Here is a 275,980-nt window from a genome sequence, read left to right on the forward strand (position 1 = left end):
TTTGAGGGAAATTAATCCAGAAAACATCTCGATCAGCTTCTCACGTCTGCCTCCGGGGTAGGGGTGGGAAGCAGTGCAAATGAAGAGGCCTCCCAGGTCTCCAAACCTGGGTGCAAAGGACGGAGCCCAGCACCCGGGTAAACACACCTGTCTGCTGCCGTCAGGACTAAAGTGACCTTCACAGTCTCCAAACATGAAGTGTCCACACGGTGCTTTTCTAATGAGTCATTTCCTTTAAACCCCGTTAAAAGCCTATGGTGTTCATATCATACCCATTGTACAGATGAAAAAACAGACTCACAGAGCCTAAGTAACTTGCCCAAGGTCACAATAGTGAGTGACGGCGCCAGCACTTAAAACTGGAAGCTCTTCTCACCCCAGAATCGCTTGTCCTTTCCTCTACATTTGCTGTTTCCAAATACAAGAATTTCTCTGAGATCCAAAGGGGGCTGCATAAGAAGGCAAGTTGCAACAAGAGTAACAGACTTGTTTATATTAAAGAGAAAAACGAACATACAACAATGGATTTTGTTTCCCCCAAAGGCTAACCAGAGGTCATGGAGAGAAAAACAGGAATAAGGAGAGAAGGAAAGGAGTCGACTCAAAAGGCAGGAGGAAGGGGACGCCAAACTCAAGTGTCACTTCAAAGCAGAGGTAAGGGGCGCCTGCTGCAGTTGGTGGCCAAACATTCTGGTGAACATTTGCTGCGTGAAGGAATGGAACCAAGAAAAGTTCTGGGACATAAGGAGAGCTCAACCAGTAGTTTGGAATGAATGCAGGAGGAAGACAGGTTTCTCAACTGGTTTGATGGCAAAGGACTGAGGTGAGAGCAGGGGCTCCAGGAACTGAACAGAAATGGAGGTCACCTGAAGGGGTAGCAACAGGGGAGTGGGAGGAGGAGAAGGGGGGAGAAGGTACAGAGAATAAGTAGCATAGACGGTAGGTAGAAAATAGATGGGGGGGCAAGAATAGTATGAGAAGTATAGAATCTAAAGAACTTGAGACACGTGGACATAAACTAAAGGGGGGGAATGGTGGGAACGGGGGTGTAGGGTGGAGGGGAATGAAGGGGGGAAATGGGACAACTGTAATGGCATAATCAATAAAATATACTTTAAAAAATTAATAATCAAATGATATTGGCATGTACTCGTTCACAAGGCAGAAGTAAGACTGTGCTGCTTGAATGGCCTCGGTGCGAAAAAACAATGAAGGGAGAAGGGCAAATGGGAGCTCAAGAATAACTTCATCTGTAAGTGGTGGCCAAAGGAGAAAAGGGGAAAAAAAACTTCCTTAAAATGATTTATTTTCAGTTTTTAAAATACGTGTTTTCTGTCCTGGCTGGTACGGCTCAGTGGACCGAGTGCCTGCCTGCAAACTGAAAGGTTACTGGTTCGATTCGCAGGCAGGGCACACACCTGGGTGGCAGGCCAGGTCCCCAGTTGGGGTGTGTGAAAGGCAACTAATCCATGTACCTCTCACATGTCGCTGTTTCTCTTCCTCTCTTTCTCTCTCCCTTCCCCCTCTCTAAAAATAAATATAATCTTTAATTTTAAAAATCCATATTTTAAAAAAGGAAAGGAACTGAGAGCGTCTCTCCTGAGCTGCACAAAGCCCCACTCTGCCCAGTGACGGAAGCCCTGGAGTTTCTGCCCTGCCCGGCTTGCAGCGGGTCGGGGAGCACACTGTTCAGTCCTGCCATTGATGCCTGAGTCAGAGGAGGGGCTCAGGCAATTGGAGAGGCCAGCCCCCACACCAGGGCGGGATTGCTCAAGGCTCCTGGGTGATGACAGAGCCCTCGGCCAGCAGGCTGGCCTGTGTGGAATGCAGTGTGGGCAGCAGGTGACACTTCCCGAGCCATATTTGGCTCCCCTTCAGCCCAGAGATAATGAAACCAGCCTGCAACTTGCTGCTTTTTCCACCCCTCCTGCTACTTTCTCTGTTTCCACGTGAGAGAGAACGAGTGAGAGACATTTGTCTTTAACAGCAATAAAATGGTCAGGCAACCAACCGGAAGGCAAGTGAAGGAAGAAAAAAAGATAAATGTGAAGTGCCCAGCTGGCCTCGGGAGAAACCTTGTACTGTCCCTGAAGGACCGCTGACAGCCAGTGTGGCAAGCCCTGTCTTTGTTCACATTCTTCACGATTCCAGTCGAGGAGGGGCAGTGGTTCCTCAGACCCAGTGACCCTGAGGCGAGGGCTCAAGGGCAGGTCTGTACCCTGCTGTTCTGCAATCTACTTTTACCCAAACAAACAGCTTATCGAGAACTACAGTCACTGTGGTTTTGTCTACCCACCCGTCTTCTGAATCCACAGGCGACTCATCCCTCACTGCCTGTGGTACCCTTGGGGCTGCCACAGATGGTGGGGACATCGCAGGTGGGGCCCCTCCTTAGGCTGTCCTTCAGAGAGACCCCTTCTTTCAGATTCCCTGTATGTACCTCATCAATCAGGAATGACCCAGCAAGGCCAAGGGCAGTCTTGCAGAGGCCTGGTACATGCATATTAAGAGTCTCAAGGAAGGCGGCTTTTGGCTTGGGTCAAGAACAGCTTTTCTGCCATGGCCTTGGTCTGAGGCTGTGGCCTCATTCATGGCAGCAAGATGACTGCTGAATATCCAGGCGTCCGCTTTGCTTTCCAGGCAAACCCTGTTTGCTTCCCAGCCTCTTCTCCTCTTTTATTGGAGGAGCTATCCTGAAGCTATCCTGAAACCCACCAGTGGGCTTCCACTTAGCAATTCATACCCCAAACTGCGCCACTGACCACTTCCAGTTGCAGTGGAGGATGGCAGATGAGCACATCACCGCCCCTCCCACCCCAGCCTCTCGAGGAGAGGAGGAACCGGGGAAAGAGTTGGCGAAGGCTGTCAGCTCGCCCTGGGAACAGTATCTGCCTTGCTCTCCTAAGGCCCTGGTCACAGTGGTACCTTTTGTTACAGTTTTTCACACACTAATGTCTGACCCCCCCCAGGGAAGGGATTGAGATCGCAATCACCACCCTTCAGGGGCCCAGCACCTACCACTCTGCTAAGGGCCAAATGCCAAGTGCATACTCAGTGAACGTGCAGGCTGCGTCTTGCTCTGGTCCTTGGGGCCGGCTGAGCAGACGCGTGGCTGCGTGGGGTACTTACATGTGTTCCTTACTTTGATCTCTGAGGTGTCCTGCTTGAAATTCGTCCGGATGTAGTGGACGGCTGCCAGGAGTGCGTGTCCCTGTGCCTCATCCAGTCATCGGGCAGGGTTGACCCATTTCTGCTTCGGGTCTCTTGTGATCAAGAAAGGTTCCTTAACAAGAGTGTCCTCTTGGTGCCTTGAAGGCCAGCCATTGTGAGAACAGGGAATTAGTTCTCTCTCCGACTGTCCCTGATGTAGTTAGAGTAAAAGCAGCGGTGACATTGTTGGTGGCCCGGATGTTGGAGAAACCTTGAACTAAGCCCCAGAGGCCCTTGCCTCTTAGTCCTCTAATACTGCATTAACACGGGCTCAACCTGCAGAACTGGATTGAAATCCAGCCCTCGAACGCTTATCCTACCTTCCCCCTTCCCCACACCTAATCTCATTGTGTCCTGAGTGTTGAGAATAATGGCAATGCAGCTGCTCTGCAAAGTGACTATGTGAGCATTTTTTACATTAGAAAGGCTCTTAATAAAGTAAAAGTGCTTTAAGTGCAGAAGTCTCTTCCTTCACATCATCCCTCCTGCCTGGATAATAAATGGCCCGTTCCCTCTCCAGACTTCCGGGGCCTGCTGTGAGTAAGGGGCTGGGACGGCCATGCTGCCTCTCCCGAAGCACACCCACCACTTACTCAGCACCTAGGACATGCTGAAAACACTGCCCACGTGGACTCACTCAATCCTCTTGACCTCCCTAGAGGCTGGCTACTATCACCACCCCCATTTTACAGATGAGGAACTTGAGACCCAGGACCCCACAGCTGGTGGGCAGGGGAGCAGCGCTCAGACCCCTGCAAGCTCCCACAGTGTCTGGACCCCCTTCCATGTTAGTGCCGGGCTGTGGTTTTCAGCCCGGGGCTGAGAGAACTATGGGCACCCCAACCCAGACCCATTCAATCCAAATCTCTGGGTATGGGGGATCGCATCAGGACCTCAGGTGAGTTCGAAAAGGTACCTTACTTCGAGTTAGGCTTCTGGAGTGGCGGGTTCTGGCTCCTCACCTGACCAGCTGTTTGACTTGAAGCCGTGATCCACATGCCCTGCCAAACGAGCAGCGAAGCCAATGATGTCAACACCCTGTGTCAATACTAAGGGCTCTGCACACATGACAACATGGACAGCCCTGGGCTCGGGGCGGCTGCTCTGAGAAGTGCTCCAGGATCTCATGGTCAGTCCCTTCATCCATTAATTTATCCCTTCATTCACTGAACAAGCACTTATTATGTGCAAGGCTGTCAGCTGGAGAAGGAGGAAGATAAAAGTTCCTTCCATCCAGAGGAATTATATTGCACTTTCCTCAAGCCTCAATCATTTAAGATCTAACCAAGGAGAGCAGCTGGCATAAGAAAAACAACATCCAGTTATAACTCAAGTGCCAGATGGCCACCCCAGACCAGGGAACTCTAACAAGGAAATGATCCCCAAGGTCAAGAGGGTGTGTGCAAGAGGAGGGACTTGAGCCAGGCTTCGTAATAACAGCAAGTCTTCCCGTTGGGCTGCACAACCAAATAGGTGCCCATCCCAGGTTGGGTCTGGCCCCAGCGGGGCTGGTAGACTTTCCTGGAGTCCCTGACCCAGCATCCGCCATGAACAGAAAGACACTGATAATGGGGAGGAAGAACCAACCAGAGAGGCCAACCATCCTTGGCAGGTGGATGACAGCCCAACAGCAGGCATCTCCGGCTCCATCAGAACACCTTCCACCAACAAAAAAACTGGTTTTCTCACCTGACAAACCACAACAACACTGCCCTTTTCCCAGATCCCCCGGCGAAGATCAACCATTTCAGCGACCACTCGTTCCACCACCACTGACGGAGTTCTCTCCAAGGACCAGGGGTAATGCCCACCACTTCCCTCACTGCCCCATATCAGTGACTGCCCCCAATGGTGACAGGACAGGCGCCATCGTTACATCCCATTTTTTCCAACTGATCCTCAGAGTTTCAGCAATTTTCCCAGAAACACGTACCTAACCGATAGCACAGCAGGCTCAATCCCAGCCCACAAACGAAGCCAGAACACAACAATGGAATTTGCAAACCAGAGTTTGAGAGCACCAAGGGGTCCATGGATAGAATTCAGGGGTCTGTGAACTTAGAAGGGGAAAGAACTGTACCTTTATTCAGTGACATGCTGGGGTTGAAGACAGGGGCAGTGGGAGTCGATGGCCCGGGCAGGGATATATTTTATCACTAACATTGTTTAAAACCAATGGTGTGTGGTGATAATAAAAGAAAGACCAACTTCAATTTTATTGTTGTTTTTAAATTTGCTACAGCCCAGGTACTTTGCCTGCAGTAACCTCTAACTAAAATTTAGAATTTCCCTCAACCATAAGTATAGGTACCCCCGGTGGAAGTATTAATGGTACCTGTGATTTCTGTCACTGATAGAAATCACAGGTATTTTGTGCCATGTGACAGTTGTTGTGTGGGTCCCCCAGGTGCCTGTGTGCATGTTATACTCATCCTCATGGTGGGTACGAGACCACTGCTAGATCCTGTTATTGAATGGGTGATACAGAAGATTAGCTGTTACTACAGTCACATTTGGCTTTGATTTCCGTTTTTAGTGTCTGGACAGCCACATTTCAATATATCTGGTTTACTTTGTAACCCTGCGCATTATAAAAAGCCATCCCTGTGTTCCATGAGACTCACAAAGAAGATAAAAGGTGCTTGCTACCCACTCTCATAGGTGAAAGTGCTACTTAAAGACTGGAAATGCTATAATCTTTGGGCTATTTTACCTTCCATGTATGTGTCTTCTTTCCTCAAAGAAATTACCAGCTCTTGAGAACCTGGGTTAAATCATATCATTCTTTATTCTTCCCCAGGCCCTGGAAAGTAGTACTCCATTCTACCACTGTTTGTTGATTGACTGGCTGATAGAACTCCTTCAAGCTGCCATGGTCTGGACCAGCTAGCATCACATTCACTGACCAGGAGATGAACAATATGACAGGAGGAGGGAAGGTATTGGGGTTAAATCTTCCATGTAATTGGCAAACCCTGGGGATGGGCTGCTGGTCTTTGCTTCTTAGAAACTAAATATATCTGTAGGGGAAAAAAAGCCATTGGAATTTTCCATCCAGGCTAATAGACTAGGGCAGAGTGCCCAGACATCATGGGAACCAAAGCAGACTCCAAGCTGGGAAAATACTCCTGGACAAGATGGCATCATTTCTGTACACACCAGGAGGCTCACAAAATAATGCCAGACAGCCCGGGGGCCTAGTGTTTGCAAAGAACCACAATCTACACAGAATATCATACAACTCTCAACCCTCTAGCACTAAGGAACTAAAGAGGGTTCTGGGGCCCCAGTTGTAATTGACACCAAGAGACTCTGACTGTTCTAGTCATCTTTGTTTTGTGATAAACACCCAAGACTACATGGCATAAGGCAACTTCCCTTTTTCTCAGAACTCAGTGCATCAGGAATTTAGGCACAGTGGGGATGCTTCTTCTCCTCTTTGTGACATCTGAGGCTTCCAGTTGTTTTCTGCAGGTATAAGTCTGGCACCTGGGGTGGAATGGCTGAAGAGCAGTCCAGAGTGCCACCAGATGGCCTCTCCATGTGGGCTGGGTTTCTTGCAACGGTGGGAGGGGACTTCCCAACGGGGGGTCTCTGGGAAACGAGCATTGTGAGAAGACCAAGTGGAAGCCACATGACCTTTTCTAGCCCTTCTGCCATACTGTTGGTCAAGGAGATCAGAGCCTGCCCAGAATCAACAGGAAGGGACGTAGACCCCACCCCTTGATAGAAACAGTATCCAAGAACCTCAGAGTCATGTTTGACGACCGCCGCACTGATCAAGCCAACATTCGTGCTCCCAGGCTTTGATATCCAGATGCGTGGTCTCTCATCTGCAAACCTTGGGCCAAGCCCCCAGGCTTGTCTCTCAAGAACGAGTTCACCCTGCCCCAACACAGGCACCCCAGAGGAGTCTCAGCCACTGACAGTGCTTTACAAATGAAAAGAACCCTGTCACCACGGTCACCCACATCCCACCTTAATTGCCATTCCTCCTACACATCCCTAAACCTCTGAAAAAACTGCTCCCACAAAGTGAACTCTGCATGCTGCTGCATGTCTCGCTGTTCTCCCATTAAGACATATCATTCACAAACACAACATACCCTCAGCTGTCACTTACATAACAGAACTTAGCAAAACAGTTGGAGCGTCCCAGTGGTGTCTCTGCCTGGAGCGGTATATGCTAATATCTTGGTGCAGGCACCTTGAACTATTTTGCCTCCCAGCAAAGTTCCATCAGCTGGAAAGTCCAAAGGAGGGGAAGAAGTGGAAGAAGGAGTAGAAGAAGCTTTTTTCTTTTCCCCAAGAAAATGGAACCCCTTCCTCATTGGTCAAATGATTAGAGAAATCTACAGAGCTACTTCTGAAAATCAGCAGGATGGGAGGAAGCTGGCTGCTGTCCAAAGAAAGGACTGCTACACATGGAAGGAGGAGACATGCTACCCAGAAGGAGCATTTCAGAGAGAATGGCATGCACAAAAATGGGGAGGCAGGAAGGTGCAATTCCTGTTTCCAGAACATCAAGATGGCTGACCTACCTGGAGTGCAAGGTTTGGGTTTGGGAATTGTAGGGGACAGTGATCATTTCATCTGCCCCAAACAGCACCCCTTCTTTCTTTGAGAAACAACTCCTCTCCCATTTGGCTCTTTATAGTCCTGCGATGGGCATGAGACCTGAGCTGGACTAATCCTAGTAACCTGACCCTTTGACATAGTTATTGGTCCAGAGCTAAGCAAATGACCCAGCCAGGCCAATCAGAGATGCTCAGGAATGTTTCTAACCGGAATTAGGGAGAAGAGCTCACTTTTCTCTCTGCTCTTGACTGGACAGGCAGAAGAGTGGACAGGGTTTAAGAGCCCAAGTTCTTCAGTCAAAATGACTCCCGGTCCCAGGCCCACCTCTTGTGAGCTTGGGCAAGTTCTTCACCAAGGCTCTGTATTCTCGTCTATAAAGTGGGGACAACCACACCTACTTCAAAAGCTTGTGCTGTGGTTAAATGAGAACATATGTCATACGCTTACAGTAGTGCCTGGCACTTATGCTTTACGGGTAAAGTCATCAAAGGAGGCAGGAATGTGCAATTTAGCCTTCCTGTAGCCTGGTTACAGGAGTATGGAACCCCTTTTTAAAATATAAGCTGGTTCAGTTTTGATTCCTGAAAAATGCTTGAGTGATTTTTTTAAAAAAACTAAAGGGAAAATATACTTAGAAATACATCCATCATATGCTTTCCTAATTATACAATCCATTGAAATAATGCTAGTTTTGTAACCACTTCTTTTTTACTGTTCCTTCCCCCTAAAGTTACGTGCTAAGCTTCTGAGAATAGAAGTCAAGCGAGAGGAGGTTCCAAGAAGTCGGGCAGATTAAGTGTTCCATCAGGCTTGTGTGTTCCAAACAGTGAAAGCCCCCAGCCCCCTAAGACTCCTGACCTTCTCTTCTCAAACCAGTGAGAGACCAGGGTGCAGGTCAGAACTTCAGTTCAAGATCCTGAATCACAGGTGGAATCAGAGGCAGAATGGTCAGAAAAAACCAAATGGAAAAGCCAAGCTCACAAGAGAAGAAAGCCCACTCTCCCCACTGTGACATAACATTGACGTGAGAGAATAAAACTCACAAACATAAATCAGAAAAATGATCATTATATGTGGCTGGTTTTGACTCTTCCCCTGGAAAACTAAAGAAAACCAAGTTGACTTAAAAAAAAAAGAACTGTTAAAATTAATAAGAGAATCCAATAAGGTAGATTAAAATTTATATATGAAAATCAATAGTTTGCTACATATGCAACTAATATGAAAATATAATGAAAGAAAGAAATCCTAGTTTAAAAGAAACAACCAAATAAAATCCAAATAAAACAAAAATAGCTAAGGATAAACCTCCTAAGGAATGTGAAGACTTATACGAAAAATCTTTAAGATTCTAATGAAGTCCTCCCATAAGTTTTCAAAGCTGGGAAGATGATAAGTCAGAGTGGGAGAATACACATACGGTGCCAAAGGACAGAGATCTCAGAGAAAACAGATAAAAGAGAAAATGGAAGCAGGGGTGCGAAGGCAGAGCCTGGAATTCTTCTTGGCCGGTGACAATATGGTTGCTGGAGCTCTTCTGGGGAGCCCGTGGTCCTGGAGACGAGCTGATCTGCATGCCCACCACTAACCCTAACTCCCTCCCTGGGCACATGCTGCAATCCAGGCCCCCAAGATTTAGGGGCAGACCTGGGGACTGAACAAGCTAGCAAAGGTGGACACTGGGCAGCAGAAGTATTGCCACCAGCAAAAGTGACATCATATCCCAGCTGAATGAAAATAAGACCTTCTGTTTCAAAATATAGATTTTATTGTCATTCAGGAATGGTGAGGCTAACAGATCAGGAGTCAACTAACATCATTTCAACAAACAGTCCTGGAAGAACTTAATATCCACACGCAAAAATCTTTTTAAAAATGAATCTAGGCACAGAGCTTATACCCCTCACAAAAATTAACTCAAAATGGATCACAAAACTATAAAACTGTTATCCTAGAAGACAGCATAGAAGAGAATCTAGATGACCTTGAGTGTGGTGATAACTTTTCAGCAACACCAAAAGCGTGATCCATGAAAGAAATGACTGATAAGCTGGACTTCATTAAAATTATAAACTTCTATTCTGAGAAACACAATGTCAAGAAAAGGAGAAAACAAGCCACATAGTGGAAAAAACTATGTGCAAAAAAACACGTCTTAAAAAGGACAGTTACTCCAAATATACAAAGCACTCTTAAAACTCAACAATATATGAAAGTAAACAGCCTAATTTTTTTAAAAATGGGCCAAAGACCTTAACAGACACCTCCCCAAAGGAGATATATGCAAATAAGCATATGAAAAGTTGCTCCACATCATGTCACCAGGGAAATGTAAATTAAAACAATGAGATGCTTCTACACACCAATTAGAATGACCAAAAGCCAGAACACTGACAACACCAAAAGTTGGCGAGGATGTGGAGGAACTGGAACTCTTATTCATTGCTCTTGGGAATGCAAAATGACACAGCAACTTTAGAAGATAGTTTGGTGTCTCTTGAAAAACTAAACGTACCTTTACCTTGTGATCCAGCAATCACTATCCTTGGCATTTACCCAAAGGAGCTGAAAACTTATGTCCACACAAACACCTGCATGTGGATTTTTATAGTAGCTTTGCTCACAATTGCCAATCCTTGGAAGTGACCAAGATGCTCATTCAGTAGGTGAATGGAAAATAAACCGGACTGCAGCTAGACAGTGGAATATTATTTTGTACTAAAAAGAATTGATCAATCAAGCCATAAAAAGACAGGAAGGAACCTTAATGCATATTACCAAGTGAAAGGAGCCAATCTGAAAAGGCTACATACTACATTATTTCAACCCTATGACATTCTGGAAAAGGTAAAACTGCTAGGACGACAAAAAGATCATGTTTCCCAAGAGCTGGGGGTGAGCGCATGGACTAAGCACAGAGGATTTTTAGTGAAAACACTCTGTATGATACCATAATAATGGATACCTTTGTCCAAACCCACAGAATGCACAACACCAAAGGTGAACAGTGATGTGAACTATAAACTTGGAATGATCATGAGGTGTCAGTATAGGTTCATCAATTGTAAAATGTTTACCTTTCTGGAGGGCTTGTTGACAATGAGGAGGGCTATGAATGTCGGTGGGGAAAGGGACATGGTAAATCTCTATACCTTCCCCTCCATTTTGCTGTGGACTTTAAACTCCTCTTTTAAAAAGCCTTAATTTTAAAAAAATGATTAATTATTAATTTTAAAAAGATAGCTTGTTATACTAATAGGTCCCAAAAGAAGGGGGCATGGCATGCCACTGAGGGCCATTCAGGGAAATACCAGGGTCAGCCAGGAGGCAGAGGGAGTGAGGGAGAATGGGAGCAAGGGCCTTCACTGTGGTTTCTGCATGGAGCAACAGGTGAGACAAGGTCAGGTTTAACATTAGGTAGTCTGAGTAATTTCACTGGGTCTCCAGGACACAGGGACTGTCCCCAGTAGTCTGGTCCCTGGCCCTGGAGTGGTTAGGGCAGAAGACTAGTGGTCCGGGGTATAAGAATTTGATAAAGGAGGTAGGCGGGGACATGGACTCTGGATTGGTAGTTTTGCAGGTGAGTTATTTACTGTCCGCAGGAATTAGCTAACCCTGGAAGGGGCAGTGTCTCAAAGTCAACAAGTCCCCAAGGTTTCAAAGCACCAAAAGCACAGAATAAGGAGACAGCATAAGTGTACCTTCCACTTCACATCTCCAAGTCTGCAGAGTAGTTTCCCGTTTATGAGCCTGTATCTTCTCCACAACTTCCAGAAGCTCCCCAAGGGTAACCCATGGCCCTGTAGTGGCAGATTTGGGACACGGATTTGGACCTCCCAACCACCAGACCCAGGCAGTTAGTGTTTCCTCTACAACACACAATAGACAACTTCACAGATACACAGCTACTTGTTGACAGAAAAGATGGGGAGAGGGTACAAGGAACCTCCTCCCATCCTCCTCCAGTTGCCTGAAAATCCCTGCCTTAGCAATGAGCTAAGGGTTAAAGGCATTAAAGCTCTCTTTTAAAATGCACATATTATCTAGGAAAGTTGACACAAAAGCCACTCACTGCCTTTCATTAACCCCCCTGCCCAGAGCAGTTCATCAACCACTAACTTTTCTCCTTGCCCCTCGAAGAGTGTTACCTTGGGCTGTGGCTGGACCACACACTGAACTGGATGGCGACAGCATCTGGCAGGACACCTGTGCTCTGGCCTCAGTGTTTTCACCTGTAAAACCAAGGAGGGCTGGATTTGATTCTGAAATACTGAGGTCAAGGCCACATTGTCATCAGAAAGTCAACTCTGCACGTGTCTTGGGAATCCTGGCCCGACCGACAGTGTCCCGCCCCAGATTTTTCTCTGTGTGGCCTTTTCATCTACACCTCTTTGTTCTGTGAGGCAGCTGTTTCGGGCATTTCACTCGTTTAATAGGTAGATCTTTTTGAAGTTCTCATTTAAAATAATTTGATATTCAAGCAGTATGTGTGTGGTTGGAAGTCATAAAATTACTCATTTGAAAGACTTCTCCTTTTCTCTCGGATACTAGTTGAAGTGTGCTGGGGTTCCCTTGAGCTAAGCTCGCTGACTAGAGAGCCTTTTTCATGAAACTGTGCCGCCCTCACTAAATTGAGTTATTCCAACAGCCTTTGATGTGCTGGGGTGTTTTTTTTCTCTTAGTGTATATATGAAACCTGAACAGCAACATAATTTAATTCTTCAAGATTTATTTTTTAATCACCGGGATGGTTGTTCTGGGGGACGGAGAGTTGACCCCATTTTCTCAAGTTGAAATTGATTTAGGTCACACAATTCTTGGAATCACAATGAGATATTTTTCTCCTTATCAGCAGGAATGTCAAGCTTCATTTTCCAGCAGCTGGGAACATCTCTGCTTACCTATGAAACACAGACGATTTGAGGAAACCAAATGTGGGCAGAGAAGGTATTCACAGCCCACTGAATTATCTCAGCAAAATTCTTCCTGACGATCTGAATTGGTGTCAAGGAACAATTGTGTTAGGTGTCTGAATTCCTTTTACAAGGGAAAATGAGACAATTACCAGGGACTAAGAATATAATCAAAATAACCCAACCATTTTACTGTTGAATAAGAAATCTTTCTATAAACACTATGGCATGTTATTCTGGAATAACAAATATGTACCATGAGAGAATTCTATTGAAAAAATGTGTCTTTAGAGAAAGACAGGTAAGGGCTGTCTTTCTCTAAACACTAATGGGCACTTTCGGTATTAAAGTCTGATTATGTCTTTAATGAGCAAGAGACAGATTTATCTATCTATAATAAAGCACCCCGTTACATCAACAAGCTGTTTCTCCACACTGGGCTTGAGTTTGACTACACATTATTTCTATACCGCTTGTCAATTACCCTTGGTAATAAAAATAGTAACTAGGTTCCCCCAACAAGAAAGGATTCTCTGAAACTGATTAAAGGATGAAAGCTGGGGGTAGCTTAACTTAAAGACCAAGGACCTGAGGCAGAGCATGTCTGGTGACCACCCGCATGGCTACAGTGGCCCTCGGCCGCCTGTAGATTCATACATTCATTTCGGTGACTGTCTGGGCACCCAGTGAATTAGACTCCATGGTATCCAGCCATCTTCCCACACTCCTGGGTTAGGCTTTGGTAGGGGTACAGAGAAGAGTAGGATCCCCAGACCTGATCGCTAGGAGTGTGGCAGGATGGTGAGAAGATGGACAATTCTTGGGCAAGAGGAAGAGGGAAACTGAGACAAGAAAATGAAACAAGGCCAAACAATTTGAACAACTTATAGCCAGCTAATGAATTTCAAGACCTTATCTTCCCTAACCAAGGACACTGAAGAGCAAATGGTTTATACCTCTCCTCTTCTGCCGGAGAATACATGGCTTAAATCACCCTGGTGTGGGAAAATAGAAAATAGAGGCCCAATTAATGCCATTTGTCCCAGCCAAACCCAAGGGACAGACGAAGTCAGAGGAACAAATCACAGAAACCTCATGAGAGCCGGACGGACTCCAGATAGAAGCCAAACAGCGGAGAAGACCAAAGGGTAACCCCCAACCACCCCATACGCTCATTCTGTTGCAGCAGCACATTAAAAACACACCTGGAAAGTGGATGAATGTTCTGCTGAAACCCTCCCTGAAGATTGTCACCTGCAGAAGGGAGATGAAAACCCTGGAGACAAAGACTGGGTGTGAGCTCGCCCATGCCCCTCTAGGGGCCTAAACTTCTTACTTCCTCCTAAACTCTAAGGGTCCCCCCAAGACTTGCAGCCAGAGGACCAGTGGGCAGCCACGACTCTCCCCGGCTTACCCCAATCCTGTCTCCAAGGCCCCCTTTATCTCTGACTTCCCAATAAGCCAGCCAAAAGCAGCCTGCTTTGGCTCAATTCTCTCACTGTGACCATCACTTCCCAGGAAGCTGACAGCAACCCCACCTTGGCTCACTTTTTTCCTGTAACGTTTCTAGGGAGCCAAGGCAAGGCACAGCCTAGGTGCTCTCCTGTTGCTTCTTCAACCCTCAGTTCTTTCTTTGTTTCACTGCCCCCAGCTTTAATGAATGTGCTCTCCACGTCACCTGGACTTGTGTTGTGAAATCCTTCCTACATGACGTCAAGAACCCACACACCACTGGTGGGCTCAAGGCAGGCCCACTCCGACCGAGCTCAGGCCCCATGCAGTTACGGGAGAACGTCAGCTTCAGAGACGTCTTAAGGATTCAGACGGCCCAGGGTCTCATGAGAGTTTTCTCTCCCACAATGCAACAGAAACATCCCCAGCAGGAGAGAAAAGACTGAGACATTCTTGTATCAACTCAAAGTACCTCTTGAGCCCCAATCATGTGCCAGGCACTGTGATCAAGGAATCAGGCATAAGATGACACAGGTCACATCCCAGCACACATTAAGCACTTGGTGCTTAATGAATTAAGAATCTGCCTGGCTGGTGTAGCTCAGTGGACTGAGTGCAGGCTGTGAACCAAAGGATCACTGGTTCAATTCCCAGTCAGGGCACATCCCTGGGTTGTGGGCCAGGTCCCCAGTGGGGGGACATGTGAGAGGCAACCACACGTTGATGTTTCTCTCCCCCTCTTTCTCCTTCCCTTCTCCTCACTCTAAAAAAAATAAAATCTTTTTTTTTTAAAGTTTTCATTAAAAAAAAAGAATCATCTGAAGAAGGCAGCAGTGTGAACAGGAAGAATGAACAGAAAGACACTGGGCTTGTAGTAATTGCTCGGAAAACATTTGAGGATCTAATGACTAGCCAGATGGAGAAGTGAAAGAAAAGGGAAAATGAACTGTGACCACAAAGGTTTCAAACCTTGGGCCCTGTACGACAGGAATGCCATGGATGCAAATAGGAGATTTGGAGGAAAGAAGACAAGAAGGATTTAGTTTACAGTAGCAGCAGGACATTCTAGCGGGACAGGTGCCCTACCTCTGCCCATGCAGGACTAGTCCAGCGCTGGCACAGACCGCCCTGGGGTGGGTCCCCAAGGCAGCCCCAAGGGGCGGATTCTGGAAGTCCAAGGCACGGAGCTATAGAAACAGAAATTCTCATGGTGGGAAGTCTGATTAAAGGCCTTTATTTCAACCACCCATATCATCTATTAATTATGACATAAGTTACCCAGATTTCCTTTATATGATCGCCAAATCTGCCTCTCTGTAATGATTCAGTTAGGTGATGTCATTTCCTGAATTTTGTGTTTCCATTTTTTAACCTATTTTTGTCTAAAAACTCATGTCCTTCAGTTCTTGCTGCCTTGACCCATTTTTGCCCGGCCTCCTCCTCCAGTGGTAACTGCTGTAGGTCCCTGCTCCCTCACTTTGCTTTCCTGAGACCTGGACGAGCTGCCCTTTCTCGTTTAGGAGTAAGGAGTCTGGTGTCTGGAAAGGGAAGCCATGGGTCCGGGCTTACCCAAACGATATCGGTTGTTCACCACTGGCCACAATGATCAGTTTTTCACAATTCCACTCTCCAATGTAGCTGCACACACGCGCACACACACACCGTGCCCTGCACTGATGACCAGTCTGCCTGTTTTCCCTGGGAGCCTCCCTCCCCATGGTCAGAGGGAGCAGGACTATGGGGAGTGAGTGGGCACAGGATGGGGCCGTCCCTGGACTGGTCCAGTGGCTCTGTCACCATTCATAAATGGAAGGGCAAGAGGAGCCGGAAGGAAGCCAGAAGAAGCTTCCTGCTGAAGCACCCTCACCTAAATATAAAAATGCCCCAATGTGTCCTCTATCTCGACGTTTTGGGGCTAGAATTCTTTCAGACAGGATTGCCTGGTCTACTGCTTGCTCCGGTCATGGCCCACCTTTATTGCTTTTGTCTTCTTCATTTTCCTCATGTCGCGACTATTTTCTTAATATTTTTGTTTACATCAACTTGCATTTGTTGTAAATGAAGTTACTCTTTCAAAAACTTATGCCACTGTCATAAAGAGAAAATCGGTTTCACTTGCCATGTAAAAACGCGGCAACCATAAAAATAGATGTGAAAAGCAGTATGATTGCATCCTGGCTAACTCTGAAACTGAGCCTGCTCTGCTGCAGGGAGATTAGCAAACTCCAAGAGTGGCCGGGAAAGACCTATCAGCACCACACTGAGACCTTCGGGGACCTAATCAGATGTACTGGGAACGAATTCATCATCAGAGCAATGAACGCTTCCACAGCATTATGCGCCGGGCACAGTTCTCCCGAGAGCCCCAAAAGGCAGGTGTCAGCCTTACTCCTCGGGAAATGTGGAAACTGAGGCAGAGGGATTAAATAACTTGCCCAAGGTCATTCACCCAGTGCATGGTAAAGTCGAGGTGTGACTCAGCGGCATCTCTCTCTCTGATGTTATTATTGTTGTACACACATCACCTAAAATCCCCACTGATCAGCCCTGGCTGGGGTAGCTCAGTGAATTGAGCACAGACCTATGAACCAAAGCATCACCGGTTTGATTCCCAGTCAGGGCATATGCCTGGGTTGCAGGCCAGGTCCCCAGTATGGGGTTTGCTAGAGGCAACCATACATTGATGTCTCACTCCCTCTCTTTCTCCCTCCCTTCCCCATCTCTCTAAAATAAATAAATAAAATCTTTAAAAAAAAAAAAACCCACTGATCAAGACCAGCTGGAATCAGAACAGGGAACACGCCAGCCCAAGTTCACACATTTAGAGTCAGTATTAGAATTCACTACACCATGACCTTGATAAAAAACACATCCTGCTTTCAAGGTCAACCTGCCTTATTCACTTGTTACCTTCAGCAAGGGTTTCTGTTACAACACACTCGGCCGCTCACTTTCCAGGTGAATCTGCCTGTGGCTCTGCTTCTTGCTCAGATAGCATAGTCCTTGAAAGGAACTCAAACATTTAGCACATAATTCTCAGTTTTACCTTCTGCCGGCTTTGACCTTTAACACATGACTCCCCTCAGAAAAGACTCCCACAGAAAAGACATCCCACCCAGGCCCCTACAGTTCTTTCAGGGACAACATGAAGGAGGCAGGAAAAAGGGAGACGCTCAGCCCCCCAAGCTTAAAACCTGATTAAAGGGGCGGCAGCAATGCCGATGATTCTAGAATTAATGACTGACCAGGTGCCTTTGGTAACTGCTAAAGCTGCTGTTGGCAACTTAATAAACTCGTGTTCGGATTAGTTAATAGTTCAGTTCCGAGAGGTTATGATTGTAAATCCCAGGACTGCTGGCTTAGCACTAATTCGAAGCTCGGGACTGTCTGTGAAGTTGCCATTTACAGTCGGTTTCCTCAGATAAAGAAAATGAAAAGAGAGAATGTTTGAATATCAAGTGGATGCTTCCAGTGGCCTAAATTAGTCCCCAGAGAATGGCAGTGCAGTTGGCGGTACACGCACTGAGAGCACACGTCACCCCCTTTGGAGGGGCGCGTTTGTTCTTTAGAACCTAGTGGCTCACGATTACGGGAAAGATACGAACTTGATCCCCGCACCCAACGCACAGCTCCCCGGCCTCATCCCTCATCCCTCATCCCTCACCTCCAGCCCTTTCCGCAGCCCCAGCTGGTCTCTGTCTCTCCTGTCTTGAAACCTGTGCAAATCTCTCCATCAGTGCTCCTAAGGCCACCACGGTCATGTCCCTGTTTTAAGGACAAGCCAGAGCCGGTTTCTGGCATGGCCTTTTTTGTCCAAATGGGGCCCGGAAAAAGAGTCGTTTATAGAAGCCGCAACTCTAGCTTTGCTACCTACTCTATTACTTAAATATAAGTAATATCTAGGGGCTTGCTGACGATACAGCCTGCCTAGACTGTGTTTACAAAACGCGTGCCGAAATAGGCTAAAATAAAAGAGAAGCCCGCAGGAAGGAAGGGTTCGGGGCCACCTGCTGCATCAGTGGTGGCCTGTCCCGGGGAGCCTAGCCAGGACATTGCCAGCTCTTTTTCTGGCAAGCAGTCCACAGGTAAGAGTTTACAGTACTGGGGTCCTGACTTCACTGCCGTGAACCCTCTACCTGCTGCCTTACCCTGTAATAAACCCCTGTTCTCCTAAACAAACCCCTCAACTCCTAGTCAGAGTGGAGTTGTCTTGCTCTCTCCTGAGCTAGAATGATAAAGCATTGTCCCAAGGCTTTGGGAAGGTGAGGGAAAAAGATTCCTGGAGCACGTTCATACACTTGACTTTTGCTCTAAGAGGAGATCAGTATCAGCAAGAGAAAGATGCTCATCTTGTAGCCCTTCCACTCTGGCCTGGCCCTCAAAGCCACTCCTGGACCCGGAGGCCAGTCTTCTGAGAAGCTGATTCCGCCCCATCTTGGCCATGGACAAACAAGGTCAATGGTTTTGTAAAAGTTGTAAAAGGAAAACATTTTTGTATTATCTCTTTTTAAAAAGAAGGCCCCCAAAATAATATAAATTTCAAGCCCCATGAAGTCCAATTCTACTGCCGCCCAGATCTGGGGACACACCCACAGCTTCTGCCTTCCTCTTGCAGAACATGAAGCTAATGGACTGGCACATGGGCCACAGAAACCAGAGCATAGCGGAGGAAAGACTGGGACCCAGGGAGGGACAGGGCTGGGGAGTGGGGGGAGGAGAAAGGAGCCAGGGCATCTGAAGGAGCCAGGGACATCTGAAGAGCTTGCCCTCCCCGTAAGAGGGCCCCCAAGAGGACTGGTGAGCAGCGAGGCAGAGGATACGTTCCCAGGTTCCTTTGGACCTAAGAGTATAATCGAGGCAAGACCGTGTGGTGAAACCAGAATGCCGTGGTTCAGTAACAGGCTCAACCTCTTACTGACTAGGTGATCTGGGGCAAGTGACTTGACTTCTCTGTGTCTCAGCCCCCTCATTGGTCGAATGATACGAGTGGCTACCTCGTTGAACTGGGAGGATTGAAGGGGCGTACACTGCACAATGCTGAGAACAGTGTGTGGCTGAAAACACATGCTGGATGGTGACGGCAGGTCCCTGCTCTTTGAAGTGTTCGATGCATAGCTGGGGAATTCTGTAAGCCAGGCCACAGCCAACGCACATTTTGCCACTCTGATCACTTTGCAAATGGCAACACAGGCTTCATAAAAACATCCAGAGACCAGCTTCCCTTTCTACGCCAGCAGCAGAGACCTGTCCCCCTTCCAGTGTCGACTCTGCCTCCTCAAACATGATCTGCCCCTTCAGCTGGGGGTCCCCCTCTCTGCCACGATCAAGCCTGGCTCCTCTGGGCCTCCTACCTCCACTTTCCACCGTCCCCGCCTCAGGAATGCCTTTCGCCCAACTCCCTTAACCTAAATCTCTGAATTCCTATGACACTCAGGTATTTTCTTCTCCTACATTCTTCCTCTTAATGATTGCCCTCTGACTCAGTAAATAAGAAAGCATCAATATATTCCATGCTAATCATCATCATCTGAGCTTCTGCCAAAGAAGGAGAACAGGCAGGGTGGGAACTGTTACACTTATTCCCCCATTCGTTCACTCATTCGTTCTTACACTTACACTTATTCGTTCTATAGCACTTAACAGCTTATAGGTTATTAAGTTAGTTAGTTATTTCGCTCATTGATTATAGACAGTTTTCCTCCATGAAGTGTATACTCCAAGAATAGGCGTTTTGGCTAGTTTTGTCTGCTGTTGTATCCCTAGCATTTAGAATGGTGCTTGGCACAAAGTTAGTACTCAGGAACTATTTGTCAAAGGAATTAGTCGATGGATTAGCATATTTGTGGAGCACCTGCTGTATTCCAGGCTCTGTGCTAGGCACTGGGAGACATAGAACAATAAAATAGATACTGTTCCTACTGCCCACCGCTCACCAGGTACCCGCCTGGGCTGAGATTCTATAGAGGGCACAGTGATGCAGAACAGTGAGCATCAGTATCGGCTGAAGAACTTGTAAAAACACAAATTCCCAAGTCTGGAGATGACCCCATGAACTTGCATTTCTAACTTGTCGGTTTAAGACCACACTCTGAGTAGCATGCCCAGAGAGGCAGCCCTCACTCAGTGGCCAGTCTGTGCTGGTTCATAACTCACACTCATCTCCCAAGCACTATGGACCCACATGTGTCTGTATCCCTGCCCATGTCAGGGCCCCTGCACACACTCTTCCCTCTGATGCGCTCTTCAGCCCTTCCCTGAAACCCCTCTCTCCCTCCACCCTTCCTTACATAGCTGGCGTGTCCTCATGAAAAAGCACCCTCACCCCAACACACGTATAGACACACATGATATTCTCTATTGCTGCTCCCTATTTGTCTCTTCTGTAGAACTTTCAGAATTTGTATTAGCATCTGCTTGTCTCTCTCACTAGAATAGAAACTCCAGGGCAGTAGGAACAGTATCTATTTTATTGTTCTATGTCTCCCAGTGCCTAGCACAGAGCCTGGAATACAGCAGGTGCTCCACAAATATGCTAATCCATCGACTAATTCCTTTGACAAATAGTTCCTGAGTACTAACTTTGTGCCAAGCACTGTTCTAAATGCTAGGGATACAACAGCAGACAAAACTAGCCAAAACACCTATTCTTGGAGTATACACTTCATGGAGGAAAACTGTCTATAATCAATGAGCGAAATAACTAACTTAATAACCTATAAGCTGTTAAGTGCTATAGAAAGTAGAGAAGACTGAGGGGAGCGGGAACAACCAGAGAGGGAGCTGAGTTGTAAGCTGAGATTTTTAAATCAGGTTGGGCTTCTTGGAGAAGGTGACCTGTGAGCCAACATTGGGGTCTGAGAGTTTGCTATGTGGCTATGTTTGAACACAGCTTTCCAGCCCGTGTCAAATCCCTAAAGCAGCCCTGCCCAGTAGAACTCTCGATGATGATGCAAATGTTCTCTGTGTGCGCCAATACAGTAGTCACTAACCGCATGGGCTGGTGGGAACGGAACCAGCAGCGCGGCCTTAAAGCATGAACGTGTGGACTGCAGATACAGTGGGGGGATGGGGGCAAGGAGCAGCAGGTAAGCTCCAAGAGGGAGGGCAGGGTCAGGCAGGACCTTGCCCGTCAGCACTAGGACTCCAGCTTTATTCCAACCAAGAGGGAAGCCATCGAGGGTTCTGAGAAGAGCAGTGATACAATTATAAATTATGTTTTAAAAGATTCCTCTGGCTGCTTTGCTGAGAATAAATGGCAGGGAGACGAGCGGGGAGGCTGCTGGAAGCAGGGAGGTCAAAGATGGTGGCGGACCAGAGCAGGACAGTGGCACTAAAGAAGGTGCTAAGTGTCAGGATCTAGATATATTTTGAAGACAGAGCCCAAAGGATTTCCTGACAGGTGCTGATTAAAACATATATTAAGCTTCTAATATATGCCAGGCACCAGCTCTGAACTCCATCTAAGCCAGATTTGCCAAAGAAATGTCAGCCAGGCTTTGACCGGACACAGCTTTCCCTAAGACAGATAGCACCACAGGGCATTTCTCACGTCCTGTGTCCCACAGTTTGATCTTTGAACATTGCCTCTTCAGATCAGAGCCAATACAGCCTGCTGGCACCATGAAATGTGTTGTTATTATTCACCCGGCATCACTCAATGGTATGTACATTAAGAAAATCGATGAGTCAAGTCCTACATAAATCCTTCATTCTCCTATTTTATTCCCCTGTCCGTCACCTCCTCATTTATTCTTAATATTCAGGTTTGGCGTTCAAGGCTGGGTCAGGTCCCTGGAGGACTTCCATCTTCCTCCTCTCCCCTCTGCCCAGTTCTCCTCCAGAGACCCCCACAGCCTGAGGACGGCAGATTGAGTCATCCCTCTCCTGTAACCATACGGATAAGATGTAGTCATTACCATTGCCGGCATCATTGTACTTCAGAAGCCATTTAAGACAATTAGCTATTAAATAGCAAAAACAATTAAGCTCATTGAAATACACCATATGCGGTTTACACCCTTGCGCAGACAGAAAATGATCACGTGGCTGGATGGCGGTTCTACGGAAGTGCCGGTGCCCAAATGAATCGGGGAGTTTTGGGGCCAGAGACAGATGTGTGTCTTGGCACCCAATCAGCTTCGGCCATAAAATGTTTCTCAGAACCATTTGGCTTCATTTGGGGAGGTTTCTTGTATACTGAAAAAAGAAGTGCGTTCCTGCCCAAACGCCTCTTTCAGGCTATCAAACAGCAGAAGCACGCTGTTCTGCTGCCTCTGCCTCAACACCACGGCTGGGCTGGCGGCAGCATCCAAAGGTACTCAGAGCGGAGAAGCAGCCTGCTCAGGGGGCCTCTGAAGGTTTTCTGTAAGTTAACCAGATCTGCAGGCTGGAAGGAGTTTCCCTTGGGTTTAGGCTGTGGCTGGCGGTTTTAGATCGTATGTGTAAATTCCAAATAGAGGGCAAAGGACTGACAGGCAGAGGATGGAGGAGAAGCCACAGAGACCATGGGGGACTCTATAAGGGATGTGTGTTTATCTGGAATTTTTTGGCTACATGTGCCAAAACACCCTCCCACCCCAGCTAGAATTTGCTTAAGCCAAAAATGGAATTTTGCTAGGAAGGACAAGCTACGGGGAACAAGGCCGCAGGGGTTCCCAGGGACTCAGCCCAGACAAGGCTGGTCGGATCTGTCTGCCTGTTTCTCTCATCGCTGCCCAGCTCTGTGTTGGCCACATTCTGGCTGCACAGAGGCCTTCTCTTTGTGGAAGGGAGTGTGGACACTACCAGTGCCAATTTAGCATCCCTAATAAATGAAGAGTACTCCTTATACCCACTGTCTGTGCATGCCGGTGGACCGATCTCCACAGGTGCTATGTGGCACAGGATGGCTGGCCAGACCCCAGCCCAGCTCCCCCCACTCCCATCCCCTCTGTGGCCAAATAGAGAAGCGTGGAAGAAAAAGCTGCTGGAGGAGCAAAACCAGTGGTTCCTACATCAGGGTGCTGAAGAAAGCACCAGAATTGAATGGAGAGAGAGTAGAGAGGATATTGCCTAGGGGAAAATATACAGAAATCTGAGCATTCAGAAGGCCCTATTTCTTGTAGTGCCACCTTTCTGCCATTTGCCCGCTGAATATTCAAAACCTGAGATTATCAACAGCCAGGGTTCCTTTTCCCAGCATCCACATTACCCACAGTCCACAGTGGCCAAGTGTAAGATGAGAAGAGCGATAAGGCAGAGCAGAAAGAGCCTGAAGAAGAGCCCAGCTCCTCCCTCCTCTCAAAACTGATCTGCATCACCATCTACTTTTTGATGGACACTTGTTATTTGGTTGGATGTGAGGATGGTCATAGAGTGACCTACTTCTAAATCCACTTCTTATGTTTGGGAAATTCCTTATCTTATGAGCAGTAGTGTCCTGGTGAAGGTTTAACCTACTATGCAGGGAAGGGAGACCTGATTTGCAGTCTTTGCTCATTTCTGTGGTATAAATACTCCCTCTCACAGTGGCTGATTTCTAGCTTTCAACTGGATGCCACTACATGTATTATTGGGGGGAGAGGCACAGTGGCACGTCATTCTAGAATATCTTCACCGTACAGACAGAGCTGGCATAAATAATTTACAGAGCACAGATAATAGTAAAAGTAATAAAATAATAGGAAATGATACATTTTGAGTATGGAACACTGTTGTTTTTAACAGAATATATTTAACTGAGTCTATATAACTCACTTTTAAAATTAAGCCTTCTATTCTGAGATCAATATCACGACAAGGATGTTGACCTTGACCCAGCCAAGACACAGAGCATTGCCATCACAGTAATGACCCTTCATGCCGCTCTTTTGTGACCACCCACGTCCCTCCTTAACTCCTGGAAACTACTAACCTGTTCTCTATTTCTACAATTTGTCACTCTCAAAATGTTATATAAATGGAATCATACAGTGTATGACCTTTGGGAATTGGCTTTTCTCCCTCAGCATCATTTTCTGGAGATTCACCCAGGTTGTTGCGTGCACCAAAAATCCTTCCCTTTTCATCGCTAATATTCCAGTTTGTTTATTCACTCACCCACTGAAGGACAACTGGGTTGTTTCCAGTTTGGGGCCACTGTGAATAAAGCTGCTGTACACACTTGTGTACAAATGTTTGTGTGATCATAAGTCTTCGTTTCTCTGGAAGAAATGCCCAGGAGTGCAACTGCTGGGTCATATCATACTTGCACTTTTAGGTTTTTAAGAAGCTGCTAAACCATCTTCCAGAGTGGCTACCCATCCCATTTTACTTCCCACCAGAAAGGTATGAGTGATCCAGGTTCTCCATTCCCTCCCCAACCTTTGGTGTTGTCTCTATTTCTCATTTAGCCGTTCTGATAAAAGTGTAGTGATATCTCATTCCCATTTTAATTTGCATCTCCCTAACGGCTAATAAGGTTGAACAGCTTTTCATGTGCTCATTGCCTTCTGCCTATCCTCTCCAATGAGATGTTTCTTCCAGCGTTTTGCCTATTTTTGTAACTGGATTGCATTTTTTGCCATTAAGTTTTGGGAATTCTTTATATAGCCTGGATGTTAGTCCTTTGTTAGATATGTGGTTTGCTAATATTTTTGCCTCCTCTGTAACTTATTTTTATCCTTTTGACAGGTCTCTTGCAGAGCAAAATTTTTAAACTTTGATGAAGTCTAATTTATCAATATTTTCTATTACGGGTCATGCTCTCATTTTCAAGTCTAAGAACCCTGCCTAGCCTTAGATCCCAAAGATTTTCTCCTACTTTTTTCTAATTTTTTATGGTTTTAAGTTTTACATTTAAATCTGTGGTCTATTTTGAGTTCATTGGTATATAAGACTTAAGTTGGGCTTCATCTCTTTACCTATGAATGTCCAATTACTCCAGCACCATTTGTTAAAAAGACTATCTTTCCTCCTTTGATTTTTTTTTTTGCATTTGCATTTGTGTCAAAAATCCATCGGGCATATTTGTGTGAGTCTATACCTGAGGTCTCTGTTTTGTTCCATTAACCCACGCAGCTCTCCTCCACTAATATCACAGTCTTTATTACTAGAGCTATAAGTCTTTAAATCAGGTAAATTAATTTACCCCACTTTATTCTTCTTTTTCAAAGTTGTTTTAGCTATTAGCTACTAGGCCTTTTCATATAAATTTTAGAAAGATAGCCTTGCCTATATTTACAAAAAAAAAAAAACTTGCTAAGATTTTAATTAAAGTTGCATTACAGTCATATACTGTTTTAGGAGGAATCAATATAGTTATAATGTTGGGTTTTCCAGCATGTGAATACAGTATGTCTTTCCATTTACATGGACCTTTGATTTCCTTCATCAATTGTATGCAGTTTTCAGCACAGAGACCCTCTACATTTTTGTTCAATTTATATCTAAGTATTTCTCTTTTTTTCAGTAGTTGTAGATGGTATTGCACTTTTAATTTTGGTGTCCACTTTTTTATTACTAGTATATACAAACGCAACTGATTTCTGTGTATTTACCTTGTATCCTGTGGCCTTGTCAAACTCACTTGTTATTTCTAGGAGTTTTGTTTTGTTTCTATAGATTCCTTAGACAATCATGTCATCTGCAAAGGGGACAATTACATTTCTTCCTTTCTGCTCTCATGCCTTTTTTTTTTTCTTGCCCATTGCCCTAGCTAGAACTCCCAGCACTGTGTTGAATAAGACTGGTGACAGAGGACATCCTTATCCTGTTCCCAGTCTTAGTGGGAGCACGTTCAATCTCTCACTGGTAAGTATAATGTTAGCTGTAGATTTTTGGTAGATGCCCTTTATTGCATTGAGGAAATTCCCCTCTATTTCTATTTTTATGAGAGTGTTGATCATGAATGGACATTGATGTAGTCAAATGCTTTTTTTTCTTTTATTCTTTTTTTTAAAGATTTTATTTATTTGTTTTTAGAGAGAGGGGAACAGAAAGAGAAACATCAATCAGTTGCTTCTCACACACCCCCAACTGGGGACCTGGCCCACAACCCAGACGTGAGCCCTGACCAGGGATCGAACCAGTGACCTTTCAGTTTGTAGGACAACACCCAACTCACTTAGCCACACCAGTCACGCTCAATTGCTTTTTTTCTGTATCAGTTAATATGAGGATGTGTTAACATGGTGATTTCATTGACTGATTTTTTAATATTGAAACAAATGTGCATCTCTGGAATGAACCCCTACAGGTCATGATATATACTTTTTTTTAAGGGAAAGGAGGGTTTTTTAAATATATTTTATTTACTTATTTATTTTCAGAGAGAGGGGAAGGGAAAGAGAAAGAGAGGGAGAGAAACATCAATGTGTAGTTGCCTCTCATGTGTCCCCCACTGGGAACTGGCCTGCAACCTAGGCATGTGCCCTGACTGGGAATCGAACCGTGATCCTTTGCTTCACAGGCCCACACTCAATCCACTGAGCTACACCAGCCAGGGCTATATACTTCTTTTTATATATTGCTGAATTACATTTGCTAATAAAAAAGATTCCTAGCATTTCTATTCATGAGGAATACTGGTCTTCAGATTTCCTTTTTCATATTATCTTTTCCTGGTCTTGGTATCAGGGTAATACTGGCTTCATAAGAAGAATTTTTAAATGTTTTATCTTCTTCTGTTTTCTGGAAGAGATTGTATAAAAATAGTATAAATTCTTTTTTAAACATTTATTAGAATTTTCCAGTAAAACTATCTGAGTCTGGAGATTTCTTTGATGAAAATTTTAAAATTAAGAATTCTATTTCCTTAATTGTCATAGGGCTATTCAAAATATCTTTTTTATTGAGTTGGGGTAGTTTGTGTTTTTTGAGAAATGACCCATTTCATCTAAGTCAGCAAGTTTATGCGCACAGACTCGCTCATACTAGTCCCTTATTAGTCTTTTGGTATCTACAGGGTAGGCAGTGATATCCTGCTTTATTCCTAGTGATGGTAATTTGGGTCTTCTCTCTCTTTTTCCTTCATCAGTCTTGCTAGGAGTTTGCCAATCATGTGGACTTTTTCAAAGAACCAGCTCTTTGTTTCATTGATTTGCTGTGCCATTTGTCCATTTTCAGTTACTGACTTCTGCTCTTATCTTTATTATTTCCTTCCTTCCACTTGCTTTGAGTTGAGTTTGCCCAGCTTAATTCTAGATACTTGGGGTAGGAGCTAAGCTTATTGATTTGAGACGTTCCCTCTTTTCTAGTGTATGCATGTCATACTATCAATTTCCCTCTGTGCACTGCTTTAACTGTGTCCCTCAAATTTTGATACTGTATTTTAATTTTACTCAATTTGATGATTTTTTTATTCCCCTTAAGACTACCTTTTTGATTTGTGGATTATATAAAAGTGTGTTATTTAGTTTCTAAATGTTTGGAGGTTTTCCTGATATTGATATTCCAGCCTGATTCCATTCAAGTCAGAAAACAAATTGTATAAATTTAATTTTTAAAAATTTCAATTTATTGCCCAGAATATGGTCTATCTTGGTATATGTTCCATGAGCACTTGGAAAGAATATGTATTCTGACATTAAGTTACTCTTTTATAAATGGCTATTTGATCCTATTGGTTAATGATGATGTTGAGTTCTCCTGTATCCTTGCTGATCTTCTATCAATTGTGCTATCGGTTGTGGAGAGAGGGATGTTGATGCCTCTGGCTGTAATTGTGATTTGTGTGCTTCTCCTTTCAGTTCAATCTTTGCTTGGCTTGTTTCACTGCCCTGTTGTTTGATATATACACATTTAGGATTCCTAAGTCTTCTTGGTGAATTGACTTTTTTAACACCATATAATATTTCTTTCTGTCTCCGATTGCTGGGCAATGGTGAAAGTTTTAACTTTGAACTAGGCCTCCTCTGAGACCATGCAGGAGGGAGGGGGAGGGCTGCCTCATCACTGCTACATGAATGTGGAAGTCCAGGCCTCCTGCTTGGCCTTCTGTGACACCGCTCCAACACGGATGTTGAGGTACCTCGTCACAGTCTCTTAAGGTTAGCAGTCTAACTTAGACTTAGCCACTGAATTGTCTGGCTTTGGCACAAAGGTTGGAGGGGCAGCTTTCTCTCAGAATAGTGCTGGCAGAAGCCATTGCTTCTTCACTGAGCCCCCACCTGCAGGCACAGGCAGGTGCCACATCTGAGTCTCCATCAACCTGGCTAACCCTGTTTAACCTGCCTTGGTGATTCCCTGAGACCCTGTACCACCCAACTCAAGGGCCTACCCAACCCATTTCCAGATAGAGTTCATAACAACGGTTATAAGGATACTAAAGGAACTTAGTGAGAACTTCAACAGTGTAAAAAAAAATGACATAAAACCATAAAAAATAGCCAGAAATAAATAATACGATAACTGAAATGAAGGACACACTGGAAGGAATCAATAGCAGATTAGATGAAGCAGAGGATCAAATTGACAATTTGTAAGAAAAGGTAGCAGAAAACAGCCAAGCAGAGCAGCAAGAAAAAAAGAATTTAAAAAAATTTTAAGATTTTACTTATTTATCTTTAGAGGGGAAGGGAAGGAGGGAGGGAGAGAAATATCAATACATGGTTGCTTCTCATGTGTCCCCTGCTGGGAACTGGCCTGCAACCCAGGCATGTGCCCTGACTGGGAATCAAACTGCAAGACTCTGGTTCACAGGCCCATGCTCAATCCACTGAGCTACACCAGCCAGGGTGAGAAAAAGAATTTTAAAATGAGGATAGTTTAAGGGACATCTGGGACATCAAGTCTAACAATATTCTTATCACTGGAGTACCAGAAGGAGAAGAGAGAGAGCAAAGGATTGAGAACCTATTTGAAAAAATAATAGGCTTTTTCTTCACCTAACCTGGTGAGGAAAAGACATGCAAGCCCAGGAAGCACAGAGAGTCCCATACAAGATGACCCAAAGAAACCCACACCAAGAAACATCATAATCAAAATGGCAAAGGTTAAAGACAAAGAGAGAATCTTAAAAGCAGCAAAAGAAAAGCAATTAGTTACCTACCATGGAGCTCTCATAAGACTGTCAGTTGATTTCTCAACAAAAACTTTGCAGACCAGTAGGGATTGATAAGAAATATTCAAAGTGATGAAAAGCAAGAACCTACAACAAAAATTACTCTACCCACCAAAGCTATCATTTAGAATTGAAGGAGAAAGAGCTTCCCAGACAAGAAAAAGCTGAAGCAGTTCGTTGTAACACCAAACCAGTATTACAAAATGTAGTAAAGAATCTTCTTTAAAAATAAGGGAAAAAGATAAAAATATGACTAATAAAATGTCAATAAATATACATATATCTATCAACAATTACTCCAAATGCAAATGGATTAAATGTTCCAATCAAAAAAGACATAGGACATGCATAAAGAAAACAAGACCCTTATATACGCTGTTTGCACAAGACTCACATCAGATCAAAATACACTAACCGAAAGTAAAGGAATGGAAAAAGATATTTCAGGAAAATGGAAATGGGAAAATAAAAGCTAGGGTAACAATACTTATACTAGACAAAATATACTTTAAAACAAAGGCTATATAACAAGACACAAAGATGGACCCAGCAATTCCAAATCTGGGTATTTATCTGAAGAAACCCAAAACACTAATTTGAAAAGACATATGCATCCATATGTTCACTGCAGTATTATTTACAATAGCCAAGATGTGGAAGCAACTTAAGTGTCCATCAATAGATGAACGGGTAAAGAAGAAATGGTGCATATATACAATGGAATATGTCTCAGCCATTAAAAAAAAGGAATGAAATCTTACAGTCTGTAACAACATGAATGGACCTAGAGGGTGTCATGCTGAGTGAAATAAATCAGACAGAGAAAAATAAATGCTATATTTCACTTATATGTGGAATCTAAAAAACAAAATAAATGTACAAGTAAAATAGAAACAGACTCACAGATATGAGAACTTTTGATGGTTGCCAGATGGAAAGAGGGAGCGGAAAAGGTGAAGGGATTAAGAAGTACCAATTGGTAGTTACAGAATAATCACAGGGATGTAAAGTACAACATAAGGAATATAGTCAATAATACTGTAATAACTATGGTTAGTGTCAAATGGGTACTAGATTTATCAGAGTGATCACTTTATACATAGGTTATATAAATGTCTGATCATTGGGTTGTACACATGAAATAAATGTAATACTGTATGCCAACTGTAATTTTTAAAAATTATTTTTAAAAAAGAAAAAAATCTCAAGGAACTCACCGATGCATTATTCTTCAGGTCCCAGTGTCCCTAGATGGTCTGCCTTCTTTTCTCCTCCTTTCAGAGTCTTATGTTTCTTTCTTATATAATGTCCAGAGTTTTCCGTTGTACTTTATAGGAGGTATAGGGGAAAGTACACCTACTATAAGTTACAGTTTAATAATGGTTGGCTCAAGTCTCTGAAATTTTAACAACGGGCCCTCGTAAGCAGGCTCCAGTACACCACTGCTATGAGGCTCAAAGCGAGTCAAAGCCCAGCTCCCATCACAGAAGCTTAAATGCCACATACTCTCTCCCAGCCTTCGCTGCACCTTGGGCACAGGTGTATAAGTCGCCCAATCAGACACATGCATCTGAGGTTTGGACCAGGTGCTAGCAATGCTGAGAAGCAGGACAGTGGAGAATCTTTCTGGTGGCCACTTCAGGGGCAGTATAGCAGCAATACTCATGCTGGCACCCACCACCAAGGGATCGAACTGTGTCATCTCATGCTCGGTGCTGAGAGCAGCATTCTCTTTAAACGTTTTCTATGCCATGACTTTGACTGTGGTTCTGATCAAATATCACTTCTGAACTGGATTTTCCCTTTGGTTCTGTGAGTGGCTCTTCAACAGCTGTTTCTGTTTAAATTGGCCAGAGCTGCCTTCTGTTGGATGCAAGTAAAAAGTCTGACTCTCAGATCCCTCTGGAAGACAAAAACCTCAGGCTCTACCACGGAACGTCCTTATTTTTGCCCAGGTGAGGAATAACTTACAAAAAACAGAACAGTGGAATTCCAACTAGAAGGGTTTGCTAAGAGGAGCTCCGGAAGCCCAAAACCATCACAACTCAACCTCCTATCTCAGTCACTAAATGCCCTAATCAGCTATTCCAAACCACCCCCACCCCCAACCCTGTGAGCATAGGCTTCATTATAGTCTCTCCCCATGAGATGAGCAGTTTCACATTGAGCAGAATACACTACTAGCCTGACACTGGGAACGAGACAATCCCAACAACATCGAAATCCTATTTTGTCCCCTCAGTTTCCCACCCACCCTCCTCCCCCCTGCACCACTGAAGACCAACTCACTGATTGGAGGAAAAGTTTTTATGTCCTCAAGGGTGGCTTTTGTGTGCAGAAAAGACCATTCATGGCTTTACTTGGGTCTTGAAAATTAGTATTTAATTTATTAAATGTAGAGTTTCAGAAATTCATGATTCTTCCTTAAACTGTTAAAATCAGCTTAGGAGTCTTATTATCCTATGTACAAGCCTAGGAAATATTAACAATCACTTTGAGAGGGCTTTTGATTAATGTTCAGTCTCATTTAAACACTTAGTTAATTAAACCTTTTCAACATTTTAAGCAGCATTTACAAATTTAATATATTCAATTCCTTTGGAAGTACTTCATCTGACTAAGAAATTTTCCCAAGTTGTAAAGTGACTCTTACAGATTTAAAAAAAATAACCACACAGAAAAAAATAGTGAAGCTTAAATTCTCTTAAACTTCCAATCCATATGCAAACTTAGAAAGATTTCAACTTAAAAATCACAAATCTCAATCAATTATTCAAGTCCAAACATAAAAGTATAGTGTTAAGAGTGGTCTATTATTCTAATAGCCAAATTCTCTTTAAAATTGCATGTATATATAATGCATCGTTGTCATGTACTAAATACTTGTCTCCCCTTCTCCACACACACACACACCCAAAAGACTCATATGTTGAAACCCTAACCCCCAATGTGATGGTATTTAAGAGCTGGAGCCTTTGGAAGGTAATTAGGTCATGAGGGTGGAACCCCCATGAATATGATTAGTGCCCTTAAGAAAGAGGCCCCAAGCCCTGGCTGGTGTAGCTCAGTGGATTGAGTGCAGGCCTGCGAACCAGACAATCGCGGTTGGATTCCCAGTCAGGGCACATGCCTGGGTTGCAGGCTGGTCCCCTGCAAGCCAGTTCCCAGCAGGGGACGCACAAAAGGCAACCATACATTGATGTTTCTCCTCCTCTCTCCTTCCCTTCCCCTCTAAAGATAAATAAATAAAAATCTTTAAAAAAAGAAAAAGAAAGAGGCCCCAGAGAGCTCCCTTGTCCCTCTCACCACGAGGACACAGTGAGTAGATAAGCAGCTGTCTATGAAGGAGGATGCAGGTCCTCACCAGACACCAAATCTGCAGCACTTTGACCCTGGACTTTTCAGCTTCGGGAACTTTGAGAAACAAACTTCTGTTGTTTCTGAGGCACCCAGTCCGTGTTATTTTGTCACAGCAGCCTGAACAGGCTAAGACAATAGTATGTGCACAGATTCTTTTAACTTGAAAATGCAGGTGCCCCTCAACTTACCATGGGGTTAAATCCCTATAAACCCATTGTAAGTTGAATACATTGCAAGTCAAAGTGCATTTGATGCTACATAGTAGACTCCCAGTTGTTTGACCTTGTGACTGCCTGCCTGGCAGGGAACTGTGGCTCCCCGCCACCGCCCAGCAGCAGGAGAGGACCACACCGCACACCCACTAGCCCAGGAAAAGACCAAAACCCCAAGTATGGTTTCTACTAAATGCACATCACTTTTGCACCATCGTAAATTCAAGAAACTTGAAGTTGAACTATGGTAAGTTGGGGACTGTCGGTTCATAATAAAATATCTGTAATTGAAAAAAGCTACAGTTAGGACTCCCTTAAACATCCCTATGCTTAATGTTACATTTTCCCTGGAACACTAAAATGTATCCCCAGAAGGGAGATAATTTTCCTTTCTCTAACTGAGGCTGCTAATCAATGAGAAATTTCACTAGGGCTCAACTAGATCCTCGTTTTCGACTCTGTGAACCAGTCAGTCTCTGTCTCTTGTCTCCAACATCCTAATTTAAAAGTGGGGGTGGCCAAGAAGATCAATTACTAGTAATTGATTACTAGTTTTAAAATCAGAGTTCAATCCATAACTCTTACCCAAGCCCCAACCATGATTTTGCATTTACTTGACCCTTAAGCTATATAATTACATATTTTTCCACCTAATTCTAAAGAATCTTGTATTCTTTTTATATGCTTCTTATTTCTTGGGGCTCCACAGTTCTCATGGATTTTAAACTTTTATCTAATTGAATTCTGCTTATCTCTCAGAGCTTTGTCTGATTCTTCAGTCAAGCGTCCCAAAATCGTTCTCCAAGGTCATTGCTCAGCTCCACCCACTCACCCTGCTTCACCCCCTGTGGTCCCTGAGTTCCCAGTTCTCCTGGGAAAGGAAAAGTGGCCTCCCCCAAGGTCCATGCACCCTTCTACCTGGGAGGCTAAGGAAAAAGTTCTAAAGCCTAGTAGTAACTTCCCCCAGAGAGTGTTTGGCACCACCACCTCCTGCCTCCCACCCTTTCAGGGGCAGGTACTGCAGCGGCCAGGTCTGTTGGAAGGACAAGGTCTAGGTAAGACGTACTGGAGCCAAACCCCTAATCTCCCAGAGGATAAGGAGTCATAGCCAAGGTCACCAGCTAGCGCTAGAACCCAGGACTCCCAGGCTGTGTTCTGACCACTCAACCATAAAGCCCTCGATGAGGGTCAAATCGGCAGAGCCAGAAAGACGCAGGTCACAGCCTCAGCCAACCAGTCCGAACATCAGAGCACGCTGAGTACGGCTCTTTGGCTGCTTGGTAAACAGAATAGAAACAGGCCTAGCTCCTGCCCTTTCTAAAATTAATATACATACCACGTATTTGTATTTCCATACTAAGGAGAAGTGATAGTAATAAATAACTTTCAGCTATAGTGGGAATGGGGGGAGCAGGACTTGGTCCCAGAAATCCAAGGCTGGAGGAGAGAATATGAGGAAGAAGGGAGGCCTCAGGCGTCCTGTCTTTGGGGAAAGTTCTCACCAAGAAAGCCCTGTACACGCTGGGCCCTCCGAAAGCCAGGATGAAGAAGCTGCTCTGGTCCTTCCATCATCAGCCCTGGGAAGAACCACTGGTGAAACAGGGATGGACAGCTACAATGGAGCACGAGGCTTCCTGCTGGCTCGAGTCCCAGCGCCCTCTCTCAGGCTCCCCAACTATCCCCATCTCACCTTTTACAGCTCCTGAGACCTCTGGTGGCACTTGGTCTTTCCCACCTGCCACTATGTACCCAGCAGCCCAGTTTGCAGGATCGTCAGTATCACTCACCCCAGCTGGCCCGGAAGGAAACACACAATGCCTATCTGGGTTTCAGGGTATTCTTACTAACAGACGCAGGGAAGTGGGCAGTTGTAATGGAAACTACCAAACGTGATCGTCAAAACATTTCCAGAATTCTGTGAAAGTTCTACTGGTGTCACTCTTGGCTTTTGCTGGATCCTAAATAGGGCAGCATCCTGACCTATTGGCCCTTCCTTCTCTGCCACCTGCTCACCCCTATGCCCTCTGTGCACTGCTATGACCAGGCCCTGGTGGTTTGGGTTAGGGAGACAAAAAAAGGCTCAGGCTGGGCCTCTGCCCATCCTGTGGCCTAGAAGGGAGATGAACACGTACAAGTCAGGGGGCTGTGGTGCCCGAGGTGCGCCTGGGCAAGCTTGCTGAGGGATCCTCAAACCCAAGTCTTCTCTCACGTGCTCCTCAGCGCCCTCTCTCCCCCACTCCAACCCTGTCATGTCAGCAGCTCCCTGCCTCCGTTCAAATCTGCCCACCCTCCCTTGTCCTTCACCTCCCGAGATCCTGGCAGGCTTGTCACTGGAGCTCCCTGCTCCTCCTTCAGGCGCCTAGCTCCAAGTGGGCCTCACCCACCACCCAGAGAACATCCCAAAGGCTGTGTATTTAGTCAGCACTTGATAAAGAAGTTGTTCAACGAAAAGAAATATTTCCTACTAAAGTGAAAATGATCCCATCAGAGGTCTCAAAGGTTAAATCTTCCTTCCGGAACAGAAACCCCACCAGCACCGCATTAGTGTTTGCACTCTGTGCAGGGCTGAGTCACGTGAGCCACCAGCTTCTCTGTCAGTCACACAATTGATCTGGGAACCAGGCACCTGCCCCTGGGTTTCCTACTTGCCATACTGGATTCAATCCCCTGTTCGGTATTTGCCCAGAACCTGCCTTATTACTGTTTTCAGAAGAGCTTCGGTGCCAACTGCAAGGGCAGCGCTTGGTGCAAGTGCCCTTGAGCTCTGTTGCCTTCCTGCTGCTGCTCCGAATTCCCTTTGAGAGCTACATGTCAACAGGCATGATCATTATTGGAGTCACCTGATACAATACAAAAAGTGGTGTCACACAGGCTGCCCAATGGGACACATCATCGCCGGGATCTGTGCCCTAACAGAGGGGCCCAGGGCAATCCAGGCAGATGGTCTGTGAGCTTGACCACCAGAAGCTTTCATGAGGGCATCGGACATCTCAAGCGAGCTAAATCCTCAGTGTAGAACAAGGAAATGCCAGCTGTGCTCTTCGCTCAAAGTAGAAGAAAGAATTAGCACATCTTGGGGCCTAGAATGGGCTTGAACTTGTCCAAGGATAATGAAAGCTTTGGGCAGCTGCCCAAGATGTGGTCTTGGCGCCACTCAGAAAAACCGCCAGGGGAGGGGTGAGATGGCAATGGACCTGCCATCCTCCTCCCTGGGAGGGTGCTGTGCCACCTCACACACGCCCGCTTCTCAAGGTGCTTTCCCGTCTAAAGGAGACTGCCATGGGGCCTCACATCCAAAATCTCCATGGCCTCTAACCCACCGCCTAGTACCCCAGAACTAGATGAGGTTTCTCTCCACTGATTCCCCTCTACACCTGGAAGATGACCAGCCCCCCAGGAGGACAAGGTTGGAAGGTGAGCAAAGAGAGAGTCAAAGTACAGGAGCTACAACGACTCTAGGACAAACTCCTAATGTGCCCAAGTAAAATGACTTCTGATTGCTCAGGCCCCAGGCCAGGCCAGCTGGTCACCTGTCTGGGTTGGCCACAGTTCCATCACCCCTTGTCTTTCTCCCTTAGATGACCAACCTGGCCCCCTCTGACACTGCCCCCCCCCCGCCCGCATACCTCAAGGTCCCCATCCCTGGAGAGCTTTTGGGTGGCTGCAGCTTCCTGAGTGCTCTGAGGACCTCCCCAGGCCCCCACTCTGGGGGAGGAAGCATCCCCCCCAAGCAGGCCCCCCAAGCACACCGGATGTGTTTCCACCAAATCTGGCCTCAGGTACTTAACTATGCTGCAGCTGCTTCCCCTTGGGGTTGGGGGGTCCAGGCAAGTGGAAATGGCGGTGAACTTCAAGGCTCCAGGCTCTCGGGCCTCATCCACGTACTTCATACTGGGGAGATGTTCACTAGACAGAGGTTATGCCTGGTTCTACCCTTCACTGAAAATTTTTTGCCCGTGGTTCTGAGGCCTCAGGGCCTAGTTATAACAGAGGCCACAGTGATGGAGGCTCATTTGCTCTTTCAAAAGCCTCCACCTTCTTATTTTCCTGTTGAGGAACGCCCACAGTTCTCAGCTGTTTGCCAAGCAGAGATGACTGACACGACCCATGTCCAATAAAGAGCCAAGCCTGCCTGGTTCAAGTCTCTTTGTCTCAGAGGTGCAGGAAGAAGTGGTTCCTTCCTGTGGGGGTCTTGGCATCCCCCAGAGCAAACAGGGGAGCCCAGGGCCCACTGAGGCCCACAGGGGAACCAGGCAACCTGAGGGAGGGCTGGAGAAAGGAATGGAGCCCTGCACACAAAGCCCCTCCCTCGGCCATGCCTCTGGGCGTGGCCCCTGCCATCTGTGTTTGGATCCTGCTCTGTACACGTCTGTGTTCTAGGCTTTTGTGTTTACCTTTGCTCTGCTCCTTAGCAGAGTTCCTCTTAAATTCCACCTGGCCTTGGCTAGTCTCAGGGAAAACGGATTTTGCCCTTAAACCTGTAGGCGAGGGGAGCCTATCAGAGGCCAGATGCTCTTAGAAACCAACACAGGGCCAGGGACCAAGGGGAGCCAGCGGGACTAGAAGGAAATGCTGCAACCTGAGTGACAATCCCAGACAGCTGGAGGGGCACAGCATTCCCTTATGAAGACAACAAACGGCCTCACAGCAGTCTGCCCCTTCTCTCCTGACCAGCTTCAGGACTCGAGCTGTTGGCCTGAACACCTGGAAGGAAGCTGGGAAGAGAATAAGGAAGAAGCAGGGCCGGCTCCAGTGGAACCGTCCAATGGGGATGCGGGATCCTGGCCTCGGGCCGGGGAACCCCACGGAACGTCTCGGAACGTCTCTGCCTCCCCTCGCCTCCCAAGGAGAAACTGAAGGTGCTTTACTAGATCGTTGACCACAGCGGGTCCACCAGGTAACAGGGCAATTCCTGTCCGATGGAGCAGTCTGCAGGGCGAGAAAGCGGCCACCAGATGGCAACACAGAGACAAGCGCCTCCACCACGCTGTGGGTTGCCGAGCAACCGTGACGCAAAGGGCTCTGAGTTCGCACTCTTAAGGCCCCCAGGTTATTTCTAGCTGTAACAGACTGTTGCACAAGGAGTGGCCTCAGGAATCCCAGAACTGCCTCTTTTAAACCAGGAGAATCCAAAAACGGTCCAGGGATCCCAAATCCAGCACCACCCTGGCGTCTAAGGGATTGGGCTACCGTCCCTGCTCTTCTGAATCAGGAAGAGATCAACGTCTTACATTCTCTTCTGTAGCCCCACAGCCGCTGGGCAAGCACGGATTTCCCTGGTGGCTAAAGTGAGCAACCACCTCCTTCTCCCCTCCCCCATTCACCCTTCTAAACAAGGGCTGGGTTAAAGGCATGTGACCTTGAGCCAGACCTTGAGCAGCTGGCTCCTCTGCTGCACTTGAGGGGCTCAAGAGGGTGATAAGGCCTAACTCTGACCTTCTGTGGTCTTGGTTCTCCCTTTCCCCCAAGAATTCTGTCCTTGCCTCAACCCTCTTCTCCAGTTTTGATGACCCTGAAAATAGAATTCTTCCAATTCCAGATAGATAAATATGACCTAAGAAACCAGACAAGGAACCAAGAAAGTGAGGCAGACACAAGACAAGGGGTGTGGTTATAATGAGCTCAAAGCCTGTGCCGGTCTGGTCTGAGAGAGGACCTGGATGAGACAGAGCCTTGGGCAGAGTCTGAAGGCCCCTCCAGCCGCAGCGTCATCGTGGTCCCAGGCACGTCTTTGGGTCATGAGGGGCCCGCTGGCCCTGGAGCTGGGCTCTGGCGGGGCCAGGCGTCAGTCACTAAGGTGCCTGGGCCTCTGAGGGGCACCATGTCAGAGGATCACACAGGCATGTGCAGCTCGTTGTACTCATCCTGCCCATCCTCGTCGAAGTTTGGTTCAGCATCTTCTGAGTCCAGCTGCAGGAGGAGCAGAAGGTCAGCAGAGGCAGGGATGCCCGATTAGCCCGGCCGTTCCCCAGCTCCTCCCCTGGCCAGCAGCCCTCACGGCTCCCGACCCTTCCCAGACCTCACTGTCTGAAGGCACTGCGACCCCAGATGGAAGTACTTCCCTTGGGTCAAAACCTCATACTCCCCACAACCTGCAGTGGCAGCTCCTAATAACAAGACTAATGATACCACACGTGAAGTATTTTCTTGGGGCCACTCCTAGCTCTTGCAGTATACAAGCTCTTGCAGTATACCTCTGCAGACCACGTCTGGGTGGGTGATTTGCAAAAAGACGTCCCTTCCTCTAGATGACGAAAATAGGGTTCAGATAGATAGCAGCACCACCCCACCACACTTGTCCCTCAGCTATGCACTTCTGTTCAACGCACAGCCTGCACAGATGTCTGCAGCAGCCTTGTGCTTACTCACACCAAACCCATCACACCCAGTGCTTTACCCGGATTAGTGTCTAAGTCTCACAGCAACCTGTTAGCCCATTACATAGATGCAAGATTTCAGAAGAGCAGGTAACGTGTGGACAGTCAGACATCCAGCAGGTGGCGCAGCAGAGACTGGAACCCCGGTGTCCCTGATTCCAGTCCCTGACCGCCCTGACACTGCCCCTAGCTCAACCCCGTACCGCCTGCAGCTCTCTGTCCTGGAAAAGCCGGGGCAGAAGGCAACGCCTCAGAGGCACCGTGAGCAGCAACAGGAAGGGAAAGGCGAGCGAAGCCGCTGTGGACTTGACCACCCAGAGCAGCGCGATGCATCCCAGCTGGATGCAGGTGAACAGGTGCATCCGCCACGTCTTCACCTGGGAACAGGCAGCAGGTCTCACCACACTCCCACTCACATCTCTGGCGACCTGGCTCCCCACGTCCCAACTCATCTTCATCGTCTCCTGTCCGTGTCTGGCCCCGGGACGCCTCGGACCCTCTCCCCATCACCCATCTCCCCACTTCCACGCTTCCTGGCCACACCTTGGTCACGTAGGGCTCCTCGGGATGGTGTTTTGCTGGCATGAGGATGAGCAACAGACGCCGGGACAGCTGGATACCGGACAGCGACGTGACTCCCATGTACAGGAAAATCCCGAAGAGCACAGCTAATGGGATCTGGCGCAGCACAGCCCCCATGACGATGGACAGGCCTGCAGGAGACGACACAGACCTACCTGACCCCTCGGACAGCCCCGTGTGGACAGACAGGCCTAGTGGGGAGGGGGCATGGACCATCTAACTGATGAGCTGGGCCTCATCACCACTGATGAGAGAAGATGGAGCAGGACAGAGAACCAGAGAAGGATTTGGGAAAAGGGAGCTCATGGAGGGTCAAGAAGCAGGGCTGGCGGGCAGGGCAGGGGCCGAACAAGCCACATGCGGAGATTCAGAAGGGACCTGGGCCAAGCCTGGCATAGAAAGTTGATTTTGGGCCTTGGGGTCCAAGGAGGCAAGTCTGTGGGGCGGAGGCCAGGGCCCTGTAAGGTGGACGCTCTCACCCACGAGGCTGGAGATCAGCACGCCGGTGACCCTCTGCTCCCGCACCTCCTGGATCTGGGGCTTGTCTCCAGGAGCAATGGCGGTGCGCATGACGGTCAGGGCATTGACATGGGTGACGGAGCGGACGGTGGCAGCTGTGAGCCAGGGCAACCCAAAGAGCCCGCAGAGTCCCCCCAGGGAGCCGATCAGAAGCAGGTCCAGGTGGAAGCCGGAGCCTTTGAGCAGCCTCCGCGCCTTCTGGCTGACAATGAGCCTACGGAGAGAGGGCAGCGTGGGGGCGAGTCAGACCCGGCAGCCTGCCTGGCTCGCGCAGCACGGATGGGGTGTGGGGGGAGCCCAGGCAGAGCAGAGCTCTTCCCGGGACCTGCCAGCTGCCTCTTTCAAGTTCCCAAATTAAAGTTCTCACATGTAAGCAAATTTGAGCCAAATTCCTACACTGTGGATATTTGAAACACCCCAACAGCCAGATGCCAGATCTCACTACATTACTGTGGTTTAACCAAAATGAGAGAATGTGAGCATCACTGAGTGAGAGAACGTACCACCCAAGTGTTCTGCAGACTGTCGAGTGCCACCTGCACATGACACACGTCCAAGCACCCCAGGGAGACTGTCCCCCTTGCCGCCAACCCCGCCACTCTCCACGCGTCGCCCAGGGTCCCCTAGCCCTCTCACGCAGTGATCTGGGTCTCCATGAAGATCAGGATGAGGACCAGGAGGGCGGGGACCGCAGCTGCCACCATCATCCAGGGAGGGAAAGGACGGGCACTGCCCAGAGGCGGGATGAACCATGTGCGCTTATGGGGGGAGGTCACCGAGAGCCCCGTGGGCACTGTCAGCTTCTGCATGGCCAGAAGGAAGTCAGGGTTCAAGGACCCCACCCCCCCATGCTCGGAACCCACGCAGCAGCTGCTCCCACCAAGCTGTGTGTCCCCAGCATCAGGACTCCGGGGAACTGGGATGTGAACAGGTTCGGGGAAAATTAGTTTTGCACCCTCCAAAGGTGCTGCTCCTCTAAGGCTTTGGGACAGGGCAGAGACATGGCATAGTCCCCCAGATCCCCAGAACTGCCGGGAAACCTGCGGTGGGGTCACCTGTCATTCTGCCCCCAGACCCATACCTCTCCTCCAGGACTCTTGCCTAAAGGGTCACACACAGCCTCAGACCTCCAGGGTGGCCTCCTCAGCAGGACCACACGCCTGCTTCTGAAACCCCCAGCCCATCCACCCCAGTGTGGCCCCAGCGGGTCAGCGCCACTCCACTAGGAAAGCTGGGTTCCAGCCCTGATCTTGGCTGCTGGGCCAATGGGGACGTGTCTTAAGCCTGCCTCTCAAGGCCCTGGGGCGAGAACCAGCCGCTAGAGGGGCCTGGGGCTTACTCACCTGCGTGTAGGTGTCTGTGATGGAATAATCCACCAGGACCATCACCAGGATGGAGATGGGGATGCCGAAGTCCCCGATGATGCGGCGGGCCTTCGGAGAAGGGAGCAGAGGCGGGCGTGAGGGTCAGGAGACCAACGGGGGCTTATTACCTCCGAGTTCTCTTGGGTCTGAGCCGGTTCAGGAAGTTCCCCGACCTGTCCCTTTCAACCCCACAGGTGCCAGCCAGCCCAGGCGGGCATTCCTCTTCTGATTAGACTTCTCAAGGCTTCTGATGGGGGTGGGGCTAGTGATTTCAGGTCCATGTGTTGACCAGGAGAAGGGGCAGCCCCTCTCTGGAGCAAAGCCTGGCAGTGATGGTGGGAACTAAGCAAGTCCCACACTCCTGCCAACCACATACCTTGCCTCCCAGGAAGCGGCTGTTCCTGAACTTGCGTAGGAAGAAGGCAATGAGGAAGGTCCCGAGCATGAGGATGAGCGAGAGCAGAGCTGTGTTGGGCTGGTTCCTCGGGCCCGGCGGCCCCTCAGTGGGCGGCAGAGCACTCCCATTCAGGTCTGTCCTGGCCTCCAGTGCCCCCTCGGGGGGGTAGAATGGCAGCAGCGGGTGCTCCATGAACACCTGCGCGGGGTACAAGAGTGACTTAGTGCTCCCCTGGGCAGCTGACCCTGATTTCATCACCATCAGTACACCTGCAAGGCAGAAGGCTGGCCCCTCACCGACTCACCAGGCGACAGTGACACAGGACGCCCAGCTCCGACACATACACACCTCTACAAAAGGGGACCAAGGACAACCAGCCCCACAGTGCGGACAGTGACCACTTCCTCATGTACTTACGCAGCTGAATCCTGGAGTTCTGAACAACACCCGTGGGTTTGACTCCTCCCCCTTCAGCTCAGACCTAACCCAGGTTGTCCCTGCCCCCCACCCCCCACACCCAACAGAGCCCCCCTCTTTGGGCCCCCTCCCATGCTCTTCCCCCCAGGGTGCTGCCCGCCTGCATCTACACCTGCCCCGCCCCCAAGACCTCTCTGGACCTCCACCTTGTAGAGCTTGTGGAAGGTCTCGTAGATGAAAATGAGAGAGATGAGGAAGGCGAAGATCTCCTGGGTGAAAGGCGAGATGTAGCGGACCAGGAAGCTGCCCTCAGCGGCCACCAGAGCAACGACGAAGACCACCAGCCAGAGGCCAACCCACACCCGGCCGGTGAGGTACTCCAGGTCCTGGGATTGGCAGAACTGACAGCCAGGAGGGCGGGGTGGTCACCCACAGCAGTCTGCCCTGGACATCAGGGCCCCATGGGACGCGGGGGAGGAGGGAAGGTTAACGCCAAGAGGAAGGAGGGGGAGACAGCCGGGACCTACCGCCTGGGCTGAGAGAGGAGGGAGAGACAGGGGAGGGGCAGGCGATGCCTGGGGAGGAGCAGGACAGGGCTGTCACCTTGAAGAAGGCTTCTTCGAAGACCAGCAGTGGCCCTGAGAAGCCAACCACAAGCAGCGGCTGGGCCCCCAGCAGAGAGAAGAGGACGCCCAGCACAGCCGTGGACACGATCAGCTCGGACACGCCCATCAGCCCTTCGGTCTTCTCCCCTGGGGAGGGCAAGGGTCAGCGGCATGGCCTGGCTTCTGCCTGGCCTCTCTTCCTCATCTGGTCTACCCTAACCCAGGGACCCAAGAAAGGAGCAGTCCCCCAGAGCAATACACAGCACCTCTCTCCCCCGCCCCCCAACTCAGGTGATCATGGGATCCTCCACCTCTTCTCGCTCAATAGCCCCCCAAAGTGACCCCTGGACTCCCCTGCCCCAGCAGCTCCGGGCAGTCACACTGGAGACTCCCCCCTCACACCCATAAGCCCACAAAGCGATCTCTGGGACACCCAGAGCCTGCAGGTGACACGGAGCCCCTGACCTCTCGGCCACACCCCTCACCTAGCAGCCCCCCGAAGGTGATGGCGGGGCTGAGGGCAGCGAAGTAGATGAACAGCACGGCGGCCACGCACTGGGAGTGCAGGGCGTCCCGCAGGTCGCTGGGGTAGTGCGGGTACCGACGCTTCACATCCCGGACAAGCCCCCCGAACACCGAGCCAGTCCGTCGCAGGGGGTCGTCTTCAGGGGTCACCTCGGGGCCCCCCAGTTCCACCGACAGCTCTGGGGAACAAGGGGCTGCTGGAACACAGACCACCTTCTTCCGCTTGGAGGCCCTGAATCCTTCCCAGCTGGGCCCAGGGGGCAGAGGTTTGGGGCCAGGACCGGACACAGGATCCAGGAGCCAGCATGAGGCTGGAGTCATGGCCTCAGAAGCTGTGCCAGGGGGCTTGGGGCGCGGGGGCTCTGGGCCCCAAAGGGTCTAACCTTTCCCAGGGGCCACGTAGCCTCCCTGGGCGCTCATCTCAGCCTTGGTCTGTTCGCGCTCCCGCCGCTTCCTCAGCAGCTCGCGCTGGAAGGCAGCCACAGAGCGCAGCAGGTCGCGGCCCTCCACCTCCGACGGGGGGATCACGATGCTGCCGTCCAGGAACTCGCTGATGGCGCTCAGGAGGTCCTGCCGGTCGTCCGCCTGGTAGGCCGCCTCGTGAAACAGCTGGGAGCGGGAAAGCAGGGGCTGAGCCGACCCAGGGAGCCCCTGAGAGGGGGCTTCAGGGAGGGAGCATTAGGACATTCAGCCACACACATGGGTCAAGTCCAATGTCAAAATTCTGAATCAGGGGCCCTCCTTGTGGGCTGGCAGCTAGAGCCGGAACACTGCCTCTCCGAGTGCCTGCCCCTATTCCCCTGGGAGCATCCAGACTTTTCCACAACACAACCACGGCAGGGCTAAGCCCCTGGAGGCAGCGCAGAGGAATGAAGAGCAGCCATGTCCTGTTGGTTGACAGCACAGGGTCCAGCAGAAGCAACGCCTGCGTGAGTATGGTTGGTAGGGTACTAATGCGGGTGTAATAACTTATGGTTTTAATTGGAACATTTCACCTAAAATGTCATATGCTGTGCTTGAGCGGGACAGTGTTACGTCCAGGGTTACATGCCTAAGATTCTGTAATAAAGCAGGGGCGTTACATGTGCCAGACCCCGTATTCCAAACATCACACTCCTGTCCAAGCCCAGGACGAGCCACAGCAAAGACCCGCACATCAGCCCGCACACCCAAAACCTGGAGGTCTGGGCTGCCTCTCTCCTGCTCCCACCTCCCTCCCCCACGGCCCCAGCCTCCCCCACGCCCCTACTCCAAAGCACTGCCTCCACCCAGGAGGGCCTCCCGCAGCCTTGCATCCATAGGTGCTCTGGGCACAGTGAGAGAGACAGGGAACGAGGGGGGTCCAGGGGGACAGGCCTTGAGTGCCTGGCCCACAGGCTGCAGGACCAACCTTGTCAGACATGAGGGTGGCGATGGAGCGCCCGAGCTCGTGGTAGTCGGTGCTGGTGTGGCTGGGCCCCAGCATCACGAAAAGGAAGCGAACCGGCACGGGGACCTCCAGCACGGACTCCAGGAGCACAGCCTCATTCAGCCGCACGAAGGCTGCAGCCGGCTGCTCCAAGAAAGGCACACAGCCTGGGGGAGAACAAGGCACAGGGTGCTGGGCGCAGGGGAGCGGCCCAGGCAGGCCCCCAGGGGAAGTCTTAGCCATCGTGTACCCACCGTGGGGCAGGGTGTGCTCTGTGTAAAGCAACCCCATCCAAAAGGAGACTTATTGTCCCTGTTCGTGCGTTCGTATGTTTATCACAATTATCAACAGAGGGGAGGTAAGGGTCGTAAGGAAGGGCTGCTTTTTTCTAATTCTCACAAAGGCACTATATGGATTAGTGGCTGTCCCAGAAGCCAACAGCTGGCAGGGAAGCAGGCGGAGGGCAGGGGACGAACGGGCTGGAGCCGAGACAGGTTGGGAGGTGCAGGTGGGGAAGGAAGAGGCGGCCTGCAGGCCAGAGCTCAAGACAAGCAGACTCCAGTGGAGGCGGTGGAGACGCCCGTGCCCCTGCCCCCGGCGCCCGTCCGTCCTTACCCACGAGCACCACAGTAGCCTCAGCATCTTCCGGAATCTTCTCCAGCAGCTTCAGGCTTTTCCCCCGGTGGCCATCTCCCCCAGGCAGATGGAGGGGCTTCTGAGGACGCAGAACTGGAATAGGGCTGGGACCCAGACCGGAGGCCGTGGCAGGCCCTCCCTCCCCTTGCTCCAGCCCTGGCCCCTCCCCTCCCATCTCTGGATCTGGGCCCTGCTGTCTCCCGCCCCAGTCAAGGGAGGGACTGCTGGTAATGTACCCTACACCAGGAGGGGACCCCTTCTCCGAGTCTCCCACGACCACCACAGGACTTATCCTGTTGAAATGGCCCCCCCAGGCCTGCTCCATCCTCCCGTGTAACTCTCCTGTTTCTTCAGGGTGGGGGCCCTCGCACTAGAGGCCCCCCCACGGGCCTAGTACCAGGCATCCCACCTTCCTGACCCACTCAAGGAAGCGTCCGAGGCCTCCACTGAAACCAGAAGCCCTCCCACTCGCCCACCCCAGGTCAGAAAAAGGCGACTGACCTCCTTGGCATCAGGGTCGTGAGGCCAGAGCGGGGCCGGCTCCCCCAGGTTATCAGCCATAGTAGGCACCGCCCCGTCGGGGCCGTGACTGGGAGTGGGGTGGTGATTCCCCAGGACCGAGTTCACGCTGGAGCTGGACGTGTTTCGGGGAAAGAAGCCACTGTCCTTGTCATCGTTGGGGTGGCTGAGGAAAGGGCAAAGGAGGAGAGGCAGGTCAGGAGGAGAGGCCCTCACGGTGGACCAAGGTCCTGAGGGAGTGAGAAATGGAGGGTCAGGGCCTCTATCCCTTGGCCTCAGTGGGAAAAAGAACTTGCTAATGCTTGGTGCCATCCAAAAGTGAGTCAGGAACGACCTCCCCACCACTCGGGGTGCTCAAGCAGACGCTGGAAAGTCACACAGGAGAGTCTGTGCTCCTGGAGGGACAGCGGCACCAGGAGGTCCCGTCCTGGGCACCCCACCCTGGCACCTGTGCTTCAGTAGGAGGGTGCGCAGGACGCTGGCTCTGTCCTCTGGCCGGATCTGGTCGGACACAATCATGGTCTCCACCACGAGGTGTGCGATGCCTGGCAGAGTGGTCTGCTCCAGGTCCAGGAGGGCAGCTCCTGGGGGCACAGTCAGAGGAGGGGACACGGTCCCATCAGACAGGAGAAAAGCACGCCCCAGCTGCCACGCACACCCAGGCAGACAAACATGCACCCAAGCAGATAGGCAATCCCACGTGGCCACGGCCCAGCCAGGTTGTGAAAAGGGCAGCATGGAAGGAGGGCGTGGCCCCTCTCCGCCCCGGGAAGGAGGGGTCTGTTGGTTTCATCCACATGGACTGCCGTCCACGGTGCCCGGGTATGGCGCCAGGTCCCGGGACACAGCTCTGCCTCTCAGAGCTCACTCTGGGCCGGCAGCTGGATTCCACATCCCCAACACAGCAGCCAAACCTCGTCTGGGCCCAGGCCTCAGGGAGTAGTCCCCGGGAGCCGGGCAGCCTGGCACAGGCTCTGCAGTCTGGGCAGAGAGTACACAGCCCCGGGCCGGGCCTGCAGGGCCCCTACCGTGGGCGATGGTCCTCCTGAGCTCCAGGAGGCTGCGGAAGGAGAGCGAGGCCACGTGGGGCTTCCCCCAGCGCTCCGTCTCCTCCTCCACGTCCTCCTCAAATTTGATCCAGCGCGCCGTCTCCCGCCAGTGGGGCTCCTGGCTGCGGTCCAGCATCAGCTCATTCAGCTCCACAAACACCTGGGGTGGGCGCCAAGGGTGAGGGCCAGGTGAGCCATGGAGATCGGGCAAGGCAGCAAGGAAGGGAAAGGGAGGCTCTGGGGAGCAGAGGCAAGAGGAGCCCGCAGGCCCACCCCCTCGGGTCCTGCACCTCATGAGGCCTCCGGTCTAGCTGCTTCTTCTTCTTCTTCCTGCGCAGGATGGGGGCCAGGCCACTGGGGCTGCCCCTCCCACCCTGTGTTCGAGACGGCTTCTTCACTAAGTGCCGCCTCACGCCAGGGTTGTCCTCCAGCCGGTGACCTGCAGAGGAGGTGGGCTTGGCAGTCCCAAGGGTCTATCTCGGGGTCTCCGGATCATGGCCAGCCCCTCCAGCACTCTGCTCTGCCCAACCAGTCCACAGTCACCCAGGGGCTACACCCACGGGCGACCTTGTCCAATGTGGCTATTTCATAGATAAGGAAACTGAGGCCCAGGGAGGAGGAAGGACTAGTCCAAAGTCACACAGGGGACCACTAGCCAAGCCACAGTAAAAAGGCAGACCCCAGCTCAGCCCACAGCCCATGCCGCAGCCACTGCCTCTCACTCTGGAGGGTGATGACCCACGGCAAGTCGCCAGGCCCCAAACCCTGTCTCAGCACCCAGGTGCAACCCTACAGGTACGGCAGATTTAGGCAGCTCCTCGCCCCCCTCCTCCCTGCCTGCCCCTTCCAGGCCAGCAGCCCATTTACTCACAAGCTGGTCCCCCTGCCATGGGGCTCAGTGGGTCCCTGGCGGACTCCCACAGGTCACAGTGTTCAAGGGCCAGCACAAACATCTCTAAGTCCTCTGAGGCCAGTGAGTCTCGAGGGCCGACAGCTGGAGTCCTCCCAGGGCCCTGGCCCTCAGCATCCCCGGGCCCAGGGCTCAGGGCCCCGTCAGGCGTTGTGACCTCCTCCAGCGGGCTCGTCATTCCCGGACAGTGGCCGAGGCCCTGGGCCCTGCTCCCTCCCAGAGCCCTGACTCTCCTGAGAGATGGTAGCCTGGACGGAAGTGGCCTTTGTCCAGCCAGAGCTGGGACGGTTGGGCCTCTCAACCCTGACTCCCCACGTCCCCAGGATAGCTCCCGGCTGCTGTCAGCCCTCACCCCGGATCCGTAAACACACCCTCCCCCGACCCCCCCATTCTGCCACCACCACTGCTGCCGCCATCGGATTGTTCCTGTCCCTGTCCTCAGGCCCTGGCAACTTTCCATGACGTATTGAGCTCAAGCCCTCCTTCCCACCCCCGCCCACACACTGGTTCTGGGGGGAGGGAGGCGGGGTCAGCGGTGCCTCTGGCCTGGGCACGGAGCCCCACGGGTGATGACAGGTGGCACGGACACCAGGGCCTGATAAGATGGAAAGAATGTGCCGAGATCACAGCCAGGGCCGGCCAGGGTGGTGGGTTGGGAGGGAGGGGGCAGGCCCCCGACACAGGGAGAAGCAGGGCCTGGCCCAGTGGCTCCGACTCAGGGGGCCGGTTTGAAAAGACTCTGCCCCGAGAAGAGGACGGAGATATAATGGTATCTCCAAACATCAGGTGGAAGGGGGGCTCCCTTATTCCAGGGGTGACTCAGAGGACAGAATTAGGACAGAAGGACAGAGATGTCATGAAGGAAAATCTCAGCTCTGGAAACCAGAGCTGAGAGGTAGTGAGCTCCCCGTCACCAGCCACATTCTAGCAGACAGGGATACTGCAGAGGGTGGTGGCTCAGCCCTGAGATGGAGAGAACACAGTGCCTCTCCAAGGTCCCTCACAGGCTCAGTGCTCGTGGGAGTGGGCCATGGGGGCTGCCACAGGATGTCACTCACTTTTCATGTCATCCAGGTCCGCGGAGCCCAACATCTGGGCCTCCGCCTCGTCAGTGGGCACCTGCTGCTCTGGGCCACCCAGGCTGCCCAGGGCACTGCCTGGGCAGAGCCGCTCCCGAAGGTCATAGCTGGCTGATGGGCTCCAAGGCCGGCTCTTCTCCCCAGAGACTCGGGAGGCCCGGGCCCGGGGGCTGGGGGAGCTGAGGAGGCAACAGACAGCCTTGGACTTGACAGGAAGCCACAGTGGAGATGAACCAGGTTAGAGTCCCTTTGCCTCCAACTCAGGGCAAGGCCTGGAGTGGCCCCCTGAGCACTAGACATAGGCCCCTTCCTCCTGGGCAGAGGAGAAAGCTCAGCACCACCCTCCTGCCCCCATCACACTGGACTCCCTTCCTCTCAAACTCCACCCTCCTCTTCACTCTGACACTGTCTCCTGAAGGAGTCTTCCCCTCGTGGCCCTCTGACTCCTCCTTGCCAATCATGTGGACAGAGAGGGCCCCGCTCCCCACCTCCTCTGCCCCCTCTCCTCTCCTCTTCCCTTCTCTGGGGTCAGAGGAGGACACATTCTCTGGGATCAGGCAGGAGCCCGGGACCGCCTCTGAGCTGGGCTGGAGGCCAGTACCTGACCGAGTGCTGAGGGCTCTTGTCGGAGCGAGGCGCCCCTGAGGACAGGGGCTTGGTGGAGGCAGCCCTTCCCGAGAGGCTGGGACTGTCATCCTCGTCACTTCCAATGGAGAACTGCGGGCAAACCAGATGCGGCCTGGGCCCCTGCCCCGACCCAGCCACTCCACACTCACTGAGCAGCCAGCCCACCCTCGGGGGCAGATACTTACCTTCGCTTTCTGTGGGGACCCTGAGGGTGGGGGCTCCACAGGCTCTGCTTCGGACTCCCCTGCCTCTTCCTCTTCCTCTTCCTCCTCCTCCTCCTCCTCCTCCTCCTCCGCCCCTGTTCCCCCCTCCTCCTGAATGGGAGGGGTCCCCTCGGAGGGGGCAGCAGAGGTTTTCTCCTTCTTCCTCCTGGTTTGCCGAGCAGAGGCAGGGGGCAGTCGCCGCAGCTTGTGGGGTGGAGGCAGGCGCACCGAGAGCGGGTGGTGAGTGTGGTGGGATGTATGCCGGTGAACTGGGGGTACAGGAGGGTCAGTTGGGGCTCCCACGGCAGATGGGGACCCCACACCACCCTAGGGACACACACCTTATTCTAGCTCAAGGCCTCAAACGAGGGCACCCTAGCCCTTCCTCCAGAGCCAGGCTCCCCCTAACACCTGTGTGCACAGCCTGGCAGAGTAGGGAAATGGGAGTAATGCAAAGGGGCTTCATGAAAGAGGGGTGGTGGGGACACAACGCAGCACAGGAAGGAGAAGTCAAGTCAGAGAGCTCAGGAGGGGAGGGGAGGAGGCAGAGAGAGGTGGGCGGGGGGTATGGCAGCCTTGGGGAAGGTGAAGGTCACTGAGCAAGGCCTCAGGCCCACGTCCCTACATTTCCCCTGCGACTGGGACCCGGCTTCCCTGGCAGGTGGACAGGCGATGGGTGAGTGAGGCAGGATGACTTAACATGGCATGGTGGCCCAGCACAACGTCCAGCACAGCGTCCAGCACAAGATGGCACTGGGTGACCAAGCCAGTGGTGAGCACGGTGATGGTGGCAATGAAGGTGATGGTGGTGAGGGCAGCCACACTAGGGGTCCCCAGGCTACCCACACTCAAAGTCCCGCTCGCTGTAGCTGCGGCTGGGCTTCTCAGGGTCCCAGGCTGGGGGCTTGCTGATGAGGTCCCCAAACCTGCTCACAGCCAAGGTCTTGCCCAAGTCATCATCCTCCTCCTCCATGTCTGGGCTCAGAGGGGGCTCCTCCAAGGGCACCCGGACCTGCAGGTTCAGACAGCTCTCCTAAGGACCCTTGACCCATGAACGCCCCACACCCACCCCAATTCCAAGCCCTGGGTGGAGGCAGGGGAGACCAGCAGGCTCCATCTTCCACAACCCCTTCTTCCAGGGCCCCAGGCTGGGGTCAGCACCCCAGCCTCCCCAGGCTTGGGAAGACGGGACAACGGATCTGAAAAATACCAAAAGACCCCTCTTTCTCCATACCACCCAGCCCAGCTCCATCTTGGAGCTTGGGGGTCCCAGGGTCAGCCAGAGGGCACCCCAACTCTCTCTGGGATCTCCCCCGCTCCTCATTCACCATGCCCACGCGTCAGTCACCTGGGGTAGGGGGGAGGCGCCCCCGGGCGGCGGGATCACTCCGTTGGCCATGACCGAGAAGGTGGCTCGGGAGGCTCTCGCTCACTGAGGAACCCGTAACCCGGGCGAGAAGAAGGGGGCGCTGCGGGGACTTAGTGGGGAATCCTGGGGGAGAAAGGTGGGGTCTGGATCCTCGCATGGCCATCCGCTCCCCTCTCCGGAGCCCGATCCCCGGCCCGCCCAAGCGCCCAACCTAGGCCTGGCCACGCCCGGGATACCCTGGGGCCGGGCCTCGGCCCGTAGCGCCCCGCCCCACCCTGCCCTGCTGTACCTCGGGGCTCCGGGACGTGCGGCGCCCTGGCTGGCCTCTGCACCCCATCTCCCTCCGACTCTCGCTCCGGAGCCTGTCGCCGCGCGGGGCCGGGCAGCCCGGGGGCGCCCGGGGCGGAGGGAAGCAGAGACGGCCTGGCGGACGCAGGCGCCGGAGTCCGCAGCCCGCGGCTCCACCTCCTCGCGCTCCGCAGCTCCGCGCCGCCGCCGCCGCCGCTGCTGCTGCTGCCGCCGCCGGGCAGCACAATGGGAGGGGGCGTGCGGTGACTCACCTCGCCCCGGCCGGCCGTGCCCCACGCGCAGCCCCCACGCGCGGCCTCCGCAGCACCCTACCAGCCCTTTCTCTGGACGTCCCACACATCGCTGGGGCAGATCCCTCCCTCATCTTGCTTTTAGCCTCCCCTCCCCTCAAGAGCCGTGGGGGCGACCCCTCCGCAAACATAAGCCCCTCCAACCTGAGTTCACAGCATGGGGAAGCACCCGCCACCTCTCCATTCACTCCCAAGATAGCCCCAAATGCTGGGCTTCTGCCACCACGCACCACCCAATATTTGACCTTGGCCTCTGTTTCCCCACCTGTAGCCAGCGGGGCCGGGAATAGGAGTGTTCCAAAGTTCCATGGGGCTCTGAGATTCTGTGGCTGTTTCCATTCCTCTCTCCCTGGTCTCCCCGCTCCCCGAGGTCACATCTCCTTTTCCAAGGGCAAAGGTCTTTGGACCAAACTAACGGATTCGACCCTCTGGGGGTCTCACTGAAACTGAGCACTTAGCACAAGGCCATGTGCACTAACCCCACAATCACATGCATTAAGGCATCCCTGAATCCTTAGGAGAACATACAAGGAGGTCAGGGGAGAGCGGGAGATGGAGCTGATGGGCAGGAGAAGGTGGACTGGCCAGGCCCAGGAGAGGAAACCAGCTCCCGGGAGGAGGGGGAAGGGTGCTAGCCCTGATGGAGCTTCATGAGGGGTCAAGGTCAACCCTGTGACCTTGGATGTGTAATTTGCCCTCTCCGCCCCTGGCCTTCACGTGGTTCCCAGCCAGCCCAAAGGAAGATTGTTCTCCATTCAGAGCCACACAAGGGCAGAGGGGGCGGACAGCTAGTGTCTACCCGGCGCCCACTTTTGCTTTAGGCAGCAGCGGCGGGCCAGGCCCTCTTCCGGTTCATCTCAGCCTTCCCACAACGGACGCTCACAGAGGGTTGTTAACCGGCCGCGGTCACAGCTGGGAAGCAGGTTGCCGTCAGGGCGTCACTGGTGTATAGGTGGCTGCCTGAGCCACAGCCCCCTTTCACTGACAGGGTGCTGGACCACCCTGTGTCACAGGGTCTTGAGAGAGTGAAACGAGACACCAGTGTGGGAGTCAGCTGGGTATAAGCAGAGCATGTGAACTGTGCCCCAGATCTCAGGATGTGAGACCCATCTGTTATCGGTTGAAGTGCGTGCGTTCCTTCAAAATTCATATGTTGAAGTCCTTATCCCCAGTACCTCCAAATGTGACCTTATTTGGAAATAGCATAGTTGACAGACGTTAAAATAAGGGCAGGCTGGGACAGGGTGGCTCCTTTTCCAAGATGACTGGTGTCCTTATAAAAAGGAAAATTTGGACACAGACGCACTCAGGGAGAACGCCATGTGAAAACTGGAGTTATGCTTCCCCAGGCCAAGAACCACCAGAAGCTGGGAGGCCTGGAATAGACCCTTCCCAGCCTTGTGATGGCGGCCCCGCGCTCTCCCATGTCGCCCCGACCCTTTCTCACTCTGACCAGGTAATTTGGTTCCAAGGCTCCACCCTGAGTGTTGTTTGGGTGGAGCCTTCGCTTCCTCTGGTCTTCAGTCCACCTCCTCCACCTGGACATGGCCCCAGTCCATCTCCTACCCAGTCAGTTCGGACAGCAGCGCCTGGAATAACAGCGCCTGAGGTGGGTCTTTCGAGCCTGCGAAGTCATGAACTGGGCCTGGGACACGGATGCCCATGGACACCAGTTGGCTTGTCCTCTGAGGCCCTGCCATGAGTCCCGCTCCTCCTGAGCCCCTCAGACTCCCATGCTCCTCCCAGCCAGCAGCTTCAGTCTCTCGCCTTGCAAGCCCTTTCCTGCATCTCCTAGCCTATGGGATGCTGAGGTGCAATCTCCCGTGAAAAGGTCCTAGGAACTTAGACCCCCAAGTTCATCTCTCCTTCAGGGTGGGGGTGCCGCCAGCTGCCAGTTGTGTCAGTGTTTGGTCTCATCATTCAAGCACAGATCTCCTGGCATCCTGGAGGCTTCTCCATGGTGTCCCACTGCCTCCAGTCCCCCTCCCCCCCAGAGTGCTGGTCCCAGTGCGGTCTTCATTCCTGAGACGAGAATGCTCCTTGTGTGCACAAAGGATGGCCGCAGAGTGTGTGTGTGTGTGTGACAGAGAGAATATGTATGTGTGTGGCTGCCCTGTTGGCTTCCAGCTCAGAACCTGGAGACATTCAACAGTGACAGGAAGGGTAACAGCAAAGGCAGAAGCAGCACAGAGCATCCCTGTCATGCCATCCTCCACGGCCCAGTCTGACTTGAACGTCCCCAGATGAGTTTCTTACGGAGACTACACCTTTGCCACCAGGAGCCACACAGGGAAGGGATTCAGCGTGACGTCTGGAGCCAAGTGGCCCGAGTGCACAGCCCGACTCTGCTGCTCGACAACCGCGTGACCTTTCCGGGCCTCACCTTCCCCATGTGCGTGACGGAGACAGCAACGGGGGTGTGGAGAGAGTGAAGTTCAACCCTGTAAAAAGCACCAGGACAGTGCCTGGCACGTAGTAAGAGCTCAATAAGTGTTAGCTGAGCTTCACTACTACAAATCCAAGATACATAAGTACAGTGCTGGAAAGCCCTGAGGTAACTGGCAGTATGAAAAATGATGAATACACAGGCAGGGAAGAAGTGGGAGTTGACTCACACTTACAAGGGTGCAAGTCCTCCAGATGCCGCCCATGCAAATTCACAGTTGAAACAGAAGACAACAGGAAGGCCAGAACCACCTTTACCTCCACCGGGGTCCAGTCTGACACTCCTTGGCTGACGGGCCGTCTGTACCTTTGTAGCCCTAGGTTAGCAGGCTACAGAGCTTCTGCAAGACAGTGAACTGTGGGTTCAGGTAGCCCCAGGTTGGCACTCAGACCGACCTGGAACTCCCCTTGTCAAGAACACCTCCTCCCCGCTCTCCAGAGAGCAAGGGCCTGGTGTCGTCCTCGGTTGACCGGCCCCGTGGTGAGACCTTATTTTTACGAGATAACACGGCCTTGGGAAGGAGCTGGGCTCTGGAGTTGGAGACGCTCTACATAAAATACCAGTTCAGTGCTTGGCACGCGCTAAGTGCTCAATAAATGCCATTCGTATTATTTACTATTGCCATTACTCCGCTGTGGTTAATCAGTCGTAATCCTTATGTCCCTCGGTAAACCTGGACTCAGCTTTGAAACAAAGCTCGTCTCAGGCCAGTGCTGCTGTCCCTGGAGGCTCCCACCCTGCAGAGCTCACCTTTTAGCTCCAGAGGCAAAAGTTTATCTGCGGCTGGGATGGCATTTTTTAAAAAAGATTGTATTCATTTATCTTGGGAAGGGAAGGGGAGGGAAGGGGAGGGGAAGGGAAGGAGGGAAGGGAGGGGGAAGGGAGGGAGGGGAAGGGAGGGGAGGGAAGGGGAGGGGAGGGGAGGGAAGGGAGGAAGGGAGGGAGGGAGGGAAGGGAGAGGGAGAGAAACATCAATGTATGGTTGCCTCTCGTGTGCCCCCTGCTGTGAACTGGCCTGCAACCCAGGCATGTGCCCTGACTGGGAATAGAACCGCAATCGTCTGGTTCGCAGGCCCGCGCTCAATCCACTGAGCTACACCAGCCAGGGCTGGGATGACATTTTGGCATATGAAGCTATGTCCTTTCTCTCTCCTCCGCCAACCCCACCTGAGCAAGTAGCCCACTTTGAGTTGTGTTGTTTTGGGGAGTGGGGAGGGGGGTTTGCAGAGGAGGAAAAAGAAAGGGTTAGCACGAGTGGATGCAGTGGCCGGAGGAGCGAGCCCTTGCCTTCCTGTGAGCAGAGCAAAAAGGGGTTCCCCCAAGAAGCGGGGATCAGAAGGGGAGTGAGTGGGGCGACTCCTGCCAACCCCCTGGGATGAGGGGTTCAAATAGAAGGCTGTTTTGAAAATGTTGCAAAGTAATATTTCACGCATACCCAAGAGCGTGAACAGAAACCTACTCATTCACTCTACATCCTACACCAGGCATTGGATGCACACACATCGGCGAGAAAACCCGACCTGGTCCTGGCCCTGGGGCAGCTTGCAGACAATAAGCAAGCAAATTACAGAATGTGGCAAGTGCTGCGGTGGGAAATCTGTTACAGAGAACTTTGGACGGCACAGTCACGGACACGCTCTCTGAGAACCGCTGTGCAATGCAGGGCGAGCTCAGGAAGCCCGGGAGGGGCGGGCATTCGGGGCAGAAGGAAGAGCCCGGGACAGGCCCCATGAAGGGGTACTGCACTGATACTGGGGCGCTGAGGATCTGGATGGTTTTCCTGGCCGACGGGGGCTCCCCTGAAACCTGGACCACAGGGAGAAACCAAAGAGGACTAGAGGGTCAACCCGTGTGGGCATTCGACTAGGTCTAGTTTCAGGGAAAACCAGAAAGGGCCCGAGTTAGGGGTGCAGCGTCCCCTGGGTGAGAATCGCCTTTCTTAACCCTAGGTGGGCTCAGCTTCCTCCCTGTGAAACAGAGGTCGCTCGTCTCCTTCAGGGGTGCATTGAGCGCGATGACGTCAGCACAGAGCCGGTGCCCCCAAACGGCCATCATTACATTTGCCTGCTGTCATCTTCCACGTCCTTCATGACCCAGCCCCAAGGTGACTTGCTCCTCTCCCTCGAAGGGGACGTAAGCTCCGTGAAAGCAGGAGCGTGTCTGATTTGTCCTCGTGCGCCACCCCCACCGTTCCTCTCACAGAGCCTGGCACACTTTAAGAGCTCAATAAGCATCTGTGGAACTGAAGACAAGTGCACAAGTAATTATAGCAACTAATAAACTGAAGAATGTTTTTGTGGAGGAGAGAGAAGTCACTCGGTCCAAGATGATCCAATGACAGGATGAGCCACGGGAAACATGCCACGGCCTGCTCCCACTCCCGGCGGCGTGCGAGGCACAGTGGAGAAACAGCCGCTCGTGCACACGCGGGCAGCAAGATGCCGCTTTTCCCTCTTCCAAGGGCAAAGGGCATTTCTAGGCAACAAAGCAATTTAGTAACTAGCAGGCAGGGTTATTTTTTTTAAGATTTTATTTATTTTTAGAGAGAGGGGAAGGGAGGGAGAGAAACATCCATCAGTTGGCTCTCGCACACCCCCAGCTGAGAACCTGGCCCACAACCCAAGCATGTGTCCCGACTGGGAATCAAACTGGTGACCTTTTAGTTCGCAGGCTGGCACTCAACCCGCTGATCCACACCAGGCAGGGTGACAGGCAGGTTTTTAAACCAGCATGTATTTAATGGTTTAAGGTTCACACAGCACTTCGATGTGCATCACTGCCCTCAACCATTCTGTGAACTGGGCACGTTACTGATCAGCCAGCCTCATGCCCTCAGAGTAGACGCAGGCGCCACGGGCCAGGAGGGGCGAGGTACCTACTCGTGGTTAAATAGTGAGCTGCAAAACTAAGGCATAATTCTGAATCTCCTGCACCTAAACTCACCGTGGTTCTCCATGGCTGTCACGCCCCACTAGACCTTAGGTGGGAGATGCAAACGCCACGTGCACCCAGAGCCAGAAAGCACGGCACGTGCAGAACCGTGGCTCCATTTCCAGCCGCGACGGACAGTCTGGGCAGGGCATTCTCAGAAGCTACTGCAGCATCTGGGCAGAGGAGGAGGAAGGACCTCGCCCTCACTGCACGTGAAATGACTCATCAGCAAAGACGAACCCTCTCCCACAGACACGGAGAGATGGGTCCTTCAGGCTGAGCTGCTTGCTCCCGGCCCCCGAAATCTTAGGCAGTGTCAATGCCACTCAAGTGGGTATGAAGTACTACTGAGCCCCTAGGAGCTGACAAATACTTTTAAATATAATTTTGAACCATAATACAGTGAGTTTTAAAACATTTTTGATAAAAATGTAAAAAGTCCAGATCACCCTATTTCCTTCTGCCTCGTTCTCATTTTCACCCCCCACCATCCTTTCTGTCCCTCCCTCTAGACTTTACACGAACAGAAGCAAGCGTGAATATGTATTTTATCCTCTCTCACCTTTTTCCCCCACAGAAAATACAGTATCATGTTGTTACACACGGTTTGGGGAGTGAATCCTTTTCCTCCACAGCCACTGCCAGCAAGCCCAAGGCCAGAGGCAGGCAATCGATTAGCACTTGTTGGAGGGGAAGGCCAGCCCCAAAGGACAAATCGGTCTCAGGGGACAGTCCAGGGTGTGTAAGCAAGTCCTGCTGACTGGCATCTGTTCACAAGTGTCAGTGGCAAAGCTGTTCCCGTCTGCTCAGAGCGTGGCGGGGCTTGAGAAAGTACATCCTGGCACTTCTCCTAGAGAGGCGCAGGGTTCAAGGTCACTCACATAACCAGCACCTCTGTCTTCTGTGTCACCAACAAAAGAGCACGCACAGGACAAAGGATGCAGAGGACATCACTGAATTGTGAGAATAAAAACGGTCGGAGACCTCCAGCACAAAGAAATGGAAGAAGCTCCTCTTTCAACTGCCCCAGCCGCACGCCGCTTTGTAAATCACCCCAAATGGCTGCAGATTATTCAGCCCCCTCTGGACCATGCCCTGAAGGGGCTTCTGGGAGAGTGCTTGTAAATGGGCCCTGCCTTCATGAAGGCCGCAGCGGTGGGGCGGGGCCTTCCTCAGGACCGAGCGGGCTCTCCTTTGCAGAGGTGCAAAACCTCGGACGGGGAAGGGGGCTGTGCACACTGCCAGGAAAGTGGACTAGTATTTTGGGGAAGTTTTAATTTGCTTCAATTAAAAATCCAGGCCAGCCCTGAGCGACACAGAAGTAGGTGAACTTCTTTTCTGAACCTCTGCAGTGCTTTTCTGGGCCCCCTGCCTGTCTGCAGGTCTGCCACTGAGGGACCTGCATCCCAGCCAGCACTTCCCACCATTCCCTCCACTCCCTCCCACCAGACCAGACCTGGGCCCTGCAGGGGAGGGGAGAGGTGGGGAGGGAGGGAGAACCAGTGGGCTCCAGAAAACAGCAGAAACCCTGTGTCAGGGCCTCAGCACTGCCTTCCTGGTCTGGGTCCCATCCATCCACAGACAGCCGTTTTCTTGAAAACATGGGCTCTAGTATCTTGTGATCAAAGGAATGTGAGAAACGCTGAGACGATCAGCTGCTTTAAACACTGCATGGCGCAGTAAGGGCTCCCTGAGCCCTAGCTGTTAGGTTGTGACCACCACCATTATCTACAGGTGTTCCTCTCCATCTTCAAGGGAGCTTTAAATCCGGCCCCCAGCCGCCCTCCTGGCTGTCCTGGCCTGGGGAAGGCAGCTACTTTCGGGGAGGTAGTCTATGAGCCACTGGGGAGCCCCTCCTGCTCGGACATACGCTTTAATGGGCTCTGCGGCAGGACCTGTGCCCTGCTGGTCTCTGTCCAGGGAAGGTATAAAGAAATTCACCCATTCGGGGCACTTACGAAAGACTATGTAATGCGCACATTTCAGGAGGGGTAATGCTGGCCCACATGCAGGTCAGAAAAGGCGCAACTGGCCAGAGTGGCCTAACCATCCTGGTGGCCTTCTCCCACCTGGGGCCCAGCAGCCATTCCCCCGGGAACCCAAGGACCAGTCCTTCGTGAGCCAGGCCCAAGTCTGAGCGACTGGCCCGCAGGGCACCGGCTCCTTCCCATAAAACTCCATCCTCCAGGGCCCCGGGGTTTGAGGAGGGCTGGCTAGGTCAAGGGTGGAACTGGGCTCCTGGGGCATTTAAGTCTTCTCCAGCCTACTGCAACCACCCCTGTCCTCCCCGCCCCCACCCTGGGAGGCCCCACCCTGGGAGGCCCCGCCCTGGATTTCCCCAAAACAAAGTTTGCAGCAAGGTCTGACCAAGTTAACAGGACACATACCTCCCCTTGGGAACCTTCAGTTGAGGGCCCGTTGAGGGGGAAATAAGGAGTAGCCGCAAGACCACTACAAAAGAACCACCCCTCTTGCCCTCTAGGTCCCCACCTTCTAAACCTTGAATTCCAGAAATGCAGCAGCCCCAAAATGCAGACACGCAAAAATGTAAATTCTTCTCTGCAACTCAACTTTATCCTTCTAAGGAGCGCCCTTTTCCAACTAACAGGAAAGATACTCAGGTGAACTCAGGCCGCTGACGTAAACTCACTCGGTTCACAACGAACCCGGCCGCATCCCCATTTGGGGGTTGGGCCCACTGGTCCTCCTGCTGGACCCTGGCACACCCTCCAGCACCCTCTCAGCTGACTCCTGGGACCCACGGGATTTTGGAGACCCCTCCCTTCTCCAAGCAAAAGAAATCTGGGCAACTGTCACCGGCACTATCCTGCCGGGTCCTTCCTGACTGCCATCTCCATCCGCCCTGGTGGCCTGAGAAGCATCTGACAGGGCACCATCCTCCCTAATACCAAGCAGGGAGCAAGGCCCAGCGCCCCATCACCCTGAGAGCCGCCTAATGCCAAAGGAATTGCTCCTCCACCACTTCCGATGCTCTTCTCTGAAAACCCTTCACTCGCCACTCTGGAGTCTTTTCTGTCTACAATCCCTGGATTTCCAATCTCTTCTTACAGCTTAGCCCCTTCACTTAAAACCTAAAGATCTGGCATCTTCGTTCTCTCCACCTCCAGTCAGCTTGCAGGGAGAGACTCACCCAGGAATTGATACTTCAACTAACATCTCATTCCCTGGGGGAAGAGAAACTTCAAGTACAGTCCACCTGGGTCTGCCTATCCAGGACAAGTCACGGATCACTCAGGAGATGCCCGACCCAGGGCAGGGTGGGCAGCGGTCCCTCTGAGTGGAGCTGGGCACACAGACCCACCCACTGCAGAAAAGGCGGGGGCAGTGTCGCCGGCTGGTGCGCTGACAGCCCACACTTGGAGTCACTCAGGCCTGGACTCGGCAGTTCTCCTCCATGTATGTACCGGTGTGACCTTGAGCAAGTCATTGAACTCCTCAGCTTCAGTGTCCTCACCGGCAACAAGATGCCACCCACCCCCCAGGACCCCGTCAAGCACTAAGCTCGGCACCTGGCAAGTAAATGCTCCATAAAGGACAGCCATCTGTCAGTACTCAGGACCACACACACACTCTGCCACGCCCGGTTTGGGGCTCAAGGGCAGCTTGACCTGACTCCCCAACACCACTGCCCCAAGCCCCCTCCCCCGGGCAGGGCCAGTGTAGACACATACGCAGGTGCCCCTGCTCCACTGTGGTCGCTCTCGAGTACAATAGGCAGATCCCACCTGAGGCTGGCTCCAGTCAGAACAGGGTTCATGTAGGGAGGACCTTTCAGTGGCTCAAATTAGCTTAAACCAAAAAAGAAAAAAGGAGGGGCCTCCCTTACTTAGCTCATGTTACCTAAAAGCCCAGACGTGACTGTCAGCAGGCACAGTCGGACCAGGGACTCCAGAGACACCACCCGGACTGGTCCCTGCTCCATCTGCCCCCGGGCTCTGTCTTCTTCTCTCTGCACATTCCAGTTCCAGGCCAGCTGCTGCAGGCTCACCCTGTCAGTAACCCTCGCGGGTGAAGCTTCCTTCTTTCTTAACTGCTCCAGCAAAAGGCCAGGTCTGGGTGCTGGCAGGTGGAATGGGCTGCATGAGCCTCCCTGCACCCCTCACCCTGGCCACGGAGACAGAGGTGAAGGAGTGGGGTCAGCGCCAGCAGGCCCCCCGCCGAGCAGGCGGGAGCGGAAACCACCCAATGCCGACATCAACTCCACCCCTCTCCCCAGTCCCCCCCCACAGTCAGTGCCCCCGCCAATGGCCTCAGGTCCTCGTTAGTTCCCAATTCACGTTCGAGAGTGAGAATCTGACAGGCCCTGCTACTCGTGAGGCGGCGATTTCTATGCTGTGCCACATGGCGGGCGCTGCTGGCTGAGGACTTGGCCCTCACGGGTCAGGAGTCCTACTGGATCCCATCGTGGGGGCGGAGGAGGCCGGGAGACGGGGTCTCAAGGTACAAACAAGGCTGCCTGGGCTCCTCACAGGGCAGGGCAGCTCCTGTCAGAAGAGGCAGAAGGACCGCAGGCCTCACGAGCGACACATCCAAGTACACCCGTGACGTCCGGAGTAGAAACATCTTTATTGAGACCTGAGAAAAGTGCGGGAGAGACACTCCCACTGACCACTGAGCCTGTCCCCTCAGGTCAGACCACCCAGAGGCCTGACCACCTCTCTCAGCCTTCCCTTGAGCCGTGGGTCATTTGGGGCCTCACTGGCCGGCACCCAAAGGCTGGAGAAGTCCACAGCCAGGGTCTGGACAGAGAAGGTCTGCAGCCACGGCTCCCGAGGCCGGGGTGGGGTCAGCAGGGAGGCTTCACCGGTCGAGGTCTAGAGCCTCCTGGGTCAGAGTCCGGAGTCCGATGGAAAACAACTGCTCCCAGGGCTCCCGGATCCAGGCCAGCAGGACCGTCAGCTGCTCCGAGCACACAACACGGAGCGCCCAGAAACTCTCAAGCCGGGACACCTGGCAGACCAAGAGTGGTGAGGTGAGCTCACAGAGGGCCACCCGGGAGGGCGGGAGGGGAGGTCCAAGGAGGACCCACGGCCCCTCCTTGCTCGCAGCCTCTGCCCTTCCCCAAGCCTGTCAGTCCCCATAGAAGATCCTGACGTTTTAAATAGAACCCAACTGACACCTACTGAAGGCCCCCAAAGGGCTTTCCCAACTACTGTCTTGTTTCTTTAATCTGTCCTGTTAGTTCTGGAGTCAATTCCAAAAAACTGCTTGGGGCTCAGCTCCTGGCTCTACCACCCGTGACCTGGGCAGGCTGGTTAACATGTGCACACCTGTGTCCTCCCCTGTAGCAGGACTAATGACAGGACCTCCTCACATGCAGGCTGTAAAGAGCAAACGGCTGGCGAGGGGACCAATGAAATGCAAACCCAAAGCAGGAGCAGCAGCAGCAGCAGCAGCAGGATGCTTCACTCAAGGCCACCCAGCTAACACAAGGCTGGGCTCCAAGTTCAGGGTGTTTGTACTGCCTACAGCGGCCCAACCCCGACTTGCTCCTGTCCATACCAGTGAGCCTCCCAGGTCCTTGCACCTGACTTCTCTGTCCTCCCAGCCACCACTGTCCACGGCGCATTCCACACGCCCCCCCATTCCTGGCCTTCTAGACCCATTTCCCACCTACAAACCACTCTGCCCCACCTCTCTCTGCCTCTCTCACACTCACAGGCACGCGTGTGCGTGCACAACACACCTCATCGTAGAACACCAGCCGCAGGTCCTCCGGCGCCGTGCGGTAGAGCACCACCGAGCTCAGGCTGCTGAGTGGCTGCTGCTCCCTCACACGTAAGGAGGGGCCCGGCCCCAAGAGTAGGGCCTTCTCAGAGCCTTCACCAGACGCTGCTGGAAGAGGGGGCTCTGCCTGGGACCCCACAAGGTCCTCCTCTAACAGGTACAAGGTGGACAGAGTCAGCAACAGGGACACGGGACACGTAGCGGAGCCTGGAGTAAAAGAGGCAGGGTGAGGTGCAGGGTGGAAGGCCGTGGAGAAGCCTGGGCCCTGCGGCAGAGCCCCAGCCGCTCGGGAGGAGAGGAGCGGACCACGGTGAGACGGCCACAAAGCGGCCGGACTCTGGGGGCTGGGCCCCCCAGCTCCAGGGATCTCTAGCCTCCAAGACCTCTGAGACAAAGGAAGCCTGCCCCAGCACCTCTCCAACGCAGAAAGGAGGGTCCACTCTCGCCTTCTCCAAAAGGCTGAGGCAGAGCAGACCCAGCCAACCTCCTCCCACTCACAGAGAGCCCAGGCCCGAAACCAAGGGGACCTCCCGGCCCTACCCAGAGAGACCAGGAACACTGAGGTGGTCATGTGGGCATGCCCACGAGTGACAGGAAGTCCAGATCCCCAGAACTGAGAGCTGGACACACACTGGTGGCCAGGCCAGTGGCCTGAGAAAAGACAGGGTGCAGAGGCCTCACCTTCAACCAGGAACACCTGAAGGTAGAAGAAGTGGGGAGGCTCCAAGGCAGAGGCTCTTTCCAGCAGCGGCCTGGGGGGAAGGTGGCAGCCCCGGGAGGGCGTGGTCAGCCAGGGGTGGGCAGTACCAGGATGGGCAGAGCAGGAAGGAAGAACCGGGCCTGTGGGCCTGAGGACGGGGACCGGGGGCTCCAACCCTGGCCTCATCCTCTTACCGACTTACCACAGTCGGTGCTTCGGGGTCACCTCCTCCTCCGTGGCACTGACGCTGCCCCTCCAGGCCGGGGGCAGAGCCTGCAAGACATCTGGACAGAGCCAACCAGAGACAGGGAGCCCTCGAGACTCCACCTCTTCTAGCCCAACCTCCCTGCCTCGCAGCACCTGCCCATTCTCCAAGTCTCTAGATTTCAGGAACTTTTCTGAGGATTGCGTTTCACCACCTGTCTATCTCGACTGTGGGCACCAGACATGGAATCTATGACCGCCCCGCCCCCGGCCTGCCCTCCCTGTCTCTCCCTTTCCTCTCTCACCAGTGAGCTCCTCCAGGAAGGCTCGGCAATGCCTGGCATCTCGGGGCAGCAGGACACAGCTGCCCGCCCCAGCTGCCCACTCTAGCCGCAGGCTCTGTCCTGCCAGGCCCAGCTCTACGCGACTCAGATCCTGCAGGGGAATGGCCAGGGTTGGCTGCAGCCAGCTAGCTGGAGGCCCACTGTGGAGAGAGGAGGGGCAGAGTGGTGGGAAAGAGGAAGAGTAGAGTGAAACCCACAAGGGAACCCTGACCTTCCTGGGCCACGGTCCCACTCACTCACCAGACCTCCCCGGTCACCTTCAATACATAAAGCCTGTGGTCAGACACGACCACAAGACAAAGACACTCCCCAGGGTGGCCTGCCAACACCAGTGGCACCTAAGAGGAAGAGGAAGTCGATGAGAAACAGAGAGGACTAGGGAGGCAGCGGCCGGAATGAGCGCCAAGTTACTGTGACGGCACCTTCAGCCGACCCCTCCACCGGCGCACCCACCCCAGGTCCCCACCCGCCTGCTCTCCACACCCCATGCCCCCTGCCTACACTCTGACCGTAGCAGGTTCTTTGCAGGTCTCCCTGCCTGTCACCTCGTCCCTCCAATCCACCCTCCACACTCTGCCAGCCGGATTGTTCTAAAACACAAAACTGATCACCACTCCCCTGCTTCCAGCCCTTCAGTGGCTCTCATAGCCCTTCGGATCCGGTCCAAACCCCTTGGCAGACACACAAGGTGTCTCCTGAACCGGCCCCTGCCTGCCTGCTCCGACTCCTCTCGGGACACTCCCCCCACACTCTGGCTGCCCCCATCACGGCAGGTCTCCCCACTAGCTTCCCTCTGAAGCCTCGTGCACGCGCTGCGTCGCTCCCCTGGAACACCCTTTCCCTCCCTCCTCTGTAACTCATCCTTCAGGGCTGGCTGGGCCATCACCTCCCCAGGAAGGGGCGGCTTCCCTGGCCCGCTCGGGCTGGACCAGATGCCCCTCTAGGACCCTATTCCAGCACTTCCATATCACATGATCGTTGTCTGTTTCTCACACCAGAGTATAAGACAGAGAGCGAGACTGATTTAGCCTAGACGCTTAGTGTCTAGCACGTGCTAGGTACTCAACAGAGAGGGTCCAGTGACACCCTGCATTTACAGTAACGACAGCAGGTGCCTGAGGCCAGGTGCTGCACCCTGCAGTTTGTAGACAGGAGCTCTTGCTGATGCTGACCCACTCAGACGCACTCGGAAAGGAATTATTACGGCCCTCGCGGAGGAGCGACAGCGGAGACTCGCACATCAAGGCCCCCAGCAAGTGACTGCTGGGGCTGACACCGGAAGCCAGGCCGGTAGTTCGGAGCACCGGCTCTGACACAAGGGGCTGTGACGGACACAACCAGGCGCCCGGTCAGTTAGGGGCCCGGGGCAGAGCCAGACGGGCACGGACCTTGATGCAGCACTGGAATTCCTCCTGGGCGTCAGTGAACACCTCAACATCCAGGAAGAGCCGGAGTCGGTGGTCCACAGAGCGGAGCCCACAGCGCTCAGGGGCTGGGGACAGGCAGTGGGCCGTCAGTGTGCTGTGGCTGCCCAGTTCCAACCCACCTACCCCCGCCTGTGCCCCTTCCCTCCCCCAAACACCAGCCCAGCCTCATCTGTCCTATACTCACGGGGACTGAGGCTCCACCCATGGTCGTGGGAGACCAGTGCCCGAGACGAGGCGCGGTCAGCCGCACGGCTGTGGTCCTCGCTGCCGGGAGGGTCACGGGCAGTGCTGGGAGACTGCGAGGCAGCTGGCAACTGCTCTTCCTGCCTCTGCTCCCCGCTGGGGGCCCCCACAGACAGAGCCAGGAGAACCACGTGGTCACTGCCACAGTTGGGACACACAGCAGGGGCCTCTGGAGAGAGATGGGCACATCCCCATGACCCCCCACACAGCACCACAACCCCCTGCCGCGCTCACCCGCCCCCACTCACTCTCAGACTCACCTCAGCCCACACCTCCAGCCGCACACACTCCCCACCTTTCTGCGGCCACCCACCTCCCTCCGAGGGCCTAGCTGCTAACTGATCACTCCTGGACCGGGGGCCCACAGCTCCTCCAAATACACCCCACCACCTCCCTTTGGGTCTTCTCTGAAAGAGCCAGGCTCCACCAGGCCCTGTGCTGGTCCCCTCCCACCGCCTGGGGCTGATCATGTACTTGGATGCTCTACCGGCAATGTCTAAAGCCCCAACTCAACAGTGGGAGGGCAAGGTGCCAGACATGGGTCTAATTCCAGGCTCCATCACTTAAAGGCTATCATCTAAGCAATTAGGACAAGTCATCTGAGCTCCCTCTGCCTGGTGCCTCATCTGTAAAAGGGATGACAACAGTCCAATCTTACAGGGTTGTCAGGATGAGTGAACGTAATCAGGCAAAGGATCCAGGAGAGGGACCAGCAAGGAGAGAAGAAACATTCCTTGAGCAGCTACAATGGCTGGGCTCGCGCCAGAGCCTTGGACCGGAGCATCAAAACCCTCCCCCTCCCATTTGCAAATGAGGAAAGCAAAGGGCCCCCAGCAACCACTGACTGAAGGAAGTCCTTGGTTTGGAGCCCAGCCCCTTGCTTGCTGCCTTTCTGTCACATCTAAATCTCCTGCCCGCACCCTGGGGCAAGTTTACTCTCATCTTCATTTGGGCAAGGTAACAAAGACTCACGCAGGAAGGTTTATGAACGATGCCTCCGCTGAAGGGACCCCAGGGGCCACACGAACGACCCACCCACTGTGGAGCACAGACCGAGTCTGGGAGGAGGTGGGGCTCTTTCCACTACACCCACAGCCCCTGGGGCCCCTGGGGCCCACCGCCTCCTGGGCTGGCCCGGGGAGCACACTAGACAGAGGTCTGCTTTCTGAACAATATGTAAACCCCTGCTCTGGCTGCTACCAAAGAGGAAAGTTATAAAAATCACGTATTTTAACACAGGAGTTATCAACATTCATCTTTTGGACTGGTCGGCCAGGGAAAATTTTTTGGTCTTAAAGAACAGGACATGGAGAGGCACCAACAGGCAGGACTCGACACCCCGAGGCTCTAAGGTCAGGCAGGAAGGACAGTCGGAGGCAACGCCCAGACTGTCTGACCCAACAGCTGAAGCTCTCGGGTAGCAGTGCTACGCCGACAGTGGGCACTGAGGGCGCATTAGGTTTTATGTAGTTTCTGGAACATGAGCCCAAAAAGGGGGAAAAGGCTTCAAGTCATGAAAAAATAATGAGTATGTTTAAACAGTTACAGAGATTGTATTTCCTGACTTTTAGAGGGGGAAAAAGGATCCACTTTCTTCTTTTACTTTTTTTATACACGTAGCAGGCAAACGGTTTTATTTCTCCACCAGACAGAAAGCGGATCCTCGCTCCTTTCTTCCCTGTGGGTCCCCTTCCACACTCCCACCCTCAAAGCCATTTTCCCTAACATGGCAGGAGGCCCATGGGCCAGGAGGTCAAGGGCAGGGTTTGTACCTGTGCTTTGGAACAGAGGCCCCCCACCTTCCACACTGTCCAGGCCCAACCTGGCCTCCCCTGGCTTGAAATCGTGGCCACAGCGCAGACACTGGAGTCTGCCCCCCAGCTGGTCCCTCACTTCCCCACACTGATGCTGAGCCTTGGTGGCAGCTGGGGTCAACACAGCAAGCAGCTCCTGAAACAGATGGGTCGGAGGCGGCTGTGAGCAGGGGGACCTTGGCCCCCAGCCTTCTGCTCTCCCAGCAGCCGCCTGAACCCCATCACCTGGACAGCGGCGTGGGCATCAGGCTCCAGCACCACGTAGCGACGCAAGTGCCGGTTCCGGCAAATGTAAGAGAAGCGCAGAACGAGGACAGGGGCTGTGGGCGGCGGCTCTGAGCCCTGCATGGGAAGATGGGACCAGGAAAAAACGGCAGAGGGGCTGGGGTTATACCGAGAGCACAGAGGCGGATGAGAGCTCTGGACCCCAGTAAAATGCTGTTGCCAACACCCTGGCGCTGGCCCAGAAGCTCTACCCCTGGGCCAGCCTCCCGAGCAGCCTGGGGTCACCTACGCTCCCCCAGCTACCTCCTCGGCGCCAGCGAGAGACCAGGAGGACTCAGAGCCCGGTGCCGGGCACCCAAGATCCAGTGTCAGAGCTGGCTGCTGAAAACCGCCCAGCACCGTGTCCAGAAGCCACACCCACCTCGGGCAGGGGTTCCCTCCGGGCTTGGGTCTCACACTCTACTTCCGCGGCCTCCAGACTCTGGAGCTCCAGCCGCTCCAGGGTTTGAGCTGCTTGGAGCTCCACCTCGAGCAGGTGGCCCGAGGTGACCCGGAGAAAGCGCTCCTTGCCCCGCACACCTTGAGGCCCCTCCAGGGGACACACCAACAAGGGGCGACAGAGCTCCGCTGAGGAGAGAAGAGCAAGAGAGAGACCCTGTAAGCAGGGAGAAGTAGCAAGACTCCGCCCTCCCATGGGCTGGCCCTCCCTGCACAAGGGCTCAGCCACCCTGCACGCGGGTTTTCCTCTCTCTCCCAACGCACCACCATCTCGGCCACCAGGAGCTCACCTTCTACTTCATCCTGCTCCTGCTCCTCTTCTTCCTCCTCTTCTCCCTGCTCCTCCACCTCCTCTTCCTCCCCTGGCTCTAGCCCCACGCTGACCTCCTCTGTCACTTCCTGTGGGGACTCCTTCTCTGGGGGTGGCGGGCTGGGCACAGTCTCGGGGCTCAGGGTGTCCGGGTGCAGGGTGCTGAGGGCAGGGGTCTTGGAGGAAGCCAGGACAGGGATCCCAGAAGCCTCCAGGTGATTCCTATACTGTAGCCAATCACAGCCAAACTGTTCCCGGAAGCTGTTCATAAGTTCGAGTTCCCGGTGTTGCTGGACAAACCGTCCTACACAGGTGTGTATGGGATGGGAGCGGACAGTGTTACTCAGCTTAGCTGTGTCCCCAGCCTCCCCTGGGAATGTCCGTGTTCCCACCTCAGCCCCAACAGTCCCGGCCTCTCCTGTGAATGCCCCTTGGGATAATATAAAAGTCCATGCGATGGGGCAGAGGCAGGGACAGAGGCAGAGATGGGGACAGAGGCAGAGACAGGCTGAAGGCTTCCCCTCAGCAGCTGGCCGCAGAGTGTGTTCCACACACTCTCTGGGTTCACGCAATTCACACCTGTGCGTCATGCGCCGCTTTGGGAGACTCGCAGTAGCACATTTAAGGTCCTGTGACGTCCCGGGGGAACAGCTGCTTCTTTAACCTACCACCTGCCAAGCCTGTCTGGCCACGGAATCCCTTTGACACACCACAAAACTAACATTCCTTGTAAAACACTCTGGGAAATGCTGCCCAGGAGCTGCCTCTCCTCCTCCCTCCAAACTGACGGGAAGAGGAAAGCCGAGCAGGCCCTCTATAACGCTCCGCTCCACCAAAACCAAAATCCCTCCGAACTAGAGGACTAGGGAGCGCTGGGCCGGGGCACGGGAGGCTGGGGGCAGGGCTGACTTACCAGCCGGGGAGGGGTCCTGGGTGCGGGGCTCTGGGTCTGTATCACTGGGTTCTGAGATACTGGCCCGTCTCACCCGAACTCGGCTCTGCGTTTGGGTAGAGGGATGGTATTCCATACAGCGAGGCCTCCCACCCCACCTACTGAAAACATCCACCCACAAACAAGGACAAAGCCTTACTATTCTGAGCCCCTCAACAACCGAGAGCCCCAGTACAGGGACCTAACCCCAGGTCCAAGGCAGCCTAGGACACTGTTTACCTTAAACTTACGAATCGGGGCTGGGGCCACAACGCCCCCGGAAGAGAGGCTGTCACTCAAGTCAGCGCCACCTGAGGTTTCAGTGGTACTCCCCACTGGCCAGGACAGAGGCGGGGCCTCTGAGGATGTGGAGGTCTGGCGTGTGACAACAGGAAGGAGAAAGAGGTCGCAGCCAGAGGAGCACCTCTGCCCTCCCCAAGCTCGCCAAGAGCTGCCAGCCAACCAGGCAGAACCTTGCCCCGGGAACCCGGTTTCCTTCAGCGAGCCTTCTCCCTTCCCCACCCTTCCAAACCAGTCCCGGCATTCCCAGTCCTTGCTGTCCCAGTCCCAGCACTCCCATCACACCAACCTGAAAATCAGTCAGTGACAAGACCTTTCCATCAAGAAGGAACTGAACAGAGACAAGAGAGGAGGGGGCAGTGTTGGTGGTGGGGCGCACACCCTGGGAGCTCCAAGCCGGGCTGGGAGCCCTCCTAAGACCTGTAAGGACCCCCAGGCTCAGCAGGAGGTATTAACATAATAAGCAAGGGGTCCAGGGCCTGGGCTCTGCGTCTAGGGGGTGAGAAAAGGCAAGAGGTGCAGGGGTGGGTGTGGGACGGGGCAGGAAAGACAAAGGAGAGTGCACAGGGGAAGTCACTCACACCAGAAGCAGCATCCCTGGCTCGGGGGGACAAGTACTGGGCGGTGGCCACACGGTGCGCAGGGTGGAACCACAAAGGGTTTCCCTCCAGGTAGAGCTGAGGGCAAGAAGGAGACTAAGGTGGGCCTTGAGCCTCTCCACGGCAAACGGACACCGACCACATCTGCATTGGGGGGCAGGGGGCAGAGCTGGCTTCCAGGTCTTCGAAGAGCCCCAGTCCCACCTTGCGGAGCTCGGCCAACAGCCACAGTGGTGACAGCGCCCTGTGTTCTTCCAACAGGTTGTACGCCACATCTAGGTGCTGCAGGTTCCTCAGCTGCTCTAGGCCTGGGGCAAAGGCGAGAAAACAGGAAAGGCATGTGAGTGAGAGAGGGGTGGAGGGGTGGAGGGGTGGGAGCATGCTGGGGCGGTGCAGTGAGAACACAGTCCTGGGCACTCAGACCCGCCTGGGAGCACCCGTGAGGCTCCAGAGGCACATGGTTCCCAGGCCCCTGGCCACCCCGAGTCTCCCCTCCCCTCCACACACTCCCCCACTCACCATGCAGGCCCTGGAGCTCATTGCCTCGCAGGATCAGGGTCCCCAGAGCAGCCCCAGAGGGTCCCAGTCTCGGCACGGAACACAGATGGTTATAGGAGATGTCCAGATGGCAGAGCTCAGACAAGTCCTGGGAGGAAGTGGGAGGTGGCAGGGACTCTCTCCCTGACAGACTCTAACCAGGACCCCAGAGCCCTCGCCTCCCCGGACCTCACCCTCGGTCTGCAAAACTGCAGCCTCTCAGCGCACAGGATCCAATCTACCCCTCCACTCCCGACATCGAAAGACTTGAACGAGCATAGTCTCTGACGGCTCAAGCCCACGTCCTCAAGATGACAACTCCAGCCACTCCTGCCTAGAAAGACTCAGGGCTGCCAGAAGAACTGAGTCTGTTCCAGCCAACACCACCTAAAGACAGGCGCCTGTCCCCCAGCTCCCGCGGGAGGGTAGGAGCCTCACTCTGGCAAGTGCCAGTCAGCAAACCCAGACAGGTGGGCTTCACACAGACCAGTGCCCCTCCCTGCTTTCTGTACATCCCCACTTCCCTGACTTCAGAGGACCCCGACTACAGCCTGGTCAAGGGGAAGAGCTGCTCAAGCCTCCGCCGGCCCCTCCCCCATCCCTCACTCTCACTTCAACACACCCAGTGACCTGTGTACAAACTAAACATGAGCTCGGTTCACACTGACTAGTTTATTACCGCATAAAACAGTTTTACTACTGGCCCTGGCCAAGTAGTTCAGTTGATTAGCGCGTCATCCCAATACACCAAGGTTGCAGGTTCCATCCCCCATTGGGGCGGGTGCAAGCATCAATGAATGTACCGCGTAAATCAGTGGAACGACAAATCGATGTTTCTCTCTCCTTCCCTCCCTACCCGTCTCTCTAAATATCAATCAATAAATATTTTTTTAAAGTTTTACTGATTAAACATCACAATAGTTTATTACTTGATAAACTACAACAGTCCATTATTAAAATCTGTTCTTACCACTTAACCCAGTGTCCAGCTTTGTTTATCTCTGACAGGGAGACACGAGAGAAGGGTTCTTCCCTTTCATCATAAGAGCTGCCTTTCGGTGGGCTAGGCACGGGGCTAAGTAGCATCAGATACTCCTCGTAATCACCTCAATACTATAAAAGCGAGTGCTCCTATTCTTTCCACTCTACTGGTGAAGAAACCAAGAGGCTAATTCCACCCAAATCACACAAGGGTTAGCAGCTGAGATTTGAAAACCGGTTTGTCTCATGCTGAGCCTCAGCCCCCAAACAGCACTGCCCACTGGGATATGGCTCCGCCCAGTGGGCGAGAGCGCTCGGGAGCAAAACCGGGTCCACAGAGGGAGTCGGAGCAGAACGATCAGAGGACCGAGTGGCACCAGGCCCAAGCAAGACACTCGCACTCACCATCAGGAAGCCCTTGCAGTCCTGGAGTTGATTGCGGCTCAGGTTCAAGAAGCGCAGGGCTGACAAGAGACGCTGTGCAGAGATGGGAGGAAACAGAGGGTCGGACTCCCCCAGGCAGCCAGCTGGCCCCCCCCCAGGGCCCACGCCTGTCCTTCCCCAGGCCCCTTCCAAGGCACTCACCAGAGAGCTGTCTAAGGCAGTCAGCGCATTGCGGCTGAAGTCGGCAGAAAGCAGAGCTAGCCAGGGCAGGGCAGAGCAGTGGTCGCCGCCGCAGGCTGAGAGGAGCTCCTGAGACGAGGTGCACAGTCAGCTCCACTCTCCCCTCCTCCCCACATTCTATGGCCCGGCCATTCGCTCACTCTTTATGTGCTGAGCTCAGTCTGAATATGGACCTACAGAGAGCTGAGGGCCCTATCCCCAAAGTCAGGTGATAAAGAGAACACTACTTAAGACAATGTGACAGGTGCGATATAAATACACGGACAGGTACAGGGCGTTGTGGGGGCACAGCAGAAGGAGCCAGGAGGCAAGGACGGCTACAGGGAAGGGGGAGTATCAACAGTTTGGTCCTCCATGTCCCTCAGGACAAAGAATCTGGGCCCCTGCCCCCATCCTCCATACCTCTAACCTCTGGATGCTCCTGCTGCAAATCAGAGTCTCCAGCTGGGAATAGATGCCACGGAGGCCATGAAGGCGGTGGACGGGGACACCTCGGAGCTGCGGCAAAGGAAGGGGAGAAGGGGGAAGATGACGAAGCCACCTGTGCTTCAGGGAAGCATTAAATGGAAAAGTGAATAGATGCCACATTACTGCACAGCAATGGAGGCCACCAAAAGAGACCACCTCTTTTTTTCATACTCAAAAGGCTGCCTCGAGCTGGGTTTTGGGCAGTAACGTGCCCCAAGGCGCCATACCTCCAGCTGCTGGAGGGACTTGAAGGGAAAAATCTTGATGGGCCCTGGAAGGCCAGGACCAGGGACGTGGATCAGCTAAAAGAAAAGACATTCGGATCAGTGAGGCCGGGCACACCTTTCCCCAGCATCTCTTTCTTAGCACAGCCACCCGGAGCTCTCACAGCTTCTGGACCTGAGTCGTGCAGACTTCCTGCACCCATGCTACACCCCCAGCCCCCCCTCCACTGTTCTCCTGGGCTTCCCCTACAGCCTACCCCACTCCCACCCCAGAACCTTGAGTGAGAGCGTTTTCTGCAGCACATCGAAGAGGAACTGAAGCTGGAGGATGACAGGGGAGTCGGTGGGGTGGGAGGGCAGTGCCACGAAGCCTGTCTGGCCAGGGCCCCATGGCCCCAGGTACAGCTCAAATACGTGGTTCAGCTGCTGCAGCGTGGCAGTCAGCAGGCTCAGTGTGCTACAGCCAGACAGGACCACATCCCCTGCAGGGAGAGGGGCGGACAGGAAGGAGGGCGTAAGGAAAGGGTCTGTGCCTTTATTCTGAGACACTGTAATCCCAGGAGACACCCACACGTATCTATATTGCAGATCCTGCACTGCAGGATCAGCCTTTGTACCTTCTCCTTACTGAAAGGCCTTCAGCAGCTCCTCTGTCTTCAGAAAGCATCCTAACTCTCAGCCTGGCACATGCATTGCTTTACTACATGCCTCTGACTTTTCTAAATTTGCTTTTCCCTTCTGCTCAAAAGAGCCTGGTCTACTCACACTGCTGGAAACAGGGTCAACTTTGTTCTCAGCTCCCTCACTTTCTGACACTGCCCCTTCCACTCGGCCCAGCTTGACACCTCCAGGCGCGTCCTCAATACACCACGACACTGCTCAATTTTTCACTATAATCACTCATTTTATGTAAAAGTTGACTGGATGTTTTATCTCTTGTTTTTTTCAGGTTACGAAATTATCAAGCACACTCACAGAAATTCTCAAACGATACTAAAATGCACATCATAGAATAACTGCTCAGGATCACCCTAAGGTGTTGCCTTCTACGTTAAAAGTGCTCTCTCCAGCCCTGGCTGGTGTAGCTCAGTGGATTGAGCACAGGCCTGTGAACAAGAGGATCACAGTTCGATTCCCAGTCAGGGCACATGCTTGGGTTGCAGGCCAGTTCTCAACAGGGGATGCATGAGAGGCAACCATACCTTGATGTTCTCTACCTCTCTCCTTTCCTTCCCCTCTAAATAAATAAACAAATAAAATATATTTTTTTAAAACAGTGCTCTCTCCAATGAGACTGTCACCCTTCAGGGCACCCTTTGGCATTCACCACTGCACCAAAAAAAGTGCAACAACAAGGTAGGCATGGAGAATTCTGTAACTTGTTTGAAACAACAAGGATAAAGTCAAAGGATGTTGTAGCAACAATTCAAAGAGGTCCCTCTACACCCTTCACCCAGTTTCCCCCAATGGTTACATTTTATATACAGTACAATATCAAAACCAGGAAGTGGGCATTGGTGCAATGTATATTTATACTCCTGTGCCACTCTGTCATACGTGTAGATTCCTGAAACCAATACCACAATCAAGATACCAAACTATTCCATTACCACAAAGATCTCTCTCGTGCTACCTCTTCAGTCACCCACCCACACAAATACCATCATCCCTAACCCATGGAGCCAAGTCAGATTTTTGCTGAATTAACAAATCTCATAACCTTGCACAAAGGGTTTTCTATGTACCATACACTGGGGATAGACACAAGCATGGTCAAGGACTCCTCCCACACTGAAAGAGCTCCCCAGTCTAAAAGAGGAGGTAAGCCATGTGCACATTCATAGCACAGGCCAGTTTCAAATGCTATAGAGAGATTTCAGATACCACCAATGGGAATGCAGTGATGGCAGGCGCCTAACATTAACTGGGTAATGTGTGCCAGACAACTCTGTTACTTCATTTAAACTTCATCAGAGTCTCCTAACAAGCTCTATTAACCACCTCTGACAAATACAGAAACTGGGGCTCAGTGAAGTTAAGAATCTTGATTGAGATCATATGGCTGGTAGCAAGTAGCTACTTCTGCATGATCTCAAAGCCGAGGCTTGTCTAACACAACATACTGAACAGCTACTATGGCTCCACCGTGCCCAGGCACTGAGATGAGTTACAATGCTTCATGTTAATGAGAATTCATCCCCACAACGAACTTGAGTTAAGTATAATCACTATGCCATTTTGCTAGTTAGAAAAACTAGCTAAAAAAAAAAACCTGAAAATTTGGCCAAGTATGAAAAGAGAGTTGGGATTCTAGCTCGGGTGGGGTCTGACTTCAAATCTCATGCTTTTAACTTATGCTGGATTTAGGTCCTTGCCACACAGCGATTATGACCAGTCCCTGGTCTCGAGGGGTTTATAGCCAAGTAACAATCACCTTCCTGTGAGAGTATCAGAGAACGCATGGAGGCAGCGGCAGTGAAGTTTAGCCTCGAAGGATGGGTAAGGTTTACACTGTCCACGATAAAGGACGCTGTAGGCAAAGGCACCAGAAAGAACAAACCCCAGAGGAAAAAGGAAATGAAATGACACACCCGCGTGACACTAAACAGCAGTAACTGCGTGACTCTTAAGGGGGCGTGTCTCTGGAAAGCAGAAAACACCCCACCTCTACCCAGCGCCGGCGAAACCGGAAGTCCACTCACCGGACTCCCGCAGTAGCCCCACGAGCTTCCATAACAAGGAATCCCGCGGGGCGGTCGTCATGGCCACCGAGCGCTGGGGGCGGAGCCTGTGGAAAGAGGAAGCGGAAGAGCCTCAGGTGGGTGGTAGTGCCAAAGGGCCAGGGTGTCTGTGCAAACCGAGACCTCGCCGGGACAAAAACAAAAACAAGGAAGAGAGGAAGTGAGTCCTCCATTGGTGCCCTTCGAGGAGCATAAAGCCTGAGCAGCCAGACTCACCCTCCCGTGCGATTCGCTCATCAGCTCTGCAGGCCGGCGCCTCTCAAAGATAAACAGGAAGTCCCACCCCGGAAGAAAGCTAACAGAAAGAAAAAACGTGAAAACACGCCTCCGTTGCCGGAAGCCACGCCCTAAATCATGCAAATAGGTCGTTTGGGGTCGCTGCTCGGTGGTTTGGTGGAGGCTGTACTTCAGTCGGAGCCCCAGACCCCATCTCAGAGCTTGGCCCGTTCCCCGCTGTGGGCCCCTCACAGCCTGGGATACCCACTGGGCTACCCTCAGCCTCTCGGAGCCAAACCTAACTGGTTGTTTGCAGTGCAGACAGGACAGCAAAGCAAAGTTTGGAGAAATAGAATTGTGGTTAGGAAAAGATTCGTACAAAGCGAACAATAGTCTTCCAGTTAAAGGAGAGTGTGTTTTCCATAGCAAGGAGTTCTTTGATATGTGTGAAAGAGCTGGGGCTGGCGGAGATGCCATTTCTGGGGTTCCTTTGGCACCTTTTCCTAAATCTCCCTCCAAACTCGGTTTTTTTTCCCCTTTCAGCAACATCAGGCTCACATTAGTGATAACGTCGTTGGTAATGTTCCACGGGTACCGAGTCCTTTGCTTTTACTGTGCTTTGCCTCGTAACACCTGGATCTAAAAACTGCTTCACACAGGCTAGGTTACTTGTGAAGGTCACTCAATCAGTAACTGATTGTGCCAAGACTGCCAAAGTTGCTTCGTTCCAAGATACTACTGTAGCTTTCACTTGGCTCCGGGTCAAACACTACCCAACGAAAGTTAAAAAATAAACGTCTTAAGAGAATTTCTGGTGTTCCGGGCGGGGGGGGGGGGGGGAGTTGTTTGGTTTTTGTTTTTGTTTTGTTATTTGTTTTTTAATGAAGTGCTCCCATTTCTGATTCATTTTCAAAATGAATCATAAGCTAGTTGAGAATAGGAATAGGTTCATAATTATCTTTATACCAAGTTGCAAAATTTGAAGGAGGCTATTTCTTAAAGAAAATATTTAAAATGGTAATTTATGCTCCTAAACCACAGAATTTAGCATTTATACCTTACTGTCTGTGACCTGACTCAGAAGCCTGAAAGGTGGTTAAATGAAGTAGAAGCACATCAGTATACAAAGCAAAACAGCAAAGCAGGATACAAATCTAAAGTAAGAATAGGGGCTTGGTATATTTTTGTTGCATTATTAATCCCATACCCGGTGATGATTGTCAGTCCCTGTTTATCCAATCACCTGGAGGCAGGGAGAGAGGGTTTACCCAAACTGTAACCCCTTAGGCGAGAAGAGACAGATTCTTTTGAAGTTCCTGACATTTCAGTGCTCTGAAACCAATTTCAGGGGTGCCTCCCCAGCCCACGGAATTTTTCTGAGAATCACTCCATTCATATGGGTAACCCCTGCAGTCAGATTTGTTCTGTACCCCCTTCCCGCCCAGAAGAGTGAAAGTGGGACAAAGAGCAGCAAGGAAAAGTGGAACTACAGAGAGAGAAATTATCTCCTGAGAGAAGCAGCAACAGGAGACCAAGCACTGCTTTTGCCCAGCCCCCTGCAAGGCCCACTCCTCTTTCTGCCCTTGGCCTGCTCGGAAGGCCTTGGCCACCTTCCAAAAGATCCTCCCTTTTCTTTTTCTGCTGAAGTTTGAGAATATTTCTGTAAATTGCTATCATACGAACCTTGACTAAGACAAAACCTTTTCAAAAAATTGAAGTCTAAAATGAAAACAATTATCTCATTCACCATGACAGGAAAAAAAAAAAGTATGTACCTAGAACATTTTGAGAAGAGTGCCAGATCTATGAGAAAACAACCAGAGAACTTTAAGGGCATTAAAAATGACTTAAGTAAGTGAAAAGATAACATGATCCCGATGAGAAGATTATTCAGCTTAATTCGATATCATAGTGATGTCAATTCCAGGCAATTTTCATCAAGATTCCAATAGGAAGGTTTTGAAACTTGATTCTAAAGTTCCTCTGGAAGACTAAACACGTGAGCACAGCCAAGAAACATTGAAGAAAGAACAAGAAGCGCTAACAGGGGCCTTGCCCTACCAGACAGCAGAGTGTCCTATTAAGCCACAGTAACCAAAGCAGCATGATACTGACATAAAGACAGACAAATATTGATAAAAATACAGAAAAGGCCATGATTACTTGGGATTTTTTACTATACAAAATAAGACTTATTTTAACGGTATAAATAGTGAGTACTTCAGTAGTTTTGGGGACAAACAGCTTTCCATCTGAAAAAACTAAGTCCTCTCTCATACCGTGCACATTAAATTCCAGAAGGATTAAAGAGGTAACCATTGTTTTAAAATGAAACCTAAGGATTCCTTAAAAATTGAGGTTCAAATTCACTTCTTAAAGAATGATCTTTTTTTAAAAGGCATGCAATGTTGCCCTGCCCAGGTAGCTCAGTTGCTTAGAGCATTGTCCTCATATGCCAAGTTTGCAGGTTTGATCCTGGGTTGGGGCACATAGAAAAAGCAACCAATGAATGCATAAATAAGTGGAACAATAAAATGATGTTTCTCTCTCACTCACTCCCTCCCCCCCTTCTCTCTCTATAAATCAATCAATCAAAATTTTTAAAAAATTGTTCTTGCCCTAGCTGGTGCAACTCAATGGACTGAGTGTCAGCCTGTGAACCAAAAGGTCACTGGTTCCATTCCCTGTTAGGGCACACACTGGGTTGTGGCCCAGGTCTCCAGTTGGGGGTATTCGAGAGGCAACCAATTGGTGTTTCACACACCCATGTTTCTCTCCTTCTCTTTCTCCCTTCCTTCCCATCTCTCTGAAAATGAATAAATATATTTTTTCTTAATGCGTCCTTGGAAAGTAGTGTAGTACGTATGGCCTGCTGCTGCATAATTTCATATTACCATGAATGAAATTGTGTTTCTCAGAGAATCGCTATGACAGCACGCCCTTAACATATACACACTCTGAGTTTTATTTCCCAAGAATAACACCCCACCTAAGCGTGCAGCTGGACCCTTCTAAGCACAAGACCTAGACCTCCCAACAGCTCTTGTTCTCCAGAAACTGCCAGTGTGGCGGAAGAGACAGATGCCAGCCAGCACATTTCAACATTGTGTTTGTTTTCTATTGCTGCTACAAGAATTTGCATCAAATTTAGCTGTTTTTAAAAAGAAAACACAAACACACACACATTTATTATCTCATAGTTCTCAAGGCCAGGAGTCCAAAATGTATCTCACTAGGCTAAAACTAAGGTGACAACAGGGTCACAATCTTTTCTGGAGGCTCCAGGGTAGAATCTGTTCTCGTCTTTCCCAGCTGAGAGTCTGCCCACTTCCCTGACTTGTGGCATCCTTCCATCTTTACAGACAACAATGGCCAATTGATTATGTGAACCCTGGAAAAGACACCTACTGAGCAGGGCTCCTGGCCACTAACTGGGCTCAAATTTTAAAAACAAAGCCTAGCAGTCATTTATACACTGGGAGCCGCTCATACAAACTGCACTTTAGAAAGAAACCTGCACTGAAGTACCTGCCTGACCCAGCCCTTATGAAGGAGTTCCTGGAATTTTATTTTAACCAATAGGACTGAGGCTTTCCCCACCCAATCAAAACATTACTCTGACCAATCAGAGCAGCCCTATTCTGACCAATCAGGACAGTGCCTTTTGGACCAATCAAAATGAGATGATTTGGAGCCTTCCTTTGCATGAGGATGGGCCAATCAGGGACTGGGGTGGGGATTTATGTCTATATAGGCCAGTTTCCCTCTAACTATGAGAACGCCCTTTTCCTGGAAAGAGAGTGTCTCCTTGGCTGAGGTGAAATGCCAGAGCTACCTGCATGGAGCAGAGCACAGCTGTCTAGCTGGAGAGGGGCCTGGCCTTAAGGCTGACCCACAGCCTACTGTTTTTATAGCTGTGCTGTATTACAGTTGAGCTATTTTGCACTGGATAGTTTCCTTTTTTTACCACATCCTAAATTGGGGAATTCTTTTGACATTGAATTGGCATCAACCACAATCAGCTAAGTCTTTTTCACATTACAGCATCTGACAGTAGCTCTTCTGCCTCCCTCTTCCACATTTAAGGACACTTGTGATTACATGGGGTGCACCCAGACAATCTGCGATAGTCTCCCTATTTTAAGGTCCTCAGGTCAGCAACCTTAATTCCATCCACAATCTTAGTTCTCCCTTGTGATGCAACATGATATCTTCACAGGTTCTGGGGATTAGGATGCAGACATCTTTGGGGAAGGGGGCCATTATCCTGCCTACCACAGACATGATGCATGTGATGATGGAGACAGTGCTATGAAAGGTGATTCTAGCCCAAGTGTTGCCAGTGGAAATGGGGTTCTTGAAGTGTCATGAGAAAGGCATTTTGGGAACCATGCATAGGAGGATGAGGTATAGTGGTAAGATTTACTGACGCTGGACCAAAAAAAAAAAGACTGTCCCCAGGTTCCCCGAGTCCGTGTCTCATACACCATCAGGTGGTTCATCTCTTCTGCTGTGGAAGAAGTCCAGCCTTGTCTTCATCAAGCCCAGTAGAAAGGCCAGGGTCCAGAAATTCTGCACGGTTAGTTCAGTCCATGCCACAGGTTAGTCCAGTTCAGTCTCTACCCCCACCTGGCTAGCCTAGTCTCTGTTCCAGCCGCACTCCAGGCCAGTGCTGCATTGCTGCACCCCAGTTCCCCCTTGGAGCCCACGCTTGGACGCCCACGGCTTCTAGGCCCACATGGTTGCTACAGAGAATGCACAAACAGACAGGTGAGCACATGTGTGTTAACTGAGAGAGGGCTTTGTGAAGCTTTGATTGTATTTCCTCAGGCTTTCAAAGTGACCAATCTTTTTCCCAATCCTTTGTGGGCTTGTGCTGGGCCCTCCCCCAAAACAATCCATTTCCTAGATTTTCAGGAGTTCTCTGTCCCTTATCCAATCCAATCCTTTTCCCTTTATGGTTGCCGTCTAGGCTCCTACTGCACTTGCCGCAGGGTAGAAGGACCTCCCTCTGTGCCATCTTGGCTTCTACTGGCATGTGCCCAGAAGAGGAATTTCCCCTTTATTGTTTATTCCTATCCTCAATGGTTCGGGTAAATAGACTGGTTGTACCCTGGAAAGATTGGAAAACTGGTTCCCTAAACAAGGGACAATGGAAGGGTGTTAATCCTCTTGTCGGGAATTCAACACCCCTGGAGTGCATGAAGCTGTAGCTTTTGACCTAATTAAGTTTAGCCTGTTTTTGTCCCTCCTTTTTTAATACCTAGGAGGAAAGGAAAGCATCAACTTGCAGAAGACAAGCTGCCAAAATACTGCCTACTGGACAGTTACCGACAATAAATTTTGATATACACCCCAACGTTATCTTGAAGTGACCAAAATTCTGCTAGCTTGAAGCTGCTTTGGGGGATATTAATTTTAAGCTTGTTTATTAAGAAACAAGGACTCAGAATCTTAGATCCTCCCCCACTTTGCTGCCCAAGAGATTCAGGCAGAAGACCTACTTCAGGGAGGAGATTTTAGGATGCCACCCTTAGCCCAATCTGAATTCAGTATGATAAACAGAAGGGCTTCAGGCAGATGCTGGTTAGCTAGACACTTGCTCCGCCTGGTTGTTTCTGAGTCACCTGGCGAGGATTTTCTTCCCCTTTGTGTTTCCTCTTACTCAACTACCTATAAACCGCCTGTTCTCACTTCTGAAATTTAATACCTCATTTCCCTCCCCTTTTTCCTTTGTTCAAATGTCTTATATCCCCAATGTCATTTCGCTGCGGTGGGAATTTTCATGGACTTATTGTGTCTGTGTAAATTCTCTAGGTTCATGCACTAAACTTTCATTTTTCTCCTGTTATTCTGTCTCTGCTAATTTGGCTATTAGCCAAGCTGGGAGAACTTAGAAAGTGGGAGGGAAAGAATATTTTTCTAGGCCGCACTATGTCACACCCCTTTTGCTAAAGAGTACACAGTCAGAGAGGGCCAACAGTCTATGGGGAATCTCAGATAAAGATGGGCTTCCAACCAATAATTACTAAACACTGTAAGAAAGTCAACATCTTGAAAGAGATATTAAATCCAACTAAAACTTTCATCCTGTGAAATAGCTTATATAAAACGAGAACAGGATGTTAGAATAATTATAACATTCTTGGATGCAAAAGGATATCACATTTATTTTTTTAAATCAACTAAAAAACTAAAGATGATTATGAAACAACAAGAATCCCTTCAAAAGAATGATCAAAATAAGCGCAGTAATGGGAACCAAATGACCTAAAGGACTGAGCAAAACAATGTTTTTCTATCACATTGTATAAGACAAAATATAAAAAGTATTTATTAAAAAGAAAAGCTAAAATATACAGAGGACTGATCTAAAACTTTCAATATCATCTAATAAAAGTTAGGGGTAGAAATTAGAAAGAATGTGAAAGGAAGTTATATTCAAATAAATAAAAGAAGAAAATGTCCCAGAATTGAAGAAAACTATGTACATTCAGTTCAAAAGGGTCCACCAAATGCCAGGGATCTCTCTGACATCAAAGGTTAGTTTCAAAACTACGTGTAGATCTACCGTAATGCAATTTCAAATGTCATAGTAAGGAAGAAATCTCGAAAACTTCCAATGAGGGAAAAAAAACAGATGAACTACAAAGATAAGAGAATCATGTTGACATTAGCTGCTCACTGATAAACAGGATGCAAGAAGAAAAGGAGGAGACTCTCAAAATTCGGAAGAAAAACATCTTTGAATCTAGAACTGTATAAACAGCCCAACTATCGTTCAAGACTTTCAGTTGGAAGAGGGGTTCAGAAAGCCTATCGCCTACAGACTGACTCTGAGATAAATAATGAAAGAGGAGAGGACAACACTAAGGAAAATGAATCTAAGAGACAAAAACGATGGTAAGCAAAGATAGTAAATGTGTTCAAACTACAGGGTGAGACAAAATGTCCCCCTTTCCACCCCCCCCCAAAAAAAATAAAGGAGGAAAGAAGAAACATTCAAAGGATCAGAGTCCAGGGAGCCGGCAAAAGGTGGCAAGGGCGGCACCACTCCACAGAGTAGGAGATGCCATCAGGGCTGTGGCCCCCCAAAGTACTGGATTTGCAGAATTTAATAAGAAAGTGAAGACCTCGCAGAGAAACCTCAAAACAACCAAAGTGGTGACATATCAAGGAATAAATTGGCCTTGGCAGAATTATAGGAAGATGAAGTGAAATGAAAATCTTCCAAATCTGATAGACCTAAAGTTACAGTCTTTATTTTTTTTAAGATTTTATTTATTTATCTTTAGAGAGGAAGGGAAGGAGAGAAGGAGAGAAATATCAATGTATGGGTTGCCTTTCGTGCGTCCCCCGCTGGGAACTGGCCTGCAACCCGGGCATGTGCCCTGACTGGGAATTGAACCACGATCCTTTGGTTCTCAGGACCGTGCTCAATCCACTGAGCTACACCAGCCAGGGCAAAAGTCAGTCTTTAAAACTTTGCGAACACCAACCACCTCAAAGGTTTCCCCGCTCCTGGGGTCATGTCCACTCAGTTGAGGGGCCGCCCACCACATCCCTCCACTGCAAGGTTCTATTCAAGGGAACATGAATACAGTGGACTACATATAATTTGACTTTCTATGGGGCAAATTGTGAATAAACATTTCAAAGAGGCAACAGAATATGGGACTGTCTCTGTGAACGAAGCCTCAAGACGTTCAAGTGATGACAAATAGAAGTTATTTACAGGTAACAATACAGATCCGGTCATTGCTTTCATAAGTGGTTTGAATACATCTGTGGAGAAATCAGCTGCAAAGTGTTCATTCAGATTTTGCTTAAACTGCAGAGCAACAGTTTCCATGTATTTTTTCCTTTTTCTTGACTTTATAGGGGTGACACTGGTTAACAAAATTACACAGGTTTCAGGTGCTCAATTCCACAACACATCACCTGGAGAGTTCTGTGTGTCCACCATCCCAAGCAACAGTCTCCATTTAGTTGATGGATAATTGAGACCTCTCAATAACCCCATGAATATTTAATTCCTAGAGTCTGTTGAGAGAAGGGTGACTGCCATTGCATGCATTCTTCGGAGATTCAGCGACTAATAATAACAGAAAGTCTTTCAAGCGGCATTACTGCTGAGAGATTTCAAAAGAGACCCCCTCTGGAGCTTTTGGGACTGCTTCGTGGTGGTAGCCAGGTGAACACGCCCTGGAGGGGCAGGGAATGACTGCTTAGAGACTGCTCAAGGAGGCTGCTGAATTGCCCGGCCAAGAATTGCTCCCTGGCCCCGGCCGGTGTGGCCCAGTTCGTTGGGCATCGTCCTGCCACTTGAAAGGTCACTGGTTCAATTCCTGGTTCGGGCACGTGCCTGGGTTGTGGGTTTGGTTCTGGCAAGATGATTGATCAATGTTTCTCTCTTCCTGTCGTTCTCCCTCCCTGCCCCTCTCTCTAAAAATAAATACATAAAAAAATTTAAAAAACAACTGTCACCTAAAGGGCAAAATAGTGTTTACATCAAGAGAGAGAAAGGGCTTGATGTGAGAGATAATTAGGAGGAGGAAAAAGAGTGCTTTTCTCTAGCCTCTACCCCACCTTTGTGGGGTAACCAAACCCTGCTTTGGGGATATCACCTTTTTTCACCTTTAGCCCTTGTGCTTCAGGCTCTGGGCTGCAAGGTTAGCACACATCATCTCGGTTACTAACTCATTCTGTTCCCTCGGGCACCCTTCCTGGAGAAGCCCATGACCTTATTCAGGACAATCAGGCCACCAAGACTCTTCCTGAGTCTTCTGCATGCAAACTCCCTCCTGCTAGACCAAGGGGTGTGATGATGCAGGGAGCCTGGGCCTGGGACAGAGCTGACCCAGGGGGTGTGGACCCTGTAGCTGGACCCCTGCAGCTTCTTCGAATCCCAGAATCAGCCTTGTCTCAACCAGTTGTGCTACTGGACTTGATATAAGCCCATGATTTTTTTTTAAGATTAAAAAAAAAGATTTTATTTATTTACTTTTTTAGAGAGAGGGAAAGGGAAGGAGAAAGAGAGGGAGAAAAACATCAATGTGTGGTTGCCCCTCACGTGCCCCCAACTGGGGGCACAGGCCCACAACCCAGGCCTGTGCCCTGACTGGGAATGGAACCAAGGACCCTTTGGTTCGAATGCTGGTGCTCAATCCACTGAGCCACACCAGCCGGGGCTTTTTAAGATTTTTTTATTGTTGTTTTATTACAATTGTCCCAGTTTACCCTCTGATGCTCTTCCAGGTTCTGCCCCCACACACACACCCCCAGTGGTGATTTTTTTTCATCGAAGCCTGTTTGAGTTGGGTTTTCTATTCACACTAACTCTGAGTGAAGCATGTACACAGCGCGCCTAAGGATTAGCCCTGGAACAGGGAGGATCGCTGAGGTGTGCGGCTCTTAGTCTCCTGGCCAGTGACGAGGACAAAAGGGAGGGGGCAGCTGTATCTCCTAGATCTGCTCAGTTAGCAGAATCTAAAGCCTTAAGACCCTGGAAGGGGTGGCCCAGGCCAATGACTCCCAGCCTTTAGGATTTCTCAGATTTCACAGATTTGGAAATTTCATCAGCAAAATTACAGAGAAAAATCTTTGGGTCCAAATAAGAACTTCCAAGTTTTAATTGTGTTATTTATAAAAACCTTAAAACAAACAAACCAAAACCCAAAAACCACTACCTTCTACCATCACCTCAATACCGTAATAGAAACCACAGTTCCACACACACTTACAGAGAAATGATAACTTGAGAATAAGGGACAGCCCTTTAAAATGAACGCCTCTGGTTTTGCTGAAAGACACTATGTTGCACTCACTTTCCTCCCTTTGTCTCTGATACGGGAAAACTTTTCACCAGCAGCACCAACCTGCTAGGCGACCTGGTGCGGAAGGCTGTGCCTCTCAGTAGTGTCCTCAGCCCTCGGAGCCCATTCACATTCCCGCGACAGGGAAAGTCTGCACAACGCGGGGTCGTAGGTGGTCCTCTCGGGAAGAAGGAGAATCCCGAGCCTGTTAAGGGGGTTGAAGATCCCAGGGAAAGGCCCCACTCAGGCAGGGAGGATCTGGCAAGGGGATCCAGGGGAGAGCGGGATGTTCAGGCAGGCTTGAGGCAAATCTCCCATCCCCCACACTGGCCGAGCCCAGCCAGTGGTCTCCGCGGTCCGCTGCCTGCGTAGCAGCCCCGGCAGCCCTGAGCACGGTCCTGCTGCTACTCTGGGTATAGATGAAGGTGCTGGGAGAAAGTTAGAGCTACCACAGGCAGATCTCCTCTCCAGAGCAGCAGCAGCCTTCTGCTGGATTTAGTGTGTACTGAGGCTATGATAGGAGCACCTGCGAGGGCTGCTCTGGTGGGGTCCTGTGCCTCGAGAAACAGTTTTTCATTCAGCTCAGCTCAGGCAGGGGAGGTGTTAGCCCGAGGGTGCCAGGTGGGATTCTCTCCCCACCACATCCCCTTCCTGGGAGTGCTCACCGACTCACCCCGTCCAGCTGGGTTAGGAGGAGGGGGTCTCTGATGAGTCAGTCTGTGAGCAGAAACACACTGCGCAGTTGTGCAGTGAGTATTAGATAGTGCTCTGGAGTTTGAGTCTGAGGGACTGAGCATCCCCAACCCTCCCCTCCACCCACACACCTGCATTAAAGGGACTGGGTGGAACCAGCTGGTTGAGAACCAGAGCCGGGCCAGGCAGGAGGATAGCAAGACCCAGAGGTGGAGAGCAAAAAAAGCAGGGAGGAAGGGGTGGACAGGGTTCCCAATGGCCGATTACGGCAGGCAGAATGAACCCAATGGGAAAAGAAAGGGGTTCTTTGCACAGTGCTCTGGACTCAGCATGTACACAAAGTGTGTACAAAGGCTCACACAAGAGCACACGTTTTTCCGGCAGTAGGTTCTGGCTCTCCTTGCTTCCAACATGAAAGACTGAGTGGGGTAATGCAAAGGTACACAGGGCACATCTGGGAGCTGAGTATTTCAAGAACTGGGGTCCCGGCACAACCAGGCTTCACGAAGGGCTACGTCATGAGCCAGTGACAGATTCGAGGGAGTTCCAGGGCCCTCAGCAAATTAAAATCCTCAGGTCTTCATTCTCCCACCTCCTGTCTATCCTTGTCAACTTTTGGACACTGCTTTACATCCCACCCAAGTTCCTGAGAAAAATCAAGATCTTACCAGCTCTGAACATCTGCCTGAGTGGGGACCCAAGCCATGGTCTCTGATGGGCCTTTGAGTCACCTGACCTTCAGCGAGGTGCCCACCAGCTCGGGCAGAGGACGGCAGGGGAAGGGCCTCTGGCCCCCTCAGATGCAGGTGCTCTGCCAGCCTCGGCTGCTTTCAGGTGTGGCGGGGCAGACAACCGGACGGACGTGTCAGGTCCAGCCGACACGAGGACCAGTTCGGTCTCCAGAGTGGCTGTCAGGAGCTTCAGCCACCTATTTGTCATCCCCAGCTTCCCACCAGACATGCATCCAAATCCAGCTCCTTAATCAGATCTCCAAGGTCAGGTGAAACTAAGTGACCTGAGATCTCACAATCCCATACTGCCAGGGCTCAGACCTTCCCTTGGCACCTGGATGGAAGGTACCATAGAAGCCAGAGAATGCAATGACCAGGTTGTTTATTGTCACGTTACCCAGGGGGCAGGGTAGGATAGGGAAGGGAGCTCTCAGGCAGAGAAGTGGAGGGAGGAGAGAAGTGGAAAACATCTATTTTCCAAATTCTGCTCCCCCCAGGTGATGGCGGAGGTGGGGTGGGGTGGGTGGGGGCTTCACCACCAGCAGGACGCCCTCAGACACAAACACAGTGCTGCGTGAGCAGGTTGGGCACTGTCTCATTCTTGAAAGAGTAGCCCCCATCAGAGGTGGTGCGGACACGCAGGGGCCTCATGGTCCCTAGGAAAGCAGCACAGCAGGGCTGGGCCCCTGGCACCAGAGAAAGGGGCCGAACAGGGGTCGGGGGAGGTCCAGAAACCGGCGGAGAAGGGTCTGGCTGGGTGGGCAGCCCGCAGCCACCGTGGCAGTAGTGGAAGATGAAACTGGGAGGGTGTACGATCCACCGATCCCAGCCCAGCTCCTGGAAGGAGATGTTGAGGGCTGCTCTGTGGCAGTGCGCATGCGCAGTGGGTTCCTCTGGCGGCCTCTGCAGCAGGCGCAGGGCAGCGGGAGACCAAGACCAGGGCAGCGGGGGAGTCGAACGTCGGGCTCTTTCCCCTCCACTTGGTGGCTTGGTCCGTGTGTGAGCCACCAAGAAGGGCGTGGTCTCAGGCCGGGCTGAGCAGGAACAGAGAGGACAGCGCAGCAGGAGCACCAGGACAGGGTGGGTCAGCAGGGGGAGTGCGGAGGCGGCCAGGTGCAGCACAGCCCAGCGAGGGGGCGCCTCGCCCAATGACACGGGCACAGTCACGGGACCCCCAGACGACAGGACCAGCAGGCCTAGCAGGGGCCCAGAACTATTGGAGGCTGCTGTGTCCTGCCTGTCCAGTCCCGTGTGGAACCACAACTGGGCCGAAGTCACCTGGCGGCTGCGTGTGTGCTGGGACGGCCGGAACAGATAGGTGAAAAGGCCCTCCTCGGCCTCCTGGCGCTCTCTCGCAGCTGGCTGGCCCTCACAGCTGGAACCTGCAGGGGACAGAGGGTGGAAGAGGGCAGCTCTGACTGACGAACCTGGGACCCTCCTCCTGGACAGGAGGGAAGGGGCTGCTGTTCAAGAGTCTGCTGAGCTGGCCGCTGAATGCTCTGCCAGACCCAGGGACTGTCCGCAGTCTTGGGGGAACAGACAGAGGCTCCCCATTTGTTATTTCATCGTGAAAGGATTTTAAAACACAAGGTATTGCCAACCTCTCTCTCCAGTCACTTTACCACTTAATTAATATTCCCATCGGCAATGAGAAAGGCTTACCTACCCCTTTACCTACACCAACCCTTGGAATTGTTACTTAGACTTAAAAGGGCAGCGGTGTGAGGGTGTGAGAGGACAATTGAATGGTGTGTACACAAGCATTTGTTACATTGCTCTTCACATCTTTTTACCTGTCAGAAATGTTATAAGATAAATTCCTTAAAATAAGTCCACTTCATAAAGGTGAGTTAACACCAAAAATGAGGGAGAGGAAGAGCAGGAAGAGAAGAAAGTATATAGCTGAGAATAAAAGACAGCACTTTCTAAGAAAGCACAGTTGGCATCCTCACCCTGACTGTAGCACAGGCTACACTGAACAAGCAGGAACCAGCACTGGTTGAGAAAATGGCTCATCTCATTATGAATCTCATAGTTGACCCATTTTGCAGATAAAGAAACAGGATTAGAAAGGTAAAGTAGCTTTTAACTACTAAGTGACCAGGCTAGGATTCTGCCTGATCCCATATTTTTACTTTTAAAGCCAGACTTTTACTCACTGTGCTGCCTGGGGTCCTCTCTAGAAGAAAGGTGGGCCAGATTACAAGAAAGTCCACCCAGAGGAGACCCTTGCACATTGAGTTAGAGGAACATGGGGAGGTGAGAAGGGAACTCAAGAGACAGAGAACTGAGTATCCCAGAAAATTTCCCAACCAATCCTTCTCCTGCGTGCCTGACGTCTTCCCAAGTCTCAGCTACTTAGGGCTAAAGAAACAAGGTTTGGAGCGTGGAGCAGAGGCAGAGACAGGGAAAAAAGCAGCACAAAGGGGTCCATACCCACATATCTCTGTCTGTGGAGACCCTGGGCCTCCCCGGCAAAAACCCTCCTATTGCCCCCCAAGCAGCTGTGCAGTGCACTCTGATGCGCCACCTCCCTGGGTCCGGAGAGGCAGGCATTGTTGCCCATCTTCCGGATGAGGAGACAGAGGCTCAGGGAGGTTTAGTGACTGGCCCATTGTTGCAAAGCCAGTTGAGTGGCAGGTCTGGGATTCAAACTGAGACCTGCCTGCCTTCCAGGCCCAGATCCCACGCTATGTACCACATCGCTTCTCACAGTCGCCGTTCCTCACCCTCATTACCTGTAGCTGGGAAAAGGATGGCCTGCGAGACATCCTCCTCCTCAGCCTCAGAGCCCCTCTGCATGACGCCCCCCACGGCATGTCTTCGGGGCAGCCGCCTGACTCCAGGATCCCCACCTTCATCGGTCATTGCTGGGGGCCCCAAGGCATCCAGGAACAGGGCCCTCACCTTGGCCAGGACAAGTTCCCGGTCCAGCTCTGGCCCACGGCAGCCTTGGCCCCATTGTGGGGACACCAGCACAAGGAGCAGCAGTGGCAGCTGGGGCAACATAGCTCACCCACCCCTACCAGAGGTAAGCCCACACCCTGCCCTGTGCCCCTTTGTCAGGGTCTGCCCCGGCCTCCCCACTGTCCCCTCCCCATCCCACCGCCCGCCCTCTTCCGCCCTTCTCACCCTAGACTTCCCCAGGCCTTCCCACGCCCTGCAGTCTGAGTTGCCCCTGCTGATGGCACTGAGACCTCATCTCTGACGCAGATGTCTGTGGCCCTGAGCCTTATCTCCCACTCCCGCTAGGAATGCGGGCAAGGTGCTGGGGAGGGTTTTCACCCCAAGTGACCTGACCCAGGCCTACAAGCCCTTCCCCTGGCGCGTGCGCGAGCGCGCACGCACGCGCGCGCACACACCGTGACTCACACCCCAGACCCAGCTGAGAAGTGACATCAGGTGGGACAGGGGGCTGAGAACTGGGGTCTGCCAGCTCCTAAAAGTGTTCTTTGTCAGGGAGACAATGCACCAGCCCCTGAGACCTCCCAGAGCCCCTTTCAAACAAGCAGCTGCCGACCAATCACTGGAGGACAGGCTGAGGCTGGAGCTAGAACTGGGGCTGGTGTGGGGGGCAGGTGGTCCCGCCTGCTCTAAACTTAGCCTAGAGGAGCCAGTCTGGGCTCTTATCCTCCAGCTGTGTCATCAGAGAATATTTTTGGGATTGGCAGCTGCAGGCGCCTCTGCCACTCAGGCCCGAGCCTGGCGGGTGGCTGGGGACCTGGCAGCTGGAGGTGGGAAGGAGGAGGGGAAGAGGCCCGGGCTGTGGGAGGGGGCTGGGGAGAGAGGCTTTTCTGGAGCAGGAAGCCAGGCTGCCGGCTGGGGAGGCTGCCGGGCCCCTCGCTGTGAAGGCAAACAGGAAGGACTGCCCCCGGGTCTCTGGGCTCCGGCCCGGGAATCGCCGCCACCTCAGAGCTGCAGGTCCGGGCCGAGGACGAGGAGGCAGGCGGGGGCAGGCGGCTCGGGGAGAGCTCCACAGTCCCCGCGCCGGACCCCAGGCGCACCCCGCCTCCCAGGTTCCCGCCGTAGCTCCGGGCGTCTGAGCGTCCACCGCCCGCCCGTCCTCCGCCCGCCCGTCCTCCGAGCGCTGCAGGTCGTCTGCGGCCGCCGCGATGAAGGCGAGCGCGGGCGGTCAGGGAAGCCCCCCGTGCTTTCTGCGCTTCCCGCGGCCCGTGCGGGTGGTGAGTGGCGCCGAGGCCGAGCTCAAGTGCGTGGTCCTGGGGGAGCCGCCACCCACTGTCGTGTGGGAGAAGGGCGGGCAGCGGCTGGCGGCCTCGGAGCGCTTTAGCTTCCCCACCGACGGCGCTGAGCACGGCCTGCTGCTGACTGGCGCGCTGCCCACCGACGCGGGGGTCTACGTGTGTCGCGCCCGCAACTCGGCCGGGGAGGCCTACGCGGCGGCCGCGATCACCGTACTCGAGCCGCCGGCCCCCGAGCCCGATCCCCAGCCCACCGAGCCCTCGCTGCTGCCGCCCGGGACCGGGGAGGGCGCCCCGGTGTTCCTAACGGGACCCCGGTCGCAATGGGTGCTTCGGGGGACAGACGTGGTGCTGGCGTGCCAGGTGGCGGGCCTCCCGGAGCCCACGCTATACTGGGAAAAGGACGGGATGGCCCTGGACGAAGTATGGGACAGCAGTCACTTCGTGCTGGAGCCTGGCGGCGCGGAGGGGACCGGGGGCGCCAGCCTGGAGCTCCGCATCCAGGAGGCGAGGCTGCGGGATTCGGGCGTCTATGTTTGCCACGCCCGCAACGCGCACGGCCACGCGCAGGTCGGCGCGCTGCTCCAGGTGCACCAGCCCCCAGAGGGTCCGCCCGAGGACTCCGACGAGGCCCCCAAACCCGTGGTGGAGCCACTCAAGTGCGCGCCCAAGACCTTCTGGGTGAACGAGGGCAAGCACGCCAAGTTCCGCTGCTACGTGGTGGGCAAGCCGGAGCCTGAGATCGAATGGCACTGGGAGGGCCGCCCGCTGCTGCCCGACCGTCGCCGCCTCATGTATCGCGACCGCGACGGCGGCTTCGTGCTCAAAGTGCTCTATTGCCAGGCCAAGGACCAGGGACTCTACGTGTGCGCCGCGCGCAACTCCGCAGGCCAGACGCTCAGCGCCGTGCAGCTACACGTCAAAGGTATGGCGGCGCCCCTCCCAGCCCCTCGGATTCCGACCACCCACCCCTTCGTGCCCAGCGCGGCCCTCAAGCCTGGGCCGGGGGGCAGGGCGCTGAGTATGGAAATCCTGTTTCCTGCCGGCCTCCCACCGCCTTAGGGATGCGAATTTAGTAAGTCTCCATGGTACCCAGGAACTTAGCAAACTCAGGTGATTCTGAAGCAGATGGTGGAAAAACCTCCCTTTCATTTGCAAACTGAGAGGGGTCTAGAATTCTTCTGGTCCACTGGCTTTTCAACCTCTGTTATTTTACTTCTCCCCCTGCCCCCCACCATGGAAATCCCATTTAGGGCCCATTGAGAAATTCCTAGCTCACACCAAAGGCAAATGTGGGAGAAAACTGCCCTGCACTTTTTGAGCATCCTTGCATTCGACCGCCTTCCCCAGGTCTGCAAGAGGAGGAAGGCAAAGGAGAGGAAATTAGTATTGCAAAGTTGAGTCACCAGCAATGTCTAGTACATGCTCAGAAAACAGGGGAACAGCCCTGTCTCACACTGGAAGTTAAAGCTCTCCATGTTAGGAATTCGTCACAACTTGCAGGATTTTACCTTTACCGGTTATTTCCCAACTTTTTCCCCCCACAGAAGAAAAAAACTGGCAAATTTCTGAGCCTGGCCTGGCATGCATTGAGGCATGTGGCACCTGTGCCGAAGTGGCAGCCTCATGGGTACACCACCACATGCCGGCCAGGGGGGCTAAACTCTATGAATACAAAATGCCCGGCAGGAAGGCAGAGCTTCCCAGAGCTACAGGACATAATCGCTTCTCCAGCATCCTCACCCAGGTGAAGCCACCGGCTGGTTGCCAGCATCATGCTTTCTTTTTGCAAAATGCAGTTTTGAAAATACTTAAAGTACTTTGAAAAGGAAATTTAACTCAGACCCTGGCAGAATTTGTGTCGTGCTCCTGAGGGGTCCCAAGTGACAGTTTGAAAATCACTGATGTGGTCCAAGCCCTTCCGTCCCCTTCCCCCACTTTACAGGTAAGAAAACTAAACTAAGAGGCCCAGGATCACTAAAATGGCCTTGCTCAAGGTGATGGGGCCAGTGTCAGGGTCAGATGAGAATTTAGGCCATCTGATTTCCCTTCAGGAGCTTTTCCTGTGAGTCCACAATGCCTGCCAGCTCCAGGAGAAAAGCAAACGGCGTGGCCAATGTGGGGTTTGGCTGCGGGTGATGGAAGGAGTCCCTCTCCCCTTCTGGCCCTCTCCAGAGCCTTCTCTGGTCTCTCTCCTCTCCACAGAGCCCCGCCTCCGCTTTTCCAGGCCCCTGCAGGATGTGGAGGGCCATGAGCATGGGATCGCTGTGCTGGAGTGCAAAGTACCCAACTCCCGCATTCCCACGGCCTGGTTCCGCGAGGACCAGCGGCTGCTGCCCTGCCGCAAATACGAACAGATCGAGGAGGGCACCATCAGGCGCCTCATCATTCACAGGCTGAAGGCGGATGACGATGGTGTCTACCTGTGCGAGATGCGGGGCCGGGTGCGCACTGTGGCCAGTGTGACAGTCAAAGGTCGGCTGGCCAGCGGGAGGAGGCCGAGGCTGAGAGGGACAGGTGCCCTGACCTCGGGCTAATGGGCTCTGTCCGCATCTCAGGGCCCATCCTGAAGCGGCTGCCCCGGAAGCTGGACGTTCTGGAGGGCGAGAACGCGGTGCTGCTGGTGGAGACGCGAGAGGCTGGGGTCGAGGGGCGCTGGAGCCGCGATGGGGAGGACCTACCGACCACCTGCCAGAGCAGCTCCGGCCACATGCATGCCCTGGTCCTTCCGGGCGTCACTCGAGAGGATGCTGGCGAGGTCACCTTTAGCCTGGGCAACTCCCGTACCACTACTCTTCTCAGAGTCAAATGTGAGGGCGCAAAGGCCTTTGTTCAGGCTCCTGAAGGGCTGGACAGGGGGCCAGAGCAGGAGGGAGACCAGACGCTAGTGTCTGGGTTGGCAAAATGGACCTGCAGTGAGAGGGTGGTGGGCAGCTGGAGCAGGGCCCCAGTGCAAACCCTACCTTCGTCTCAGGCATCAAGCACAATCCCCCGGGACCCCCAGTATTGGCAGAGATGTTGAAGGGCCGCAAGAACATGGTCTTGCTGACCTGGAAGCCTCCCGAGCCAGTTCCCGAGACCCCCTTCGTCTACCGGCTGGAGCGGCAGAAGGTGGGCTCGGGGGACTGGGTCCAGTGCTTCAGCATGGAGAACGCCGGGGCCGTGGAGGTGTCGGGCGACTGCGTGCCCTCCGAGGGTGACTACCGCTTCCGCATCTGCACAGTCAGCGAGCACGGCCGCAGTCCCCACGTTGTGTTCCACGGGTCGGCGCGCCTCGGTGAGTGGGCCCTGCCAGACCCGGCCTGTCAGCAGCGCCACCGCCCCCCGTCACACCCTCTCCTTCCTTCTGCACTCTCGGTCCCTGGCTTCTTAAATGTCCTTCGCCTGCAAACCTCTGCCCTCCGTCACTTTCTAGTTCTGATGGCTGCACTCTTTTCCCTTCTCAGTGCCCACAGCTCGCGTGGTGGCAGGTCTGAGGGACGTGCAGGTGTTCGACGGGGAGGATGCCGTCTTCTCCCTTATTCTCTCCACCGTCATCCAGGGCACCTGGTTCCTTAACGGCGTAGAACTCCAGAGCCCTGAGCCGGAGGGCCAGGTGGAGCCCGGGGCTCTGCGGTACCGCGTGGAGCACAACGGCCTGCAGCACCTACTCACCCTGCGCGCCGTCACGCGCCAGGACAGTGGGGCCCTCATCGGCTTCAGCTGCCCGGGCGTGCAGGACTCGGCTGCCCTCACCATCCAAGGTTGGTGCTGGTGGACCACCAGGGTGGGCAGACAGGGCCAGGACACAAGTCCTGTCGGCACCATGAAGCAGACGCTGATCCCACTTCTCACACCTGGGTCGTGAGAGTAAGGATCGCCCATGGTGGGCCGAGCTGGAGGAGCCTGGTCCAGCAGGCAGGCTGCAAACCACGTGCCACGTACAGGGGACGCCTTGCTGATTCATCGGCATCGTGTCGAGGTTCTCTGGGGTGCTTCGTGGTTTACAGAATTCTGTCGCATTTGTCATCTCACGGACACAGGCCCTAGCTCCTGGGCCCCTAGCTTCCTGCCCTGTGATCCTTCCTATGTGTCAGGCACAGTCCTTACCACTTTACATGTATTAATTAACACAAGGCTTTCAACAGCCCTAGGATGTAGGTTCTTGTGTCAACCCATTCTGCAGATTAGGAAACTGAGGCACAGAGAGGTTGAGTGACTGGGCCAAAGAAAGTCACAAAGCTAATGAGCGGTGGAGCTGGACCACGAACCCAGCAGTCTGGCTCCAGAGTCACGCTCTGCCGCCTGTGGAGATGGGGAAGGAGAGGGACCAAGGTGTCCTGGGACCGCAGCTGGCGGGGGTCTGCAAGTTCAGGGAGCTTGCTGGCATTTGCCGTCCCACCATTGCCGGAGATGGTAAGGCCAGTCGAGGATTCCTCAGCCCCCACACACAGGGCACTGAGGGGGTCAGCTGCCAGCATCCCAGGAGGAGGGCAAAGTGAGGATTAACTGGCAGCCAAAGCAGCATTTCCAAAACGCAACCAGGGGTCACCCCCATCAGAGTCACCTGGAGAGCTGGGTCGTCACACAGCTTCCCCAGTCCCTGTACGCCTAGGGACAAGGTGACAGAATCTGCACTTGCACGGGCGCCCTAGGAATCCTTGTGCACACTGAAACCACTGCTCTTAAGAATTAGTGTGTAAGCCCAAACCTGTTTTTTTAAAACTCCGAATGTGTGAACAGCAGTTGTCTGGCCTGTTGGTCCCACACCCTCGAGTGAGCACAGGCGGGGCTGGGGGGCTGGGTGCGAGCGAGTTTCTTCTTATAGAGAGCCCGGTGCACATCCTGAGCCCCCAGGGCAAGGTGTCGTTGACCTTCACCACCTTGGAGCGGGTGGTGCTGACCTGTGAGCTCTCCCGGATGGACTTCCCGGCCAGCTGGTTCAAGGATGGGCAGAAGGTGGAGGAGAGCGAGTCGCTGGTGGTGAGGACAGACGGACAGAAACACTGCCTGATCCTGCCTGCTGCTGAAGTCCGGGACAGCGGCGAGTTTGAGTGCAGAGCAGAAGGGGTTTCGGCCTCCTTCAGTGTCACCGTCCGAGGTCAGGAACCATGGCGGCCTGGGTTCATCCAGCTGAGGTGGCCTGTCTGGGGGGTGGGGTCCCTTCCAGGGAGGTGCCGGTGGGCCAGGGGATGTGTTTCAGATCACTCTGCACTCGCTCCTTAATCTTCCCATGAGCAAACACACCGGCCCGCTGTGTGCCCTCTGCTGCGTGAGGGTGTGGGGAGCTATGTTCAGCCAAGGAGAGTGGGAGCTAACGTGTACTGGACGTCTACTAGCCAGCTACTCCGCTGGGTTCTTCAAGTACACACTTTGGTTTAATCCGCACAACTAGATGAAGGGCAATGTATCACCAGTTCACAGATGAAGAAACAGGCTCAGAGAGGTTATGCGGCACGCCCGTTACCACACAGCTAGCAAACACGAGCTGGGTTTACACGCAGGACTACCTGCTCCTCTGTCTCGGGCTGCAGGGTCAAAGGGAAGTGTTAAGTGCAGTGGTCCAGTGGTTCTCAGGCGCTGGTTTGAGTCCTGGCTGCCTCAGAACTGCTGCAGGGGCCTGTCACAAGTGCAGCGTAGGCCCAGGCCCCCAACTGCCGGAGCCAGAACACGCAGGACAGAGCCTCCCGCTCTGGGAGGGCGGCTTGGGACCCACTCAGCCAGCTCCCCTCACTCTAAGTGGAAACCCAGTGCCAAGTCCATTGCCAGGAGGTCCTCTAGCCCTTGCCTGGATGCGCCCGGTGACAGGGAGCTCACTGCCCGCGGGAGCAGCTGTCCCACTGTGGCACCGCTAGGTCATTCCCACCTCCCGGCCCTGCCGTAGCCTGTGACACTGATCTCCTCTCAGCCCAGACAGTGCCTCTCTGTGCCTCCCTCCTTCCATGTCCCCTCCCAGTGGCCTGCAACCCTCTGTGGACTCCCAGAGCGTCCTTCTGTCACGTGATCTGTCATGCCTCACGTCATCACCCCAGCATCCCCCACAAGCATGGCCTCGACCTTCCCAGTGTTTTTCAGCACAGACTCAGAACATTTCCCGTGTTGGGGGGGACCCTGTGACCCTGACTCTGCTCCCCCCAGACCCCCCCGTGCGCATCCTGGACCCCCGAGAGCACGTGTTTGTACACGCCATCACCTCCGAGTGCGTCACGCTGGCCTGCAAGGTGGACCGAGAGGACGCCCCCGTGCAGTGGTACAAGGACGGGCAGGAGGTGGAGGAGAGCGACACCACGGTCCTGGAGAACGAAGGACCCCATCGCCGCCTGGTGCTGCCTGCAGCCCTGCCCTCTGACGGGGGCGAGTTCCAGTGCGTCGCCGGAGAGGAGCACGCCCGCTTCACCGTTACCGTCACAGGTGGGGGCCCGTGGGACGGGGGAGGGGCTCCCTGCGCTGGCCTCCCTCTTCCTGCTGATCACACACTGACCCACAGCCTGTACCCGGAGGGCCAGTCATTGCAGCAAGTGCATTGTCAGAAACACGCTGGTCACAGGGAAGCCCTGCCCTCTCTGTTCTCCTGAAAACCCCTGCTGAGGCAGTGGCACCGTAGGGCAGTTTAAGGCGGGTGCTGAGGGGTCAGAAGATCTGAGGCCTTTGGGAAACCCCAGCTCCATCTGGGCACCCCACCCCCCTCTTCCCCGGTCCCACCCTTCGTACTGTCCCAACCAGAGAATGTGGAATGTTTTATGGCTGGGGCTGTGGCCGTGCCCTTGATGTGCTTGGGGAGTGGTTTTGTCTGCAGCTGGGAGCAGCTTGTCTGAGTGGCTGAGACACAAGATGCTACTACCTGAGGGAGGGCCCGGTTCCATGCATGGTACACTTTCCAGGAGTGGGGACCAGGCCTGGGTCAGGCGGGGTGGCAGGGCCCATCGCCCTAGCCCCTGACGCCTGGCCACGCGGTTCCCCCCATCCTCCAGACGTCACCACGTGGATTGTGCACCCTAGCAGCAAGGTGTACGTGGCCGCCGTGCGCCTGGAGCGTGTGGTGCTGACCTGTGAGCTGTGCCGGCCCTGGGCCGAGGTGCGCTGGACCAAGGATGGGGAAGAGGTGGTGGAGAGCCCAGCAGTGCTCCTGCAGAAGGAAGACACCATCCGCCGCCTGGTGCTGCCTGCGGTCCAGCGGGAGGACTCTGGCGAGTACTTGTGTGAAATCGATGATGAGTCAGCTTCCTTCACCGTCACCGTCACAGGTGTGGGCCTCCCCCAGCCGCCCGGGGTCACCAGAGGACAGTCTTGAGCCCTTGGAGGAGCTGGTCACATAGCCCATAACTAGCACACTGCTGGGGGCGGGGGCATGGTTACGGATGCCTGTATCAGACCTCTGTGCCTGGGTGAGCTGGCTCCCCTGCCAGGCGCCCAAGGCCAGGAGTAGCTACGATCCAAAGTCTCATTTATGGAGCACTTTCTTTGTGCCGGGTGGGGCCACATGTGTGGGTAACTGCTGCGCAGAGCAGAACCATCCCCTGTTCTCAAGAGCTGCAGTCTAGCTGGGGCAGCACCCATTAACCAAGGGTCGCAGATGGGTAGTCCCCAGGGCCCCACGCAGCCCACAGGTGTGTTTTGTTTGGCCTGCAGAGTCTTACCAAACTCAGGACAGTTCAGATAACAATCCCGCATTATGCGTCCTCTTGAAGACGCCGAAGACCCGGCAGCTCTGGTCCCACTTCCCCCCATGGCGACAGACAGCTGGCGCTGAGTAGCAGCTGCCCTCGTGTGGGACCCACATTCCTGTCCCACCCTCCTGCTTCTCCCCAGATTACTTCAGCCACGGGCCTTACATACACAGCCCCTGTGGGCATTTGAGTTGGCGACCCCTGTGTTAAGTCAACAAATATGGAAATAAATGTACAGTGACACGTGGGGACAAGTGCTGTGAAGGATGAGCGCCAGGGCTCAAGAGATAAGAGCAGGAGAGTCATGGAGAAAGTCACCATGCTTCCCCGGGCTGGACTTTACATACTCAGTCGCTGAAAGGCAGACCCTGTAGAGGGTCTTAGAGTGTGGTTGTCCAGGGTCACGATAGGATGCAGGGAGAGCACAAGGCCAGGGGCTGTTAACCAGGTGGGCAGCAGGAAGCGCCTTCAAAACAGATACTTAGAGCAGGGCCAAGTTCGCTAAGTGGGAATGGGTTGGTGGAGTTTGAGCTGCAGGTGGGGGAGAATGTTGAAGGTGGGAAGGCACAGGACGACTGTGGAAGCAGTCCTAGTTCAGTGTCGGGAGATTCAGGGCCGCGGCCAGTCCTGGTGTGGGGGCCAGTCCTGGTGTGGGGGCGTGGAGGTGCTGGGGGGTGGGGCCTAGGCACCGCTGGCTGCACTGCAGGGACTGTCTGCTGCTGCCAGTCTTGTCGCCCCTCCCCTGCCCTGTCCTAGGAATAATGCCTCATCCTAGGCTGGGCTGCTTAGGGCCCCCCACTCCCTGGCCCCAAATAGTGCAGCTTGGCACAAACACAAAGCCTTTCTGTGCGTCTGTCTCGTAGTGAGTCCCTTCAAGCTCTCCGGCTCCACACCCTGGCCAGATACAATGGCCTCAGCCACACACGTGCCAGCCCACGTTTGGCCTGCACGCGAGAAACCAGATTCTTCACAGGGAAGTTTGCACACCACCACCCCAGCTGTGGACCTTGGAGAATCGAGTCTGGTGCCAAGCCGAGGTCCCACAGCTGTGCAGGCACCCCAACCCCATCATCCCACCTGATCCTCACCCCACAGCCTCATACACCCCACAGGCAGTCACACTGAAATCAGCCGACCTTGCTGGGTCCCAGGGAACCAGCCTGAATTCTCTAGACTCATAACAAGCCCAGTTTGGAAGGTGGTTGGCAGAGGAAGAGGGCTGAGTGTGCTGGTGGGCACCTCTGCCCATGCTGGTGACCCTGCACAAACTGAGACCAGGAAACCAGCAATTCTCCAGCCCAGCCACAAGGGGGCCGAATGCTAAAGGAGCACCACAATGTTTCAGACAAGGTTCTGGGAGACCCCCAGGGTACCCGGGAATGAGGGCAAGCCCTGGCTCGGGGCACTGTCACCTCCAATGGTGACAGATTTCTTCCTACAGAGTAGTAACTGCCATTGAGCAGCTGGAGATGAACTCCCAGAATCAGCAATTAGCGTCCCTGGGGAACTCAGACAGGTGTTGGTAACTCATACACAGATGCAGAGCTCCTGTAGCTCCTGAGCTTCTGTGAGCTGTGCTCAGCTCAGAAGCCCCACCACTGCCCGAAAAGCCTGAGCCTCCCTTCTACAGGTGGCATCCTGCCCTCTCCGCCCTAGAGTAGGCGGAGCCAGCTGTGACCTTCAGGAAGTGGCTTGATCACTCTCCACCTCAGTTTCCTCATCTAGAAATTGGGCATAAAACAAAGCCTCCCCCAGGGGTGACTGTGAGGGCTCAACGTGTGAAGTGCAGGGGGCGGGTCCTGGAACCTGAGAAAGTGGTACATGAGTATCTGCCATTATGGATCCACGATCCCTTATCCATAATTCCAAAATTGAAAAGTCAAAACCAAAAGGTGTTTTGTAAGTTAGGCATTCGACATCATTTCAGTAAAACCTGAGCTCAAACACGGTGAAGCTATTTGTACTCCTTAATGATTCTGCGTGGAGTGAATACACCTATATGTTACCCTGAGGAAATGTTAATGTGATGGATGACTCGGGGGCCCCGTGGGGGTGGGGGGGCGGGTATGTGACATGATAAATGCACCGATCTGAGCATGCTGGAATCTCACACCCGTGGCTGCAGGGACTTGAGAGAATGGTTTGTGGGCCTACGATTCCTTATTATCCTCATTGCTCTTCTTAATGCGGGTGACAGGGACTTTGCGCTGCCAAATGGCTCCAGGCAGGCTGGCAGTGAGCTCATAACAGCCTGCGGTTGCCCCCACTCTGCAGAGCCCCCGGTGCGCATCATTTACCCCCGGGACGAGGTGACCTTGATCGCCGTGAGCCTGGAGTGTGTGGTGCTCACGTGTGAGCTGTCACGGGAGGATGCCCTGGTGCGCTGGTACAAGGATGGGCTCGAAGTGGAGGAGAGCGAGTCCCTGGTGCTGGAGAGCGACGGGCCCTGCCGCCGCTTGGTGCTGCCGGCTGCCCAGCCCGCGGATGGGGGCGAGTTTGTGTGCGACGCCGGAGACGACTCCGCCTTCTTCACCGTCACTGTCACAGGTGAGCGGTCCCTGGGGCGCCCTGGAGAGCTAGAAAGGCAGGAGGCTGAGGGACAGACACCCGAATCTCCCACTTTCTGCATCTTGGGGGCTCCCCTCCTGCCCACACAGCGCTCCCCCTCTCCACCCTCCTCTCCTCCTCCAATCTCCTTGTTCTCAGCCATCAGAGAGCTCTGGGTGTTCCAAATCAGGTCAGGACAGGGACCAGGACCCTGGTAAAGAGAGTCTAGCAGTCAGATGTACTCATTCATTCATCTATTCAACTAGTATTTATCAGGCAGCTACTCTGCCCAGCACTGTTCCAGATGCTAATGGGTACAGTAATGAACCAGTAAGTGTGAGCATTCTAGTGAGAGTGGACAGACAACAAGTAAATAAAACGGATGGTTTTTCAGGTGGTATAAGTGCATCAAAGGGAAAGCGGGGAAGGGGATAGAAAGTGGGGGAGGGGTAGGAGGGTATCCATTAGGGTCAGACAGATCTGGGCCTCTTTCTGTCCGTGTAACCTTGGACGAGTCACTTCCCTCCAAAGAGGCCCTCATCTGTAAAGGGAAGCGAGCAGCTGTACCCCTGTAGAGATGCCAGGAGCGGCGGAGGAAAGAGCTGCTGTGTGTTTAGCACCGCAGCACCTGGCGCACCATAGGGGCCACGGATTGTAGCTGGTCCCTTTCCCAGGAGCCGCACAGTGAAGGGAGAGGGCTGAGGAAGTAGCAGGTGAGGCTGAGCCTGCCTGCACCCCTCTCTGTTCACCCACCAGCCCCTCCAGAGAGGATTGTGCGCCCGGCAGCCCGCTCCCTGGACCTGCAGTTTGGGGCTCCAGGGCGTGTGGAGCTGCGCTGTGAGGTGGCCCCTGCTGGGTCCCAGGTGCGCTGGTACAAGGACGGGCTGGAGGTGGACGCATCGGATGCCCTGCAGCTGGGCGCCGAGGGGCCCACTCGCACCCTGACCCTGCCCCACGCCCAGCCCAAGGATGCTGGGGAGTACGTGTGTGAGACCCGTGATGAAGCTGTCACCTTCAACGTCAGCCTGGCTGGTGGGTGCTCCGGGCCAGCCCAGGTGGGGGAGGTAGAAGCAAGCCCAAGCTGATGTCCTCTCTCTCTCTCTCTCTCTTTCCCCCCCAGAACCCCCAGTGCAGTTCCTTGCCCCAGAGGCAGCCCCCGCCCCGGTCTGTGTGGCACCTGGAGAGCCGGTGATGCTGAGCTGCGAACTGTCCCGGGCGGGGGCCCAGGTCTTCTGGAGCCACGACGGGAGGCCGGTGCAGGAGGGTGAGGGTCTGGAGCTCTGTGCTGAGGGCCCCCGCCGCACCCTCTGCATCCAGGCTGCGGAGCCGACCCACGCAGGCCTCTACACCTGTCAGTCCGGGGAGGCCCCGGGAGCCCCCAGCCTCAGCTTCACTGTCCAGGTAGCAGGTGAGTGCAGCCTGGGCAGGAAGCCTGAGAGCTGCTCCCCGAGCTTCCCCACCTCGACAGCACGCCTTAGTCCCTCCTTGTCCCACCCCTCTCAGAACCTTGCCTCCCACTGCCCTCCACATAGCCCTTGAGCCACTTCCTCCCAGTGACCCACAGCTCTGTCCCCACAGAGCCCCCCGTGAGGGTGGTGGCCCCCGAGGCGGCCCAGACCAGGGTTCGTGGTACCCCAGGCAGGGACCTAGAGCTGGTGGTGCACCTCTCTGGGCCTGGGGGTGCTGTGCGCTGGTACAAGGACGGGGAGCGCCTGGCGAGCCAGGGGCGGATGCAGCTGGAGCAGGCCGGGGCAAGGCAGGCGCTGCGGGTGCGGGGGGCGCAGAGCGGAGACGCTGGGGAGTACCTGTGCGACGCCCCCCAGGACAGCCGCGTCTTCCTCGTCAGTGTGGAAGGTAACAGCGCACCCCTCGCACCCTGTGGGCCCTGGGCCCCCAAAGTCCATACCCCCCCACCATTCCGGGACTCCTTCGTCCCTCACCCCCACCTCGCTGCCTCTAGCTACAACTAGTTCATGCACAGCTGTTGCTTGGATAGGGGTTCAGGGGCCCCTTGTCCAGAAACCCTCAAATAAGGAGAGGCATCGCCCAGTGGTTAAAAGCAGGGGCTCCGGAGTGACCCCCCAGGTTCCGGTCTGGATTCTGCATCCCAGAGTTGTGTGACCCCAGCAAGGTGCTTAACTTCTGAGTCCTCGAACACCTCTGAGGTGGGGAGGACATTGCTGGTTTTATCGGGCTGTTGTGACGGTTAAAGGAGATCGGGGGGATCCATACATAGTAAGTGATTTATCATTGTTAGGGAGTCAGGTGGGGCACCAGGTGGGATGAGGAGGAGTGGGCCAAGAGAGGCGGGGAGTTGGCATCTAGTCCTCTGTGGCTGGCACACAGTAGGCTCCGGAAAGGCCTGTTAAATAACTGGGCGTGAGGCCTCTACCTGCTGGTGGGGATGAAAAGGAGGGAGGGGCAGAGACCCAGCCCACCTCACTGCCCGATCTCCCCCCACCAGAACCACCGCTGGCGAAGCTGGTCTCGGAGCTGATGCCACTCACCGTCCACGAGGGTGACGATGCCACATTCCGGTGTGAAGTCTCTCCTCCAGACGCCGATGTCACCTGGCTGCGCAATGGAACCGTGATCGTTCCAGGGCCCAGGCTGGAGATGGCTCAGAATGGGTCCAGCCGTACACTGACTGTTCGAGGATGCCAGCTCGAGGACGAGGGAACCGTGACTGCCCAGGCAGGGGGCACAGCCACAAGCGCCCGGCTCCACGTTCGAGGTTTGATCCCAGGGGACGCAGTGGTCTTGTTCCCTGTACCTGTTCTCCCGGCCTTGCCCCTGTGCCCAGGGACCAACCAGTGAGGTGGAGCAGGGGGTCCGCTTCCGGGCCCTCCAGGCTCCATGGCCCCCTCCCGCTCCTCCCCAGAACCGGAGCTGCTGTTCCTTCGGCGGCTGCAGGATGTGCGGGTGGAGGAAGGCCAGGACGTGTGCCTGGAAGTGGAGACGGGCCGAGTGGGCACAGCAGGGGCCGTGCGCTGGGTTCGAGGTGGGGAGCCCCTGCCCTCCGACTCCCGCCTGTCTGTGGCCCAGGAGGGCCACGTCCACCGCCTCTTCATCCATGGTGTCGTCCTGGCTGATCAAGGCACCTATGGCTGCGAGAGCCACCACGATCGTACCCTGGCCAGGCTCAGCGTGAGGCGTGAGTGTCCTGTCCTCTCCTAACACGCAGCCCTCCCGTGGCACAGCCTTTCCTGGCTGGCCCAGGGCCCTCGGCCCCCCCAAAGTGCCCCTTGCCGCTGAGGCCAGTCAGCCCTGGCTGACCCAGGAATGTGACCCGAAGTGGCCTTCCCAAAGCAAAACTTTTCTTTTTTAATGTTTTCTGTTTACCTTAGAAGTCTGTGTGGATGTTGCCTTTCATTTTAAATGTCCGCATTGGCATAAACATAAATACTACCTTCTAAAAGACTTGTGGCGTTTCTTCGTTAGACTGATGTCCCATTTCAGGAGCAGGGGTGCCTGGCAGTAGCACCCCCGCGCCCCAGGCTGGAGCCTTCTGTTCCCCGAGTGGCCTCATGCAAATCACTTAACCTCCCTGGGCCCAGTCTTCCTGAAACTGTGGCTGGCCCCTACCTCAAGGGTCTTTGGAGATACTACATGAGGTAACATGAAAAGTGTCCACACAGAGCTCGGTAGGTGGTTCTCACTGTGATACTTACTTTCTTTGAATTTATTTCATTCATTTAGCCACAATAAACCCATGTTGCAATGCTCTTTGCCTTGTGTAATTGGGGAAACTAAGGCTTAGGGAGGTTAAGCAGTTTGTCAAAGGCCTCGCAGCGCACAAACCATGTGGCAGAGCTAGGGCCTGATGTCGGCATGTCTGACTCCCGTTCTGTGCTCCTTCCGGGTGAGGGTCACGGCACCCCACCCAGACTCCTCACTTCTACCGCACCCCACCTCCTTTGTGTGTCCCCTCTCCTAACCCCAATAAGCTCGTCTCGCCCCATGTCCAGTAGGCCGTGCTCCCTTCTCCCGCACCCTGGTTCTGAACTTCATTCACTAGGTTGGGTGCCAGGGGTGGGGCGGGCAGAGCCAAGGGGTGTGTGAGCCCCCCTAAAGCCATGCCTGGAGCCGGAGCTCTCATCCTCCCTCTCTCCCTGTCTCTCCCCACCAGCGAGGCAGCTAAGGGTGCTGAGGCCTCTGGAGGATGTGGCCATCGTTGAGGGGGGCAGTGCTGCCTTCCAGCTGGAGCTGTCCCAGGAGGGTGTGACCGGGGAATGGGCCCGGGGTGGAGTCCGGCTGCACCCGGGCCCCCAGTGCCACATCCACACCGAGGGCCACACTCACCGCCTGGTACTCGGTGGCTTGGGCCTGGCCGACTCCGGCTGCATCTCCTTCACCACGGACTCCCTGCGCTGTGCAGCCAGACTCACTGTGAGAGGTGCGGCCTTCGGGCCACCACCTGCTTGCCGACCTCCTGGGTGTGACTCCACTGACCCCCCTCCCTGTGTGGCCCCCACTGACCATGCCTGTTCCAGTGTGCCTCTCACCGACCTCTCTGCTAGAGTGTGACTGCCCTGACCCTTGGGCCCTGAGCAGCCCGTGACTGCCCCGCCTGAGTGTGGCGCCTCACCGGCATGATGCAGCGTGGCTACACAGCCTCCTTCCCCCCGTGAACCACCGACTGTGCCACTGTGAGCATGGCCGCGTGAGTGTGGGCCCTCTTGTCTGCCTGCCTGACCATGGCCCCGCTGACCACACCCGCCTGCTATGCCCCTGTTGCCTGCCTGAGTGGCCTTCTGACCACTCAAGTCCCAGTGGTCCACTGTCTGTGCCTGAGGATGAGTCCACTAGCAGCTCTGCTGAGTGTCCCCATCATTGCTTCCAGCCCGGTGTGTTCCCCACTGGCCACACCTGTTTTAAGGTCCCCCTTGCTCCTCTGAAGCCATTCTGTCTCCCCTGATGCAAGGTCTCCTGTTCATCCAGCCAAATGTGGCCCCCACTGACCATCCCTGTCTATGGGGGACCCCACTGGTATTTTGCTCTGGTTCCCCCTGCCACTCCCCTCTAGCACCAGCATGTCCTACACTGGCCACCTTCGAGCGTTGCTGCCAGCTGGCCACTCTTGTCCCGTTGACCCCTGTACCCTCACTGATCAGCATCCCCATGGAGCATTTGTCCCAGCACATCCCCCACTCACCAGTGACCTCCACACTGATGGCCTGGCCTAAGTGTGTCTACCATTGACCCTTGTGCCCATGAGTGTTTTTGTCCCCAGGGGCCAGGTCCCCATCCTGCCCTCACCCGGGCTCCCTCTACGATCTTCCTCTTCCCACTCCCAGAGGCCCCAGTGACCATTGTGCAGGTGCCACAGGACCTAGAGGTGACTGAGGGCGACACAGCTACATTCGAGTGCGAGCTTTCCCAGGCCTTGGCTGATGTTACCTGGGAGAAGGTCAGAGCCCAGCCCCACCCACCTCAGCATCCTAACGACAGTGATAGCGCCCCAAACACACTAGAATACTGAGTGGATGTGCCTAGCACCGTGCTCAGATTTGCTCTACGTTTAATCCTTTAATCTTTACAACAAACAACCCTTTGAGGTAGGTCTCGTTATCTTCATGTTACCTACAAGGAGACTGGGGCTCTGTGGGGTGAAGTATTGCCCAGGGGAAGACAAAAGGGGCAGAGCCCATACTTGAATCCAGATTTCCCTAATTCCCAAATCCACGCATATGGCCAGTGTGATTGGTACATGACCCTGGGCTTCCCATGCCTATGAAGCCCCTTCTCAGCCCTATCGGGTTCAAAGGGTGACATCTTCCCAGTGAGGCTCTTAGCGCAGTACTCAGGCGCAGATCGGCTCCATCCCAGCCTGGGGGACACAGACAGGTTTACACGCCCCCCGAAACTGCTTGGCAACAACAGGGGGCGCCACCGCCTCCTAGGTCTGCGGCGGCCGGCTCACCACGACCCTCTGCCACTCCCACACCTAGGACGGGCGCCCGCTCAGCCCAAGTCCTCGGCTCAGGCTCCAAGCCCTCGGTACGCGGCGACTTCTCCAGCTGCGGCGCTGCGGCCCCTCGGACGCGGGGACCTACAGCTGCGCGGTGGGGACCGCTCGCGCCGGCCCTGTCCGCCTAACCGTGCACGGTGGGTACGGGGTGCTGCTGGGGCCGGACTAACTAATGCAGGCTTGGGGGCTGCAGATCAGCCCTTCCCTGGGACTGGCTCCGCGGCTTGGGAGAGGGGCGGGACGGGAGGCCCCTCTGCCCCGCCCCGCCTCACGCCCTCGGCTCCGCCCCAGAGCGGGTGGTCTCTGTGCTCTCCGAGCTCCAGTCGGTGAGAGCCCGCGAGGGCGACGGCGCCACGTTCGAGTGCACGGTATCGGAGGTCGAGACGACCGGCAGCTGGAAGCTCGGAGGCCGCCCACTGAGGCCCGGAGGCCGAGTCCGAATCCGACAGGAAGGTCCGGCCGACTTCCCACTGGTTCTGGCCCCTCGCTGCCGCGTCCCGCGTTCCCACAGACCCCGCCCCACTACCATAAGTCGCACCCCCAGCCCGAATGGGCCCAGCCCCCGGGCCAAAGAGCTGTCTCGCTGTCTCTCTGCAGCCCCCAGCTCTCAGCCCTCTGTCCTGGCCGGCTCCACTTCCCCCTCGGCACCCCAATCCGCCCATTTGATTCCACCACCACCCCGCCCCCGCCCTCGCCCTAGCGCAAATTTCTCACGTCCGAATCGACCAGGGGACCTACTCCGGCCCCACCCTCATCCCCAATCTCGCCCTAGAGGCGGCTCCAGCCTCGCTAGCGCCCCCTTCATCCTCAGGGAAGAAACACATTCTGGTGCTGAGTGAGCTGCGCGCGGAGGATGCGGGTGAGGTCCGTTTCCAGGCGGGACCCGCCCAGTCCGCTGCTGAGCTGGAGGTGGAGGGTAAGCAACTGCGGCGAGGGCTGCCTGGAGTGGGCGTCACCTTCCTTGGGGCAGGCAGGTTGGTGGCTTGTCCTAGGAAAGCTCCTTCCTCGAGGGGCTCTCCTGGGGCGGGTCACAGAGGGGAGTGCGTTTCCTGGGGAGGAGGAGACCTTGGGTTGAGGCTACAGAGTAATGGGCCTGTGGCATAGAGACCTGAGACCAGGAGTTGAGGTCGAAGGGGGAGGGAAGATGCGCTTCTCCTCCGGGCGGGGTAGGGGGTCCTGCGTCTTCTCTTCCTATTAACTTAAAACCTAGGCCTCCACCCCCAGCACTGCCTCTCCAGATGTGCCGCCGCCCGCCTCGAGAAAAGACGGTTCTAGCGGGCCGCCGGGCGGTGCTGGAGGTGACAGTGTCCCGCTCCGGGGGCCACGTGTGCTGGTTGCGGGAGGGGATCGAGCTGTGTCCCGGAGACAAGTACGAGCTGCGCAGCCATGGCCCCACCCACAGCCTGGTCATCCATGACGTGCGACCTGAGGACCAGGGCACCTATTGCTGCCAGGCCGGTGAAGACAGCGCCCGCACGCGGCTGCTGGTAGAGGGTGAGTGGAGCCGACTAGGGCAGGTGGGCTGGCCAAGCAGAAGTGGTCTGAGACACACCTACCCAGGTTTTTCAGGACTTGGGATAGCAAGATGGTTCTGGAGTGTCTTGAAGGTAGGAGGTGGGAGGGCCAGAGATCTCACCCAGGCGAGGAGAGGAGGGAGCTGTGTTCTCAGCCGGAACCACTTGGTTCAGGGCAGCTGCTCCCACTTTTCTACGCCCCTTCCTGTCCGGAGTTCTCACTCCCTCCTGTCCCTGGACTGTTTGTGTCACCTGAACACCCCATTTGTACCCAAGTTCCTGTCCTTCCCAGTGCTTCTGCTTCGCGCCCACCACCTGTCTCTCACCCCCTCCCCGCTCTCTGCTGGCTTCTGCCCACCTCAGGGAGTTGAACATCAGCCTGGGCAGAAGACTTCTGAGCTAGGCCCGTTTCTTTTCTTTCCCACGTAGGACATGCCCCGCCCTCCACCCCGATCCCTGCATTCCTTTTAGATGCCTCGCCTGACCCTAAGCAGCCCCCACTTCCCTGCCCCAAAGACAACCTCAGCAGAGGCCCAGCAAGGGTGGGGCAGAGGGTGAGGGCCCCGCTCTTCCTGTGTGGGTGCCCAGCCTCTGCCAGGGAGGAAGGCGGTACCCACTCTCTCCCCAGCCCCACTCGGAGTCATTCCTCTGCAGGTAGCTAGAAGGACCGAACCAGGCCAGGCGGGTGCCCTCGGACAGCTTGGAAGGCGCATGCCCTTATGCCGGGCAGGGGTGGGGAGGCAGGGGAACCAGAGGTGATGGGAAACAATAAAAGTGATGCAGCCCCTTTTCCTGGCTCTCTGTGTGACATAGGAGGGCAGAACTGGCCTGAGGTCCCTGCATAGTGAGTGACACAGGGAAGCAAGAACTATAGTGCTTCTAATTTGGCCCATGGACATGCTAGCCACCAAAGACTACCACTCCTGGTAGAAGCCACAGTTTGGCACATTTATAAAAGATGTAAAACAGGGTGGGGTAGAGGGAGACAGAAGCATGAGGTGTCCAAGGTGGCATGACAGACACCAGACATGCATCGTGCATTTAAGCCCCCTCCCCTGAGATCCCTTCCCCGACCCAGCCCAAAGCAGCACCCCCCACCCCCATCCCCTGCCACTGCCCTCAGGCTAGTGGCTTTGCAGAGGACAGGGGACCAGGGTAAGGGGTGCTGCGGTGGACGAGGACAAGAAGCCTTGGATGAATCTCGTTAAGAGGCAGAGCAGTGGGGGAAGAAGGCAGACCTCCTCCACTTAGACATGCAGGAGAGTGGCTCACGGGACCCCAGCAGTGGGAGAGGCGGTGGGGCCAACCTTGCAGAAGCCCTCCCAGTTAGAAATCTAAGGCAAGTGTCCCACTGTCCCCTCCAAGCCCACCCCTCCATGCACACGCACACACAGGTGACACACTCACAACCCTGAGCACACCCCAGAGGGGCTCACACCTCGAGTCCCTCGGGAGCCCCTTGGGAGCTTGGGAGGGGCCTTTCCCTCAGGCCAGGCCTAGCCTGAGACAGGTCCTCCCTTCCAGCAACCAGGCCAGTCTTCTCCAGGGAGGGGAGAGGGACAGCCATTCGCCACAGGGCCAGGAGGGCTGCGTGGTGGGCCAGCAGGCCTCCCCGAGCTGACAGAGCTGGTGAGCAGAGTCCAGGAGGGCAGGAGCAGCTGTACTGCTATACCCGCACGGGGGGCCCTGCACAGGCTGCCAGTGGTCCCCGGGACCCATATTCATAGTCCGTGTCTGTGGGCGAGGCCATGAAGGAGCTCAGTGAGCTCCCCGTCTGTCGGTCCCGGAAGCTCTGGATATAGCTCTGTGGGAGAGTAAACACAGATGTGAGTGCAGCCACAGACCCCTGCCCTGAGGGCCACCTCAGGCAGACATCCTCTCCCTGCAACCCGCAAGCCTGTGACTCCCCCCAGACAGCTGTAGGCCCAGGACCTCCTCACACTCAGTCTAAAGCCCTGAGGCCCTGCCCCATCATGCCATATACCTCATTAAAGTCCTTACTCAGATACCTCTCCCCCATCCCGGCGCTGGGCCCATCAGCCTCCTGGTATAGGGGTTCTGATGGGTGGGCAAATGTTAAGCCTTCTAAATAGTGACGAGCCCCTGGGGGAAGCCCAGTCCTGCTTGGACAGAGTTTACAACACTCCCTGGCCCCCCATTCAGGATGGAGGGGTTCAGGGTGCTCACCGGGGAGAGGACATCTCCATTGAAGCGTTTGATGGGCACTGGCCTGCGCCGATAAGCAGGGTCAGGAGGTCCAGGCCTTGGAGGGGCCCGGGGGCCTCGAGAGGGAGCCCGCGGGGGTCTCTTCCTGCGCCGCTTCTCCTTGCGCTCTTCCTGCTGTCTAATCCGCATCAGCTGCACGCGTCGCCGCTGCCGGCTGATAACCACTGTGAAGGGGTGGGCAGGGAAGGGTCTCAGAGGCCCATGTGCACCATCTCCACCCATCCTTCCCCAGGGGCTCCAAGCTTCCCCCCATGTGTAACCTCCCCGCTTTTCATTCCTGGTCTTCCACCTCCCGGATGGGACTTCCACTGATTTTTACCTCCAAAGGCCTTTGAGGAAAATTCCTGCACCTGCAGGTGCTCCCTCCCGAGCTGCTGTCCCCCTCCCAGACATCGTCATGTCTCGACTGGACAACCACCGCTGCCTCCTCACTGGTTTCCCTTCTACGCTTGCCTTCCCCAGTGCTTTCTACACTCAGCAGCCAGAATGAGCATCTCAAATGCTAGATTAGAGCAGATCCTCCCTGCTTTAAACCTCCAGCGGTGGGCCACGGCCTTCCTAATAAAACCTGGGGTCCTCACTGTGGCCCAGGAAGCTTGCACAGCCAGCAGCCCTCCCCACCACAGTCCAGCCCCGCTTCCTCAGCAAGCCATGCCCACGCCTTCTCACCCTGACCCTTGCTATTCCCTTTTGTTTAGCTCTTTGCATGGCTGGTTCTTTATCCTCCAGGACTCTGCTTAAATGTCACCTCTTTGAAGTGCCTTCCTTGAGCACTCTGTCTGTAATAGCCTCGGAAGGAAACTCATATTACACAGCATATCTCTTGCATATCACCGCACAGCTAGCATTATCTTGTCTGTTTGCATGTCTATTATCTGTCTGCCTGCACCCCACCCCTCGGACCTGGCCCCGAAGGGCCAAGGACTTTTCCTGTGTTGTCTCTGCAGTCGCTCCAGCTCTGGAACAGCTGCTGCTCCACACGGTGTTGTGGAAAGAATGGCACCACTGAGGTCCTATCTTCCCAGACCACCAGCGAGTCACCTCTCTAACCCCACTGCGGCCTTCTGCTGCTAGTGTGTACAGCTTCTTCTCCCCCTCCCGAATTGCTCACCGCTGCCCCCCGCCCCCCACCCCATTTCTCTTATGCCCACCCTGGTCAGTGCCCTCTCACCTTCTGTATGGGAGTCCCCCTCGGCCGTCACCCTCCACTGCACCAGAACACCCATCAGGCTGAGCAGGGGCCAAAGCGCCAGCAGGGCCCAGCTCCGCCAGCAGAGGGGAGGCACAGGGGCGGCCCGCAGCCGCTCCATGGCGTAGCGCCCCAGCAGCAGCAGCTCAGCAAAGTAGTCCGCAGCGGTGGCGATGAGCGCGGCCCCAGTCACAGCGGTGGCCAGAGTGGTGAGAGGGCGGGGCCAGCGCAGGGTGAGCAGGGCGCAGAGCAGGCCGCCCCCCAGCAGCAGGCCCAGTGGGCCCCACACGGAGCCGGGCTGGTAGTAGGGCGCGGAGCCCAGCAGGGCGGCAGCGGCGAGCAGCAGGCCGAGCAGCAGCCCCACCAGGAAGAGGCCCACGCTGCGCACCAGCATGGCCACCAGCCCGCACAGCAGCCCGATGCCCAGCGCGATGCCGGCGCTCGCCCCGGCACTCAGCTGTGTCTCCAGTACCCGCTCTCGGTAGCACAGCAGGAAGATGACCACTGAGCCAAACAGCAACCCAGTGAGGAAGAGCACTGCCTTGAAGCAGCGGTAACCTAGAGGGGAACAGGGGCTAGTGAGGGGCCAACAGGAGGTCACCCGGACGGAGGCACGGAGTCTGAGGGGCCAGGAACACGGAATCACAGAGGAACCAGAGGCAGGGCACTACCATGAGAGAATCGGGGGTCACTGGGGTCCTGAGGGCACCAGTGATGAGGCTGCTGGGGTCAAGGGAGGTCAGAGAGATAGGTCACCAGGAGTCATTTGGAAAACGGAGAGACAGTCATCGAAATGAACGTCGGGTCTTCGAGGGTTAGAGGAGTCAGAGGTAGGTCACTGGAGTCACGAGTGAATCAGTGGTGGGTCACTGGGGTCTTTGGGGTTCTGGGAGTCAGACAAATAGGTCACAGAGTCAGAAGGGGAGCCGCAGTGGGGTCACTGGGGTCTATGGGGAGGGATTGTTCAGAGAGAGAAGGTATTTGGAAGTCAGAAAGAATTTGAGAGGTAAGGGTCACAGGGGTTCAGAAAGACAAAGTCTCGGAGGGGTCACAAGGCTTCAGAGACATGGTATCATGAAAAGGTTACAAAGAACAGGGAAGCGGTGTTAGTAGAGCCTGGCTCCGAGATGAGGTCTTTGCTGGTCAGGGGGACTGACAGCCTGGAGTCGCTGAGAGTGAGAGGGTCTCAAAGAGAGGGTGACACTGAGGCCAGAGAAATGGGGTCACTGGAGTCACAGTGTGGGGAGGGGCAGTCAGCAATGAGATCCTTGGAATCAGAGAGTCAGAAGAAATGGAGTCAGAAGAGTAAGTTGATGAGATAACTGGGCTGGGGGTCACTGGGGCTTACAAGGAGTCATAGCCCCCATAGGGGGTCAAAGCGGATTATAGTAGTTGTGGAGTTCCAGGAAAATGAAGTCATAGGGCCATTGGGCCCTTTAAGGGTACCTGGAAGAGAGAGGGACTTGTACATCCTAATCAGTTGGGAGGATGGGGGTAAAGGGTCAGGGAAAGCCAAAGAGAAAAGTCAAAGAGGAGACTCAGTTCTAGGAATGAAGGGAAGCCTCAGCATCTAGGAAGTTCTGGGGTCAGAAAGAGGAAAAGGGTATGCACAAGGGCTCAGAGTCCAAGGGCCAGGGAGTGGGAGCATTCAAGAGGGGCGAGGTGACAGGGCAGCACGGGAGAGGGGATGTCAGGATGGGATGAGCAACTGCAGAGGGAGGGGTACGGGTAGGGGTGGGAGGGAGGTGACACAGCCTCTTTGGAGGCCCAGAATGTATCCTGAACCCTTAGGGGGGCACTTCTGCCCACTCTGCAGTTGTTCAGCCAAGCATTTGGGGGTGGAAAGACAAGGACCATCTGGCTCCCATTCCTGCCTACTACCCAGCCACTCTCGGGGGTGTGTAGAGGCATCAGAGCAAAAGTCTCGTCCCACCTCTGCCCAGCCTGCAACCTAGCCCTGCAGACTTCCTCTGCACTTCTTCCAGCCACTTACAGTGCACCTCTAGAGGCTTTCCTTGGCCCCCAGCCAATACAGCTTGCTCTCCTCTCTGAAGTTCTGTAACTTGCTGTAGAGTCACTGGGCACTTACTCCCGTAGTCCACCTGGCACCTTTATGCAAATTAGAAAAAAAGTGTGCCATCCTCTAAGCAAAGCAGCCCAATGCCAAGGCCTAGAGTTTGGATTTCAGGCCCACTTGCCCATTCAGCTGAACTCCCTTGTATAGTAGCCATCCTGTCCGACAGTTCACAGCAGCCCTGATTGTTGGAGCCTACCCTGTGGGCAACCTCCACATGTGTGACTCTACAGCTGACCCTTGCACCACACAAGTTTGAACCTCACAGGTCCACTCGGGCATGAATATTTTCAGTAAATATACAGTCAGCCCTCCATATTCTCAGGTTTTACATGCATGAATTCAACTGATTGCAGGCTGTGAACAATATTTTGGGTCCATGGTTGGGAATCTACAGGTACTGAGGACCAGCTTAAGTTATACATGGATTTTTGACTCTACCCCAACCCTTGTTTTATTCAAAGGTCAACTATAACATGTATTACAGGTGTGAACGTTCCAGCAGTCTCTCCCCCATCTATACTTGGCATGTCTAATCACCCTGCTAAATGTTTTCACTTTCTAGCTAGCACGGCATCACAATAGCTATTATTTATTGAGTCCCCACTACTTCTCACGACAGCATTGTGGGAGGTAAATATCGTTGTTCCCACTGTTCAGATGAGAAGACTGAGGCTCAGGCAGGTTAATGTGCCCAAAGCATCACAATTAGTAAGGTACAGAGCCAGATTCATATTGAAGCATGACTAATTCGAAAACCTGTGTTCTCTAGGATCTAGTGTCTAAGATGATCTATGAACATGTAGGATGAAAGAAAGTAAGAAAAGATCATTATTCGTGCTAGTAGTAGTGGTGGTGGTGGAGATGATGGTGGTGGTGGAGTTGATGGTGGTGGTGGTGATGGTAGTGGTGGTGAAGTTCGGAGGTTTGGGGTGCCTCAGAAAATAACTCAGAGAAACAATGGAAAGCCCAGGTGAGGAATGAGTTGGGGGTCTCACCGAAGAAGCAGTAGACGACTCCAAACAGACAGCACATGATGCAGACGAGAGCCGGCAATGCCTCGTACCTGCGCTCCAGGGGCTGTTCACAGGGTGCACCCCAAAAGGCATCATCTGGCTCAGGGGGCAGCAGCTGGAACCGTAGTGTCGCCACAGTGCCTGGCATAGTGCTAGGAACGAAAGGGACTCACCCTCCTAGGTCAGCCTGACGGAGAGGAAGTGGGCGTCAAGGAGGAGCCCTGGGTCTCCACCAGAACGGGGCAAGAATGGGAGTGGGAGAGCTAAGCAAGGACACACGGGACAAAGGAGTGGTGCCCACAGCAGGCATCCCTAAAGTGGAGGACAGAAGACAAAGGGAACAAAAGTACCTGGCTAGAGGGGGCCAGGATGAAGAAGTTAAAAGGGGAACTGGCTTGGGGGGAGATGAGGGCAGTGTGCTGCCAGTGAGGAGGCAGCCAGGAGTCTCTTCTGTGGGCGGCTAAATCCGGGATTGTCCAAAATCTACCTGGGCTGGAGGCGACCTGAGCTTTTGAGTGAAAAAGGCTGTGCAGAGGCCGTAGGGTCCGGGGTTGAGGGGCTCCAGAGGCCCCAGATGCCTGGGGTCCGGGCAAAGTCCGTCGTGCAGGGAAGGCGACGGCTGGGCCGAAGGGACCAGTCTCTGTACAGCGGCGTCGCCGCCCCACCTCCCACACCGACTGGCACTCCAGTCCCACGGCGTCCGGGGACTCGGGCTGGGCCTGGGGAAGGGTAAGGAGCGAGAGCTGGGGCTCGGGCTGCCCCACAGCCGCGGCCCCATGCCCTGAGCCCGCCCGCGGCCTTTGGTGCTGATGGACAGCTCCGGCCTCGGCTCCTGACGTCACTCAGGCGCACAAGCCAGGCAGGGGCGGGCTGCTTCTGACGTCACCCGGGACGCACCAACCACGCCGGGGGGAGGTAGGGGACTCCGCCCCGGCGTCTCTCCCTCCCTCGCAGTGGAGGGGGCACTTCCGGGGGTCCTTCCCCTTTAACCTCCCCCTACTCCTCCTTCTCCGGTAGCTGGAGCCCAAGACCCCACCCCGGGGGCGGGGCCTTCGCAGTGACACGTCGGACAGCGGCTGCGGCGGCGGAGGCTCTGGTGCCCAAAGCAGGACCCTGGGCGATACGGAGTGGCGGTCGGAGGGGGATTGGAGCGCGGAGCGGGGGGTTCGGCTCTGGCCGTGGGCTCTGCTCCGCGGGGCGGGAGCGGGCCCGCCCGCTGGGCCCGGGCCCTCCGGATACGCCCCCTCCCCGGTCCCGCCCCCTCGGAGCCTCCTCTGGCTGCTCTGGGCTGCTCCGGAGCCCGGGGCCCGCGGTCCGGGCGCCATGCGGGCGTCGCTGTTGCTGTCGGTGCTGCGGCCCGCAGGGCCCGTGGCCGTGGGCATCTCCCTGGGCTTCACGCTGAGCCTGCTCAGCGTCACCTGGGTGGAGGAGCCGTGCGGCCCTGGGCCACCTCAACCCGGAGATTCTGAGCTGCCGCCTCGAGGCAATACCAACGCTGCGCGCCGGCCCAACTCAGTGCAGCACGGAGCGGAGCGCGAGAGACCCGGGGCTGGCGCAGCCGCGGCGGAGAACTGGGAGCCGCGTGTCTTGCCCTACCACCCTGCACAGCCTGGCCAGGCCGCCAAAAAGGCCGTCAGGTAAGGATCAGTCTAGCCAGCCACCCTGTGGGTACCAGTGGGAACGGGAGTGCTGGGGAGGCCGCCGAGGGCCGGGTCAGGCTGCGGAAGGAAGAGACTGGCCGGCCAGGAAGTCTTTGGGCCCAGATAACTTCCGATGGCCCTGCTTCCCGGGGAGCTGTGGAGCCCCTCTGAGGCCCTCTCTGGGTCCCGTCTGGCCTGGGCTGAACTTGTCCGCCTCTGTGCTACACCAGCTGGACTCCAGGGTCCCTAAAGATCCTCTTAGCTTCCTGGCTGGGCTTCTGGGTTTAGATTAAAGTATTGGTATATAAAAAGGTTTTAAAGAGAGAGGGAAAGAAAAAAGAGAGAACTGAGGTTTACCTGTATCTTTCGTTACTGGTTGGGATACCTTGTGATGAGATGTGTGGGAGAGGAGTGATAGAGCCATCCTACTAATGCCTCTGCCTAGTTAAAATAATTTCTCCTGAGTAACACTGGGTTCAAATTCCAGTTCAGCAACTTAACTTCTGTGTTGTGGAAGAGAAGTTACTGGAACTCCTGAGCTCCAGTTTGCCCCTCCCCCAAACCCACTCAATACACCCCCCCATGTCATATATTCCATTACATCATTTATGTAATGTATTTGTGGTGTAATGGCATATTTACACAGAAATAAGGCCTGTATGCATGGTGTGTAGAATACCTGTGAGCTAAGCACTTGCCTAAGTGCTTTAGGTAAATATAATCAACGCCCGTTTTTCACATGTGGCTACTGAAGCACAGATAGGTTAAATAACTTGCTCAGGGGCACAAGTAAGTCGTGAAACAGGGCATCAGACACAATATATTTTTCATATCTGCATGAATATTGCCATCTTCCCCAAAACACTGATCTTTCACTTAATTCTGCACGACTCCTGGGGTGGAGTTGTTACTCTTATCCTATTCCTGCCCACCCTGATTGTCTTTTTGATAATCTTATGCTGTCTCCTCCCCAGAACCCGCTACATCAGCACCGAGCTGGGCATCAGGCAGAGGCTGCTGGTGGCAGTGCTGACCTCACAGGCCACACTGTCCACTCTGGGCGTGGCTGTGAACCGCACGCTGGGGCACCGGCTGGAGCGTGTGGTGTTCCTGACAGGCTCTCGAGGCCGTCGGGCACCACCGGGCATGGCTGTGGTGACACTGGGCGAGGAGAGACCCATCGGCCACCTGCACCTGGCACTGCGCCACCTGCTGGACCAGCACGGTGACGACTTTGACTGGTTCTTCCTAGTACATGATACCACCTATACCGAGGCGCACGCACTGGCGCGCCTCGTTGGCCACCTCAGCCTGGCAGCTGCCGCCCATCTCTATCTGGGCCGGCCCCAGGACTTCATCGGTGGAGATCCCACCCCAGGCCGCTACTGCCATGGTGGCTTTGGGGTACTGTTGTCGCGTACTCTGCTGCAGCAGCTGCGCCCCCACCTGGAAGGCTGCCGCAATGACATCGTCAGTGCAAGTCCGGATGAATGGCTGGGACGCTGCATCCTTGATGCCACCGGGGTGGGCTGCACTGGCGACCATGAGGTGAGAAGTGAGAAAATAAGCCGCCCCACGGGTGCCTCCTATCTGAGCTTGTGCACTTCCCCTGAGAGGCAAAGGGGTGGTTGGAGATAGGGGCCTGGGTTTCCATGCCAGCTCTATCCTTTTCTATCCCCATGACCTTGGGTAAATTATTGAATCTCCTGAGTGTCAGTATCTTCATACCAGTGGAAATAATTATTGCTTAGCGTTGTTATAAGGATTAGAAAAAATGAGAGAGCCTTGCACATAATAGGTGTTCAGTGTTTGGCTATTACTATTTCAGTTGAGCCCCTGGACAGCTCTGAAACTGGATGCATGCCCATTTTACAGATGAGCTAGCTAGCAAACGCTTCCCTGAGGTCACACAAGCTCATGACTCTGCAGGGTACTTAAACCCACAGAATTCTGACTGCAGGTCCACAACAGGTCCCGGGAAGGGTAGGTGAGACACATACTGTGAGGTGAGGGTGGAGGCTGTTCCATCGTTCTTCCTATTGTGGACCCTTTTCCTTCTTCTCCCTAGGGAGTACATTATAGCTACCTGGAGCTGAGCTCTGGGGAGCCTGTGCAGGAGGGGGACCCCCGCTTCCGCAGTGCCCTGACGGCCCACCCTGTGCGTGACCCTGTGCACATGTACCAGCTGCACAAGGCTTTTGCCCGAGCTGAACTGGAACGCACGTACCAGGAGATCCAGGAGTTGCAGGTATGGTCTGGGCCGGGGTGGGGAGGCAGGTGCTGTGAGGTATTAGAGATCCCAGGCGAGTAAACTCTGAGCACTAGAGTCAGAACACGCCTGCCTCCTGTCCCTGTTTGTTCCTATCCCCTCTGAGAAACCCCTCCATAAACTCCCATCTTAACTCTCAGTCTGCCCACATCTGGCAAAGGGGTAAGTAGAGGCCCTGGGAGGGCAGAGGTTGGCAGGGGACAGGACCCATCCTGAGGGGCACCTGCTGCTTGCCCCGTCCCCAGGCTGTGTGCTGGTGCCTGGGTCTGTACCTTGCTCACGGTCTGTTTCTCCAACCCAGTGGGAGATCCAGAACACCAGCCGTCTGGCAGCTGATGGAGAGCAGGCAGCCGCCTGGCCCGTGGGCATTCCAGCACCATCCCGACCAGCCTCCCGCTTTGAGGTGCTGCGCTGGGACTATTTCACTGAGCAGTACACTTTCTCCTGTGCTGACGGCTCACCCCGCTGCCCTCTGCGCGGGGCTGACCGGGCTGATGTGGCCGACGTTCTGGGGGCAGCCTTGGAGGAGCTCAACCGCCGCTACCACCCAGCCCTGCAGCTCCAGAAGCAGCACTTGGTTAATGGCTACCGACGCTTCGATCCTGCTCGGGGTATGGAGTACACACTGGATCTGCAGCTGGAGGCGCTGACCCCCCAGGGCGGCCGCCGGCCCCTCACTCACCGAGTACAGCTGCTGCGGCCACTGAGCCGAGTGGAGATCTTGCCAGTGCCCTACGTCACCGAGGCCTCACGTCTCACTGTGTTACTGCCTCTGGCTGCGGCCGAGCGTGACCTGGCCCCCGGCTTCCTGGAGGCCTTTGCCACTGCGGCTCTGGAGCCTGGCGATACTGCAGCAGCCTTGACTCTGCTGCTGCTGTATGAGCCACGCCAGGCCCAGCGGGCCGCCCACGCAGATGTCTTCGCCCCTGTCAAGGCCCACGTGGCAGAGCTAGAGCAGCGTTTCCCTGGGGCCCGGGTCCCCTGGCTCAGTGTGCAGACAGCCGCCCCCTCACCACTGCGCCTCATGGATCTGCTCTCCAAGAAGCACCCGCTGGACACACTGTTCCTGCTAGCCGGGCCGGACACGGTGCTCACGCCTGACTTCCTGAACCGCTGCCGCATGCACGCCATCTCCGGCTGGCAGACCTTCTTTCCTATGCACTTCCAGGCCTTCCACCCAGCGGTGGCGCCACCGCAGGGCCCAGGGCCCCCGGAGCTGGGCCGAGACACGGGCCGCTTTGACCGCCAGGCAGCCAGTGAGGCCTGCTTCTATAACTCTGACTATGTGGCAGCCCGAGGGCGGCTGGCAGCGGCCTCGGAGCAGGAGGAGGAGCTCCTGGAAAGCATGGATGCGTACGAGCTGTTCCTGCGCTTCTCCAGCCTGCACGTGCTGCGGGCGGTGGAGCCGGCCCTGCTGCAGCGCTACCGGGCCCAGACGTGCAGTGCCCGGCTCAGCGAGGACCTCTACCATCGCTGTCGCCAGAGCATGCTGGAGGGCCTGGGCTCCCGCACCCAGCTCGCCATGCTGCTCTTTGAGCAGGAGCAGGGCAACAGCACCTGACCCCACCCTGCACCCCAAAACTTGGCCTGGTGGTGCTTCTCCCCCACCACCCAGAGCCACCCGCCAGCCTTCCTGGACAGCCTCAGACTTCAGAACAGCCCGCTGGCCCCCTCTCTCAGGCTTGGCGGGTCCTCAGGCTCAGGACAAGCCCTGTGGGAGGTACCTTGGGAGCCACCCCTTCCTGTCCCGAAGCCCTGCCCCTGACGCTGCTGATTCAAGCTGTGGCCTCAGTATTTATGTAGTGCAGTCTGTCTGACGCCAGGCCTGCCTCCAAGTCCTGGGGGCTGGGCTGTAGATGACTTGTTGGGGAAGGAGGGAGTTGAGAGAGGAGTGTGGCTGTCTCCCAGCTTCTCCCTTCTGGACCCCTGATGAAGCTCTCTGCCTTTAATAAACTGGCTGAGTGTGGACTGGTGAGTCTGAGTTATTGGAAGCTAGGCAGGGAGCAGGGAGGGCTGGCAGTGAGGACGGAGGCTCCCTGTACTGACTGGGCCTGGATTTCCTTTCTCCAGAGACCACGTCATACAAATGCCCAGCCCCGCCCCAGCCCCCAGCTTGGTCTCTCTCTCTCACACACACACACACACACACACAGAGGATTCCTTACGCCTCTTTATTCCTAGTTCCATCAGCACTTTATAAAGCCAGACTGGAGACAGAGGCCTGAGAAGACTTTCCCCCTCCCAAGCTCAGCCAGAGTCCGAAAGGCCCGCCTGCTCCCTGCGGAGGGCACTCGGTGAGTAGGTATAGGGCAGGGGAACCCGAGCTGGGCCAGGCCTGCTGGGCCACCCGCTCCCCCTGCCAGATGAGGAGCTGGCCCTGGAGAAGAGCAGGAAGTAGGAGAAGCCCAGTAGTCCTGACTCCTGGGAGCCCACCCTCCCCTGCTGACACTGTAGGGCTGGGACCCTGGCTGTCCCCGAATCACCCACCCCATGGCCCCACCTACCTTCTATATCTGTACCCCTACCCCCACCCTGTCCTCCCTAAATATATACAAATGTACACAGGGTTCCACCCCTTCTGGGGTTTCTCTGCCTCCTTCTCTCCCCTCTCCCCTCCCTGGGGGCCCATGGCTTGCTCTCCAGCCTCCCTGGGCACCAGCCTCGGGAGGGGAGTAGGGACAAGAAGGACCCTTGTGCGAAGCAGCTGGTGCCACAGTTGGTGAGAATAGGGACTGAGTCTCTGCTCTCCTAGGAGCACCATCGCCCTTTCCCCACCGCAGCCTTGGGCTGCCCCCAGGCCTTCCGTCCCAGGAGCAGGAAGATCCAGGGAGGAGTCCCAGACTCCTGGGTCCTTTCAGACACAGCATCATCCTAGCAAGCGAAGTCTTCAAAGAGGCCTCCTGGGGGGCCGTGCGGGTGGTGATGGTTGGGGAGCAGGTTGCTGGCTCCCCCACCTTCAGCCTGACCCCGGCCTGGACAGGGACTCTGCAAGGTGAAGTGGGAGACTTCAAACCATGCCCCCAAGACCCATACAGCCAGCCTTTCTGTGTCCCTGCGGCAGAGGCGCCACGGGGGCCAGGGACCCCCTCTCATGGGCTAGTCCAGAAATCATGGGGGCACTCAGTCCCGGGAAAAGGAGCTTGCTGCTCGCCCTGCAGGCTCACCCTCACCTGCTCCTTCAGCTCCTGCAGTCCCAAGGTGGAGATGCCCCCCGTGGAGGTCCTCAGGGGGGTCTTGGGACGACGCCACACCCGCTTCAGTTGGTCCCAGGACACCTTGGGATTCAGGATCGGGGGATAGCTGTGGGCTTAGGAGACTTGGTAGAGGAGAGGGGCAGACTAACCAGGCTCACGTTATAGGACTTGCTGCCCAGCAAACCCCCCACTAGGACCCCTGATCCTCTTTACCCATCCCTTTCTCCTGACTTCTCAGAACCCTCAGGCCTCCCAGTCAGCCAGGGGACTCTGGCAAAAGACCCAGAGCTGGACTCCCCAGCCAGACCCGCTCCACCAGGAAGCTCGCACTGCCCCTCTGCTTTTCTCAGAGCCCCTCCCACTCCTCGCTGTGCGGGTGGCCCCAGACAGGCCCCTTCCTTGCCTCATAGATGTAGTCCAGGATTTCCAGCAGTGTGAGGATGCTGGCCCCGATGAATAGGCCCATCTGTCCCCCAAGGTCTCCTGGGGATCACAAGAGCAGGGTCAGAAGGAGCAGGCCCAGCTGGCCCACACCCACGGAATCTGGGCCAGGCCTCACCCAGCAGGGCTGACAAGCCATAGGCTGCTCGCTGCTCCATGGCCTCAGAGGTCAGGGCTTCAAAAAAGACATCTAGGACAAGGAAGTTCTCCCTGCAGAGAAAGGAAGCAGGATGTCCACGTGAGACTACCTTCCCAAGGGGGCAGCTGGCTGGCAGGCACATCCCAGGTCCAGAAGTGCCTATCCAAGATCCCCTGTGCAGGGAAGCTAGGGACTCCCCTCAGGCTCCCAAAGGCTGTAAGGGGAATTGGTCCCAGATGTGTGTTAGCTTCACACTCTGAAGGTTAGCAAAAGTCCCGGGAGAGCAAAAAAAAAAAAAGCCTGGGCCTACAGTTTCCCACCTGCCTTCTCTAAAGCAGCAAATAGTGTTCATGTTCCTGTGCCTCTCTAGAACCTTCAATGGCTCCCTATGACCAATAGTCCACTCCAAAATTCTTCTTCCAGACTTCCAAGACTACCCATAATATGTTGCATTGTCTGTGCCTTCCTATCCAACCTACCTTCTTATCTGCATCTACCCCCCCCACTGCCCTTCCTCCCCACTCAGGCCAGTCTCCACAGCCTCCCACAGTTCTCTAACTGGCATGCCTGCCCCCTTTCCTCCGTTCTCTTCCCCTCACAGACCCCGGGTCCTCAGAGGCCCAGCTCACACCTACCCTGCTTCCCTACCCCATGCACATTCATCTCTCCTGGGGCCTGAGGAGCAGCACCACACAGCCACACATGGTTTCATCCACAAACTGTGCCATGGGCTTTGTGTTGTAATCACCTCTGTCCCGACAGGACCCAGCCCTGGGCCTGGGACTCAGAGGATGCCCAGCATCTGTAGATTGGCTGCAAGGTACCAGACTCAGCGCTCGGAGGGGTCCCTCCTGCAGGCCACCCCATTCCTCTCCCAGCCCTCCCAGTTTCTCTCCCTCACCATGGCATTCACTCAACATGCCTTCAACGGCCCAGGTTGCTGGGGGAGAAAGACACATAACAGAGGGCTCTAAAACAATAGGTATGTACGATGACAGCGACAGGTACAGGGTGCTTGGGAGCTCAAGCGAAAGGCATTTGGACCAGGGGCTTCCATGGAGGTGGAGACAACAGATGGGACTTGGAGGATGGGTAGGGATTGTTAGAAGAAAAGGACTGTGAAAAGTGTTCCTGGCAGAAGACTTCTTATTAACAAAGCTGCCCCCTGCTCCCCATCTCCACCATGCACCGGGTCTGTTGAGGGTGGCCTCCACCACACACACACACACACACACACACACGCTTACATACATACACATACCGAATGTAGGTTTCATTGCGGTTGTACTTCCTGGCCAGGTACCGGGCTGAGCCCCTGTTGGGGATCCTGACCATGGAGATTTCTTTCCCGTAGCGGGTCAGGTTGCAAGGAGTAGGACAGAAACACGGGCCCTCGGAGCCCCCACCCAGGGAGTCTGCAACACAGAGGCACCAGCTGCAGTGGGGGCGAAGAGGGCTGGATGGCCCAGAGGCCCGCCAGCTGCAGAGGCTGTCCTGAGGCAGCCATGTCCGCACTGAGGGCCTTGACTGACCAGCCCTGGCACTGCCCAGAGGACACGGGATGGGGGTCCCGTCCTGGACCAGCTTGAGACTATCCAAGAAAGCGGGTGAAGGCTAAGCTCCCAGGCACCCTTTCACAGGCTTGTCCCTCTGTCCCCCAGCTCCCTAGTGCAGGAGGTCCTCATGGCTCAGAGGGAGGGCATGGCCCATCCACCAGAGCTAACCAAACACATGAGGCCTCAGACACTCCAAGGGACCTAGAGTGGAAGCCAGGATGAACCAGTGGATAGGTGACTGGTTGGATGGATGGATGGATGGATGGACGGACAGACAGACAAAAGAACAAGTGGATGGATAGAATTTGTATGCTCAGTATGCTGGGTTTTCTCTGTTTAGCCCCTCAGATCCACCCTCCATTCTCCTCTACCTTTCTCTGTGGCCAGGAGGCTGAGTTCTGCCAAATGTATCACCTAGACCCCCTCATCTTCTGGCTTTGGGTTTGGTTTGGCCAATGGGAGTCCCCAGCAGGGTCGGAAGGCAAGGAGGGGGAAGATACCAGGCTATTTCTCTTCCCAGCTTCCTTACTGCTGGGCCATAGTTAGCAGAGGCTCCGTCCCTCCCCTGGTACCCACGGCTCCGGTACCTTGGCCCTCTGGGACAGCCACGGCTCTCCCTGGGCTCCAATGGGGCTCCCTTCCTGCCCCCATCCAGGCCTGAGGGAGTAAGGCCCCCTGGGAGGTGCTAGTTTTGAGGAGCCTCACCACCCCTTGGGGGTCACTGATCCCGACTCACACAGCTGTTCCTTCACTGGATGCTCTTCGATCACCTCTGATGGGCACAGTTGGTGCACAGAACAGAAGGTCCGGATGTGGTTCTACAGTCTCAGTGCCCCGCCACACTCCCTCCCGGCTCCATCATCTGGATTATTGCACTGCTTTTCTTACCAGTCACCCTGCTTCTGGTCTCCCTCCCCACTATCCACTTCCCACATCTAATCAGTCACCTTCCTAAAATCAGATAGTATTCTTGTCATGCCCTAAGCCACTGTGGCTTCCCAGAGCCTCCTCTACTCTTCCCCTCCCCCAGGCTTCCGCTCCGCCTCTGTGCCCTCTGCCCTCAGCACACTGATCTTGCAGCATGCCAGACACGCGCTCTCCCTGGCCACAAGGTCTTCAGCGTGTGCTGTTCTTACTGTTCAGAACACGCCCCCTTTCCACCTGGGTGACTGTCACTTCTAGGAATCCTCCCTGCTGTCCCAGGTCCCCGCCCCGGGGGCCTTGCAGGATCCCTCGGTTTCCCCCACACAAGGACTAACACACAGTGTTGTCACGCCTATCCACAGCCATGCCCAGCAGTGAGCTCCACAAGAGCAGGACTCTTGTTCCCCCTCTCACCTCCAGCACCAGCCGTAAGTGCCTAGAGAATGAATGAAGAATGAATGAATGAATGAATGAATGAATGAGTAAATAAACTGCAGGTCAGACAGGACCTATGGACAGATGGCAGCTGCCTTCCCCACACTGAGAGCCAGCAGTGCATTTTTCCTCACACCAAGAAAGCAGTCATTTCACTTCCCCAGAAAAGCAAGCTCATTTGCTGACCCAAGACAGGAAGCCTGGGTTCTCTGCAACCCCTCACCCTGCTGCCTCCACTTACCCAAATGTCCAAACCCGAAAAGGTCTTCAGACCCCTGGAGGTATGGGATAAGTCTCGACCCCCAGGCAGAACCCCCCCCCCAGGGAAAGACTGGGAGGAGGAGAGCCAAGGCAGTTAGGAGGAGGGTGGACAGAGAGGTGAGGAGGAGGGTGATGGAGAGGCAGAGAGGGAGCAGGCAGCACGGACCCAGTGTGTGGTCGGCACACTCAATGTAGATATTTGGTGGGCAGATGGTCTCGTTGCCTAAAAGGAGAGAAGATTATTCCTGGAGTCTAGGGTTCCATCCCCAATCTCCACCACATTCCCAATGTGAGCACACTCATGCACGCACACATGACCAAAACAGGCATGTTTGCACATGCATGTGCAGGCATGACTGTATGCATGATCATGCATGCAAGCACAAAAGTGCACACCTGCAAGCACATGTATATGCATGTGTTCAAGCACATGCATGCCACCCCCACAAGCACACAGGTACAGAAGTACATGAGCATGCGTATGCATAGATGCATATCATTGTGCATGTATATGCACTCCACACACGTTAAAAGATGCATAAAATCCCAGGCACACATGCACTCACATGGATACAGGCATGCACACATGTTGCGCACATGCACCTGCCCATGCCCATGAGCAGTGCGCTGCTCCTGGAGGTTCTGGAGCCTGGTGGGGGGGCCCGGAGGGTTAGTGGGGAGGTGGGGTGCCCACCTGGCATGTGCACCATTCGGCAGTGGCAGCGCTGAAGCACGGCCTCCTTCTCACAGCGCAGCCGGCAAGCAGACACACTGTAGGCTGAGTAGCCCTGAAGCTCAGGCTCCCTGAGCCCACTCTCCGCCCGGCAGTTGCCCCAGGGCTGAGGCAGGTAGGTCAGCTGCAGAGGTGGGCATGATGGGGTGGGGTCATGCCCAGGAGTCCCATCCAGCCCTCCAGTGCTCACAGCCCCAGGCAAAGTTCATGGGCAGACTGGCTGACTGGCTGACTGTGAGCTTTGGGAAGACAGGTCTGGTCAGCATCCTCTCTAAACCCAAAGGCTCCGCGCCCAACCCAGTGCCCAGCTGGAGGTGTTCACCCGCTGTTCCTGGCAGGACACGAAGGTCTGGAAGCCTGGGGACACGCCGAAGCCCAGCTGGTGGATGTAGGGTGGCTCCTCCTGGCTGTGGATCTGCACTCGGATGCCAGCCTCAAATGACGTCTCATCTGCACGGCGAAGATGGGGAGCTTTCAAAAGCCATGCCCGGCAGGCGGACCAGGCCAGAGCCCCCAGGTTGGCCCTGTCCCTTCCCCACCTACGTACTTGTCTCTCTCCAGATGGGCAGGTACTCCTCCTGCTGGATGTCCAGCATGATCTCCAGGCCACTGCCCATGCCCCCAGCCCGGCTGGGAAGGGAGCTTTGTGGGTCCGCGTTGAAAGTATAACACTTCCCATAGCGAGTATAGACCTGGCAGGGGAGAGGAGGGTGTGAGAGAGAAGGGGAGATGGAAGGAGAGGCTAAGACAACTCCTTATGCTTAGGGTTTCCTGTCTGCCCGCCCCCCCCCCCCGCCAGGGTCACCAGACCTGCCTGGGCAGCCCTGTCCCATATTCCAGCAATCAATCTACAGCCCAGCCTCTCACCTGAGCTCCGTCTTTTCTGCTGATATCCTCCCTTAGATGATTAAAGGCATCTCCAGCTTAACAAATCAATAGCAGAACCCCAAATCCCGGCCCCTCACATACACCGTTCTCCTCCTCCACATAAGGGCCTCTGCTATCTATGAAATTGCTCAGGTCAGAATCCCTGAAACCTCCTCTCCCTCACCAGCAGCTTTCTCAGGCAATTCTACTTCTGAAATCTATTTAGAATTTACTCACTTTCCTTCCACACTGCATCTCCCCTTCTGCCGTCATCTCCCACCTGGCCACGGCAGTGCACTCCTCACCAGTTTCCCTTCCTCCGTCCTTGCTTCTGCCTCCCGGCCATTCACATGGCAGCCAGAGCTCCTTCCAACCCAGTCACCTCTTGGCTTAAAGTCCCTGCAACCAACAGCTTTCCATTTCCTGCAGAATAAAGCCAGACTCCTCCCCTAGCCTGAAAGTCACCATGGAAGGCGACCCTTGCCAATCTCTCCTGCCACTCTACCCCCAGATCTCTGACAAATTCAAACTCGTGGTTCGCCTTCCTTCCTCGGACCTTTGTTCAGGCAGGTCCCTCTCCTGGAATGCCTCCCCCTCCCGTTTTGGCACAGCTCGCTGTTCATCCCTCAAACCTCAGCTTAAGTGTCCCTTCCTCATATGTACACTCATATACCACACACGTCCCCAGTTTCACTCCCCACCCAACAATCAGCGTGTTTGTTGGTTGGCTCTAAGTGCTTATCGAGGCCTGAGACTAGTCCTGGCTGGTGTGGCTTAGTGGGTTGAGCACTTGGCTTGCAAACGCAAAGGTCACAGGTTCAATTCCCAGTCAGGGCAAATGCCTTGGTTGTGGACCAGGTCCCTGGTTAGAGGCATGTGAGAAGCAGCCAATTGAGGTTTCTCTCCCTCTCATTTTCTCCCTCCCTTCCCCTCTGTCTAAAAAATAAATACAATCTTTTAAAAATAAAAAGACCTGGGACAACATTGTTTATCTGTTTGTCTCCTAGTTCAGTGTTTTCCTTTCCCCACCAACAGACTTTGTGCTGCACAGGACCAGTGACTCTATCTGGTGCCCCCAGCACCCCGCCCAGCGCTCCCGGAACGCAAAGGACAAAATCAGCAGTTCTTGCAGCACAGACCGAAGCCCACGTCTTCGACCCAGTGGAGAGCGACCGGTGGAGAGTTCCCCAATATAGACACCAGAGGGCGCTGGCGCCTCGGCGATGGATGCCGAGGCAACCGCGGGGCGAGGCAACGGTGGGGCCGCAGCTGAGGTGGGGATTTGCGGCTGCAGCTGGGTGGGAGGAGGTTGAGGGAGAGGCAGAGCAAGTGTCCCCTGCCAGGCTCACCCCACAGAGACAAGCCCCCGTGTCAGAGCCATCACAGGCAGCACCGTCCCTGGGGGCCAGGGGTCAGCGCACTCAATCACTCTCTCTCGCTCCCCCTCCCCTTTCCTTGGGAACATATTTACACTGGCAAAAACTGGGAGGAACGGCGTGAGGCATGTTAGGGAAAAGCTATCTTAAATGCCTCGCTTCAGAGGGGCTGGGTTGAGGGGCTGGGTGGGAGTGAGCAGTTCTGAGAAGTGGGGGGCTGGGGCACCCTCGCGTTGGGGCGAGGTTAGGTCTCCCATCCTTACTAGGTTAATAACCCTGCGGATCCTCCCCTCTCAGATAGTTCTAACACCCTGCCTCAGGTTCCTAAAACAAAACACACACCATGCGTGCACAAAACACGGCAACGCCTACCGCTGCCCCATTTCATCCCGTCGGCAACCCTGGTACCAGGTGGGTCGAATTAAGCTGATTATTACTCAAGGGCCACACAACTAGTCAGTGGGAGAGGCGTAATTCATCCAGATGCAAGACTCTACCTGTTCTGGGGAGGCGCCCCCTCCAAGTCCCAGCTCCTGCTCCAGCCCCGTTCAGCCGTGATGTGACCCAGCACCATCCCCTCGTCTCCTATCCCTCCTTCCCGTCCACTCCACCCCTCTCCACACCTTCCTCCCTCTTCCTTCTCCATGTCTGCTACTCTCAATCCCTCACTTCCTCTCCTGTCCCTCCCTTCCTGCTTCCGCATCCTCACCACCTTCTGGCTTCCGGTTCTTAAGTCCGTTTCATCAGTGGCCAACTCCCTGCCGTGGGTGGGCCAGTAGTAGGCGTCACGGACGGTCCAGTGCTCTCTCTCTCTGGCCCAGGCACCGCGATAAATGCTTAACATACTCACTCCGACTGCATCCTCACAACCACCCTACGTTGGACTGAGGAGGAACTGAGGCTTGGAGAGGTACACCAAGCGGCCCAGATCGCCCAGACCCGTGCTTCGCAGACTTTCGGTGTGCCCATGTGCACACGGGATCTTGTTAGTGCAGATTCCGGGCATGTTGGGGGGGCAGGACTCAGAGTCTGCATTTCCAACCACCTGCAGGTTGCACTTTGAGTCTAAAGGCCCCAGATGGAGTGGGGAGAGTCCAGGCAGACCCACTGCTCTCCCTGCAGAGAGGGGGACCCTGAAGGGGACTGGGTGCAAGATTTATGTGTCCCCAGCGGTGTGGGAAAGGCAGCAGGGAACATGTAAGTATTTTCCTCAGTTTTCAAAGCACCCACCCTCTTCCTATTCCAGGCCAAGATGTTGGAATCTGCTTTCGCTGATGCAGCCAGTTTTGAGTGAATGCTCCAGTTGAGAGGCTAAGCAAGACATGAGCTGCAGGGGGGACCCGGGCGGTGAGCTGCTCACTCGTGTGCCCCAGCGTGCTGGATCATGGCAGCAGAGCCCTGCCCGTCAGCAACTCCTGGTGTTTCCGCAGCTCGACCTCATCTATGAGACGGTGGGCTGCCAGAGGCCAGGAGCCCCACGTTGCCATCTTGGCACCCCCAGAGCCTAGTGCAGTTCGCAGAAGGAGGCCTGAGGCAGAGGAAAGAAGTGCAAAATGAGCACTGCCAAACACCCCCACTTTGTACCCAGTTCTGTGCTACAGGCCTGCGGTCTGTTTTCCCCCTTGAGCCTCTAAGACAACCATGTGAGAGCATTGCTTCCATCTGATGCTGAGGAATCTTAGAGAGGAAAAGTGACTTGGCTGAGGACACACATACAGCAAGTAAATGAGACTCAAACAGAATGGAGCTCAGTGCCAAAACAGTGCTTCTAAATCATCTGGCAGTGTTCCACGAATGAATGACTCAGGTACATTCCTCACCCTCGGTGGGTTTGGGCAGCCTCCCTACCTGATGTCCCCAACAGGTGCACACGGACACACACTGCACGGCACTGAGCCCAGTGCTGGGCAGGGCCAAGCCAGTGGGGACGGCTTTGGCTCTCATGGCTTTGGAGGAGAGCAGTTATCTGGCACCCCGGCCTTGAGGTGGCTGTGACAAAGGGGGATGGGTCTGATGCGTGTAGTTTTCGGGAAATGGACAGGCCAGACTGGCGGGGCCAGGCCACCTGCACAGCCCAGGTCAGGCCCAACTGCTGGGCAGAGCAGAACGTTGCTCTGGAGACGGTCCCCAGGCCAGGCAGGCAGTGGCAGGTGGAGCCGCCAGCTCCTAAGTGGCAGAATATTTGTGGCAGCACAGCCCACAGCTTCTTCCATGGAGACGGCACGACCGCTCAGCCACAGGGTCCCACTGGCTGGCCACTGCCGTCTCCCCATGGACTGGCCTGAAAGGAGGGTGTGTGCACAGAAGTTGAGAGTCCAAGGCTCGGCCACGCAAAGGGGCAGGTTCCAGGCCAAGATGTGCGCTGATGGGTTGAGGGGCTGTCTCCAGACGACCCGCCACCAGCCCTCAGCCCCAGACCCTGTCCACATCTCAGACCCCACCTCCTCCTTCAGCCTGGCCCTCCCTCTTCTGTGCCCTTCCTTGCTCTCTGCCTTAGTTTCCAAGTCCACCCTCCTGGTTCCAGGCTGAGTACATGGCCTCTCAGAGCCCTTCCGGACCTAAGCTGGACAGCTGCTTGATGAGAATCCGTGCTTCATGAAGATCCTTGGACCTCTCCACCACCTTTCTTCCAGCCAGCCTCTGCCTGTCCCTCCCAGACCAACCCCCCCTTTAGTTTTAGCCTGGACCTGCTCTGGGTAGGCCTGTCTCCCAGCCTCTGTCCCCTGATCTCAGTCTTTCTCAAGTCCCTCCTCCTGGCCTGTCTGTCCTCAGCATCCAATCAATCCTCCATCTGGTCTCTGTTTTTCTGTCTCTTGCTTTTTGTCGGCCTGTCCATCCCCCTGGCCCTTGTCTTTCCCTCTTGTTGTCCTGGCTCCTCACCCCACCCCATGCTCCTTTGCTGTCCATCTTGTTTGCTCTCCTCTCTGTCCCTTAGTTTAGCTGTCCAGACTCTATCTCTTGTCTTCCTCTTAGACTTCTCCCTGGCCCTGACACTGCTCCCCCTGACCAAGCTAGAAACCCTTCCCTGGTGTTCACCCCACCTTCACCCTGCCCTTCCTCCGGGTCTGCCCCAGGTGATGACCGGGGGTCCAGAGAGACCTGAACATGGGGCTTTTCTGTCCCTTGAGTCCCATCTACCCACAGCTCCCATTTCCTCCGGCTGGCTTGCCTGCATTCTCTCCCACCTCTCCCCACCCCTGCATCCTCCCTGTAGTCACAGAGCCCATGGGGTTAACAGGCAATTAGCGGGTCCAGGACTCAAAGCTGTGAGGGAGAGGGCCCAGCCTTCAGGAGATAAGGAGCCACCAAGCACGGCAGAGGCTGGGCTAATCCGGGAGCTAATCTGCAGCCTGGGCTTTATCTCCACTGTGCTTTAGGCACCCGGCCTCTGCCAAGGCCCTGGCATCCCCCTTCTTCCATGGCAGCTTCACCCTCCCTTCCAATTCCCTCAGCTCTCCTCTGCTGCAGTCCAGCCCCAAGCCTCTCAATCAGGCCCTGGGATCGTTGCTCCTTAGCCTTGCATTCCCCTGGGGTCCAGTGGAAGGGGGTGCATCCTCATACACCGGAGTTTGGAGCGCTCCAGGCCCAGTTTTACTCAGGGGTGGCAGAAGCACCCAGGTTTGAAGTCTCCTCCTTCTCTGTCCTGAGGAGGGGCAGAGGCAGAAAGATGGCACCAACTCAGAAAGCCTGGGGTGTCGGAGCTGGAGAAAACTGGAAGTCGCTCAGTCCAAACCCTCACTGTACAAAGGCCAAGACAGAAGTGTGGAGCTGCCCAGGTGCATGTCCGAAGGTGCTGCACCAAAAAGGGGGGCAAATTCAAAATGAGAGCCCAGTCCCCCCACCCAGTGGCCTCAGCATTCTCCACTAACCTCGGTCTCCCCCAGGGAGTCAGGAGACCCTGGTCCCAGCTTGGGCTCCACCACCGATGACCTATGTAAACCTGGTTAGTAAAGTGATTGATTGACTTCTCGGGGCCTCAGCTTCCTCATCTATCAAGGGAAGATAGAATTCCTGCGCGATTAATTTCATAGGGTGGTTGTTTCAAAAGATACAAAATATATGAAAGCCATTTGCAAAGTGAAATCACAGATATGATGCCTCAATATCAGAAATAAGAATACCGTAGAGACCAGGAAGAACCAAGCTGGGGCCGAGAGCACCATTGCATGCGGCACCAGGGACGTCCACACAAGCTCATAACGTGGGGGAAGGGGCACATATATTTTGAAGCCTGACAAAATGGGGTTCAAATCCTGGCTTTGCCACCAACCTTGGGCAAACAACCTTGGATGCATGATTTAACCTGTCTGAGCCTTGGGTTGCTCATCTGCAGAAAAGGAATGGGGATTCCTTCTCCTAACATTAGTCATGAGGATTAGAGATCAGTTCAAGAAAAGTGGAAGCTTATTCGGGGCGCAGAGCTTCCTGGCAGGATGGTGCAGCCATTTTGATCTTGGATTCATACCAGGCCCATTCTCACGGGGCCTCATGCACCTTGCTAAAGGCTCTCTCGTCGACTTGGGGAGACATAGCTTCATAGAGGACAGAACTCCACCAGAGCGGAATGCCCAGGCTCTGAGACAGGCCTCTCCCGCCAGATGGGAAGCAGCACTGGGGCCCAGGCCAGAAGCCCAGTTCACATCTGGGCCCTGCTCTCATTGCCTGCGGGATTTGGACCCCGTCATTCAACCTCTTGGATCCTCCAGTTCTCATCTATAAAATGGGAATAATAATAGGCACCCTTCCGAGGTCCCATGACGAGAGAGATGCAGCTAATATTCATTTAGTGCTTACTCTGTGCCAAGTGCAGTCCTCAGTGCTTTCTTTATTGACTCCCTAACCCTCACAGAAACCCCAAACTGGAGGTCTCTTATCTTCTCCACTTTACAGACAAGAACTGAGGTCCTCTGGGTGTGTGTGTGGGGGGAGCACGGGAGGGGCAGGCAGCCTGGTGCTGGTCTGCGCTCACAGCCACTGTGTGATGAATGTGCCTGGCATCGTACCAACAAACAGTAGGCACTCAAGACACAGTGTGTGTTCCGACAGCGCTTATGTGCCCCACACTGTTCCTTGAGCCTGTGCAGTGGGTCAGGCACGGTGCCTGGTGCCGGGATGATTCAGAGAACAAAGCAGTCTCAGCCCTGAAGAAGTTCGCTGTCTGGCTGCAGACATTTATTCGTGCAAAAGTGTTTATTGAGCACTTACACTCGGAGCCAGGCGCAGAGCAGTGGGCACCAAAACACAAAGCGAACAGTACAGTTCGATCATTGCTGGTTGTGGCTAGTGCTGTGATGGGGGGCAGGTGCCAGTCCTCTGACAGTGGAACAGGGGTTCCACTGGGCTGGAGAGTAAAGCCCCCCCCCCCCCCCCCCCCCCAGCAAGCCAAATCCCATGCCGCTGTCAGACGGAGGGACAATGTCCCTCTCCCAGCAGGCCTGGGCCCTCTCTCACCACACGGCCAACACAGGGCCCCACCCCTCACCCCTACAGCCACTCGAGTGCTTTTCAGGGTGACTTCCTCCCCGAAGTAGCAGTGCTGTAGGCCTGGGAGGAAATGGGCGCAGGATTTGTTCAAATGTAAATGTGGGAGGGCTGGTGGAAGAAAAGTAGGGACCCGGTCTGGGCCGTACGACTCCAGGCTGAGGCGGGGCTGGCAGCCGGCGGCAGCTTGGGGCGGCGCGGCAGAACGCGGTGATTCCGGGCGAGCACCGCATTTCCACCGGAGAGGAGAGCTCGGGGCTCCAAGACGCAGGTAAACAGCCAAACCTATTGCCAGGTAACGGCTGCCTAAGCCTCAAACCCTAGAAAGTCAATTTTCCAGGCGGGAATATTTTTAATTGGTAACGAAGTCCTTCCCTGACATTCCCGCCCCTCGATGCAAAGTTAGGCGTTCAAGAGTTTTGCTTATACAGTGGAGCACAAACCCACGGCTGGACGGGAGTTCAGGAGCCAAGACTGAGAAGACGGCTGTGGTGGCGGTGGGTGGATGGGCGCCGCTCCAGATCCCATCCTCGCCCCCACATCCCCACCCCCGCACGGGTACCCTGGCGTCCAGGCCGGGCCCACCCGCGCTCAGAAAGCCCCACCCAGGGGGCTGCACCCAGCGCCCCGCGCGCCTTTCCGCCTTCCCCTCTCTCCCGCGGGGCAGGCATCCATCAAAGCACCCGAGCGCCCTCCCTCGCGTCTCCTCCGGGCTCCTCCGCCCTTCTCCCTGGGTTTGCCTCATTTGCATTCCCTCGGCTCCCGGCTCCTCGGCAAAGTGACCTCCGCACACAGCGGCGCCAGAGGCTTCCACCGCGGAGGGAGCCACCGCCGCCCGCCCGGCCCGGGAGGGGAGAGGGGGCGAGAGGCTGGACGGCGAGGCGGGGGCCGGGAGAGAGGCCTGCAGAGCTGGGTCCGCCTGGCGGGCCCGGGAGAGGTGGGAGAGGCCTGGTGCCCGGGGAGGGGGGCGCAGAGGGACTCGGGTGGGATTTGAACCCTCGACCCAGGTCCCCAGGGGGGTGGGAGTGTGACTTGGGGGCAGCACCTGGCCGGCGAAGCTGTGCATCAGAAACGGAACCTATGCTTGGTACTTGGGGTCCCCGACAACCCGTTTTCCTCCCTAGACAATCCCACCAGAGAAGGGCCAGGCGTATGGGGCCGTCCCCAGGGGTCCCCAGCCCGCCCCACCCCGAGGCTGCCCAGCCCCCGCCCGGCTTCCCTGGCCCGCCTAGCCGCCTCCCCTCCCCCGTTTGGTATTTACACCTTTCACACATTTGTAAGCTATTATCCTGTCCACGCTTAGTCACCGCTGAGCCAAGCGCCACGGATTTAGCTCCTTTAATCTTTCCTCCTAAATCAATCCTCCATTTCCCCTTAATCATCCCGTGGCTCCTCTCTGAACTCTCGCTGCTGCCTCGGCTGCTGCAGCCCTGGCCTGTCTCTCTGGAACGGCTCTCCCTCCACCCCAAACCGGGTGTCCCAAGGGCACGGTGAACGTTTAGAGGTGGGGGGTCGATTTCCAGCGCTGCCATCCCCTGGCCTCGCAGCCAGGGTAAGACGTGTAGACGCCCTCTTCCCTTCTGGAAAACACGGCCCTCCGAGCCCTCCCACCTCCACCCTCTGGGCTCTGGGTGCCCGTCGTCCTCCTGCCTTACACTCCCATTCATCTGGGGTGGTTCCAAGACCCTCAACCTGCACCATGATTGGCAAATACATATCCCAAGAAACCACCCTTTGGGCCACGGTTCCGGCTGTCCCCACTCCGGCTGCTTGAAGGAGGGGCACTGTTGGGAGAGGCTGATAGGGCTGCAGCCTGGGGCTGCCCTCGCCTCCCCTCCTGCAGGGTGACTGACCCCCATCTCCACCTGACCACCTTAGTCTGCGGCCGGCATTCACTCTCCCCCCTCCACCCAGGGGTCTCAGCCTGAGCAACCCTGAGGCTCCAGGGCTTCCTAGGCGGCTCCCGCCTCCCTGCCCCCCATTCCTGATCCTTCCTGCCCCCTGCCTGGGCCGAGCAGAGGCAACCCGGCCGCCAGCCACGAGAGGGAGCAGATTCCTCCGGGAAGCAGAAGGGCCGGGGTGGGAGTCCAGAAAGGGGTACGGGTAGGGGAGATAGAGGGAGGGAGGACGGACGGACGGGTGGGGGACGTGGGGGCCATTTCTCCAAATGCTAATCAGCATCTTCCGGCAGTGCCGCGAGAAGCTGAGCTGATAATGAGCCCAGCTCGGGGCTGATTCCTGATTAATGAAGAGGCCACTGGGCTGCTAAGTGGGGCTGGGTGGGGGCACGTCCCTCACGGCCCTCCCGCTGCCCTTGCGGACCAGCCCTCTGTAACAATAACAGCCTCTGCCCTGAGGTGCTCAGCCAACCCCACTCAAATCCCCCTCTGCCTACCCCACTGGCCAATGAGCATCAGCTCGTCTGAGAGCGCCCCCTTCAGGGGCAGCAGCCAGTGGCAGGGTGGCAGGTGAGGGCTAGTAACGCTGGATTTCTGTAACTGAGTTGTAGGTAGTCCTCAGAGTCTTATTTTTTTAATTGGGAAAACATGTTATTAAAGTAATCAAGGCTCAGGGCTTCTCTGGACTAACTTGGAAGGCCTCCCTAACCCCCACCAACACTGGGCGTCCCTAACCATAGGGCAAGTTGGGGGGTGGGGGGCAGCTCCATTCAAGGATAAGAGACGTTTAGGTCTCATCAGGGCCCACCCTCCCCTGTTTGTGTGCCCTCCCAGGCTTGACCTGCCTGGCTTCTGAAAGCAGGACCAAGACCAACCCTGAACTAGATGTTGAATCAAATGTTCTCAAGTTTCATGCCTCAGGAAAAAAGGGGACCAGAGGGGACAGAGGGCTGGACAGGGGATGGGGATGAGAGGTGAGCTCGTTTGGTAGTCAGAGCCCTGGACTAACCTCAGTGCATACGCCGTCCCTTCCACAGTCAAGAAGGCCAAGGCCTTCTGGCCTCTGGAGACAGTGGCAAAGGCATGGAGTTGGGATGCGGAAGTAGCCCCTCCCATGACCAACGCCAGGGCAGAGACCGTCAGTATCAGCCTGACCACACCAGGGAAGGGAACAGGCTCAGCAGGAAGCGTGGACCGAAGGCAGGGGTTTGCTAAGGGGCCTCCACAGCGGGTCAGGGAAGTCAGAGAGTGATAGAGAGCTTGCACCTTGCTCCCCTTGCCTCCGCGCTGTCCCGGTGGCAGCTGGGGTGGAGCTGGGAGAGGAGGGAGGAGGACGGGGAGGGGACTGCCCAGCTGGAAGAGGCCTTGTCTAATTGTGCCTGATTAGTAGAGAGGAAGACAACAGGGCGAGTGATTAATAGTCTCGGCAGTCACCAGCATGTGCAGAAGGAGGGTTGGAAGGGGGAGGGAAGTCAGAGCCCGGGGGGGATGGAGGCAGTGAAGCGCCCACAGGTCCTTGGTCACCTGCCCTCCAGGGAGAAGGACAGGGTTATACCCCTGTCTCCTCAAGGCTTCATTCTCCACTTCCCCTGTGCCTTGATTTTCCAGACAATAGAATGGAAAAGACCAAGGTCATGTCCTGCACCTAGGAAGAAAGGTGTACTGCTTGTGTGGTGCTTCCAAATATCTCGATGTGCCCAGACGCAGGCCCTATCCTCAGCTCAACCTGGGACCTCAGCCCGGAGATTCGATGCCAGGATTCCAATCACAGCGCGCAGCTGTCGCCTTATATTCTTTGATACCAGTTGGAGTTCCTAGCCCCGCCCAGTCTGGCAGCCGGAACCTCGTTCCTAGGACCAGAGCTGCACTGTCCAATACGGCAGCCGCTAGCCACATGTGGCTATTTGAAGGGAACATTCATTTTCTCTGTCACACTAATCACGTTTCAGATGCTCAATAGCCCGGGTGGCTAGTGACTACCATGTGGGGCAGCGCAGATACAGGACATTTCTGTCATCACAGAATGTCCTGTGGGATAGCAGGGATCTCAAGTGTGTGCTCACACTCCTGCACCTACCCACATGCGCACCAGTATTTGGGAGGGCTGTTTAGCAGGGAGTGCTATGAGAGGGGAGGGAGAGAGGGGGGGCCTGAGGGTCTGGAAAGGGGGAGGTGAGGTGCTGGAGAGCAGCGAAGGTGCCAGTGGATGGGTGAGAAAATGGCAGGTGGTGCTGGGCACAGTCAGGTGAAAGCTGGGAGTCGGGGCAGTGGCATTTTGACAGCTGACACTTTGTGCGTGCCAGGTCCTGGGCTAAGCTCTCTCTTTAATCCCCACAACCACCCACATTTTTTAGGTTCTAATATTCGATTTAATGGCTACAAAAACTGACGCTTATGGAAGCTTTTGACTCCTCCAAGGGCGCACAGCTTAAAGGGTAGAGCCAAGGTTCGAATCCACATGGTCTGGCTCCAGAACCCACACACTTGACTGCCATACCGTACAGTCCCCAGCTGAGAGGAGATGCTGAATTTTAGAGTCATCCTTGCATTTTACAGCTAAAGAAATGATGCCTGGGAAGAAAGAGTGATTTCTGCCTTCTAGTAAGCGGGCAGGCTGAGAGCAATCCGCAGTGGGGAGAGTCTAGATGGGCCTTGGAGCACTGGAGCCAGGTAGCAGATGGCAGAAGGAATCCGGGAGGAAAGGGCGAACATGAAGGTGGCGGCGAAATTAGGAGGTGGAGGTGGGCGTGGGTTGGCATGAGAGTGATTAAGTAGGGGACAGGGAAAGAGGAGAAGAGCTGGGGGAGCTAGGTGGTGGGGGGGCATGAGTGAAGAGGCGAGAGCATCCTCACCCAGGTGCCACCTCTTCTCTCTCCCCGTCCTCTCGCTCCTCTCTTTCCAAACCTCGCCCAGCCCAGCCTGGCTCATTCCTTAAACCTTCCCAATTTTCTTCAGCCCAGAGTGGTCTCCTCTCCTCTCTAACTTAGGCTCTTACTATCCATGTACCTAGTTTAGCAATTAATCCTGGCACCTCGTGACACTGCTTGGCTTGCGTGGCTGGGTGACTCTTGCATGGTTGGTTAAGCTTTGGAGTGGCTCTGTCCCCACTGCACCACAAGACTATAGGCTGCTTGAGGACAGGGACTAGGGACCAGGGCTTCCCTTCTTTGTTCTCCCCCGCAGCACCTGGCAGGGAGCCTGGTAGGTGTTGGGAACACCGTGTTGATGGATTGAGTGAGTGAGTGATTGGGAGTCAGTGAGGGGATGTCAGGGAATGTGGGGTGGGGGGGGAGCGACCGCAGTAGTAACAGAAGCATGAGCAGCAGCTTAGGGGACTGGGGGGAGGGTGAATTACCCGGAATAAAAATAGGCTGGAAAATGTGACATTTATTAACTTGGATTCCGGAGGAAAGGTCACGGCAGAGTGGGGAGTGGAAAGGAGGAAACAAGGAAAGCAACAGAAAACACACAGCAGCCCCTTTACCCAGGCCTGTCCCTGTCGCTGAGCACATCACCGTTCGCGCCCTGGCAGGCTCTCCGCCCACTGGTCGCTGTACTCATCTCCCCACCACAGATCCCTGTCATGGTTCCCTGTTCTTACCACAGTGCCAAATGGACCTCATGTCCTCATCAGAGACCCCCTGTCTTCGTCTCCACACCCTTCTTCCCATCATGCTGCAACAATGCACCCCATCTCCTCCATTGCCATAGGCCATGGGCCCCCATGCCAACCCACTAACCCAGACCCTGGGGATGTGCGGCAGGCTCAGCCCTAAAACGCCAAGTCCAGCGGAGAGTTATACTCAGCAGCTGGGGTGGGGTGCAGACAGCAAGGCATGGGGTCTAGGCTGGGTGGGGGGCAGGGGGAGCAGGACCCAAAGGGGAATTCCTGCCCCTCAGTGGTTGCTTGTCCCCTCTGCCCCCTCACTGTCCTGTAGCAGCCCCAGAGCTGAGACCCACAACTTGAAGTATCCTCCACCCTCCAGCCCCGGGGCCTGTGCGAGACCTGCCTTTATCCCTACTCGGTGTCCCCAGGGTTCAGAGAGACTCACCAGCCTCAATCAGGGGACTTCCTCTCCCCACATCCCCTGGCACCTGCTCCTTTCCTGATGGGAAAGCAGGAAACTCCTGCCCACCTCACCTTGCTTTCTCGCCCCTCCATCTCTTCCTCTCCTTCCCTCCCACTGAGGTTTCATCCCTCTCCTCCTTCCTTTCCACCCCCAGCCAGGGCCTGGGACACAAACTCCCACTCAGGAACACAAAGCCCCCATTGATTTCTGCCCCAGCAACACCTGCTAAGACTGGGCTCTGTCCCCCCAACTCGGTGAGGATATTGTATAGAGGAGCCCCATGGGTCTGAAAGTCCACATTCACACCCCGCACCCCACCTCTTTTGGGGGATTCCCAGCCTGGCTTTGGGAGAGGTGACTTCTGCCTAAAAGAGGGGGTTTGTAGCTGGACAGTAGGTCAGTGCCCCTGACTCTTTTCCCAGCGCAATCCTCTCCCGCTGTCTCTTCTTCCATCTCTAGCCAACTCCATCCCTGTGACCGAGGACCCAGGGGATGCAGGGGTGGTGGGAGCCAGGCGCTTGGTGGGAGCAGGTTTCCTGGTGATACTGAGGCAGTGACTGGGTGAGAGCCCGGGCTGGGGTGGCCGGGTCGTGAGGAAGGAAAGAGATGGGTTACTCTCATTTCTCAGGCTGGCCCCGGAGGCGGGGCTGGAGTGGGCACCATGTTGACAACATGTACGTACATATGCGTCTGGGCAGTGGTAACGTGTGTGCAAACACACATGTACACAGTACAGGGAGTAACCTGGACTGGGGACAGTCATCTCAAGCACCAGGAATAATAGATACCCTGTGACTGGGCGGACGGAGCACTGACAGACAGCGTGCAAGACACACCCCCACACTCACGCTTTGTGAGAGATGGTGGCAACAGCCCCCACCTGGGGAACAGGGGTCGGGATAAATGGGGGGGTCGCCACGAGAGGGCACGGCGCCCACAGCATGACCCTGTCCTTGGCAGCTAAGTCAGAGGTGGGATGTGAGCACAGAGTTAAGCAGCTCTCCAGATGTGTGGGTGTGTACGTGTGCACGTGAGTGTAGTAGCAGGGACACCGAGTGTGTGTGACACGGGCTGTGCTGCCGTGGCCCGGAGCCATGGAGGGGTGTGAGTGTGCGCGCCGAGCAGCAGTGAGGGCGAGCCGTGCACCGAGGAGTTGAATAGAGTGAATGAGTGATTCTCGGTGTCAGAGCCAGAGCCGGGCAAGGGAGCAGCAGGAACCAGGGAGCGGAGGGAGGGACCGGAGAGTGGGAGAAGCCAGAGGGGCAGCATGAAAGAGGGATGTGTGAGGGAGTCTGTGAAAGGGGGTGTGTGTGAGAGCCACAGAGACAGAAGGGACACTGGTGCCCAGTGTACACGAAGATCATCGCCACCCAGCCTGCCGGCCGGGCCAGCTCTCCAGGAGGCAGTCTGAGTCCTTCCCCTGCTGGAGCCCCCCTCACACGCCCTCTCCCCATCACCCGCATTAGGTAAAAGAAGAGTCCAGAAGTCACGGAAGAAACGTGGGGTCAGTTGGTCCAGCCTTGGCGTGGTGCACCCCGTCCCTGCCTGCTGACCAGCTGTGGGGCCCCTGGGCCCACTCCAGGACCCTGGCCCCAGCCCGGGGCACTGCAGCAGCAGCAGCAGCAGCAGAGCCGAGAAGAGGAGCAGCAGCAGTGCCAGGGTAAGCCCCTGAGTGTCCCCTGCTCCGTGGCTGTGCAGCCAGAGGGAGACACCAAGCTTGGGGAAGACTCGAGGCCAGCCTCTGGTGGCGGAAGGAAGGGAAACCCGGTTGAGGATGCCCCCGCGCACCACCCTCCACCAGCCTCTGGCCACCCCGGGCCAGGCTGGCCAGCTGGCAGGACTCACCACGGAGAAGTTGCTGGCGGAGCAGTGATGCCCACTGAAGTTGCAGCTCTTGAGCATGTCGGCAAGCTGGTGGCCAGTGCGGTTGAGGATGTCTACCATGTCAGGCTCCGGGTAGCGCAAGCCAGCGGCACGGTGCCCGTCCCGGTCTTTGGGGGGCAGCCCTGTCAGATTGGCCAGGTGGAAGATGTCAGCGTCGCTAAGTGCCGAATGCCGGAAGCGGTTGATGTTGCAGAGGGTGACAGCTGGGAAGCCAGCCACTGGGGCCGGGGCAGCGGGGTCCACTGCCACCAGGTGAGGCCAGGTCAGGTAGCCCCGGGCCAGGCCTGCCGCCTGGTACAGGAAGGCGGCCAGCGAGGTGAGTAGAGCCAGTGCCCACAGGGTTCTACGAAGTCCGTGGGGGCCTGGGCCACAGGCCCGGCCCAGCCCGTGCAGGGTGCTCGTGCTGGCGAAGGTGGCCAGGTCCCGGGGCGCTGCTGCCCCCCGTGCAGCCCCCAGGAGGCTCTGCTCATCCCCTGCCTCCTTCTCCTTGGGTTTCGCATCCTCCTCTGCAAATTTGATTTTGCACACAATCTCGATCGGCATCTGTCCCCGGCTGCTGGGACTGGCCAGAGCCTCCTTGCCCCTGTCCCTCCCTGGCCAGCAGCCCCCGGTGCCCTCCGGAGTGTCGGTGGTGGCAGCGGCTGCTCTTCTAAACTCAGGGCAAGCTGGAGGAGGATGGGGACAGGGTGGGGGCCTGAGGTGGGGGAGTCACTCCCACTCCGAGCAGCTCCGCAGCCCTGGTGCTGCCTCTGCCGCCGCTGCCTCTGCCGCCGCTTGTCTCTCTCCTCGATCGTCTCCTTGTGGCTTCCCTTATCAGCACCAGCACAGCTGTCAGCCCCTGCGTGTGTCCCTGCGAGCAAGCGAGTGAGCTGCTCCGCCACGCCGCGCAGCCCCAGCCGCTCCGCTCAGCATGTGCTCCGGAGCCCACCCCGTGCTTAATAATTCAGGACATGTCAACAGCGTTTCACCGGCGGCACGGGCGGCAGGAGCCAGGCCAGGGGAGGGGGCAGCCCCCAGCCTAGGGCAGGGATCCCTGGCCCCTGCCTGAGACCTAGTCGATCTGCTCCCCAAACTCTGGCTAGACCTTAGCCACTCATGGGGTGCTCTGATGGCCCCGCTCCCAGGCCACCCAGGGAAGAGGGCTGCACCTGGAGTCCTCAGCTCATCCTGCCACTTTTCTGGACCACACCTCAGGAGGAGTTACAGCCAACTCCATCCCCCAGCTCCTGGCCTCCCTGACTCCTGATGCCGGCACCCAGCCACCACCTGACCCCACTGCCCCACTCACAGCGGCTTCCAGAAACTCCTTGGGGGAGCCACTTGTTTGAATGGGGGGCAGAGGAGGGCAGGACAGACAGACAAGGGAACGACAGGGAGGCCACCAAGATTCCTGGCTTCCTCAGAGCTTTACTCCCGACTTTCACACATCCCATACCCTGCGCCTTCTGGGCCACCGGCTGCCCCAACCCCCAGACTCAGTCACTTGAATATCTGGGACAGAGGGTACCTGGGCTGAATTGCACATCTATGGCCACTTTGCCTCCTCAAATGTTCCCCAAATTTGTAGCCACAGCCAGGCTGGGGGTGGGGTTGGGGAGGTTGCTGTTGAGTGAACAGGCCAGGGAGCAGGGAGGCCAAATGGGGTATCGAAGGGATCAGAGAGGTGCAGGGCCTGCACAGGGGTGCAGCCCTAAGAGGCAGACCCAGGTGGAGCCCCCGGCAGGGTGGGGCAGGGCAGCCTTGGGTGGCTGCTGTTCTGGGGGGGGGGCAGGCGTGTGGGCCTGCTGTCAGGCAGGGCGCCCCGGCAGCAGGACAGGAGGGGCCTGGGTGCTGCCGGGTAGGTGTGGGGGGGTCACAGTGAGCAGCCTGTGGCCTGGGGGGCCCTATAAAAACGTGAGCCCCCGTGGGGGAGGAAGCACTTGTCCCCTGGAGGAAATGGGGGGCTGATTAATCGGGGCGCTAATGAGCAGCAGGGAGAGGAAGCTCTGAAGGGCGGGGGAGGCGGCTCCATCGATCTGAGCCGCGGAACCAGCAGCTGAAAAAAAAGTGAGAAGGGAATCGATCTGAGGGGAACTGCAGCTGCTGGGGATTAGAGCCCGAGGTCCACCCACTGCCCGGTGGCCACCCTCCCCTGTGTCAGGCGGCAGGCCTGCCCTTCAGGTCGCAGCCCCTGCTAAGCCCTGGAGGGGCCCGGGGTTGGGGGGGTGGGGAGCGGGGGCAGGCGGGCAGGGATCCACTCTGCCCACCCTTGGCTGCAAGTCCAGGTCAGCCCCTTCAGTCACCACAGGTCACCCCAGCACAGGTGTCACAGGCACACACACCCCTGGCCATGTGCGACCCCCTGCTGGGTTGTCCCTAACCTCATCAAAGTAGCTTCCTCCGGGCTCACACGGCTGGGCTTCCCCACAAGCCAGCTCCCCCAAATTGGGAAGATAAGACCCCTGGGGCAGGGGCTGCATCGGTGGGGTCCCTAACGGGTAGGTGGGGCTGGCACTGGAAGTGGCTTCTGAGTGAGCACTCTGCCCCCCGCAGCCCCTCCCAGGCTGGCCCCTCCCCGCTGCACTTGCCGTCTAGACCCTTCCAGTGCTTCCTCTCCCGCCGCCTGGTCCTCCCCGAGCCTCTCTCTTCCCCTTTCTCCTAGTATTGATTTTTCTTTACTGAGTTTTTTAAAAAGGTGATTTAATTGTTTTTTTAAGGTTATTTCAGTCTGGGGCTAAGCCAGAAAAGTGGGGCGCTGCCCCAAGCTCTCCCCAGTGCTCGCGGCAGCCCCGGACCCCAGGCACGTCCCCAACTTGCCACCCATCGAGATCACAGGGTCATGCTCCCCCCACACACTGGCCTCTGCCACCAGCCCCAAGCACACCCTCTCTCCCTCTAAGAGCCTGGCAGGGGGCCTCCGACCTCTAGAGGGAAGGCAGTTGGGAGCTAACCTGGTCGGGGGGGAGGGCAGGGAGCTGCAGGCCTCGGAAACGGAACAGCACATGCCCTCCACTGCTGCCCCACAGGCAGCTGCTCCGGTTGTCCCCAAGTCCCCGTCATCTGGTCCCCCAGAGGCCCAGGGATGCCGGTTGTGCTCAGTGGGAGTCCCCCCCCCAGTCTTCCAGGCCATCCCTTGGTCAACCCCCCACTCCAGTGTCTCCCGTTTTCTCCCTGGCCCCCCACACCCTCTTTCTCTCTGGCCCCCGTCCTTTCTCCCCTCCCTCTCCCCGCTTCCCTGCCTGCCTCCTTCTCTGCCCGGCTGCAGTTGGGTGATAATCTCCCTCATTTAGCCTCCTGGCTGCTTCCCCGGCTCATTGCCCAGCTGGTCCCTGGGGCCCGGCCCAGCTTCCTCCCCACCCCCACTCCCAGCCCAGCGCCCAAGCTCTCCCATCCCCTCCCTGCTTCCCCCACCCACTCCCTGGGGACCAGCTGCACCCTGCAGTGAGCACCAGGGCCAGTGCTGCGGGCCAGAACCTGGACTGGGTGTGACTGAAATGGGAAGGGCTGTCGGGAACTCTGGTTGGGAGTGTGGGTGCCCGGTGCAGGGGGCCACGGGGTGGGGGGAGGGTGTGACTGCAGGGTCAGGCTGTGAAGCCTCAGTCAGGTGTCCTCTGTCCTCCAGTTGCCCCTATTCCCTGGATTTGTTCCCAGCCCAATCCTCCACCCTCCTACCGCCCCCCCAGGGGATGAACTAGGCTTCCTGACAGAGCGAGGGTGGTGGATGGACTCAGAGGTGACATCAGAGTGACATCCATACAGCCGAGCGGGGCAGGGGTGGGGGGCAGAAGCATGAGGAAGGTGACTGAGAGGGCAGGAGGGTTCTGACTCAGAGCACTTGGGAGGAGGCAAGAGGTTGAATTTGAGCAAAGTGGCCCCAAGGCAAACCTGGAGACCCCCCAGGGTGCAGCTTGGGGTGCTCCAAGGCTGTCTCCAGGCCCTTCTAGCTCAGGGCTCCTGGAGGCAGCTCTTCCGGCACAAGGAGACAGACCCTCAGGCTGAGCATTGGCCCGGTCCCACCACCTGTGGCCTGTGGGCCCAACTCTGCCCCTGGGTGTCCCCAGTCATGAGTGACATGACCCCCAAACTCCTAGAAAGCGTTCTCCTAGAGAGAGTCCTCAGCCTCCTCCTGGTCCCAAAGGATACCCCCATGCCACCCCCGACACTCACACGCCTGTCCCAGAGCCCGCTCTGGTGTGGACCAAGGGACGAGCCAGTGTGGGACAGACGTGGGTGGGAAGGAGCAAGGATGGGGGCGGAGGCCGGGACTGGGCCAGTCCTGGCTGGTGAGCAAGCGGCGGTGACAAACGGGCTGTGCGGGGGCCGAGAGGCGGGGGGCGGACCGCGGCTGATTTATCTGGGTTATTTATGCTGCGGACGAGGCAGGAGAAGCGGTTAATGAGAGTCCCAGAGAAGGGGGGTGGGGAGGCCCAGACGTGATCTGAGTCAACTTAGGAGGGTTAGCGCCCCACCACCAGGCCCTGCCCCCACGGCCCACCAGCACTGTGCACCCCAGGCCCCGTCCTAGGGCCACCCCAGCCGTGACGCCTCTCCTGTGGCACCCCCCTTTTTGATGCCCACACTGAGACAGTGGGTCACCGGGGACTGAAGGAGACCAGGTCCAAGATTGAGGGCAGGAAAGGGAGCAAAAGAAGATGAAAAATCTTGGCTGGACAGAAACTGACCAAGTCTTTGGGGCCTGTGGGGGAGGGGCGGGGGAGAGGCCAGTGGAGCAGTGGGTGGGTAGCTGGCAACCTCAGAGCTGGGGCTGGAGAGAGGGCATTGGGGTGCAGATCTGGTGTCAGCCAGGAGCCGTCACGGGCCCTGAGAGGCAGAGACAGGGTGGGGGTGGGGGGTGCGGTGCTGGTCAGAGAGAAGAAAGAGCCCGGAAGGAGGGGGGAGAAGATCCACAAGAGGAGGGGGAGAGGGCTTTGCAGCAGCGAAAGCTGCTGGGAACAGATAAGGCAGCGCGGCAGCAGCAGGGATTAAAGCTCTGAGGGGCGGGGGCGGGGCGAGGCGTGGGACACGGGAGGGGGGTGGGGAGGTAGGCAGGAGAGGGCTGAGGGCAAGACACCAGGACCAAGGAGACGAGTGGGAGAGAGGAGGGCTGCCAAAGGGACAGGATTCAATCAGGAGCCAAGAGGCGACTGCCTAGGAAAGAGGGAGGATAGAAGGGACCTCAGCTCATCTCTCCTGCAGAGGGGGGTCTTTTCCACCACTGGCGAGCCACCTACCCGCACATGCCAGGGGCAGCAGAGCCAAGCAGCTGGGTGCATTGCTGAGGGTAGGGAACTGGTAGATCGTTGGGTGGGAGCAAGTGGCGGAGGCCAGCACTGGGAGCCGCTGAGCTCCTGGCAATACAGTGAGGGCCCACAGCACCTCCTTGAGGTGGCCAGTGAAACCCAGGGGCAAGGGGAAGAGAGTCCCCAGCCAGTCTGTCCTGGGATGGAGACCTCGTCACGCCCAGGTGGCAACGACCAGCATCTCAAAGGGAGTTTGTTGTGGGGAGATTGTGGACTTCCATGTCCATACCCCTCCCCATGTCCCCATGGACACGGAGGGAGGCTTCTTCGGGCTCACGCCTTGAACTGGAAGCCCCTTACCATCATCCCCAGCCTTCCCGTCCACCAAGCCTCCCAGAAGGATGTGCTTGGGGAGGGTGAGGCCCCGGCTCCTTTCAGATGAGAACCTGGGGCAGCTCAGGGGTGGCTGTGGTGACAGAGGGGAACCTTGGAGGGAAGGAAGAGGAGGAGTAGGAGGGGGCGGGGGGAGGGGAGCGGGGGTGGCGGGTGGGGCAGAGTAATTGCGTGTTTGTCAGTTCCTTCTGCATGCGAGGGAGCCTGCGGGTGGTGGGTGTAGCTTCCCCTCCAGGAGTGTGTGTCTGCTGGCAGAGGTGTCAGTGTGTCTGTCTCAGGGCTCCAGCTCTCTCTGGCCCCCACCCCCCTTTGTGTTGGGGTGGGGGATCGTGGCTCTGGGCACACCCAGCTGTGCTCCGTGCTGATGCGGCAGATGTGGCGGGGCCCCAGCTGCGCCTACTTCCCAGAGAGGGGGAGGGGGCTGCAATCTGCTCCCCCGATAATGGCAGCTAAACGCTGGGTGGTGGTGGGGGGAGCATCGGGAGGATGGAGACGGGGGTGGAACTAGGGCCCAGGGCGACCCCACAGAAGGGACAGGAGATGACAGCCCTGTCCCTGCCCCACTCCTGGCAATGTTCTTAGCTTGGCCTCTCCCCTGGGTCGCTCCTGAAGCCCATCCAGATCTTCCTGCTCAGTCCCCATCCCCAGCTCTCCTCCCAATCACCCCATCCAGCTTGGTGCCAGGGACCTACCCCCTCCCTGGCCCCCAGCTCGCTCCCCCTCGCTGATTTTACAGAATAATCTTTTTATGGAAACCGAGAAAAGCACTAATGGCAGGAGCAAACCCCTCCCCCGCATCCCTCCCCCACTTCCCACCCTAGTTCCCTCAGTTTTCCCTCCCCAACCTCTCCAGGGGCCAGCACCCTCCTCAGTCTACAAGGACGAGGTCCCAGACATGCTGTGGGAAGGGGCCTCCCACATCCTGGGCCTGGACAGTGTCCTCAGAGATGGATAGGGTCTAGGTCCCTCCCAGGGCAGACAGGGCTGCAGAGGGGGGGGGATTACAACTTCTTTCTGTCACCCCATCCACCCAAGCGTATACACACAAACACTCTGTCAGCCTGGGGGGCATGCTACGCAGCCCTCAGCTTCACTGGCCCCCTCCTGCTTGGAACACTGACCCCTTCCCCTCCCAGTGCCTCTCCCCACCGTGTCCCCACCCCCACTGGGCCTCGGAGGGGGTCCCGAGGGCCTGGGCCTGACACAGACTTATTGGATTTCACGGTGTTTTGCTGAGAAAATAATTAAATTATCATATTTATGATGGAGCTGCCATGGCCTCTGCCAACCACTCAGAACAGAAGGGTCAGGACTGGGGGGAGGAGAGGGAAGGGACCCAGACCCCTGCCCACCCTCTGCCAGCCTCTTCCTCAGGGAACTGACCCCAGGCCCAGGGTAAGCATCCGCAGCCTCCTCCCAACCCAGGCAGAGAGGACGGAAGCTCTGGAGAAGCTCTGGGTCTGAGGGACAGGAAGGGGCTAGGTCAAGGCAGCCTGGAGGTCAGGGCTGCTAAAAACCCTGGGTCGCTTCACAGGTGCTTTCCCACAGCGGGCAGGGCCCGAGGGCCTGGAGGTGGCATCTAGCCCAGCTCCCCAAAAAGCGCATCTTCCTAACTGCCTGGCTGTGAAGCTCTGAAATCCTGGGCTCTGTCCCAGACACGGTGCTGATGACAAGGCCCAGCACCCTGCTGCCTGTCCCCCCTGCCTGCTGCCAGGACCCCCTCCTCCCTCCTACCCACGCCCTGCCCCCCCATTCTCTTCGGGTAATTAGATTCCTCTCAATTAGCAGATTACGATCATTACCAGCTCATCTGGCAACTAAGCACCGCACCCACAGCTGGGGAGGGGGGGGCACCAGGAGAGGCAAGTGGGGGTCATGGGCAAACATGAACGGAACTGGGTTTCTCTGGGGTTTCAGGAATGTGGAGTGGAAAGCTGGCACCTCCTGTACTCCAGCACAGTGGCTGGGCACCCGCTATCCCAGAACAGCACTGCCTAGCACCGTGACTGCAGGGGGAAGGCACCAGCTAGGCCTGCCCTGCCTGCCGGTGGAGAAGATAAGACACCAGGCTGCGGGTGGGCGAGGGGGAAACCTCCACCCTGCCGAAAGCCGGGCTAGGAGCAGGCGTAGCTGGAAGAACAGAACACAGGCCTGGGCCGGGGTTTGGCAGGGACGGAGAGGAGATGCGCAGTCGATCCAACCTCGGCCCCTGGCTCCCAGTCCCTGCGCCTGCCGCCCGCGCCCCACTGCCCAACTGCAAGCCTTTATCATTCCTTCTAAAAGCCCTCCACTCCGGGGCCTGAGCCAGGCCCAGTGAAGAGGAACAGGGAGGCGGGCGAGCAGGCGGCAGCGGCAGGGTAGGGTTGAAGGCGGGGCCGCCAGGCTGGGAGCCTTGAGGGCCTCACTCCGGAGCAGCAGCGCCGAGGCCGAGGCTGTGGGAGGGGGAGATCTACCAGGGCTCCAGATTCATTATTCATGAGCCCGCAGCAACGACTCCAATTTAAATGCTAATGTGGGGGGGCCTGACTCAGCTGCCCCCCTTCTACCCCCACCCCAGTCCAGGCACAAGCTGAGTCCGTGCTGGCTCCAAGGTTCCTGGGGTTTATTAGGGAGAGGAGAGGGAGGCCAGCAGTTCTTGGCCCGCCCACATTGCTCCCAGGTCCGTGGAGATTCTGCCTGGACCCCCCGGGTCCATTCTGGACAGAGGGTGGAGGGGTAAGAGTAGGGGGCCGGCTCTGACGGGCCCTTCAGAGGATGATCTGGTTGGTAAAGCTTCGGCTCAGCTCCTTGTGCGGCAGAACGATCGAGTTCAGGATGAGCACCTCGGCCGGGATCCGGACGCGGCAGCCTGCAGTGTGGGCGAGAGGTCAGGGCAAGGAGCTGGGGGCCACCACCGTCAGGAGGGACCCCTCCCTGCCCATCTCGCATGCCCCCAGCGACTCACACCGGGACTGGCACACAGCAGGCACTTGGTAAATGTTTGCTGAAGGAGAACTCAGCTAGGCTCACACAAATTCTCCCCCCAGAGCCCACCTATCACCTGTGGAGGTTTCTGGAGGCCCCAAACCCCCTGGGAAGCCATACCCAGGATGGTGATGGCAGGCAGCAGCTTCCCGTCCTTGAAGAGGCTCTCACTGTCCATGTGGGCTCGGGGGTCATTGGGATTGGGGTCATTGGGGGTGCCCTCCACGCGGGCCCAGCGCCCCACGGTGCTGCCCCAGCCCACAATGCTGTGCAGAACACACGTGTGCTCCTGCCAAACAGGAGCGTGTGAGCTGAGAGGGGGAGAAGGGACCAGACGCAGAGCCCAGGGCTGCCCCCTCCGCCGCCTCCTGGCCCTGCTGGCCCTGCTGCGGCGCCTACCTGCAGCGCGGCTCCATGGAGGACAATGCTCTCTCGGAGCCGCACACCCTCGCCTACGGTCACGCCCTCCCCGATGGAGACATTGGGGCCCAGCTGTGGAAAGGAACACAGACCATAAGCCTTGGAAAGGCTCGTGAGACCCCACATCCAACCCCCTCATAACAGGGAGGGAACCTGCTGAGGCCGCATGAAAGGCCACGACAAAGCAGAGACGGTGCCAAGCTTAGGGGAATCCAACCCCCGCTGCCCCCCGCCCCAGCCCTTCCTCTCCCCGGCCTGCGCCTTGGCTCACCACAGCTGTGGGGGCCACCTTAGCTGTGGGGTGGATGTAGACGTTTCCTAGAAGCAGAAGAGAGGACCTGGGGACAAATACCCCAAACCATTCCTGGTCCAGGGAGGGCAGGGGTGGAGATTTTACCTCTGGGTTCTGAGGTCAAGAGTCACAGCTCTGAGGGCAGAGGGGGCTGGGGTTGGGGCAGCGGTTAAGAACTGTGGCGGGGAGGGTGGGGAGGTGGTACCTCGGATCCGCGGCCCCCCCGGGGTGTGTTTGGCCAGGCGTTCCGGGTGAGTGAGCTGGTACTGGCCCAGATAGAGGCGGGAGGCATACAGTGCTGAGCTGGGGACCGCAGAGTGGAGCAGGGGCTCAGGGACCGGCAGGGGCTGCGCCCAGCATCCTGAGGCTTCAACCCTCCGCCGCCCCACAGGGGCAGCTGCCATACCCTGCAGACTTGATCTGACTCCAGATGCCGTCGTTGAGGTGCACGTAGATCTGGCCCTGCCCAGCCAGGGCGGAGAACACGTCCTGCTCCAGGCGGATGGTGCCTGCCCCCCGCCACAAGCCGGAAGAGTCCTCCCTGGCAGAGCGGGTGGGGTGCTGACATCAGTTCCCCAACAGAGCCCAACCCGGTGGCCAACATGGTCTCTTGAGGATGGGAATTGAAGGGAACCAACCCCACTGCCTTGAAAGGTCTGGTCAGATCTCCAAAGAGATGCTCAGGTCCCAGGAAGCTCTCCTACTGCTTAGGTACATCAGCCCCCTCCTCTCCCGGCTGGGGGGCTGGTTACCCCAGGGGAGCCCCAGGCACGGACCTGCTGCCCATGCTGCCCCGTGTCCAGGAGGAGCTCGGCCAGACTTGGCTTCACCCAGTTATCCCACTCTCCTCCCACCCCGACCTGTGCACCCCACCTCCTGTCCCTCCCTCTTACTGGATGGAATGAAACACAGACAGACTCACCCAAGAGGAAGGCAGCTGGTGAGGGCAGAGACAGTCACAGAAAGAGGGAGAGAGAGATGGTAGAGATGCCAGTTCAGCAGAAACAGAGAGGCCAGGAGGGATGGAGAGAGAAGCAGAGACACGGGTGGGAATGAAAAGATGGCCACGGGTGGAGGAGGTGGGAGAGGGAAGGCAGGCAGGGGGGCCCCAGAAGGGGACAGTCCCCAGACCTAGGAGACCTCCCTGGGACCAGGGCTGGTGGTGAGCTTCCTCAGCCTGAGAGTGTGTGTGTGTGTGTGTGTGTGTGTGTGTATTACTGTTTGTTCGGGAAGACATCTTGGGGACATTCAAAGCTTGAAAGAAATGGACCAGAAGGGGAGTGGGCAGGTGGTGACAGAGGAGCAACTGGGATGGATAAGGAAGAGGGACAGAATGAGGTTAGAAGGGGAGGGACTGGGGAAGCTCGGCTGGCGATGACGAGGGGAAGAAAGGAAGGAGGAGGAAGGTGAGCAGGTTGAGACGCAGCCAGCAGAGACGGGGGAAGGAGTGGTCTGGGGCTCAGGGTACTCGGGGTTATGGGGCCATGGGGCCTGCCTCACAGTTGCCCATCCTGCTGATTACGCTGGAAGACATCCCGAAGGGGCTTCAGGGCTTCTGGGGAAAAGAGGTAGATGCCGCAGTTGATGATGTCACTGACAAAGGTGCTGGGCTTCTCCACATAGTGCAGGACCTGAGGAGGGAGCAGGCTTGGGTCAGGAGAGGAGGGGCCACAGCCACCATCCTTACAGACCCTCTAAGTTTCTGGGTCCTTCCTGTTGCCACGGGGCAGAGGGAGGTGTCATCCTGAACAGCAGAGCACATCCTGTCACTGCCCTTCAAGTTCACCTCCCAGGTAAGTCCAAACTATGTGCCTTCTCCCTCCGGGCCCTCCCCACCCCCCAGTGCTGCCTGAACAGCCTCATGCCGCTGCGTGCTGGTGCCTTTCAGGATGCCCTTCCCAACTCTCCACCTGGAAAAGTTCGATTTCGAAAACCCAGCTGACACCGTCACTCCCTCTCTAAGCCTACCCTTGTCTGCCGGAGTTAGCGTCTCAGCCCTGGACACTCCTGTTCTCCGGCCACACCCCACCTGCAGTGGCACTTCCGTCATTTGCAGTGGTTGGTTTTTGACTGTCTCCCACCAGACTGAGGCTTCCTGAGAGGCAGGGACTGTGTCTTTCAGGTTCTGTTTCCCTCACACCCAGCTTGCGCCTAACGTGAAACTTTGTGTGTGTGTGTTCCCGTGTATTTTTAATTCTAAAACTTGAACAAACCAGAGGGTGTATGAAAGTCAGCTAGACTCCAGAGCAGGGAGTTTCAGAGACAGGGCAGTTTCAGAAACCCCACCCCGCCGCTCCCCGGGCTGGCCAAGTGTACTCCCACCGCCCTGATTCTGGAGACACTGTCCCCTGCCTCCGTGCCTTTGCACATGTCGTTCCCTCAGCCTGCAACGCCTGTCTCCTTCACGTTAACACACTTAACTCAGTTCAGACCTCCCCTCCTCCAGGGGCCCCTCCCCACTCTCTCCCAGGTAGGCTGGGTTGGGCCCCCTTTTGTGTTGCCATAGCAACCGGCAAGTATGGCTATGGGAGCACTGCACCGTGGCACTTAGCTGCTACCTCTGCACCACTCTTTCTTAAAGGGATAAAAAGGAACAACTGAGGGTGTGCCCCACCTGTCTGACGGGACTGGGCCCCACCCCACAGGGCTCCAGCGTGGTCTAGAGGCTGAGGAGTGGGAGAATGATGGCACGCAGAAGAGGCACCCAGCCAGCCTCCTCTCTCCTCTTACCTCATGTGTCTGTGGGTTCTCTACGATGCAGCCATAGCTGAGGGACTGTGTCCTGTTAGCCTGAAAGACAGACACTCTGAGACAGTGACCAGCCTGCTCCAGGGCAGCAAGGTCTGTTTTCTCTTTCTTGTTTTCCCTCCCCTACAGCACCCGGCACGCAGCTCTGCGGCTCCACCACTGACAAGCCTTCAGCTGGGGTGAGAACTGACAGCTGCCCTCCCCTCCTGCTTCTAAGCAGCCGAGGGGCTCAAGGGCTCTCTCCACCGCCACCTCCATTACTGCTGGGGTTTCTGGCACCCCTCCCTCCTGACGCGCATTCCCATTGCAACTCCCTGGCCTGTCCCTGCCTCCCCACGCCCTGCATTCCAGGAACCTCTTTGGATCGCTCCCTCGACCCCCTCCAGCTCTCCAGGGTCCCTCACCGTGGTCCCCAGGAGCAAGAAAGGGTGAGGCTGCTGTCTGTGGGCAGCCAACATGGCGTTCAAGGGGAAGTCGGAGCAAACATCAGCGTTGAGCACGAAGAAGGCCTCGGGGCCCCCTGCCAGGATCTGGTCCCGGAAATGGTAGAGACCACCTCCTGTGCCCAGAGGGGCAAATTCCTGCAGGTACCTGTCCCCCAGGGACCCCAGAGCCAGCTCAGTGAGATAGCAGGAGACAGACACCTTGAGCCTGGGAACCGACCCCTCCTATTCCCAGGATACACCTGCCCAAGGCCCACAGAGAAACTCAAAATATACAGAGATTCTGGAATGCCCAAATAAGAAACCTCCTAGGGTGTGAGGGTGACTTCTGGCAAATGCTGACTTGACCTACTGCACAGGACTCAGAGAACTCAGAGGCCTAGGGCTCCCCTACCCCATGCAGCACATGCGCACAAACACCTGACCTGACTGGAAGGTTAAACTCCTGCTGGGCAGCTTCTAGGAACCGGGTAAGTGGCTCATCAGGTTGGTAGAAGCCAATGAGCAGAATCTCCTGCATCCCAGGGACCTGAGGACAAGGGAAGAGGTTAAGAGAAAAATAACATCTTATAGGAAGGAAAGACAAGAGTGAGAAATCCCTGGTACTGGCCCCAAATTCAGAAACCACAGTTTCAGTCTCAGCTGTGGCCCTGGGCCACTCATGTTCCAAGCTGGCCTGATTTCTTCTCTGGAAAACGAGGAAGCTAGAAAGTCTGTCACTGATCTTTTCATCTTTTTTTATTCCGTTGGGCTGACCAAAAAGTATGTTTAGGTTTTTTTCCCCCCTAAAATAAAATATACACTTCACCAATAACTTTATTGATGTGGATATTTTGAGTACGTCAGCTATCTCCTATGTGGTATAATGCTGATTGTTTCTCAGTCAACAGCTCGGTTTGATAACTGTCAACTTCAGCTGGTCTACCTGGCCATGCAGCATTATCCAGCAAGAAGTCTCCAGCACAAAACTTCACAAACCACTTTTGACACTTTTGATCAGTCACAGCACCTTCTCTCTACACTGCACAAGTCTTTTTCTGTGTTTCAGTTGTTTTTACCCTTCTTCAAATAATACCACATAGTCCTGGCTGGTATAGCTCAGTGGATCGAGCATGGGCCTGTGAACCAAAAGATCAAGATCCGATTCCCAGCCGGGGCACATGCCTGGGTTGCAGGCCAGTTCCCATCAGAGGACGCATGAAAGGCAACCATACACTGATATTTCTCTCCCCTCCTTTCCTTCCCCTCTAAAGATAAAGAAATAAAGTCTTTTTTAAAAATCTCCTTTAAAAAAATAATAATAACACATGGTATGCCAAAAATGTGTATTTTCTTCTATCTTCCATATGAAAATGGCTACACAAAATTTCACCAATTTTGATAAGTTTTTTTAAATGCATGCTGAGACCCTGGCTGGTATGGCTCAGTGGACTGAGTGCTGGCCTGCGAACCAAAGGGTCACCAGTTTGATTCTCAGTCAGGGCACATGTCTGGGTTGTGAGCCATGTCCCCAGTGCGGGGCACACAAGAGGCAACCACAGATTAATATTTCTCTTCCTCTTTCTCCCTCTCATCCCCTCCCTCTAAAAAGAAATTAAATCTTTAAAAAAAATTTTTTTAAATAAATGCATGCTGATATGACAGCTGTCATAATACAATCTAACAAAATTGTTTCAAATGAAATTAAAGACAACTAAGCAATACTTGAGCCATTTTACAGAAAAAAAACAAATGACATTTTCTGCCAACCCATCCCCCCACCCCCACATCTGAAGTGAAGCTCACCCTAGGAAAGATTTTTGTCTACCAAGCTGCATTAAAGGATAATCCATTCATCCCTTCATATTTATTATCTGTCAATTTGAGCTTGAGATCAGCATGAGATAAGGATGCCATTTATCAAGTGCCTACATTGTACTACTTACTTTGCAAATATCTCTAAGCTTCACAACCCCACAAAGTAGGTCTAATCGCCCCACGTTACAAATAGGAAAACCTAGGCTGAGAAAGGACAAGAAATTTGCTCAAGTCCTTTTAGCAGGCAGGGACTGGGCTCAAATCAAAACCTGGCCAGTCCCAGCACCAAAAGCAATAAAGAAATTAACTCCATAGTAAGCAAGGGTAGTGTGATTCTGTGCTTTGTTATCATGAAGGTTTCCCATGCTACGGCTCTAAGTTGTCTCTAAGATTCCTGCCTAATTTCACATTCCATGCTTTAAATATAGGAGTGGAACCTAAGCAAGAAGGGGCCAGATGACAGACTAGATTATAAGACAGCAAGACAGCTGCAGCGCACAACCCGGGGGAGGCGCATTCATAGCGTCATTTGTAAAACGTGGTCCCTGGAGTTACACCTGGTGGGAAGAGGTCATGGTTGGAAAAGGGGGAAATACGGCGCGCGAAGGAGGTGAGCCGGAAGTGGAGTGCAAGAGGGGCTCCTATTGGGTTACCTGGGCACAGGCCTCGATGTGGTGCTGGATCATAGGGACCCCGGCCACTGGAAACAGGGGTTTGGGCACCTCAAAAGACAAAGGCCTGAAGCGAGTCCCTGAGGGAGGAAAGAGCAGCACATTTCAGCTTTCTGCTTCCCTCTGCCCCCACCCCGCCAACCAGTCCGGCCCAACCCCCTCCCCCCATTTCCCGGGCTCCTCACCCTTTTGAGGGCCTCCGATCAGGATCACAGCTTTGAGCATGACAGCGGCTGCTACCTAAACCTCAAATCCCAGAGAAATCAGGCTCGTCTCACACCCAACCCAGGAACCCCACTCATACCCAACCAAACCCTGAACCCAAAATAGTATCACTGAGTCTTCTCTCTCCCAGGATTTAAACCCAAGATTCGGTATAGTTCCTCGCTGGGCACAACACCACACAAACCTCAAATCCCAAATTAATTTCAGTCAGCCTTCAAACCCCACAGTGATCCCTCCCAAATTCTGAAATCCATACCCTGCAACTGATCCCTAATGGACAGACTTCCATCTCCCCACCAACTCAGCAAGCTCAGAAACTCAGCAACAGACCTCCTTCAAACACCCAAACCTTAAAAAAACCAAAACCCCAAGCCACTGATTTCCTAATTGGCCCATCCTCATTTTAGATATTAAGCCCTAATCCCAACAGTGAACCCTGATACTGAACCTCAAATCCCGAGTGAGCATTAAATATTTAACTACAGTCCTAAGCATTAAACTAACCATTATCTGCATTTGATAAATCCAAACCTGATAAATACGATGAATCTAAATCTTAAAATTAACCTCTAAGTGGTGAACCCCGAATCAATAGACAGGTTCCTTTGGCATCCTAAACACAATGTACCAATCCCCTGAGTCCCAAAAACTGCCAAGTGCTGAATCTGCGGATTCAGAGGGCTGACTGCCGACTCTCTGAACCTCACGACTGTCTAATAAACCCTAACGCGTATCGGGAGGTTATGGGACTAGCACAGCACCCGACGTGTGGAGAGCCGGCCGGGACCTCCGAGCCGCCCTTCGTCTAGGAGTTGTCCCTGCCCTGAACCCCTTTCGCCCCCGCATCAAACCCTTTTACCACTAGTGCCCTCTATTCCAGCTCTGCCACCGGCTATTGCTTGCTCCTTCCGCGCACGTGTCTTCTCGCAATACGCGAGAACTTCGCAAAGTCTGCCGGGAATTGTAGTTCTGAAGTTCCTTACCCCCTCTTCTGAGAGATGGAATTTGTGGGAGAACGTGGGGGCGTGGTCATGGATTCAGGGGGTGGGTCTAAGTGAGAAGAAGGGTGGAGCCTAAGAAGCAGAGGTTGGAACCCGACTTAGGACCACGAGCTGTCTGGAAATGGGCCCAGGGGTAGCAGCCAAAGTAGAGGACTAGGTCACAAGGAGAAGCGAGGCTGGAGACAGGAGGGGATGGAGTCACCCTTGAAACAGACTGGCTAGCGCGCAAACTCCCCAGGAGAGGGTGAGGCTTGAGGTATACAGCAGGAGAGAAGGCGAAGTCATAGACGCCCCCGCCCCTCCCGCAGGAACTGAAGGACCTTCCCAACGCGACAGAAGCCTCTGTCAGACTCACTGTCTGTAAAGTATGACAAGGGCCTAGGCGCTCTCCAAACTTCCCGCTGACCCAGCATTTTGTGACTTTGGTGTGTGGGTCTGGAATAAGTGTGTGTGCGGGTGCCGGGGAGTGGAAACAGCGACTCCAAAGAAGAGAACAGACGCGAAGGGTCCGAGGGAGCAGCTTTATTAAGCAAGTTGGCGGGGGAGGGGCTATTGGTGCCACCCACCCCTGGGCTTGGAAACGGAGCGAAAGTTCCGAGGGTCCCTTTCAGGCCACGTCCACGCGAGCGAAGCTCTGGTCCATACCCAGGCAGTTCTCCACGTACACCTCGTACTTGCCACTGTCCTGGGGTGTGGCCCGGCGGATGGTGAGCACGGTGGTGGTAGTACCGATCTCGAAGAACACCCTGCGGGGGAAGGAGAGGCGGGGCGGGGCGGCAGGTCAGGTTACGTGCTCGGCTGGCCCGGCCACTTGGCCAGATCTGTTCTTCCCTTCCCAGTTCCCCACCCTGGTCCTTCTCCCTCGGGTTTTCTATGTCACATCCGGCCCGGGCTCCTGCGCCAGGCCCTGCCCTGGCAGCAGGTCCCCGCCCTCGCCTGTCATCCTCTTCGATGTCCACGCCGTCCTTGGTCCAGCCCACGTCGGGCGCAGGCTCGCCCAGGATCTCCGCAGTCAGCGTCACCGTGGCGCCTCTGCGCGCTTTAGTGTTATCCGGTCCCTTCTGAATTTTCGCCGGGACTAAAGGAAGGCACAGGGAATGCGACCCAGTGAGGGACCTAAAGGTTAGTTGGGATATCACCCTCCCAGCTAATACCCGGCCATAAATAGGAGACCAATTTAAACTCCCACCGTTACCTCGAACAAGTCTTTAGCCTCTCAGGGGCTTCAGCAACTCGGCTATTAAAGGAGACTAAACCCTGCCTCTACTACTTTTTTAGGATTGAATGGAAGTCAAAAGAGATACTAAGTCTCTTCCCGGGTAGCTCAGTTGATTAGAACACGTCTTGATACACCAAGGTTGTGGGTTCAATTTCTGGTCAGGGCACATCCAAGAATCAACCAAAGAACGCGTTAATAAGTGGAACTATAAATCAATCTCTCTCTCTCCCCCCCCCATCTCTAAAATCAATCAGGTGTGGTCGTTTGTTGTTTTTTTTTTAAACAAAGAGAGAAAGATACTATAGGTGAAAGCTCTGGAATGTTCACATGCCTCGGGGTCCCTTGGAGACAGTTCTGGGTGGTGGAAATTGCTTTGGAAGACCAGGGCTCTCTCTAACCCTGGCTCTGTCTCTGGATCCCTGTGACCTTGGGGCCCTGAAGTCAAGTGACTGAAATCCACAACGGACTTAGCCCGGGTGAGTGAGTGAAACCCATAGCGGACTTTTCAGCCTGGTGGGACAGGATTCCGAGGTAGGAAAGGACTACTCAGCCCCTGCAGCGCTGCACCCTGCTCTGTGCCTCAGGCTGTGCCAGGGGCTGGCGGGGGCGCGCGGGGGGGGGCACATCCTCCTACAGACTCGACCAGGCCCAGGGATAAACACGCCGCTGACCCCGCCTGAGGACGCCTGTGCTGCTCTGCGCGGCAGCATTGCGCCCGGAGCGTGCGTACCTTCCACGAGGATGCGCGCGGAGTCGGAGCACTGGCCGAAGGGGTTGGTTACGTTGATGCTGTACTGGCCCAAGTCCGCCAGCTCGCCGTCGCGCACCACCAACGCGACCACGTCCGGGTCCTCAAAGACGTAGCGATACTTGGGCCCGTCGCGCAGCTCCTTGCCATCCTTGCTCCAGCGGATGAATGGGTCCGGGAAAGCCGAAATGCGGCAGGTCAGCTTGGCCGCGCTGCCCTCGATCAGCACTACGTCCTTCAGTGGCTCCAGCACTCGCGGCGGCCCCTTCTCCCGCAGTTCCTTCCGGGACCTACCCGCGGGCAGGGTCAGGGCCCGGAGCTCCCCGGACACTGTCCCCACTCGCCCGCAGCCTTGTCTGCCCGCACACCTTCCCCCGCTTGCCCCCTTGGCCCACTAGACCCTTACACACCGAGGATGGGGAGGGAGAGGGATCGCTCCTGAATCGCTACCCTAATAGAATGGTCTACTCTTGTGGGCCACCCTTCCACACCGCAGTAGCTGCTGTGCCCTCGCCCCGCTGACCTAGCAGTGCACCGCACTGTGCTCGGTACCGCCCTTCCCCGACGCAGGAGTGCGGTTTCTGCAGCCCCAGTTCGCTTCCTTCAGAGGCTCCAGGGCCTCCCCTCACCTGTGGCCCCGGTAAGAGGCCTGGATGCGAATGGCCGCTTTCTGGACCTGGGGGTCGTTGATGTCCAGGGTACATCCCGGAGGCGGGGCCGTAGCCACCGGTTTTTTGGCGGGAGCTGCTTTGGACATCTGGGGAGCAGAAAACAAGCACGGGGGTCTAGGCTGACCCAGACACTGCGACCTCCAGTCTTTGCCTCCGGATTCAAAATAGCCCGGGTATGGAAGTGTCTCGGGCTGGTGTGAGGTTCGGGACTCACCGTGGGGGTAGGGGGCGTCGACTTCGGGACTTAAGTCCAACTAGCTGGGTAGCGGGCGGTAGGGAGCCCTTCCGGAAGGCACGGTAGGGGCGCGGGCAGGTGCTCAGCCCTGGGCCTTGGTTTTATACTTCGCTCCCCTCCTTGCCTTGTTTGGCGTGATTGCCCCGAGCCCCCCGGGACCCCAGCCCCCGCCCCCTGACCCACGCAGGCTCCTTATTTAGCCCGAGGATGCCTAGGATGCTGGCTCAGCCGCTGGGACAGGCCGGGGGTGGGGTGGGGGAGGAAACCCGAGCAGCTCTGAGATGCACTGAGCGTCAGTGCCTGGACAGCTGGGCAGCTGGACGCGGCCCCATCCCCTCCCAAGGCAGGCGGTATCCATCCCACCGCCGAGAGGACCAGACGAGGCCCCAAGCCGACAGGAGATTCAGCTCCCAGCCGGGGCAACTTGACACTCAAGTGAGTCCCTGGACAATGGGACAATGGGCCCTTCCCCAAACACAGTAGGTTAAGGGGTTTGAGTGTTCGCGGGGGTGTCCCTCAATGAAGTCAGACTAGCGGAGGACTTAACTGTCCATCCGGCCAATTATAACAGGGCCACGTGGCTGTCGAGACCAATCCCGGAGCGCCTTAACCCCCCCCCCCCGCCCCGCCCCGCCCCAAAGTCTGCGGTCGTCTTTTCCGCACAGTGCCCCCTGGCGGTAAATTGAGATCAACCTAGAGGGGACGGAAAAGGGTTTTGAGAACCGCGTCCTTCCCTGCCACCTCCGTCTCCACTCACTCTCCTCCAGCTGACACGGTGGGGTGTGGCTGGGCTGCACTGTCCCTGGAGGTGGACGCTAATGCTGACTCAGCGACTTTAGGTCGTTCCCAAGCCCGTGTGGGGGCAAAGCTGACGCATAGGGGCATCGGAGCGCCAGGGGCGAAGGGGTCCGGTTAGCAGCTCTGGGGCCTGCCTGGAGTCAGGCCTCCCCAGGCCAGGTACAGAATTGCTGGCGTTCACGGTGACCGCAAACCCAGGCGTGGTGCACTGTCACCTTTTGATCAGAGCAATTTTGACACAGCTTTGCTGACATAAATTACCTTTGCTCCTCAGGGTTTGGAGCAAGCAGTTCACATGCCATTTCCAATGGAGATGGGAAAAGAGCTCAAGCTCAGAGGGGGGACGGGAGAGGGATATTACCATTTATCAAGATATGAGTTCAGGCACCTCATTTTTATATGAAAACATTTGCAGTGAGTAGGGAATTACAGATTCTCACAGGCAAACTGTATATCTTCATCATTAAAATGACAGTTGAGCAAGGCAAGGCATCTGTCTGGTCCCTTCCAGCTGCTTTAACATCCTATTATTTTGTAACATTTTTAAAATTTATTTATTGCATTGAGAAAGAGAAACATCGATTTGTTGTACCACATGTTTATGTATTCATGGGTTGATTCTCATATGTGCCCTGACCAGAGGTCCAACCCAAAACCTTGGCGTATACAACTGAACTATCTGCCCAGGGCAACATCCTGTTATTTTATGATGATGGGGATTGCCTATTTCCTAAGATCCTGGGAGGCCAGAGAGGCTGGGCTGGGCTGGGTGGAGAGTTGTTTGGGCTCCAGCCAAGGAGCCGTCAAACTCGATCAGCAAAACACCAGCACCAGCCCTCTCTGCTCACGGTAGGAGCTTTGTTCTTATCACTTTGTCAAGAACAGTTTTCCAGGGGTGAAGTGGGGAGGACAGTCCCTTTGGACCCAAGGAGAACTAGCTCCCTCCTCTCCCCACCTCAGGGCAAGGCAGCTCAGTTCTGGAGCCCCGTGACCATTCTCTCTGCACTGCGGCTGGAGCCAGGGCGCCTTCACACCCAGCAGACCCTCAGCTTGCCGTGGGGATCAGAAGGCCCGGGCTGAGTGTCCCTGGGGCCTAGGAAAATGCTTGTCTGAAGCACCATCACTGCAGACAGACCTGAGGGCTCACATCTGCCCTGTGCAGCTGGTGCCCTGACTGGAGCCCTCACACTGGGAGCAGGGGCCTGGGCCCGGCCCAGTCTCCTCTGCAGCTCTTCACACCACCTGCCCTCACAATCATCATGCTAAACCCCTGGCTCCGGGGGCCAGGACCAAAGCTGGGAAGTACTAGGGAAAGAAGGCTGAGCCAGGACTAGGGTGTGGGCCGGTCCATTGCAGAGTCTCACATCCTCCCAGGTATGTTGATGGGACGGGTAAGAAGAGGTGGGGGCCACCAGAGTCTGGTTAGAGGGTAATGGTGGGGATTCAGTGGTCCTGCTAGGATTCTGGAAACTTCAGGAGAAGCAGATCGAAGTCTCTCCTCTGTTTAGGAATAAGGAGAGGTAAGGGGTCAGGAGGGTCAGGGAGGGAGGAGGAAGGTCTGAAGGTGCTACCTGGTACACCTGGGCTCTCCCTGGCCCAGATCGGGCTGAACTGCGCCTGTCCCAGCACCCTGCACTCCCAGCCATCTCTGCCCACAAACCACACACAGGTCCTGCTGCTTGCTGTTTTTATTTCTCTTGTGACAGACAGACAGACAGCTGCACAGACAGCTGGATGGCTGGGGGGATGGTCAGGACAACATGAGCAATTAGGATTGGATGGAAGGGAAACTTCATAAAAGTCAATAAATAAATAAATATGAATGGGAAGAAGGGCGAAGGCCACGGCGGGCCAGTGGGGACGTCCTTGGGCCAGCACCGAGCCCAGAGCTGCACCCACTGGGGCACCAGGAGAGCGCTGGCTGGAGTGACCGCTGCTTCCCGCCTCCAGCCGTCTTCGCTTCTTCCTCCAGGACACTGGCAGCTGGCCCACCCCATCTCCACCTGAGTCCTCGCTCCTCTCCCTCCCTCACCTCACTGCCCTCTCTCACATGCGGCCTCTGGCACCCTGACACTGTCTTCACATCCTGTCCCTGCTTCACTGACACTTCCAGCCCATGGCCTCGACACCCTGGGCTCCTTCCTCTTCCACCTCTTCAGCCACTCACACCCTCCTCGGTGGGCTCTCCCCGAGATGCAGTCCCCCCAACCCCGGAACCTTCCTGCGGTCTCCCATCCCTCTCTCTCACTTCCCCATTCCGTTTTTGCCCCTCTTCCTGCTCCCGACTCCACCCAGCCTGGCCAATGAGTCTCCAGCTCTGGCTCAGGCCTGGTGACACTGGCCACAGCCCTGGGCCTCTGTCCCGGCAGGTCCGTGAGGTAATAGCCCGGCTGGATGTTGTTGCTGCTGGTGGTGTCCGAAGCCCTGAGCCCACCCAGCTCAGCGTGGGCCCTGGAATGTCCCGCTGCATCAGCGGGAGCCCCGAGGGGAAGCCCAGGCCGGGCTGTGGTCCGAGCCACTAGGGGCCGCCTGGGTAGGAGCGGAGCAGCACCTTGTGACGGGTGGCGGCCTCGGCCCTGCGCCGCCGCTGCTCACCCAGGAACTCCTTGAGCCGGTTGGTGGTGAAGGTGAGTGTCTGGCGGCGCAGCTTCATCAGGTAGGCATCCTGCAGCCATGGGTGAGCCAGGCAGTCCTGCAGGGAGGGCCGGCTCCTGCCAGGCCCAGCCAGACGGTGAGCCTGGCGAGGGGCGGGGCTCTGTCCTCCCCTGTGTCTGAGTCCCAATCTGGATTCACCCCTAGTGAGTGACTCTGGGCAACTCTGGGGCAATCTCTGGAGTGGGGACAGGGGTTCTGCTTATGTTATAGGGCTGCTCTAGGTTTTCAATGGTGGGTAGTACAACCATTTAGCAGCAGAAGCACAACAGTGTAATTATCAGGGGCAGGGGAAGAGTTGGGGAGTCTTAGCCATGAACTGGGCCCGAGCAGCCTGAGGCCGGGCACAGGTAATGCTGGGGGGTTTCAGGTGTGGGGCCCACTCACCAGGGATGTACTGAGAGGACCTTTCGCAAGAAGAGGGTAGCGCTTTGGGAGGTGTTGGGGTACAACTGGAAGGCATCAAAGCGGCCCCCCACAATACGAGCCTCCGTTTCCTGGGGGTCTGGCTCATAGAACGGGGAGCGTCCACTGAGCCTGTGGTGGAGACAGTTCAGTTGAGCCCTGTGAACGGAGACTCAATTCACAGGTCCACGGGGACAGCAGTGTGGGCGTTCTAAGGGGCACAGCACTCAGGGGCAGGGATAAGGGACCTGGGCATACACGCAGGTGTGCACACATGCACCTGTGCACACTCACGTGTGCTGGGGAGGTGCAGAGAGGGGGAGAGGGTATAGGCAGAAGGTGGGTCCTGGGGGCACTCACATGATGTAAGTGAGCACACCCGCTCCCCAGATGTCTGTGGCAGAGCCGATGGGGTCTCCCTTCACCATCTCAGGAGCTGACAGAAGACAGAGTACAAGTTGAAGAAGTTTCCTGGTGGCAGGGAAGTGGGGGAAAGACTGGGGAGGTCCCTGGGGGCTTGAGGAGCAGAACACTGTCCAGGTCACCAGACCATGGGTCTGACCAGAGCAGCAGGCCCTGGATGACAGAAGTCCAGATGGGGACCCAGGTGGCCCTCAGGGGAGATGTGGCCCAGGCACCGAGTGGTGGGGGTCACCCAGACCATGAAGTTGCTGAGAACCAGGGATGCTTGGCCCCCTGGGTCAGCTCTGACCTAGGTGCCCATTCACAATGAACGTGGCCGGCACAAAGATTAAGACTCTTTGAAATCAGCCTGTCTGGCTCCAATCCCAGGCCTGCCCGCTGAACTACAGGACCCTGGGCAATGTACTAAACCTGCCCGGTTCTCCATCTCCTCATTTGTAAAGTGCGGCTTTCGGACTAACTCTAAAGGATAGAGATAATGAACATAAAGTATTTAGCAGGTAGCTGAATGGTAGCTGGTTTTCCTCTTTTATATAAATTAATAATTGATTCTCCTATCTTTCCAGCTTTATCAAATCCTGGCTTGACTATTTAAAACTGTCTAACATGGAACAAATAATTTCATCATGCCTCTGTTTCCTCATCTGTAAAATGAGAGTAATGTTATGCCAATCTCCTGGGCTACCGTGAGGGTAAATTGAAAAAAAAAAAACAACTCGTGGAAAGGATTGTTCCTTGCTTGCATACAGTAAGCACTCAATAAATGGCACATGTGTGGGTGACGTGAGGGGGAAGCTCTGGCTGCTGCCCCTTTGGCAGCACCCTGACCCCCTGCCGCCCTGGCTGGCATGATGCCCTCACCCATGAACTCCAGGGTGCCCGTGCGGTGGCCAAGGGGCCGCAGGGCCTGGGGGTTGTAGGGCTGGGCGCTGCCAAAGTCCACAATCTTGAGGGCGTTGTCAGGGGCCAGCAGCAGGTTGTCGGGCTTGATGTCCAGGTGCAGCACGTGGCGGCCGTGGAGGTAGTCCAGGCCTTGGAGCAGCTGCACCACGTAGGTGGCCACGTCGTCCTCTGAATATCGGAACCTGGAGGGCGCAGGGGAGGCAGGTGATGTTCCATCCCCGCGCCCCCACTCTTGGTCGCTCCCTGAAGACCCAGCTACCTCTCGCTGAGCCCGCAGAGGAGCTCCCGGTTGCCGCAGCTCTCGGCGATGAGCACGAGGTACCGCGGGGTGATGTAGGCCTCGTGCAGGGACATGAGCCGCTCGTGGTGCAGCGTCCGCAGCACTTCGTACTCCTGCAGGACTCGCCGCTTGCCCTCGCTTGCATAGGGCACGATCTTGGCCACGAACGTTCGGCCGGTGGCATTCTCCCGGCACATGCGCACTACACCAAAGCGGCCCCTATGGGTTGGGGGGACACCACAGGCTCAGAGGAGAGAGGGGACACCACCACTGTGGAGGCTAAGGGGGCTGCAGTGGGTAGAGCAGGGACCCAGTCAAGGGTCCCGGAGCTGAATCCTAGAAATCTGGGTTCGAGTCCCAGTTCTGTCTCTCAGTGCCTTAGGCAAACCCCGTAACCTCTCCAACCTCAGTTTTCCCATCTGTGCAACAGGTGATGATGATAATGTAGTGACTTCCTCTCCAAGTTATGAGGATTAAATGAGATCAGACGGCTACAGAGTTTAGCATCGTGCATGGCCCAGAGAAAATCTGAACTCGATAGTACTGAGATCGCATATCTCAGCACCTTCTCCCACCCCCAGGGGGCAGTCTGGTCTCTTCTCCGAATCCCTGTGTCCCCTACACTCCCGCCTCTGTCCTCCATCCCTTCCCATGCCCTGCTTGCCTGGCCTTCTCCTCCAGGAAGGTGTAGGGTTTCTGAGGGGGGCCCTGTCGAAGAGTGGTGCCTTCTGGCCCTGGAGAGCTGCGGGGGCCACCCCCAGGGGAGCTGACCATCTCCTTGGCTGAGCTGAGGGTCTGAACAGTTACCTTGGTGGACTCGGGAGGGGGCTCAGGGGCTGGGGGCTCAGGGGCTGGTGGTGCGGACACAAAGGAGGTCACCATATACAGGGGAGTAGAGGAAGACGCTGACTTAACCTCTTGTGGAGGGGAGGCTGGGGTTGGGGTCCCAGTGTCAGGGACGGAAGACGTGGGTTCACTGGGGGCAACCTGGCCACTGGGGAGGGAGGGCTCTACTTTTTGGGCAGCCTGCAGGCTTCTGTGCTTTCGTGGGGGGGTTTGGGGAGGTGGACCCACAGCCTTGAGTGAGGACAAGGCCTGGCTGGGGGGCGCTGGGGGAGATGAGGGGCTGAGAGCAGCTGGCTGGGGACCTGGGGGACTAGGAGCTGCAGAGGTGGTGGGGGACGGGGACGGGGACAGGGCCGGGGCCAGTGAGGTAGGAGAGTCCGCAGGCGGGGCCCTGGCTGGCCCTGAGGTAACAGGGGTGTCTTGGTGAGCAGCAGGCAGCGGAGCTGCGGGATCTGAGTGGAGACAAGGAAAACATCACCGTGGGGCCTCTGGAGGCAGCACCCGGGTGCTCTGAGAAGGGGGTGGATCCTGGGCTTAGGGTCCTCCTCCTTTTCTGGCCACGCCCCACCCCATCCCACTGACCTCGTGTGCCCCTGACGAGGACCTTCTCAGAGGGGTTGCTGAAAGGCCCTTGTCCAGCACGGTTGGCACAGGCCACACGGAACCTCACGGTCACGCCAATCGGCAGGTGGGTCACATTGTAGTAACAGTCGGAGATGCCTGAGCTCACTGGGTGCCAGGAGGACTCCCCTGCAGGCATCGAGGAGGAGGGGCTGAGGCCACAGAGGGGTGGCCCAGGCTCCCAGTGGTGTCTGCAGGGAGCCTCGGGAAGGAAGGTCTGCCTGGGGAGGCACTTGTCTCCCTGGCTTCTCACCTGCCACCTGCCACCCCTCCCCCCGTGTAGTCCCTCACCATCCACCCGCCGCTCCAGCGTGTACGTGCAGGGTGCCCGGCTGTCTCCTGGCTTCCAGATCACCAGTGCCGTGTCCTGGTAGGTCTGGGGTACCTCGGGAGGGGCTAGCTTCCCTGGGATGCCTGGCGAGAAGAGGGGAGTCCCAGTGAGCCCCTAGACTCCAGCTTAGCTCCATCTAGCCCCACCCAACATCCCCCATCACTGCCCTCCTTGGCCCCTGCCCCCGGCTCACGGGCCACAGCCACGGAACAGGAGCTGGTGACACTGCCTAGGACGTTGGTGGCCGAGCACTCATAGAGCCCAGCATGCCGTTTGCCCACCCGAGGGATGCTCAGCAGCTGCCGTCCATCTTTGCAGGACACGATGACCACCGAGGGCTCTGACCGCAGTGACTGCTTGTCTGGGGGCAGAGAGAAGCAGAAGAGGCTGCTGAGTGGGGCGGTGCACGGGTCTTCCGGGACCCTCGGGTTGCCACTCCCCCTCAAGTATCCCCAAGCCTGGGGCCACTTGCCAATGACCCTCTCTAGGGAGAAGTGACCCTACCTTTCAACCAGGAGATGTGGGGTGCAGGGCAGGCTGCTGGCAGGCAGAGCAGGGTGGCTGCCTCTCCCTCCAGCAGCACCTGGTCCTTGAGTTTGATGTGGAAGACTGGGGGGAAGTCTGGAGGGAGAGCAGACAGCCAAGGGTTGTGGGGACTGCAGCTCGCTCACCGAGGAAGGTGGGGAGGGTGCACAGGAGAGCAGGGCAGCAGAGTGAAAGCTTGTCTCTTCCCAGCCGGATGTGAGAAGTGGGACCCCACTCCACACTTCTGAGAATTTTCTCTGGGGTGAGCATCACGGCCCCAGGCACTCACTGTGTGTACAGCTTATCTCTTCCTTTCACTGGCTATTGAAGACGCATGGTAGTGACCTCATCTGCTTGCAAAGCGATTAGATCAGGGCCTGGCACTACATTTATGTGCTCTGTGTGCACTTGTTAAATAAAATAAAGATAAACAAATATTGAAAAACTGCAGTGCTTAAGATCTGGTAATAGTCACTCCCTCTGGGGCACCTCAGGGCAAGTGAGAGGGGCTGGTGGCCTCAGCTGGGAATCCTGGGGTTGGACATAAAGTTCAGTCAAAATATGCAGTCTCAGAAGGTCTGAAGTCAAGGCAAAGCAGGGGCCGAGCCAGGAAGGGTGTCAGCCTCTGCCACCCCTAGTTCCCCCGGGGGCCTGGGGATACAGAGCTAGGCTTTCTCGTACTCCTTCAGGTCAGCTGAGTGGTGAGGGGCTTCTGAAGGGGCAAAAGCCGGTATCTGCATGACCTTGAACCAGATCTTGTCTAAACTGAGGGAAAGAATAACACTCAGCTCATAGGGCTGCTGTGAGAATTACAAGGAGTATATAAAGTGCTTAGCATGTATCTAAGATATAATAATAAGTGCTCATCGGTGTTAGCTCCTATTACTGTTATGATCATTAGCTCCTGAACATGCCCAGAACAGAGCCAGGCACAGACCCCAAGAGAAAGAGGCCGTTTTGGCAAAGCCGACTGCACAGCTGACTGGTGAACAGGCCATGGCCAGGACGCAGACGGCCAAAGTCTCCGTGGCCCGTGGCTCCTGAGTGCCGTGAGGGCTTGCATTCCTGCTCCGTGGCATGTGTGTTTAGAAATATCCCCATCTGGTCCTGGCCACCGGGGATGAAGGTGGATTTTATTCACATGGGCAGAGAAAGCTGAGGGATACATGCCCCTGGGAGCCCCAGCTGCTGCCTGTCTAAAGGACCAGGAGGGAGTAGGGGTGGGGTGAGCTGGGCAGGAGAGTGGATGGTCAGAACAGCAGCAAGCCCACCCTCCCCACTGCACCCCTGTTCCCCAAGGAGGGACCCCACACTGAGGCACAATAACATAAAGTGAATATATAGTTTTGTCACTGGCCGCCTTCAGAACCAGTAAGAGTGCTGGGTAGGCGGGAGAGAGAGGAAGGCCAGGAGGAGAGGTGAAAGGTGACCCTGGCCCAGCTCTGCCAGTTCTGCCTCCATGCCCCCAGGGGCTGGCCCTAGTTGGTCAAGTGGACACGAGACAAATGGGACAGGCTTCTTCTGCAAGGGGGCGGGTGCAGGATGAGGTAAGGGGACACTGCCTCAGAAGGAAATCAGCTGCACCAGCAAAACGGACCTGGGAGGGCGGCCCCAGGTGGGAAGGGATCAGCTGTCCCCAGGCCTCTGTGCTGGCTTCTGTCTCCCCGTCTCAGTCCCTCTCCTCCCCGCTGCCCCACCAGCTGGCCTCCCTCGCTGCTCTTCCCTCCTACAGTCCCCACTGTCCAGCGCCTTGGTAGGATGCCCCCACTCTCCTGGCCAAGGCCGGACACAATCAGCTCAAGCCCAGCGGAGGCACAGCTGGGACAGTCCTGAGGAGTTTCATGGGGAAACAGGAAGAAGAGATCTGGCGACCACTAAAGGCCCTGCACACGGCCCGGCCTGCTGGGCCTGCTCTGTTCTTTCTGCATGCTGGCCTGGGAACCTGGCCTCCTGAGCCTTTGTGTGCAGTCCCTGAACAATGCCCCCTTTTGGGGTGAGGGACAGGGCCATCCTAGGTGGAAAATACCTGCCTCCCGGCAGCCCAGGACACTCGGGCAGAGAAATAGACAGAGCATATCCTATGCTCCCCTCCCCCTGGCAAACAGCCAGGAGGGTGCTGAAGATGCTGGAGGCCCTGCAGGGGCTGGGGGTGGGTATTCAGGGCTGTAAAGAAATAGAGAATTGGGGGCACAGTGCAGACAGCGGGCCTCTAGGCCAGGAAAGAAAGTGTCTGTGTGTGCACGTTCGAGCAAACACACTTCGGCACGGGGGCTCTGTGGGCGGGAACCCCACCCTGACCTCCTTTAGAACTATACACAGTTACAGGGACCTCCTAGGCTCTCCCACGAGGGAGGGGCCTAACCACTAGTCTGGTGTCCCAAAGCCACTTCTGGGGTCTGACTGCACAGGGTGGCAGAGCCCCACTGCCTGACTGCTGCACCTACTACGGCTCTGAGCCTTCCACACGCTACTTAACCCGGCTCAGCCTCAGTTTCCTCATCTGTAAAATACGGACACGGTACAGATAATAGTTCCTCAACAATGTGGGGGGGCGGGTGTTGAGTGAGGTGGGCCTTGTTAAGTGCCTAACGGGGCACTCAGCTTTGCTAATAACGGCAGTTGCTGCTATTATGATCGTAGTTGTCGTTTTCCTGATTCCAGGTCCCTTCCTTCACCGCTTGGGCTCCTCAGAGTGGTCGGTCTCCCACCCAGCTAGGACTGCCCCGGGGGGCAGGGTGGCCTACTCGCCCAGCAGGCCTCTCTTACCTGATTCACTGCGCACGTACTGGTCACCCAAATCCTCCTGGACGCTGGCAGAGAGGTTTGGCTGTGATGACCCCTTGTCCTTCCTCAGCCGAGAGAAGCCCCAGCGCAGCCTGCTTCGGCTTTCCCCGGGAGCTGGGAAGACCCAGGAGCCTGAGCACCCGCCCAGCCAGGGCCAGACAGCTCCCACCTCCCTGCAGCCCTCGGCCCAAGGAAACAGAGAACACCCTGGCCCAGCCCTGGCCTGCTCCCACCCTGCCTCTGCTCCTCAGCCTCCTGCAGCATCAGCCCCACCAATTCCATGCTCAGGGCTCCCAGCACCTGCTCCACCTCTTTCTGGGGAGTGGCCCTCCCCTCTCCTCCTCCCAGAGCCTCTCTCCAGCGAACCCACCCTCTTCCGCACTCTGCATCTGTCACCCCAGTCTTGCACCCAGACCCACCCAGACCTGTTCACACACCCACCCTTCACTGTGGCCCTGCGCCACCCCACCTGAGCCGCCCGACGTGGCGCTGGTCTCAGAGCCCAGAGACTCGGCGGAAGGCGTGGTGGCGCCGGTCTGGGCAGCCAGCTGGTTGTGCGGGAGGCCGACGCGCCGCAGACTCTCCCCCTCCGACGTGGCCCTGCGTAGCCGTCCGAACAGCGGCGTGCTTCTGCCAGACGTGCCCCCCGAATCCTCGCTGCTGCCGCTGCGCTGCAACCGACTGGACAACCGCTCCAGTGTGGAGCTGAGCCGCCTCCGCACAGTGAGCACCGGGGAGCCCCGCGCTGAACTGCCGCCCTCGGAGCTCTCCCCGTCCCCGCCGCGGGCCTCCCAGCCAGGGTGGCGCTGCGAGGGCGGGGTCCGCCGCAGCCGCTGGGACAGCGACAGCGACAGGCGGCGGACCAGGCCCGGCTCCCCGACCGCCCTGAGGTCCTGCACGGAGCGGGAGCGCTCGGGCCGTCGCACCATCTCCAGCGGTGTCCCCGCCGGGCTGGGCCGGTACATGCCGTCCTCCTCCTCGGCTCTGCGGAAAGGGCCGCGTTCCTCCGAGCGCGAGCGGCTCAGCATTCGCAGCCCCCGAGACAAGGGCGACTCACGGCTGCGCTTGAACTTGGCCTCGAACACGGCCTCGGACTCCAGGTTCTCGATGCTGCTGCTGAGACTGCTGCCGGGCCTGCGGGGCACTGTGGGGACCCTGGCTTTCTCAGCTGACCCTGGAGGAGCCGCGGCTGAAGGCACATGCTTGTTGGAGGCTCCCGGAGGTGGGGAGGCCACCCTGGCAAACACAGCAGGGTGGGACTTGGGCTCCGCTGGAGATGCGGCAGGGCCCTGCGGAGGGCCTTGCGTGTGACCCGCCAGCTGCAGTGACTGCATGATCTGGGCATACGGTGTGAGGGGGGCCACTGAGGTTTGCACTGCCACAGGGGGCTGTGTGGGCTTGGGGGCTGGAATTGGTTCTGCCTTGAACTCTGGGGCCTTCTCTTGGGTAGGCTGGGGTGCTGAGGGCTGGGGGGCATCACTGGGCATGGTGGCAGGAGGTTCTGGAGACTTGGGGGCACTGGGTTTGTGGGCAACGGGTTTAGGGGCACTGGGCCTCACAGGGCTGGGCGGCTGGGTCTCGCTGAGGGCAGACAAGGAGGGAGACTCCTGGAGTCTGCGGGCCCCAAGCCGGGCCACGGGGATCTCGAGGGGAGCCCCAGCACGGCGGTGCCGGCCCCGGGGCTCTGCTTCACCCTGAGAGAAACTACTGCTCTTCTGCAGGCCCCGAGTCTCTGGTGGGGGCTGGTGGCGGGGTGCCGCCTCACTGGAAGCAGCCCGTGCCAGTCGGGGGTCCCGGGCACGGCCCCCCAGGCTCTCTAGCAGGGGACCCCGGAGGCCGCTGACCTTGCCATCCTCAGGGCCTCCCCGCAGCAGCCGCTGGCGCAGGGCCTGCAGCCTCTGGGCGTACTCACCCTCACCCAGGCCACCCCGGGTCAGGCGGGTGGCCCCCGGGCTGGGGCTTCGGCGCTGTGGGAGCTCCACAGACGCCGCCTTGTGCAGGCCCCGGCCCGGCTCCCTCGGCCCGGCCCGGGGAAGGGCACTGTCAGCAGAGCTGCCCCTCCGGAGCTCTCCCCGCCGAGGGCTGGACCCAGCTGGGGGCTCCTGGCCTGGGGAGGGGAGGTCCTGAGGGCTGGGGGTCTCCTGGTCCTGAGAGGTGGCCCTTCCCTGCTCCTGCCACTCCATGGGGGCGGCAGCCCCAGCCTCTGGGGCCCCCAAGGCCTCATCCTCAGTGGGAATGTCAGTGAGGGACACCCGGGAGCCCGAGAACTCGGGCTGCAGTGGTCGGGGCACAGACGGCAGTTCCTCCAGCTCCTCCTCTTCAGAGTCAGAGGAGGATGAGAGCCCCCCACTGGGTGGGGGTCTTCTGGGCACAGCCACCCACACTCGCTCTGGGGGTGCCCGCAGCAGCTCGGGGATGGGGCGCAGTACCAGGTGGCACTTGTAGCTGATCTGGGAGCGCTGGAGACAGAGGGCTAGAGTCAGACCTGGGGGACCTCCGGGGCCAGACTGTCCCACTTGGGCCCCCCTTAGCCCCAGAGACAAGGCCTAAGGCAGGCAGAGGGTCAGAGGGCTGGAGGGGAGCTAGGAACTGAGACACCATAAAGCAGGTGAAGACAGATACGTGGCCAGTGAGGGCGTAGGATAGAAAAACGCAGGGTCAGAGAGAAAAGGCTGCAGCGTGATACAGTGGGAGGCACAGAAGCAGGGCCCAGGCAAACTCACCTGCCACCTCCGCCGGGAGAGGAATAGCTTCAGGTGGTCCGTGCTCACCTCTGCGCCCATCACCTGTGTCTGTGAACCCAGGAAATCGGGACTTAGGGAAAGCCCTCTGGCAACCGAGACCCTCAGGGTTTGGCAATGGAGAGACCAAGTGCACAGGAGGAGACAGTGAACCGAGCAGTAACAAGTCCAGGCTCCTTGGGGGACCCCTTCCCCATGCATCTGTCCCGACAATTCCCACAGCCAAGGTGCCCACGTGTAGACAAATTCCCTGAACCTAAGTGGAGAGGCCAAAAATCAGTCGCTTCCAGGATGGGCTTTAGAGCTTACGCTGGGCTCAGGGTCCCATCCCCGCACACTGGCTGCCCCAGGAGGCTGTGCGTAGGCCCCTGGCCTGGTCCTACTTCCCACCTCGCCGTCTGTCTCCACGTGGAGCTCTCACCCTGGAAAACTGGAGCTGGGCGGGCCGCATCCAGACAAATGCGTCCCTCAGCCGCCCACTCCGGCTGTCCTCACTGGAGCTGGTTCTGATCTGGGAGGCCAGGCTCGTTCTCCAAGGACAGACACCAGAATTACCTCAGCCTTCAGTTGACCCAGCGCAAAGCTCAATGGCTGGTTTATTCCGTTGTTCTTTCTGGGTCACTTGCTGAAACTCACCCCCCACCTGGCGCTGTGCCCTGCACTGCTGGGGTTTGAAGATGAATGAGAACTCTGCCCACACAGAGCTCAAACCCAAGAGGCCAGGCCACATACTAACCACAGCGGGTGTGGCACCGGTGCAGGACAGAGGGGGGCACACAGGGGTGAGGAAGGCCGGGGCTGGTCTCGAGAGCCAGAAGAAACCCTCATGAGGGCCCCGCAGGACGGGGTGGGGAGGTCCAGACCTGTGCCTTGGGATCCACGCTCCCCCAACCTGAGCCTGTTTTCTTATCGACACAATGAGAGTCGTGCCTTTCTCCCAGAGCTATTTGAAGCAGGTAGATCGTAAGTAGACTAAACGCCTATCATGCTAACTGCACACAGTAGGTTCTCAACAAATGAAGCTGTTAACATTTTATCTCCCTCCACTTCTCCTACCATGACTTTGCAGAACTAGACTCACTTTGAACCAAGGATGCTCCAGAGTCTCCTCTGCAGTAGGTCTCCTGGAAAGGAAGGAGGAGGAAGGGATTCATGAGTCCAATTCAGCCAGTCAATCAATGTTTGGGGAAACGGGGCCTCTAGGGACTTGGAAGATCGGGTGTCAAAGGGCAGAGGTGTGGCAGCAGTAGGGGTGGCATGAGGGGCTCTGCAGGGGGGGGCCTCCTCGGGCCTCGGACTCACAGCCGGTCCTGCACCAGCACTTTGATGAGGAAGGCCCGGGCCTCCCGGCTCAGGCTCAGGAACCTGGTCTCCTCAAACGCCACGTTGTAGTTTCGGATGTTCATCAATGTTGTCCGATCGTTCTCCCCAACAAACGGGGAGATCCCCGTCAGGCTGCAGGGGTGGAGAGGGCTGAGTGAGGGCAGCAGGGCCCTGGGGCTCAGCCACAGATGAGAGGGTGCCAGTGGGGACATGGGACCCCAGAGCTGTGGGGCAGACACACAGGCTAGGTAAATCTGGACAAAATCTTTCAGACACTTGCCTGTCCTGTTCCTGCCACCCCGGGGCACAGGCAGGTGGCACTACCACCTTGAGACGTGGGCAACCGGGTCCCTGCCCTGGGCCGGTGCTTTAGAGGACCTGTTCTGTCCTTCCTCCCGCTGTGGCCTGTCCTCGAGGTGAGGAGCCTGCTCAGGGGATGTGCCTCCTTGAGCCTGAGCCTATGCCTTCCAGGTCCTGCTGGACAGTCAGGACCCTGTAGTTCTTGCCTGAGTGGCCCTGAGCCCACACTGGCCTCTCTCCATCCAGCCTGTGTGCCTGCCCCTCATCGAGAGGCTGACGGTGGGAGACTTAGACACCCAGGCTGGGGCGCCCACATGCATATGAGGCCCCTGGCTGTGCAGGAAGAAGAGGGGGCGTGGAAGAGAAGGGCTGGGCTGCACGCCCCCAACTGCTTTCTAGCCCCAGGCCCTGCAAATGTCAAGGTGGGGGGCGCTGCTAATGTCAGGGTGGGAGGTGCTGCTAACAGACCACTGGACTGTGGGGGCCCAAGTTCAGAGGGGCTCTTACCAGAGGAAGGAAATGACGCCCACGGGCCTGTGGGAAAAGGAGAGCCGGTTGGTGAGAGGACAGCGCACCTCCCGCCGGAAGTGAGCGGGGAATCTAGGGAGAAGTGTCCTCCCTGTGAACACCGTCATGGAAAATGGACATGGCGCCTCCTTCAGGGAAAACTCTGAACCCAGAGGTCCAGACATCCCTGGAGGAGTCAAGGGTCACAGCAGGGCCAGCCCAGGAAGCCATGAGGACTCTGGGAGTGGAGGGACCGTGCCTGCCTCACTGTGGGGAGGCGAGGTGGCTGCAGAGGGGATGGCCAACCATCCAGGAGAGACAAGGAACCAAAGATTGACAGGCCTGAGCCCTTGAGTGCCTGGGTCACCCCAACTGATGAGGGGTAGGTAGTAACGTGGACAAGGAACCCATGAGCAGTGCCACCGGTCGACTGTCGGAGATGGAATCTGGGCTTAGTGAAGCTCCCCGCTGCCAGGGAGCACCTCCCCAGCACGGGGGCAGCTGCCCTGGCCCACCCCAGCAGCTCAGTGTGCCAACATTACCAGATGTCAGTGACTCCAGACACAGGGGTCTGGTTGACAATCTCGGGCGCCACGAACTCGGGCGTGCCGTACTGGCAGTACTGGGGCTCTCCCGGAGTCAGCTCCTGGGCGTTCCCGAAGTCACAGATCCTCACCTGCTCTTCGCTCTCCGCACCGTCCCACACCAGCAGGTTCTCCGGCTGCGGGACCCAAGGCGAGGCGTGCGGGCTCAGTGAAGAGGGAAGGGCCCCCCGCTGCCTGGCTTCCACAGGGGCCACCTGCTCCCCGGCCCCTGCGGCACCTCACCTTGACATCCAGGTGCAGCACATGGTTCTGGTGCAGATAGCATATTCCCTCCAGCACCTGCAGCATGTAGGCCCGGATCTGTGGGAACAGGTGACCCGGAGTTCACGGGGGAAGAGTGGGTGTTATGCCTGATCACCACCGGGGCTGTGGCAGGAGGTCGGGCCATGCCTGTTAAGTGGCCTTCAGATGGCTGGTGAAGGGGCTTGAAACCCAGGTTTGGGTTGCAGAGATCCCAGGCCTGCGTGTACACAGGTCGGGCACACCACGGTTACAGAAGGGAGCCATGCACGTGACAACAGACAGGACCGTGCAGTTCATGGCTGGTCCAGGCCTCTACAGCAGGACAGCGGTGGCCTGAAGAGAGTCCAGGTGGCCCTCTTACCGGAGCCACATGTGAGGAAGACTGGGAAACAGAGGGAGGGGCAGGGTGGTCTGCTGAGATTCACAGAGAACAGGGTAAGTCCCGGGGCAGGGGGTGGGGTCTGGTGGGATGGAGGAAGGGGCTCCGCTGCTGCCCCGGCCTCTTCACGGGCACAGGGCGCATGCCCGGGACCCACTCCTCAGCTCCCAGAGCACAGGCAGGCGAGTGCCACTGCCCAGCCGGCCCTGCCACCCACTGCCCTCACCTCAGACTCACACACGGTGGGTTTCCTGGCCATTCGCTCTAGCAGCTCCTCTGTGCAGCTGGGCCCCAGGTCAAGGAGAACAGTGGCCAGTGCTGACTGCCTTGCCCTCCCCACTGGGCAGTGCCTCCCCCTCCCCAGAACTCAAGTCAGACCCCAGCTCAGCACGGATTCTCCGCTCTCTTAAAGCACCTCTGAGCCCAGTTGCAGCAGCGTCTCCACTCCTCCGCCTGTCACCTGGGTGCACAGGCGGGACAACCCTGCATGTACTCTCTTGTTAGGGGACCCCAGGCAAGCCACCCAGCCCCTCCCAGACTAGTTCCCTCAGGAGTAAAACAGGACAACACCTCCTCTTGCCCCACTGTGAGGTATGTATAGGGATCAATTAGAAGAGAATTTCATTGACTGTAAATGGAAATTCTTGACTCTATCTGGAAATGACCTAGAAGGTTCATGACAGACAATAATGGGTCATTTTGCTGAGGTCTGGGTTCTGACAGTGCAGACCGGGAACCTGGTGTGAGGACATGGTCACCCTGCTAGTAGGGGTGACAGGCCAACCCCCAGCATCCTGACATAGCGTGCCTTTAACAACAGCTCTCACGCACGGCTAAAACCCAGTCTTTATGGAAACAGCCTACTTATAGAGCCAAGTATTGATGCTCATCTGAGATGGGGTCACTTCAAATGTTCAGATACACTGTACTGCATTTCATGATAAAAGTCCCAAGCCTTTTGCTAACTGTGTGAGTTCTGGTGAGTTACTTAACCTCTCTGTACATCAGCTTCATCATCTATAAAATAGAGATGATAATATTCCATGAGATAGGTAGGTATACATGAGGGTTAAGTAGATAAAGCTCTTAGAACATGGCCAGGAACACATTAAGTGCTAAGTACATTTATGCTTTAAAAAGGGGCGGGGCTGAAAATTCTGGTTTTCTCAGAGGTCTCCCAACTCCCCTCTGTGAAGTTAGTCAGCCCCTCCCAACTTTGTTAAGTGTGAAACGTGTTACTAACGGGCTGTTACAAGGCCATTATTCAGGCCAGGTATCCCCCAGACACCCAGCCTGTTCCAGGATACAGCTCAGTGACAATGACCAGTCCCCGGCGCCTCTCGAAGGCCTCATGGAAGTAGAGGACACAGTCGTGCTGGAGCCGGGCCAGCAGCTGGGCCTCCCGCCACGCGGACGCCTTTGGCTTGGCCTGGCTGGGGATGAACTTGGCTGCAAACTCCAGGCCAGAGTTACGCTCCACCACACGCCGCAGGTAGGAGAAGGCACCCCTGGGTGATGACAAGGGGAGAGAATGGGTGCAGGCATTGCTGGACCCTCTCTGGACTCTTTTAGCCTCACACCCAGCCTCTCTGGGCCCCCAGACACCACCCCCCTTCCTCGCTCCACACCTGCCGATCTCCTGGTGGATGTCGTAGAAGTCGCTGAGTCTCCTCCCGCGCTGTTCTTCGTCTTCCCTGCCCCCTTCCACCTCCATAGCTGTCTGAGCTGCGGAAGAGATGCCTGGTGTTAGATGTGCAGGACAACAAAGGAATGAGGGCAGAGCCTGAGACTGGCAGGGTGGGTGGAGGAGACAGAAGAGGAGCAAGAATGCTCAGGGCCCGAGGTGGGGTGCTGGGCTGGAAGATGGGGGGGGGCAAGGAAGGAGTGCAGGGCCGGAGGAGCGGCCCTGGGCCAGCGACTCACGTCGGATCCTGGGGGTGAGCACTCTGCCCTTCTCCCCTTGAGCTCCTGCCCACCTGAACGCACAGCCAACTCTGCTTTGCAGGAGACTTCTCCAGCCAGGTTCCGGGCCGTGCAGGTGTAGACGCCTCCGTCCTGGGCCCCCGCGCTGAGCACCACCAGGGAGCACTCATTCTCCTCATACACGAAGCTCACGTGGCTGCTCTCGGTCAGTAGCACCTCATCCTGCGGAGCTGACCGTCACCTCCAGCCTGGCTTCGCCTCTCCCGGGGACCCAGTCGCGCTCCTATCTCAGGGCCAGGAACCTTCCTACCCAGGGGCCTTGCTGACTCCCAGGACCCAGAATCAGCTCCACCCTTTGCCTCCCACGGATAACCCTGAATCCTCCAATTAGTCCCCTGGTTCCTTAAACCCCCACCAGGGTCACTTAGCACCCCTGGGTCCCATTCCCTTCTATCTGCACTTCTGGCGGCACCTCTGCTCTTCTCTGTCCCAGTTCCAGTCTTCCTACAGCTGCCTGCTCCCTCCCTAGGAAGAAATCCCTTCTCCTTCCTCCCAGGCCCCTGGCCAGCCCCTGGGCTAGGGCTCCCCTGAGGCCTTCATCACCCTCTGACCTTGTACCACATGATGTCTGGGAGCGGCTTCCCCTCAACCACCACAGCGAAGCGAGCAGTCTCCCCTGCCCCGACCTCCACGTCCTCCATGATGGACTCAAACCGAGGGGCCTCTGAAACACAGGGGGTGGGGGTGGGTGAGGGAGGGGGACAGAATGTTGGGGTCACGTGGGCCTGGCTCCTCAGCTCCTCTCCATGCCCTTCCTCAGCAACTAGCTCACCAGACCCACGCCCCCCCATCCCCACCCCCGCCACCAAGAGCCCTGGCACCTCCCCCACTGGGGCTCTCAAACTGGCCCCAGAGAGTTCAAAGTTCCTTGTCTGGACCAAGCGCCTGCCCTGTAAATCTGTATGTGGTTTTTTCCAAATCTGAAGACCTCAGCCAGAGGGTGCAGGCTTGCTTTGTTTGACCCTCAGTGTCAGTTTTGAAATCAGGAGCTTTTCACACCAAAGAAACCTGGATTTCCTGTTGCTCTTGACAAATCAGGACTGGCCAAACTGAGTCTCTTCCCTACCCGCATTAGTGGGCTGTGCACAGTGGCTCGATGCTGCCCCCTGTGGGTGATGGTCCTTCTGCACAGTCCCATTGAGGGCGTCTTGGGCTTGACTGTCTAGGTCTTCCGGGAAGCTCAGCCTGTGACCCTAAATCAAGTTCTTGATGGCATTGCCTCTGTCTTGAAGTTTTCTCTCTGAATCCCATTTAAATGTTTAAGGGGTCTTCTACCACCTTGGAAATGGCAAAATGAACAAGCTGACACTGATTCTCTGCTTAGTTCTCCCACGTGACTGTGATTTTATTTGCTGCACATATTATGTGATCATGTTATTTCTTTATAAAGTGGCTCCCAAGTTTCATGATAGAATTAAATACATATTCCAACGTGCTCTGCAGAGGAGTCTGCAACTTCCTGGTGCCGCCCTCCTGAGCAAGGCTGAGGATCTCAGCTTTAAGGACAGCGGGAGTGAGCAGGGGCGAGCAGGGCACTGGCAGGGCCGCCACATCCCCAGCACACCGCCTGGTTTTATGCAGCTAAAAGGGGAGGGCATCCTGAGAGTGGAGAAGATGGGGGTGGGAGGTGGCAGATGTGGAGGAAAGGGGCGATTCCACCCTCCTGCCTGGGGGTGGGGGTGGGGCACAGTGGGAAAGAGTGTAGAGCCAAACCCCAGGCCTGTTCTAGCCCTGGTCACTGAAACAGTCTCCCTGTCACTGTTTCAGCCAGGCCAGGCTGCAGGGCTCTGGATGGCCAGGCCTCATCCTATAACTGGAAGCATGAGCCCTGCAGATTGAGTAGGAAGGGACAGGGGATGGGGTAGGGGAAGCTGAGCAAGGGACAGACACATAAAAGGGAGACCGGGGACCCCCAAGATCTGTAGCCCCACCGCATCCATCATCGACAGGGGGCGAGTAGGGCTTTGTCATCTCGTCCTCACGCACCCTCCTGCTGCATCTCTTTCCCTTTAAAGATGCGTTTCCTCCTCTCTAGCAATCTGGCTTACAGTCTGTGCGGGGACGTGGCGGGTGGCAGGGTGGGCTCCATGAAAGTCAAAGGACTGGGGTGATTCAACCGAACTGGAACAATTTTTTGAAAAGCACCAGAAAATGCACATTTACCCATGACGAGCTTGCCTGTGTTAACTAGCATATCACTTCCTTTGCATTTGGTTGGAACTGTATTTACTCAGCAGGTAACACTGTTTCGCTGGCACTGGTCTGGAGTTCTGAGTGGGAGTTACGTATGTTGAGAGTTAATGAACAAACGGGAAAATAAGGCAATTACTACCTAATGCATGTTGGAGACCGAGAGACTACGTCTTTGAAGGAGAAATTCCAAAAAGGGTCCTCACTGCAGAGGCTGGGAGGCCTTGTCCAGCTGGTCAAGCAAAGGGCAGCCAGGATCACAAGAGCTGAGAGTCTCATGATCAGATACGCTCCCTTGGGCTTTTTTATTTTTTAAACCCACTCAGCCTCCCTACACTTGTTACTCGAGGTACTATTTCCTGTTGTGTTTAATCTGGGAGCTGGGAGCACTCTCTGGTTTTGGAGTGGGTATCAGAACTTGAATGTCATCTTACCAGACTGTGTAACCTTGAACCTGTTACTTAGTACACTCTCTGAGCCTCAGTCTCCCAACCTGTAAAATGGGGATAATAGCCCTGGCTGGTGTGGCTCAGTGGATTGAGCGGCAGCCTGCGAACCAGAGGGTCGCTGGTTTGATTCCGTCAGGGCACGTGCCTGGGTCCCCAGTGGGGGGTGCACGGGAGGCAACCATGCATTGTTGTTCCTCTCCTTCTCTTCCTCCTCCCTTCCCCTCTCTCTAAAAATAAATAAATACAATCCTTAAAAAAATGAAATGAAATGGGGGTAATCACCAACCCCAGTCTCACCGGGTTGAAGTATTAAATGAGGTGATCCATGTGAGATAGTTAGCGCCAAGCCTGGCACGTTCTAGGTGATAATAGATATCTTATTAGTACTAGTACTATTGCTATTAGTAGTAGTAATACCAGTACTGTCATGGCCATGAGAGAGAAGACCCAGGCCTGGCAGGTGGGTGTGTACACCTGGGGGTGCGGAGAGAGATCTGGGGGCCTCTGGGGGAGAGCAGGGAAAAGAGCCTGCTATCACCTACCTGCCAGCTCCAGTGTGACCGAGCAGGCCTGTGTGCCATGGCGGTTGCGGGCAGTGCAGGTGAGAGGCCCCAAGTCCCGGCGGGTCACCCGGCAGATCCGGAGACCGTACTGGTCATCATCCGGCTGGCTCAACTCATACACACCGGCCCGTGCCTCCAGGAGGGCCCCTCGGCAGCTAAGGGACACGTGACAGGGAGGTCACTCAGGATCCAGCCACAAGGAGGTCAGGCTAGGATGGCTGAATTGGGCTGCCCCTGTGGGAGTTGGGTGTGCCAGGCAGGGCCCCACCTCCTCCAGACGACCTGGGCCTCCACGTGGTTGAAGGTGACGGTGACACTGGCAGGCTGTCCCTCCACCACATACACGACGTCTGGCTTGTCCAGCACAGCAGGCGCCGCCTCCAGCGGTGGGCCTGAGGGAACAGAGCACAGAGTCTATGCTGGGGTGACACCAAATCCTCCGTGCCCACTGCTCCTTGAACCCTCCCGGCTGCCCTGTGAGCTCTATGTTTGTGGATGAGGAAGCTGGAGCTCAGAGAGGTTCAGCCATTCCTGCAGGGAACACGGTCCTGGAGCAGCAGTGGCACTGGGACTGCCCTCCCAGCTCATCCGACTCCAGAGCCTGAGCCCCGCCCACTGTGAGTGCTGCTTTCAGGAGCGAGCGGGAAGCACCTGGATGGTCAAGGTCGCATCTGTTCCAGCCCCGCTGTTCCTGTTGAAGTTCTACTGTCCAGACCAGCCCCTAAGCCTCCACTGCGGAGGCCCAGTTCCCCAGCCCAGCGGCACCCACCCCCCCCGCTCCCTAAGAGCAGCCAGGCTCACCTCGCTCCAGCAGCTGCACAGGCTCAGAGGGGGGTGATGGCTTGCTGCTGCTCTTGACGGTGGCACTGAGGACCCGGAAAATGTGCTGGGCTCCCTTACGCAACCCTGTGGCTGACCACCCAGGCTTCCGCAGGCCTGTAGCCAGCACTGTCCACTGGTCTGAGCCCAGCACCTGGTGCTGCACAGTGTAGGTCAAGGCGTCCGGGTCTGATGGGGAGGCAGCTGCTAAAGGTGGGCATTGCTGGGGCGTCCTCCACCCCACCCCCACTCAGTTCCTCAGGACCCAGGAAATTTTTAGTCTGTTCTGAGGACCTGCCCCAGTTTCTCTTGTTGCTCCTACCTGCCCCCTATCTACTCTTGCCCAACCACCGGCCTACCCAGGCTCAGAGCCAACGAAGTGCCAGGCCTGGGGTCCAGGTACAGGCACGGAGGGAGCTTGACTTATATCCCAACTCTTTGTTACTATCTGAGGTGGAGAAACTGAGGCACAGAGCAGGAAGACGTCGCGGACAGGGAAGAAGAGCATGTTCCCCGGACCATGACCCAAGTACCCAAACCCTCTGAGAAGGAGAAAGGAACATGGTGACCCTTTTTGTCCCTTCTCCTGACCCAGAGTCAGGGCTTCCTCCACCATGGAAGGGACACAGTCAAGGTTGCTCTCAGCCACAGTCCCAACATTCCATCCACTCCCCACCCCGTCTGCTTCCCTGGGCCTTGCCCTCCCATCCTGTCCCCCTGGTACCCCTGCCTGAGCCTGCCCTGTCCATGTCCCGATCCCCATCACGCAGCCCTGCGTGACCCTGACCCACCGATGGCCATGTCCAGACTCCTGGGGGGGTTCCACGTGAGTGTGACCATCCTCCCAGTCACAGCGACCACCTGCGGGGCACCATCTGGGGGGCCTGGAACCACATCTGAAAGCCACAGGTCAAGCATCCCCTGGGTCCTTTATGTCCCCATGTCTCCGCAGGATCACCAAGCCTCAGGGTAGTGAGCTGGGGCCCAGGGGCACAGGCACAGGGGCAGGGGCAAGGCCAGATGGCTCCCCAGGGGTCCAAAGGAAGGGAGTTGGTGCAAAAGCCTCTCTCTCCCCCAGCCCCCTGGGTAGGCCAAGGCCAGGCTGTGCACGCAGCTGGCCAGGAAGGTGCCTGCCGTACCTGTGACGTAGAGGTGGGCGTAGCAGGCAGCTTTGCCCAGCTTGTTGGCAATGACGCTCTTGTAGACACCGGCATGCTGCGGTCCCACAGCGGGGAACACCAGTCGATGGACATCCCTGTCTGGGGGTGGGGGTGGGGAGGACAGCAACACAGGCCTGAGCTAGGAGGGTACTCTGTGGGGCCGTGTCACCCCAGGCCTGGCCCTTCACCCCACCCACTCAGGGAGGAGATGAGGGGAAGGATGGGCAGACAAGCAAGAAGCGTGTCCTCCATGCAGCAAACCCGAGGTCCAGACAGCCAGGTCCGCACCTGCAGCCCAGGCCCCTCTGGCCTGTCCCTCGCCCCTCAGGGCCTGCAGCCTCTCCCCTTCCTCCCGCACCATTCACCCATGTTGACTACTCCTCTTCTTTGAACCTCTGGGGGGAGGGGGTCACACCTCTGTGTCAAAGATCCTAAGGATCCTCCCACTGCTGGCACAGACCCATGCAAGTTCTCCATTGGTGCCTCTCAACCTTAAAGAGTTTATTTTTAGAGACAAGGGAAGGGAGGGAGACGGAGAGGAAGAGAAACATCTACGTGTGAGAGAGAAACACCTATCAGTTGCTTCTCACACTGGTAACCTGGCCTGCAACCCAGGCATGTGCCCCGAGTGGGAATCAAACCAGCCACGTTTCAATTCGCAGGTTGGGACTCAATCCACTGAGCTACACCAGCCAGGGCTCAACCTGGAAACTTTAAAGGCACCTGCTGCATACGGAGAGCAACCATTGAACTCAACTGCCACCCAGCCACGTCTCCTGCTAGTCCTCCACAGTCTGACCCTGATGAGCCAGCAGGAAGGACCCTGAACAATCCACAGGAGTTCCACCTTCAGGTCTATGCTCACAAAATTCCTCCCTTCTGGAACATTCTTCTCTTATTAAGGCCTTCTTCTCTTTCAAGATACAGTTCAAGTAAGCGCCAGCCTAGGAAGCTTCCTGTGCCATTCCCAGGGGGTCCCCTCACTGCACCCCCATCCTTGATGCCCCCAGGACCTCCAGCGGAACCCACTGCCTTGCACACAGTGCCAAATATATTATACATTCCAGTAAGAATTTTCTGCTATGCCACTACTTGACGTGTATTGTTTCCCCACAATACTTTCAACAAGCCTGCGAAATTATCTTCACGCGCTGATGAGGTCAGAGGCATTCATGGGCTTGTCCAAGGTCACACAGCTAATAAAAGGGTGGAGCAATAGCCTGATCTTGGTCTCTCCGAACCCGAAGGTCCTTTCCTACCATGCCCCCAGAATGACGATAAGGGAGCCATCTTCAGTGGGGACAGGAAGGGGGAGAGGCCTACATGATCCTCCTTCATGTAAGGGCCGTCCCCAAACACCCCTCCCGTCTCTCAGTGCTTATCTCTGCCTGGAACAGTCACCCATTCATTTATCTCTCCTGACACTATTTATAAAAGAAGTGAAACCAGGGGCTGCACTGACCCCGCACACAGAGGCGGCGCAGGCTCAGATCCTGAGAGACACCCACCGGGGCCTCCTGCAGTTAGAGGGAGGGGACCTGCAGGCTGAGCAGACAGCCGCTGCGGCAGGGGACTGACAGGAAGGGTCAGAGCCACTGGAGACGGGGCCCAGGCGACAGGGGGCATCCTGGTTAGCAGGCGGGAGCCAGAGTCAGATGGTCCTTGCCTGCCTTTGAGCAAGTCCTCTCCCGCTGTCAGTCTCAGTTTCCCCATCTGTAAACAGGAGTAACGGCCCCTGCCTCCAGGCCCGCGGTCGATGGTGAGGTCGGGCACCGCAGGGCTTTAGCCCTCAGAGCCTGGCAGACAGGGCAGCGCTTAATAAAGGTGAGTTTGGTCACACTGCAGCTGCAAGAGGAGGTCATTCTGGGGCAGAGGGGGGCCTTTCCCTGGGAGACTCAGATTCCTTCAAAACTGGAGCAGAGTCCTGGCTGGTGTGGCCCAGTGGATTGAGCTCGGACTGTGAACCAACGGGTCACTGGTTCGATTCCCAGACAGGGTGCATGCTGGGTTGTGGGCCAGGTCCCCAGGACAGGGTACGTTAGACGCGATCACGCATTGTTATTTCTCTCCTTTTATTCCCTTCTTTCTAAAAATGAATAAATAAAATCTTATTTAAAAAAATACTGGAGCTGAGCCCTTCCCACGAGAAGTACCCCAGGCAGAGAGGACATGGTCCCAAACACTTTCCTCTGTGTCCCTCCAGTGCCCTCTTTACGGGCTGCTCAGTAATGGCCTCGGTCCGGCACCCTTCCGGCGCCGGACCCCGCCCCCACCGGCCTTCTCCCTGGACTCTCCCTGCCGTCCCGATGAGGGCCATGATGGCAGCAGCAGTGACCGTGAGACCGAACCGGTACTGACTGCCACCCGCGGCTCGCCGGGCCCACTCTGGGGGCCTGGCATGTACTCCCTGATCTCATGCTCACGACAAGCCCATCACAGAGGAGGCAGCCGAGGCACAGAGGGTCTGTCACTTGGCCGCGGACCGCAGCAGGATGTACCGCCTGTCCAGTAACAGAGGCTCTAACAGAGCCACCGAGTTGTGATTCAGTGGGTGGTGCTGTGCAGTCTCAAAGAAGGAGGCAGGGACCTCAAGGCCCCTCTGGGCTCCCCTCCTCCAGGTGCCCCTTAGCTGAGCAGGCTAAGGAAGGAAAGCCAAGGCTGAGGAAAGGGGAGGGCACGCGAGCAAAGCAGGAGGTGGAGGGGACACTCCCAGGGTCCCTTCCTGGACACTTACACTGCATCATGCGCCGGTCATCACTGCTCTGGATGCGGTGGCCATTGTGGAACCAGCTGATGGTGGGGTAGGGCAGGCCGGTCACCTGGCACTCCAGCATGGCCTCCTTGGCCAGTCCCACCTCCAGGTCCTGCAGGGGCCTCAGGAAGTCAGGCATGGACAGCCGCTCCAGTTCACCCTGCTCCGGCTCCTCGGGGATGGATGGCATCTTCTCCAGCTTTGAGCTGTAAAAACCACACGGCTGCCCGGAGTCCCAGAGTGCTGCCTCCTATCACAGAGGCGGCCCCAGCAGCACCGGGGACCCCAGACGTACCTGGGGCCAGTGGCGGCTGTCCGCGGCTCCTCCACGTAGAGCTGGGCCGAGCAGTGAGCCTGGCCATGGGCATTGGTGGCACTGACTGCATAGAGCCCCTCGTCCTCGGTGCCCACGTGGGCAATGTGCAGCGAGTGCAGACCCCCATCCTGACGCAGGCGCAAGTTTTCACTCTCCTCCACAGGGCGGCCTGCGGGGAGGGAGTTGGAGTGCACAGCAGGCTCAGGAGGGGTCCTGCCCTCCTGCCCTTGGGGGTCCCCCAGTGCAATATCTGCAGGGTGAAGGCTGTACCGAAATGAGTCCAGGTCACGGAGGGGGGTGGAGTGCCGCTGATCTTGCAGTCGAAGCGGGCAGCGCGACCTTCCAGCACTTCCACGTCCTCCAGCAGCCGTGTGAACAGGGGGGCCCGCGAGGGCCGCACAGTCAGCCGAGCGCTGCAGGTCAGCTCATCTGGGGGAGGGGTCAGCGCTGAAGCAAGAAAGACCTCAAAACCCCAGCCACCCCAACCCACAGGTGCTGCCCTCACGCTGGGTGGGAAAGGGGGCGGGGTCAGGAGCTGGAGCTTGGGCTGAGCCCAGCAAGCTCCTTGCGGGCATCGGACCAGAGTGAGGCAGTGAGCAGGATCCTAAGACTGGGCCTTCTCTGGAGGCTGCAAGTCGGCAGGGGTGGCAGCAGGCCGCCATGGCGGCCAGGGATACGATGGGTGTCCAGGGCTCTGGCCTGGCCCTCCCCTCCTGAGCTCACCTTGCCCGCCCAGGGTTGATGCTCAGCTCAGCAATAAAAGGAGCCTAGAAGCCAAGCCCCCTTCCTCCTCTACACCCCTCTCCCCCTCCTTGGAATTCTCCTCTGCGCCTGGGTCGCGCCCATACTCCCTCCCACGCACGCCAGACCCAGAGTGTGTGCCCCTGTGCCCCGTTCTGCTGCCCCACAGTCTTCTCGGGGAAGGCACAGCACCTAACGCTGACCTGGTTCTTCCCTGCCTACAAAGTCCCTCCAATGTCACCTTAGGTGCTCATTACCACAGCCTGGTGAGGCATTGTCTCCGCTCTTCGAACGAGGATGGGCACCGGGTCAGAGATGGCATTAATAATAATAATAGCTGACATTTATTAGGTGGCACCCTTAGCCAGGTGCTGTGCTTTGTTCTTTACATTCATTAGCTCATTAATCCTGCCGATCCCCAAGCCAGGCATTATCATGGTCCTTTTTTACAGATGAATAGTCTAAGCTCAGAGAGATGGAAGGACTTGTCCAAAGTCACGTGGTTGGTATGCAGCAGGGTGGGAATTGGAACCCACGCCCAGGTGTGTCTGCCATACCTCAGCAGACGGGCTCCCACAGAAGGTCATTTGTGCCAGGTGCTGCTCCAGGTGCTGGTTTCACCCAGGCAGGTGTACTGCACCATCGTCCACCCACCACTAGCCCCAGGAGATGAAGCCCCTTACACTGCACCTGGCTCCTTCACCTCCAGCCCCCTCCCTCCAGGTCTTAGGCACCCAAGGCAGCCCTAGGGCCCAAGTGGGCAGTTACCTTTGGCTGTGCTGAGCTTGCAGGTGTAGACGCCGCTGTCATCCTCATGCACAGAGGTGAGCAGCAACTTGCATTTCCGGCCATCGAAATGCATCTTGCATTTGAGCAGCGCAGGCTGCAGCAGGCGGCCGCGGCACAACCAGTCCACCTCCACGTCAGCAGGACCCGCCACCAGGCACTCAAACAGCGCCATTTCCCCGGCCCCCACGTCCACGTCCTGCAGGGGGGCCAGCACGGCCAGGGACCAGCTCTCAGGGTGTGCTGGGGAAAGCGGCCATGGGGGGCACACACGGAGCAGAGACACACAGGGCGGGGGAGACACACACGCACAGAGAGACAGACACAGAGAGAAAGATGCATTTTGTTCCTTTGCAGACAGAGGGGAAGCCCGCCCGCCTGGCCGACCAGGGCAGCAAGGGGGTCCCGGGCCTGGCTTCAGGACGGCCACCCCAGCTGGGCCGGAGAGAGGGAACTTAGGGGAGGCTGGAGGAGTGGAGGACAGGGCAACCGAGGGCCACGTAGGGGCAGAGACGGCGGCGGGGAATAAAAAAACAGCACACCAGCTGGGTATAAACTGGACTTTATTTGAACTAAGAAACAGGTATTTCTGAGTATCTCTGCACCCTCTCCAGTGGGTCCCTTCTCCTGTCCAAGTCTGGCTAACTCTCTCCTGCCCAGACAGAGCCTCCCGGACCCAGAGGGTGAAGAGAGAGCCCCAGATGGCCCCTCCGCCTGCCCGCAGCCAGGGCGTGGCCAGGCCTCTCATCAGCGCAGGGCCAGGGGCCTCTGGCTTTTGGTCTCCGGTGAAATGAAGTGTTGTGCCGTGTGAAGCCTGTTTCCGGAATGGTCAGTGCTCTGCCCCTGCTCCAGGAGCCCCTTGTCCACAGTCCCTGTCCCTCTGGGCACCGCCATCTTTCGGGTGCCACGCCCTGTCTCTCCCCCTCTGCCTGACCCCACGCCAGCTCGGCGGCATCCTTCCCTGACTGTCACAGACACACAGACAGACACGTGGACAGACAGACCAGGCCTGCAGCAGTGGTAGCACATGCGCTCGCTGGGTGCTCCCCTGCGGGGAGAGACTGGGAGGGGGTCTTGATACTCCACACGGCCACCCCTTCCTGGCACTCAGTCCATGTGGGGGCTCCTGGCCTGCCCAGCCATATGTCCACTTGGGGGGAGGGGTCCACAGGGGCCCATGGCTATCTCAGGACACTGCATGGGGAAGGGAGGGGGTGGGGGCTGGAACAGGGTCCAGGCAGGAGGCAGTGAAACACAGCGAGGTCCGAGAGGTGCCTGAGACAGGGGTGCGGCTCGGAGGGCAGCGGGGGGAGCGCAGGCGGCCCCCTGAGCTCACTCGCCTGTGTACAGACAAAAACCTCAGTCAGCAAGCGGCAGGTTAGTGTGGCACACGCACACACAGGCACGCATGAGGCCTGGCTAACCCCTCCCCCACCCCACAGAGAGCCGCCTCTCAAACTGCTGGGTGGCACTGCGGGTTCAGCTCCCCCCAGAGCGACCCTGGAGTGCAGGGTGGGCAGCCAGCCAGAGGCCAGGTCTCCAGGTTTTCTGGGCAAGCAGAGGCCTGGGCACCCAGGGGAAAGGCATTCACAGGTGTCAGCAGCACCCCAAAAACCTGAGAGATGCCGGGAGGAATCCCAAAGAGAGAGAAGCACCGAAACATGGGTTAACACGGAGAAGCAGGGCAGAACCAGACCCTGAAGGGAAAGGAGCAGGCCAGGGACTAGGGGCCAGGCTGTGGGGGTGGGGGTGGATGTGGAAGAATTCAGAGACTGAGGAGGAGGCAGCCCCAGGAGCAGAAGGTGCAGGGGAACCGAGGCTGGCAAAGCCCAGCGGAGGTGGTCTCGACTGTTGGAGCCAGGCTCCAGCAGGGGTCTGGGGAATCCTGGCAGCTCTCAGAGCAGGCCTCTGCCAGCAAGGGTGGGAAAATGGCTGAGGAGGGGTTCCCAGCCCTGAACTGCCCACAGGGAAAGGGGAGGCAAAAGGTGGAGTGAACAGCCAGTCCGGGGAAGGAAAAGCACCAGCGCCCAAGGGCAGCCTGGCTAGGGCCTGCCTTCTGGATGCCTGAAGGGTCCCCTGCCCTTACAGCTGACTCTGGGACCCAGCCCTCTGCACATTGCACAGCTCTGCTCAGCCTGGCACCCCTGGGGTCCCAGAGATGCTCCATGCCCAAGTCACCCCAAGGGCCCCTCCGAACGGGTCCAACCATCAGGCGCTCCCCACTGCCACTCCCAACCACAGGAGAGTCTATACAGCAATGAGATGGGTCAGGGCAGGGGCCAAGGGGCAGTGGGAGAGGGGGGTGGGGGGGAGGGAGGGGCCTGGGAAGGGCAGTGCCACAAAGGCTTAGGAGAGTGCAGCGAGAGGGTGGCCGGTGGGGAGAAGCAGGTCTCTGGCTGACATCGGGGGCAGGCATGACTGAGTGTGAGGGAGGGCAGTACTGTGTAGTGAGCTGAGCACTGAGCAATTTGCCGTGTGGCCTGGGCAAGTCACTTCCCCTCTCTGGACCTCAGTTTACTCAACTACAACATAAGCAGCTAAACCTGGGGATCTCTAAGGCCCTTGTCCCATAGAGTTGGCAACTGGGCGGGATCAAGGCCAGGCCAGGTTGGGGGGTTCACGGGAAGTGTGAGGCACTCACCTCGCACCTCCAGGCGGGCCTCACACTGCCGGGCGCCATACTCGTTCACTGCTTTGCAGGTGTAGAAGCCAGCGTCGCCCCGCTCGGCGGCCAGGATCCGCAGGCGGCACAGCCCGCCCTCTGCCTCCTCCGCGAAGCGCCGCTGGTCGGGTCGCACGGGCTGGCGGTTTCTCAGCCTGGCAGAGGGGCAAGAACTCAGCCCCAGGGCCCAGGGTCCTCCCCTGCACATCCAGGAGAAGTGGGGGACAGACCCAAGCAGGCCACTCCTCCCTGCAAGTCATATGTCCCCTCCCCAGGTCTGTCCCACTGCCCACGGGCACCCCTGAATTAGGGTTTCACTCTGTCATCCCACCTTCACCAGGGACTTCAAGACCACGGCCGCCCACCAGGGTCTCTCCACTCTAGGAACCTAACTGCGCTTAGAGCAGTGCCGTGTTATTTGGCTCGTGATGGCTCTGAAGTTTCCTCATGTTTTATTTTTATTTACCTAGAATGAACGGCAGCTTTCCCACTTTCTAAAAGGGACGTGAAATAACTTACAATGTGAAGAAATCACATTGGGGACGAGACAATCAATTATAAATGAAAAACAGAACCCGAACCAATAAAAAGACCCAAGCAAACCAATCGAAGTCCCAGGCCCCCCGATGCACAGGAGCACGGCGGAGGAGGCCCGCATTTAACTCCGGGCTCTGGCAGCTCAGAGGCAAACGCTCCCATCTGGGCCTGGCCCAGGGCTGGGTGCAGGGCCGGCCTCAAAGCTCAGACTGCTGTCAAGGGGCGGGAGTGGGGGAGCGGCCTTTTCAGGAGCAAGGTGGCTCCAGGCTGCTCGCCCCAAGTGGACAGACAGGAGACCATGTGGTCCCCAACCCCTCCCTCGAGGAGGAAGCCCTGAACCCCAAGCAGAGGCAGGGGCAGGTTGTAGGGAGTGGCACCCTGTACCTGGGATGTGGCCCCCCCCTGCAGATCGTGGGGAGGTCCCAAAGGGCCGCTCCCCTCTACCCAGAGCCCGGTCCCACAGGACCAAGGCTAGAGGCAGGGGTGCTGGCAGGCGGTGGTTAGTGGCTGCTACTCACCAGGAGACGACCGGCTTGGGCTCCCCCTGTACACGAATGCTCATTGTGACATCTTGGCCTTCTCTTACTGACTGGTCCATAAGGGAGACCTGAAGGGGACCCCAAAGTGTCAAGGACCAGCTTCAGCTCCTTGGGCGGGCGAATCTGGGGCAGAGACCTCTTCCACCCCAGGCTGACCAAGGCTGGTTCTAGGTAAACAGGGTTAATGGGGCCGAGCTCCAGACGGTACTGGAGCCTGGTGTGGCCCTGAGAACAAGAGGCCACATGAAGAAATGGAGGTACCCAGGGGGCTGAGGCTGGGCTCAGGGGTCTGACCTTGAAGGTGGGGGGTGCCTTGGAGCCAGTGTCTGAGGAGCGGTGGTTCTGGCTGGGACTCAGCTTCATGGTGGGGCTCTGGGGCCAGGTCTCCCCAGGCTCCGGGAACTCCTCTGGGGGACTCAGGTACTCCTCGTCGGAAGTGATGGGGCTGCTGAAAGGGGATGTGGACCCACCTGCAACAGAGACGGAGGGGAGAGGGTGGCACTCGAGAGATGCCAGAAGAGGAAGGGGGCGGAGAGACTGGGGGAACTGAATGGATCGGCCTGAGGGTTAAGGACCTGAGAAGGTCTGGAATGGCAGCGCCTGAGAGCTGAGACGGCTCCTGCACTTCCCTTCCCTGGGCCTGCACTCGCTTGCTATGTGACCTTGCCATGTGGTTCTGCCCCCGACTTTCCCAACACTGACCCTGCTGGTCCACCTGAGTTGGGGAACCACAGGGAAGGGCCTGGGGCCCAGGACTCAGGCAGCTGAGGGGCCACTCCTAGGCCTTGCGGGAGACTTGGAATCCCACTGGGGCCCGGAACCCACATTCCTGGCACAGATCGCGGGTTCCTAATGCAGGCGGTTCACATCTCAGGACCCCAGAGTGGCACAACCAGGACCCCCGTCTCCTGGGTGAGCTGGGTCTAGTGCAGAGGAACACACACCTCAGACGAGCCCCATCCTGACCTCAGTGCCAGGGCCAATGAGCTAACACTGTCCAGCCTGCCCTTCCCCCTCTCCCTTCTCAGCTTCCTGCCCCAGATACCCCAGGGCACCTGTTGGCCCCAGCCCTGAAGCATGAACCCCAAAACTCTCGGGGGATGGGAAAGCAGAGTTTGAGTCATCCACAGAGAAAGGTAGCTCAGCCTGGGGAAGAGGAGGGGGCACCAGCGTGTCTTTGGGGGAGGGGTGTCCCCAGGGCCCTGACGCCCTCCCCTGCAACTGGCCAGTGGCCCAGCCTCACTGAGCTGGCTCCTAGCCGACTGCCAAATACAGACATGAATCTGCCACAGCCCCCTGGCCCCTCCTCCTAGTTCCCCCACCCCAAGCCCCTGTGGTCCGGCCCCCCACAGTACTGCACCCCAACTCACCGAGAGACTCTGCACATGAACCCCAGCCTGTGCCTGTCCGAAGGCTCTGCCCTGGCACCGGGCCCTTCTGCTGCCTGCCCACTGCCCACCCCACCAGGCTCCCTAGGGAGCAAAGAGCGCAGCCTGCCCAGCCCCACTCACTGGCTGACCCTGCCGAGGCACCGCAGGAGGTCCTGGGGGAGGGGAGGGAGCCCGAAGAGGGGAAGGAGACGGTGGGGGCTGGCCTGGAGGGGACAGGCTGGGTGGCAGGCAGGCAGCTGGCTGGGGAGGTGGTGCCTGCTGAGACCACAAGCAGCCTGGGCCTGGAGTGGAGGGGGAGGAGAGGGGAGGGACAGAGGCGGCCGGGCTGTATTTAGCCACCCTGCTCATTCCCAAGCAGCGGGCTCTGCCTTTTCTCTGCTTACAGCTTCTGGACCCTGACAAGCACAAAGCCCCCTCAGTGGCGCCTCAATTCAAAGTGTCAGGGCCTCGGTCCCCAGGGAAAGATGGGGGTGGCGCTGCACTGCAGCATCCAAGCCACTTGCCCTGATCCATTCATCTCAATGTGTCCACCAGAGGAGGCAATTAAGGCAAATAGCCTCTCTGATGCCCTTTGCTCTGACCAAACCACCAAGACCCCCAACATACAGAGCCAGGCCACACCCTGTTGCCTCCAGTGCCGAGAATCAGGGAACAGTCAGGACCTTCAGCCTGCTTCTCAGAGACACCCCCTCCACCTGCGCGGGCCCGGAACCCCACTTCTGCCTTGCCTGCAGCAGCTTCCACACACCCTGGGCCTGAGCCCAGCACTGCTCCTGCTGGCACCACCAGCTGGCAGTGGTGCTTCGCCCCATCAGCCCCTCCAGGGACGACAGTCAGGAGGCAGGGGCCGCCCCCCCTCAACTCCTCACAACCAGCACCCATCTGAATTGGGCTAAGGGGCTTGTACACAGGGCAGGAGTAGGGAAGCTGTTGAGAGGTCACATGTCCTTCTCCCTCCTCCTGTCACCCCTGCCCAGGGCCACATTCCCAAGCTATGACCTGTGTTTCCCATCTATGCCAGTGAAGAAAGAGGGGGGAGCACCATTCAGGCTGGCTGTCCTGAGGTGGGGGTGGGGAAGGAAATCAGAATGGCCACTTGGTGAGCATCTGCTCAGGGACTGCCCCTAGCTGATGCTGAGATCACAGGTGTGACTCCTGGTGGTGGGCACCCGCCCAACCCCCGTGGATCCTGGTGACTTCCTGAGCCACCTCCAGGTTGGACAGCGCTGAGGCCACTCATGGCCCAGGGAGGGACAACAAAGATTAAAGCAGATGGGCAAAGTTTGCAGGGATCCTCAGAGACCCCTGGTGGTAGCTCGGGGAATAGCATCCTGGGAGCATCCAGTAACCAAGCTAAGCAGCGTCCTTCAAGCCCCTCAGAGAGGGGGCTGTGAGAGCAGCCTAGGTAGGAGGCTCTGGTTACAGAGGGAGAAGAACTAGACGGCCCTGAAACAAGGCCATGGTCCCCACCCCTATGTACCCCCAAAACTGTGTGGACAAGGAGGCTGATCAGGGATCTCTGCCTCCAGGTCCCAAATCCTCTCGGGTTCCACACCAGGCTCTAGTGCCTCCCCATTTCTCACGGGACCCACCTTGTAGCTGGTCTACATCCCAATCCTACTCCACCCACAAGGTCAGGTCTCACTGCGGGAAACACAGTTACACTAGCTGGGAAGAGCGGAGCAGTTACACTAGCTGGGGAGAGCGGAGCAGGGTGTACCCACCCTGAGAGGTACATAGGCCCACCACGCAGGTGCTGCCCTCCCACACCCACCACTGCAAACCACGCCGGCCCTGCGCAGACGTCTGGCCTCCTACACCGCCCCCAGGTCAGACTCACCGGATGAGAGTGCTGGCAGTGCAAGCCTGTAAATTGGGGAGCCCCCTCCCCGGACCAGTGCGTCCACCTCAGTACCTCCCCAACACCCCCTGAGGTGCTCCCTGGATAGACACAGGCACGGCCACCTGCATAAAAGGTGTCATGTAAGGCTCTCTCCATCAGGGCTTCTCAGGATGGCCCTTGGACCACCCATATCAAGACCACCTGGGAGCCCATTTAAACTATAAATTCCTGGGCCTTGTGCTCTTATACATGAAAGATTAAGGACCTATACGACCTCTCCTAAAGTGGGGGGGAAGAGGTAGCATGGAGTCCCGTCTCACTCAGCCACCCAGCTTCAGGTCAGGACTCTGAACCTTGGAGGTCTGACCCCACAGCCCACGTGCTTCCCACTCTACTGCCTGGCCTCCCACCTGCGCGAGGTCCCTCACTGTGCCAGTGATCCTCAAACTCGCCATTCACCAAAACTACCCAGAAGGCAGACACAGGCAGCTGGGACCTGCCCAGAGTCTCTGATTTAGCAGGTCTGGGCTGGGGCCGATAACGTGCATCTCTGATGCATTCTCAAGGTGACGCCAATGCTCCGGGTCGGGGGGCCACACTTTTTGGACCACCGCTCTATGGTATCCTCCGTCTCCCCCCGCTCCACGCAGGCAGAGCCTCACTGCCCTTTGCAGATGTGTGTCTCACCCAGCCTCTGCGTGTTACCCAGGCTGCTCCAGGGGCTTGGAAAGTCACGGAAACCTCTGCCCCCCACTGCCAGCTCACACACTGCCCCAGACTGTCCAGGAGGGCCTCCGGGTATGGCTGCAAGGGCTAAGAGTAGCCAAAGCATGGCCATAACCTCAGGAGCCCTCTGGCTGATAGGAATGACAGCTACACACACGCAGGACTGTAACAGCACACGCAGGAATAAGGGGGCACAAGAGGGGCAGTAAGGCCACGGAAGTGCAGAAAAGAGAACATTCCTTTTGGCTTAGGGAAGAAGTGGAGACTGAAGGAAGGGGTGGTATTAAAATTAAGAGTTTAGTTTAAGCAGACAAAAGCAATCCTGGAAAAGGAAACCATAGGAGTGAACATTCAAGGGCAGAAAGCGTGTGCAGAGAACTGTAGCTCAACCCTTCTAGCTACGGAACTAGGTAAAGAAGAGCGAGATGGCACAGGACAGTGTCAGGGAGGTCCCTCCCACTACCTCAGCTGCCTCAAGTCACCCTCAGATCTCCTCCACCCTCATGTGGAAGTGAGCGACAAGGAGAAGCGTGGTGCTGAGAATATTTCCGTTTGGGTTTAAACATGGACAAGGAAGCGGACGGACTTCACACACGTGGGCAGCCTGACCGAGGCACGGAAGTGGTTAACTTCTCCCACAGGATGACTTGGGATTGCTCCCTGTCAGAGGAAGGACTGGCACCCACAGTCATTAGGTCCCCACTGGTCTGACAGGCTTGCGTGATGGCCCCCACTCTGAGGCAGCAGCCCTGGGGGAGCACCCGTTGGGGGCAGACCTGCTTCTGGTGGACAGAAGTAAGGAGGGAGGGCTGAGTCAAGTGAAGGGACCACCTGTGGTTTTAGATGCTGCCCAAACCCCACCAAGGATGGACGACAGGGCCACGTGGCATTCCAAGACCCTTCCACAGGCAGCCAGGGGCTTCACAAGTGAGAACCTGCCGGGGCCAGGAGGAAAAGGGGGCAGCAGCAGAGCTACAATTTCCTCCCTTTCCTTTCATACTGCTGACCTCCCCAAACGACCTCCTTTCTGTTGTGACAGTGCCATCATACAGATGGGACCAAAATGAGCCTTGACCAGCCCTAGCCACTGACCCACGTGTCCTCAGCTAAATCCTCAGCCCTACAGGGCATCACAAATTGTACCGAGAAAGCAGCCCAAGTGCTATAATGATCCCTGCTGTACAGAGGAGAACATGGTGGCCAGATTCAGTGAAGAGGCCAAGGTCTCCACTGGAAAATGCTAGAACTATGAGCTCAAAGATATGAAACCTGTGCTTGGGGGAGGACTAAAGGCAGCAGGATGGAGGCCGGGCACATGGAGCCACCCACAGCCCCCTCGCTCCCGACCACAGGGCCCTTGGTGGGTGAGTCAACTGTGTGTGCACTGGGAGTGCAGGGAAACAAGCAGGACCACAGCCATGGTGGCGGGGCAGGTCAAGTGAGGAGGGAAAGAAAACCCTGAGTCTGAGCCACCCTCGGAAGGCAGCCGCGGTCTCTGCCTCCGCCCCTGCCCTCATGAGCTCGGGAGCACAGGTCCGCCTGAAGCCCGACCCTCTCTCTTCAGAGTGGAGAACGGGGACAGTGTGGTGCAGTGGTTGGGAGTGTAGACTTGGGAGATCCAGGGACAGGGCTCCAAACCATCACCCTCTCGTCTTACTACAGCTGAGTTTATTTCAATGTATATGAAATAGCCCTGGAGACTACTCAAATGTGCATTAATTGAAGTAAAATGAAATGAAAAAGTCAGCTCTTTAGGTACACTACCCCCATTTCAGGTGCTCAACAGCCACACCTGCTAGTGGCTACCACACTGGACCACACACACATACGATATTTCTCTCATCACCCAGAGTTCTGTGGGTCAGTGCTGCTCGAGAGGTCTTTACTAAAGCCTTCCAGGTCTCAGTTTCCTTATCTGTAGGATGGGCACAATCACAGGACCTACCTTACGGGGTGAATTAAATGTGAGACCCAATCAACACGGGCCCCAGTACACACGAAGCGCTAAGGAAATGCTACCTGGTCCTGTCATTTTCATCCGCCATCACACTAGGTCGGTTTGCTTCACTGCTGAGCATCTCAACCCCCTGGTGCTTCCAGCATTCCTAGGCAGATTACAGGTGCTGGCCTTGTGCTAGCTCTGTGTCACTTTACACTCCACATTTCCATCTTCTGGTCTATAAATCGGGAATGTCGCCACCTGTCACAACACTCCGAGAGATACACAGCTGACCCTGAACAACAGGGGTTTGAACTGCAATGGATTTTTTCCAATTGATCCAAGCAATTCGAACCCGAGTTGTTCGAGGGTCAACTGGCGGTTGGGCACCCGCCTATGTGCAGGGCCGACTAAGTGAAACCTGGATTTTCTACTGCAATGGTGGTAGTGACTCTAACCCCTCATTGTTCAAGGGTCCCATCCATGGTGTGATGTAGGTCAAGGAAGGGAAGAGATGTGAAAGGGACGGGAAGAAGTACACGGTGCTCTCCAAACGCACGGCTCTGCTCTGGGAGATGGAGCCGCAGCACCCCGTGCGTAGTCAATAAAGGCCCGCGTGGTACACGCAGGCAGCTGCGCAATGCCTGGCTTAAGATAAGCGCACTTCTCACGCCCTCCAACCCCCTGCCCCAATACACACACACCCTTTGGGAGCTCAACTGTGGTCTCAGTGATCATTCGGTGGGGTAGGGCAGGGGTCCAGGGCTGGGTGGGGCTGTCAGAGCTGGTAAGGACAGACCGTGCCCCTCCCCACCCCAGAACTATAGCACCAGGGTAACTATGTGTTCTAATTACCAATTCTGTTCAAGTGGCTCCCAACCAGAAACTGAGATCTGCGGGCCCTCAAAAGCAGGTCCTGTGTGCACCCCAAGAGGGCACTGGGTAGCCAGTCCTGGTTACCAAAGGGGCTGGGGAGGAGCCAGAAAAGGAAGTGGTTCCACAAGGCCTCTTCCCACAGGGCACTACGCACTCCGTCCCTCAACCTGCTCCTACTCACCCACAGCTGCACTGCCTAACACCCTTCCCTTGCCCCACCCCCTCACTCCCTGCAAACTCCAGGCCTGGGACCCTGGCTTTTGCCAAGTGTCTTCGCCACCCATTGGTTCCACCCACGCTCGCTGCTCCGCAGTCCACTGGCCTCCACCCAGCGGCTCTGGACCAAACAGAGCCTTGTAGGGTAAGAAAGTCTGCTCCCTCCACGAGCGCTGAGTCTGGACCCACGTGCCTGACCCTCAAGCCTTGGAGCCCTGGGCCAGTCTGACTTTCGGGAGCTGTGCTCTGGGTGCAAAGCCTGGTTCCCCCCGGGGCGGAGAGGCAGCACAGAGATGCTATGACAGGCTGGGAAACACGAGGGGGTTGGGGTAGGAGCTTGGCCAGGGTGGGGAGGCGACCCCAAGGCACGAACAGCACGAAAAAAGGGAAGGAAAGGAAAAGACCACCTCCCGAAGCCTCCCTCGTGGAAACCTGAGCTCCTGCGCACAACAGGGCCACTTAATAATGCTAACAACCAACATTTGTCTACGGCTTTACAGTTCATAAAGCTTGTTCACACATTTGCTTTCTTTCCTGCGAACAGTATAATTATCTCTGGTTTACAAATGAGGAAACCGAAATGCAGGAAGGTTTAGCAAAGACAAAGACAAAACTCCCAACCGAGTGCAGGCAGCTGCCTTGCCCCGAGCTCCTTCCCAACCTTAAAAGGCGCCTAAATGGCCCCGTGCCAGTATCGGGGCACCCCCCACTTCAACTCCTTGCCAAATCTCAGTCCAAGCCAGGTAATGACTGGAGACCTGGAGCTGGACCCGGGCCCCCTAAGCGGTGCTGGGAGCTGAGTCAGAAGCCAGATCCCGGGGGTGATGGAAGGAGGGAAGGGGGGCAGTGGAGGAACAGGTATGATTCATGGAGGTGCGGGGACGGGGAGGCGGGGGCCGGGAGCCTAAAACCTGAGCTCCTGGTGGGGGCGGGTCTGTAAGCTAGACCTGCCCTTCTGCAAAGCCAGACGAGTAAAACCAAAAGGATCTAAAACAAGACCTGCACTCAGGTCCGATACCAGTCAGAACTCCCTGACCGTGAAGGTGCTGACGCCCTGAGACCACAGCAAGACTGGCTCTGTTATCTGGTCACCTGCAGGGTTGAATGAAAGGAAGGGCCAGAACAGCACCTGCCCTTCCTCCTCCTCCTCTTCCTTGGAGCTGGCCCGGCCTCTTCCACTGCTGGTCCGAGCCCCAGCCTCCTTCAGGGCCCTGGTGCCTCCCAGCCCAATATCCCACAACACTGACCGGCCGCTCGGCTGTCCTCCGTACGGGATTCATCTGCCCCGTGCTTTCCCCCCACCTAAGTTCTCTGATCGAGGGTCATCCTAGTGGTAACCTCCTTGGGGGTTGAATCTGCACCTTTCCCTTGAATGCCCCTTCTCCAGCCTCATCTCCCCCCACCCCCACTGCCTAGGGTCAGCACATGGTCAGGCCCAGAGACCTGAATGAGTTGAACTGGCCATGTACGTGGACAGCAGTCCAGCCTTACCCTGAATCTGAAAGAAACTGGGCTTAAACCCAGAGAAAGTCATCCAACACCAATGAGGACTTTCACAAAAATAGAGAACGAGGCAGCCTTAGCCACCACCAGCTCCCAAGAAGTGGTCCCAGCTGCCCCCTCTTTAGAACTCTGAGTTCAACAGAAGGAGCAGGGGAGGGAGGGAAGCACTGAAAAGCATCTCTTTGAAGGGGGGCAAGGGGACTGTTCTAGAGAAGAAATAACCTCAGAAGGTTCCTTCCTGATGGCTTTTAAGCCCTTTGAGCTGGGAGAGTCTTTTTCTCAGAGACTCATGGATAATTTGCTTTCCCCATGGGACCCTGTTCAGGAAAATGCCACGAAAGGACGGCATTTACATGATGTCTAAAGACAAATTTCGGTGACTTCAGGAATTGGCAGTCCTGCTGTATGCCTTAGGAATCTGGCCTTTGCCCTGAAGCCAAGGCCATTTAAAATGCTTCCACCACAGCAGCGGACACAAGAGGACAGACAGAGCACACTGGTTGAAAGTCCAGTGCCAGCTGGGAGCGGGAAGGGCCCCTGCTCGCCCCACCCGGCCCTGGGGCCCACCGCCTGCCTACCAGGTCTCACGGCCAGCGTGGCAGCACAGCTGGCCTGGCCCAGCTCGTTGGTCGCGGTCGCGGTGTAGTTCCCGGCATCAGCTGTCCGTGCCTCCCGGAGCAGCAGGGTGTGCCGCTCGCCCTCAGCCCGGATGAGAAGGTGGCCGTCACTGCGCAGTGCCGACCCATCCTTCTGCCAGGACACTGTGGGAAGGCAGCAGGGTGACCGAGTCAAGTCGCCATGGCCCACAGGTCCCCACTGGGACAAATCTCCCCCCGTCCCACACAGAACCCAAATCACTCCTCTCCCCACCCTAGGGAATTCGGAGGACTCCCCTCTCTCAGCGAATTCTGGGAAAGCTCTGACACACACGCAGGGGTCGGGCCCGCCCCCCGCGGTGGATGATCTCCCCTCTTCCCCCACCCCTCCCGGCCTCAGCCTGGCCAGGCCCCAACTCTGGAGCTCACCTTGGGGAGGGGGGTTGGCGGTGATGATACACTTGAGCAGCACATCTGACCCTGGGGCCACCACCGCATCCTGCAGGGGGATCTCGAACACGGGGGCCTCCAGGGGCTCTTCTCCAGCAGACACGTAAGAGTCATCCGAAGACTCTGCCAGAGACACAGCAGGCAGGGTAAAGGGACAAGGTCCCCATGGGGATGACTCGGGGGGAGAGTGTGATGGCAGCCCCAAATCTCAGACATTGGAGCCCAGAAAGAGGGGCTTCTAGAAGGTGGGGGTGGGGAGCAAAAGGTCTCTCTCCTGAACGTCCCGAGACAGGGAAGGAAGGAAGACAGAGGGGGGTTCTCAAGCGGGACAGGGCAGCTGAGACCCCACATTAGTGTGGCTGCTCTTCAGCCTCAGCCACAGGGTTGCTCCTGGAGGAAGGCAGGAGCTGCGCTGTGTCTTTACACCACTCAGTGGTCAGGGATGGCAGGGCAGACCCCGTGCGAGGCACTGTGAGGGGCACAAGAGGGTACAAGCTTCCACAGAGACAGAAGACAAGCTGACAGCAACCCGAGACACAAGCAGTGACAGTGGAATCACAGGGCAACTCGTGGCCAACTGTTGTGTTGGTGATGCCACCAATTCACAAGAGGGGGTAGCAGGTGGGGCCGCCAGCCCTCCACCAGGTCTCATGGAAATCAGCTTTGATATGGTCCATTCATCAAACAATAGTGCTACACTGACTGCATACTAAGCTCTGTTTGGCACCAGGAATACAACAGGAAATAAGATGTGGTCCCTGCTTACTGGACACTTGACCACACAAAGAGACCCCTCTGGGTATTTGGATCTCTGGCCTTCTACCTGCCAGATAAAGCCCAGTGCCAAAAGAGCAGTGAGAATTGCAATCATGCTGTCTTCTAGCTACTCGAACTTGGGCAAATGAGATAACCTCTCTGCACCTCAGTTTTGTTATCTGTAAGATGGAGCCGATAAACAATACCCAATATCTTGCAAAGCAAGCTTACGGATTAAGTTAAAATAGCAGCCTTAAGTGCCCAGCTATCACAATGCCTCAGACAGGGCTGTGAGCATGCAACAATGATGGCTAGCAGAACGTAGGACAGGGCCTTGAGTCTGTAATGCTTAAATGAAAAATAAAGTAACTCTGCTGAAAAAAATATAGGGTAGTAAGTGCAATGAAAAAAGCATGCACAGGGTCTCCAGGGAGCAGCGAGTAGGGGCCTCTGGCCTGAGGAAGCAGCAGGGGGTCGGAGCGAGGGCAGGAGGCTCCTTCTGCCTCTGGCCAGGAGTGGGTCCCAAGCTGGTGTTCAGGATGAGCAGAGTTAGGGGCAGGGGCAGTCCAGCTATGCCCAGCATCCACAGGAAGACTGGGAGACCACGCACAGGCTGGCCTGGGACCACGGTCAGCTCAGCAATGCAGGGGCTCGAGGATGGGAGTGAGGTGACTAGAAAGAGAGGCTCTGTTGGATCTTAGTGGCCACAGATGGGTCAGGAGAGGGTACCAGGATGTGAAGGGCAGAGATGAGAGCTGGCCTGGTCCCAAGCTTGCCTGTAACAGGGACCTAACAAATTGCTTATTGAGGTAGGCTTCCGTCTCTTCCCCCACTGAGGGGCTCCTTCGATCTCCACCAGTGCCTTCCATCACAGTTAGGTCTCTGACCCAGCAGACTAGCAGGCCGCTGGACCCCCGGGGGCCTACAGCAGACGTCTGGGCACCAGGTTTTTGCTCACTCCTGGGCTCCACCCCACCTCCCTAAACACACACACACACTGCCTCACCAGAAGGCAAGTTCTAGCACATCAACCTTCACTCAACTTGAGCTTGGGTCCATGCCACTGGGAAACCATACCCTTGCAACTGCCTAGCAGCCCGGCTCTCCCCAAAAGCCCTCCCACCCAGATCCCAGCACCTTCTCAGTGCATCTGGAGGCCTTACCGAGCTCAGGCGAGGTGGGCCGGGCCCTACGACCTCTGCCCTGGCTACGAGTCCCTCGGCGGTCCCAGGGCCCCCAGGGACCATCTTCCTCCGGCCCTCTGCGCAGCCTCTTCTCAGCCTCAGGCCCCGCCCGGTTCTTCTCCAAGGTCTGGGGCACAGCAGCGCCCTCCAAGCCCGGCGTGGCCCAAGGCAGGAAGCGCACGGCTTGAGCTGGGGGCTCCCTCTTTCGACCTGGTGGGGCTTTCGTCCTGACCTCGGGGGTATCAGCTGGGGCGGCGGGCGGCACGGGGCTCCGGCTCTCCTGGATGGTTCTGCCCCGAGTCAGCGGGAACTGGTCCCGGCGCCTAACCTCCTGCTGCGGGCCTTCCCCCAGCTCTGTCCTGCCTGTCGGCCCGCGGCTCCGGGGCCTCCCCGGCTCGTCCCCGGGCCTCCCCGCGACGCTTGAAGGGGTCGGCTGGGTAGTGGCAGGGCTCACGGCCCGTGAGGTCTTGGGGGTGGAAGGCTGGGAGAAAAGCGGGGGCTCGCCGGGCTCTCGAGGGGACGGGGCGCGCTGCAGCGTGGCGCGCAGGGACTCGTGCGAGCGCACCAGCTCCTCCCGTGACGTGGAGCGGCGTATGCGACCCAGCTCTTGGGCGAAGCGCAGCTCCAGCTCGGAGGCTGGGCTACGCTGCCGCGTGCGCTCGTCCAGCGAGGCAGCCTTCTGCTGGAACAGGCGGCGCCGTTCGGCCACGCCGCCCGATGGCACCCGCAGTTCCTCTTGAGAGGCCCCAGGCGAGCCCCACGCGGCGCCATCCTGGGACTTGGGCTGCTCCAACGAGCGGGCCTTGCGCAGGGGCACCCAGGGCCGCAGGGGCGCTGGCGGCGAGTCGCTGCGCTCCAGGCTGCGCCGTCGCTCCTCAAAGAACTGCAGCTTGTCCAGGATTCGGGACCCGGCGCGCACCAGCCGCGGCGAGCGGCCCAGCGCGGACAGGCGACCCGACGCCTCGCTCAGAGGTGTCTGGGGCCGAGACTCGGCCGTGCCCGCTAGCGAGGGCCCCGACGACTTGGCCTTCTTCCCTCGCTTCTCTTCGGTGGAGGTGTCTTCGGGCAGCGCTGGCTCCCGAGTGCGCCGGTGGGGTGGCGTGGGGGTGGCCGGGGGCTGGGCGCTGGGTCCGGGTGGGGGCCGCTTACCCACCCGAGGGGACGGTGGCGGCAGCAGCGCGGATTTGGAGGGAGGCGGTAGGGCCGGGCGACGTGGGGCTTCGCTGGCTGGCTGAGGCTGAAGGTCGGGCTCCTCCCTGTGCAATCCGCTTTGAGGGACGCTGCTGCGGAATGGAGACGAAGAGGGGTAGAACATTCAGGGGGCCACCTCTCCTAGACCCCCAGCTCGTGACAGGTGTTGGCAGTGGGCATGCGAGGAAGGCTTGGGGTGACATGGGCCAGACCTCCACCCCCTCCCCCCAAAGAGGAAGCCACAGCCAGAGCAGGTGCTGTGCTGGGGAGAGGCGGTGGCTCTGGCACCAGAGGACTGGTCTAGTGACCTGGTCCAGGTACAGACTCAGCCCCCTCCCCCCAGCCCCGGAAGCTGGGGAACAGCAGAAACAAAACTGAAAGGTGGGAGAGAAAAGAATGAGGCTCAGGACCCAAAGGATGAAGTGGTGATGGGAGGCGGAAGGGCAGGACAGGGAGGGGCCCCCTCCGAACGCAGCCTCCGACTCATTCCTGCCCCCAGCGGCCCCCACAGCCCTGCGGGTCCTCGGCAGGAGGTAACCTCCTTCACAGCAGAAGGGCGGGCACAAACCTGAGCCTTCCCTCCAGAGCAATGCCCCAGCCCTCGGGTTGCCTAACACCAACTCAGATCTGAGTCTGGCACAGCACACAGCAGGTGGTAGCTGGGGTCCCTAGGGCAGGACACTGAGACACCCCGGTTCCCACTCCATGTCATCAGTCTACCCCCAGCACAGGCCTTTAACTTGGTCCTGCCCTGGGAAAGTTACCTGAGTCCTTGGAATTCCCCGGAGAAGCACAGAAGCTCCCCAAAGGGGTATGCTCAGAAATAACTCAGCTCAGAAATAACTACTGCGTGGGCTGAATCGGGAGTGCGGGAGAAGAGGAGAAGGGAAGGAGCTGGTCAGCCCAGAGTACCCCTCTCACCGACAGCGCTTTGAGGTCCAAGGGCTGGGCCTCGGTCACCCCCACCTGGACCACCTTGGGGAGCACATCAAACAAAGATTCACAAGAAAGGGAACCTGAGACGTTAGCAGCACACCCGACATATGAGAGACAGCGTAATAAAAAGTTACGAAATGGCTCGTTGAGGACTTACTGTGTGCCGGGCATGTGCTAAATGCTTTAAGCACACTGAGTCATTTAGTCCTCACTCCAATCCTCTGAGGTAGGAACTGTTAGTAGGTCCATTTACAGATGAAGAAACTGAGGCTTAACGAGGTAAAGTGCCTTAGCAAGGTGGGGCGGCTTGGAAATGGTACTAGGATTGAAACCCAGGGAATCTGACTCCTGAGCCTTCATTCCCTCCACAACATCTGGGACCCTGGTGGCTCAGAAGGGAGGGGAAACAGGGTGCCAGCCGCAAGCAGAAATTCTAGCGGTGCCTGACTGCAAGGCTGTTTCAGACTGGGCCGGCCTCCCCTACTGCAGAGCCCACCTCTGATGGGGGTGAGGGTGGGGATGGAGACCCATAGTGCCCTGAGGGAGTGGGACCTCAGCCAGCCACCTGCAGGGAGGCAGAGCCTACTCTGGGGGAGGGACAGCAGAGTCCCTGAGGAATGGCCTCTGGGAACTGGGTGAGGCACAGAGAGAAATTGGGGCAGCAAGGGGAAGCCTCTTGCCAGCAGTTCCGAGCTCCAGGCCAGCCTCTGTACCACAGACATCACTAAGGAAATGGGTTCCTCTGAAGTTGCCATAGCAACTCCAGGCTCCGGCTGGGGCCTGGCAAAGAGAGGCAGGAAGGGAAAAGGCAAGTCCAGGGCACAGGAGCACCTGGTTAACGCCAATCAGAAGAAGCAAAGGAGCCTCCCTGGCCCCTGCCCAGGCCTCTCCTCTGCCCACCAACAGCTACTCCCACCGCCTTCTCCACGCCAGGCCCCTTCTTTCTCCACGATGGTACCTTCCCCACACACTCACACCCGTCACAAATCAGGGCCCCTGTGGGCCCCCCAGGTGCCCCCCAAAACCTCCATAATCAGCCACTCCCCTCTTCTATCACAGCACTCCCTCCTGTATGTGGCAATCCCCAAGTCTCCAAAAATGGCCCTACTGCCTCCCTGCAACGGCTCTGGCTCCTCAACACCCCTATCCAGGACACCCTTCCACCCCACCCCCCGGCGGCTCCCACACCCTCATCACAGGCACCCCCTCCAGCACTCCAAGCCCTCTGCCTCCGCCCCAGCCGCCTGCCTCCATCCCTCCCTGCCCTGACCCCTGCCTCCCCCACCCCACGTCCTGCTGCTTTCCCAGGCCCCTGGCCCCTCTGCCCCCTGACCACCTCACTCTCTTCTCTCTCCTGGCTGTGCTCTTGCTCCCTTGCTCTCTCCTGCTCTCCCGGGAGCTGCCGTGGTTCCGTTCCTCCCAGAAAAAGGCCCACATGGGAACAGGAATGTGCAGAGAGATGAAAAGGCAGCAGCTGCTGAGACAGCAGGCACGGAGGGGGCCCCGGGGGGGGGGGATCCTGGGGACAACTGGAGCCTGAATGGGCGAGGCAGGAGAGGGCCCCTGGGAAGGGGAGATATTGGGGGAGACGAGGAAGGGACAAAGGGGTCCGAGACCACGGAGATGGCACGGTGAGCCAGAACAGCGGGTGTGGGAGGACGTGGGTGGTGATGGCACAGGAGACGGATGGAGCAGTGTGGGAAGACCGAGTGAAGAGCCGTGGCCAGGACTGGAAGCAATGAGCGGTGGAGAAGTGCACGGAGGGTGGATGGTGGGGGGTTGACGGAGCGTGAGGGGCAGCACAGGACAGCACGGTGAGGGAGGGCAGTACAGGCCCATGGGAAGCATTACTTACACGTGGATTGAGAGCGCCCGTCCTCTGTACAGACTGAACGCGCTGTCATACAGGTCACTGGCCACCGAAAGGCTATCCTCTGACCCCCAGCTTGCGCCCACCAGATTAGCTCGAGACGCCCGCACCAGCGGCTCCACCCCCAGGTGCCGTGGCCCGGCCCCGGCCGCCTGTGCTTGCCTTGGGCTGCCCGGGGGGCGGCGGGTGCCACCCCTGCTGCCCACTTCCTGCTCCAGGACCGTCTGCCCGCTGCCCCACCAGCTCACTTGCTCCTCTGAGGTGCCTGTCACGGAGGTCGGGGGCGTGTCCAGGGAGGTGCCCACCAGGGTATCGGAGCCCCCTACAGAAAGGAGCATGGTGAAGCCCAGGCGTCTCTCGTGGGAGGCCCACCCGCCTGCACTTCGAGCACCCAAAGAGCTCACCTGTGGGGGTGCTGAAGGTCCTGTCATCCCGAAGCTCCAGGCGCTGGGTCCCCTGCACATCGCTGATGTCATCCTCACCTGTCTCCGAGTCTGGAGAAACAAGGGTCTGTGTGGGCAGGGCCCCCCTCCCTCGCGCTCCAACTCTTCCCCAGGTCGCTGCTGTCTCCCCCACGGCACGCTCCCCCTTACCACTGTAGGGCCTCTGGCACCCGTCTTCCCCTCTCTTTTGCTCCCCACACCCCCTGTGCATCCTGAGCTGCTCAGGGTAACCCCTCCGTGCCAGCTCCCTGGCTCCATCTCCAGGCCCCTGGCTACTCATCACTGCCTCCCTGGCAGTGCCCTCAACTACCTGCCGTCCCCATCTAACCACTTAGTGAATGACCCTCAGCCCCTGTCCCTCCTCCCCTGTCAGTGGCAGCTTAAGTTCCCATGCAGCCCCCCAAATAACAAGGTCCTAGGTTCCAAGGCTCTAAATCCTGGGTTCCTGCACCCCAGGAACAAAGGGGAGTCACCTCAGAGTCGTACTGTCGGGGCACTCGGCCAACGGCAGGACCAGCCTGTCCTCCACCCCAAGCCAGCCGGAACACATCGGGCGCAGCTGAGGCAGGGTGAGGAGAGGCCGGGTTGGGCAGGAAAGAAGGGGGAGTGCAGGGCTAGGGCAGGAGCCAGTTTCCTACCGTAACTTTGCTTTCTGCAGGAGCGGAAAACTTCGCTTCCATAGGAGCAGCGGAAGAGAGACAGGGACAGACTGTTATCAGAGTGTTTGTGGGGTAGGGCAGGGTGGACAGGCAGCACCGAGGGCACCAGGGCACCCAGTGCCCAGAGACGCCCTGTGGGGACGGGGCAGGGGAGGAAGACGTCTGGGACGGGCAAAGCATCTCTAGTTCTTGACTGCCTGCAATCTCCCAGAGAGCCCGGGGCTGGGAAGCCGTGGGCTTTGCCTGATTATTCCCATTATCCCAGTTATTCTGCACCCTTGGCACTTTCACTGGTGTACTCGCTGGTCACACACACGAACACGTATGCACACACATGCCTGCTTGTGCTCAGCCCAGCCATCCCCCATTAGGGGTCAGGCTCACCTGCCAGGACGTTGGCCCCTTCTTACAAACCGCCCTCTCTGCTCCGCTCCGCATCACGGTGGGACAGGCACCCTCCTCCCCACCCCTTTCTTCTGATGACTGGTCCTCACAAATGCCCAGTGGGCAGGCTAGGAGCAAAGTTTCCTGGGGGTGTATTTTAACTTTGCCAGACTCTATCAGGTTCTGAGCCTCAGTTTCTCTGTGAGTGCCATGAGGCAGGAGCGGCGTACTGGTGGCCACAGAACGGCTATGAGCTCATCCCCACTTGGCCCCATGGATGGAGAACAGTGAACCCACGGTGGGGTGTGTATGACTCCCCACCCCTGTGCTAGGTCCTCTCTCAGCTGCAGGGTACAGGGGCCTTCTCGGGTGGGTAGGTGAGTATGGGTGCGTGTGTGTTGGGGGGGCGTCCCGCAGCTCATGGGCTGTCTTCAGGGGCTGGGGGCCTCACGAATGCACAGGGACCGAGAGAAGGAGAGGGCACGGGTTGGAGCAGGAAGCCCACAGTCCACGCACCATGGGTGAGGCGGCTAAAGGCCCGGCGGGAGTGGCCGGTTTTCTGAAAGAGAAAAGCCAGAATGAGTTGTTGAGGGCAAGGCTCGCCCCCGACAACCCCACACCTCCTGTCCAGACATCTACATCAAACAGAAATTCATTCCAGGGGCCAGTGTGTGTGTGAGGGGGAGGATGGACAGAAATTCGAGGTGCCCCCCCACCGCGAATGTCCCCACTCTCCCTGCCTGTCGGCCCTCCCAGCTGGGGCTCAGCTTGGCTCTGGGGAAGAGCAGGGGAGGAAGGAGAGAGAGGACAGCAAGGCTGCGGGTCAAATGCTGGGACTCAAAATGGAGAGACTCCCAGGAGTGGGGACCGGAGCAACACCCCGGGGGGAGACAGAGGCTAGGAGACAGGATAGAGGACTGACTGACATGAGGGAAGAGATGGGGGGTTGCGAGGATGGCTGGGAGATGGAGGGAGAAGGACACAGATTCCTGCCGATAAGAAGACAGATCTCTGGGATGGGTGTCAAGAGGGTAGGGAGGGTGATGGGGGACAGAGGGCAAGGTTCCCCAAAGGGCCGGGGCCTCATGAACGCAGGAAGGAGGCCCAAGTACGGGAGGACAGGGCAGGGCTTGGGGAATTTATTGAGCTCAGCCCGGATCCCAGTGCCTGGCTTTCAGGAGCTCCGGAAGATGGAAGGCTCCAGAGTGGGGGGCTGGGGAAAGCCGGGCAGGGGCCAGGACCCAGCGCCCAGGTTGGCTGGAGGCCAGAGGAGACAAGGTGCCCAAGAGGCCAGCGGGCGCTTCACGCCGAAGGCGGCTCAGGGACCTCCCGGGGTGGTCGTGGGTAATGCAGGCGATGGGGAGGGCTGCCCTTCCGCACCGGGAGGGCAGGGGAGGGGAGGGGGGCTGTGTGCTCAGACCCCAGATCCAGGAGCCCCCCGGACCTCGCCCGGCCGGCGGCCTCGGCGGCCCGGGTGGGGCAGGCGCGACTCCAGCGCCCCTACCCCGGGGCCCAGCTGCGGTGACCCGCCCTCCCTCCAGGTCGCCCAGCCCTTCCTGCCCCCTCCCGGCGCCGCCCGCCCCCGGAGCCCTCACCTGGAAACGCTTCTTCACCCACAGCTTCTTCATGGCGGGGGAGGGGGCCAGGCGGGCGGCCGGGCGAGGAGGGGACGGGCGGGGGCGGGGCGGAGCCGGAGTCGGAGGCGGGGCCGGGGGCGAGCGGGGGTGCGGACGCGAGCCAGCGCTGGTGGAGGAAGGAGCCTCGGGGCAGCGGGAACCCAGGCGGGGTTGTGGGGGGCAGGGAAGGCGGCGGCGGCCGCGCCCAGAGCCCGCCCCTCCCCCGCCAGCCCGCACCCCACCTGGAGCCCCTTCCCTGCGTCCCCCGGGGCAGCTATCACTTGCTTCCCTGAACCCCTAGCGCCGCATCTGCCCCAGGCCCTGGACACATGGGGAAACTGAGGCACAGAAAGCGGTTCAATGGCCTTCATGAAAGATCGAGCCACTCTCTCATTGGCAGCCCTACGCGACCTCCAAGCCACCCCCTGCCGACTCTCGCGGGACCGCTCTGGAAGGTCAGCGCATCTCTACTTGCTCACTCTACAAACATGCGCACATGGACCCTGTGCCAGGCGGTACCCGACTCGTCTGTGGCCAGAGTATGCCCTAGGCCCCAGCACCGGGTGGGGGCGTCTAGGTTGTTCACAAGGCAAGGTTCTTGGTAGGTGGGGGCACTGACATGGCTCCAGATTCTAAAAAACCCCAGGCCCCTCAGGAAAGTCAAAGAGGGCTCTTGAGTTTCTTGATGGTAGTTACTCTATCCCTGCACCCTGGCAGGCGAGCTCACACGCGCACACACGAACACACGCACAAGCTAAGGTGCCAAGAGGTTCCCCTGTTATTCACAAATAGGACCTACCTTCTCATAGGCGACCATACTCACTACACTTTCTTCGTTCTCCCATTCAGCATCATCACACTTTGCCTGCACAAAACTCTGCTTCCCACCTAAGCACTGTAACTAAGTTTCTTAATCATGTACTAAGTGCGAAGAACTTTATCAGTGCTTCCTCATTCATGACAACTCTGCAAGCCTGAAAACTTTATGAGCATTAACTGGCTCCATTTAACCTACAAGGTTAAGGCTCAGAAAAGTCCCATCACTTAGCTAAAGCCACACAAGTTGTGCGTCTCCATGTGTCCCCCAGATCCAAATTTCCATCCCAGTGTCCGTAAGTAATGCCAACCCTGGTTGCTGAGATGCAACTACAGAGTTGTTATCATTTACACTATTGCGTGGTTAGTACGCACCTAGCATCATGGTAAGAACTTTGCATGAATAAAATTTAATCCTCGCAAAGAGGAGGGAGACTGAGGCACAGAGAGATTACTTGGTCACACAGCCACTAATCGGTAGAGCCAGGATTCTAGCCCAGGCACCATGACCGAGTTAGTGACCACTATGCCATGAAGCCTCACGTGCTGATGGGTCAGTAGGTTCCCTAACTTTGTTTCTCAAAAGCATGGGCCCAAAATGAATATAGAGCCAATGGATGAGTATTCTTCAGCCTGCACAATACATACTTTAGGCAGGCAAGCATGCTCAAGTTCAGCCACTGACAACAGCACCTTGCTCATCATCAGTTTCTACTCGGCTCCTGAAGTTACTTGAGTTTGTGGCCCCTTTATTTTCAAGTTTAAAGTCATGTCTTGTACATTCTGATACTTGAAGGTGGTTCCGTTTCCCAGACTCCCGGGGGGCAAAGGCTGCACATACAGACACATACATGGGGACACATACAGAGGGTGCACGCGTGTCCATATCTCTTCCAGCCAGAAGACCCCGAACACCCACAGGTGCTTTCCCTGACCACCCCTAAACACACCCACTCACAGATGGGGGAGCTGAGTGAGGAGAGGGGGTAACTTGAGTCCCTGTTCTGCAGGAGAATCCGAGGGGCTGGCACATTCCACAGCAAAAATAACCAATGAGCAGCGGGTGTGAGTGACGGGACAGCTGGGCCGAGGAGAGGCCAGTGGGATTCAGTGTTCCCGCCCTGGGCCTGCTCCGCTCGCCCCCGCAGGGCTGACCTGGGCATGCGTGCAGGTCCCTGCCCGTCTTTCCTCCCCAGCTGAACTGCGGGGATCCCCTGTCATTTCCCCAAACCCAGACTTCTTATTTCTTCACAGCCAGCATTTCCCCTTCCAAAGAAAACCCAGGTCATCGTGCCCTGCCTGATCTCCCACGCACACGCTCCTCTGAACCAGGTACACCACTCCTCTCCTCTTTGCTGCCACTCTTTCGTGCCTCGGCTCCACGTGTCCCTTGCCTTCTTTCACTCACCCTGACTGTGAACTCTTCATGAGCTTTGTATTTCTAACACACGATATGATTTTTGCGTATTTATTATGTGTATTGAATGTTGTCTGTCTCCCCGCACTGGTGTGTGATCTCTAGAAGGACAGAAAGTTTGGTCCTTACCCCCTCCCCACACCACATGTCCCAACCATGAGAACAGTGCTGACACACAGTAGACACGTGATAACCACGGTCGGGGGATGGTAGAGCTGGGAGTGGAGAGGTCGAGGGGGGCTGGGGACGGGGGACAGCAAATCTTTCAAAGGCAGCTCATTCATCCAGCCTTCCTCCCCTCTCTGTCCTGGCCCAGACCTTTTCCGAGAAACAGCCAGAGAAGTTACCATCTGGCGTTCCACTCCGGATTTGCCCAGGAGGACCTGCCTTGCTTCAGAGAAGCTTTAGGCCGATTTCGGGGCCTCTCTGCTCTTCCCTGTCTTCCCAGTGCCTCACTGCTCCCTCTCTGGCCCCTCCTCCTCCTCCCTGATTAGGACCGGGCAGGAGTGGATGGGGTCGCTCTCCATACCCATTCCCAACGCACACTAGCTCCCTTCTGGCTTTCATCCGGACATTCCAAATTCCAGGTGAGAACACGACACCTGCAGACTATACCTCAATGCAGTTCTCGTGGACTCCCTGCCTTGCCTAAATGGCCCTATCTCCCTATCCCTAACCTCTCCTCTCCATGCTTTCAAGCCCCCCCCCCGCCCCCACATGGTTCACTAGCATCTGCTAACCTTTGATCCTTCTGATTGACACCAGATTCTTCCAGACCCTGGCTAGAAAACTTCCAGCTAAACGGTGAGCATCGTCAGCTCCTCCTTATCCCCTGTCCTTTAGTGCAGGCCTTCCCTTCCAGCCACGTGTCCCAAGCTTTGAGGCTGGCACTGACTCTGGTCACTTTCTTTGCACAGGGCCCCTCAGCCCGTGAAGATGGAAGCCTGGTGTTTGGGCAGAAAGGAATGACTGCCCATCTCGGAGACTGGGCCACAAGATGACTGAGGATATTGACAGAAGGGTGTTTATGATGGCAGGTCCCTGCCTTAGTCTCCCCACATTTTCCTGTCTGAGGACAAGCATCCTGGACCAAGACCCAGAGACCCGGCTTTCAGATCTGGCTCCGCCCCCTCCCTAGCCCACTAGCTGTGTGACCTTGGGTAAATGCCCTCTTTGAACCCCAATTTTCAGTCATACACACACACACACACACACACACATATATGATATGTACACATACATCATAACAGTAACCTGGGGCTTAGGCAATTAAATAATGAAATGAGATAAGGCGCTTCATACATGTTAAGGCTCCTGTATTTCTGCCATCTTCACTGTTCCTATTCTTTCCTATTTCTATGCCCCAAATCCCACTCTTCTGCTTCTTGTCTTTCAAACTTTCCAGCTTGCAGCCCACCTGTCTTCCCCAGGGCCCAGCCTCCTCAGGCCATGCCAATATTCCTCCACTCTGGAGCTAACGAAAGCCTTTGAGAGTGCCAGGGACCTTAGCGTCAACTCCATCCTGCTGAGCCAGACAGCAGTCCGGGCCAGAAGCCTGCCTCCCTCCCTCTGGAGCCAGGGCCTGTCTGGGCTTCCTCGAGAACCCTGAAGTCCTCTCCCTGTTGATCCCAAGCAAGAAAGTTTTCCTTGAGTAAGTCTGAGCGGTACTGAGCTACAGGCCCAGCTGCCCCTGACTGGAACCTGTCATTGGGCAGGGACTGATGGGGGCGGGGCGATCAACAGGAAGAGGAAGAAGCCAGACTCACCCAGTCAATCCCCAACACCACCAAAGCAAAGTCCCTCCCTCCCCCAGTCCCGTGGGAGGGGTATAGTAGTCGATCACATGGTTTGTTGCAGTGGAACAAACAGAGGCTTCTGTCCCTGCTCTGTCACCTCCTATCTGTACAACAGGACTTGTCACTTAATCCCTCTGCCCCTCAGTTTCCCCAGGGATGCAGTGGGACTTAGAGGACATGTCAAAGGATGTGACAGCATATTGCCTACCACACCGCTGCATAGTAGCTAGTCACATAATAGCTAACACTATTATAAGTTACTACTAAGAATTGTTACCAATTAGTAATAATTATAAGGCTGTTCTCAGGGTAAAGATTTCACAGGTAGGAAAACGTTCTTAAATGTGACTTGCTGCAGCCTGAACCTCTACCTGTTCAACATGACTGTCAAAAGCCCCCAACTCCAATGCCATGGCCCCCAGCGTCCTTTCCTTTCCCATATGCTGTTGCAGCCAAATAGCCAGGAGACCATCACCCTGGCCTCCATCTAGGCAGGCCAGCCAGGGCTCATTCCATCGGCCATGTCACCCAGATGACAAAGGGGCTGAGGAGACAGCCCTGCCTGGGAGGGGGGCTCCAGCACCCTGTCCCTCTGCCCACATTGGGGGACCAGGAGGCTCTTCCTGGGCTATTCTCCATACAATGGACAGCTCCCCCTCACTTTCTCTCTCCCTCTTCCCGAACTCAGTGAGTGGTAAAAAGCTTCCAAAGACAAAACCAAGAGGACAGCGCTCTTAATTGTGGGGTGGCTACTACTGGCTGTATGTCTTCGGGCAGATCTTCCTCTGCTGTGGACCACAGAGTCCTCGCCTGCAAAGGGAGCATCTGGAGCTTCATTTCCCATGGTCCTTTCCAACTCTGCACAAACCTTGTGACCACCATGCTCCTCAGCACTTCCTGTCCCTTCCCCGATATCTCTCTCCCCCAAGCCATAGTCACATCGCTCTGTCTCTCATGCCCTTTGATTTCTGTTCTGTTTTTAGTCCCCTTGGGAGACCAGAGCTATGATCCCCAAGGCATCCGTCAGATCCTTTCCCAGCTCAGAGCTCTTCCAGGATGGATCCCATCCTCTGACTCAAGGCTGGGAAAGCCTGTACCTGGCCAAGTACAAGGCCAACCAAGAGAAGACAGCCTTGTCTCCCCCTGTCCTGGGATTGGCCACAGGAGCTCCCAGGAACCACTTGTTGAAGGCTGTAGGAGGGAGGGCAGGGTGGTGCTAGGGAGAGAGGTCAGACAGAGCGGGGCTGAGCCCCTGCCCCATCTCCTGCTGCAGCTGCACCTTAGTGCCTTCCTTCCCCTCCAGCTGCTGAGGCACTTCATTCCTGTGTCTCCCCCTCAGCCCCCAGGGAGGAACCCCACATGTCACCACCCAGTTAGAGTGAGAGACCCCTCTTGAAAATGCCCAGGACACTCTCAGTGACCCCCACGCTCTTTGCCACCTCCCCTAACTGTAGCCTACTTCCTCAGAATTATGTTTCTCAAGGCTCAGTCAGCCTGAGGCCCTCTGCCTTCGGTCGAGAGGAGGTCAGAAAGGAAGCCCAAACATGGACCCAAGGAGAAAGGGCCCTGGCCAGGCACATGCAGACCCTGAGCATTAAGCTCAGCCTCAGACCGCTCTCCTTCTGCCTCGGACCATGAGCCTTCTTTTCACACAGGAGACTAGCCCTCCACACCCAGACAGGCAGGGCCCCAGGCACCCTCCGAGCATCCCCTTTCCACACTCTACAAACCTTAGCTAGACATGGCCTGTCCGTGGGCTTTCCACACCACTCCACACACCCCTGTCCCTCATCTGCTTATACCACCCGACCCCTCCACAGCCCACATGCTCGCACACACACAGATACACACACAAGAACAATCACACGTGGCATGTGGATTCTCAGACACCCACCTCCTTACACACCTGGGAGCCCTCACTCTACATCCTGATGCCCTGAGCCCTGTTGATTCACACTTGTCCCCCCACTGGCCTCTCCCAGCCATCCTGGTGCTCACCATACCAACCTGCCCCAGCAGCAGAGTGGGAGGAGCTCTGCCCTACCCCCTCAACAGTGCAGTGAGACCAGGGGGGCGGGTTCTGTCCTTCCAATACGCACACACCTGCCTGGGGCTGATCAGGAGTTTCAAGTCTAAGTTACCAGAGCTGATGAAGATGATTTTCCACTGGTGGCCTCTTGTTACAGGGAAACTTGGAGGGTGTCCACCAGGAAATTCCCACAGGAATGGGAGTGGGGCTCAGGCTTTGCTTAACCAGTGCTGACCCTTGACCTCTGACCTTCCTGTGGGGCGCTTCTCTACCTTGACACCCCTTTCCTCCCGGTGGGCACTTCTGGGTCAGTGTAGCTGAGAAACCAGAGCACCTGGGAAGAAGTCTGGATGAATCCTGGTGGCCTGGGCAGCCCTTCTCTACCTCCGACCACCCCACCCAGCCCCCACCTTCCCAATTACCTCCGACCTCCAGCACTGTGACAGCGGCCTCACAGCAGGCCTGGCCCTGCTCGTTCTGGGCCCTGCAGCTGTACGTGCCGGCGTCCTGCATCCCGCAGTTCCGCAGCCACAGGCAGCTGGGCTCAGGGGCCGGCGGAGGCAGGAGCTGCCCATCTCGGAACCAGCTGAGGCTGGGCTGGGGCGTCCCGCTCACCACCACCCGCAGCCGCACGTCGCAGCCCACGAACACTGCGGCGTCCTTCAGGGGCCGAAGGAAGACTGGCGCCCCCGCCACGGCCCCTCCGCTGGCCCCCACCTTGGCCCTCTTCGGGGGCACCCCGGGGCTGGGGGGTGCCCTCGTGCCCGCCTCCTCCGCTCGCGTGCCCCGGGATTTCTGCATGGCTGGGGGACGCTGGAACTGACGGCCACAGGGGCACCAGGGGATGGTGCCCTGGAAGATGAGTCCGGGGGGCCGGCGCCCTGCCTTTCTGCTGCCCGCCCGCCTTCAGCCTCCGCTACCCAGAAGGTCACCAGGGCGGCCTGCTGGCAATTGCTCCTCGGGGGCTATTTTTAGGCCCCCCGGCTCCAGTTTCGAGGGAGCTGTGGAGGGAGGGGGCAGCAGAGGAGGGGACTTGGACTCCACTCTGCTCCTTCCCTCCCTCCAGGAGCCCCCATGCACCCCCTCAAGCTTAACCGGACCATTCCCAGCCCCCTCCCCCGTGGTGTGTCTGCACCCAAGCCCACTCGCGGAGGAGTCAGGTTACCCTTGGGCTCAGTCCCATTTCCCTTCCTCCCTCCTCTCAGGCCCCTGAGTCCCAGGTCCACTCAGCTAGGGAGAGGGACAGAAGGTCTTGGGTGAGATGTCTGAGAGACAGATGGGAAGGAAGGCCCAGTGGAGGTGAGCAGACCGCCAGAGAAGAGAGGCCAGTGGCCTCCCGCAGCCTCCATGACAGTGTGGTAAACAGTAAGACCAGGAGCACGGAGTCAGGTGGATTCTGGCTCCCAGCTGCTCCTGCCTGTACTTGCTGGGTGACATCAAGCCTCTCTGAACCAAGTCATCCTTAAAAATGCAGAGTTGAACAGGGTTGCAATCGGCAGAGAAGAGTGGGAAGGACATTCTAGGCAGAAGGAACAGCATGGCTGAAACTGGAACTTGATAAAGCAGGTGCCGTGTTCTAGGAATCAGAAGTGTCTGGAGGGATTGAACTGCAGTGCAGAGCCGTGAGTGCAGCTGGGAAATGGGGCCCTGCCCAGGGAGCTTTTCTTGCTAAAGTCGCATCCTGATGACAGGTGGGTGCCACTGCAGAGTGTTCAGCGGCAGGACAACATGGCCAGAGCTGTGTTTTAGAAGGATCCCTCCGGCAGCCACAGCGTGGAGGGCGGATTGCAGATGGGATAGTTAGAGGTCAGTTAGAGCGGTGGATCTCAAGACAGGTGCCTGTAAAGAATACAGATTATCAAGCCTCACCCCCAGAGATGCAGGTTCAGCGGGGGGGGGGGGGGGGCTGGGAAGGTCCAGGAGGTTGCACATCTAACGAGTGTCCCTTCAGCGTCCATCAGCAGGGGCTGATGCAGCGAAGGGTTGCATTTGAGAAAATAAAGACAGAACAAAACTGCTTAAAGAAGTGCAAGTGAGACTTTTGTGACGGAACTGTTCTGTATCTTGACTGTGGCGGTGGTCACGTGGATCTGCATGTGATAAAACTGCACAGAACTAAATGCATGCATGCGAGTGCATGCAGGCACACACACAAATGAGTGCCTATAAACCTGGTAAAATCTGAAGACAGTGGATGAACTATATCAACGGCAATTTCCTGGCTGTGATGTTGTATTATATATATTTTAAAGATTTTATTTCTTTATTTTTAGAGAGAGGGGAAAGGAGGGAGAAAGAGAGGGAGAGAAACTTCAATGTGTGGTTGCCTCTCACACACCCCCAGCTGGGGACCTGGCCTACAACCCAGGCCTGTGCCCTGACTGGGACTGAACCAGTGACCCTCTGGTTTGCAGGCCAGCGTTCAATGCGCTGAGCCACAGCAGCCAGGGCGTGATATTGTATTATATTTATGCAAGATGTTACCACTGGGGAAAACCAGGTGAAGAGGGTATTGTTCTCTGTATTGTAATCACATGTGAATCTACGATGATCTCAAAATGAAAAGCTTTTTGGTTGTTTTTTTTTGAAAGCCCAAGTGAGAGATCCAGGTATGACTTTGAGCCCTGAGGGATAAAGCCTGGGAAGGCAGACAGGAGCCACAGGAGGAGCCACAGGAGGAGCCTTGGGTCATCTGGAGATGGCGAGAAGTACCCTCAATGTGGCCATTACCCGCCACCTTTGTCCTGGGAGACCGGAGCCAGTGCGTGCTCGTGTGTGACCACGGAGAGGGTGGAGAAGAAACTGTTCACACACTGAGTTATGTCCATAGGGAGCACAAGCCTTGAGTAATGGCATTCTTTGCTGTCGTTTGCAAACGCCAAAGCTTCCTCTTGGTACTGCGCAGTTCTTGAGCTTTGAAACACGCAGAGGATCATGCATCGTGTATCTGCTGCCCCAGGACCATCCAGAACGGCCTAAGCATCCTAAACGGTTGCCTGTGCATCCCCCTTGTGGGCAACCACTGATGGTGAACTGAATTCTTAACCATAAATTGAATTCTAAAAAAAAAAAAAAGGTTAAAATGTAGGAGCAAGATATTGCAAACAGATGGAACATCAAGAACAGAGGGCCAGAGACTGTTTTTAAAAACCAATAGCCCAAAGCCACCTACAATTTGTGCAGGGTGCAGTGGGTGGTCTGTACATATTGCCTGGTTGGTGGGTTGGTTGGTCGAACCAAAGACCTGTGTGACCTTGACATCTCTAAGCCTCAGTTTCCCCATCTATAAAATGGAGGTGATCCAACTCAAGATTTATTCATTCACTGAACAAATTTTTTTTAATTAAAAAAAATTTTTGCTTGTGTGTGCCCTAGCAGGGAATCAAACCCACAACTTTAGTGTATTAGGATGATGCTTTAACCAGCTGAATACCCAGCCAGGGCCATTCCACGAATGTTTTTGAGTTCCTACTATGCGCCTGGTGCTGTTCTAGGCACTGGAGGTATAGCAGTGAACAAAACAGACAAGGATTCCTGCCCTTGTGTTGCTTATATTTGAGGAAGGAGACAAATAAGTATAAAAAAATAAGGAAATTAGCCCTGGCTGGTGTAGCTCAGTGGATTGAGCACGGGCCTGTGAACCAGAGGATAGCAGTTCGATTCCCAGTCAGGGCACATTCCTGGGTTGCAGGCCAGTTCCCCAGTAGGGAACACACAAGAGGCAACCATACATTGTTATTTCTCTCCCTCTATCCTTCCCCTCTAAAGATAAATAAATAAAATCTTTTTAAAAAGGTTCTTTAAAATAAAAAAAATTATAAAGATATTTAGGCCCTGACCAATGTGCCTCAGCTGGTTGGGCGTTGTCCTGCAAAGCAGCAATTCGTTGGTTCAAATCCTGGTCAAGGCACATGCCCGGGTTGTGTGTTCAGTCCCCAGTCAGGGCACATATGACAGGCAACCAATCGATGTTTCTCTCCCCTCTTTCTCCCTCCCTTCCCCTCTCTCTAAAAATCAATAAATAAAATCTCTTCAAAAAAGATGTTTAGGAGGAGATGAGCACTGTGGGGAAAACAGAACTAGGTCCTGGAGATAGGGAGAAGAATGTGGAGAGCGCCTGCATTTTCAGACAGGCTGGTTGGAGACCTGCTGGGTGAGGAGGCAGACGGCGCAGAGGTCTGGGTAGGACTGCTCCAGGCACAGGTGGGTGCCCAGAGGGGCAGGAGGCCAGCGAGGCCAGGCAGAGTGGCAGGGATAGCAGAGGGGTGTGAGGTCAGCAGCCTAGCATCTCGTGGGCCTTGTAGGCCCTGGCACTTTCAATCCCACTGACCAGAGTCATCTCAGAGGATTTTGAGCTGAGGAGTTACATGATCTGACTTAGGTTTTTGTACTGGCTTTAAATTATTACACTAAATATTAAAAATAAATATTAACTATTTACAAAGGGCCTGGCCCAGAGCCTGGAACATGGCTTGTGTGTCTCCTGTCCGGTCTTTGTGACGGGCATTCTTTGATGCGCACGCAGCGCCCTGTGGGCCTGGGCAGAGACGGCGTTGACCTGCTCCGGTCACTGGCGCCCTCTCCTGGAGGAGCCCACCGTAGCTGTGACAGCAGGAACCCATTCGACTGGCCCCCGCCTGTTGCCCAGGACAGCTGTCTGCAAGGCGCTCATCTGTCCCTCAGAATGGGCCCCACAGTGCCCCGCGGCCTGGCGCCAAGCTGGGCGTGTGCTGCCAGTCTGCGCTGACCAACGATCACAAGCCTATGGTGTCATGGAAAGAGATCTGGGCTGCGGAGGCCAAGGAGCCCAGGGCCCAGTCCTCCTCTGCCACAGACACGCTGTGTGACCTTGGCAGTTCACCCCACCTCTCTGGGCAATGGGGAGCCTCCTCCTACTCGCAACGTTACACCAGGTGCCCAGAACATGGCAGAAGCTCAGTAAATGCCGGTTGAATGAGTGAATGAAGTAGGGGTCATCAACCTTTCTGATAAATATTTAATTTAGAGAAAAGCAAATACAAGTACTCGGTGGGTGTTCATTCAACAGCTATTTAAATATTTAATGAGCACCTTCTATGGACCAAGCACTCTTCTGGGCACCAGGGATACAGGAGTGAGTAAAACCAATAAGAACCTTGTCCTTGGGTAGCTGGCGTTTTCGGTGTTGAACCGAAGGTCACCGATATATTCGTATTTGCATATGTGTCCTGGGCAAGCTCGTGGTGAGAGAAGGACAAGGAGGTGGTGAACGAATGTCATGTATTGTGTCAGGGGCAGGGGATGGGAGGGTAGCCAGGGTGGACAGACGGACAGGGTCGGAAAGCGTCCCCTGAGGCCGTAGTTCCTGACTTAGGGCCATATTTGCCTCCACAGTCCCTGCTAGTCCTCCACACTCTCAGGTGGGGTCCGAGTTGGTCCTGACCTGGTCCCATGGCTCCTATGGGAAGCCTGTCAGTCTTCCGGGAGCCCTCTTATTTCTCCATGCTTGGAGTCTTGAAGGAGAAGATGCCAAGTGCCCCTTGCAGCAGGGAGAGGCTTTGCCATGGTCATGATGGGTGTGTGTGTGTGTGACCACAGGAGGCCCAGATCTCTGGTTATTTCTGTCTATTCTCTGGGAATAGACACCGTACCTGTCCCGCCACCCTGGCTTTCTCGGGTCACCGGCCAGATCCCAAGGAGAGAGACGAAGCTGAGGACTCACAACCAGAATTTCTAGGCCCAGGAGGGCTCTGCTCAGAGAATGCTTCCCCGCTGCGGGGCATGGGTGGGCCTGGGCCTCCTCTCTTCTCTGAAGACAAGAGTTTCGTCATCACAGGACGCAGTTGCGTGCTGAGAAGGGAGGGCTTTCTGACTTTCAGAGGAGTCCTCGGCTGGAAGGGGCCACGCTGGAGGTAGTGAGTTCCCTGACACCAGAGACATTCAAGCAGAACTCGATGACTGCTCATCAAGGTGTGGCGGCAAGGCTGGGGAAGGGACTTTGGCAATGTGAGGATCGGTGCCTCTGAGTTCTGACTCTGAGTCTAAGATTCGTACACTCCCTCCACCTCGGCTTTTCTTTGGAGGATGGGGGCTGCCTCTCAGACCTTCCCTGACCTATGTGTCCCCTTGTCCTCTGTGGGGTGGATGAGTGCACATAAGTCACTGAGGGAAAAGAAGGGGCAGAGAGGCTCCAGAAATTACTCACGGATACACATACCACCTCTTATGCACCAGAGCCCAGCCTTCCCAGGTGTTTTACTTAGAGACTAGCTCAGATTCAAGGGGCCCCAGCAGCCTCAAGGTCACGGAACCCCTCACCCATCCCTCCTCCTCTACCCCAGTGTGAAGACCCTAGAAAGGCCCCTTCTCATTTCACTTGGAGCCCTGCTAAAGGCTGATCAGGGTGGTTCGGGCCCACAGGGTTCACCCCATCAGAACACTGGGGGAAAGCAATGACCATGAGACAACAGGGACTGAGGGTGGGGACCAAGGGTGTAGCCCCAGATGTTCCCAGGGCAAAGGGGAAGGAATACCGAGGAGAATGGGGTCTTCTTAGAGGGAGGGACTCCGTAGCAACTTGTGAGTGAGGAATGTATCCAAGGAAGGGAGGGAAGGCAGGTACCACAAAGCTTTGTGAAATTTCTGGGGGAAAAAATTTTAGGAACATCAGCCCTGGCTGGTGTGGCTCAGTGGATTGGGTGCTGGCCGGCGAATCAAAGGGTCGCTGACTCCATTCCCAGGCAGGGCACACGCCTGGGTTTCAGGCCAGGTTCCCGGTAGGGGCCACAGGAGAGAAAACCACACATTGATGTTCCTCTTTCTCCCTTCCTTCCCCTCTCTAATAAATAAATAAAATCTTCTTTAAAAAGCAATTTAGGAACATCAGACTAGGCACCTTAACACTAAAACCCCATTATATTTATTTCACCTACAGACAGTCTGAATTTACCGTTCACGATCTCTACTCTCTTCCCACCTCTGAAGGGAAATCCCTAAATCCCTGGGGAGTGGCAGGAAGCCGGAGACCTGCACCGAGCCAGCAGGCTTCCTGACTCACTGATCCACCTGGAATGTACTTCTGGGAGAAGCGAGGAGAGACGGCCTTCGTCCCGTCCCCCACAGCTCCCCACCGGCACCCCCGGCTCTGTGCTGAATCACGGAGGTTTCCCACAGAAACCCTGACACACTGGTGTGAATGCTGTTCCACAACTTCTCATTTTCTTTTCATAAGTCCTGTGTTTCCCTCCAGGCTCTCCCAATCCACCCACCCCCCAAGTTTCCCTTTAGTGTTTTAACTGAGATAGCATTGCATTAAAATGATAAACTAGCCCTGGCTGCTGTGGCTCAGTGGATTGAGTGCCGGCCTGAGAACCAAAGGGTCACCAGTTTGATTCCCAGTCACGGCACAAGCCTTGGCTGCAGGTCATGTTCCCAGTAGGGGGCATGTGACAGGCAACCACACGTCGATGTTTCCCTCCCTCCCTTTCTCCTTCCTTTCCCCTCTCTAAAAGTAAACAAATACAATCTTTAAACAAAATGATAAATTAATGAAGGATGAATGAACATCTTTAGAGTACTGGGTCTTCTCCAAGAATAGGATAAAGCTTTTCATTTTTCTTAACACTGTTGTTTTTCCTGAATTGGCCCTTGTGCATGAAAGGCGCTCAAGCAGGTTTCATGGGAAGGCTGCAAGCCTCCTTCAGGAAGGAGCGGGGCGGAGCCCTGCTCACTCTGGGCGCAGCTGTGACCTTCAGAGAGAGGAGCATGGGGTGTCCCTGGGCTTTGAGGATCTGAAGGGGGTGGAGGCCCAAGGGAAACACCTGACGATAGGAGGTATTTGCGGCTCCCAACACACACCCCTCGTCCAGCTCCCTCTCCCATAAGCTACACATACAGAATGTCTGGGAGGCTCTGGGAACAGAAGGGGTGACAGGCCCTGGGGGACACTGTCTGGGAAGGAGGGCAGCACACAGGCCATCGCTGGACATGACAGGGCCCCGAGGGGCCACTAGAGGAGACCGAGCCGTCACAACAACAGGGGACAAGTGCTAGGCTTGTGCTTATCTCTTTATTGTTTCTGCCCGAGCCCTGCAGTGGGGGAGGGGCAGGGCAGGGGGTGGGCGCCCCTGCCACCTGCCTGAGACCACTCTTGCCTCTCTCCTCTCCTTCCCTCTCCGCATCTCGCCCACCCTCTCTCCTTCTGAATTGCATGCTCCCACATCTGGCACCTTCGGGGGTTCCCTCTTGCAGCCCCAGCTTTCTAAGCTTACCTTGGGAGTGGAAGGGATTCTGGGGTTAATTTAGTGCCCCCAGGCTCCACAGGGACTATGGGGTTAATTTAATGTCCCCTAGTCTCCATAGGGGACTAGTTCCCCAGTTACCCACCCAGCTTGCTGAGGAGGCCCTTTCTTTTTTCTGACCCAGGCTAGGGAGTGGGGAGGTCCACCCCGTCGTGGGTCCCAACACCCTGCTGGGGTGGGGGTCCCTTTCCAAAGCCAGAGACTAGGGCCTGAGGTCACGGAGGTGGAGGGGCAGGGCCGCTGCTCTGCCGAGGCTCTGCCAGGGCCCTGCCCAGCTCACTCCAGCTCTGGCCAAGAGCCAGGCTGGCTCACTTCCAACATCCAGGACTCGCACTGCTGGGGGCTCCCTGTGGGGCAGGGATGGGCTGTGCACCCTGTGGGGACCACAAGGGGTGGCTGGTGAGCGGGGGTCAGAGGCCGTGAGGGAGCACCGTGCTGGGGTGAGAGGGGCTGGCTTCAGGGGGCGGTGAGTCTAGGGGCAAGGACGGTCTCTGGTGGCAGAGGGGTCTCTGGCTTTAGAGCACCTCGTGCTGCTGCTGCGTGGCCTCACTGACGACCTAGGGAGGAAGAGAAACCGGTGCAATCCAGTGCCAGCAGGAGAATGGAGCCACAGCCAGAACAGCAGGACCCCCTTCTCCTTCAGACAGGGACTCACAAGCACGGTCCCGGGGAAAACTCCTGGCTGACGGCCCCCACACACACCCCACCACCCCCACCAGGGCTAAGGGACCAGAAGACGGCTCACCTCCCCATCCCGGGTCTCAATTGTCTTGATCATCACTGTCTTCTTGGTATGAACTTCAGAGCCCCTTTGCTCAGGGCTTGTTTCTGGAACAGACCGGGCCGCAGGCTCAGCCCAACCAGTCCAGGCCCAGGCTGCTCCAGGGGCTGGTCCTCCCTAGGGTGGAGCCCGGAAGACTTCCACCCCCTCCAGACGGACCTGGTCGGTTTTCAGCAGGCCTTTCTCACCTGCCCTTGAGCCCAGGAGGTGGCTCTGCAGACCACAGGCTTAGTCCCATGACTGAGATGGGATCAGGAACCAGGTGAGAGCTGGTTCAGGAGGGAAGGACCCCGCAGGCCCAGGCCGCCCAGCACTCCCATCCCCCACACATCTCCTTGTTCCCCCTCCCGCTCCGGGCTGCAGGGCAGCCCTGCATGAATTTGTACCCCAACAGTTAGAACTCCAAACCCCAGTCCCAAGATACTGTCTTAGAGTGCCCCATGGAGCCCGGCCCCTTTAATACTCTGGAGGAACAACTTGAAGTCTCAGTGAGAGAGAGATGCACAGGAGTCGGTCATCGATTCAGTGTGTTGGTAGCCAATGGCACGCCCTGCTGTGCCTCAGTTTCCTCACTGTGAAATGGTGACAGTGATACGTGCCCAGTCATGGCCAGAGGACCACTCATCTCAAAAAAAGCCTGAGGCAGTTTTAAATGCACGGCTCACCCTCGGTGTCTGTATAAACTCCTAACTAAAAAGAGAGGTTCTGGGTTTTATAGGAGGGTCACCCTTAGGTCCCTGGCATTAAGAGTGTCTGTCTGTGAGTCTCCTCAGCGAGCCACCAGCCTGTGGCGACTGCTGGAACTCCAAGGAGCCAGCGCGTATTGTTTTTTCCTGATGGAAATGAACATCAAAGATACAAATGGTTTGATCTAGGAAAGGCGAAGCTGCCAAGAATCCCAACTCTCTTTCCTAATGTATCATTATAGTGTGTTTTTCTGTTCTCCAGGATTGGAAAGCCACACAACCCCCATGTTCCTAATGGCAGCATGGCAGCGAGCCCTGGGAGCACCTTCTTCTAATTGTTTGGCTGCGCTCAGATTTGGGTTCATTGTTTTAAAGGCACATCCAACCGCTCGCTCCAGCAAACTGGAGGTATCCTGCAAGCAGCTGAAAGGGGTTGGGGTAGCATCGTGGGGTAGCATCTGGCAACTTGCAAAAAAGACAATGGGGGGTGGGCGCTTTATAGCCCAGGGGGTATGGTTCTAGATGCTTCCGCTTCTAGGCCCCCAAGGACACCCCTGGTTCCCTCAAAGCTTGGGTATATCAGGAAACAGAAGCTGGCCCTAGGCAGGCAGGTCAGTTGGTCAGAGCGCTGTCCTGATACGCTAAGGTTGTGGGTTTGATCCCCACTCAGGGCACATATGAGAAGTAAGCAATGAATGCATAAATAAGTGGAACAGCAAATTCATCTCTCTTTCTCTCATACCCATTTTAAAAAGGGACACAGAAGCTGTTTGCTGATGTTCAATACTCCCAGAAGGTTCAGGGCACTGGTCACCACAATGCCACAAGATAATAAAATAAAGTGACCTCTTTGTCACAAGATGCCTCTACCTAAGCCCCTCCCCCGACCCCACAGCAGTCCCTTTCTCTCCCCGACCCCAGTCCTGTCCTCACAGTTCCATCCTCCACACACCCCCCCCCGGCAGTGTCCATGAAAGGTTCCTGCCCCCACACTCACCTCGGAAGTTGAGGGCAGAGAAGGTCTGGATGGGGAGATTGATCCTGCAGGGGGAGAGAGCAAACCCCTGAAGGGTCAGGATGCCCCATCTCTCCCTGTGACCACCTACCCAAGCCAGCCCTGGTCCTGTCTGAACACTGTCCTCAGCTGTCCCAGCACCCTCACTGTCACACTGCTCAGGACACGGGGTCAAAGGCCAACTTCAGCTGTCCCAGGATCTGTCCCTTTGGCAGGATCACCCGTTCCACCTCAGACCTTCTAACGTGACACTGACACCCCCAATCCCGCCGCCCTCTCCAGTTCTCTGGGATGTCCTTCTTGTCCTGACACTGCAGGAGAGTGAACAGCAGTTCTGGGGGACATCCATGGTGTGCGCCCACCCCCCGGAGGCCCCGTTCCAGGAACTGCCATTTGGCCACCGTGAAGGTCGTCCCATGTAGGTGCTATTCCATAAAACCCGAGTTCTGTGTGTAAGTCTACATCTAAACTGTCTGCTGATTTTTAAAAACTTGTGATATTATCGTTGTATGAGTGTCTATGGGCATCGTGTATTTTGAGTTAATGACCTGTTTTAAATTGAAGTTTACAAACAGCCAAATGCACGGATGGATCTTCAGTGTGCGATCGGAGGGGTTTGATCATAGTCTACATCATGTAACCACAAGTCTTAATCAGGATACAGAACATTTCCTTCACCCCAGCAGGTGACCTCGGTCCCCTTCCAACTGCACGCTGTTTTCGGTGTCCGGAGGTGAGTTGACATGTCTGAGCATGTCATTCTGAGACTTTTGTGATCAGCACAGGTGTGTGTGTGTGTGCGCGTGTGCACACATGTGCGGCCTCGGTGCACAAGCCTGCACCCTCTCCCTTGGCCTGTGTCCAAGGCTCTCTGTGTCTCCCTGTCGCTGTCTGTCTGCCCCTCCCTTTCCTGCCTCATTGGTCCCCACTTTGCTCTCATCTGTCCCTTGACTGGCAGTAATATTTTATTACCATTTGCTGAACATGGTTTTATGCTGCTGGTTCTTAATCCTGAAGGTAGATGAGGGAATAGTTGTATTTCTCTTTTTATAAAAGCTATTAATTAAATCACGAATTTTACCCAGGTGGCCTTGATTAACTCTCTGCAATTAGTGGAGTGGTGACTTCTTGTATAAAATTGTTTCTAGATCTCATTGAGGTGATGCTGAGTCCCCCACCTCCGTCCATGCCGGGGCAGGAACGAGGTGGGGGGAGCATCCCTCAGAAGCCCACCGCCAGCCCTGCCTTGCCCCTCACCGGCTCTCCTCGCCCTCCAGCAGCTTCCGGTAAGTGGCAATCTCCACATCCAGGGCCATCTTGACATTGAGCAGGTCTTGGTACTCGCGCAGGTGGCGGGCCATCTCATCCTTGAGGTGACGGATCTCCTCCTCTAGGCGAGCGATATTGTCCTGGTAGCCACTGGCCTCACTGGCAAAGCGGTCCTCCAGCTCCCGCATCTGCCTCATCAGGGAATCGTTCTGCAGGGGAGGGACACCCAAGTCAAGGTCAGGCTGTGGGAAGTGGGGGGGACACAGGGGGTCCAGGATGGGGGAAAGACAGCCTCAGGGCTGGGGGCAAGCCCAGATGGTCAGGTCGGGGAGCTGTCGAACTCTCCTGACCCAGGGAACCCTGACCTCAAACGGGGTGCAGTGTGGGGGCTCAGAGAGTGGGATGATAAAAGCCAGCACTGCCGTTCAGCCCCCACGTGGGCGCCTCATGATGTCCTGAAAGCCCAGCTGGCAACCCACCTGTTTTTACCCCTGTGGTGGATTTGAGGAGACAGAGGTCCAGAGAGGGCATGCAATGGGCCCAAGGTCACAGAGTAAGGGTGTGAGCTGCAGGCAGGAAGGGCCGGGCCGGCGAGGTGGACAGGGGCTCACCGTGCCCTTGAGGGCATCGATCTCGCAGGTGTAGGACTGGATCTGGTGCCGGTACTCCATCATCTCCTGCTTGGCCTGGCGCAGCGCATCATTGTTCTTGTTGGCTGCCTGGGTCAGGTCGGACACCTAAGGCCAGAGAGGGGCCCTGAGGTGAGGAGGATGCAGGATGCAGGCCGGGGTGGGCAAGGGAGCATGGAGACCCAGGTTCACCCTCCTCCCCCTGGGTGCAGCCCCTGGAAGCACCTCCAAAGCGGGCTAGGGGCCAGGCTGCCCACCTTGGACTTGTACCACTCCTCGGCTTCGGAGATGTTCTTAGCCGCAATGGACTCGTACTGGGCCCGGATGTCCCTGAGGGCGGCAGTGAGGTCTGGCTTGGTCATGTCCATCTCCACGTGGACCTGCTGTTCCTGAAGCTGGGCCTGTAGCTCTCGGATCTCCTGCAGGGTGGGGTGCACCTGAGCTTCAGTCCCCGACCAGGCCCCACACAGCAGGCACCGTCACACCCCCACACCGTCCTCCCTCTCCCCCTTTCTGTCCGCTTTCACCAGTGTCTAAGGCCCCTGAGGAGGAGGAGGCCCAGAGCATACCTCTTCGTGCACTTTCTTAAGGAATGCGATTTCCTCGTTGAGAGATTCGATCCTGCGCTCCAGGTCAATTCGAGCTAGAGTGGCTGCATCCACATCCTGGGAGAGGTCAAGTGAGAGGGAGAGGGTGCCTGGTCACTCAGGGAGGGCCAAGGGAGACCAGGGGCCACACCGAGGGACAGAGGGGTAAGGCTGCCAGGGTTTGAACAGGGCTCACCGATCGGAAGGCAGCCAAGCTGTTCTCTGCTTCTTCTTTCAGTTGAATCTCCTCTTGCAGCCTGGTGGGGATGAACAGATAGCCGGGGGGGATAACCCTGGCCCTGGAGAGGAGGACTTGTGCGGGCGGGGCACTGCCCAGAGAGTGGGCCAGACAGAGAAAGGAGGCCTTGGCTGCTGCCAAGTGGAGCAGGTGGCCCCGCCCAGCCGGGGAGGGGACAGGAAGTGGCTCCATCACTGCCGGAGAGCCACACCCTGGAAGTCTATGTCCCCATCAGATTGTGACCTCCCTAGGATTAGGAACCATTTCTATTTTATCTACCCCTGTGTTCCTGGGTCGGAGCCCCAGCTTGGCCCATGTAGGCGCTCAATTCATGTTTGTGACCTGGGTGGCAGGGCCTTGACCCTGCTCACTTGGGTGGTCAGAAGCAGGGCCCAAGAGCACTCACTCTGCACTCGCTGCCCTTTGGCAGTGGGAGCCCCGTGGAGCCCTCCGGCCGCCCTCTCAGCCTCCCAAGGGCTGCAGCCCCCTCTCTCTCTCCTTTCCTCTAGACTCTCTGTTTCCCTGTGAAATCATAGCACAGCCGCAGCCAGGCCCTGGGGCCGGGATCCCCGCTCTTCCCACTCCCCAGGGTCTCGTCACAGGTGAGCTGAGAGCTGCGGCTTGGGTTCCCCACCCCCTGCCCTTCCAAGCTGAAGCTGGCCCCAGTTTCCTCATCTCCTGTCAACCTCGCCTTCCCCTCTGACTGCACCTGGGCCTCCTTCCTCCACCCATCTGCCTGCCTGACAGTCACCAACATCACTCCATTGTCTTAAGATGCTTTTAAAGGGGGCTGTCCACAGGTCTCCCATTCCCACCCCAGAGTGTCCCGAAGGGAACGCCTCTGTTGCAGAGAGAGACGTGGAGTCCATCTCCGCTCAGGGGACACAGGCGGATGGCCTTCTCCCTGCGAGGGACAGGAGAGGATCCCTGGCTCGTGGAAAGGGGTTTCTGGGAGACTAGGTTCTCACTTGGCCTTGAGCCGCTGCAGGTCGTCCAGCAGGTTGTCGCGCTCGACCTCGACCCGGGAGCGCTGGTTGGTGAGCACCTCCACCTGGCGCCGCAGCTCGCGCAGCTCCTCCTCGTAGATCTCAGCGACCCGGGTGGGCTCACGGCCCTTGAGCCGGTTCACCTCGGCAGCGAGCGCCGCGTTCTGCTGCTCTAGGAAGCGCACCTTCTCGATGTAGTTGGCGAAGCGGTCGTTGAGCTCCTGCAGCTCCACCTTCTCGTTGGTGCGCGTGGTCAGGAACTCCTGGTTCACGGCATCCGCCAGCGAGAAGTCCAGCAGCTCGCCCGCGCCGTAGGAGGAGGGCGCGCGGGCTGATCCCAGCCGGCTGGCCCGCAGCGATCCCAGGCCCCCTGCCCCGCCCGACGTGCGCGACACCTGGTACACGCGGGACGTCATCGAGCTCGAGGAGCCCTTGGTGCCGAAGCCAGCGCGAGGGAACACGGGCGAGCTCAGCGGGGAGCCGAACGTGAAGGCCGGGGATCCGCCGAAGGTGCGGCGGTAGGAGGACACGCGCTGGCTGGAAGAGTAGGCCTGGCTCATGGTAGCGGGGCAGGCAAGGCTGAGCGGCGCAGAGGAGGCGGCGGGCAGGCGGCCGGCCGGCTGGAAAGTGGATTCAGCAGGGGACACAGGGCCCCCGGCCGTCGGCACTATTTGTATCCCTCCTGACATCAGCCCCCTCCGCCCCTCCCCTGACAGCTGCAGGATCCGGCTGTCCTGCCAGGAAAGGGCGGCCACTGGCGTGGGGGCGGGGAGGCTAGCTCCCCCGCAAGAGGCCTTCGCCCCTCGGCAGGCTGGTGGGGGGCTCATGAGAGGTGTCGGAGGGAGGCTGACCAACCTGGGAGGTCCGGAAGATGGACCGGCCTGCCGATAACTTCGATAACTTCGCCAGGGCAGCAAGCCGCCTGGAACCCCAGGCAGGCCCCTGGCAGCCGCTGGGTGCCTGCCTCCTCCTGGGGGTGGTCAGGGAGAGCGTGGGAGAGGCTTCCATTTAGTTTGTGGGTCTGCTTTTTTGCTCCAAGGTGAGACTTTGAGTCATTTCCTGATAGGACAAGGCCTGCTCCCAAGAAAGCCTCCAAGTCACCTTTTTTCTCAAGATTGTCTGGTAGCAGAGGCCTCAAAGCCCAGGAGCTGACCAGCCAGACCTAGAGGAGGAGGGGGGTCTCTGGGGCCTGAAGGTGTGAGCGGGTGGGCTCTACAGACAGAGAGCAACGCCGGCCAGAGCTGGCCTGCTCAGGTGTGTCCAGCTGCGCCTGCGTGCTAGCTAGGAGCCTCAGTTTCCCGTTAGACTAGTAGAGGCCCTCCCTGCCCCCCTCCTGCCGATGAGGGCAGGGCCTCGAATTTATAAACAAGAGGGTGATTTCCAGCAACAGTCTGGTGTTCTTTCAGTTTCTAGTCCCTGAGAACACTCTCTCACCCCCACACCACCACCAGCTTCACCTGGCTTCTGCCCCTTGTGTGCACCCCAGCCCTCTCTGAATCATCCCCCTACGCACACCGCCCACGCCCACACACTCCAGGGGCTTGTGTTTTGTCAGGGGCCCCATGTCAACCCAGCCATCTCTCTGGCAACAGCAGCTGCCAACCCGAAATACCAGAGCTGGTATTTATAGAGGAGAATGCAGGGTCCGGTAAACAAGCGCGCAGGAGAGACGCTCAGGGGGGTGGCGGCCGTACCTGAGGAGCAGGCCTGAGAGGCGGAGGGAGGCTGGGGGTGATGAGCCGCCCTCGGTTCCCGCCCCCATAATGCTCTGAGCCCCCAGCGGGAACGGAGTTCTGCAGAAGGCTTGCCCATCCCTTCACAGGCCTGCTCCTCAGTGCGAGGCCCTGGCCCATGTCCCCAAAGGACATGCCCACTTCTCCGTGAACACTGGCTGTCCCTACACCTCTACTGGGCCCTCTACAGGCCTCTCTCAGGCCTGCCCTTTTGGAAGGCAAACCTTGGAAATAAAGCGCTGGTCCTCCCCTAGCTCTCCCATCACCAGCAGGACTAATTACTAGCAGACGACTCCTTGACTTCTCTGTGTCTTCCTTACAAGGTGAGAATGTTAGCCTCGCCATGTTGAACCTACAGCTGTTTGAAGAGGCTCAGGTAACAAATATAATAATGATACGTGTACTGAGCACCTATTGTATACCACTCTGCAGAGCACTCAACACCCATGTTCCCCAATTCTGCAAGGACCCTATGAGGTAGGAACTAATATCAGTCCCATTTTGTAGCTCAGGGAGCTACAGAACGGGTCTGACTCCAGCACCCCTGCTGTACCCCCGGGGTGGGTGTGAATGTGTCAGGTGACCTATAAAGGGCTTTGTTACTGCTGTCTTTTCAAAGCCCTTTCACATTAAGTGTCTAATTTTTACCCAAGAGACAAGCTTATGAGGTGGGCGGGGAGTTCCAGCTATTCATATCCAGGCTTCGAGTCACTGCAAGCTGTTGTGTTCTGGTTATTTTTGTGTCTCATCTCCTAAACTAGATTCTCCTGGAGAATTTTGGAGACCATGTGGGTTCTTAGCACATGTGAGGCAGCACTGTCCCTGTTGTAGTTAAAAGTGGCCTGTGAGCTTTCCTTCCATCCCCTTATTTTGGTAACAAGTGACATACACACACGTACCAGGAGGCAATAGGTGACTTAGCTACCAGTCAGTCTTAGAACTGCATCCCTCTCACTGCAGTGATTGGCTCAAGGGGTGGAGCTGGATCTGAGCAGGGCCAATCAGAGATCTTCCCTGGGATTTATAGATGGAATTGGGATTACTGAATTGGAGCCTGATTTCTGCCCACTGGGGAGGTCTTTCTGGAGCAGGAGGAAAGATCAGTCAACACGCAAGGAGAAGAAGAGACACCTGGAGAGAGGAGAATGCCAGGCAGGTAATCCTAAATTCCGGCCCTGGGACCCTGGGTCTGCACGCAGCTCTTCCTGGATTTGGTGAGCTTTCTCAGTGTCCTGCCTGGCCTTGAGGCCAATAAACTTTTCCTTCTACTTTTTACTTAAGGAACTTAGTGTTGTCTTCTGTCACTTGTAGTCAAAACAATCCTGACTAATCTACTGTAGTAAACTGTGCACCTATTTCCACAATGCTGGACAGAACAGAATGTTTGTGGAACTCTTCTCTGTAAACAGTCTCCAGACCACATAAGGAAATTGCCCTGCTTCCCTGCACTGTCCACTCCCTCCCATTGTCCCCTGCAGTACCAGCTCCCTGAGCTGCCGAGGGCGGGAAGCTGCAGGCCAGGGGAGAGCCACCTCCACCCAGGCCCACGGGTCTGTCCCAGGCACCTGTAAAGCTGGAAAAGGAAGAGGAGCCTTTCCAGAGTCCCTGCAGGACAGGAAAAAGAGGACACATCTCAACATGGAAAACCTCTACAGTGAAAATGAAGGGAAAGCCAGAAGGTGAAGTAAATAGAGAAGATGAAGGAAAGCCAGTGAAGGAAGAAAGCCGGAAATGGGTGAGGAAAAGCACCAGGGCAAGGGACAAGCAGATAAGTGGAAACAAGAAAAGCAGAACAAGTTCGAAGGTGAAGGGGAAGTATGCAATGAGGGCCAGCCAGAACCCCAGGCCAAGCCAGAGAGCTGACCACGGTCAGCTAAGAAACGCCCAGCTGAAGATTCTGTGCCCCAGAAAGCAATCAAAAAATGGGCAGGGGGACAAACAATTCCCCCAAGGACTAGCAGAAGGACTTACAGGAAAGGCATTTAGGCATTTGGGCCTTTCCTGTAAGTGAGGAGATGATGAAAGAGTGTAGAGTTGGGTCAGGGACTCAGGAGGAGCTAAGGATAAAGTAGAAAACGAGTGGTTTTGATTGGCTGCCAAATGTACAGGCCCCATTTGTCCCAAGGGGCAAAAGGGGCTTACGTGATACCCCATGTCTTTGAAAGGCCTTGGATTTCAATACTGGTTTCTCCAGTGAAAATATTCCAACCCTGCTTTCCCTGGTGGGCATTTGCCAGGTGATATATCCTAACCTAAGCTCATCCTCTGCTTTAGGTGTTTGCCACTCTTGTTGCCAGCAGCCTTTTGATTCACTCTACAGTGCTCTTTGCTTCCATGTGCATGGCAGTTTGTAAAACAATAAAGAGCTCTGGCCGGTGTGGCTCAGTGGATTGAGCACCAGCCTGTGAACCAAAGGGTCAATTCCCAGTCAGGGCACATGCCTGGTTGTGGGCCAGGTCCCCAGGGTGGGATGCGTGAGAAGCAACCACACACTGATGTTTCTCTCCCTCTCTTTCTCCCTTCCTTCCCCTCTCTCTAAAAATAAACAAATAAAACCCTTTTTAGAAAACAATCAAGAAAAGAGCTTTCAAACCATGCACCCAACACACCATGCCCCCTCCCCCACCAAAGGAAATGGCCCTTCTGACCAGCATGAGGCAGAAAACGGACAAACAAACAAACAAATAAAACCATCTATTCTCTAGTCAAAATCCCCATCTCTACCAGACTTGGCTCAGAACCACTTGGGTCTGTTTTCAAAATTCACTTTTACCCCTTAGGATCTGCTACCATGGAGGGCAGTAAAGCAACAGCCTGAGACGTGGAAGACGGGTGGGAAAGGAGCACTCCCAAACATGCTGTGTTTCGGCAGCCGCACAACCGGAGTAAGAGAGCAGCCTCCCCAGGAGACCACTTAGACCTGGCCCACTGAAGACGATGATCCGTCTGGACGGTTACTGCGCTCAGCACAGAACGCGAGGGCTCCCACTCTATGGGTTGCCTTTTCATTCTGCTGATATTATCCTGTGATGAACACAAGTTTTTCATTTTGATGAAGTCCAGTTTATCTATTTTTTCTTTTGTTGCCTGTGCTTTTGGTGTCAGATTCAAGAAATCATTGCTAAATCCAATGTCATGAGTTTCACCCCAGTGCTTTCTTCTAAGAGTTTTGCAGTTTTACGTATTGGATTCATTTTCAGGTAACTCTTGTAGGTGTTGTAAAGGTAAGGGTCCTACTCCGTTCTTTGGAATGCGAGTATGGGGAAAGCCTGTCCTTTCCCCACTGAATGGTCTAGGCACCCCTGTTGCAAACCACTCAGCCAGATATGGGAAGAGTTATTTCAGGGTTCTCTGTCCTATCCCACTGGCCTACGTATCTGTCCTTATGACAGTACCATACTGTCTAGATTACTGTCCATAGTTCTAGTGAGTTTTGAAATCAGGAAGTGTGGGTCCTCCAGCTTTGTTCTTCTTTCCCAAGGTGTTTTGGCTATTCAGGGTTCCGTGAAATTCTAGATGAATTTTAAGATGGATTTTCCTATGTCTTCAGAAGCCATTGGTGGGCATTTGCCAGGGTTCATGCTGATTCTGCTGATCACTGGGGTCGTGCCGACAGCTGAACAATGTTAAATCTTCCCATTGGTGAACACAGGCGCCCTGGCATGTATTTCCACCTTCTTCACTGTTTCAGCAGTGTTTTATCGCTGCAATGTGCGAGTCTAATGCCTCCTTGGTCATATTTGTTCCAAGGTATTTTATTCTTTTTGATGCTGTTGTAAATAAATTTGATCCTGTGGGGGGTTTTCCCGAATTCTGTTACTGTGTATTATACTAATTGATTTTTCATATCTCGAACCATCTCTGCATTGTAGGAATCAATCCAACTTGATCGTGGTATATAATCCTTTTAAAATGCTGCTGGCCCAGGCTGGGTAGCTCAGTCGGTTAGAGCATCGCTCTGAAACACCAATGTTGGGGGTTTGATCCCCAGTCAGGGCACACACAAGAAACAACCAATGAATGCAAAAATAAGTGGGATAACAAGTTGATGTGTTATGTCTCTGTTTCCCTTCCTCCCTCTCTCTGAAAAAAAATGAAATCGATAAAAAATTTAAAAATAAAGTGCCTTATTTTTTTAAATATAAAAAGTGCCACTGTAATTTAGATTGTTAGTATTTCTTTTTTAATCCTCACTCAAGGATATGTTTATTGATTTTAGAGAGAGAGAGAGGGAGGGAGCGAGAGAGCAACCCGATGTGAGAGGGAAACGTCCATCGGCTGCCTCCCACAGATGCCTCACCTGAGCCCAGACCAGGGGAGGACTGCGGATCCCACGGAAACCTGGGTGTGTGCCCTGCCTGGGGACTGAACTCACAGCCTTTTGGTGCACGAGACGATGCTCCAACTGAATGAGCCACTCGGCCAGGCCTGGTTTGCTCCATTTTGTTGAGAAATTTTACATCAATATCCTTAAGGCTGGTAGTTTTCTCATCTGCTTGTCTTTGTCTGTCTTTGATATCAGGGTAATGGTAGCCTCACAGGATGAGTTAGGAAGAATTCCTTCCTTTTCAAATTATTGAAAGGGTTTGAGCTCTGGCTGGTGTGTCTCAGTGGATTCAGTGTCAGCCTGTGAACCAAAGGGTTGCTGGTTCAAATCCCAGGGCACGTGCCTGGGCTGCAGGCCAGGTCCCCAGTCGGGGGTGTGTAAGAGGCAACCACACATTAATGTTTCTCTCTTTCTTTCTCCCTCCCTTCCCCTCTTTCTAAAAATAAATAAATAAATAAATAAATAAATTTTTCTAAAAAAGAAAGTTTGGTGTAAATTCTGAAATGGTTGGTAGAATTCACTGGTAAAGCCTCCTGGTCCAGTTATTTTCTCCGATGGGAGGTTTCTAGTCATTCTTCTTCATACCCTCATTTGCATTTTTACTACATGAACTGGCCATAGATTATCAGGCCAGTGTTTCTATTGATAGACACTGACACTGCATTCAGTATTTTGCTACTATAAACAAGGCTGCTATGAACATCCTCAGGACACGACCTACACAAATTCAGTGGTCACGTTATTTTATGGCCACACCTCTTACTGGAGCTCATTGATGTTAGAAATGGGAAGAGCCATCCCAACACCAGTTTACTCAACGTTTCTCAGGAAAAGAAGACAATTTGTATGTTTGTGTATGTGAATGGCAGATTGTGCAGTGGGTGTTCTCAGCACATTTACTGGAGTCAGTTAAAGAAGAAAGCCAGTCCTGAAGTTTGCTTGAGATCTTCCCAGGTCGCTCTGACCTTGGAGAGTCTCGGAACTTTCAGGCTGGAGGTAACTTCGTAAATCACAAGGTTAACCAGTCCCAGGCCCCCACTTCTCAGTTAAGACTTAAATCTTCTCCACTGTGGCTCCGGCTTGAATCCTTCCACTGCCTGGGAACTTGGCGTCCGCAGGCAGCCCATTCCATTCCATAAAGAGGCATCGGGTACCTAGCACGTCCCCACCACGGCACAGTGGACAGTTCTGCTGTTAGAAAATGTTTCCTTATTTTTGAACCCAGGTGATGTGTCTCTGCCATGCCGCTTATTTTAACCCAGGAGCCAAACAGAGTCAGGATACCCTTTTTACACCTCTGCCCCTCAGTTATTTCTGGGGAGCGCTCATGCCTTTTGGAAGCCCCCTATTTCACCACTGCCAGCTTCTCTCCCTTCCTGGAACTACTGAGCCAGCAAAACCCAAACTCATGGTGACCCCCATGTCCCCAGAGGACTGGCCCAGCCACCTTTCCCACCTCCTTTGTGCTCTCCTCGCTTTGGGCACCCTGCCCTGCCCCCCATTCTGCTGAGGGACACTGCTGAGCTCTTTGCAGCCTCCAGGCTCCTTTGCATTGGCTGTTCCCCTGTGCTCAGTGTCTACAAGGCTCATGGACGCCCAGGCAGGTCTCTGAACCTCACAGAGGGCTCCCCAGAAGACAAGGGACCTGCCTACCCTGAGGACCTCCCAGATCCCACGAATAGAAGGCAGGTGGCCGGTGTTAGTGGACAGCTGGGATGGGGACACTGACCAGGACAGCCCAGAGCATTTGGGTTGAGAAAAACTGAAGGGGGACCAAAAGGAGACACAGAAGGGACCCCTCCACCTTGCCCATCTGGGAGTGCCTCACCTACCCCAGGCCGACCCCGGGATCCCTGGGGCGAGACAGAGCTGACACCTCCCTCCACCAACACACACCCTTTGCCCCTTTCTCCAGGGCTCCTCCTCCTCCTGTTCTTCCTGTCTCCCATCCAAGGACCTCATGCTCCCGGAGCCACGTTGGGCTGGGAGGCCACCACTGCGTGAGAGCCTTGGGACAGTGTGGCAGGTGTGAACCTGGGGAGTTCGGCTCTTGCCTCAGCTCTAGCACTTGGTGGGCAGTTAGGAGGCCCAAGCCTGGGGCTGTGGGGGTGGGCCGCTCATCCAGAGGCTAAGACATGGCACTCTTCCTGGAGTTTCACTAACTATCTGTGCCACCTGGGCAAGCCCTGTGCCCCCACCCCCATCAGGTCCAGGTGTGAAAGGGGACCAGGCCAGGTCACCTCTGACGTCCTTTCGGCATCTGACTCTCTGAGTCTCTGGGCCCAGTCTCCGGATGGGACCGTGAGTGCTCACAGCCAAGCCCTTGCTCCCTGAGCCCCTCTGCCTCAGTGCTCCCAGAGCCCCCCGCCCATGCTGCCCCTCTATCCACCTTTCCTCAGCTGAAGGGCTGCTTGACCTCCGCAGGCTGCGGAGGAGCAAGAGTGGCTGTAAAAGGGAAGGAATGTCCAGAGGCGATTGTTTCTTTCTGATATCACTGGGGGGGAGGGTTGAGTTGGGGGGCCCAGCCAGATGGTGGGTGGAGGCAGGACTCTCCCTGTAACTAATCTCTCCCTCCAGCACCACCCCCCAGGCTCAGACAGCAGCCCACCCGCTCTCATCTGCTACCTTCCACATCTCATTAGTGTAAGACCTTTGGGCCACAGCCTGCCTCTCCCAACTTTCTTCGCCAAACCCCTGACCCACTCCAGGGCCCTTTCTTTCATTGGCACCCCCACTCCAGCTCTCACAAGTCCTTCCTCCACCCCCTCCAGCACCCCCACGTCCCGGACCTAGCTCCTTCTCCGGGCTCCAGCCCCCTCCTTCCCCACACTCCTTTTACAGACATGGAGCGCTGCGGGGTTTCTGCCAAAGTAGGAGAAGTCTGAAGCTAATGGCACCTCCTTCTCGGCTCCCAATCTCTCCTACCAAATAGGACATCTGGCAAACTTGGGAGGCGGAGGTGGTGGTGGTGGGTGGTGGAGGAGGAGGGGAGGGGAGTGGGTGCCAAAGCTGCGCCTCAAGGGGGAGGAGCTAATGAGAAAGGTGGAGGTGAGCGTGCTTCATGGACTCTGAGCATCCTGTACATTCCAGGTGTTATCTGCATCAGTAAGAGATAGGGGATGGGGAGGATGGGGACCGAGGTCCAGCTGAGGGAAAGGGAGGGGACTTTGCCAGCATCAAGAGCAGATCCCCTGGAAGGCATCCTGATGTGTTGGCTGGGAGTCGGGGTGGGCTGTGGCACTGGGCTGGCCCAGGGCCCTCTCTGGGTCTCAGTTTCTCTTGCTTAAAGTGACATACCCCTCTCTGTTGTGACCCCAAGGAACAGAGTTGGGAGAGGCCCTTTTCTACTCCGAACTGTTTTGCTTCCCCGGAGACTTACCCTCAGGCAGGGCCCAGACCATTCAAATGTCCCCAGAACAGCCCGAATCCCACCAATCTTTGATGAGACAGGGCTACACCTGCCCGCAGAGGTGGCGTCAACTTCCTCAGACCGTGCTCCCCCTGCTCCCAGGTTCCTTGATCCTGCCAGGCCCTCCTTCCGACCTCTCCCCAGGCTTTTTCCTTCGCCATGTGAGCACATGGTCCTGCCCAACGCAACACATGCAGCTCTCAGAGTCGCAGCTGTCCCTCATCACATCCACTCACCTCCCACAACTCCCTGAAGTCTGCAGGGGGTGCCCCTGAACTTCTCCAAATGCTGCCCGGTCCTGATCCATCCCCTGAGGAGGCAGAGGGGCCCCCTTTCCCCAACACATATGTGCACCCTCCCCCACATTGAAAGCCCCAAGGAGACTGGGAGAAAATACCCTTTGACCTGACTCAGGGACACCTGGGCCAAAGCGAGTCAGGGGTGTGTGAGAACTGGGGTGAAGGGTGTCAGGGTGAGTCCGAAATGGCTGAGATGCGCAGGATGGTACTCAGCCCCAGGCACGGAGATGTCGCAGGCTCTTTCACCTCAGCAGGAACCCGCACCCTCAACGGCCTCTGGAGGCCCAACCCGAAGAGGGCCTTGGGGCGCTGTGAGCCCCTTCTGTCTCTCTCAGATGGTAATCCAGATGGAGAAAGGCAGTGCCCTCTCTTCCCTGGAATTCCCAGCCAGGTTCTTAGTGCCGTCATTCAGTCTCTTTTCGCCCTGATTCATTCATTCCTTTCATCTTCCCTCACAGGCTTTTTTGGTTTCAGCCCCTCCAGTTTGGTCATCTCCCTGCTGTCCTGGACCCTTTCCAGGTTTCCTACATCCCTCTGAGGCTGCGGGGTTCTTTAAACAGGGCCCAGAGCAGGCTGACAATGACCTCACGGGGTCACTATGCACAGTTGCTATATATAGCCTTATGGGATCATCCTGCTCTTCCTCCAACCAGCTGAGTCCACTCAGACCCCAGGGCCTTCTCTGCCACTCCAGACCACTGTCCATCACAGCACCCTGAGCAGTGGAAGTGAGTTTGGGGTCCATAAGACACCCCATCTTAGGCCCTCAGAGTTTTTATAGCTCCAGTCCTTCATCCCTATGTCTCCTCTCACCTGTGCAGCCAGCCAGCCAGTGACCTAAATCCCACCTGACTCCACAAAGGTGCAGGCAAAGAGAGAAAGTTGGGGAGCAGCTCTGGGTCACTGCCTGGGTTTAAACCCTGGACCTGCCACTCTGGGGTGAGTTATTTTACCTCTTGGAGCCTCAGTTTCCTTGTCTGTAAAATAATAGTAACAGCAGAGGTGTTCTGCGAGGCCTGAACGAGAAAGCACCTGCAAAGCACTGAGCACAGTGCCCGGCCCGCGGTAAGCCTGCAGGGAGTGTCGGCCATTGCTAAAACTGCGCCTCCTTCGCCTGACGAAGAAACCGGTTCGTGGATGTCCAGGGACCAGCTCGAATCCTTGCTTCAGGTCAGCAGGCGCAGGGCCAAGCTTAATAGCCAAGGCTGCCTGACTCCGAAGCTCTCAGCCCAGACCTTTTTATCAGAGGCTATGCTGCCTCTGAAAATCACAGTCACACCGCTTACTGAGCACCTACTCCATACATGGCACGATACCTGCCATGTAAAAATCACTGGATCTCAGCCCTGACCAGTGTGGCTCAGCTGCTTGTGCATCATCCCGCAAATTGGAGTTGCTGGTTTGAATCCTGGTCAGGGCATGCGCCTGGGTTGTGGGTTCAGTCCCTGATCAAAATGCGTACGATAGGCAAGCAATCAATGTTTCTCTCTCACCCTGGGATTTCTCTCCCTCTTTTTCTCCCTCCCTTCAATCTCTCTAAAAATAAATAAATAAAATATTTAAAAATAAATACATAAATAGTAATAATAATCACTGCATTTCTAATCCTCACAATACTGGGAAATAATGATTATTCCCACTTTACAATTATGGATACTAGGCTCAGAGAGGCTACGTAGCTTCCCTAAGGTTGCACAGCAAGTAAAGGCAGTCTGGATTTGTAACTTCGGGGGTGTCCAACCTTTTGGTATCTCTGCACCACACTGGAAGAAGAGTTGTCTTGGGCCACATATTAAACACATCGTGACATGTAATCACACACACACAAAAATCTCATAATGTTTTAAGTAAATTTACCATTTCATGTTGGGCCACATTCACAGTCCTCCTGGGCCCGTGGGCTGCAGGTTGGACGCCCCTGCTTGGAAGACGGCTCACAGAAGCCCCGCTCACTTCTCTCGTGGTCTCTCAGGCCTTGCCACAGATGGACTTGGCAGGCTCCGTCCAGGTCCTCCCCTTCCAACGGCCTCATCCCGGCATCTCCAAGCAAAGCCCACTGCCCACCAGCGGGAAAGTCCCTCCCAGCGTTCTGCCTGGCTCTTCTCCCCAGCCCCACTGCTCTGCAGAGAGGAGCGTGTGCTTGGAGAGCGTGGGTTGTTAGAGAGCCAGGCCCCGTGGGTGGAGGAGTCTGGCCTTTCTCACAGGACTTGGGGTCACTGAAGATCTCCTGTGTGGGAAATAAAGAGGCCAGTGGGGGTCCCTTTGCCCTCAGGCCGGCCAGACGGTGGGACTCCCCAGCAGGCTGGAGAGGCTCCCCCCAGTGCACCCTGGTCCCAGACTGCCCTCAACTGGCCTGGGAGAGGACCTCGGCAGCAATTCTGTCCTGGAGAAGCCATCCTGGAGGACTGGGCTGGGGGCCCGGCTTGCTCTTGCAACCTTAGGGTTCAAAAGCAGCTGGGGAGTGCACTGTCAGCCGCTGTGGCTTTCCATGGCCCTAGCTCCCAGGCCCCGAAGCCCCTTGGAACATCCCAGACACACTGTCCTTCCCAGTTGTAAAGATCCTGAGATACAATGTGTTGAAAACGGAGTGCTGAAGGTTTTTCTCCCCACCCACGGCACCCGGACCTTATCTATCCCCCAACTGTTCCAAAGAGCGCCCCCCCTCCGTGTCCGCTCCCCACCCAGCCTCAAAGAGAGGTACCAGGCTCTCCCCCTCTGTCTTTCCCCAGGCCCCCTGGCTACCCTGCACACCAGAATAGACCACTGACCACCTGCCCCAGGGACTGGGAGGGGCGGCAGCCGGTGCTGCCACTCAGGCCGGGGAGGGGTTGGGAAGAGAGGAAAGGGCGGGCACTGCGGGAGGGCACTCCAGGGAAGTTTCCAGCTGCCACTCTGTGTTGTGCATCTCCCTGCCAACACCCTGCAAACAACAGTGTCCCTGCCACCCAGCCAGGACACTCCTGAAGCTCCAGACGCTCTCTTAGGATGGGGCTCAGGCTGCGTCTCTGCCCTAGCTTCTTCCCTTTCTCTGGTCTCTGCCTCTCCCCTCCCTCTCCAGGTCTGGGCTCTTCCCCTCTCCCTCCAGGACACCTCTAGCTCTAGGTCTGTCTCCACCACCCCTAGGGTGCCGGCCCCCACAGCTCCCCATCTCTGATGTCACTGTCTCTGACCCCACCCCACCCCCAGCTCCATCTAAGAGGATGTCCTGACTTGATGACCCCGCATTCTAGCCCTGAAGGGGTCACAAGGGCTTCCTGCCTCGAGCGAGGTCCCTGCCCCCATTCTCAGCTCTGGCTGCCTCTCCCGGCCTTCCAGCTGCCGGCCCTCCACAGCTCCCTTCTCCAACACCTCCCCCAGCCCCAGGCCCAATTTAGCTCCTTTAATCTTCCCTGTAATCCAATCTGGCCATTTCCTACCGCACACTGCACTTCCCAAACTGCCCGTCCCTGGAGACAGGCGGGGGCAGGGTGGCCTCCGCTCTCCCCCAGACTGGAACAGCCCCCTCCCCTTCCCGGGCCCTCCTGCTGCCGTACCCCTCCTCTTTCCCCCACCCCGGGAGGCCCCTGGGGCTCCGGCTGCGCAAGCTTCACTGAGACCAGGCCTGAGACAATCCTGCCTCCTCACCGCCTGCTTTCCCACCTTTGCTCAAGGCAAGGGTCCCCGAATTCCAGAGGGGACCAGACAGACTGCCTGGGTTCCTGGAGCAGGGTGCTTCCCTCTGCTGGTCTCTGTGTCTCACCTGTAAATGGGGATCCCATCAGTGTGGGTGTCAGACATGGTTGTGAGGGCTGAGTTACTTTATGTGAAGTGCTTAGAACACTTCTAGGTACAAAGTAAGTGCTTCCCCAGCTAAGATTTTATTTATTTATTTATTCATTCATTCATTCATTCATTCATTCTTAGAGAGAGAGAGAGATACGGAGAGAAACATCGAGGTGTGAGGGGAACATTGATCTGTTGCCTCTTGAATGAGGCCCCCACTGGGGAAGAGGCCTGCAACCCAGGCATGTGCCCTGGCTGGGAATTGAACCAGTGACCTTTCAGTTCACAGGCAGTCACTCAATCCGCCTAGCCACACCAGCCAGGGAGGCTGTGTTTTTTAACTGTTAAACAAAAAATTCCTTTTTCCTGCCTTGTATTGCAATGACTTTATTTGCTCCGTGTGAAGACACCGTGAATTGTGAAACACTGCATTTATTTAATAACATCATTTCAGGGGGAAGGGAAAGGTTCTCATGTGAAATGTACAAATGGTCTGTAAGCTTCACATATGTGTCAATTGTTTGGTGACAGTTTTTTGTGTAGCGTACTCATCTCCTCTTCTACCCGGTCCCTTTTTGGCTTCTGTACATTCACTGTTGAAGGTTGGCGCCCAGCGGCTTGGGTTCAAGTCCTTATTCCCAAATTGTACTCAGCTGAGCCACCTTAGGTAAGTTCTTTGGCTTCTTTAAGCCTCAGTTTTCTCTAAATAGCCAAGATAACTCACAGCAATTGTAGTGAATTTAAACAACATAGTTTAAGGCATTGAGCGTGTATTGGATATTCAACACTGGAGAGCTATCAGTATTGTGATGATTTTTAAATGTTGAGTCGAATCGCAGCTCTCCAAACACCGGGGAGATGAAGATCTGGTATTTTATGGTCAAAGTGCCCTCCAGTGGCCATACTGGGAAAATGCAGTCCTCCTAATGTGCTCGGGAAGTTCCTTTGCTGGTCCAGGAACTACAACAACTCAGTTCCCCCACCCCCCATGCCAGGCTTACCTAACCCAGCTGGAATTCTTCACTTTCTTTCCTTTTACAGAAGACTTTAGGGGCTTTAAAAAGTACTTAATAGGATAAGAGACTAGGGGCAGAGCTTTAGCCCAGGACGGACTCATCCTGAACATAAACTGTCTCCCAAAGCTGTGGGCTGAGTGCCTGCCGCAGGGAGGAAGGGTTGGTGGAACTCTGGGTGCTGGGCACTAGTTCTCCTCTGACCTGGGCGCTGTGCAGTCCGGCCTGTGAGGGACCCCCCTGGCTGCCCACATCCAAATATTTAGTGTAGAACAAGTGTAGCCCATGTCAAGCATCTGCTTCTTGGCTTCAGCAGATTTGTCATTTGTTCTCCCCCTCCTCCCCTCCCTCCTTCCTCCATCTGTCTTATGGAACACTGGCTGTGTACCAAGCCTCAGGTCCTAGGTGCTGGGGGTGACAAAGATCCGTCTAATACAGACACAGACACTGCTGCCAAGAGCTGTTAACAATGTCCCAGACACCACACGCAGAGTTAATCCTTGCATTTGAGTGTTTACAGCTCTTCCGTGTGGCTGAGAGGGAGGGTGGAAGCAGGAGCGTCAGACCCAGGCTGCCCATTTGCCCCTGATGAGATGTGCCCGCAATGGGAGCTTTGTCCGGCCAGGTTTGGGGGCTGACTTCCTCCGCCTGGGCCACCCTGCTGCCCTGAGAAATGCTCCCCATCTCAACCATCGACCAGACTGAGGGCCCTGCACCTGCACCTGAGGGCTCCGCCTGCACTGAGGGCCCTGATCTCCGCTCTCGCCTTCCCACCCCTGCCCTTCACCCAGGGCTGGGAGTCAGAGAGGGCGGTGTGTTTGTTAACCCACCTTGCAATGAATGGCCCTAGCAGGGATTAACTTCCTCGGTACTTAGCCTCCAAACCCAGCAGCTCACTGGCCAACTCCCCAACGTCCAGGGTGGAGGAGAAGGAGCCTTCTCTGGAGTCTTTGGGTGGAAGGGTGGCTGGACACCCTTTCTGGACGATGGCCTGAGGGGGAGGAAGAAGCTGGGCGAGTGTCTTACAAATGTGCATTGTTCCTGGGACTCAGCGGCCTCTCTGGGCTGCCATCCTCTCTCCTTCCCCTTAGGATCGAACTTATCAACGTGTCCACCTCTTCCTCAGCAGCCCCTTGCTGCTCCTAATCCCGGCTTCCTCAGAACTTTTTGCAGCTGCAGTAGCACCAGTCCCTCACTGGGCCCCCCAACTCCTAGAGCAATGCTGTCCAACAGAAACACAATGGAAGCCACATACGCCATTGTATGTATGTATGTATGTATTTGTTTATTTTCATAAATTATTTATTTTATTTTATTTTAAATCACAGTCAACATCCAGTATTTTATATTAGTTTCAGGTGTAAATAATTTTATTTTTATTATGTTTTACTGATTATGCAATTTCATTTGTCCCAATTTTCCCCCCTTTATTCCCCTTCACCCGGCGCCCCTCACTCTCTCAGGCAATCCCCACGCCTTATTCATATCCGTGGGTCATGTGTATAAGTACTTTGGCTACTCCATTTCCTATACTGTACTTTACATCCCCCTGGTTATTCTGTAACTACCTATTGGCACTTCTTAATCCCCTCACCTCTTCACAAATTCCCCCATACCCACCTCCCATCTGGCAACAGTCCAACTACCTGGGGCCAGTTAGCAAGAGGTTCAGGAGCTAGAGGCTCACTGAGGCTGGCTGTGGCTTATTTGAAAGGATTTAGGAAGTTGTGAAGCAGGAGCCAAGACCAGCCATTCATAAGAAAAGCAGCTTTGGTGGGAGTTGGGTGAGACGGAGTCTCTGGCAATCTCCAGGCCTGGGCAAGGCGTGTGAGCCAGGTTCATGGAGTCTCAGATATGGCTCCAGCCTGCTGGCTCTGGGGCTCTGGGGCTCTGTGGCTCTGTAGGGGAGGGCTCAGAAAAGGGACAATGGCCTCTGCCTGCCTTTCTGTCTGGGAGAAAGCTGTCCCCTGGCTCCCACTTTGATGCCAGACACCTCAGTTCCTCCCTGTACATACGTCATTGGTGCCTTTCAAGCTGCTGCCCCTGCGCCGGAGCTCAGAGGGAGTGAGTTTGTATAAGTCCCTGTGTGGGTTCTTTAAGGAGAACTGCTTGGAAATCCAGCAGTTTCTTCCACCAACTCAACCCCCACCGGGTTTGCAGCCAGAAGTTGTGGGGACTTATCTTCCTGGCACTGGAACCCTGGGCTGGGTGGTCTGGTGTGGGGTTGGGGTTCCTTGCTCCCAAGATACCCCTCCCGAATTTTTATCCACTACACGTGGATGTGGGACCAGCCCATTCCACATCTCTGGACAGATGTGGTTTCTTGAATTCCAGAAATCAGACTTCTATTCAGCTCGATTTCTGACAGTTCTGAGTGATGGTTGTTCTATATTTTAGTTGTAATTTTGATGTGGTTGTGTGAGGAGGTGAGCCATGTTTACCTAAGGTTTAAATAATTTTTAACTAAAACGCCAAACCAAACAGAGAAATTTCTTGAAGTGTTACTGTCTTAGCTAGTTTGTGTTTTGTTTTGTTTTTTGGAGACATCAGTCAGGGTAAAGGGAGGACAAATGGTGATGGAAGGAGACTTGGGGTGGTGAATACACAATACAATATGCAGATAATGGATTATAGAATTGTACACCTAGGCCATTTCACATGTTCTAGTAGCCACATTTCAAAAAAGAAAGATAGGTAAGTATTTAATGCATTTTATCCAAAATATTGTCGTCTCAACATGTAATCAATGTTGTGCAATTGACATATGTTGCACATATTTGGTGCATTAGTTTATATGTTTGGTCCCTCTCAATCTGCATTAGCCGCCTGTGGCCGGTGCTCAACAGCCGCTTGTGGCTGCTGGCTCCTGCCTTGGGCCACACCGTCCTAGAGCCTTCCTTTGCTACTTGGCAACACAGTCTCATCCCGACCTATCTCCCCAGGGCAATCAGAAGCCCCCTGGCTCAGGGTCCTCCTTTCACTCACCCCTGTATCTCCCCAGCACCTTAAACTGTCCACCACACTCAGAAGGACCCCCACGCGTGTTTGTCGACAGGAGCGAGCACTGGGGATTGATTTCTGTGGTTAGCTATGGCTGTAAATGGTGTTTTATGGATTGCTTCTGTAGGAGCGCCCTGCTGCGATATTAGCAGAAACGAGCCGCCGTGGTTGTCAGCAGCGGCAGAGGCCTTGGGGCAGATGAGGCTCCCTGAATCGAGCGCGGGAAACCCTGCCAGGCCACATGCCATTTCTCTGGTTTAAGAGCCTGTCATTGCCACCCTGTGCTCCTCCCTGCAACCCCATCTCCGTTAAACCTCGGATATATGGCCCTTGTCAGGGCGCATTACACAAAGGATGTGTCTCCAGCGTTCCCCCGGCGGGCTGGGAGCTCCTCGGGGCAGAAAAGGAGTTATTCAGGTTGACAAGAGCCTGACCCACAACAGATGCGCAAAATCTGCTTGTCAAATGACTAAATGAATGAATGGCTGGAGCCGGTGAAGCCTCTCATTCATGTGTTCGTGCATCACCCCCCAAATCTTTATTGAGCACTTACTACGTGTCAGGCACCGTGCCAAGCACTGAGGACTCTGCCGTGAACAAGGCAGCTGTGGCTTGTGCCCCCCTGGAGCTCACCCTCTGGTGGGGAGAGAGACAGCACACATGAAAACACACTAGTAAAATACATAGCACATTGACTGAGGCAGGTAACAGAGGGGCCGAGCTGGAGAATGAGGGTGGAGGTCTCCAAACAAAGAAGAAAGTCTAGCCCTGGCTGGTGTGGCTCAGTGGGTTGAATGCCTGCCTGTGAACCAAAAGGTCGCCAGTTTGATTCCCAGTCAGGGCACATGCCTGGGTTTCGGGCCAAGTCCCCAGTAGGGGGTGTGGGAGAGGCAACTGATTGATGTTTCTCTCCCTCTCTTCCTCCCTCCCTCTCCCTCTCTCTAAAAATAAGTAATATATATATGTAAATATATATATAAGAAAGTCTAACTCTGGCCAGGTGGCTTGTTTAGTTGTTTGGTTGGAGCATCATCCTGTGCACCAAGGGGTTGCTGGCTTGGCTCCCAGTCAGGGTGCATGGGTGCATGGGAGAGACAGCTGATCAACGTTTCTCTCTCTTATCCTTAAAATAAATTTTAAAAATATATATTTATATATCCATTCTCTAGTGAAGATTAAAGAAAATGTTCTTTTTTAAAAAAAGATATAAAATAAATAAAAATAAAAAAGAAAGTCTCCATCTGTAGCCCCCAGGTGATGACTCAGGGGTCATCACTTGGACACTGGCCACAATAGACGAACCCGAGGCCTGGGTGCTCTGAGGACATTCCTGTGTCCAGTTGCATTGACGATGTCATAATGGGTCCTGCAAGTTGGAGCAAAGGGATGGGGACAGGGGGAGGGGCCGGCAAAAGAAAAGAAAAGCTGTAGGTCCAGGTGCTGTCCATTCAGACTCTGGAAAACCCGGCCCAGCTCAGGAGGACGTGAGCAGCTGACCATGGCGCTCAGCCTCTCTGATACATCTGTCCCCAGCAACTGGCTCCCAGGACGCCCTGAGGTAACCGGCCGTGTGTCGGTCTGTCTCCGGTGGGAGCGTCCCTGCCGGTGCAGAGCACCCACCTGTGAGCCGTGCACTGTCTTAGGGGTTGTGGGGGGTGACAAGACCTGAGGTCCCTGCCCTCAGGTTATGACAGATTAGGCCCTGAGCAAGGGGGTTAGCAGAACAAAACTTGTCACCCCCTTGGCCAGCTCTGGAGGAGCCTGACGGAGCCGCTCCGCCCAGCCCTGTCTGGGGCCCGAGCTTCTCTCCACGTGGCCCCACAACATGGCAAGTGGGCCCAAGGGCAGAACACCCACCCAGTGGTGTTTTTGAAACTGCAGATGAGTGTTTCTCAGGATGGTCTCAGGATAGGAGAACTGTTTTCAGCATGGCACGGGTCAAAAATGCACATCCCCGGGCCTTAGCCCAAACCTTCCAAATCAGAATTTTCAAGTGTGGGTCTCACAAATGCGCATTTTAAAAATCACCCTCGGTCATCCTCACCCGAACCACTGCCCTAGAGTTGAAACACCCCCACAGTACCCAAGTCCCGCGTCTGGCTGACCAACGTGGGTCCGTTTCTCTGTCCAAGAGGGGAACGAGCTTTTCCTTGACAGATGAAAAGCCACGATTCATAGGCTGCTGGTGACCAGCTGTCGGCTTGGAAGGAAGCAGAGGCCACTGAGAACAGAATTCTCTATATTTTCGGCCCATCTATAAAATGCTTACCTGAGCAGACACTGTTTAAAGGCCATTAAAATCCCAGACACAGAATAAACTAGTCCCTGGAACTTTATAGATATATTTACTCAAAGCCAAGTGCTTGCAAAAAGTAAATAAAAGGGAAGCAAAATGAGCAAGCGCCCCTAGAAATACGAACTGAAAGTAAATAGCCCTGACCACTAAAATAAACAGGACAAATCCAGAGAGGATTAAATGACCTCTAGTCAGACAAGCTCAGAGCCAGAAACGCTCCATGTTGGCTTGCTGAGGAAGGGGAGGTGGGGACTTGTCCCCCACACCGAGGCGGTGCTCCCAGAGTGCCACAGAGGGGGGCCAGGGCCAGCCTGCAAGGGCTGACTTTCCCTTTGCGGGTGGACTGCGTGAGTGCTCCCCAGACCTCCCTGGAAGCCTGCTAAGGGGCCTGGGAATCTTAGGACAAAAGATCAAAGTGTGTCTTAAAAGGCCCCGGATACAATGAAAATTTCCTGGAGGTTGAGTACCTCAAGTCACTAGGACTTGCCATATGTTGGTTAATTGAGCGGGCATTTGCGTAGCCCTTGCTGAGTTTCAGGGTTTACGCCAGTCACTAAAGATATGGAGACGAGCAAGGCATGCACTTGGCCTCGGGGGCTCCCAGTTTACTGTGAGAGACACTAATGTGAGAGAGTAATAGCCAACATCTACCGCTATTTGACAGACTTCGTGATAAGCACCTTACAGGCATGACCTCATTTAACCCTCATAACACTGTGAGGTTATTACTGTTACTTTTCCCCATTTTACAGATGAGAAAACTGAGGCTCAACATCTGTGGTATGATGGTAAATGCTTAACAACTAGCTCTCTCCTGGAGAAAAAAATAAATAAAAGTGCTGTTCGTTGTGTTTGCCAGTCTTGGTAGCATAAGCTCTGCCAGGCGGATTTCAAGCCGCCAGCCTGCTGCCCCTGGTGGCTCCAGCCTGCCACTGACCGCAAATACGGCCCCCGGCTAATCCATGGAGGAGGCAGGATTCGAACCCAGTGTCTCTGATGCTGAGCCCACCACACCACCACTTTGTTTTACTGTCAGTACCTCCACGAGATCATTGACATTCAAGAGGGACGTGCCTGAAGGCCTTTGAGAAATGTCAGCTTTACAACGCTCTGTAAAACTTCCAAGGTTAATAGTCAGCACTTCCCTACATCTCTTTGTCTTTTTATCACCACAGGAGCACTGGGTTTTCTTCTGCGGGCCATCCAAAACACTTTTTTTTTTATTTTGAAAGAATCATATACTCACGGGCTGTTGTGAAAATAGCACAGAGAGGTCCCGTGTGCCCTTCCCCCAGTTGCCCTCGGGGGCTGCATTGGACATAACTGCTGTACAATCTCACAACCAGGCAAGTGACGTCGCTGTGTGTAGAGTTAGTTCTACATGATTTTTTTCCTAGGATTGCCAGGTTTAAGGAATAAAAATACAGGACACACAATTCTATTTTGTGGATTTTTTGTGTCTATCCCATGCAATATTTGGGACATACTAATACTAAGAAATTATTCTTCATTTATCTGAGATTTAACTGGGTGCCCTGTATGGATGTCATCTGGCAACCCTAATTCTAGCACCTGTGTAGTCAGGCAGCTGCCACCATAATCAAGATCCAGAGCCACCTGGCCTCTAGAGTCACGCCCATCCCTCCCCCACCTTTCCTAACCCTGGGCAACCAACCCGCCGTTTCCTCTCTCTGTGATTTGGTCATTTTTTTTACTCAGCATAATGCCTGTGAGATCGATCCAAGTTGTGACAGCAGGTACTGATAGTTTGTTCATTTTCATTGCTGAGGAATATTCTACAAGGGCCATTTTTCACACAGAACCATTATTTTTAAAAATTTCATTCATTCAAGAAACAGTTACAGTACAGCTGCCAGGTGCCAGGCACAGACATGGAGCAGGGGAGGAGCAGACTGCAGCCAGGGCTAGGGCTTTTGCCGGGCACGTAAGCAAATCCAGCACCAGGGCAAGGGCCTTGAAGGCATATGCGAAGGGGTGATGATGATGATGATGGGCCATCAGATGGACACTGGGTGGGAGGGAAGTGGCGACCAGAGGGCAGAGGAACAGGGACCAGGTAGGGTCAGTAGTTCTTGTAAGTGGAGCATTAATGCAGCCGAGCGCCTTTTTCTGAAGGTCTCCCCATCTCATCCCCAGTCTGTTTTCTTTAAAATACCAACATCAAAAGAAACATTCCGTCCACTCTCCCTTCCTCGTGCAGACACGCTTTTCATACTAGAAGGAAACACAGCCTTCCATTGGGCATTTTAAACCTCAGGATTTGACGGTAGAGGCTAACCAACACATGCTTACTAACAATCAGGGTACAGAAGAAAACAAAAATTATAGTCCTAAAACACACTCAAAAGTCAGCTTTCCACCTGTTACTTGGACATTTTCTTTATCTGGTTTTTAAAAGTAGCCCTGTCCGGATGCTCAGTGGGTCGGAGTGACGCCCTGCGCACCAAAAGGTTGCGGGTTCCATCCTCGATCGGGGCGCACACCTGGGTTTCGAATTCGACCCCTGGTCGAGGTACGTACAGGAGGCAATGATGGATGTTTCTCTGTCGCATCAATGTTCCTCTCTCTCTCCCCCTTCCTCTCTCTCTCTAAGATCAATAAAATCATGCTCATGTGAGGATGACAAAAAAATTAAAAATATGTGATTTGTATATGTACCAAAAAATTAAAAAGTGCAAAAAGGTTCATAGGAGAAAAAGAAGCATTTCTTCCTCCCCAGCCCCTCCACCCCTCCATTTCTCCTTCCCAGAGTCAGTTACCATTTTCTTGTGATATATTTTAAACATATAAGAACACATATGTGTGTCTGTGTGTTCACACACAAATGGCCGCATCTCATACCTGCTATTCTGCACCTGATTTTTTTCACTTAACAATATATCTTGCAATTTGTTCCTTATTAGTATCTATATAGGTGCTTCATTCTTCAGAACTATATAAATTACTCTGTACACTTCACTCCTAGAATATAATTGGTTGGAAACTGTAACTGGACTGAGCTACTCACCTCAAGGCATCCTGGGAGATGTAGTTCTTGATCAATTCAGTCTCGCTCGGAAAACAGAACTTCAGCAGAAGACACGTGTTGGAAACTAAAGTGCCCTTCCAACAACACTGTCAGAGGATAAATTGTACCCTGTTATGCAAGTTCCTAGCCTTATACCCAAAAGCAAATTATTTATTCATTTAAACCACCAAGATATCTACCTGCAACGAGATACTCAGCGCTGTCTGGCTTCAGGAAATCAAGATCATCTGATTCAGCCCCAGCTCTGCACCCATTTTAGCAGGCAGGGCAGGAGACACATGTTCCCCGCCTTCTCTTTCTTACAGCATTGCTTTGGTCTTCTGTAGCCCGATCACCCTTAACAATTATGTGACGAATTACTGCTTAGAAAGTTCTCTCATAAGCTGATGGATCAGCCCTGACACATGTGGCTCCACTGGTTGGGTGTCTTCCCACAAAGCGAGGGATGGCCAGTTTGATTCCCCATCAGGGCACATGCCTGGGCTGTGGGTTTGGCCCTCAGTCGGGGCACATAGGAGGGGCAACCGATCGATGTTTCTCTTTCACCTCAATGTTTTTCTCCCTCTCTTCGCCTCTCTCTAAAGATAATAAAATCTTTTTTCAAGAAAATAAACTGGGGGATCAGAAGAGACACGTGTATCACAGCGACCCACACTGGAGTGTGTGACACCGACTGTGATGCTCACACACAGGCAGGTGCTAATTCCAGAAGATGAGCGCGTGGCAGTGTTGTAAACACCAGCTAAGGACTGGTGGGGAAGGTTTCCTTCGCAGGCTGAGGGCAGGGATGGTTCCCCGAAACTCTAGGACTAGCTGGGATCCCGCCTTGATCCTCCCACTTCGTACCCCTTGTCCAGAGAGGACCTCTCCTTCCAAATCTGTTTCCACGCATTGCCATGTTTATTTTTAAAAAACCTAGAAATAAGCTCATTGTGTGAGTTTTACCTGAATGCCCGGTAAATATTATTCTGCAAATTCCCTTTTTTTTTACTCAACAATATGCTTTGAATTGTTTCTATAATACATAAAGTCTGACCTCATATTATATTTTACTACATGTGGTATTCAGACAAATCAGCCAGGGATCTTGTTCCGCATTTCTAAAATGTTCCCAAGCGCACAAATCACAAACGGAGGGACAAAGATGTAGCTGGAGTGTGGGCAAAGTCGTGTGTTAGGGCAGACTCGAACCAGCTCATAGGAACTGACTGTCCAACTTCCAAAAATTTGCGATCCCATTGTTAAACACAGCAAGTATTAAAAAATTAAACTACATAAACTTAAGTAAATTATATTACAAATGGAAAGAATAATACTCAAAAATCATCACTTTCCTAATTATCTCACCATAAATCTATGCTCTTGAGGCTGTGTGTTTATCTTTTCCTGGTTTCTTAGGATTTTGTTTCGGGTTTTATCAAGAATGGATGGATATTCAGTTTATGTTTCACTTTCTAACTTACGTGTTTTGGTGATATTTGAATTTTTCACATTTACATGTACTCCCTTTTTTTTGTGATCAGAAGAACATTAGAGATTTTTCTGTAAGTGTCCTTCCCTAATACATTGCACCCCTGGTTCAGCTGTTTTCACTGACCTCGACTGTGTCCCTTCTCTAAGAATGTTCTCTTCATGACCCAGTCTGAGGCAGGAAACGGCACAGGAAGAACTCTGAGACTGCAAGGTGTTACTGGCCAGCGTCTAGCATCCTGGTTGCCAGGAAATGTCTTTTAGCACTTAGGTAGAGTGAATAGCAAACCAAGGCAGGCAGGAGGAAGGAGCAGGTCTCACCCGCTAACTCAGCAGTCCTGAGCCTGGTCCGACAATATTGCCAGGTGTTCCAACAGCACAAGACACACTATGTTGGCTTGCGGGGAGGGAAGTCCTTCAAAGTCTTCGTAGCATTTCCACTATCTGGGAAAGAAAACCTTGTGAAACTGTGCTTTCATCCCAGGGCCTGGGCTGCGGGAGAGGGTCCACAGTATCCAAAGAAATAGCCCATAAGTAATTTCGGGTAACCGCCCAACTTTAATTAACTGCCTCCTGTAGCGTATCTATCTTATAACAAGATGAGCAAATGGGGTCTGGAGCAAGATAAGGATTCCGGCTAACAGACCCCCACACATACCTAAGTTTGACTAGTCACGTTCTCCCTGGGAAAGCTGGCACCACATTTACTCATCAGTCGGTATGTTATTTTTACTCTCATCCCACCAGCTATAGAAGTCCTCAGAACAAAGGATTTGCTCTCTTGGCTCTTGGCTCTCTGGCCACCCCGGGGCTCGCCACCATGGCCTTCAGCCGCCCTTCCTTTCGCCACCGGACTAACCCTTTCACACACCCCCCCTTAGTTAGGCCCATTCTCTCCCCTGGGAACGGATCACTAATAAACTCTGATTGCACGCTAATAAATTTGCTGATCTGTAATTCTTTACCTGAGGGAAAGGAGGCAGAGGGGGAAACATGGATAGGTTGGCCCTCGCAGGCCCCCAGCTGGGCCCCCAGACTGCATGTTGCTCATAAACCCCTTTACCTGTCCCCAGGGTGTCATGGTGGCCCGCAACCCAGGCATGTGCCCTGACTGGGAAGAACCTGTGACCTTCTGGTTCGAAGACCAGTGCTCAATGCACTGAGCCACACCAGCCAGGGCCATAATGTCACTTCAGTAAATGGCTAGGGAATGTCATGAACTTTACCTATCATCTGGTGTGTACATTTTTGAACACTCCCTTGCAATATCTACTTCTCTGAAGTGAGGGTTGCAGGAACTTTCCAAATGCTCCCCCCTCCCCGGACATTTTCACCCCTGTACATAAACAAAGATGGCTCTATTCACCTGTCATCCCTGCAATGGTGATGACACCCCTGGAGGCAGGACCTAGGGGCCACCAAGAGCCCTTACCACACTCCGTGGTTAGGCAGCTGAACAGTCTTTTTTATATTGTTACCCATCTTGACATAGGAATATTAGAAATGCGTCCAAGGACATATGGAGCTTGTTTTTTTTTTTCCTATCTTAAGATGTGGAAAGAGTTCATATATCAAAGTCAAACCCCAGATGCCTCCAAACAGCTGTGTGATCTTGGGCAAGTCATTAACGTCTCTACTCCTCAGGGGCCTCTCATGTAACATAAGATTTTACCAAGAAAAAGAAAGGCCTAGGGAAGGTCTGAGAATGGGTTGCCCCAGGCCTCTGGAATCAAATGCAAACCCCGCCTCTGCCATTGACTACCCGGGGCAAGGTCACTGGTCTTTCTAAGTAGGTTTGTTCATGTATAAAATGATGGCAGTAAAAAGTACGAAGTTGACAGGGCAGACGTGAAGATTAAACGATAGGGCACGTTAAGCTTTATCATAAAGCTGAAGGTCGTGGTGAGCGCTCCATGACCATTAGCCATGTTGTTTTTATCATCACAGGGTGCCTGTGGCCAGAGAGAGCACTTTGTACAGTACCCGTCTGACCAGGTGAGCGGGCGGGGTCGAGTTTTTCTCAGACTTTCCGACCTCCTGGAGTGATCGGGGCGTTGGTGGGCAGCTGTCCTACCACCTCCCGTGCGGCAGAGGGCCCCCGCGGTCTCCGTGATGTGCGCAGCGGGGGCGGAGCGGACGGCGGGGGCGGGGCGGACGGCGAGACCCGAGCGGCGTGGGGCGGGAGGGACTTGGCCGCGAAAGGTGGGCCTGGCCAAGCGCTGGTACCAGACGAGTCAAGTCCAGCCCACTAGTGGGATAGATGCAGGTAGGTGGCCACCGCCCGTCCCGCTCGAATTTCTACCCTCAGACTCATCCCGGCGCTGGATCGGGCCCAAGCTCAGCAGCGCTCTAGGGTGGGAGCCGAGCCGGTCCCAGGGCGAAACCGAAAGTTCGGCCCCGGGTGACTTGACCTTCCTGGGGTTGGAAAGTGGTGGACTGCGAGAGACTGGTGGTCGGGGGAGGGGGGCAGAGGGGAGATAGGGTATTCCCTGGAGCACAGGACTTTAATTTAGAAAGGGGATCGCGCACGTAGTGCTGGTGGGCTCAGAGTTAGGGACCGGCTTGGGAGTTAAAAGAGTTTGGGACCCGACCGCGATTTCTCAGCGGGGCGGGCCCCTGAGGGGGGGGAACCTAGGGGGCGCGGCGTCTTGGCCCAGTGGGCGCAGATCGCTGCTGGGGATGTGATACTTCTGCTGGAGGGTCGAAGCTTTCCACCGAGGAGTGAACTTCTCCACTTGGGAAGGGAGTGTCTCTGTCCTGCAAGGGGAGGAAGCAGAGATTTGAGCCTTGGAGCGGTCACTTTGGGGGTTTGAGTGAAAGTCCCCGGAGAGTCTGAGCACCCTTCTCCCCTAGGTGGCCATGAGCGGCAGAGCCCGAAAAGAGGCAGTGCAGGCTGCGGCCCGGGAGCTCCTCAAGTTTGTGAACCGGAGCCCCTCTCCTTTCCACGGTAAGTGACCAGGGCTGCAGAGGAGGGTAGGGTGCCTCCTACCGGCTTCCATTGCGGTAAAAGAGGGTTGTTTACCTACAGTTGTGGCCGAGTGTCGCAGCCGCCTTCTCCAGGCTGGCTTCCGTGAACTCAAGGAGACAGAGACCTGGGACATCAAGCCAGAGAGCAAGGTACTAGGAGTGGGCTGGGGACCAAAAGGTAGGTTCCTAGGCTGGGGCTCCAACTCCTGTGTGCCAGTTCGCTGGTTAATCCAATTCAACAACCCTCCCCTCTCCCCCCTCCCCCCGACGACCAGTACTTCCTGACCAGGAACTCCTCCACCATCATCGCTTTTGCTGTGGGAGGCCAGTATGTTCCCGGCAATGGTTTTAGTCTCATTGGTGCTCACACGGACAGCCCCTGCCTCCGGGTAAGGAACTTGGGCTGTACTGTAATGGCGGAAGGCATGGTGGGAGGTGGTGGGAATCAGGCAGAAAGCAGCCGGGAGGTGCATCTTGGGGACACCATTCTGCGGTGCAGGGACTGAGGCTTTTCTCCCTCTTCCTCCATACTTTGGGCCATTCTGTATCACTGGTGTTCATTCTGCGTTACTTAGCTTGTGACCAGCCTGTCTCATCTCCAAACCGTGTCACTCAGCCGTCTCTGACTTCTCATTCCCCACCTTCACCCTCAGGTGAAACGGCGGTCCCGCCGTAGCCAGGTGGGCTTCCACCAGGTTGGTGTGGAGACCTACGGTGGTGGGATCTGGAGCACCTGGTTTGACCGTGACCTGACCTTGGCTGGACGCGTCATTGTCAAGGTAGTAACAGGTTGAACCTGGGAGGTTCTCAGTTTCAGCTGCCTGAAGATTGAGCGGCAGGGTGCCGGTGGAGACCTGCCCTGGGGAAGGTGGGTAGGGGCAGTCCAGGTCAGAGGACCCCTCTGCCGCTTAGTTTGTGTGAAGTGGGGGCTTTAACCAGCTGTGCTGGAGAGGCCCCTTGGGCTAACCAGGCCTGCCTGGCCACAGTGCCCTACCTCAGGCCGACTGGAGCAGCGGCTGGTGCATGTGGACCGGCCCATCCTTCGCATCCCACACCTGGCCATCCATCTGCAGCGAAATGTCAACGAGAACTTTGGGCCCAACATGGAGATGCACTTGTGAGACTGGGCACAGGCTGTGGTGAACAGGAGGGGTGGGCGTGGCACCAGGTGATAGACAGGCCCCGGTGGAACCTGGGAGAATGCTGCCTGGTGGTGGCCACAGTCAGGTGCTCCTCTTGGGACTCAGTTGATGTCCATGGGCTCCAGCAGGAGATGCCTGAGCTCAGGGGTGCCCTGCACTGCAGTGCCCTCTAGCCTTCCCTGCAACCCCTCCTCCTGTGTCTCCCCACAGAGTCCCCATTCTTGCCACAGCCGTGCAGGAGGAGCTGGAGAAGGGGACTCCCGAGCCAGGGCCTCTCAGTGCTACAGTAAGACAGTCCGCTACTCACAGGGAAGGGTGAGCAGGCGGGGAGGGGACCTGTCCCCTGAGGAAAGGGAGAGCAGACCCTCCCGCCAGCATCCTTCTGCCCTGCAGGATGACCGGCACCACTCGGTCCTCATTTCCCTGCTGTGTGGCCATCTGGGGCTGAGCCCCAAGGACATCTTGGAGATGGAGCTCTGCCTGGCCGACACCCAGCCTGCGGTGAGGAGTGGCTGCAGGAGCCTGGCTGGGGGGAGACCTCGGGGATTTCAGCCTGCCTCAGCGTGTCCCCTGAAGCACTCATCAGCTCTACCAGTCCCCCAGTTACTCTCATTCCTGTTCCTCCCAGTAGACACCCCCCACCTCTGCCTCCAGGGCAGTGGTTCTCAAAAATGGCTGCCCGCCACTCTAGACCTGCCTCCTGCGACTCTGGTGCGGAGCCTGGGAATCTGTTTTCCCACAGATTCCCTCGGAGTTTCTCCTACGGGTGGCCCTGTCCACTGTGACGCACACTGGCTCTGACCTCTGTGGGCAAGAGGCCTCGAGGTGGCCTTTTCCTGGAGTCTGCCCTCGTGCCCCTCCCAGTTCCTGACCGCAGGAGATTGCTGAGGCTCTGGACGTTCGATCCTGTTTGAACATGCACTGAGCTCCTGTGTCTTGGCGGTCTCCTCCTTTGTTCATCTCTTTAGCTTTTGTGACCATTCGGTTCCACCCTTTTCCTGTCCCGTAGGAACTGGTCAGGAACTACAGGCCTACAACTTCTGTCCCTCAGCCCCAGCCCCCTCCACCCCCGCCATTCTCACTCAGCCCTGCACAGCAGTATCGCAGTCCTAAGCCAGAGGTCAGGGAGAGGTTGTGCAAGGGGCCAAGGAGGTAGCTTCAGCTCCAGCACTTGAGAGCAGGGGAAAGCCAGTAAGTTGGGATGAGGGTTTAAAGGTCAGGCTGATTTATCCTGTCTTTCTAGGTCTTGGGTGGTGCCTATGAGGAGTTCATCTTTGCCCCTCGCCTGGACAACCTGCATAGCTGCTTCTGTGCCCTGCAGGTAAGGAGCACACAGCACCAGAAGAGATGGCATGTTGGGTACGGGGACTGTCCCAGCAAGCTCTGAGACAGCTGCTGGCCAGCCCTGCAGTCTGCTGGCGCTGGTGGACCACAGGCAGGGGCCTGGATGCTGCAGCCTTGGCATCACTCCTCTCGGCTCTGGCCCTGCACTGGTCTGGGGCCTGGGGCTGCAGTGGGGAAGGCTGAGAGCTTGCTCCAGGCACCACAGTGTCTTGTCCTAACCCTGTTCCTGCTGCCTGCCTTTTAAGTTAACCTCGGCTTCCAGGGAAAGACTTAGCCCAGGGGTGTCAAACTCATTTTCACTGGGGACCACATCAGCCTCACGGTTGCCTTCAAAGGGCCGAATGTAATTTTAGGACTGTGTAGATATAACTATACTTTAACAGTTAAGTGAGAGCTCGGCACTGCTGCCAGGTAGAAACAAGGTGCCAGGCCGGATAAAACAAGGTGGAGGCCTGGATTCAGCCCGTAGGCCTTGTGTTTGCCACCTGTGCCTTAGCCCATCAGGCAGTATTACTCACCTCCATCTGTTCCTGCTTACCCCCTATGCCCCAGACTTAAGCCCACCCGGCCTTCTCTGTGCCTGGGGATCCCAGGGCGTGGCCTCTCTTCCTCCTAGCCACCTTGATATTCCCACCTTCTTTCCTCCTTCACTAACCCCTCCCTCTGCCCTTCACACACCTCTTCTCTCCCCATCCGGTTCTTAGAGACAGGCTTTCGGCTGTAGTTGAGACCAAAGCCAGACCTGGGAATTGTACCCACTCCTACTACCAGCTAACCAGTCATGCCACCTGATGGAGCTCCTGTCACGCTCTTGGACCCTGATCTTTCCACTGAGGCCACTTAGTTTGCATGATCTGTGTGGTTCCTTTGACTTTATAGGACTCTCAGCCCTCCCCCTTCACCTTACACACCTGCCTGTCTTCCGCATGGGAAAATGTGGGAGAAGGACACCCGAAGGGTCTCTTCTCTCATCCCAGAGGTACCCCCCACCCTCTCCCAGGCAGTGAAAGCCCACGCCTGCCTCTCACTGGCCTTGGTGACAGCAAGCAGGTTGGGGCGGCCCCTCTGAGGGCTGGTGGGCTGTTATGGAAGCATGAGAGGTGAGGATGATGCTCTGGATCCCTCCCCAAACCAGGCCTTGATCGACTCCTGCGCAGCCCCTGCCTCCCTGGCTGCGGATCCACACGTGCGCTTGATTGCCCTGTACGACAATGAAGAGGTAAGGGGGGGGAGCGGGGGGGGGGCCTTCCACGGCCAGTCCGCACCAGGCACCCACGGGGGGCCTGCAGGGGAGACACCGCCTGTGCCCCCTGCACCGGTCCGCTCTGGCTCAGCATTTGTCTGCCTCTAGTGTTACCATCCCTCTCCTGTTTGCCTCTGTGCCATGTGGACGGTGCCCTTCCAGCCTCAGAGCCCCAGGGCTCAGCACACTGTGCCTGCTTGTGTTGGGGGGACACCCCTGGGCGCTGTAACGGAACAGGAACAGCCGGCTAGTTCTCTCTCATGGAGCCGCACGGGTCAGAGTTAGCCGCTCAGGACACAGGGCTCCTATGTCCAGGTCCAGAGTGGCTGTTCCAGCTCACGCCACCACGTCTGTTCTGAGTAGTAGGAGGGGAGAAAAGGGCGCGAGGGCATGCGTGCCCATCCTTTTACAGGCCCATCCCAAAGGTGGCATTCACCAATGCCTACATCGATTGCCCAGAGCCTAGCGAGGCCACGAGTGGCTTCAGGGGAAGCCGGGAGTGTCATCTTTCCCTGGGAGGTCACATGCTTAGCTGTAGCTGTGGTGTTATGGACAGTATCACGGACAGTTGGTGTCTCTGTCACACACGTGAGAGAAGACTCATCCTCATGGCGGGGCGTGTGTGCTGAGCCCTGGTTACAGGCGCCAGGAGAGAAAGAAGGGGGCAGTGCGGGAAGCCCACTAGAAAGTGCGGTTTCTGCCCCCAGCCCACCATCAGGGTTTTGGTGGCAGAGGTTGGGAAAGTTGCAGATGAGACCCCGCTGACTCAGTGAGGTCCTGGGCCAGGGTGGGCATCGGGCCCCTCTCCCAAGCCTGTGACTCAGGCCCTCAGCGCAGACCCCCGAGCCATGTCTCTGCCGTTGACAGGTGGGGTCTGAGAGCGCCCAGGGGGCCCAGTCCCTGCTGACGGAGCTGGTGCTGCGGCGGATCTCGGCCTCGCCCCAGCACCTGACGGCCTTCGAGGAAGCCATTCCCAAGTCCTACATGATCAGTGCAGACATGGCCCATGCCGTGCACCCCAACTACGTGTGAGTGCCAAGCGGGGCTGGCAGTCACACTGTCTGCACACTCTGGAGACCCGGGCCCTGGGCTCCTCCCCCTTCCCCGGCCTCATCCACCGAGAGGTGCACTGGGGACTTCCTTTCCACAGCTCCAGGGCTGAGCTTGAGCAGAGTCGTGTAACCCCTAAGCCAGGGATGTGGAACGGGCTCTCTCTCTCCGCAAACTTATCTCCACCTGTTGCTAGAGGCTGCCTGGGACACTCTTGGCCTGGCTGCAAGGTCCTGCCAACCTGGTGGGAAAGTGCGCTGCGACCCACTAGTGATGTCTGCCGCGGGAGAGCTGGTGGGTGTTGACAGGCCCGGCTCCTGTTTGCTGTCCCTTGCCCTTAAACTGTCTCACAGCCCTGGCTGGTATAGCTCAGTGGATTGAGCACGGGCCTGTGAAGCAAAGGGTCGCCAGTTTGATTCCCAGTCAGGGCACATGCCTGGGTTGCAGGCCAGGTCCCCAGGAGGGGACACATGAGAGGCAACCACACATTGATGTTTCTCTCCCACTCTTTCTCCTTCCCTTCTTCTCTCTCTAAAAATAAATAAATAAAATATTAAAAACAAACAAACTGTCTGTCACAGGGACAAGCACGAGGAGAACCACCGGCCCTTATTCCACAAGGTAAGGTGCTCCGGTTTCTTTTCTAAGGACTTGTTGGCCTGGCCAGTTCCAGGCCTCATCTGTGCCTCACTCAACCCCTGGCTCCCTCTCCCCAGGGTCCCGTGATCAAGGTGAACAGCAAGCAGCGCTACGCCTCGAACGCAGTCTCAGAGGCCCTGATCCGCAAGGTGGCCAACAATGTCGGGGTGCCCCTGCAGGTGAGGGCGGGCCCTGCCTGGGAGGGGTGCTGGGGGCACAAGCAGGTGGGCCCCCAGTGAGCAGGGAGCATGGTAGACAACCTTCAGTGGAGAGGGTTGCAGTGTTGTGAGGAGAACGAGGGTTTTGAATACAGACAGAGCTGGGATTGATGCTGATTCAGACATGGAGCTAGCCAGCCCCGTGACCTTGGACTGGTCTCCTAATTTCTCGGAGTCTCAGTCTGTACACCTGTGAAATGGGGGGCTGATAGCAATCAATGGCTGTTGTTCTGGATTTCTCTGGCGATTAGAGCACGTGGTGAGTCAGTCCTGCCCTTTTCCCAGCCAGTGCCCCCGGCTCCTCTGCGTCTCTCATACACCCTGGGGACTTCCCCACGGGACTCCAGGGCTGGGGAGCTTGGAACTCCGAGTGTTCATTTTCTTTTTCTTTTCTTTCTTTCTTTAAGATTTTATTTATTTTAGAGAGTGGAGAAGGGGGGGCGAAAGAGAGAGAAACGTCAATGTGTGGTTGCCCCTTGCACACACCCAACTGGGGACCCGGCCCACAACCCAGGCCTGTGCCCTGACTGGGATTGAACTAGGAACCCTCTGGTTCTCAGACCAGGGCTCAGTCCACTGAGCCATAGCAGCCAGGGCCAAAATGTATTTCTTAAATAATAAGACTTGAGAGTCAAAATTACTCCTTGATCCGTGGGCTGCAGAGCGGGTGTTTGGTTAGCAGGAGTTAGAACAGTAATCTCCACTAGGTCTCTTGGGTGACCAGCTGCAATAAGGAGGAATATTTTGAGGGGCTGGGTGTGGCCAGGCATGGTAACAGCTCCAGGGCTGAGAGGCTGTGCCACATGGAGGCAGGGGCCCTGCTGTCCGCTGTCGCCACTGCTCCAGCCTGTTCCACTGGTCCCCAAGCACCCAGCCTCAGCCCTGTGATCCGTGGCTCCCAGGGCCGCCACCGGGACCCCTCCTTCAGGCCCTGGAAGTTGATGGCGACCAAGACCCACATCGTGAGGTTGCCAGATGGGAAGTTAGCTGATCGTTGCATATGCCATCTTGCCCCAAAATACTGTTTGGAGACAGCATTTTAAGAATCCAGCATGGTCCTAGCTTTGGGATTGAGTTGAATGCTACAGATGCTCTATGAGGAGTAAATAACTAGCCCTGGCTGGAGTGGCTCAGTGGGCTGAGCACCGGCCTAGAAACCCAAAGGTCGCTGTTTCAATTCCCAGTCAGGCACACGTCTGGGTTGCAGGCCAGGTCCCCAGTTAGGAGTGTGTGAGAGGCACCCACACACTGATATTTCTCTCCCTCTCTTTCTCCCTCCCTTCTGGTCTCTCTACTTTAATAAAAAAGAAAAAGGTACCTAAACAGCTAGCAAGGAATGCTCAAAGTGGCCTGTGTGGCAGAGGGGCAGGACAGCAGGACACAGGGTGAACGCTGCTGGTGGCTATTAAACCGTGCGGTTGGGTCTTCTCTTTGTTGGTGGTGGTGGTTGGTTTTTATTCTCGCCCAAGGACATGTTATTTCGTTGCTTTTTTAGAGGGAGAGGGGAGGGAGAGAAAGATATACTGATGTAAGACAGAAACATGGATTGGTTGCCTTCTCGTACGCGCCTCCACCAGAGGTAGAACCCACGACCTAGGCATGTGCCCTGCCCAGGCATCAAACCCACAACCCTGCAGTCTGGGGGGCAGCACTCCAACCGAGCCACACCAGCCAGGGCGAAAATGGACTCTGTATGGGAGGCAAGATGATGGTAGCTGGGACTAAGTAAGGTTAGCGGTAGTGTAGGTGCAGAGAAGGGGACCAGTTCAGAGCATACTGTCCTTTGGGCCTGCCATTCAGTGCTGGTTTTGTGATTTTATGCCGGTCACATCTGCTTTCCAAGGGGGCAGGAGCAGACCACCTGCCAGGCTCCTTTCAGCACTGCACCTGTAAGGTGACTTCCTGCTTGGACTTAAATGGCACAGACTGCATGTTGCTCATAAACCCCTTTGCCTGTCCCTAGGATCTCATGGTGCGGAATGATTCCCCCTGCGGGACCACCATTGGACCTATCTTAGCCTCCCGGCTGGGGCTGCGTGTCGTGGATCTGGGCAGCCCGCAGCTGGCCATGCACTCCATCCGGGAGACAGCCTGCACCAGCGGAGTCCTCCAGACCATCACCCTCTTCAAGGTGACTCACCCCGCTCACCACCACCGTTGGGCTAGGCTCCCTCCCCCTCCGGTGCCGGGATTGGTTGCTTGGGCAACAACATCGCCAGAAGTGGCTGGCCTAGGTGAAGGGGCAGCTGTAGAAAAAGAAGGGTGTCCAATTTTTCTCAAGGCTCAGGGGCCCTGATCAGCCCCCAGAGGATAAGGAGGGGCCAGAGATGGGAAGACTGGGGCCGTTGTCATGTGTGGGAGAAATGACTACGCTTCTCTTGCTGGGGCCTCTGTTGGTGGGAGGTGAGTTGGGGGGCCACGCCATCTGGTCTCCACTGATTCCAGATCCATTTGCCTCCCGTTTTAGGGCTTTTTTGAGCTGTACCCTTCTGTGAGCCGAAACCTCTTGGTGGATTGAGGCCTCCTGGAAAAACTTCTCTTTCACTTGAGGGGAGAAGTTCTCAGCTGAGCTGAAGCTAGATTATTAAAGTACATTTTTCACTCAAACTTTCTGTTGTGCTTATTTGGTGATTGGGAGGGTGGAGGTTGGGTCTGGCTTAAACTTCTGGGGCCAGAACGGCCGGGAGTTTGGGGTTCGGGGAGAGGAGACCACCGCTCCTGGAAGCTGACGGAGGCATGATTTCCAATGTCTTTTCCTTAAGCTCATACCTGAAGCGGGCAAAGGGTGGGTGGGTCCGCAGTGGGAAGGCCATTTCTCCCATCCTCAGTCCTCCCCCCAGGGAGGTGGCCTCAGTGCTCTTCCCACATCCATGCCCAGAATCATCTTGAAGCCCAGCTGAACTCTCTGACGTCTCAGGGCTCAGCATCGAGCCCCTTTGCTGCCCCTCCTCCCTCCCAGCAGCTGCCCTGGGCAACCCAGGCGGTTCCCCATCCTCCACCACCCTCCCTACACCTCCCAGGCACCGCAAAGTGAAGGGCACAGTCTGGGCTTCAGCATCGCCCTTCATCATCCAGTTCACTTCCCAGCATCTGCTGGCCTGACTTGATGGCTGATATACAGGGTGGGCAAAAGTAGGTTTACAGTTGTGAGTACGTGACACAGTTTATTCTTGCATTATTATTATGATCTTTTTGTGTTACAATTGTAAACCTACCTTTGCCCACACTGTATTACCAGAGAAAATGGTTACCACTGAAAATACCAAAGTAGGAAAAGTCACAGACTCCTTACAAACTCTTTCATCAAAATAATTGTTCTAACCAAAGTTTGTTCAATTCTTTGGATGCCAATTAAAAAAAACTATATAAATATAGTCATTTTTGTTTTTTAAATAATATAATCATAAAACCATTATCATGCTAATAGGGTTTAAAATATATGTAATTAAGGACTAGTACCACAATGACATAAGACTTGGGAGAGGGCAATAGGCTGGAGGTTCTTGCACCATCTGGGAAGAGAGTGAAGGAACCGGTTAATACAATACTTTGAAGTCAAGGACACCTACAGTGAGTTTTAGGAAAACCACTAAAAGAATATTAAGAGTATGTAGCTTCTGTTATGGGTTGAATTGCATTTTTCCCCCCAAAAGATGCTAAAACCCGAACCCTGGTACCTGCCCATGTGATCATTTTTGGAAATAGGTGTTTGCAGATGATCAAACCACAGTCATCGGGGTGGGCCCTGATCCAATATGACCGTCCCCTTACAAAAAGGACAACTGGGCACAGAGAAGATGACATGAAGACATTGGGAACGCCACGTGGCCATGGGGGCCCAGAGAGATGTGTTGACAAGTTGAGAGATGCCGGGGACCGCTGGCAAAGAGCTAGGAAGAGGCGAGGAGGGTCCCCTACATGATTCACAGAAGCCCGACCCTGCCGAAACCTGACTTCCAAAATTCTAGCTTCCCGAACAAACTTTTAAGACAATGAATTTCTATTATTTTAAATCACCTAATTTTTGGTGCTTTGTTACAGTGGCCCTGGGAAACTAATACAACTTCGAACTAATTGAGTGGGGAAAATGGGATAATAAAAAATAATTGGTCCATTCTGCAAGTTGGCTTCAGAGGGTTCAGCAAAACCCTATGATGTACATGTGAGTAACATAAAATAGTGAAGTGGGTTGGTTCTAGGTCAACAGTGTTGCCTACAGATGGAGAGATGATGGGTGTCCATCATACTATTCTTACAATTTTTTTCTATATTTGAACATTTTTATACTAGAAATGGGATTTTAAAAGTTCAAAAGAGGGGAGAAATGAGAAAAAAGAGGTGAAGTGATACAAAGCACTGAATAAGCTGGCAAATTAAAAGGCAGACGCATCCAGTTGTGTACAACCTTCCGAATAAGCAGACTGACGTTTCAGTAAGGTGGTTGTTTAAAAAGAAGTGAAGAGCACATTTCAGTTAAAACACAGACTGTCAGACTCCACATAAAAATCACCGTTGTCTCCCAGTGACACACCAGAAACAAGAATTCGCAGAGGCTGAGGGGACATCACTACGGCTGTGATGCTCTGAATTTCACAGATTTCATCCACGGACCTGCGTGTGCTCTCTTTTTTTTTTTTTTTACACATTTTCCCCAAACGTGTCAGGCTTTTTTCTTACTGATATAACATTTTTGAGGTTTATTTGTGTTGTTGCATGTGGAAGTCATTCTCTTTTTATTGCTGACTAATATTCCTTTCTGTGAGCGTCCCATGGTTCTTTAAAACCCATTCTCCTACCGGTTGCATGTGGGCTGCTCCGGTGTCTGGCTGTGATGCTAAAGCTGCGGGGGGCATTCTTATGTGCAAAGCACTCGAACAGGCGCTGCTTAAAGGAGTCAGTCCGAGTGGTCATTAACTGCATGAAAACATGCTCTACTGCATTCGTTGTCAGAGAAATGTTAAGTCGACTTGTGAGATTGCCTGCCTCTGACCGTTTGGACCCACAAACTGGCGATTTTGTGTGGTTTAACCCAACACAAATGAATCGTGATGACAGACAAACATGTTCGAGTCAGGCAGCGTGGCGCATCAGTGAGGACGCGGAGCAGCGGGAGCGCCCAAACAACGTCAGCAGGAGTGTGAAGTGACAGCAGCTGAGGCACGGGTGGGGTAAAGAAGGACCCCCCACAGGGCCTTTGGAAGGAGCGCGGTCCTGCCAGCGCGTTGGCTCCGGACTCTGGCCTCCAGAACTGAGAATGAACTCCCGCTGTGTCAAACCACTGAGCCTGTGGTAATTTGTGGTGGCAGCCCTAGGGAGCTAACAATCCGTATAATTACATTTCTAAACGCTACTCCTTACAAATGTGTACTTACTTCCGCGGTGTGATGACCAGATAAGGAAGGACATGATGCCCGCAAAGTCAGGACAGTGGTCAACTCTGGGAGGGAGGAGGAGAGAGGGAGGGCCGTCGTCGGGAAGCCGCCAGGTGGTGCTCTGCTGCCTGGACAGTGTCACACGGTTGTTCACACGAATCATCTGTTGAGCTGCGCCTTTACATGTTACCCATTTGTTTATCTGTGCTACTTTTCACAATCACAAAGTAGAAATACCTTTTTGAAAGGGGAAAAAGAAAAAAAGCATAAAGGCCTCCAAACACAAAAGTTGGCTTCAGAAACATTCTAAATAGGAAGAGGAGTTGCTTCTATGATGACTGGATTGTTAGAAGTAAGGAACTGCCTCCTTCTTGTCTAATAAACCCAGTAGCTCCAGGTTTGGCCCTGGCCAGGGAATAAATGAGACGGTCAATCGGGCTCTCCCGGGAAAATCCCCTTCCCCTGGTTCATCTCCCTTTGTTTCCCCCAGAGGGCGCTGCTCTCCACTGAATCCAGCTTCCAGGGGCTGGAGTCAGCCTTTTGCTTAATGCACGGCTCAGGGAAGACCCAAATGTTCAAATGTTCAGCCGTAAATGAGTGGAAGAGGAAGCCTTGACAAAGGAGAGCCAAATGCAGAGAGGACCATGAAGCTACATATTCTGGATTCCGCCACATAGCCGGGGACATTTCTTAGCTTACATGTGTGTGCCAGCACACATTTATACACAAACACAGCATGTACACACTCCTATTCATATACCTACACATATTCATATACCCACACACATGCCTCATGCACGCATATAAACATAACGTATACATATGTACACAGGCATATACTCACACACACAATGCACCTACACAAACATGCATGCACAAGTCTGTAACATATAGGTGCACACATGCACATATACAGATAAATACATGTAACACAACACACACCTAAACACATCCACCCATACATGCACACAAACATGTATATACACATGCACAAACACACTACCCCACACATATACCCGCATGGGCACACTGCACATGGTACCTGTCTTCCAAGACGGCCTCCAGTGATTCTTGCCTCCTGTTATTCATGCTTTTATGTAGCCTGTCTCACAACATCACAGTGTGGATGATAGAATGTGGTGGAGATGATGGTATGTGCGATCCATGGCTAGGTTACAAAAACACAGTGGCTTCTGCCTTGTTCCCTCTGTGTTGTAAGGACACTCAGGTAACCATATGGAGAGGCTGGCAAGGAGCTGAGGCCTCCTGCCAACAGCCGGCGCCAAACTGTCAGAAGGCTGAGTGAGCCACACTGGACGTCTGTCTCCCAGCCCCGGGCGAGCCTTCAGATGAAGACGGCCCTGGCTGACATCCTGACTACAGTTTCGTTCGGGACTCATGGGAAGGAGGCTGGTGGGGCTGGAACAGAGGAAAGGGAAGAGGAAGAAGCCGGGCTGGAGAGGAAGGCAAGGCTAGATCATGCTGCACTTTGTAAGTAGTGGGCAGGGGCTCCAAAGCGCAGAGGAAAGTCGTGGAAGAATGTTGAGCAAGGGAGTTACGTGCTTCGGTTTGTATTTTAGGACGCTCCCCCGGTGCATGTTAAGAGATTATAGGGAGGCAAGGGTGGAACAACGAACAGTCAAGAATATTTATTGAGCACCTACAATGTGCTGGACACCACTGCAGGCTGCTGGAGCAAGACTCAGTTATCAGTCTTCCCAACAACCAGGTAAGATGCCTTCCCAGTAGCAGGTCAAAGATGGTGGTGGTTTGAACAGGGCAGTGGCTTAGGGTCCGGAGAAAATATGGACGCCAGGAAAAAAATTTTGCAGGAAGAAACTCTATCTGCCTGGGTGGGGCCGCGGGTGGTGGGGGGGAGCACACCACTGATAGGAAGGCAGGGTCAGAGCCCAGTAATGGCAAAGTGTAACTCAGTGTTTACAATGGGCCAGGTGGGTCATGTTTCTAAATGCTTCTTGGGTATGAGATTAAAGACTCCTTCTAAGAACTCCGTCAGCTGGACACTGTTACCGTCCTCACAGGAGATAGAGATGAGGAACTGGGCGCAGAGGTGAGAGCTGAGCACAGGTGTGAGGATTTGACCCCAGGCAATCTCACCTGAGGGAGGAGTGTGCCCAAGTAGGGGACCCCCCCCCGCAAGAACTTCAACCCAGGTGCCCTTTACCCAAGTGCAATTACGGGTATCAACCCCTCTCCCGAGGATTTCAATCCTTGGAGACAAGAGCTGGGATGGAGGTGAAGGCCCTGTGCGTGGGGTGGGGGTTGTCCTGTGCGGATGCTGGAGAGGGGGCCAACTGTATCAGGAGCAGCCCACTCTTAAAAGCCTGACTGATGCCAAGGCGGAGAAGAGCCAGGTGAGGGCCTTGTCACCACCCGCCGTGCTGCCGGAGGGGGGCCGGCAGGGCTGCCGCTGGGGTCCGGGGAAACCTGCAGCGGCCCGGGCAGGGGCCGGTGGCCCGCGGGGACGCATCTGATTCTTTGCTTCCTGCTGTTGACACCGTTAGTCCCCAGGGTACCAAGGGAAATCCCGGGAGGGCGGGGACGGTCCTAGGAGGAGGGGTGCACAGAGCTCCGAAACTCTGCGGGGTGGGAAGGAGAAGTTCGAGGCATCTCGGAGACTGGCGTTAAAAATCGGAAGATGGGGTGGGACAAAAAGAAGCGGGCTTGGTGGTAGTGGGAGATTGAGGGTTCCGCAGGGGAACGGAAGGGACCCCTGAGTGGGCCCAGGGACAAAGAACTAGGCCGCGGGGCCAGGGCAGAGGTGTCTGCAGCTGAGCAGTCCGCAGAAGGCCGGAGGGGCCGGGCCGCGGGCACCCAGACCTAGCGGAGAGGACTGGGCCCAGCCACGCGTCCCGGCTACCCCTGCAGCCGGGGGAGACGCGCTGGGGCAACGCGACCTCAGTTGGGAGGGCGGCTGCGGGAGCGCGCGACCGAGGACGCCGAGGGCTCCCACCCTTCCCCGCGCTCACCCTCCTCGCCCTCCACCGTTCCTCCGGCTTGGACACGAACGCGAAGGACGGCCTGCGGCGCTGGGGCTCATGGAGTGTTGGGTGGGCGCGAGGGGAGCCAGGCCCTGAGGGGGTGCCTCTGTCCCTTCACCTGCACCGCCTGGACCTCTTCGGGGCCCAGGGTTCAGTCTGGTGAGAGCTGGGGCTGGCCCGGGGTGCGTCCTCCCTTTACCGTTCAGTGCTGGGGTCGCCGCCTCAAACGCCCAGCCGCGCGCCAAGCCCTTCCCCCACTGGAGGATGCTGGGGAGGGATGGGGCTTTCTCCGCCCCCCTCTCTAAAATTTTCCTTACTTTTTATAATTACTGCTGTCTATCGTGGCTATAGAGAGAATGATTTTCCACTTACAGTAGCAAGGCTTCCTTTTAAAAGATTTTTCCATGAATTAAAAAATGAATCGGTTTTAAAAAGTAAGCCAACAAAAGCACAATGGTACAAAGATAAGCCAAAAAACCTATCTCAGATAACTGAAATTTGGGGAAAGTCGTAGTAAGCCATATGCCTTATTTTGGTAAACTAAATTTGTTGGTGACTTTTAAATAAATGTGTTGAGATATAATGGCTCCATTTAATGGTTTACAGCGTGTTCATGGAGTTGTGTGACCCTCACCACACTGATTTTATTACATTTTATCATCCCCAAAGAAACCTGTACCTCTTAGCAGCCACAGCCATTCCCCCCTCGCCCCTCCCTCCCTCAGCCCTAGGCAAGCAACTGCCAGTTCACTTCCTTTCTGTCTCCGAATTTGCCTGTCCTGGACGGTCCATAGGAATGGAATCTTATGATACATTCGTAATTTTCATGCGACTGGCTTCTCACTTAGCTTAATGTTTCTGAGGTTCATTCATGTTGGAGCATGTCTCAGCACTTCATTTTTTTCATTAATGAATAATATTCCATCATGTGGATAGACCATAACATATTTATTCATTCACTGGTTGTTGAACATCTGGGTTGGTTTTACTTTTTTGGCCGTTACGCATAATGCTGCAGTGAACATTCGTACAGAAGTTGGGCGGACGTGTTTTCGCTTCCCTCGTGTGGGTAGCCAGGAGTGCAGTTGCTCTCATATGGT

At 55.6% G+C, this 275,980-nt stretch overlaps 12 protein-coding genes across 29 annotated transcripts; 3 read left to right on the forward strand and 9 right to left on the reverse strand.

The window, feature by feature from the left end:
- Positions 1–38,338: 38,338 nt before the first annotated feature.
- SLC4A3 (solute carrier family 4 member 3) lies at positions 38,339–51,752 on the reverse strand. Of its 3 annotated transcripts, XM_037143584.2 has the most exons (23): positions 51,620–51,751; positions 51,310–51,453; positions 50,808–50,973; positions 49,944–50,230; positions 49,733–49,848; positions 49,111–49,310; positions 47,433–47,581; positions 47,122–47,302; positions 46,542–46,677; positions 46,076–46,259; positions 45,554–45,653; positions 44,921–45,105; positions 43,914–44,139; positions 43,491–43,709; positions 43,004–43,152; positions 42,607–42,801; positions 41,963–42,181; positions 41,566–41,655; positions 40,859–41,025; positions 40,183–40,436; positions 39,665–39,834; positions 39,325–39,498; positions 38,339–38,654 (listed from the first exon to the last, which is right to left on the reverse strand). In XM_037143584.2, the coding sequence occupies exons 2-23, from the start codon at positions 51,358–51,360 to the stop codon at positions 38,577–38,579; spliced, it is 3,696 nt and encodes a 1,231-aa protein (XP_036999479.2). In that variant the 5' UTR covers positions 51,361–51,453; positions 51,620–51,751; the 3' UTR covers positions 38,339–38,576. The 3 variants fall into 3 exon arrangements, with proteins under 3 accessions (XP_036999479.2, XP_036999497.2, XP_053522882.1); XM_037143602.2 differs by lacking the exon at positions 39,325–39,498 and having other exon boundaries at positions 51,620–51,752; XM_053666907.1 differs by lacking the exons at positions 49,111–49,310; positions 49,733–49,848; positions 49,944–50,230; ... (1 more) ...; positions 51,310–51,453; positions 51,620–51,751 and adding an exon at positions 48,014–48,394.
- A 10,122-nt stretch (positions 51,753–61,874) lies between these two features.
- On the reverse strand, positions 61,875–76,512 carry STK11IP (serine/threonine kinase 11 interacting protein). 2 transcript variants are annotated; one of them, XM_053666999.1, is made up of 25 exons: positions 76,441–76,512; positions 76,186–76,271; positions 73,760–73,965; positions 73,487–73,561; positions 73,194–73,289; positions 72,753–72,860; positions 72,573–72,644; positions 71,169–71,295; positions 70,854–70,957; positions 70,632–70,727; positions 70,340–70,381; positions 69,991–70,125; positions 69,733–69,817; positions 68,800–69,123; positions 68,433–68,638; positions 68,012–68,128; positions 67,772–67,922; positions 65,914–66,141; positions 65,691–65,794; positions 64,543–64,640; positions 64,264–64,442; positions 63,957–64,038; positions 63,736–63,806; positions 63,014–63,261; positions 61,875–62,277 (listed from the first exon to the last, which is right to left on the reverse strand). In XM_053666999.1, exons 2-25 carry the CDS (start codon positions 76,244–76,246, stop codon positions 62,128–62,130), a joined length of 3,165 nt encoding a protein of 1,054 aa, XP_053522974.1. In that variant the 5' UTR covers positions 76,247–76,271; positions 76,441–76,512; the 3' UTR covers positions 61,875–62,127. The 2 variants fall into 2 exon arrangements, with proteins under 2 accessions (XP_053522974.1, XP_036999466.2); XM_037143571.2 differs by having other exon boundaries at positions 67,745–67,922.
- An 11,532-nt stretch (positions 76,513–88,044) lies between these two features.
- Positions 88,045–90,751, reverse strand: INHA (inhibin subunit alpha). The gene is made up of 2 exons (XM_037143410.2): positions 90,418–90,751; positions 88,045–89,061 (listed from the first exon to the last, which is right to left on the reverse strand). Exons 1-2 carry the CDS (start codon positions 90,686–90,688, stop codon positions 88,232–88,234), a joined length of 1,101 nt encoding a protein of 366 aa, XP_036999305.2. The 5' UTR covers positions 90,689–90,751; the 3' UTR covers positions 88,045–88,231.
- Positions 90,752–91,464: 713 nt separating this feature from the next.
- OBSL1 (obscurin like cytoskeletal adaptor 1) lies at positions 91,465–110,334 on the forward strand. 2 transcript variants are annotated; one of them, XM_053667052.1, is made up of 21 exons: positions 91,465–92,803; positions 94,084–94,353; positions 94,437–94,688; positions 94,853–95,155; positions 95,325–95,621; positions 96,686–96,958; positions 97,996–98,268; positions 98,829–99,101; positions 101,799–102,071; positions 102,828–103,103; positions 103,192–103,479; positions 103,650–103,925; positions 104,536–104,805; positions 104,953–105,225; positions 106,201–106,467; positions 107,369–107,481; positions 108,023–108,179; positions 108,334–108,495; positions 108,854–108,958; positions 109,267–109,536; positions 110,211–110,334. In XM_053667052.1, the coding sequence occupies exons 1-21, from the start codon at positions 91,792–91,794 to the stop codon at positions 110,216–110,218; spliced, it is 5,691 nt and encodes a 1,896-aa protein (XP_053523027.1). In that variant the 5' UTR covers positions 91,465–91,791; the 3' UTR covers positions 110,219–110,334. The 2 variants fall into 2 exon arrangements, with proteins under 2 accessions (XP_053523027.1, XP_053523046.1); XM_053667071.1 differs by lacking the exon at positions 110,211–110,334 and having other exon boundaries at positions 109,253–109,401.
- Positions 110,335–110,629: 295 nt separating this feature from the next.
- On the reverse strand, positions 110,630–118,147 carry TMEM198 (transmembrane protein 198). Of its 2 annotated transcripts, none has more exons than XM_037143539.2 (6): positions 118,059–118,147; positions 116,549–116,780; positions 116,044–116,248; positions 112,954–113,529; positions 111,744–111,946; positions 110,630–111,360 (listed from the first exon to the last, which is right to left on the reverse strand). In XM_037143539.2, exons 3-6 carry the CDS (start codon positions 116,207–116,209, stop codon positions 111,223–111,225), a joined length of 1,083 nt encoding a protein of 360 aa, XP_036999434.2. In that variant the 5' UTR covers positions 116,210–116,248; positions 116,549–116,780; positions 118,059–118,147; the 3' UTR covers positions 110,630–111,222. The 2 variants fall into 2 exon arrangements, with proteins under 2 accessions (XP_036999434.2, XP_036999424.2); XM_037143529.2 differs by having other exon boundaries at positions 116,412–116,780.
- CHPF (chondroitin polymerizing factor) lies at positions 117,101–121,938 on the forward strand. The gene is made up of 4 exons (XM_037143515.2): positions 117,101–117,698; positions 118,676–119,249; positions 119,770–119,949; positions 120,272–121,938. The coding sequence occupies exons 1-4, from the start codon at positions 117,385–117,387 to the stop codon at positions 121,529–121,531; spliced, it is 2,328 nt and encodes a 775-aa protein (XP_036999410.2). The 5' UTR covers positions 117,101–117,384; the 3' UTR covers positions 121,532–121,938.
- Positions 121,939–122,502: 564 nt separating this feature from the next.
- ASIC4 (acid sensing ion channel subunit family member 4) lies at positions 122,503–144,583 on the reverse strand. The gene is made up of 10 exons (XM_037143564.2): positions 143,191–144,583; positions 128,201–128,345; positions 127,976–128,103; positions 127,615–127,777; positions 127,087–127,143; positions 125,006–125,159; positions 123,724–123,815; positions 123,568–123,647; positions 123,141–123,245; positions 122,503–122,955 (listed from the first exon to the last, which is right to left on the reverse strand). Exons 1-10 carry the CDS (start codon positions 143,770–143,772, stop codon positions 122,842–122,844), a joined length of 1,620 nt encoding a protein of 539 aa, XP_036999459.2. The 5' UTR covers positions 143,773–144,583; the 3' UTR covers positions 122,503–122,841.
- A 6,838-nt stretch (positions 144,584–151,421) lies between these two features.
- GMPPA (GDP-mannose pyrophosphorylase A) lies at positions 151,422–159,325 on the reverse strand. Of its 5 annotated transcripts, none has more exons than XM_037143475.2 (13): positions 159,261–159,325; positions 158,362–158,422; positions 158,159–158,256; positions 156,134–156,237; positions 155,670–155,856; positions 155,248–155,307; positions 154,018–154,148; positions 152,924–153,058; positions 152,723–152,820; positions 152,497–152,543; positions 152,205–152,297; positions 151,926–152,094; positions 151,422–151,689 (listed from the first exon to the last, which is right to left on the reverse strand). In XM_037143475.2, exons 2-13 carry the CDS (start codon positions 158,399–158,401, stop codon positions 151,589–151,591), a joined length of 1,263 nt encoding a protein of 420 aa, XP_036999370.1. In that variant the 5' UTR covers positions 158,402–158,422; positions 159,261–159,325; the 3' UTR covers positions 151,422–151,588. The 5 variants fall into 5 exon arrangements, with proteins under 5 accessions (XP_036999370.1, XP_036999379.1, XP_053523365.1 ...); XM_037143484.2 differs by having other exon boundaries at positions 158,362–158,416; positions 159,261–159,324; XM_053667390.1 differs by having other exon boundaries at positions 158,362–158,416; positions 159,264–159,282.
- A 582-nt stretch (positions 159,326–159,907) lies between these two features.
- Positions 159,908–162,310, reverse strand: SPEGNB (SPEG neighbor). Its single transcript, XM_037143508.1, has 5 exons — positions 162,255–162,310; positions 161,999–162,126; positions 161,352–161,659; positions 160,339–160,480; positions 159,908–160,148 (listed from the first exon to the last, which is right to left on the reverse strand). Exons 2-5 carry the CDS (start codon positions 162,124–162,126, stop codon positions 160,010–160,012), a joined length of 717 nt encoding a protein of 238 aa, XP_036999403.1. The 5' UTR covers positions 162,255–162,310; the 3' UTR covers positions 159,908–160,009.
- A 2,440-nt stretch (positions 162,311–164,750) lies between these two features.
- On the reverse strand, positions 164,751–220,409 carry SPEG (striated muscle enriched protein kinase). 9 transcript variants are annotated; one of them, XM_053667539.1, is made up of 43 exons: positions 212,997–213,073; positions 211,918–211,960; positions 210,997–211,026; positions 210,320–210,409; positions 209,901–210,237; positions 205,898–207,201; positions 203,958–204,101; positions 203,511–203,693; positions 194,733–194,908; positions 194,418–194,506; positions 193,342–193,517; positions 190,683–190,943; positions 189,444–189,602; positions 189,153–189,342; positions 188,840–189,063; positions 186,085–186,204; positions 185,737–185,841; positions 184,928–185,134; positions 184,395–184,518; positions 184,106–184,281; positions 181,476–181,588; positions 180,918–181,086; positions 180,570–180,666; positions 180,249–180,449; positions 179,168–179,225; positions 178,542–178,619; positions 178,257–178,435; positions 177,715–177,741; positions 176,887–177,039; positions 176,666–176,708; positions 175,567–175,635; positions 173,313–175,302; positions 172,826–172,957; positions 170,039–170,155; positions 169,728–169,895; positions 169,495–169,617; positions 169,165–169,332; positions 168,401–169,034; positions 167,716–167,955; positions 167,415–167,638; positions 166,491–166,566; positions 166,113–166,262; positions 164,751–165,784 (listed from the first exon to the last, which is right to left on the reverse strand). In XM_053667539.1, exons 1-43 carry the CDS (start codon positions 213,027–213,029, stop codon positions 165,592–165,594), a joined length of 9,573 nt encoding a protein of 3,190 aa, XP_053523514.1. In that variant the 5' UTR covers positions 213,030–213,073; the 3' UTR covers positions 164,751–165,591. The 9 variants fall into 9 exon arrangements, 8 of the variants coding, with proteins under 8 accessions (XP_053523514.1, XP_053523490.1, XP_053523608.1 ...); XM_053667515.1 differs by having other exon boundaries at positions 184,928–185,152; XM_053667633.1 differs by lacking the exons at positions 211,918–211,960; positions 212,997–213,073 and adding an exon at positions 219,498–220,409.
- Positions 220,410–227,103: 6,694 nt separating this feature from the next.
- DES (desmin) lies at positions 227,104–234,212 on the reverse strand. The gene is made up of 9 exons (XM_037143429.2): positions 233,528–234,212; positions 232,518–232,578; positions 232,304–232,399; positions 231,992–232,153; positions 231,717–231,842; positions 231,094–231,314; positions 229,819–229,862; positions 228,100–228,182; positions 227,104–227,911 (listed from the first exon to the last, which is right to left on the reverse strand). Exons 1-9 carry the CDS (start codon positions 234,103–234,105, stop codon positions 227,870–227,872), a joined length of 1,413 nt encoding a protein of 470 aa, XP_036999324.2. The 5' UTR covers positions 234,106–234,212; the 3' UTR covers positions 227,104–227,869.
- Positions 234,213–260,066: 25,854 nt separating this feature from the next.
- DNPEP (aspartyl aminopeptidase) lies at positions 260,067–269,113 on the forward strand. Its single transcript, XM_053667738.1, has 15 exons — positions 260,067–260,169; positions 260,757–260,850; positions 260,932–261,020; positions 261,146–261,259; positions 261,524–261,649; positions 261,857–261,987; positions 262,223–262,298; positions 262,406–262,513; positions 263,256–263,333; positions 264,492–264,575; positions 265,467–265,627; positions 266,231–266,270; positions 266,366–266,467; positions 268,470–268,637; positions 268,974–269,113. Exons 1-15 carry the CDS (start codon positions 260,164–260,166, stop codon positions 269,022–269,024), a joined length of 1,428 nt encoding a protein of 475 aa, XP_053523713.1. The 5' UTR covers positions 260,067–260,163; the 3' UTR covers positions 269,025–269,113.
- The last annotated feature ends 6,867 nt before the right edge of the window (positions 269,114–275,980 follow it).

The sequence above is a fragment of the Artibeus jamaicensis genome, unplaced genomic scaffold (genome assembly GCF_021234435.1).
Source record: "Artibeus jamaicensis isolate MK-2021 breed Jamaican fruit bat unplaced genomic scaffold, CSHL_Jam_final contig_1015, whole genome shotgun sequence".
In the NCBI taxonomy this organism is placed as follows: Eukaryota; Metazoa; Chordata; class Mammalia; order Chiroptera; family Phyllostomidae; genus Artibeus; species Artibeus jamaicensis.

Coding starts and splice junctions, on each gene's coding strand:
- TMEM198 (XM_037143539.2), bottom strand. CDS start 116,209: ATGCCAGGCACTGTGGCGACACTACGGTTCCAGCTGCTGCCCCCTGAG. Junction 113,530..116,043: donor AGTCGTCTACTGCTTCTTCG/GTGAGACCCCCA, acceptor GTTCCCCTCTAG/GTTACCGCTGCTTCAAGGCA. Junction 111,361..111,743: donor ATGGAGATGTCCTCTCCCCG/GTGAGCACCCTG, acceptor ACTCTCCCACAG/AGCTATATCCAGAGCTTCCG.
- OBSL1 (XM_053667052.1), top strand. CDS start 91,792: ATGAAGGCGAGCGCGGGCGGTCAGGGAAGCCCCCCGTGCTTTCTGCGC. Junction 95,622..96,685: donor GGCTGCCCTCACCATCCAAG/GTTGGTGCTGGT, acceptor TTCTTCTTATAG/AGAGCCCGGTGCACATCCTG. Junction 99,102..101,798: donor CTTCACCGTCACCGTCACAG/GTGTGGGCCTCC, acceptor CCCACTCTGCAG/AGCCCCCGGTGCGCATCATT.
- SLC4A3 (XM_037143584.2), bottom strand. CDS start 51,360: ATGGCCAACGGAGTGATCCCGCCGCCCGGGGGCGCCTCCCCCCTACCC. Junction 49,849..49,943: donor GGTCCCCACAGAAAGCGAAG/GTAAGTATCTGC, acceptor GTTTGCCCGCAG/TTCTCCATTGGAAGTGACGA. Junction 49,311..49,732: donor AGCCCTCAGCACTCGGTCAG/GTACTGGCCTCC, acceptor TTGCCTCCTCAG/CTCCCCCAGCCCCCGGGCCC.
- GMPPA (XM_037143466.2), bottom strand. Junction 156,238..158,158: donor ACATCGAGGCCTGTGCCCAG/GTAACCCAATAG, acceptor CCTTGTCCTCAG/GTCCCTGGGATGCAGGAGAT. Junction 152,821..152,923: donor AGTCAGATCAAGTCTGCAGG/GTATGGCAGCTG, acceptor TGCGGTCCCCAG/CTCAGCACTGTATGCCTCCC.
- ASIC4 (XM_037143564.2), bottom strand. CDS start 143,772: ATGCCGATCGAGATTGTGTGCAAAATCAAATTTGCAGAGGAGGATGCG. Junction 127,144..127,614: donor CCGAATGGTGCACATGCCAG/GTGGGCACCCCA, acceptor CTCTCCTTTTAG/GCAACGAGACCATCTGCCCA. Junction 123,816..125,005: donor CGCAATGAAACCTACATTCG/GTATGTGTATGT, acceptor CTTTCTCTGCAG/GGAGAACTTCCTTGTCCTAG.
- SPEG (XM_053667633.1), bottom strand. CDS start 219,876: ATGCAGAAATCCCGGGGCACGCGAGCGGAGGAGGCGGGCACGAGGGCA. Junction 207,202..209,900: donor CGGGCGCTCTCAATCCACGT/GTAAGTAATGCT, acceptor TCCATTCCGCAG/CAGCGTCCCTCAAAGCGGAT. Junction 170,156..172,825: donor GTACGTGCGCAGTGAATCAG/GTAAGAGAGGCC, acceptor CTCTCCCTCCAG/ACTTCCCCCCAGTCTTCCAC.
- DNPEP (XM_053667738.1), top strand. Junction 261,650..261,856: donor CTGGACGCGTCATTGTCAAG/GTAGTAACAGGT, acceptor GCCTGGCCACAG/TGCCCTACCTCAGGCCGACT. Junction 262,299..262,405: donor CAGGGCCTCTCAGTGCTACA/GTAAGACAGTCC, acceptor TCTGCCCTGCAG/GATGACCGGCACCACTCGGT.
- CHPF (XM_037143515.2), top strand. CDS start 117,385: ATGCGGGCGTCGCTGTTGCTGTCGGTGCTGCGGCCCGCAGGGCCCGTG. Junction 117,699..118,675: donor GCCGCCAAAAAGGCCGTCAG/GTAAGGATCAGT, acceptor TCTCCTCCCCAG/AACCCGCTACATCAGCACCG. Junction 119,250..119,769: donor GCTGCACTGGCGACCATGAG/GTGAGAAGTGAG, acceptor TCTTCTCCCTAG/GGAGTACATTATAGCTACCT.
- STK11IP (XM_037143571.2), bottom strand. CDS start 76,246: ATGACGACCGCCCCGCGGGATTCCTTGTTATGGAAGCTCGTGGGGCTA. Junction 72,645..72,752: donor CTGCCTTAGACAGCTCTCTG/GTGAGTGCCTTG, acceptor ATCTCTGCACAG/CGTCTCTTGTCAGCCCTGCG. Junction 64,443..64,542: donor AAGGTGACCGGGGAGGTCTG/GTGAGTGAGTGG, acceptor CTCTCTCCACAG/TGGGCCTCCAGCTAGCTGGC.
- DES (XM_037143429.2), bottom strand. CDS start 234,105: ATGAGCCAGGCCTACTCTTCCAGCCAGCGCGTGTCCTCCTACCGCCGC. Junction 232,400..232,517: donor GCTTGGCTGCCTTCCGATCG/GTGAGCCCTGTT, acceptor GACCTCTCCCAG/GATGTGGATGCAGCCACTCT. Junction 232,154..232,303: donor TTAAGAAAGTGCACGAAGAG/GTATGCTCTGGG, acceptor CCCACCCTGCAG/GAGATCCGAGAGCTACAGGC.
- INHA (XM_037143410.2), bottom strand. CDS start 90,688: ATGTTGCCCCAGCTGCCACTGCTGCTCCTTGTGCTGGTGTCCCCACAA. Junction 89,062..90,417: donor CATCCTTTTCCCAGCTACAG/GTAATGAGGGTG, acceptor TGTCCCCTGCAG/GTTCCAGCTGTGAGGGCCAG.
- SPEGNB (XM_037143508.1), bottom strand. CDS start 162,126: ATGTCCAAAGCAGCTCCCGCCAAAAAACCGGTGGCTACGGCCCCGCCT. Junction 160,481..161,351: donor CGCGCGCATCCTCGTGGAAG/GTACGCACGCTC, acceptor GCCTTCCTTTAG/TCCCGGCGAAAATTCAGAAG. Junction 160,149..160,338: donor GACATCGAAGAGGATGACAG/GCGAGGGCGGGG, acceptor CTTCCCCCGCAG/GGTGTTCTTCGAGATCGGTA.